This window comes from Alligator mississippiensis, chromosome 8, assembly GCF_030867095.1.
Source record: "Alligator mississippiensis isolate rAllMis1 chromosome 8, rAllMis1, whole genome shotgun sequence".
Classification (NCBI taxonomy): Eukaryota; Metazoa; Chordata; order Crocodylia; family Alligatoridae; genus Alligator; species Alligator mississippiensis.
In genome coordinates, this window is record NC_081831.1 from 19,921,896 (window position 1) to 20,133,796 (window position 211,901).

The 211,901-nt window shown below is 46.4% G+C and overlaps 2 protein-coding genes and 1 long non-coding RNA gene across 16 annotated transcripts; 1 reads left to right on the top strand and 2 right to left on the bottom strand.

Annotated features, from left to right (window-relative positions):
• The first annotated feature begins 215 nt into the window (after positions 1-215).
• Positions 216-180,278, top strand: ARHGAP44 (Rho GTPase activating protein 44). Of its 11 annotated transcripts, none has more exons than XM_019485736.2 (24): positions 216-364; positions 106,207-106,246; positions 112,752-112,856; positions 114,055-114,131; positions 115,322-115,433; positions 120,688-120,764; positions 133,294-133,411; positions 138,630-138,710; positions 140,317-140,385; positions 140,555-140,636; positions 144,665-144,792; positions 150,150-150,261; positions 153,106-153,187; positions 153,368-153,448; positions 155,890-156,003; positions 158,383-158,474; positions 159,320-159,500; positions 162,297-162,314; positions 163,509-163,730; positions 166,545-166,991; positions 168,261-168,412; positions 170,429-170,482; positions 172,108-172,159; positions 178,227-178,315. In XM_019485736.2, exons 1-23 carry the CDS (start codon positions 312-314, stop codon positions 172,113-172,115), a joined length of 2,505 nt encoding a protein of 834 aa, XP_019341281.1. In that variant the 5' UTR covers positions 216-311; the 3' UTR covers positions 172,116-172,159; positions 178,227-178,315. The 11 variants fall into 11 exon arrangements, with proteins under 11 accessions (XP_019341281.1, XP_019341278.1, XP_019341276.1 ...); XM_019485733.2 differs by having other exon boundaries at positions 217-364; positions 170,429-170,806; XM_019485731.2 differs by lacking the exon at positions 172,108-172,159 and having other exon boundaries at positions 217-364; positions 170,429-170,806; positions 178,227-180,278.
• Positions 150,623-187,923, bottom strand: LOC109282750 (uncharacterized). The gene is made up of 3 exons (XR_002089775.2): positions 187,838-187,923; positions 169,579-169,734; positions 150,623-151,985 (listed from the first exon to the last, which is right to left on the bottom strand). It is a non-coding gene; the product is annotated as an uncharacterized LOC109282750 (long non-coding RNA).
• A 3,649-nt stretch (positions 187,924-191,572) lies between these two features.
• Positions 191,573-210,746, bottom strand: LOC109282749 (testis-expressed protein 47). 4 transcript variants are annotated; one of them, XM_019485729.2, is made up of 8 exons: positions 210,602-210,746; positions 202,830-202,902; positions 201,762-201,865; positions 200,455-200,519; positions 199,471-199,675; positions 199,008-199,164; positions 195,074-195,107; positions 191,573-193,600 (listed from the first exon to the last, which is right to left on the bottom strand). In XM_019485729.2, exons 1-8 carry the CDS (start codon positions 210,716-210,718, stop codon positions 193,579-193,581), a joined length of 777 nt encoding a protein of 258 aa, XP_019341274.1. In that variant the 5' UTR covers positions 210,719-210,746; the 3' UTR covers positions 191,573-193,578. The 4 variants fall into 4 exon arrangements, with proteins under 4 accessions (XP_019341274.1, XP_019341272.1, XP_019341275.1 ...); XM_019485727.2 differs by lacking the exon at positions 210,602-210,746 and adding an exon at positions 206,088-206,720; XM_019485730.2 differs by lacking the exon at positions 210,602-210,746 and adding an exon at positions 206,088-206,720 and having other exon boundaries at positions 195,051-195,107.
• Between the last annotated feature and the right edge of the window lie 1,155 nt (positions 210,747-211,901).

Consider the following 211,901-nt stretch of genomic DNA (forward strand, 5'->3'; position numbering starts at 1 on the left):
CGCTGCCGGTGCCGAAGACGCGGATCGCGGCCCCGCAGCAGCCCGGGGCGGAGGGAGGAACTACAGCTCCCAGCGCCCCGCGCCGGCGCGGGCAGCCGCAGTCGGAGCCGCCGGCCCGGCCGAGGAGGAGGAGGAGGAGGAGGAGGAGGAGGAGAAGGCAGCGGCGGCGCCGGGCAGGGCATGCGGCGGGGCGGCGGGGCGGCAGGGATGGCGGGGGCGCGGGGGCGCCGGGCCGCGCGGGTGCCCTGCTGCTGCCGCCGCGGCGCCTAGGGCCGGAGCTCGGGGCGCGGGGCCGCCGCGGGGCCGCCAGCATGAAGAAGCAGTTCCACCGCATGCGCCAGCTCGCCAACCAGACCGTGGGCAGGTGAGCCGCAGCCCGGCCCGCACCCGCACCCGCACCCGTCGGGCAGCAGCGCAGCCTGCCGCCGGCGCTGGCACCTGGCCCCCGCGAAGGATGCTGCGCTCGGGGCGGCGGGGGAGAGGAGAGGAGCCGGGCTCGGCTGAGGCGGGTGCCCGGCGGGAGGTTTGCTGGACCCGCCGCCGCCACCGCCGCCGGCGTGAGCTGATGCGCTGCCTGGGCCTGCGTCCAGAGACATGGTTTTGTTTATTGTTGTTGTGTAATTCTCCAAGACTTTGCAGATTTTGTCAAGAGGGAGCGAGAGCGCGGGAGTCATTCCCTCCCCCCTTTCCCAGTGAGACGAGTTTCTTTGCACTGGGGTAGTGGCACAGGGGAAAAGCAGCTGGGAAGATTTCAGAGAGCATTGCAACCCAGAAAGTGCTTCCCCCGCCCCAGCAGCGTGTGCTGCTTGTTGTCAGGATCCTATTCTCCTTTTAACGCCTGGTGCGATGGTCCTGAAAACAATAAATCCATCATTATTCCTGCCCCTCTTGCATGCTGCCAGAAAGGGCCTTCCCGCGCCCACCTTTCCATCACGCTGTCACGGTTTCTCCTTTGTGGTTAGCAGCTCCCAACAGAATGGCCCTGACAGCCTTTGATACCGGTCCTCTGTGACAGCTCTGGTTTGCATTAGCTCATGGAAGTCTTTCTCTCTCTCTCTCTCTTTTTTTTTTAATATCCTTTCCCTCTTCCTCTGTCGACTGCTATGCAGCTCTGAAACACAGTGCTGTGCTGTCCTGCTTCTAGATCCTGATTTAAGAAGGCATTGAAGTATTTTGTTAGTCCTGGCCTTACCACTGTCTAACCTTGTTGATGCGACGGCGCAGTTCAAGGAATAGCACCCAGAGGGCCAAGTCGGATTTTAGGGCCGCATTATGCTAGCGGTTGTGCACATCCACAAATGAAGTACAGTCCCTGCCCCAAGGAGAGCTTAGTCAAGGACTGCTTGATGCAAGGTTCAAAGTTGCAAGAAAAATCCAATCAGATCAGAGTAAGGCTGTCATTGTTATTTATGTCTTAAAGGGGGAGCTATCACTAGAGGGGAAATGAATGACTCACTAATTAGATTTTTACTATGCAAAACCATAGATTGGCTTGGCCCCGTCTGTGTTGTTACTGCACTGAAAAACTCCATGGAAGTTCACAGAGGAAAAATGTGAGCTCCCTGCCCTGGGGGTTTGCAGTCTTAAGCCTGCAGTGATCTGCACAGAAGGATCTCTGAAGCCATTGGCTCTTTGTATGGATGTTGGGATCAACCTGCACAGGTTTCATTACAGAGATCAGGTCCTAAATAGGACACTACAGGGGAAGGTCCTGGGGACCACGGCAGGAAAGGAGCAACAACAACAGGAAAGGATCATATGATGCTCTTGTTACATGTTTGATTGGTCTAGTTTTAGAAGGAGTGCTGAAGATTTTCTGGCAGGAAGGAGAGAGGCATTGTCACAGGGCAGGGGTGAAGGCAGGAGAAGTGAATTTGGAAGAGGTTTTGGAAGGAGTATGAGGTAGCATACCCAGCAGAGTCAGTTCCCTGTAAAATAAGTGGTAGAGGGGATGAGAAATGTATGCTACTGCCCAACCATAAGCATTCAAAAAACATTGGCCAGGCTTAAAAAAACATGATATTTAAAAAATGTATAACTGAGCAATTTTTAATTGTATTTATTTATTGGGATTTAAAAAAAATCCCTTTCTGTCTTTGGAGCTTGCAGTTTTACTTGAGGTCATGTTTTCAGCTTTCCTCTACAGTCAGTTAGATGCTTCATTTTCTTCTTAAGGGATGCAAAGATTTGCAGGTTCTCACGTGACTCGAGGTGCTGGAACGTTCAGAAATGTGCCAGATATCACAAGTCTCATGACAGAATCGCAGGAGTTGGCACCACTGGATTTACTAACATAAATCCACAATTCCCACAGGGTTTAATCTGGATTTGAATTGTGGGCAAAATTCAGTCTACTAAGATGTTTGTGCTGTAATGCCTGAAATAGTGAGCACTAGAAGACTGCATGTATTTACCCAAGTGCTGAAACCCATGTAGCTTGTGGAGTTTAACTGGTGAACAAAGTGTGTGTTGATTTGAAGTGTGCATTTTCGTGACCTCAATTGGAAGAATGCTAAATCATGGCATAGACTCTCTTTGAATTGTCTGGTTGTAGGGTTTCTGTCCTTGCTAATAAAGAGATGTCTTGAAAGGATGCTTGCTTTCTTTGTTGGCCAAGAGCATTCTGTCTGCCCCTGGTTTCTGACAGTGATCCAGGACCTCTTGGTCCAGAGTAAATTTCTTTCCAACTCTGGTTTATTAGGAATTGAGTTATGCTCTAAATTAATGAGGCCTGGCATGTGTTATACCATCCTCTTGTATCCTATCTGACGTGAGTATAGATGTTGCCTGTGTTCATATGAATATCTAATCCTATTATTGTCTTAGCTACAGTGTTGTCTTCTGACCCGCGTTCAAGTATTAAGAAGAGTTGTAATGATTTAATTACCTATCTTGATTACAAACAGATTTAGAGCCTTCACAAGTTAAAAATAAGTAGACCACTCTTTAGGTTTGAATTATTTGGATATATATGTGAGTGTTTGTTCACAGATGACACTGGGCGCATCTACATGTGACACTACATTGCCATAGCGACATAGTGTCCATGGGTATCTATATATGACCAGCAGCTACTTTTCCATAGCAGCATGCTCCTCTTGTAGTGCGCTGCTACGGCGAAGTAGCTGCTAAAAATAACCATGCACCGTGCATATGGGAGGTTACTGCGCCATGCTTTAGTACATCTAAAACGAAGTACTAAAGCCATGGTGCAGTCACAGTGTCACTGTAGGGCAATGTCTAGACACACTCACTGTGTAACAAATAAAAGCAGCAAGAACAGTGGTCACTGAGCCATGGCTCGGACATGTTGGAGATACACCACGTGGATCTGCTTCCTTTGAAACTCTTGAGTCTTATTGATCTCCATGGCAGTGAGGGAGGTGCTTCCTTTTCTAGCAGTCGCAGGTCTCTGGAGGTGCAGATCAGTGAAGCAGTTCATTCAGAAACAGTCCCTTGAGGGCCTTGTTTATATTGTCTGTGGGATGACTTTGGATGAAAGTAGGGTGACTTTGCACCAAATTTGGGGAGGGTGGTGCTGGGGAGGGACTGGAGGTAGAGCTGAGCAGTGCTTAGAAAGGGGATGATCAGGGAGGCGGAAATTCTTTTTGCCGACAGTTAACTATGGGCTTAGGGCAGAGGGGTGCTCTTGATGGTCCTTGGCCACGTCAGAATTTCCTCTCTGCAGGAGAGGTGGTGCCATTTTGGACTTCTAGCAATGTGCATCAGCACTGAGTGGCAAGGACCATTGCTCATTTTGAGAACGCTGTTCCTGGTCCACCTCGACCCTTCTGTCCTTTGGCCTTGTGATTGCCAGGTGATTTCCTTGGCTGTGGGGCTTTTGTTGGCATCCTCTGGAGTTGGGACTGAAATTCATCAGCTCTTCTTGCTCCATGTTGCTGGGATGTGTTTCCAGTCTCCTTCCTCTACACATTGGTGGTTCAGAGCTGTTGTCCCAACAACAGTTGCTTGTTTTAATTGACTATATTTTGAGGTAGCAGGATTTTTCCCACTGTCTTGGGTGAAGGCAGCCCTCTCCTCATTGCTTTGTTTGGTATTCTGCTGCAGTTTCTTAGCATATATGTAACTTGTATGTTTCTGAGGGCTCTTTTTGGACCCAAATTTATCCTTAAGTAGTGAGCCTGATCCTCAGATGGTATAGACAGCTTTGGTACCATTCATTTCAGTAGATCTGAGGATCTGGTTGGTAAATCATAATTACTGAGGTGTTTTGTTCAGCCTTGTTAATGGGACACATGGGTCTTTGCTTGGCTGCCCTCAACTGCTTTCCCAGGTCTTGGAGGGGAAAGCTTTCTAACCATTAGATGCTGGAGAACATATGAGAGGTCTGGGCTCTTGAGTACTATTCCCAGCTTCAGGCTGAGGTTGTAACTGGGAGGCTGCTGCAGATCAGAAATCCTGGGCTCCCTTTCTGGTTCTGGGAGGGAACGGACAGCATCAGCAAACCTATACATCTAACGATTTCTTTCTGAAAGACATCATGACCTTGTGCAACTTTTCAGTTCACCCATGTGTAAAATGAGGCAGCTGACACTTGGTTGCCTCCTGAGGTGGAGGTGCGAGTTGCTGGAGGATGCAATTTGCAGGTAAATATAAACAGCAGTGAGTGGAAGTGATGAGGCTTAAACTCAGGACATCCCTGGCTTCCAGGTCAGTGCACCTTCCCTTAGGCTAGTGGGTGCTTGGGGCATCCATCTCTCTTTTCTGATGCCAGGAGCCTCATTTACCTATTTTATGGCACATGTGAGAGCTCTCGGCTTGGCCTGTGACAGTGAGTCTGTTCCTGGTCAAGATGGTCCCTCCTGGCTCTTCTGTTTCCAGACGGACTGGAGCTACAAGCTGTCCTCAAGGAAGAGGGCTAACCCTGTGGTCTGTGGTTAGTTTATACCACAGATGCTGGATCATTTGGAGGGCAACAGCTAGGGTTTTCAGCAAACAGAAAGGATAAACTCCAGTAGTGCATAGTTCCCTGGTCTCTGGAAGTCCTGGGCTCCATTGCTGTCATGCTGTGCGGGTGTTAGAGCATGGTTAAAAGCATCCCGATACTTGACATCCTTTGCTTTTTAGGATTGCTCTGGGTGGATCTCACTTGCCCGTTCTTTCTCCCTCTTCCTCTCTCCTTCCTGTGCTGAGTGGGCTTGTGTAGGCCATGGCATTTCAAGTGAGGATGCGCCCTGCAGTTACACAATGGCACTGACATACATTTGTGCTGTTCTCTCTCCCTCCCCCCTTCCTGAGAGCAGCCTAACATTTTAGTTGTCTTCTGACTGCTGCTTTGCACTGAGCAGACATCTCCACCCAGCTGTAAATAAAGAATAATAAATAAGAAGGACACAGACTAGAATTTTTGTTTCCTTAGGGTAGCTAACTCATGAGGAACAAATGAAAGATTTGCATCTTAACCCTCCTGCCCCTTGCATCCCTGGATCCGCAATGCCTTACCTTCTCGCCAACCACAACATCCCACTGACTACCAGTATCCTGGACTACCCTTAACTCTCCGCCCATCTCCTGTCCCAGGAATCCTACACACAGACAGGACAGTGGCCCATGTTCTGAAACAGAGCGGATGCAAGGATCTGTTTCTTGGTTCCCCACTGCTCCTTTAGATATGCATATGAAAGTTGTCACTTCAGTTGTTTGTGGGGAAAGAACAATATTATGCCAGAGAGATGACAGGAGAAGAAGCTGGTTTAACTTGATTTCAGTCCTTCGAGCAATGTTTGTACCAGAAAGAAATTTAATCTCCTCTGGAGACTAGTGATTCCTTTCCCCCTCCCTTCATGTAGGTTTTAGGGGGAATAAAGGATAATCTGTATTGGGAGGTAAGCTTCAATAGATTTACATCAGAACATGCCTAGGAGTACCTGGTCGTGTTTGCCTTTCAGCCTAGAAGTTAAAGTTAGAAACAGAAGTGTGTCAATAAGAGAACAACCACGTTGTTGCCTCTGCTCTTACAAAAGCTTTCCTTAGCAGTTGCCCTATGAAACAGCCATGATTTGACAGCAGCCCTCAAGGTTTTGAATAGTGCAGGAATGAAACTGGCCGACTGGTCAATTCATTCTGGTGCAGCCGGAAAAAGCTTATGGACAGCAGTGGAGGCACCCAGTCTGCCTGCAGACTCAGTCAAGCAGCTTTGCATCAATTCCTGTTGGAAGGCCAGTTTCACAGCATGAATCTTGGAGGCTTAATTATTTTTTTTAAACGATGCCTAATTTTTTAGAAGCTGATGGTTTGGGCTTCCATCTTTGCAAAGGAAAGAGGTGATTTTTTCAGCTTTTCCTTTAGCTACCTAGAGTACTCTCTAATAAATATATTGGAAATGTGATAGCTGTACTTCCACTTGAGGAGACTTCCAAATGCCACAGGCTACCCTACAAGTGATGGCTTCTGGGGATTGCAAGGGCTTGTCCTTGAAATAGAAACAGATTTCCCTAGCTATCATTTTAAAGTGCAGCGTTCCCTTTTCTAGCTTTGTTAACAGGACACTGGCCTGTGCCTGGATTTTTTATAATTACAATTCAATTAGCCTGTAGTTCTGCATCTACTAAGGGGGATGCTAAGCATCTTTCTTTCCAGCTATATGAAAGGGACAATTAAACCCTCCTTATGTAGTCATAGCTGGAAACTACAGGAAGTGTTCTCCTGTGGTGGTAGGGCACATGGCAAAGCTTGCTCAGAAGGTTGAAGGTTTCTCTCATTGCAAACACAAGGATGGGACAGTTGCTGGGGAGCTGTGTGTGTATGTTGGTGGGTGAGACAGGAAGCCAAGAAAAAGTAATTGGAGAGCATTTGTGGGAGTGCCTCTGAGAAGGAGCAGAGTGACAGTGCTTCTTAGGGCACAAGACTGGTTGGAGAGCCAAGGTTAGAACGGCAAACAAGGAAACTGCCCTGCTGGTGTTTCTCCATATTGCTTTAGGAAATAGGACTCTGTGTTTCTTGTAAATAAAGAAGATCATGTTAAGAAGATGTTGACTTCTGCCATCAGTTTCCCCTTCTGATAGTAATATCCCACCAAATATTGACTAATTATTAGGGCTATGGGTAACAGCATTTTGTCCGTGCATAGCCTCTGCTCTCCAAGGTCTTCCAAGCACTTTGCAGGCATGAACTAAACCCTTTGCACAGCTGTAGGGACATATTGTCACACCAGACTTGCAGTCCCTCTTGCTATTCCATGCTGTCCTGCAATTCTGCTGATTAGAGACCGTGTTGCTTATCTTGCATGCGTTGCCAGTTTAAAATAAAAAAGAAACCTTGCCTGTGTTAGTGGTAACACATTCAAGATGAAAGTTGAAAGAATGTTTGAAAAACGGATCCCATTTCTAACACAAATTAAAGCAAAACTCTAAATCTCGGCATCCCTGGGTTTTAGAGAAACCTTAGATCAGGGTTAAAACTATGTTGCTCATTACCATCTCTGTTTCTGCTGTATAAAAGAGAAGTCTGTCAACCGGAGACGCTTTCATTTAAAATACGTTTCAAAGTAATTTAAGATCTCACCTCACCTCCCAAATCCCACTACCAATTATTGGGCACTTGTGGTCCCATTTTCCTGACAAATCTCTTTGGTTGCTTCATGAAAGACCCATATAAAAACATCAGGGGAAACTGACTGGGGGAATGCTGAGACCAGCAATGCCAGTCATTCCTAAATTGAGGTCTGTGGGCTGTGGATGGTCTGTGAAGTCTATCGTATGTGGTCTGCAGGCTGCATAGGGCTCTCTTCCTCTTCTCAGTTGGGGAAGCACATGCTCGGGGGGACTTGGTGGTAGCCTATAAATACATCAGGGGTGTGCATCAGGATCTGGGGGTGCGTGTTCCCCTGAGCACCCCAAGGGTTGACAAGGTCCAATAGTCACAAACTTCTGCAAGACCATTTTAGGCTGGACGTAAGAAAAAACTTCTTTACTGTCAGTCCCCAGGACCTGGAATAGACTCCCCCCAGAGGTGGTGCAAGCACCTTACTTGGACTCTTTTAAGAAACTTTTGGATGCTTATCTTGCTGGGATCCTTTGACCCTAGCTGACTTCCTGCCCTTTGGGCAGGGGGCTGGACCCAATGATCTTATGAGGTCCCTTCCAATCCTAATGTTTATGAATCTACGGAAGTTGATGCCAAGTGTTCATGCTGGTCAACACGAAGTGAAGAGAATTGACAATGGTCTGTCAGTCCAAAATGTTTGGGAATTGCTGGGCTATAGGATTATGCCACGTGCCTAGAATAAACAAACTGTAAACGGGGAAGGGAAAAATGTTTATTTCACAGCTGCCTTTCACTTAAACCAAAGTGTTACATGCAGCGAAAGCAAGTACAATGTCCCATTTCTCTCAGAAAACCGTGAGACTTACAGGATCCAATTCAGATCTGGGCCCCATTGTGGTTGGCGCTGCACAGCCACGTGAAAGACAACAGGGTACTCCTTTCAACTTCTTTTTTCATTGCATCCATCCTGCCAAGTGAAAATTTCCCAGGTTTGGGCTGGTACGGGGTGCTGTGTTTGATTTGCATCATTGCAAGGGAATACTTACATTTACTTACTCAGGTTGTTGGACAGCAGGTGCTAGCACAGATACATCAGCATGGATAAGGCATGACACTCCACTGCCAGAAGTGGGCTGTGTAGAAGTGTTGCCAGCAGATCCTTGCCCAGAACAGCACTGAAGGATGCTGTTGCTTGCTTAAACAGAGGGCTGTGGATGGTAAACTCTTTGGGGCCAGGCTTGTCTTTTCAGTGTTTAACGTGGGGCTTCACTTGCTGACTGAGGCCTTTAGATGCAGTAATAGCATTGTTTTGGAACAGTGGTTTTCAACCTTTTTTTCATTTGTGGACCCTAAAAAACTTTGAATGTAAGTGTGGGTATTCACATACGTCTGATTGATCAGTCATCTTTCGCAAACCCCTTAAACCACTGATTTAGACTACAACCAGAAGCACCTGAGTGTCCCCTACTACTGAGGATCTCTCATGCATTTTGCAGCAGTCCTGTATTTAGGGCCTTGTCATGTGTTACACTTAGGACTTGTTTTATTTAGATTATAATAAGCATTGCTATAAGTCTGAAACTTTTTTCAACAGTCGTATACTAATACTTGCTACGATCGAAATAAAACACATCCTAAGTGACGGCGCCCTTGAAGACTCTGATGCGATGCAGTGCACTGCAGGGGCTGGGAGCAACAAACAGCTGTTTGTTGGTCCCAGCACCGGAGTCTTCTGATAGCATTACCTCCATGGAGCAGTCAAACATTAGCTCAATGTGTGTTAGGTAACACGATCTGGAGATGCTCCCCTCTGGAAAAGTCCTAACTTTGCTACACCGCAATGTTACTTAGCATGCATTTTAGTGCTTGGACACTAACGTTTCAAGTGCAGTTAACACGTTGTAAGTGTAATGTGTGACAAGGCCCTTAGCGCTTTAGAGCAGGGAAAGCAGAGCCCTTTATTTGCAAATCCTGCCTGTCTTCCTAGAAAAGATGGTTAGGAGTCATTTTTCTTGGTCTCTCTAGGGTTCTGTCCCGTCTCACTCTGTGATGCCCCTGTGAACCAACGCTTAATTAGCATCAGGGATCATTTTTTTTTGTACAATGGCTCCCCTACTAAGTGCCATCCCTGAGAGTGGGTGCTTTCGTGGTCTGCACTGGGAGCCACATCCAGCCACTGTGCTGGATGCTCCACCTGAAAACTGTAGAGGAAGTTTGACATACACAAGGGAGATTCATTTTTAGATCAAGGGCTATGCTTCCCCCTTGGGAGCAGCTGTGACGGAGGCAGAACTGAGCCCTGGGGAGAGCAGGAGGCACCACTGTTTCCATCCCTTTGGGTGTCTGCTAGGAGCAAACAGCTTTAAACTCCAGGCAGGAGGAGCACTGCCCTTAGGAGGTTTTGACATGTCTCCTTGCCAGTCTGGTCAGCCAACCCCCCCACTTGCCCTGCTTACTCTGGACCATCCTAGCAGACTGAGATGGTGCAGGCAGTTGGCAGTGCTGTGTCCTTTCCACCCCAAACCCCAGGGAGCGAATTGGTTCCTAAATACTTTTTGGAACCTCCGGAAATGCTTGAATCCAAACCTCGAGGGTGGCAACACTGTTGACTGCTGTCAAGTGACTTCAGGACCTGGTGTATCTGGCTACTGGGTTTCATTTTACTTTTAAAAATATTTAATTCCTACTAAAATGACACACCCCGTTTGTTTGGGCCCAAACTAAGTGGCCTTTGCAACCAGAACCACCCATTTGGAAGCTGTTCTATGAACAGCTTCTGTGTCTGCTTCATTTCTGGGAAATGATGGCATCTCTGTTAGCAAACTGCCATTGAGAATCCTCTGGATATTAATATGCTGCAGTGAAAATGTTGTAACTTGGGCCCACCCATGCTGATCACCAGGACCATCTGAAGCGTTGTCGGGCACCTTAGATGGGATTGGTTAGGGCACTTGGCTGTTTATCAGGAGCTGAAGAAAATAGGACCTAACTTTATGCATGCTAAATTCCAAGCTGTACAATCTGAGAAGAAACCAGGGTGTCAGACATCTGCCTGTTTCCCATGGTCCTGTCGGCAGTGGCCTGCTGGGGGGCGCAGAGCAGGAATAGAGTTCACATGCCTTTTTCCCCTCTCTCTTTCCTTGAGTTTCCCAATCTGTTTGCTACTCTTCCAGTAGAGATAATATCATAAGCAGGGGAATTTAATCCACATGCTGAAAGGAAACCAAGCAATCCACTGCAGAAAGGAAATAAAGATCAAGCAACTGCGGCTCAGATTGTCTCCAAAGGGCTGCAGTGGCACATTTGCAGAGGTGAGATTTCCCTGGCTAATTCTGTCAGCAAACAGGGGAATTGTTATTTATGGAGAGTCAGCATTTAAATCCCCAGCGCGCAGACAGCATGAAGATGGGTGATGAACATAGGTAATTGTACTCACATGAGTGGCTCCCACGATCCTGCATAGCAACACACAGAGGAGGGGTGGAGCTAGGAAGCAGAATTAAACAGACAAGCCTATTGCAATTTTTACTCCGGCAGATCTTCTCTAGACATGTTTTTATGTGCCAGGGTTTTCTGTTCTCCAGCAGCCTGAGCAGACAGAGGGTATTGGGCTGAGGTGTGTAGCCTGCTGTGTGCTTTGAGCAGACCGTGGGGACACAGCAGGATTGAGAAGGACCCTTCAGCCCTTCTCAAGGCCATGCAGAGGAGAAGCAGAGTGCTGATGAGTGTTTGGGTGGCTGTTGTGCTGCATAGTGTTTATCATGTAGTGCCCAAGGGCCAGCTAAGAACGGGACCTGCTAGGCTGAACACTGCACAAGCTGAGCGTTGAACAGCCTGCACACAGTCACAGTGCATGAGACAGGGAGGGAGAGCTAAACCCTGCTGGCAGGCAGAGCAGGGGCATGGAGGCAAATGGCACAATACTGCCACAGCTGGATTTTTTTTCTTAGGTTGAGGTTTAGTTGGAAGAGAATTGGCTAGGTGTGGAGAGAAAAGGTGTGGGGGCAGACCAAGGAGAAAAGGGCCAACTGGAGCAAAGCTGAGGGGACGAGACTGGGAGGGAGTTGGAACTACAGCTCTTGGCAGCGGCAGAGTTCTTGGGATGGTGGAAGACCTCCGCTTGCGCTGCTAGACCACTGGCCCACACTGCCAGACCCTCTGCCTGGCTCCTGCAGTTTTTTCCCAAGCCTCTCGAGCTAGGGACACAAATTACACAAACTAGTTTAAGTGCTCAGAAACTGGTTTAAACCTGTGACAGAACAGAAGTTTAGTGCACATAAACCAATTTCAATATGGCTGAAACTGGTTTAAGATAAAGCTGCTTGAATGTAGTACCAGACTTAACTGATTTGGGTCAAAATGAAACTTCTGTCTCAGACCCCTTCCTGGTTCAAGTTAAATCACAGTGCCCCAGCATCCCTACATGCTTTCCAGCCCTGGGCTGGGCTGTGCTGTCTGCTCCAGAAGAGGAGGGTGGATGGGGGGAGGCAGGGACTGCTTCCCTCCCCCCCCAGCACACCCCAGCTGGAGTCTGGGACCAGGGAGGTGGGTTAAACTTCCCTTTCCCTAAGTACAGAGCTGCCCAGCTAAAAACTTCCTACTGGCTGTGATTGTGGACTACAAATCTCAGAAGCACCTAGAAGCAGGAATAGGAAGTGATAAGCAACCTTGCAGAGTCCTGCTGTTGTGATTCTGGACTGCAAATCCCAGAGACCTTGGGGCAGCAGGAGGAGGAAGCGAACACAGCCCATGCTGGCTACATGCCAAAGAGCTGTGCTCTAGCGTTCTCCTGCTTCTGGCCTGAGCCACTGCAGCTATGTGGCTGCATTTTCTGAATCAAAACTGAATGTCTGTCCAGTTTTTTCTCAGTTTAATCTCTGCAGTTTAGACTAACCTGCAAAGGCTGAATGGATTCAGTGTGGGGCTTTTTGACTGTGTATACTTAGCCTTGGTGAGGCCCAGGGTAGGCACAACCAATGTCCTAGTGACTTCAGAGTTGGGAAAGGGGCTCCCTTTCACAACTTAATGAACGCAGTGGAAATGGTGGTCATGGAAAGTTAATGACTGCGCATCTTCACCTACCCAGCAGTTCCCAAGATGCCTGTCATGCTGCTCTTGGAGATTTGGACTTCTACCCCTTATTGGAGCCTTAGATTCTTGCCACCCAGCCTTTTCAGCTGTGCTTTGATTACACCTAGTGGCACCCTGATGTTTACAGGGCACCATATTTCAGCTAACTCTTAATAAGCCTGCCTGCTCTTGTTATGGCTGGTAATACATTTCCAGTAAAACCTTCCACCTCTTTGTCAAGCGGGCTTGTTTGTTTCATTCTTCTTTAAAACAAGAGTGAACATAAGCCAAAGAATTTGAGGCCTGCCGTGCGCTAGGTCTATGATTCACGTTGACACCAGCACCTGTTGGCTACCCAGCTTCCTGATCTTACCATTAGACCCCTTTACACAACTTGGCCAGAGTCCCCTACTTGTCATTAGCCTATGACACGGGGAGTTCATTCTGCGCATGCACTACTGAAAGTTCACCCTGGCTTGACATATCGTTGGATTTATTTGTGCCACTGGGCTTCAGATTTAACTAACCGGTCATTCTTTCTGATACACATCACTTCTCTCAGTGCCTCCTGCCCGTTGCTGCCCTCAGAGACCCTACTTAGCATCCTGCTTATTGTAGCATGACATAATTGTTAAGTTCTGAGTATTACAGGGTCTGTGTGTGTCTTTAAAGAAAAATAGAATTATACTCTCTTCTTGTTAGGATTAATGCACACTGGCTGCCTGCTGCACTAAATCCTATTGCAATTACATCCCTTCCAGTACCTTTTACCAGTTAAGAAATAAAAGGGAAAAAAAGAAGTTAATGAGAGTAGGGCATAGGGAACATTGGTTAAATCAGGGGTGTCAAACTCATCTGGCCCGGTGCGCTGGATGAGTGGTGCAGGACCAGTTCATGGGCTGGATGAATGGGGAAAGGCCAGATTGTGTGCCAGTGCCCTTGATGCCGATTCCAGCTGGTCTAGGACCTGTCCTGCCAGTTGCAGAATGGGTACCGCCAGTCCTGGAGCGAGTATCATAGGAGCTGAATCCAGCATGCAAGTGGGGTGGGAGAGGGGACTGGCCCACATGAGTGCTGAGTGTGTCCCGTACCAGCCAGGGTGAGCTTGTATCCCAAGTCCTGTGCATGGGCCTAATCCAGTGTGTGATGCACATGGTGTGTGGGTCAACTTGAGACTCTGGAGCAGCACAGGGGCCAGATGATGGGGCTCTGGAGGCTGGATCCAGCCCACAGATCAAATCTTTGAAACCTCTGGCTTAAACTAACGTAGATGAAGTCTGGGTTCTAAGTCGTGCTCCGATGTGTATTTTGATATGTGACCTTGGGGAGGTCACTTCACCTCTTTGATCTGTAAAGTAGCAATACTGTTTACATCCTTCATCATGGGGGAGGTGATTGGGAAGTTAAATCAATACATGGCTATAAAGTATTTTGAAGATGCTCTGTATAAAGCACTACGTATTTTTACTGCTTTATTCTCTTTGCACTGTTAATGTTGTCTTGAGGACTTTATTGAGCTTTCTCTCAAGGTCTTTTAGTCAGTCCTGTACATGGTCATCTCTAGGAATCCTGGTTTTCTCTGTTTAAAAATGGCAAGTTCTCTGATAAAAAAAATCTCAAATTCTCTGATTAAAACCCCCCAAATCCTCATTTTTCCATGATTAAATGAAATGCCACTATATATAAAGGAATCAGTTGAACACAATGTTTTATTGATATATTTACCATTTTAAAGCAGTTTGGAAGCCCACCAGTGCCTCAATCAGTATAATGAAATAAATTCTAAATACCTATACATTTTGGCATTTTAGTTTGGGATTTTTATCATGGAAAATAAGAGCTTCCTCTGTCCCCTTCATTTACCAGGATGTGGGTCCAGCTGCGGCTGTTGCCCCCCACTGCTTTGTGGTGCTGAGCAGCCCTGATATGCTGGTGTGCTGCCCATGCCATGGCCCCTCACTCCCAGACTACAGCCGCCAAGCCCTGCTGTTGCCTCTCACTCCCAACCCACAGCCCCTTGGCCCTGGTGGTGCCCCTCACTTGCCATTCACAGTCCCCTGGCCCGGTTGGTGCCCCTCACTCCTGACCCACAGCTCCCCCGGCCCTGCCGGTGCCCCCCACCCATAGCTGCCCGCGCTATGGGGCCAGGGACCTGGGGCCTCAGCCCCCTGCCCTCCCCAGCAACACCCAAGCCCTGGCTGCTGCTGGTGGGAGGCAGTGGCTGCTGCAGTGGAGCAGAGTGCAGAGCCCGGCTCCCCATCCTGCGTGGGCAGCATGGCTGGAGTTGGAGCCTGGGGGGGAACCAGGTGCAGGCTCAGGGCTCCCCGTCTTGCTGCCCTCTGCCCAGGGTCCTCCGCACCAGCAGGGAGCCCCAAGCCTGCAGCAGGTAGCCTGCATCACAAATCTGGGGGAGCACATGCCCCCCGTGTCTGCCCCCCACCCCCCCCAATGAGTGCGCACAGTGGTGGGGAGCCAGCTCCCCCATCACCCCTGGCCACGCTGTCCTGCTCCCCAGCCAGGCCCGGCAGCCACACATTCTAGCCCTAAGCCCTAGGCCCTGCACACTGCCCTGGCTGGGCAGTGTCCCCAGCCCCAGGCATAGCCCTGCCCAACTCCCTCCTTCCCTAACTATGGGGACCTCAACTCTCCCCCCCCCTGCCCCCCCCCTCACCCCTCTTACCTGTGGGGAGCTGCAGGAGCTGCTCCCTACACTGCCTGACTGGCATGTGCATGTGCACATGCATGTGGCACCCGCTGCCTGATCACACTCCTCCTGCTCCCCCCCCAGCCTCTTGCAGGCTGGAACTGCTACCTTGCAAGTGGAAACCTGCCATTTCCCATGTTTTTCTCCTTTAAAGGAGAAAAATCTGTATTTTTCTCCTTAAAATGAGAAAAATCTGTGTTTTACCTCATTTGTCTGTGGCAATCAAAAAACTGGATCCCTGGTCATCTCTGTGTTTACTAAGTTACAAAATGTTGGAGATACTGGGAAAATCTGCTGAATTCCTTGATCAAAATAGCTCCATAAAATTGGCCCAAGTTTTGTCTCAGTCAGTAAGAAAATGGAAACTTCATGCAGATTGGTGTTTCTGGATTTCCAAATGGCCTGGAAGGCAATTGTGAATATATTTGAGGAATATGGGCCTCGACATATTTTGCCTACTTTTTTTCCCCTTCTCTCTGTCCTTGTTGACTAATATCTGCCGGTCCAGGCCCTCCACCTGATCTAAAGATTAATTTTCCAAGGGCTGGAAGAGATTGTGCCATTACTGTGTGAATCATTGTGACATTGTTTTAAGAACATGTAAACTTTCTCATGGTTCTCGAAGCAGGTGCTAACATTTAGGCAATAAATTACTAGTTCTTAAATCAAATAATTTACTCCACTTGTATTTGCTGGTTCTCTTCTCCATAGTGTAGGATGTAGACTTTGCCTAACAAAAAATAAGTGCAGAGGATGGAGGGTTGAAAAACGTAATCCTCAGGGATTTTGACAGGGATTTTTAAAAGTGATACATGATATTGGGATTGTCAGTTTTTTGTGAGGCCACTCTTTTTCAGACCACCTTACAGTGTCTCAAATTGCCTCTTCCTCCCCCCACTCAAATCACTAATCACTTTAGAGATAAGCCAATTTAGTTTAGGAGTTGGGGTTTCCTGCTGGCAGGATGGGTGTGAGGTTGGTGCAGAGACTGGGGAAGTACAAGTTCCCTTCAGCATTTAGAAAGCAGATGGGATAGATGTTTATATCTTCTTATAAGCAGACAGTGATGACAAAACTGGTGCTGAAATATTAATAGAGAAATATGAGTATTTTGTTCCCCAAGCTGAACATAAATTAGAGTTTCTCTTGGCAATAGAGCCCAGAGCCTGGGGAGACACGAGCAGCACTTGCAGTGGGTCTGTATGAATAATCAGATGCTTGTGAGCGTGCAGAAGATAAACAGGAACACAAGAGGGATGTGCCTGTCACTGGAATTTCAGATAAATGACTTGCCAGCATCTGCTTTACAATCTGACCTGACTTTCCAGAGTATGCTACCGAGCGAGCAAAACATATGAACAGCTAAACTCTTGATCAACTGGTCACGAGCAGAGGAGGGAGCATGGTATGGGACAGTGGTTGTCAACCTTTTTAAACTCCAGGCACCACTCGAGACTTGGAGAACCCCTCATTGGACTCAAGGCACCCCTCGGAAAATGCCAGCTCTTAGTTTTCACTCAGTTTTTAACTCAGAAAAATAATAGAGCATTTCTTCTGTTACAAACAACTCCAAAAGAAAACACCCCGTCAAAATGTTTTTAACACTGTGGATTCCTGTTTGAAACCTGGATTTATCATGTGAATCATGTTTGCACACCTAACAGCACTGACATTGTGTGGCACCATGCGACACCCTTGAAGGGACCTCAAGGCACGCTAGTTGAGAGGGACTAGAAGAGGCAGATAAGGCATAGCAGATCATCTTAGATTCAAAGGCCTTTATCAGGGGACAGCTTTTGGTGCTGATGGCTTAGTCTGGAAAGCTGGATCGTCAGAGGACAAGAAAAGCCCTCTGGAGATAAAACACCCTCAGCTGCAATCCTAGACAGTCCAAGTGGTGGACTGATCTGGAAGAGGCCTTTTCTAGCCCACAGTGAATATTAAGGCACCGGTTACCTATTCAAAGGAAGTATCTGCAGTAGTTCCACTGAGTCTTGGACGGATGTCCTCTTTTAAGGGGCTGTTTGACTCCTAGCACACCCTTGAGCATGGGACAAATGAGCCATGTTGTTTGGTGACAGGACCTTTTACAATCTAATCTTACATGTGACAGTGAACAAAGGTGATCACAGAACAGGAGGCAGGTAAGGATGAATTGAATGGGATGGCAGTTTCTGTGTACACTTGGAAGCAAATGGCATGCTTTACATTAAATATAGTGACTCAGTGGTTTCTTACAAACTTTGCAGTAGATACAAGGGATTTGGAAGTTTGGAGGAGGTTGGCAGGAGGAGCCTGGTAAGCAGGGACTGAGGTAGTATTTTAGATTAGGTAGGCAACATAGCTGTGATAAAAAAGAACAGAGGAAAGATGCTGAGCCTTGGATCCATGGTGGTAGAGAAGGAGATGTGAAAAAGAAACAAAGTTTGAGATATGGGCAGGAACTGAGTAGATGAGGGTCTTGATGGCAAGGGCAAATGGTCTAAACTTCATGAGCAGAAGCCCTGGGAAAAGTAGCATTTGACTGAGAACCGGAGCAGCTCCTTTGTACAGTGCTCACCTGATAAGGAGAAGCACACCTCCTGCATTCGCTAACTTCGGCTTTCTTGTTTGGGTTGAGCTTCTTAAACTGATTCCTAATGAGCCTGTGTGAAAGCATATGGCTTAGTCTCCTTTTAGTCTTTTGCACCACTTCTGTAAGATCAGTTTAAAAATCACATCTGGAATTAAACCAGTGTGGTAGCCAGGCACCAAGGGAAACTGTAGAGGACCAGGTAGCAAGCAGGGCAAGCCCAGAGCTAGCCTGCAGGTTGAGGAGAGAAAGAGCAGCTTGAAGGAAAATAGCTAGTGAGCCAAATGCACTTGAAAAGGTGATAACAGGCTTACTCTTTAAATTGTAAGTGAAATGCATTTACCAGCAGAGCAGATGACTTGGAAAGCAATTCCTACTGTGAATCCGTCAGCAAGGCTGGCAGCGCAAGCTTAAGAATAGCTGCAGAGAAATCTACTCTGGTGGGAACCTGAGCTCAGCCAGGAATGCCTGAGCAAGCTGAGGAATTCTTTTCAGATGCCCTCTCGCCATGAAATAGTATGTTTCCTTCTCTTGCAAGAAAACAAAGCTTCCTGTTAGTGAAGGAAACATCTCTTGCTTGTGAGAACCAGCTTTACCTAAAATGCTGTAGGTAAAAATCCGTCCAGTGGGCCAAGCGATGTTCTTGTGCACCTGAATGCCTCCACTAGGCCTGATGAAATCACTTTGGATGTATGTAGGCTGTAAAGGAGAACAAGACTTGGCCTGATAGCTGGGCTCGGTGGCGTGTGTGAAGGGAAGGCGCATGAGTCCTGAATAATGTTGGCCTCCCTGCACTGCACTCTTTGAAATCAGAGGCCTGCTCCTTAAACTGCATGGGGCCACCCCAAGCTGACTGTATCTTTCTGATTTGCTAGCTAAGTGAGTAGCCCTGGTGACTATTTTATGGTTGGCCTCAATTTTTTATGATAAAGTGACATAAACTCTTTGAAAATCCAGTGGAGCTGGACAAACCCTTCAGGATATGGCAAGTTTTCATATTTTGGAAAGATCATAATGAAACTGTGTTTTATGGTATGGCCCCAGCTAGGAAAGCAACTATAAAAATGTTAATCTGGGCTATCATGTTTGTTTCCCAATGATTCCAGATCTGTGCCCAGGGGTGACGCGTAGGGGGTGCATATGGGTGCACGTGCACCCCCTGAGTGTGGCGGTGCACCCCTTACAAAAGGACACCACCGACACTGTCGGTGGCGCCTGCGGGCGGTGACTGCGCGCCACCTACCACCATTGGCAGCGTCTGCAGGCAGTCCAAAATCGCCACTGGCTGATGCTGCTCCCGGTGGTGCCTGCGGGTGGTCACCAACCCCTGGTCAATGCTTGCCATCCCTCGCCGACAGTGCCAGCAGTGTCTGCGGGAGGTCCCAGCTTACCGCTGCTGGGCTTCTGTTGCCGCCAGCGCAGCCATGCCCCCCCAGCTGCTGGGGGCACGCACCATTTATGTCTATGCCATTTATACATGAAGGAGTCTCCACTCTGTTGCTGTGGTTTTACAAGCATGTAACCCCAGTGAAATTCATAGTGACACCAGCATAAAACTGGAGGAGTCCGAAGGTGGATGGGTTAAGACCCAGAGGTCTTTCCCCCTTTCTCCAATGCTGACAGTGTAAACTCTGCCCAGAAGCTGAGAGCAGTCCTGCCCTGCCTGTCTGATATTAACCCCAATTACTAAATATTCTGCGGTTGAACTTATTGCTCTTTTGTGCCGCATGAGGCAGCATAGCTTCTGGGGCACGTGCATGCACACGCACTCTCTCTCTCCTACCTACATGTGGATAATGGGAAGATGAGTTTCGAGTAAGACATTAACATGAGTGGGGAAGACCCAGAAATACCCATGAAGCATATCCGTGGTGGAAGAAGGAGCAATTTCTTTTGCTAACTTTTTTTCTGACCAGAAGTGCATTCAAATTGAGGACTGCAGTGTTGAGCATCTGCCAATGAGTGAGCATCAGGGAGGGTTTGCCTTCTCCTGTGGGGATGTTTGCTTTCGCTGCTCAATTCCTGGGTGCACTTAGCTGTTCTTATTCTTTTTGAAAAGAAAGAACAAAGTGTTTTTTTAAGGTCTGATCTCCCTGTGGAGGCAAAGATAGGTGACACTTGCTGGAAATTAGCTGCACTGTTCCATCAGTGCTGTGCTGCACTGCTTAATCTCCCAGGCCACCAAACACAGTGCCTTTTTCTCTTCAAGTGCATACTAATAAACTATTCAGCTGGGACCTTTGACTCCAAATTAATTTAAGGTCACATATGCTTGCATGGTGCTATAGACCTGTGGGAGTTTTCCTCACCAAGAGCTACATGCATCAAGGAGCACACGGCTGATCCTCTAAATAAATCATCCGTCTTAATAATTCACAGGAGGAAGTCATAGTAAAAGCCATTTGCAGGACGAGCTTGGGGAGGGTTCTGCTGTTATGGGTTTTGGTTCCAGTGGGAACATGACGTGGTGACTGGCGTGTTGTCCCCCATCTCCTTGGATAACCCCCCCAGGAAGGGTCCAGACCAGGGTGTCACAGACACTTCTTCCGAAAGACACAACTGTGAGCATCTGGATAGTACTATTTAAATGGGTTTATTGGAGGGCTCCTCCTGTGAAACTGTTAGTTTAAAAATAGCTTTCCCTGTTGTAGGTGCTGCTCAGGCTTGATCTCCAAGGAGCTTGAGGGTTACTGGCTGCATTACTTTTTAGTTGTGTAGCATACCCATAATGTAAAAGTCATTTTGTGCAATAAAGTGTGGTTCATGTTGCTGTGTATCTTGTTTGGCTGTAAAGCACGATCATGTTTTCTGCGCGATGTAATTGTTGTATATCCTACCTCCTCCAGGACTGGAGAGGACCACCTCCCATCCCTCTCTGACCATTGCCTTAAGATTCCTCCACAGAACCTGTAAAACCAGTTTAGTGACTCTGGCCAAATCCTGGAAAGCTGACCACCGTTTAATTGATTGGTCTGCATGAGCAGCGTTCCCAGGAGGCTGCTTCTTGACTGGAGCCCTGTGATGAGGTCAGAAAAGTTATTTAAGGTTCAGGCCACCTAGCCTGGGGGGCTGGCTTTCTTTTCCCCCTGGGTCCCCTGTGGAGGCGTGGGGGATGCTGGGGTCGAAGTCTCCCCAGTAGGGATGATACAGGGAATTCTTTGAACCAGGACAGTGGTTTTGTTTGCTTGACCATATGTCGTGTTCTGGTGTTTGTCTCTAATAAATCAGGGGTTTGTGCTCATATGCTTGCGAGGGAAGGCTTGTTGGTTTTATTGGATACCCTAGTGATTCATTTAGTATTTCCCTGGTGGTCTGGGTGGGGGTTCGAGCCACCGTAAAGTATATTTTTAGTACCTCCAAAATTGAACCCGGCCCTTGTTGCTGCTGACAGGTGCCCAGCAGAAGGGTTACAGTTGTTTAAAGACAGGTCTACAGAGTCTTTTCTCGGCTCTGTCAGTGATTTGCTGGGTGTTTGCTCTTCCTGCGTGATCAGTACAGAAAATGCTTTCTTGCTTCTTGGGAGGGGGTTGTACGGATGTGTTAATAAATGGCAGTAGAGAATCACTTGGTATGCAGTAACAGCATTTCTCATGGACTGAACTTTTAACTAGGCATAGCCTTGTGTGACCACTAAACAAACTCATCTTGTTTTTCTGTGACTAGGATAATGCCCTGCAGTGGGTAGCTCCATCCTCCCGTTCTTGCTGATTTGAACCTTACATGTGGCATTAAGGATGGTGACTGCACATGTGCACTGTTGTTTGACTAACAGGAGCATATTGTAAAAGGAGACCTTTGCTTGAGTGGCTGCACAGCCTTAAAGACAAATGTAGGGTCATGTTTGCAAGAGATGTTTGCATTCCTCGGCTTCAGTAGCTGCATGCAAGAATCATCCTTCCGGCATTGGCACCCGGCCATCTTGGAGGTGTTATCTGGCAACAGCACAACACAGTAGGTTTTCTTAGGAGAAGAACGAGTGATTCTAAATAAAACCGCTGATATGTTTTTTAAATCAGGAGAATCTTAAAAGCTAGGAGTGGTTGAAAATTCCAACCTTGATTTTTCACAAAAACCCAGAACATTTTTCACTTGAAAATTTTCTGGACACTTTTGAAACATTTTTTTTTTTTTTTGAAAGCCAAGCGCACTTATTTCTTGCTTGTTTGTTTGTTTATTTTTGTTTGTTTCTTGTTTTTCAATGAAGTTTTTTTCAAAGAAAATTGAATATTGCAACGGGAAAAAAATGAAAGTGACCATTTCCAGGGAAATATATGTCTACTAATTCTGCGAAGTACCCACATTTGAAATAGCAGTAGTAGCAAGCCTCAGGCTTGAAGATATTGCCTTGCAAAAGATATTGCCTTGCAAGCCTCAGGCTTGAAGATATTGCCTTGGATCTCCAGCAAGACAGCACTGCTCGCCCCTTGCTCCGAACAGGTTGGGGAGGGAAGGGCACCCGCACTGACCAGCTGGTACTGCCTCTCTGAGGATCCAGAAGTCTGCTACAAGCCCCTCCTGTAACTACTCACTGGACCTGAGTCTGGTGACCTGCAAGGTCTGGTACGTCACGGCTGCTTTGTTCAGGAGTCGGCTGAGCTTGCCAGACTGAAAGCAGCGTGGTGGAGCTGTCAGAGCCTCACCTGTCCTTCCAGATCTCAGTCTGCTCCAGCGAAGAGAGCATGCCATAGCAGTGTGTTCAAAGCCTGGCAGGGGAGAGAACAAAATACCTCGCTGCCCTCTAGCTCCCATAGAGGATTACGCATATAGAGTGCTGGGTTGGGAACTCTTAAGCCAGAACCGCGGTATTGGGGAGGAGGCAAGTGCAGGACAAGCCTAAGGCCAGGGAGCCAGATTTCCTTTTTATTACCCCCTGCTCCAAAAGAGACCTATCTGTGCCTGAACTGATGTGGGAAAGCAAGTATTGTGGGAAAGCAAATATGCTGTCACGGTGGTACCTGCCTCCCAGCCCCCCACACTGTGCAGAATATGGGCCACCATTATCAGTATTGTTATTTCTTACTTAGTGAATGCAAATCCGCAGAACCAAGCGATAGCCTTCTCATTAACTGAGTTCAAAGTTACTAATCCGCATCTTAGTTTGTAGAGGGGACTCTCTTCAATAAGGTGCGACATTGTTGGTGTCTCTCCACAAGAGCATAGCGGGTTAGCACTGAGGCCCCAGTGGTGGAGGTTGGCTGCACAGGGGCCTTGGCCTGTCCTGAACCTGTTTAGCAGAGACCACTCTCGCCGTGTTAATTCAAAGCCAGCAAGTTGACGAGTGGGTTTTGTCACAAGGAACTTACTTGTGACTTCCTGTGTTTCTCATTCCTTGATCCAAAGGGTATCTGCAGACGAGTCCTGATCTGTGAGGTTGCAAGGAAAGGTGGGCCTTGGGTGGATTAAACAGATCATCGTAAAGTGGTAGGTGAGATGCAGCCTGAGTGGTTTCGACCATTATCAGTATTGAGATGTCATGGGCATGGCATTGTGGGGTGGGAAATGACAGGTGATGTCTTTGGTTTTCTTTTAGTTCTGTGTTTCCTGCCACATGGTACTTTATGGATCCCTCCCCAAACACCCGCTTTGGTTCACCTGAAGGCCCAGGAAACTGGGGGTTCTTACTGAGTGTAAAAGCATGAGTCAGATGGGTTCATGGTAGCAAGGCCCCCTGGTGAGCAGCTGGGAGAGGGGTTTCCAAGTGGTGAGTTGGGCTAGGGACAGACATTACACATAAACTGGTTTAAGTAATCAGAAACTGGTTTAAACTTGTAACAGAACAGATGTTCAGTGCCCATAAACCAGTTTGAAAATGGCTGAAACTGGTTTGAGATAAACCTGGTTGAATGTAGTATCAGACTTAACCGACTTGGTTTGAACTGGTTTATGCAATGTCTGTCCCAGACCCCGGAGACTCGGGCTGAGAGGTGCCTCTTGCCAGGTCTGGCTGAGTGTCCCAGGAATGCCTCCTCATGAGCCCCATTGAATCTGGAGGAAGAGGCCGACGCAGTCAGGTGTGGATCAGAGGCAAGAGAGCAATAAAGGCAATGGCAGGTTCCAACATGGGGCAGGTCGCTGTATGTCAGGGAGCATCTCTCCGACAGATGAGTAACGTGAGGCTGGTCAAACATTGTGGCTTCTGACTGCCTGGTACTGATGTTAACAGTCTCCTTCTTGCCGGCTGCCTGTGAATGCACAAACACCCATTATCAGCTTCTCACACAGAAAGGCTTTCATCTCATCGGCTTCTCCCCCTCTTTCTCCCTGGAGGTCTCTAACGACCAGGTTCTTAACGGGAACTGGCCCAATGAGCCACCTCCTTAGTGAAACAAACAACTCCCCACATGTTTGTCTCCCTGCTTTTGAGCCTCTTGAGTCCAGTAGAAGGGAGGCCAAGCCAAACAAAAACCCTCCTGTCTCCAAACAAGAAGGGCTCATCTTCCTAATGCAGCCTCTTAGCATGATGCTGCCCAGGAGCACGAAAAACAGCGTGACTCCAGCGGCAGGGGCAGCATATCAAAGGCTTGGCTACAAATTCATCCATGCTTGCAATGTTGCAAAAAAGCAAGTTTCACTCAAGTTCCTACTGCTCAGCTCAACAGAGCAAGCCCTAGGCCTCTGCGAGACCAGCTGCTTAATGCAACTCTGCCTGGAGTCAATAGCTTTCCCTAGCTCTCAGAGTCACAATTTGGTGGCCCTTGTTAAGTGGCTAGTAGACAGCTCCTTATGGTAGAGAATAGAGATGCTTTTCCCCATGGGGATGGATAGCACAGAGCAGCGAGAAACCCAGATCTGAACTGTGGCCTTGAGGTGCAGCCTGAATCCAAATGAGTCATGTCTAACAGTGCCACTTCTCAGGGGGTGTGGGAGGAAGGGAAATGCTTTGTTTGGTTCAAAACAAAAACAAATAATTTTGTATGCTAATTTAACCTCTGTTCCCCCTGGTTTCTCTTCCTTTTTGTGGGGAGGGGGAGAGAAGGATAATGAGGGAAGAAAATCATGAACTTGCTTTCTTCCCTTTCTTTCTCTGTCTCTTAACCAAACCAAACCCCCTTTGTTTTAACCGACCCCCTCTCCCCCCACTTAGCTAAATGTTTGTTTTGCTTTAAAAAAATATTTCTCATTAAAAAAAATGTAGCACTTAGTTCCAATGAAACTTTTCAGGTAGTCCAAATAACAGAAGCATCCATCTTGCAAAATTTACCCAGGAAACTAGCTCTGTGGCATAAATCTTGTTGAAAGACTGAAGAGATGGCAGGCCCATAGGCACATGAAGACCCTCCCCCTGCAGCCCCCACCAAGAGCTCAGAGTTCGCTAGCATGCTGGTCGGATGCTTTGTATTGGCATTTACCTACCTTGGAATCCTGTTCCTACCATGGTAGGAAATAGGCTGCATCTCTTGGCCTGCAAGGCAGATTTTGGAGCTCATTCTTCTGACAAGCTACTTGAAACAGACAGTTTGGCTGGTTTCGTGATGGGAGGAAGGTGGGCACTTTGACTACTTTGACTACCTGTATTTGGTGGTGAGGCTGAGGACCAGCTGCTGGATCCTTGACTGTTGTCAGGTTCAGCGTTTAATGGATGTGAAGGACGTAGGGCTTTTTAATCACTGGATCAATAATGGGGCTAGCTGCAAAATAAAGCTCCAATTCAGTACAGGAGAGTGGTGAGCAATGGGGCAGAGTCTGGGGCCTCTCCCAAAGTACCCAAAGTACCCAACCTTGCCTGGTGCTCAGGAGAATTTCTAGCCCTGCATTGCTCAGTTTGGAGCCCTGCTGCTCCCTGCACATGGCCTGGTTGCTTCTTACAATAAATCCATTGCTGCTGATGGCAAAGACCTGGGTATTTTATCTAACCTTCCTGCCTGCCTTTGAGAACATCGGTGGAGGCGTCTGAGTAAAATCAGCAACATTTCCTCTCTCTGTTTGTCTTACATCTGCGAGGGTGGGAGAGGGAGGAATCTGGTCACATTGTGCTGTGCTGAATCAGGCTTTCCTGTCGTGAGTGAGTGGCCTTTTCCAGCAATGCCCTTCCGAAGGAAGCCAGGCCTTACCAGGTTCCCATAGACAGCCTTAGGCCAGCCAAAGTAAAGAGGCGTGTGGCTGGAGAGGGAGCATATAGCCAGCCAGCACAGGCAGCCTGCTGGAAAAAGAGGATATGCCCTTGCTTTATGTATGGAGGTCCTTGTCCAGGCTCTCTGGGAGCTGGAGCTGAGCACTAGCACCATCCCCAGCAGGTGTTTCTACATAAGCCAGTACCCAAAATATCACCCACACTGAGATGAGCAACAGGAAATGAGCCCTGATCAGGCTTGTTCCATGAGGATTGTTCAGGCTTTCTCCATGTTTTCCCTGCTCCCAGATTTAACCACCTTGCAGTTGCACTGGTGTAAATTCGCAGTCCCACTCCTACCCAGTGGAGGATAGACATAGGCCAGATCTTTCTATGTATTTTTTGTGTGCACTGGTTGATCCTGGTCCAGGGACAAGCTATTACCACCCTTTCAGGCTTTCTTTATGTGAAGTAGCAAATGAGACAGGCCAAAGTGACTTTGGGACTGCGCTTTTAAGGGTCTCTAGCATTCAGTGCAGTGGGCATGGTGTGGGTGAGTGTAAATGAGAAGTGATGCAGCCTTCCAGTGGTTGGCAGCCACCTAGGAGAGAAGACCTGCTACTGCCATTGATAACAGTTGTTCAACTTGGGGGTGGCAGACATTGCATTTAGCACTGAGAATCTATGGGTGTGATTACACGTTACAATTAGCATGTGTGAATTCTAATGACTGTCAGACTGTGTTAAAGTCAGCATGTGCTGTAAGCAGTCTCACGTTAAGAGTTACAGTGCTACCTCTCTAGCATGCAGTGCTCAGACCTATCACTAGTGGGTGAGCAGGGACCTGGCTAGGAGCTGCAAGTCGGCTCTGTGAGGGCTCTACTTGCCAGCTCTGTAGCTGCAGTGTAGGTGGAGAGGGGAGGAAGGCCTCCCCCATGCTGCTTGAATTGTCCCCAGATCATCCCCCTTGCCTCCTGAATAACCCTCATGATCACCCCCACTGTCCCTCATTGCCACCTCCACCCCTGGATTACCACCCTGATCAGCCTAAGAGTAGTGGTGGTGGTGGCGGCGGTGATGTGGGGGGCTCCCCTTCTCTCCCTGCCTGCTCCTGCGCTTTCTGCAGCTTATGGCATCTCTGCATTCCCAGATCTACGCTCTGCCAGGCCCTGTGGCTGCCTGGCAGCTCCTTGCTCCCCTCTTCCCCATGTCTCCCTTCACTCCTTTCTCCTCCTGCCCCACTCGCCTGCTGCCTAGTTGTCCTCAGCTGTCAGTCCTTGGTCATAGAGTCCTGGATGATAGCTAGTCTATTTGGAAGCAGTGACTTCTGGGATACTGGAGGATCACAGATTGGTGGTTTTATCTCAGGTGAACGTCCAGTTAACTCAAGTTGGGTAGCATAGTTGAAAGATAATTCTCACCCAAAGTGGCATAATTTTAAGACCCCCTAAAGGGCACTTAGCACTTGTTAATGAGCATTAATGGGCAATCATTCAAGTTTTAATTGCTCTTAACAATCAAAGAAGGCCAACATCAACAAGGAGATCCAGTATAGGATCCAACAATGTGCCAGCTCTGCCTATGAAAGACTGAATCATTGTGTGTTCAATGATCATGACATCAGGACTTGAACAAAAGCTGCTACTCGACAAGGCTGTGATAGTCCCAACTCTTCTCTATACCTGTGAAACTTGGGTGACCTACAGGGACCACCTGAGAAGCCTGAAATACCAACCCCAGCGCTACCTCTGGAAGATCATTGGCATAAAGTGGGAGGATCATTGCAGAAATGCCAGTGTCCTCACTGACTCTAACACCACCAGTATGGAAGCGTTGATTATTCAACATCAGTTGAGGTGGACAGGGCATTGTGTGCACATGTCTGATGCACATTTACCAAAACAACTGCTATACTTCCAGCTCAGCCAAGGACGAAGGACATGCAGGAGCCAGAGGAAATGCTTCAAGGACACCCTCAAGGTGAACATTAAAAAGTATGGCACTGATGCCACAAATTGGGAAAAACTAATTGGGACAGGGCTGTAAGGTGATGCCGTGTTAGAGAAGGCACATCTTATTTGAGGAAAACTCTCTCCTTGGAGGCACAAAAATGACAACAATACCGAGAAATCCATGGCCCAACCCTCCCTTTAACCACCCCCCGAGGCATTTGCCAGAGAGTCTGTGGTGCCAGGGTCGGCTTTCTTAACCATCAATGGACTCATTTACAACCCTTTTCTTGGTCTGTGGGAGGGATCACGAGTGATGGATGATCTTAACATGGTGTAATTGTAACATGTAATCTCAGCCTGAGTTCCCATGTGTGAACTGGTGGGGGAGAGACTCTGTTTGTCATGGGCAGCAGGGGTACTGAGTGTTTGAAGGACTTGTGGATTAGTGCTGTGCAGTGCACTTCTGGCCAGTTAGGCAGGCTGACAGCTGTTGCTGTGAAATTATGAAATCTCATCCTGGAGAAGGCACTTAAAAAAACCTTAGTCCATGGACCCTGAGGCCTAGGGCTTCAACCATGTGGAGACAAGATGCTACAATTATAGAGCAAGGACAGAGGTAGTTAGCTGTGGTAGTCTGAAGTCAGAACAGGGTGGCACTGTAGAGACAAACTTGTTCAGAGAGGCATTAGCTTTCATAGGCAACAGCCTACATAGCAGCAGATGCAGTAAGCTATTGCATACAAAAGCTTTTGCCTCTCTGAATAAGTTTGTCTCTACAGTGCCACCCTGGCCAGCCTTTGTGGAGCAAGGGAAACAGATTGTCTGAGTATCCCATTAAATGAACTACAGCTCTTGCCAGATCTCATTTGCTTTGTGTGAACGTGCTTTAGCCTCAGATCAGCATGTGATATTCTTGGAATCCCTTTCAGGAAAATGGTTTGCAGAAAACTTGGCATTAGAGTAATGGTGCATCTGTCCTTCATTCGTTCGGTACCTAAAACGTTTGATGTTGTGCTTCCAGGATTGAAGTAATGACGACAGTTCTTTTAATGTCATGCTGGAAATGCACAGCTCCTCTGTTTGGGATTTGAGCAGTAATTTAGAATATAAATATTTGATACAGTCTTTAGTAGCTTGCTTCTTAAAAGGCATGTCCTGTCCTAGTGACTGAAGCAGTGGTTTGCATTTGGTTTTCCAGCTGGCTTCAGTGGATTTGCAAATGCCTGCAGTAGAGGTGAATTTGGTCCTCAGAGACTCATGACTCTAAGCAGAGCTGCTGGCTATTAAATGCTTGATGCTTGTTATTATGCAGCAATAGACATTAGAGCCTATGAATGTACCTTGGAATCTAGGAACCTAGCAATTATCGTGTTTTAATTAGATGATGTGGATGAGTTTCTTGCCTAGATATTGCTGCATCATGTGGAAGATATGGCTTGTTGGCAAAATGGGGGAGTTTCTTCTTGACTGTAGGGTGAAACATGAGGATTTCTGGCCCTTAGCTATTGATCATCTTTAACTAAATGGTTGGTCTTTGACCTCTCTCCCACTCGTCCCCCTCTAATACTCCAGTGGATAGCAGTTATCATGTAACTCTATAAGACACTACTTGAAAGAACACAAATAGAGCAGTGCAGCTCCTTTCCCTACCCTACTGACTGCCTCAGTGTTTATTACTGACATTTCAGCTTCCTGATATCAGCTGACAATGGCAGGGGAAAGACTATCTTGCTACATTTTAGGGCTTATTCTGGGGAAGCCCTGGCTAAATGCAGGAGATCAGGTTTTGCTAAGGGAGCTGATGTTGCTGTATTAACATCATGTCCTGCCAGAGTTAATTTCTGCTGAAGTATGAAAGTGGAGTTGCTGGATTCCTCCAGCCATTTTCTTATTGTATCAGCACAAACAAATGCTGGGTGGCCTAAAAATATTTAGTATTGTTTTCATCATGGGTTGGTTCCCCTGCTCAGCACAGGGAGGCTGGAAGCATATTTAACCTGTTAATTCTTAATGCAGCCTTTCTGCAGACTGGAGCTCATGAGATCGTTCTCTGAAGCCGTGGCAGTTCTGCTGGGAGGTTGGTGCTTGGTCGAGGAAGCTTCATGAAGCATGTTTTCCTCCAAGTGTCAGCTCTGCGATGGAGTGTTTAATCGCCTAAAACTCTAGGGTCCAATTTTGCCATTGGGTTCACTACTGTGAATCTGGGGGTATTCTGCAGAAGTTCATTGAATTTATAGTTGATCATATGAGGGGAAAGCAGAGTGCTTTTCACTGGGGTTGTGACTAATAAGATTTCATGCTGTGCAACTGTCTCTTAAGAGGCATTTCTTCAGGTTGAGACGGGAGTTTCCAGAATGCAAATATTATGTGTTATGAGCCAGTGACTGCTGAGCCCTAAACCAAGCTCTGCCTCTGAGTCATTCTTTGGCCTCAAAGTCTCTTAACATCTCTGAGTCTTGATTCTCCTCTCTGTAAAGTGGAGATGATTGCATGGGCCTGCTGCATGAGAAGGCATTTACAATGTGGAGTGTTAAAGTGCCATCCTCTCTCAATGGGAAGAGGCTGCTGGGTCATGAGCAGACCTGTAGGCTGGTAACTGGGTGGGGAAGAGTACAGTTTTTTGCCTGTGACTTCCATGCCAACTTTGTGGGACCCAAGAGATTGCAAACCTTCTTGCTTGCGTTTTAGTTCTGCCTGCTAAATAAATATAACATATGGCTCCTCTCAAGACTGGGATGTGACAGCTGCCTGGAACCTCTCACCTGGCAAAGCACTGAGTGCGGTTGGGTATGGGGAGGAAGGGGAAGAACCAAAAAATAGAAATATGTGGTAGGGGGGAGGAGGGGTAACAGGACTTTATTTGTGCAGGTATTGCCAGGGTGGAGGTTGGATTAAGGAACTTGTCTTTCTGCCCTGTGTGAAGGAGAAAGGGAGAACTTGCAGAGCACCCCCATAGTGTGGCTGCATCAGACCCAGGCAGCAGGAAAAACAAATGGGGTGCATTTTTGTTCTCTGTTTATTCATCTCAAGTTGGTGCAGTTTGGCATGATCTTGTCTTTGCAAGGCTAATGGCTGCCTGGAGAGGAAAGAAAAATGTCAACAGTGGAGCTGTACCTAACCCCATGACTTCAGAAAAGCTAGAAACGCAAGGAAGCAGGATGCAGAATAACCCTCCTAGCCACAGACTGCCTGCTCTGTTGCAGACCCAGGCTTTCAATAGATGGGCCAAGCCAGTTGGAGCCAACAGGATGGGTTGGGTGGGCTGGTCTGTGCTCTCAGAGCTGGTTTATCTATTGTCTGTACTCAATTCGTAGGGATCTGATGGTGGTCAACACCTTAGACCAGTGGTGCTCAACTTTCCAGCACCACAGGATGGATGAGTGGCATGGGACTGCTCTGCGGGCCAAGTCCAGTGGGTAGGGACAGTCTGTGGGCCTGATCCAGTGCAGGGTCAGTCCACAGGTATGATCTACCACACCCACTTGACCCCCTGCACCAGATCTGTTTGTGACCCAATCCTGTGGGCTGGCCAGATTTGACCATGGAGTGACCCTGTGTGCCAGTGCACACAGCCATGTCATCTGGCCTGTGGAGCTCCTCAAAGGTCTGGAAATTTGGCAGCGGCAGAGTGATGGTAGTATTAACTGCCTCTGGAAGCAGCTAATGGAAGCTGCCTCTGGAAGCTGTGGCAGTTAACGCTGCTGCTGCTCCCCACCACCAAATTTTTGGATCCAAAGGGAGCCCCACAGACTGGATGACACAGCCTCTCATGCAGGATTCAGCCTGCTGGTCATAGGTTGAGCATCACTGCCTTAGACGGTCTTGTCTGGACTGTCTTCAATTTAGAAAAGAAGGAGAGGGGACAAGTATATCACTGTAGAGTTATATCTCCTATATATTTTTAGTTTCTACTTCTATGACCATCTGAAGCCTCTTGCATCCAAATGCAAGCTGTGTTTCTAGCCCAGCGGCGTGAGGTGGCCCACTAGATTTTAAGAGGCTGCTAGAAATCAGTGTTTTAAGGTCTTGACTCGTGCAAGATGTGTTAGTGTTTAGATCAGCGGTGCCTGCAGGCGCTGTGGTGCCCCCCAAGGTTTATTCAGGTGCCTGCGTGCATTTTCATGATCAGCAACAATCATTATTCCAACAAATATTTTTTACCTATATATTTTTGTAAGAAAAGGGAAGCTGCGTTTTGAAGATGTGGAACTAATGCAGTTTTAAGTAATGGATGAGATGATTGGATTGATCTAAATTCTAAATTTTAATACTCATATTGGCGCCCGCTGCTTTTTCTTTTAACTTCAGATGTGCCCTTGGGCACATAAACGTTGGGAACCCCTGGTTTAGATCTTCAGTTTGAGACACTGAACAACTGATTAATGCTGAGAGGTGCTGAATACCTGCAGCTCCCATTGAGTTGCCTTGGTCTTTTAGTTGCTAGAAATCAAACCCAAGTTGAGCACCTTTAAAGTACCCCAAAGTGAGCTTCTTCTTTAAATGTCAGTGTTAATCTGTGCCTCAGTTTCCCCACCTGTGAAGTGGGACTAACAATCCTGATCTTGGGGGCCTGGGGAGAGAGGCTGAGTTCCTGTACTACTCCTAACACTCTTTGAGATGGTGCTGCCTAAAAGCAAGTTAATTGCTGCTTCTAGGCTGCTCACGGTCTGACAATGAGTGATGATGATCTGTCCTCAGCGGCTGTAGCACACACAAGGCCCTCCTGCTCTGTGTGATAGGGATTTGCCCACTAATCAGCCAAGTCTGGAGTCTCTGGGAGAGCAGGGCTGAGGCGACCTTGTAATGATGTCATGTCTGTTTTCCTGCTATAGATGTGACTGTTTCTCTCTCATCATTATGCTCCTGGCCTGGCAGAAAGGATGGTGGTGCTGGAAGAGGAGAGTCCAGCAGTGACTCTCATCTGCCTGCGGCATCAGGAGGGAGCTGTATCTGTTGCTGGCTCTTTGTGCTGCGGATGTGGTGCAGGAGGGAGGTAGCAGCTTACCCCTGAAGAAGAAGCCACATCAAAATAGGGCCACGTGAAGTAACTATAATTTCTCAGCCTGTTTGCATTTTATGCTGTTTGTTCAAACGCAGCCCTGTATTTGGGAGGCCCTCTGTCCTGACCCTGCCTTTCCTTGAACTATTGGCTGTATTAAGGCATTTCAAAGCCTTTCCTGAAGTATCAGCTTGTGACCACTGTTGGAGCTGGAATACTTTTACAGTGTGTATTAGCCATATTATATAATTGCCTAGAGATCAGAAATCCCACTGTGCCAGCTGTTGTCGTAGAGGCAGTCGAGGCAAACGAGAACTTGCAGTCTAAATGAACGCAGGCCCTGAGACCAAAATGGCTTGCCCAGGGGGCACAGCAGGTTGGTGGTCAATTGGGCCGTAGAGTCTAGGTCTCCTGACTTTTGGTCAGGGCCCTGCCTACTATACCACGCTGCCTCCCAAGGACGCCAGGCTCAGTTGATCAGTGGACAAATCCCAGTGGCCCAGAGAATGAGTGTCTGGTACATGTGGTAGAGCCCCAGCCACCACAAGGTGACCCCACTCGTTGAGTGCCAACAAGTTACTGGATGTGGATTTCCAGAGCAGATGGGGAAAGGAAGGATTTCAGAGTTGCTTGAAAAGCCCCTGTTAACTTCATTGGGTCCTTGTCACTCACAAGGGCTGCCCTGGTGTGGTTCAGGCTCAGCAGGGAGTCAGGGCCCATGGGGACACTGTGAATCAGTGGTGCTGGGTGCGTGTCCTCTGGCTGCTGCTGAGCTACTGCTCCCTTTCAGATACTAAGTAGACAACATAGTGGCCCCTTTGCAGCTGTCCACCTTCCTTTTCCCTCCCTTTAATGCAGTGGTTCTCAACCTTTTCCCTACACATTTGCAAAGATCCCAAGTCTTGCCTGATCCCCTGTCCTCTGCACCCCGTCCGGGCCATGCTGGTGTCCCTCACTCCTGACCTGCAGACTCCTGTTCCCCGCCAGCCCTGCCAGAGGAGCCCCCAGCTGCCCCCATCCCACTCTGGCCAAAGCGCGGTGGATACGGCAGCTCCAGCTCATGTTCACAGCATGGGCTGGAGGGAGGAAAAGGAGAGGCCTCTGGCAGGAACCTGGGCTGGGGCTGCCATGCCAGGCAGCCTGGTCATGGCCCCCCACCCCCACAAACATGGTCGCCCCAGTGCCACCACCCTGGCCATGGAGCTCTCCCTCACCCCCTTCCCCTGCTGGAAGGGGCAGGCGCCTTCCCACTGGCCATCTGCCCTGCTGCAGCTCATGACCCTTTGAAATATTCTTGTGACCCACTGGCTGAGAAACACTGTTTTAATGGTCCCTTTGGGGATGGGATTGGGCTGGCTCCCTGGGGCCTTGGGATTATGATTTTTTTAATTTTATTTCCCCAAACGGGACAAGTCTCCCACACATAGCTCCTGGTGGAAGAATGCTGGGCCCTGCTGTCCTCTGAGGTCATGGACCTTTTCATTCCTAAAATAGTTACCGCAGCTTGTGGGGGTTGTTTGGGAGAGTGCCCAATTGGTGGGAGAGGAGGCAGGACATAGTCCAGCCCGCAGTGCTGGCTCGGAGGAGTTGGTATTTTGTTTCCATTGCATCCCCTGCCCCTGGCTGTGAGTTTTAACACCTGATCCACAGACAGCCCTCCTATTCAATGAGATTTGTGAGTCTGCATGTTGGCAAGTGGCCCTTTGAAGTACTGTTCTCTTGTCCCTGTGGTGCCGAATCCCAATGTAGAGGCCCAGAGCTACTTACTGCTGAACAGTTACTATTCAGTGATGCACGTGTGTTTTAACAATGCCTGGAGTGTCTCCCTCTGACAGTAGCTCTCCAGGGGTGTCCCTGGTGTAAGATGGCGGTTTAATTTGTCATAGGTAAATATACTACGCAGTTGGAATCATAGTTGTTTGGGCAGAGAACTTGGACGCTTTGCTGTTCCCACGGTCTCAGAGCCTCTCTGTCCTTTATGGCATGTGACTGTTGGTTAAACCCTTGATGCTTAGCTACAGCTTCAGAAGATGTGGAACTAGGTTTGCATCGGATGTGTCACCCTTATTAATGGCAAACCTTCTGTGAGGTAACAGCTAGGGCTTGTTCACTGCTGCTAAGGGATGGACTAGTCTTCCAGAAGACCAAGGGATTTACAGACAAGATGCTTTTTCCCCCTCTGCTATCCCTTGGTAGTAAAGGCAGCTTGGATGTCACCTGAATGCCTTGGTTTAGCCTGCTCACAGGAAAGGGGAATGAAGAGGTCCATTAAGGACCACACTCCTGGAGTCCAGTGACTCCTGCTCTCCTGAGGTTGGCTGAGGATGGCTGTATATGTATACCTGCCACGATAGCCAATATCTTGCTATTTTTTTAATGGACTTCTTTCTGATTAACCTAGGAGCAGTATTGGCGGGTTTTGGAGGCAACTCATGGGAGTAGGCATCTGTGTACTTGTTGCGTATTGAACTGGGGACTGGGACCTTCTGAACTCCTACAGCTTGAGCTAAAAAGTCAAGATCCTTGAACTGGAGTTGTAGCAGGCTCATATCCTCCATGATTTAGGCCCAGAAGGAAATCTGTAGAATGCACATGCCCTTGGATTACCCAGAGGCCAGCACATTTTAGCAGGGAAGCTGGGTTTAGCCCTATGCAGGCTGGTGACTAGGATCTAGGGAATTCTACATAAATGTATGTGCTTGCTTTTGGGGGGATCAGTAGGTCACTCTGTTCTATAATACTTGGTGATCCTTGGGTATGAGGTCATGTAGGACTGCAAGCCATGTATCTCATTGCCTTCTTTATCCCATATCTCCATGCAGTGGCCTGTAGTGAGATACTAATTGTATTTGGACTAGCTCAAAAGATCCTTTTATTGAACAGAAAGAAATGAAGAGATGTCCTTTTCCATGCCAACCTGTGCCTCATTTGCTACCTTCTCATTCTTCATCTTCCCCTTTTAAGCTCACCCCTGAGACACTAAAAAGTGAAAGCAGCAATCATTTTAATAATTAAAAAAGGATGGTGGCAGATTTCTACTGCCAGGCTCCTCAGTTCAGGCTATCCCCTCTGTTGGACTGTTAACTCCTCTTGGTACAGCTTGACTGTGCTTCGTGTCTTGTACAGCACCTTGCACAATAAACAACATCCTTCAAAAGGTGTCTGTTCTCAGACCTTGTCCTTTAGCTTCCCTGACAGGGTTGTTCTTGGTGGAGCACAGAGGACAAAGCATCTGAAGGATCAAAGAGCTGGTTACTGCAGATAATGGTTATTTTCTCTGTCTCCCTTGCTTCTTCCTGGTGCCTCTGATAAAATATAGAACTCTCCTGCCGCTACTAATGGGTGGCTAATGGATCCACTATATTTCCTGGTGGGGAGGGCTTTGTCAGGCAGAGCAGGGTGAAGGAGAAGCTAATTTATATCATAGAAATAACTCTCCCCTTGCTTCTCCCAGCATGCATAATTCCTTTTAAATACTAAATCCTCAGCCTGATGTTATATGTAACCTAGTTCAAAGTAACCTGGAATAAGTAAAAGCAGCCCCACTTGCTGGACAATGACCTTTCAGTAGAGAGCCCCAGTGCTCTGTATCCTTCCACTGTGGAACTGTTGCAACCCTCTGTGGGTAATGGGGTGACATTTTCAAGAACAACTTAGTAGCCATAGACGCGCTATTAGTAGGCGTTGGGCCCTCTCTGAATATCAAGACATGCTGAAAGCCCCTCTGAAGATTTTCTCTTTGGTTGCATAAGGGCCTAATTCCCTCTGTTAGAAGTCAGCGGCAGGTTGGGTTTCTGTTTTGGTGTGTGGGGGTGCCATTTGACTTCCCTGGGGGCAAGGTAAGGCCTCTGTTGTTGGAGTCAGCAAGAAGCCACAACAGTAGCACCCAGTGATGGGGAGGAGTTTCCCTGTATCTGGAATTGGTGCTGGTGACCTTTGGCTGTTGTGTTTAAAGCAAGGATGCAACATGGGACACAAACCACTGTGGCAGGAACATAACAGGAGACATACTGGGCTTGTCTACACAAGATGCTTACTGAGCAGTAGCCTAATAACACTGCGCAGTAGCGTGTTATTCCTAAATAAGGGAGGGGAGACCCAGGAGATTGGCAGCACAGGGTTGGATATGATCTGAAAGAGAAATTGATGTGGATCAAAGGTCCAAGATACATTGGGTGCTTAATGAGTATATTGGCCTGTCAAGTACATGGAGGCAGTTCCTGTTACTCACAGAATTAGCTGGGGCATGAATTTGGCTCAAATGCTCATAACAGGACTCTGCAAGGTCGGGCAATGTCTTGATGTGCCCAATTAACCCAGTGGATTCTTGTTTTCTTGATTAACCCTTGTCCGCTGACGGCTGGCTTTTCAGCATCTCTCAGCGTGCAGGCAAGGCCCATCATTTTGTCTAAATGTTCCATCCTAAAATGTCTCCCTCCTTGCTTGTGACATTTTAATAATAGCATGCTTAGCACTTTTCTTGCTCAGCACACTTCACCCAATCACACAGGGCACTAATTCATCACAGGAGGCAGCATAAGACATTCATATTATTCAGAGCTGGAGCTGTGGCATTAAATAATTAAAGAGCAATAAAATATTTACAGAATTAGATAATAGCCAGGCAGAAAATTCACCAAACCAGGGAGCAGCTGCCTAGAAAAGAATGGAAGGTACAGAGAGACTTTTCAGGTAAGATTTGAAATGCACAGAGAAGCACATGAAGTGCAAACTGCAGAGGTAAAGACTCCCGTGCCATCAGTGGTGGGATTGTGTAGAGAAGGGAATCCAGGCAAAGAGAAGAAGAGTGGTGGTGGGAGCCAATGGATTGCTGCTGCCCAACTTCTGAGAGTTCACAAGCAGTCTTTAAAGGTATCAAAAAGAGTCATGGTTGGTATGCCTTGGAGGCATCTTCTCATTCTCCTCCTATTCTCGTACACACATCTTGAGGCAGGATGGTGGTCTTGTCTGATGGGCTAGCCACGAGGTGCCAGGAGAATGAACTTGCCCCCAACCCTGGGCAAGACACTTCACCTCTCTGCATCTGTTTCTCTTACTGCCCTATTCATATGTTTAAATCATGAGGTGTTCCAGGCACCTACTATCTCCCTTGCTCTGTGAAACATGAAGCAGCTAACAAAGTATAGCCCTGATCTCAGTATGGCTATCTAGGAGTTGCTGGACTCTGAATAGCATGGCTGTGGGATCACTGGAAAGGTCCTTTCATGGACTGAAAAATGGATAAACAATAGTCAACAAAGGATAGGACTAAATGCTCATTTTTCACAGTGGAGGAAGGTAGATAGAGGGTTGTCCCAAGGATCTGTTCTGTTGTTTGACATACTCAGAAATGATCTGGAGAAGGCAGCGTACAGCGAAGTGACAAAAGTTTGCAAATAGCACAAAATACTTCCAGGCGGTCAAATCTAAAGCTATTGCTGGAGAATTACAGAATGATCTCACCAAGCTGAGTCGGTAGGAAATAAAGTGGGAGATGATAATGTAGGTAAGTGCCAAGTAATGCACGGAGGGGGAGGAAGAAAATGACCCTAGCTGTACATATTCAGTGATGGGCTCTGAATTATCTGTTACTATGGAAAGAGATCATGGAATCGACTGTGACTTGTTTTCTGAAAACATCATTTCAGTGTGTCAGGGTCATCACAAAAGCAAATAATCTGTTAGGAATCATTAAGAAAATAATTGAAAACAGAACAGAAACCATCATTATACCACTCTATAAATCCAGGATGCACCAGTATCTTGAACACAATGCACACTTTTGGTCACCCCATCTCAAAAAGGACATCATGACCTGGAGAAGGTGCAGAGAAGGCCTGCAAAGATGACCATATGAGGAGAGACTGAAAAGAAAAGGCAACTGGGATGTATGTGGATATTGCATCTGTTCATCAGTGAGTGATGGTGGATATTGCGGCTATTTTACTGGCAGGTTCATTTTCTCTTGTGGCTGTAGAGACCAATGTTAGACTTGCAGGTCCTACCACAGTGGTCACACGTGTACATGGCAGTAGGGGATACTGTATTGACAGGCCGTTCCTTATAACCCAATAACCCATGACTGCCCCTTCCATGCAGTGCCCATGCAAGCAGCAAAGATGGAGTGTCCTCTCCATTTAGTTTTGGCTAAAGTGGGCTGGGCAGTTGATATGGAAATGCTTGAGTTGTCCATATATCAATATTTCCTCTTGGCCTAGCTGGTTGATCCCAAAGGAAAGGCAGAAGCCAGTACATTTGGAGCCAACTTGGCTGCAGGAGCTGCCAGTACAAAGATCTTAAATCCGTCTGCCTCTTGGGGATCCACTCCTAGACTGGTTGCCAAAGCCCAGTCCACCCTGTCATACCATCCACCTTCTGGTGGCATTTCCTTCACAAAGGGTAAGGACTAGTACCCCCTTCTATGTTGCTCCTCCACCTGAAGCTGTTGGCACTATAGAGGTTGCTAAGCTATTTCCTTCCGCCCAGCTCTTGGCATTGACAGCTGCAGGTAGTATTGTTTGTTGTCATAATGGTATCAGACCTGGCCTGGTTTGAACTGACCCCTAACTGGGATGAGGGGGTGGTATAATGTAGATCTTTATGGGATAGGGAATGGAAAAGGGAATTGGGAATTGTTTTTTGTTGTATCTCATAATGCAGGGGCTAAGGGGCACCCAATGAAATCATAAGGGGAGCAGAAAACCTTTCCTTTTATGCAATGTATATTTAACATGTGGAATTTATTGCCCCAGAACATGTGGAGGCCAGTAGTATAGTTGGGTTCAAAATGAGATAAGACAAATTTATGGAGGATGGGTTTATTAGGGGTTATTAAACACAATGGTCAGGGATGTAACTTATTTGTGGTAAGTGGGAGGGCATCTGGGGCTGGATCGTTCTACATCAGTGGTGCCCAACTTTTAGGCCCTGCAGGCTGGATGAATGGCACAAGGTCAGTCTGCAGGCTGGATCAGGCCCCACATACCCAAAATAGGCCCCACTCCAGCCAGGTCCCTGAAACTTGGATCAGGCTTTGTGCTGACTGTATCCGTCCCTGCATGCCTGGATCAAGACTGTCACAGGTCCAGCCCTGTGATCTAGCACATAGAATCGTATTATCTGGCAATCAAGGCTCCCCATGGGCCTGGAAATTTAGCAGCAAGGGGCTCTAATTAAAGCTACTGCCCCTACCCTGTTGCCAAGTTTTCTGGACGTATGGGGAGCCTCACGGGCTGCATGATGCAGCTTCATAGCTGGATCTGGCCTGTGGACCAGGAGTTGAGCACCCCTGCTCTACATGTGCTCTGTTTCTTAGATTCTTTTATCTGCCACTGTAGGACATGGCATGCTGGGCGGGATGGATCCCCATTCTGACCTGGAATTGTTGTTCTTGTGTTAATTAGGGAAAGTTGGGAGACCCTGGAGTTTTTCTTCCTCCCCTCTCATCCTCCAATGTAGAAAAGTGAGGAGAACTCAATATGTGTCTGCTCCTGTGTTACTTGGGGATCTGTGTGAGTGTTATGACATCTGCTTCCTAGTGGATGCCTGATCAAGTTAGACTGAGCCTTGCATTTTAATCTCGTTTATAGTTTTGGAGAATTTTTTTTTTTTTTGTCACCCGTAAAAAATGGGACTCTTTGTATGTGTGCAACTTATTATTAGGTGAGTTTCATAGGCAGGAACTGCTCAGGGAGACTAGTGTTTGATGGGAGTGACTTCAGACCAACTTGTCTGAGGAGGGAGGGAAATGGTATAAATGAATGAAAAAATTGGTTTTTTCCATCCTGGTTGTGAACTGTCCATTTAGTGTTGTACTTCACTAATACGGCTAGACCAGGATGTGGATGAAATAAGTATATAGCTCTTAGATCCGTTTTGATTTTCACTGCTGTTTAATTGGGTATTTCCAGGTTTGAGTAAGATTTCTTTTGCTTCTGTTTCAAGGTGTGAGCATTTTTCTTAATTATGCAGTGTAACACGTAAGAGTGAATTCTAGGCCTGTGCGAGTCGGCAGCGATCTGATTTGGCTTTGGATCCGGCTACTTTGGATGACCACGATCTGATCCGGAGCTCCGGATTGGTTTGCCGCTTTGATCTGGCTGAAGCGGCTCCAAAGCATTGGAGCCACTTCGGAGATTCGGCTACAGGTTATAATGGGGGATGAATGAAATATCTATTACTTTGTTATTTTAGCTCCGATTTGGGTGTAACTTGCAGGAATGGTAGCCTCTGCTGAAAGCATGAAGCCTACCAAGTTTTAAGAAGATCATTGCAAGGGCTTGGGGGGAACTGCACCCCAAACTGCTGACAGGCAAAACTCGTGATGTGGGTGGGTGCTTGGGCGACTGCGTCTGTCTTGGGGCACAGGGGGGTAAAATGTAGAGCACGCCTGGGTGCTGGGCCCTGCCAAGCCACGAAGCCTGCCAGCTGTGTGCGTCTCGCTGTGGGACTCTGTCATTTGGGGCCCTGCACCCCAAGCTGCTGACAGGCAAAACTTGTGATGTGGGTGGGTGACACTGTGTGTGTGTTAAGGTGCACCCTTCCTGGCGGTGGGGCTTCTGCACAACATGGCAGTGTGCCCCAGTGCTCCTCCTCCCCTACAGCCTCACACCTGGTCCTCCGCTTTACATGACAACAGGTAGAATAACTTAGCTGCCTCAACACCAGTAGCATCAGCAGCAGCATCAAAGGTACCCACACGGACCTGTCACAGAGCCTTTCTTTTTATAAAGGAACTGACAGCAAGAAATGAAGATGTTGCATTGTGTCGTGTTGGACATAAGATGTTATTCATGGTGTGTGATGGCTTATCTTGTGTTTTTATGTCTATATGTGTATTATGGAAAGAAAAAAAAAAGAGTACTTAAAAAAAATGTATCTTTGGAAGCTTTAGGTTTGAAAACCCCTTCGTCAGGCTGAGGAAGTACCTGCACTTGGTCCTGGATGGAAGGAATAGTAAAGAAGCCAGAGGCTGGCCTGGCCCACAATGCAGGCAAGAAAGCCAGTCAGTGAAAATGGAAATGGAGACATCATAGGGGGAGGGACAGGCTGGGGTATTTGTAGTGGGAAAAGGGGGATGTAGCAATGCAGGTAAAAGTGCAGAGGTACCTGGGGTGTCAGATGTCTGGCAGGTCGCAGTGTGCCAGAATTCCACTGTCTATATTGAGTCCATGAGTTTCTGTACCTACTACCTAGGAGGCTGATGAAGTGCGGTTCGTAGGCCCAGCTCTGAAAAGTGGTTTGTACATTCAAACAAGCACCTAACCTCATCACCAGCACTGAAGCCAACTTCCTACAGCTCAAAACACAAAACCTGCCAACTATCTCCAGTACCCCCACAAACTGTACACCAGAATCTGTCAAAGACAACAAAACTGAACTACCTGTGGGGGCATATTCCTCACCAAAAAAACACTATGCCTCCAATCTCTCAGGCCTGATCCTGAGAGGGAACAAATTACAATGCAAACCACTTTTCAGAGCTGGGCCTATGAACTGCACTTCATCAGCCTCCTAGGTAGTAGGTACACAGCCTGTCCTAGAGCATTCAAGAAATCAGATTACAGTACTGCATCCAACAGCGTAACCAGCATTGTATCAGGTTTCATTGGTACATAATTGCACATGTGTGAGCTGCCAGCCTAGAATGTAACTATCTATTAGAGTAATTCCATGTGGGCTGTAGGTGCAAGATAAATACACAGAGAAGAAACATCCCCAGCTGTTAGAGCAATTCCAGTTTTGCTGATAACAAAGCAGACCGCAATCACCCCTCTTAGGCCAGGATGCATAACAAAGACCTTGCACTTAGACCTGCTACCTAGCATGGCCTGATTGGCTCTGTAGCAATATAAAGGATGCAGGCTTACATCCATTGCTTGATTTAGTCAAGGGTCTGAATCTACACCAGTGAAGTAAACAGGTGTCTAAAATGACAACTGGTGTGGGTTTGAGTGACAATCTGAACAACATCATCTATCCTGGATATTATTAACTCATGTCCCCTGCTTTGTGACCTGTTGTAGAATGGTGTTTGTGTTTTGGGTATTGTGCCTTGTAGCTGTGTGTGAGGGTCTGAAGTAGTGATTTTGGGGGTTCTTTGGGTGAATGGCATCCTGTGAAGGCAGGGACTGGACTTTCTGGCCCAGGAGACCCGTTCCAGTTCTGTGTTCTTGTTACTTACTGGGTTGACAGCAGTGATTAAAGCTGTCACTGAGATGAGGGCTCAGTGACCAATGCTGTAGGAATGCGTGGTAAGAAAAAGCCCTTGCCCCTTCTACCAGCTTTCTGTAGACAAGAGAAACCAAAGGCAGGAAGAGAAGCATAGAGGTAAAAGCAACTTTCCAGGGATCACATAACAGGATATGGCTGAGCTAAGAGGAGAGCTTGTAGTTCCCATTCTGGTGGCCCAGCCACTCGTTCACAGGCACATTATGAATGAGCTTTTATGTAAAGATAGGGCTCCAGCTATGCTGTGAGCTCTGCATCTATTTCACTGACCCCATCCGAGTTTTGTGAGGAGGCACTGGTATGAAGACTCAGGTCCTGGCCAATTTCTAGTAAAGATCAGGAAAGAACTGAAATAAATTAAAGGAAATGGCCAAGCAGAGAGCCAAGTGCTGACAACATCAAGTTGGGGAACGCTCTCACCTTGGTGACAGAAGCATTAGTGGCTCAGCTCCCATTAGCACTGACTGGCTGTTCCCAGTGCAAATTGAAAAGGGCATGTAGAGGTCTAAGTTGTTCCTATTGGCACTGTGGGGAACATAAACGTTCAGGGAAAGAAGTGCTTCTGCCAGATAGTTTAAATGCCCAGGGCACATTGCAGACAGGCTTCTGTCTAAGGGCAGTTTGTCTTCAGATGGCCAAGTCCCTTCTCTCTTATTAACAAGGCAGCTTAGACACGTCCAAGTGCTGAGAGTCGTCAGGGGGTGTCAAATGTTTTCTGGCTGAAGCATATTAATGCTTCTGGGGACCTGATCCAGCTGTGTTGTACTCACCCAGAGGATCCCAGTCACATTGAGATGGGGCCCTGCCAGTTCCAGATACAGTTTAATTTATAAAGAGGCTCAGAAAATAGTGCCCTCTTCCTCCCCACTAGGTTTATTGTAGGTCATGCTGAAAATAAAGGGAGCAGAAGTGCAAAGATGGAGGAATAATCTTGTGCCCATTTGAATCATCCAATCTATTTGCCATTACACTCCCCCCATCCCCAGGGTCTCAGGGTTGGACATGGCTTTAAAATCTGGAATTAAACTCTCAAACTCTTCTGTCCCTCATTGTTTGTTGGTTGTGTGTGTATATATATGTATATTGTACATGGAGTTGTGCATGTGTGTGAGTTCAAATGTGGAGAGGTGTGTGTGCACATGAGTATGCTTCACAGTGATTTGTATTGTGTTGAGGGAAAAAACCCTTCAAGTTCTGTTTTTAGTTGTGATGCAGCCATCTAGAACTCTTGGTTCAGAAATGACACCTTTTATTAGACAAACTAGGATTTTAGTTGTGAACACTTTGAGTTCTGCAGTGACTCCTCTCCTGTGAGGGGGTGAGTCCCTTTGCTGGGTGCAGTGTGACAGATTGTGTCCTGCCCGTGGCACAAGTCGTGTCCTGTTCTCCAGTGCTCACTGCTGAGGAGGTCTTGGCGGACGGAGAGGTGATCTGTTGTGATGTTAGCCTCACCCAGGGCAGGGACCATTGAGACATTGATTTCTCATTCATTAGGGATTTAATGTAGAGAGCAGTGCCAGTGTCACTAAGCAGATGGGCTGCTACGGTTTCTACCAGCTGGAGCTTTTACTGGGTGGGTGGCTTCATGCCTGCATTTAGCAAATTGCAGCCATTGTGGAGGGCACAAATGAGGGGGGTCACTGCACCCAGGGTGAGAAGCAGTCTTCTACTAGCAAGAGATTAAAAGGGGTTGTTTTTTTTTACAGCCTTGGCCTCTACAAGAGGACTCCTAAGTGGCAAAACCATTTAACAGTCAGAGGGCAGATGCTTTCAGCAGGCAGGGATGTTCTAGGTGAGTCTAGTTGTTGAAACAGCTTTCTTCCTGCCCTCCTTTCCTCTGACTTTCCTTGGCCTGACTTCATCTAGGTACCCATCTAATCTAAGCAGCGAGTGTGCTGACAGATGGGGCTCTTGCATTTGGTCCAGAGCTGGGTGTTGTCTGCACTTTGCTGTCACAACTGCCTCTGCTCTCTTGCCATCTCCCATGCAGCTTTATGTAGCCTGGAGGTTCCCATCCTGTGGTCCACGGAGAGCTGTCTGGTCACGTGGTGCTGGCTGCTCCCCTGGTTTCAGCTGAGAGAGAACAGAGCAGATGGGAGGAGGAGATGCAGTGAAGTGCAAAAGCAGAGTGTGACTAACTCAAAAAGGAGTAAATACATATCTCATTAAGTACAGAATGTACGAAGGAGCAATTGCTTACCTGGGAGTACAGCATTTGGGAAGTGCTTATTCAGGACCTTCCTAATGCTCTGTTTTTTAAGTAGGCAGTAGCTTTAGTTGACCCACTATTGCCAGTGGGAGACGGTCTACATGGTTTTGCAAGGGATTGTCCCCAAACAAGTGTTGCTGAGATGTAGTCGGTGCTATGGAGAATTCCAAGAGCCCTTGGGCAGGTGGGGGAGGAGTCAGCCCAGCATGGCACTGAGTTTGTCCTTGGAGGAAACAGCAAAACTACATGAGGGCATTTTTCTTAACCTGTGCTGTCTCTTGGAGGTGGGACCAGAAGCATTTTGAGATCTATGGTACCAAATTCTGCAAAGGGCGCAGCAAGGCGATTGTGGATCATCCGTCTGGACTGGACAAGGGCCTTCCAGAACAGCAGGCTCTGTCGCAGAACTGCTGTCTGGCTTAAGGAATGGCTGGGAGGGATTTAAGTTGCCCATAGATGGCTGAGATTTTTCTGCTAGCTTCTTGATTATCTGGCTATTCTGTGATGGCTTGGGAGGCCTCTAACATAGAAAACTTGGTTGTTACAGGTCAAACTGGGATGTGTGTTCAAGCAGTTAGCAGATTGCTTTCTTCCAAGGACTAGTGAATGCTCTGGAGGGGTTGGGGGGAGGTAAGGGAACAACCAGGTGGGTTACAGCAGTTGATTATCAGTTACCTAGAATAAGGAGTCAGCAATATCGTTGCTGCTTCTGTAAGGACTGCTTGGGAGTGTTTAGAAGGAAGGACCTGAGTCCAGCTTGTTACTCTGGTGGGTTTTTTCTTGCTGCTGTCCTGTTGATGCTGATCTTTGTTAGAAGTGGGATATGAGGGATGCTTCCTTCCATGCATGCCTGCTGCAACAAATCAGGGAGTGCTTGTGGATGCTTTGTTTCATAGATTTCATAGACATTAGGGCTGGAAGGGACCTCGGAAGATCATCGAGTCCAGCCCCCCGCCCAAAGGGCAGGACATCAGCTGGGGTCATAGGATCCCAGCAAGATAAGCGTCCAGTTTCATCTTGAAGGTGTTCAATGAAGGCGCTTGAACAACCTCCGGTGGCAGGCTGTTCCAGAACTTGGGGGCTCGGACAGTAAAGAAATTCTTCCTTATGTCCAGCCTGAAACGATCTTGTAGTAGTTTGTGACCATTCGACCTCGTCATCCCTTGGGGCGCTCTGGTGAACAAACGTTCCCCCAGATACTGGTGGTCACCCCTGATAAACTTGTAGGTGGCCATCAGATCACCCCTGAGCCTGCGCTTTTCCAGGCTAAAGAGCCCCAGGGCTCTCAGCCTGTCATCGTAGGGTCTGCTTCCCTGACCTCTGATCATGCGCGTGGCTCTTCTCTGGACTCTCTCAAGCTTCTCCACATCCTTTTTGAATTGTGGAGCCCAAAACTGGATGCAGTACTCCAGCTGTGGCCTCACCAAGGCCGAGTACAGGGGGAGAATGACATCCCGGGATTTGCTTGAGAAGCATCTATGGATGCAAGCCAGCGTTTTGGTCGCTTTACTAGCCACAGCATCGCATTGCAGGCTCATGTTCATCTTGTGGTCAATGATGACCCCCAAGTCTCTTTCTTCCATAGTGCTAGCCAACATAGCACTGCCGAGCCTATAAGGATGCTGCAGGGTTTTTTTTCCCAAGGTGGAGAACCTTGCATTTATCGGCGTTGAACACCATCAGATTCTCGTCCGCCCACTTGCTGAGCCTGTCCAGGTCAGCCTGGATCATCCGCCTGTCTTCTAGTGTGGATGCTTTGCCCCAAAGTTTGGTGTCATCTGCAAACTTGGCCAGTCCACTTCTGACTCCAGTGTCCACATCATTAATGAAGATGTTGAACAATATGGGTCCAAGGACAGAGCCCTGGGGGACCCCACTGGTCACAGGACACCACGATGAGTGACTTCCATCAATTATTACCCTCTGGGTCCGACCCCGGAGCCAATTTTCCAGCCAGTGGATCGTGGAGGACCCAAGGTGACAATTGGCCAGTTTCTCCAAGAGGCGATCATGGGACACCAGATCGAAGGCTTTTTTGAAGTCAAGATATATGACATCAATCTCATCTCCCTTGTCCAGGTGATAGGTCACCTGGTCGTAGAAGGAAATGAGATTGGTCAAGCAAGACCTACACGCAACAAACCCGTGCTGGCTATCCCTTAAGATGTTGGCGTCGGCCAGTCCATTAAGGATGGCCTCTTTAATAAACTTTTCTAAGATCTTCCCCGGGATAGAAGTCAGGCTGATGGGCCTATAGTTAGCCGGATCCACTTTCCTCCCTTTCTTGAAGATAGGCACCACATTGGCCTTCTTCCAGTCTTCGGGCACTACACCAGAGTGCCAAGAGTTTTCAAAGATCCGCGCTAGAGGCTGGGCTATGATGCTCGCCAGCTCCTTGAGTACCCTGGGGTTAGCTTGTTTGTTCCTTGGCTTTGTAGAGATCCTTGCAGTTATGTTTTGGAGATGGTCTATATGAGTTGCTGCATGGCCTAGAGCAGTGAGAGTTCAGATTTCAACTTGGAGAAGGCAGTGGTTAGACCAGGATGGTGGGTCAGTGACTCCATTTGACCCACATCTACCTCCAAAATCAGGGACATGGTATGACCATAGGTGTGTTTGTGTCTGAGAAGTGACTTACGGAAGAAGCTGTAGTGGAGACTGAATGGGTGTTGGCAGAAGGGATGGGGTGAGGGGAGTGGTTGCATCTGTGTTGTTGTTTCTCAGCCACTGTCCATATGAGTGTGCTGTCAATCCAAAGAAGGAGCTTCATGGACTGTGCTACCATGTTGTGTGCTGGCACAAGGATCAGTCTTAAAGATTCCAATTCATGTTGTTTGTTAAGATGTAGGATTATTTTAGTGTTACCATTCATTAGCAATATGTAATTGTGTGCACATCACGCACTTCTGATCCCTTGATCCCAAAACCCCATATGAAGGTGAGGAAGCACTGCTACCCCCTGGCATACCCAAGGTAGAGCTTCTCATTGCTAGACAGCTCTCCAGTTAGTTGTGTTGGGCCCAATCCTGGATTGGATGTCCATGAGCTGCTTTTTGGGTAAGCTGGCTGCAGCACAGTTCTGTTCTTATCCCTCCTAGATTCCCAATCTGTTACCTTTAACAAAAATGAACCCTGGAGCCCAGCTACCATATTCTGCAAGGACTAGCAATGACCCCTCTCTGTTAACTTTAAGCCTCCCCTCTCCTTGACGGCATCTGTATGGACACTGGCATAGCAAGTTGATCCTTCAGGAGTAGCACAGAGTACACGGGCAGAATGTGTGCAGGGTTTAAACGCCATTGCTGCTTACTAGGTAACACAAGCAGTGCACAGGTATGGACAGAAATAACAAATCCAAAGTATGTTTTCCTGCATCAACTTTTTATCACTCTGGAGCAGTCTGTTGGTTTCAAGTATGTACTGTGTCATGTCTACCCCTTTATCCTGATTAGGTTTCTACTATTCCTCCACCTCATTCCCTTAGCTGTGGCATACAGGGAACAGAAAACTGATTTTTCTTCATTCCAGCCAACCCACTGTCCCCCAGTGGAGGCAGTCATTAAGGTTTATTGACTGTCCAATGTCCTGGGCCTGAGAGAGATGAGCTAAAGCAAACAGTGGATTTCAAATCTCATGAAGTATTCCACAGTGCAGCCACTTTCTAAAAACTCTTTCATATTATTCACCAGAATTCAAAAGCTGTACATAGGCAGATGCCCCAAACTATGTCCCCCCCATTCGCCAATGGAAAAATAGAAAAGGCGTGTTGACGTAAAAGAAATGTTGTAACACCACCAGGAGTGTTATTTGCTACTTGGGTTGTGGGAACAACTAGGAGCCCTAACTATGGACCACAACTTTGTTAAACTAGGGGCTTTATAAACACAAGACATGAAGGTAGTTTGTGCCCCCAAAAGCTGACAGTATAACATTCTGGCCTCCTAATTGCAGCATTGTGCCTGCTGGACACTGGTTCTCAGCGCATCTGTTCCTTCCCACTGATTAGATGTCATTATATGTAACAAGCTGCCATTTTAAACAGTCCCTGGCAACTGAAATGTCAGCAACTATGTCCAGCGGAAATTACCTAATGCTGAATGGTGCTTGCAGCTAGTCCCTGAGGATGCTGGGATTGCACCCACTGGCACAATTTTGCACGCAGTCAAGAGCTGAGAAGTTACACTCGACGCCCTCCTCTCTGCCCTCCACATGACCCTCTCAGCTGCCAGGAGCCATTTGTTTGATGAGGGTTGACTCATAATTTTCTTGTCTCTGTGGCATGGGAAGTGACTCACCTATATCCAGTGGTACTGGTCCTGTATAATGGCTTCTTGTAGCCTGTAGGTGGACACATGCAAGGAGATTTAGATGGGGAGTGCTTGATTTAGAGTGGGATGTCCAGTGCTTGATCTGTGTGCATGCTGGGGTGGACATACCCATCTCATGCTTTTGTCCTGCTGTCTGTCAGCGAAGTATCTAAGCACCTTCCACATCACGTAGTTTGGCAACTGTGAAGCCCAGTAGGGATTTTATAGTCTTTGTCTCTTCTTTGTGTTTGGAGTAGGCGAACACTGATTTGCAGTGGGGTTCTGTTTCCCTTGGTTTATCAGGAGGTGGGTAGGAAAGGGCGTGCTAGTCGTGTGTTAAGAGTGAAGATTTAAGAGAATCCAAAAAGCATCAAGTGACATAGCAGTACACGCTGCAGCTTTAATAGTCTTACAACCCACCCTACATCTGTGTCACGCTAAGCCCACGGGCAGGCTAGCCTGGGTCTCTGCTTGGCAATTGAGCCTCTGCCTGGTGGCATTATCTGATGGAGTCTCCAGTGTCCTACGCTATGGTCAAAATGGGAATCTGAGTCTTCATACTGCTCCTTCCTTTGTTGTACTGCCATTCCTTGTCAAGTTGGTACTTTTAATGGCATGTTCAAGGAACAGCTGGTGATTTATTAAATGGGATTGAGTTTAGAATATATTTCAGTTTGTTGTTCAAAAACCTGTATGTAAAGGTCACAGCAGAAGTGAGAAACCCAGTTAGAGATTTCAGACCTAGTTTTTAGTTATGCTAAGACCTTTTTATACCATTCAGGCCAAATATATTTATTTATTCATCCACTTATTTATTTATTAGATTTTTATGCCTTAAAGTGAGTGCAAATCACATTGACTGTCACTTCAAAGCCACTTTTTATAGTTCAGATAATGTTAAATGCTTCAGTGCACCTTAAGATCAGGTCCTTATTGCAGAGCTCTAGTAGCAAGGCAGAAAAATACAACCGTATCCTTTCAGGAGTAGCACTGAATAAGAGCTGAACTATACACAAGTGTTAATATATTGGGTAACCTATATTGCTGTACCATTACTACCCCTAGAACAGCTGCAGTTATGCCAGCATTAAAGTGTCTTATACCAGTCTGGCTCATCTTCTTTCCCTACAAGTCTTCTATTCTGATATACTGTAAGCACTTCTGTAACCACAAGTGGGCTTTAGTTCATGTCCAGAGCAAGGTAACATCAGGTAGAAAAGAAGGTGGGCTAAGACTCATCCTTGGATTACTCCCAGGGGATGATCTTGGGCCCTTTGTCTTTGTACAGACATCCCTACTAATAATGAAGCAAGTCATGGCTGGCACACTGGGTATTGAACCAGGGAACTACAGAGCTAAAAGCTTGAACTAAAAAGCCTTGCTGGGGCTGTAATATTCTCTGTGGATCAGACAGACATTGCAACCCTCACTCACCTGTGGACTTCCAAGCAAAGGAAGAGACACAAGAAAACCTGAGGATTGCCTGCATCCTGAACACTTTCAAGAGATGTGGACAGATCTTTTGAGTAGGTGAAGTCCACCAGTGTCTGCTCAAGCCAGCTGAGAGCAGTCAGAGTTCTGGGTTCAGTTATACCTCAACTCAGAAGTGGTATGTAACTTTGAATTTATACCTTAGCCTGGACAAGCTTCAGTTCACATTGATTTAAAATAAGGGGTAAGGATTCCCTAAAAGCCTGGGGCTTGCAAAGCACTTGGACCTCTGTGGTTAAAGAGCTCTGAAATAGAGAGATCATCATTTCCTTTTGCTATTGTGTTTTATTTTTTTAAGAATAGATTTTCATTCCAGAGCTGTTTTGTTCCACTCACTTACAAGCAATTATCTTCCTAAATCATCATCCATAGACATTTGCATTCCAAGCAAACATTTTGGGGGGAAAAATGACAATGCACAGAATTCAAACCAAATGAGCTGGGGCTACAGCTACAGTTTGGTTGGCACCAGCTTCAGTGATAACAAGTTGTTTTTCAAAAGAAATCAACACCAATCAAGCAAATTAATTTGATTTAAAATAAATATTACATCCTTTTCCAACACTGTAATTGTTTATTGACCTCAGTAACTTTGCAAAAAGGTTGCAGGCTTCTTAAGAATTTTCCCAGTTGCCACAATTAAGCTGTAGCTCTAGTGTCATCACATCAGGTTAAAAAAGAATATTTGCTTTGCACGTAATCAGAGTTAGAAAATATGAATTGACATAGATCTATAATGGTTAAGGCCAAGAAGGACTGTTTGATCACCTAGTTGGATCTCTTGCATGGTACAGGCCACTGATCTCGGCTCTTTAATTCATGCATTGGGTGCAACTCTTGGTTGAGTTCCACCATCTTTTTAGAAAGGTATCTCCAAGTCTTGATTTATAGACTCCAAGTAATGGAGGATTCAGTGTGTCCTTCAGTATGGTTTTCAGATGGTTGGTATCACTACTAATTGGAGTGTTTGCTGGAAGAAAGAAGGGAAATAGTTGTGAAGCCCTGAGATTTTTAAAGGGATAAAATCATTGCATCCAGTTTGTGTTTTTAGATCATTGCTCCATAAGGATTCAGCAGTTAGTATGGCTTGTACAATGACAATAGTAGGGCAAAAGTGCTACAGACAGGCCTGTGCCCCAGAAAACCTACAGTATATTTGACACCCTCAGGGTATCCACCTGAGTGACAGTGTGGTCCTGTGGCTCAGATACCACTCTCTGAATTAGGAAACTTGGGTTCTCTTCTCAGCTCTGCTGTCTGACACTGAGCCAGCTTCCTCTACCTGACTTGTCAGTCTAGACTGTAAGCCCCTCAGAGTAGGGACTGTCATATGTACTTGCAGCACCTAGTGTCAGCAAATATTAGGCCTGTGCAAGGCTTCAGACAGAGCTTCGGATCCGGAGAAGCTTTGGATGCTTTGGGGTCCGAAGCAGCATGTCCGGATCGAAGCCTTGGCCTCATTAGGGTTCCTGAAGTGGTTCGGAGTCGCCTCGGAGATCCAGCCATAGGGTATAATGGGGAAACAATAAAATATCTATAACTTTGTTGTTGATTGTCCAATTTGGATGAAACTTTCAGGGGTGGTAGACTCTGCAGAGAGCATGAAGCCTGCCAAGTTTCAAGAAGATCAGTGCAGGGGTTTGGGGCAAACTGCACCCCCAAATTCTTGAAAGCAAAACTCCTGTCATGTCTATATGTTACAACACGGGGGGTTAAAACTGCAGGGTTGGTAGCCTATGCTTAGGCCACAAAGCCTGCCAAGTTTCAAGAAGATCGGTGCAGGGGCTTGGGGGGAACTGCCCCTCAAGCTGTGGACAAGCAAAACGCGTGCCATGGGTGACACTGTGCGTGTTAAGGTGCAGCGGGGTCACAGCTGCAGGGATGGTGGCCCCTGCTGTGGCCATGATGCCTACCAGCTGGATGCCTGCCTCCAGTGGAGGAGATCGGTTCAGGGGGGTTCTGGGGCCCTGCACCCCTAGCTGCTGACAGGCAAAACTCGTGCCACGGGTGCTTGTGGGACTGACTGTCTTTGTCTCCGGGCCTGGGAGACACTGCTGCAGGCCTGGCTGCTAAACTACTGTGTTATCAGTTACCAATCAATCATGATTCACTCAGGGACCAGCTCAATACACAGGACCTAGCTAATGTAGCCAGTTAATTGCCATCAATTAGCACCTACAAAACCAGGCTAAGGAGAGGAAAGACTCAATACAGGTAATCAACTGCCCCAAGACAGACACAGTCAGTCCCACAAGCACCCCTGGCACGAGTTTTGCCTGTCAGCAGCTAGGGGTGCAGGGCCCCAGAACCCCCCTGCACCGATCTCCTCCACAGCTGGCAGGCATCATGGCCTCAGCAGGGGCCACCATCCCTGCAGCTGTCACCCCACTGCGCTTTAACACACGCAGTGTCACCCATGGCACCAGTTTTGCTTGTCCGCAGCTTGAGGGGCAGTTCCCCCCAAGCTCCTGCACTGATCTTCTTGAAACTTGGCAGGCTTTGTGGCCTCAGTAAGAGCTACAAGCCCTGCAGTTTTGCCCCCCCCCCCCCCGTGTTGTAACACAGACTTGACAGGAGTTTTGCTTTCATGAATTTGGGGTACAGTTTCCCCCCAAATACCGGCACCAATCTGTTTGAAACTTGGCAGGTTTCATGCTCTCAGCAGAGGCTACCATCCCTGCAAGTTTTATCCAAATCAGACAAAAAACAACAACGTTATAGATACTTCATTGATTTCCCCCATTATACCCTCTGGCCAGATCTCTGAGGCGGCTCCGAAGCTTTGGAGCCGCTTTGGCCAGATCGAGGTGGAAACCCAGTTCCAGAGCTCCGGATCGGATCATTGCCATCCAAAGCAGCTGGATCGGATCACTGCTGACTCCCACAGGCCTAGCAAATATGAGCAGGAGCAAATGAATGGCACAAAAATATGGGAGAGAGGAGGCAATGAGAAATGGTACAACTGGACAATAAAAACTATCATATGTTTTACACTACTATTTATTCCAAAGATTGAAGTACAGTTTTTTCTCTTGTCATTTGAAACTTTGCCCAGAGGATGGCTAGGATGGCCTGTAGGCATTCTAGGGAAAATGCTTTTAGAAGAGCTGGTGGCACGTGGCCCTTGAGCATTGCCACTGCTTGGACAAGTGCTTTGTGGAATAACATTTTTTTAGGGTTCAGCTGATTCTGATTCCAGGGAAGAGCTTGCAGAAGGTGAGCACAGGGGGCCCCAGGATTCGGGTGCCATGTATGAGGGAGGGGAATGTGTCATTAGTGTAAGAGTCTGTAGTGCAGGCGGTCAGGAGTAGAGTGAAGAGTTGAAGTAGGAGTAGAGATGGGCAGAGAGGTAGGAAAGAGCCAGCTGAGTAGGGCTTTGAAGTTGAGGTCAAAAAGTAGGACTTAAGAGAAAGTCTGAGATGAGGCTGGGAGTCGTCAAGGTGGGTAACTCCAGTGCAAGGTTGGAGATAGATGATTTTGATAGGAGTGTTGTGAATGGATTGCTCGGGGAGGTGTGGGAGATTGAAAAAGAAGTGGTTGCAACATTGGAGGTTAACTGAGAATTTAAACTAAGACGAAGTAGCACCGAAATCTGGAAGGTTAAAGATGTTGGAAAGAAACAGCTGTCAGCATTTCCTGGGTGTGAGGTAGGGTGCGCGCGTGCGCGCGCGTGTGTGTGTGTGTGTGTGTGTGGGGCGGGGGGGGGGTATTGAAAAAGACCAAGGGTCTAAGACGGTCCTTGTGTTGCTGTTTGTGGTGGATAATAGTGGGGCAAGAAATGTTGGAAATGTTTCTCAAGGAAGTTTTTCAGGTATTGCTGAAAAGCACTGGGCTAATATGACCCTAAAAACCTGCAAGGGGCAGGACAGACTCCCCACAGTTCTGCCCCCCACCCTGGAGGTTCCTGCTGTGTGGGTGGAAAGGCTACATTAGTTCCCCAACTACATATAATTTCACCCTTTCTGTTCATGTTGCCTACAAGGTTAAACTCCATTAGAAGTTAGAAGCCCTAAAAACAGGATAGAGCCCACTCTGATTCCCCTCCCTGAAGTAAGCATGTAGAAATATTTTCAACCTCTGTGTGTGCATTTAATGTCCTTTACTGCTTCATTTCCTGTGGCTGTCCCCCCTCATGCCCTTTGTATGTGAGTTGTTATTCCCATTGTGATACAGCTGTAGTGACATCCTGTCTCTCCTGCTTAGATCACTTAGAAAGCAGTATGACATTCTGTCCTGCTCTGGGAAGCATCGTTTTTCCCCGGGCAGTAGAGCTTATCAAGGCTCGTGTATTTTAGGAGCAGTGCCTAGCTTGAGACCCCCTGCATCAAAGCAGCAGCCTCTGATTGCATGTGACACTGGCTTATATCTGTAAACTTTGTGTTCTCGTTCCAAAGGCTTGCCCAGGTGTTGTGCTTCTGAAGAGATGAATACCTTCCTCCCACCATAGCAATAAATCTGGAGCAGAATGTTGTTAACTAAAATGCCACTTTTTATTTATTCCCTCCCAGGGTGATTGCTGATGCCACTGTCATTAAGTGGATTTTGGAAGAGCGGGTTAAATTTAAAATGCATGTTGTGTTGTCTTTGGTCTTGCCTCACATAGCAAGAGAGCAGTTTGGCCCTATGTTACATAGAGCTGAATTACAGGGCTAGATAAAATAAACCAAGGCATATGTGCAAATATGCAAACAATGCTGACATAGCCCATGACAAGACATGGTGACCATGATGGTAAATGGTTCCTATGTGCACCCATCTTTTGGCATTGTGTTCTATGGGGTTGCAGCCTAGGAACTGATTAAGCAAAGGTCAGTCTGTTTAAGACCATAATACTTCAAGATCTCAAGTACCTAGTTATGTTAAAAATAATATAATTAGAGCAGGGGTGGGCAATTATTTCAGCTGGAGGGCCGCTTACTGGATTTTGGCAAGCTGTGGAGGGCCACATGGGTAGCCCATTGGCAAATGTGTGTGTGTGGACCTTGTGGGGGGGGTTGGGTGCGTATGGGGTTGGGGGAGGTGTGAGTATGTGTGTGTATATGGGGTGGGGGAGCATGTGGGTGTGTGTGGAGAAGTGGGGTGTGGGTGGGTATGGGGTTTGTGGGGAAAAGTGAGTGTATGGGGGAGGGATGCTGGGGAGTGTTGTGGCATGTGTGGAGGCGGGGGATGGCTGGGTGTGTGAGGGAGTGTGCATGGGGGGGTGCCCACAGCCCCTGCCACCAGTGGCAGCAGCAAGCCGTGAGGCCTTGGGGTGCTCAGGGCCCGTGGCAGGCTTTGCTCCTACCAGCGCTTCTGCCAGCTCAGCACTTCTGTGGCCCTGGCCCCAAAGCACTGGTGTGGGCCCCATGCTCCCCCCCTCCCCATCTGCCACCACTGCCCTTCTGCCACTTCCCTACCTTCCCACTTGCTGCTGCTTCCCTGCCTCCCCCTCCTGCTGGCATAGCCCAACCCCAGCACAGTCACTGTACTCCTGCCTACCACTGCTGCCGTCACCATTTCCCCACTTGCCCGCCCGCCAGTCATTCCAGCACCATGAAGTTCCTGGCTGCATCACTGGGACTGCAGGATGCAGCAGGAGTCATCCTGGCCTGGCCCCGAGGACTGGGGTGATCGCCAGAGGTTCCCCCCACCCCCTCTTCCCAGAGTTCATAGCTGAGTTACTCTCCCAGGCAGAGGGAGGGTGGGGAACAGCCCCAGGGTTGCCAGACCAGAAGCCTCTGCTAGGCAGAGGCTTCCAGATGTGGGTTGGAGGGGGGGAACCGGGTGGGCTTTGCTTCTGCGCCTGCTGGGTCCTGTCATCCCTAGGTCCTGCTGCCGGCTCCCCTTGGGTTCTGCTGCTACTGGCCCCTTGTCATCTTTGACAGGCAGCCAGAGGCAGATAATTAATTTTCTACATTTTTTAGGGGCCCTGCAGGCCAGATAGAATGGCTCGGTGGGCCACATCTGGGCCACGGGGTGTATTTTGCTGACCCCTGAATTAGAGAGTTGTCCCTTTCCTTTAAACTCCTTCTGACTGCCTCCTCTGGGCTCACAGCTGATTTAGGACAAATTTAGTGCCCTAGAATCCTTATCTGTTTATTGCTTCTGAACTATCCCTTTCTGTATAGTGCTACAACCTGCCAGCTGTATAATACTTTGCCATTCTGTAGCATCTTTTATTTGACGTTCTCCAAACTGTATAAGCATTAATTATTTAAGCATTCTAGCTTTTTCCAGGAAGGGGAAGTACATCTTATCCCTGTTTAATAGGATGGGGAAGTAGAAACACAAAATGGAGCAGCCTGGTTTTGAAGTCGTACCGGGCCCCTCTAACTCCTATTACTGGAGATGTTTTTGCCCAGTATCTCAGTATGTTGGGTTATGAATGACATGCCTAATCCATGACCAAGGTGGGGGTAGAATCCAAGAGGCTGCCAACCCAGTGCCCTGTGTTCTCATTACTATAGTCAGGCTGATTCCCTAAAATATGAGCAGAGTTGGTATTGATGTAACCTGCTCACAGTTTGCCTTCAGCAAATTCAAGGACTAGAGGCTCATTTTGCTCTTCTTAATCCAGATGCTTTAAAGCATTTTGTGGCCTCTGAAAAGCAATACTGTAGAGATGCCTTCTGGACCTCTCATCCCATAAGGAAGAGAATTCTTCCATCAGCAGCAGTCCTTGGCACCCAGATAAACTCCATGGGTAAAGAGACTAATAATTCTGAACAGATGCAATATAAGCCACCCACTGTTTAACAAGATCTGTCCATGGGTCCTGTCACTATGGCAGGCTAGAGATTTGTGAGATAACTTTTAAGTCAGTGTTGCTTTCTGAATCCCATCTACCAATTCCTCTGTTTGTTTCTGCCCCATTTCTATCTTTTTTCCATTTCTTTTGATTGCCGGTCTTTGGCAGCCAGAATGTTGTTAATTTCTACCAGTTCTCTATATCGTGCCCGTAAATCGCTGTCTTAAGGATGGCTTCAAGCAGTGCTGTCTGCTAGTAGTGGGCATAAAGCAAGATGGCTATCTAGAATGCCTAAGAACTATGGAGAGACTAGACAACTTTGCTAAATCTGTTCTTAAGCATCATGCAGCACTTTTAGTTTCCCTTAAGAAGCAAAGATCCTTTTTTGACCTGTAGGAATAGATAGTGTTTGGGATCTTGCCTAATCAGATTCTCAAGGGAGAGATGAACATGTATCCCATAGAAGGGATTATATTGAATCTAGTTCACAAATGAGGAATTCATTGCCCATGAAAATATGAGACTTGGAGCCTGATACCCAGTTTATCTGCTACACACATGGCTTTAAGAGACTTCCAATTCAAGGACTCAGAAGTTAGGAAATACCAGAATTAAGGTAATCTGTGCAACCTTAATTCAACACCATTGATTGTACGTATTATGATGGAGTCCTTAACTGCATCACTCTTTTTCCAATAGGGCCTTTGCCTTGTTCAGCACATAGGCTGACTGGTGCTCATTGAATGAGCATCTGTGCAATTTTGCTTTGCCCTCATCCAGCAGTGAGTGGCCACAGACCTTATTTACTATGCGGTATCCAGACCCCAATCTGAAGAAAGATTTATCAGTTTCCTTGTGGGTGTTTCTGGCGTGCTTGCCACTATAATATCTGAGTACTTTGCAAATATTACTGAATTTATTTCCCCGAAACAAAGGAGTGGGTGCAGAACAGAGACCCAGAGGATGTGTCTACACATGATATTAATGTGACACACTAAACTCCGGAGCAGTTCAGACTGGAGTTTATTGCCCCCAAATGCAGCATTTACATGTGCACCTGGGACCGCAGCCCATTGAGCCAGGGCAAAGCAGCCCTGGCTGGCAGGGGCCCACGGGTTCCCTGCACCTTTCATCTAGGCCTCTGAACAGCAGTCAGACTATACAGTCCCTGCTGACCTGGCATTCAGGCCTATGCATGAAAAAGGCTGCAGTGTCTTCTAGTTTGTTTTATGAAGCTCCCAAGGCTGTTCTCCTTTATTGTGCAAGCATTTCTCTTGGCTTACATGTGAGTAAAGACAAAGTGACATTCAGCAGAAGCTCTGTGCACTAAGGTCACTCTGAATGACTTTGGGTTGTATATGTGCAGGACAGTGTGTAGCACAGATCCATAGTTTGGGGTTCAATGTAGCATTTTTTCCAGTTCTTTCTAGATCAGTCAGTGTCAACTGTGCTATGAAACTGTGTGTACAACAGTACAAATAGAAGGTCCTGAATTAAGGCCTTGTGGAGGTTGAGATCTTTGACTTTTGAAATGCTGTTCACATATACTGCAGGAGCCAAGTGAAAGCAAGACAGGCTGGGATCTATCTCCTCTAAGAAAACTCCAGATGGCAAACTCTAGGATATTTAAAAGCCCTTAGATTTTTTTTTATAGTCTCTGTGTCTGCAATGTGTCCAGCAGGGAAGGAGGAATTAATGCAGAAGAGCCAAAATGATTCTGTATTTGCCTTTCCGGAAACTCTTGTTTGATGTTGGCTTGTCTAGTTTGATGGTTCATGAGGGGTTCAGAGTTTAGACTCTCCTTTGATGGCTCTTGCTTATGGTACAGAGGGAGCCTGAAAGATCATAGCATTTGCTTCAAAGGCAAATGGCCTGGGAGGTGTCAAGACTTTGGAATATTTAACTCCATCTCCATCAGCAGCAGCCTTGGTCTCTCAGGGTTAAAGGCTGCTGTATTTTCATTTAGCTTTGCTGTCCTGTTGGAGTTGTGTTGTTGCCAGTACCTTGCTTCCGCACTGCAGTGTCACTTCAGCACAGCTTTCAAAGGGGTTTATTATGGAGTTTCAAGATCCAGATTGCAGTGTAGATGACTTACTGTTTGTTAGTAATGCTGGAGCATTTTGAAGATGCAATGGCAGAATATGGGTGACCACAAAGAACCTTTACCTGCACTTGACAAAGCAAACCAGTTTTCAAGGTGGTAAAATACATTCATAAAACCGCCACTAAATGTGTTTTATATAGTATTCCAGGATGCCTGTAGACATGTGGGGATGCTGCTCCGAAGTGCTGTAATTACAGCATATTGGAGCGGGACTTAATTAATTGAGTCTGCTGGAGTGTGCTAATTATTGCACTCCAGAAGCCTCTGCATCTTGTGTATTCAGCATCCCCACTCTTCAAAATAGCAGTGGGGGTGCTTTAACTAAAGCTCGTCAAATGAGCTTTGGTTAAAGCACCCCTGCTGCCATTTTGACGCACAGGATGCTGAAAACATGTGACACTCTAGGTGTTTTAATTAGAGTGGCTCTTGGAGCTGTTCTAATTAAAGCGGGCCTCTCCCCACCCCCGAAGCACACATAAAGACACCCCCAGAGTCCAATGAGCCGGGTTTTTTTTTTCCTTTTTCTGTTACCTATTGAAAAAACTATCTCTGGAAAAAGACTGAGCACATTTGTCATAACCTCCAAATGTGCTGTGTACCTTGCTAGACTCTTTAGAAGTGCAAAAAGAAAAAAAAACAACTTCTAATTTAAAAACTGGATTGAGTTTGGGGATAAAATTAATTAATGATTAAGAGGAGGGGTGCTCAACCTCTGGGCTGTGGAGCCATAGGTATCCAGCCTGCAGGGCTCCCCACTGATTGGGAAATTTGGCCGTGGGGGAGCAGTGGCAATAAATATAGGCACCCTATCCTGGTGCCAAATTCCCAAACCCCAAGTTGTGTGCAGCAGGTTGGGGCCAGGTCATGTCCCCTCCCCCACTCCCGTTCCTGGATGGGGCCTGGCCTCACTCTTCCCCCCGGGGCTGGATGGCGTTGGGCCACCTCCCTTTCCCAGTGCAGGGCTGGGTTGAGGCTGAGCCCACACTCCTTTTCCCCTGCAAGGCTAGGTTTGGTCTGGGTCAAGCTCCCTCCCCCCGTGGGGCTGGGTTGTCTGGGTCAAGCCCCCACTCCCCGTGGAGCTGGGTTGGGCCTGGGCTGCACCTCTTCCCTCCCCACCACAGGTCCAGGTTGCAGCTGGGCTGCCCCGTCATCCTCCGTGCAGCCAGATGGGGCCCTGCTGGGACCGCCTCGTGCCAAATCGGGACCACCGGTTGAATCTGGCCTGCAGACAGCCTGGGCACTGCCCATCTGGTCTGCTGCCCAAAAAGGTTGAGCACCACTGATTGAGAGCAATAACTTCCTCATTATGACTGACGGCTGGCTGGTATAGCTTTCTCTTGAGCCACTTACTCCTCCCCATATGTCTTCAATCCCTCCAAAATGCTTAACCCACTGGTCATTGTAACATGAAGTGGCTAAGCATGTTTAAGTAAAAAAAAAAAAAAAAAAAAGAAATTCCCACTTTCAGACGTGCACAGATTTGTGTGCATGCACATGCGCACATGCAAAGTTAGATTCATTATATAAATACTAAGGGAAATGTCCTCAATCTGTGTTTTGATCAATAGTTATAACCTTTTTTTGAAACGTTGCAAGGCAGTCATTGCAGCCAATGTTTCATAGCCTGATGTGAGCAGGAGGAGTCCGAAAGTGAAACTGACTTAGAAACGCAAGGGAAAATGACCAGTTTCATGTTTCATTTCATTAGCTGGAGCTGAATGAAATATAACAAGAAGGAAAATCATCATTAGTGTTTATTTCCTTGTATTTAATTTCCATACAAATACCCACGCATGGATGTGCTGTAAAAACTGATGTCTAAACTATGGACCAGAATTTGAAGGTCCTTTATTCAGTCCTTACTGAGACAAGCTTCTGTAGAATACAGTACAAACGGACGAAGCCTTCTGAATCTGGCCCTAGATTTCACTGAGTTGCTAGAAGGCAGAGCTGGTGGGTTTGCAAGTCAGATGATGCAATAGAGCAGTCTCCATGCTTGTTCTAAATCAGGATCTCTGGGCTGTGTAGTATTCTTATTTTAATCAACATCAGTGTATAAATGAGAAAGGGGAGGGAATGAAACATCACAGAGAATTACTGCTCTGACCTTCCCTAGTGACTGAAGGGCGTAAACTGTCTGGATTCTGGCTTCAGGGATTTTTTGAGCCAGTGACAAAAGAAGATCTGATCATCCCAGAGAGTTGGTTAGTGACAAGGGAAGGGAATATCCTGTGTTTATTGTTGATGAATTACTGCACTTCCAGGGTCACGAGGGTCCTACAACCTAGGCCAAAGGGCCATGGGATAGTGGGCTGGAGCCAGGCAGGAGGTTGTTTTTAATTATTACCTCAGTTTTAAGGACAGATTTGGAGGGATGCCAAGATCTCAGTCTAGGGCTCCACCTTGCCCAGCTTTCACTGGGAACAGGCACGAAGCATTATGGCATTGACAAAAGACCTGTTAAACAGTATCCCTTCCCATGCATGGGCAGGACATGATCTTCTCATAGTGTCTTCCACTGAAATGTAGTGGAAGGTTCTTCATAACATAATAATTAATATTATTACAATAATATTAATATAATAATGTAATATTATTAATATATTATAATATTATTATTAATATATTGGTTCTATTAAAATATAATTATATTATAGAATGTATTAAAATATAATATAATTATTAATATATTAATATAATAATGTGATGTTATTATTACAATAATATTACATTATTATTACAATAATAATGATGATGGATCTTTTTATAGACTGCACTTTTTTTCTAATTTTTTTACCCCAAAATGATTTGCGCCAAGGCAGTGCAAACACGTCATATTAGAGTTGGGTTCTCCACCAAAGAAATACAGGTTTTGTGGTGGAATGTGGCAATTGGTAATAGTGCACAATAGGAACATGTAACAGTTCAGTACTGGAGATGATGGTGAGTAACACATCTACTGCACATTTGAACTGGGTAAAGTATATTGGTGGGTAAAGTATATTGTTTTCTTTCTTGAGAGGAGAAAACAAATGTGTGACAGATGTTACTGGGTCACCTAATACATGATTAAGACTCAGATGCCATGATGATGATGAGCCCATATCACCAAGAACCTGTACCTCCCAATGTACAGTTGCCCAGAGAGTTTTAAGGGCTGACTAGTTGCATCTGAAAGTCCTCTCTGACAGTGCAGTGTCCCCTACCGCTGTGGTAGGGCATTGGTTCAGCATGGTTTGGGTGTGTGATGCTTCCCCTAATGAGCTGTAAACAGAGTTTTCTGCAGCCACTGGGATAGCTCCTTACTCATGAATCTGAAAGTGAATCTTCTTACTAAAGAAAAGCTATTTTTGCTTAAAGGAAAAAAAAAGGAGATGCAGTAACCAAAAGAACTGGTGTTCTTCTCCTCTTCTTTGGGTAACTTAAGCTGCTACCTGTGGTTTTGCAGAGACCATGGGCTGGCCAAGTGCCCTGGAGTACCCTGGCTTTCCTGTGGCACTTCCTCATGATTTTCAGCACAGTTTTAATTACATGGAGTCTCACTGTTAAAAAATCACCCTTCACTGGGCTGAAAACATGGGAAATGCCTACCTGCCATTCCTCTTACCTTCTAAAGAACATAACGTAAGAAATGCCCTACTGCGTCAGACCAGGGGTCCCTCTAGTCCAGTGTTGTGTCCCTGACAGTGACAAGGATGGATGGGATAGAGTACTTTATCTCGAGTGAGCCATCCTCTGTTCAGTACCTTCCCTGGCATCTACCATTATTGGTTTAGTGACAGCAGAGAAAACATCTTCAACTGTTCTTTTCAGTAGCCATTAATAGAGCTATCATCAATGAATTTATCTAGTCCCTTTTTGAACCTAGCTGTGTTGTCTGCCTCAACCACTTCCTGTGCCAATTAATTTTATGTTAAAGATGTATTACATAAAAAAGTACTTTCCCTTGTTAGTTTTAAAACCTGTCTCCTACTAATTTTACTGGGTGCCCCCTAGTTCTAGTATCCTGGGACTTGCTGCACAGTAGTTCCCTAGTTCCCTTGGTGAACAATAGTTCCCAATAATTCTCTTGGTCCACACCCTTCATGATCTTATAGACCTCTGTCATTTCCCCTCTCAGCCTTCTCCTTTCCAAACTGAAGAGCTCTAGCCTTTTTAATCTCTCCTCCTATGGCAACTGCTCCAGGCTCCTGATCATTTTGGTTGCCCTTCTCTGTACCTTTTCCAATTCTACCACATCCTTTTTGAGATGCGGGGACCAGAACTGCACACACTATGCAAGATGTGGGCACACCATGGATATATGTGGTAGCATGATGTTCTCCATTTTATTTTCAATACTATTCCTAATGATACCCAGCATTTTATTGTCTTTTTTTTTTTATCACCACTTCACATTCAGCTGATGTTTTTAGAGAACTATCTACAGTGACTCCAAGGTCTTTTTCCTGAGTTGCACCAGCTAGTTCAGAACTCAGCATTGTGTATATATACAGGCAACCCCCGCTAAGCGCTCTTAATTGGTTCCTGAAAAACCAGGCGTTAAGCGAAACTAGTGTTAAGTGAAACCAAAAAGATGGTGACCACAATTGTTTTTAATGACCCAAGATGGCGACTGCGAGCATTATAATGAAACTCGCTGAGCGCTAAGTGAAATCAGGTATCCGTTTAAAATGAGCGTTATAGCGAAATAGCGCTAAGCGAAACAGCATTAAGCGGGAGTTGCATGTAGTTGAAATTATTTTTCCCTGGGTGCATTACCTTGGACTTGTTGACAGTGAAGTTCATCTGCCATTTTTTGTCCACTCACTTAGCTTGGTGAGATCATTCTGCAGCTCCTCTCCATCTGCTTAGACTTGACTACTGGAAATAATTTGGTATTATCTACAGGCTTGGAGATTTCACAGTCCACCTCCATTTCCAGGTCATTAATGAAAATGTAGAACAAAATTGGGTCCCGCACAGATAGATCCCTGTGGGAACCCTCTTTTGACCTCCCTCCATCCTGAAAGGTAACCATTTAGCCCTCCCCTTTGTTTCTCTCAGTTCCCAAAATAGCTTTCTTTTCAATCCCCTGGCAACACCGTTTTTCTGAAAGTGTTTGGTGATGGACCTTGTTGAATGCTTTTTGCAAGTCCAAATATATTATGTCAACTAGAGCCCCCTTGTCCTTGTGCTTGTTAACACCCTCAGAGAGTTCCAGCAGATTGGTGAGACAGAATTTCCTTTTACAAAAACTGTGTTGACTCTTCTTGAGTCGATCATATTTGTCCATGTGACTGCTGATTGTATTCTTCATTATAGATTCTACCAATTTGCCAGGAATAGAAATGAGACTTACTGGTATGCAGTTCTCAGGATTGCCTTGCAAGCCCTTTTTGAAGATGGGCATGGTGTTGGCAACCTGCTAGTCCTCTCACATAGAGGCTGTTTGTAACAACAGGTTATGCACGGTTGCCAACAGTTCTGCAGTTTCACCTTTGGGCTCCTTCAGAACTCTCAGGTAAATGCCATTTGGTCCCGGCAGGTTTTTAGCACTTAGTTTATCAATTTATTTTAAAACTTCCTCGCTTGTCACTTTGGTGTGGTCCAATTCTTCAGACCCATCTGCTAGAAAGGATCGATCTGGCAGATCAATGGACATATCTAATGCAGTATCAGAGCACGTGATAGGCTTCCGCCACTTTCCTGATGGCATTAGGGGCTACCATCCTGCTTCCTGTCTGGATAATGACTGGAGTTGGAGTACAAATTGGGTAAGTCTGCTGTCCGTGACAGTGCATGAAGGGATAGGAGACTGGGTAACGTATATTCCAGTATTGCCAATCCAAGCATTCAAAAGCCATGAGGCAGACCTCAAAAACTATAAATTAGCTTGAAAATGATGACAGTTAAAACTAATAGTAATACAACTAAGAGCAGGTATTCTTTCTTGTTTTGTGAGCCAATAGGGTTATGTTCAAGTTTGTTTTTCTTTTTTTAAATGACAGCTGAGAGTCTCTTGAAATCACATGACTCCAGGAGTGGGGGCTTTATGAACAATGGCAGCTGTCATGAGACACAATAAAATAATGAGAATTGAGGCAATGATGCCTCCTCCCACACCTTCTCCTAGGTAACATCTGTGGATGGCTCTGACTGGGGAGGAGAGGGCTATGCTGCTCTTTTTACAGTCAGGTGGTAAAATCCTAACAAGTTTGCTGCTTTTTCCGCTTGCTAGTGTCACACCCCAAGTCCACATATCTTCCCTGTGACCAGAAGGACTAAGTACAGCTCTTTCAGTCCACTGAGCTAAGATTCCTAGCCTTGGGAGGAAAGGATTTTAACTTGGCTCGTCCCTTTGGTAGTATTGAAGCTGATTCCACTAGGCCAGTGGTTTCCAAACCGTGTGCCTTGGAGCCCTGAGGTTCCACAATAGGTCATCAGGGGCTTTGCAGAGAGAGTGGGGGTAAGGGCAGAGCAGCCCGGGAGGTGGTGCACCGCCACTACTGGGCTGCGTTGCCTGGCTCCTTGTCAGTCTTTACGGTAGGGGTAGAGGTTCCACAGTAGAAGTGATAATATGAAAGGATTTTGTGCCTTTAGGAAATTTGAAAACACTGCACTAGGCCTTCTCTATCCCTCTCCTTCTCCACCCTCCTGTTTAATTATAATATTAGGCTTGTAATCACTGTTCAGTAGAACGCATTGATTTAGCATGGTGATAGGTTTTGGTGGATTAATGGATAGCTACTGCTGAATGCTAGGGGGAGAGGGACACTGAACAAAGTATTGATGGATGGTCTCCTGTGCTCATGAGACGTGGCTGCTACTTCATACAGCTGGACTGGAAATAAGTGCCACATGATTGAGATCAAGTGTAAATACCTGGCAGAACTGATGCATGCGCAGAAGTGAGGTGGGTGGCTCAAATGCTCTGCTCTTAATGGACTTGGTCTTGTGTGGACTGAAATATACCCCGTGGGTTCTGGTTGGCTTTGCTACAGGCTTTGTACTGCAATTTTTATAGTAAATTGGCTGCCTGTTGTCATGGCAAGCCTGGCTTTGAGGCAAAACAGCTCCTTCAGCTTCTGCAGCCTATCTGTGCTTTCCGATAGTGACAGCCCAGCATGGAGACCCCGGGAATCGGGAGTAAGGACAGCAGCCAGGGGTAGGATGGAGTACAGGACTGGGAAGAGCAACTGAAGAAGACTGGGGGAAGCTAGAACCACTATGCATCATGCATTGGGGGAACACACTCAGCACTGAATGACAAGAGTGGGCTGTAGCTCAACCCCTACCTGGCCTATCTGAGGGACATGTGTCATCAGCCATCTCATCATCTGTCTTGTCTTTGCCAGGAAGATGGATTCTAGTCTACATCCCCTTAGGATCCTTATTTAGTGTATGCTTCTCTCGCTGGCAGTTTCGTTCATTTGGGGAGACTGCGGTCCCTTTCTTAGGGAAACCTAAAAGACTGGGACTCGGGGGTAGGGGGAAAGTGGTGGAAAACAGGAAGGAATTTTTCTTTAAAGGCTTCTTGGACAAACTCCATGGATGCTACCATGAGCAATAATCAGACTGCCCCCATTCCTTGAGCCAGAACAGAATATGCTTCCCAAGGAGCAGCATATACTTCATCACTGGAAAACTGTGCCTGGGTATTAAATAGATTTACCTTTCTGGCTGGTTAATAAAACTCACAAAATGAGCGCAGTTGTCTCAAATCTGCTCTCAGGAGGCAGCAGTGTATATTGTCATGATTCTCTTTTGTTTCTATAGTGACCAGGGGAAAGCAAGTCCCTCCCTTGGAGAAGAGGCAGAGAGAGTACAGTATCTGCCCTTAAAAATTAAACTGCCCAGAAGAGAGTGCGAGAGCAGGAGTTGGTTGTTCTGCATCGTACTTGTACAGTGCTTTGTACAGTAGGGTCCTATATATGCCCATAGCTGGTGTTGCTAAGCAGTATTAAGGTACAAACAATAATAATCAGGCTGCATTATCCTAGAAGCCATTTTTACACGTGTCTTGTGATATTTGTTACCTTTTAAAATCCCAGCTCCTGGAGTCATGGGGGAAGTGACAAATCTCAGTTTTCATTTAAAAAAAAAGGAGTTTTGAGACCTAAATGGTGAGAAGAACAGCTGCAGAGGCTGACCTGAAGGTACTCTACAGGTTCTGGTCCTAGAAGGCAAATCAAAAGAGCTTCAGCTAAAACAAATTTTTTCAGTTGTTCCCATACTGTTTGGGGGCCTGAGTCATGACTTGGGAATGGTTGGGGGGCCAGTGTATGCCTGGTATGAATCTCTGCTATGAAACAAGGGGTTGGGGCAGATTCTGCTAGGACACTGAGTCAGGCCAGCTCAAATTCACCTTCCAGCCTCTTCGCTGTACAAGCACAAGTGCAGTGAGGCCTGAACCTGGTGGCCTGGCTTTGCATTCCCCTGTGTCAAGGTTGAAGAAATGGGAAGCAGAGAAAAGTACAGCTCCTTAGAGAACCCCTTTTCTTCCTAGTTTGAGAGGGCAGCTCTCCCTACTTAGCCTCGCTTCCCCCTGTTCCCAGCCACGCTTCCACTGCATTTCAGTCTGCTTTGGACACTGTTGTGGCAGCACGCATCTCTGGGTTGATCCCTCCTTCTTGGGCTGGGGACCATTGATTAATGATATTGGGTACAGCATATATAAAGGAAGAAATCAGCTATGCAAAGCTTTGGCAGAACAGCAGGGGGAGAGGGGGTGGTGGGAGGCAAAGGGCTTCACAGGCTGCAAGTAGTTTGTATGGGGATAGAAAGAAAAATAATGAAACCGCAAAGCAGATACGATCAGGTCAGGCTTTTTGCAGAAACCACTGCCCAGTTTTTCACCTCTCCTGCTCCCTAAGACTGAGATTAGCGTCCATCTGCATCACGTCTGGTCAGTTTGTTTAAGTCTGAGACCTAAGCCGTTGGATTGCAGAAGCCCATTAAAAGCTAATAACAGATCAGAGTTGTATTCAGTATAGTACAGGAAATGGGGACTGAGGGGAGGGCTGCCGACCACCATGAACCCATATAGGAAAGCTTGTGCCTATAACATCTCCATTTCTAAGACTTGGCTGCATTTTACCCCTCCAGGGAGTTTCCCTTCATGTTGTTATCAGTGAAAGGAAATGCATCTTGCATGCAGTGGACAGGGTCCCAGGGTTTCTGATCTATGCTCAGGCAGGGCAGGATTCAGTTGTAGTGAAAACATGATTGGTTGAACCTTCTTGGTCAGAGCTCAGAGTAATCATTGATGCTACAGAAGCAGCTGGTGACTGTCATGTTCGGTGCCGATGGACACCCCTTAAACCAAGAATTTCCTGTGGCCACTGCTTAAATGGGAAGGGATCCTGGCTAGGGCCAAGCTAAGTGGAGAAAGATGGAAGCCGGAGGAGCATCTCTCAGCATAAAAATTGATATTTCTGTCTGGAATAGGCTGAGCAACTCTGCCTGAGCTGAAAACATATTCTTATACAAGTGATATTTGAAACAGCTTTCCTATACCGTAATCATACTCAACATCAAAGAGAAAAATTTCAAAAGCCACCCGCTTTAGTTGGGAACCCAAGTCCCAGGCTACTAAATGTATGAAATTGTGACTTGAACTTGTAAATGTAAATAGTGACTTGACTTTTTGGGAAATGTTTCCCTTACACAGAATGTAGTAGCAATTATAGCATGCCAAGCCTTGTATTCTATCTTGTGGCTTTGCATGGCTAGAAACAAGTGTTATGTGCATTGCTGAGCTAGACTGCTTTCTTTCTAAAGTGATAAAGCTCCCATTTCTATTCCTGATGTGTTGCTGGGTATTGATCCTTTTGTAGGGGGAAATTTCAGAGAGATACTTCTCTTTTAGGTTAGATTTTTTAAAGACTGTTTGAAGATACTCAGGCAGTTGTGGTGTCAGAATAAGTCCTACTGAAGGTACATTTGCGAGCAGAGTACGGGTGAAGTGGTTTTAGACCCAAGATTTAAAGTTGTATTTATCACACGGCTATTATTTGAATGTGGTTTGTGTGTGTGTATGCGCGTGTGTATGTATGTACACATCATGTATTAAGTTTGTTCTACAGTAATGGCCCAAACATTTCAGGGACACTATTGCAAGCTGCAATGTTTTGTACCATTACTGTTAATCATGAGTGACTCACAGTAAGAGTACATCACAGCATAATACCACAGGCATGTTTAACTGACTAATGAAATTCTCACAGACACATTAAAAACCCCATAGCAACAAAGACCGCAGCATGGCAACAACAAGCTATTGCACTGAAAGACAGACTGGAACGATATATTCTTCTGGGGGAAAACAAATGCCTTTTCAGTTTGATTTCTTTTGAATCTGCAAAATGAAATAAACATGAGAATAGCCAAAATTGTGGTTTTTAAATAGAAGCTGCTGAATTTCTTTATAAAGAGACACTTCAGCTTATAGCTACTGTGACACTTACCTTTGCAAGGGAGATTGCTGTCTGATAGCCAGCCCCTTGCCAATTACTGACATCCTTGCTTGTGAAGATAAGTGTCATATCAGGAGAAAGCTGTTTGCAATGATACGTTGTCTCTGCTATCAGCTATCTAGCCCTGAGTTCGGCAGAACGAGATTTGCATGGAAAGAGCTAGGCAGAGCTGTTGTGAACTGGAGCAGTCTTCTCCCCACATGTGGCCAGCACTGGGCTGAACCTGGCAGCATTGTCCTACTGTGTTTTGTAATGGAGTGACCCTGGGAAGTATGACAAGAAATGGGAATGATCTTCACGAGTGGCATAGATGTCCTAAATCCATTGTACACACTTTATTTTTAGCACCTTCGTTTTCTGCAACAGCTAAAAAGCACTTTGAGAGAGGCTGAGCGGCGTCCAAGCCCATCTCTCCAAAACCATGTGGCTCCCCCCCCCCCTCCCAGCAAACCATGTCACTTCATATTCCATGTCTTCCCTTCTGTATTTTCTCCTCACCAAATTCAATGCGTCAGCTCGACCTTCTTGCCAGGCTGCATCAGTATCCATGCCTTCCTGATGGTCTTCTTCTGTAATTGCTACATGCATCCAGCTGAGTACTGAGCTCTGGGTCTGCGAGACCCGAATTCACGATTATTTGAGCCATTGCCTGGGAGGCATGGGGAGATGTGTAGCAAGAGACCTGTGCTTGTTCTTAGCTTCCTTTCCTTTTTTTCCATTCATGGAAAAAAAATGTATGCGCATGCACATGTGTTGGGGGAGGGCATAGGGGGGAGGTGCCCCTGCTGTCAGCACAATATTATGAGGACACCTCAGTTTCCACAAAGATCAACAACATTGGACTTAAGAAGCAGAGGGATTGGGCCACATCCCTATACCAGTTGTCCTTGCTGTACTGGCAAGATCTCTCAATATCCATCTTCCAGTGCTGTGATCTGGTGGGCAGGGGCAGGAAGGCTTTTGTTCCATGTCAGTCCATTGTAATACTAAATGTGTTTGTTGTTACACCTGAAAGGGTCTCGACAGCCCCAGATTGGCACATCCTTATCATCTGTCTGCAGGCCAGGCACTGCATCAGGGCAAGCTTCCCCCCATATATCTTTCTGCCTGTGGATCTCCACCCCAGCAAAAAAGGGATCCCCTGGGTGAGAGGGGGAGTGTGGTCTGTGGGTTCATTCAGTGCAGAGCCTTTTAGGGGAGATGGTTGGCAAGGTTTCATTTGTGATGAAGTTTCTGGTTATGGACACCTGCCCATCAGGGTTTGGTCTGTGACCTGTTCAACTCCCTTTTTCTGCTATACGTATGCTGAAATCTGGCGCAGAGAGGAAGGTACCTTCTCCTTAGCCTGGAGCTGAGCCTGGCCTAGAGACAGACATTGCACATAAACTGGTTGAAGGGATGAGAAACTGGTTTAAACCTGTAACAGAACAGATGTTCAGTGCATATAAACCAGTTTGAAAATGGCTGAAACCAGTTTGAGATAAACCTAGCTGAATGTAGTATCAGACTTAACTGATTTGGCTCAAACCAGTTTATGAAATGTCTGTCCCAGACCCCTTGCTGGTTAAAGTTAAATCAGAGTCCCCCAGCACCCCAACATGCTCTCTGGGCTGGGCTCTTTGCTCCACAGCAGGGCTGGCCCCTCCTCTCTGCTCGCTGGCTGCAGCTTGGTACAGACTTGCAGACACAGCAGGGTCTACTGGGCTCCCTGTGCCCCTTCCTCCCCCCTCCCCGCCACTCGCCCCTTCTGCCTCTCTGCCACAGCAGGTGGTATGCAAGCTAATGCCGAGGCGGGGTGTGTGTGTGTGGGGGGGTGTCCAATTTCACTAGGATAGTCAGACAGAACAGTGACTGCTTAGGGCTTTTGTAGCTAATCAACAGGTCAGGGGGTAAGCTGTTTAAGAAGTGTGAAGTAATGTGGAGAGAAGCTATTGTTTTGCTAATCAGGTAATAAAGACTGTTATCAGCCCCCCCCCCTCCGCTGGCTTGCTCACCAGTCAGTTTGCTGCAGACAGTATGATGAAGCAGGGAGGGAGACTGAAAAGCTCTGTATCATCAACAGGTGCATGCACTGCACCGTTTTCCCCGCCCCTTGCCTCAGAGTGCTAGTCTGGGGCTGGCAACACTCCTGCCCCTTGAGCAGCCAGTGGGGAAAAGCCTGAGACCCTGGAGGCAGAGCTCCCTAATGAGAGAGTCGTGCTGGGGCCTGGCCACGCCCCCCTCAGCTCCCTGTAGAAGGGAAGGAGGGCTGCTCTAGTCCCCCTGGTTTCTAGCCGGAGCCACTGCAGGCATGTGCCTGAATTTCCTCAGTCCATAGACACGATCTATCCAGTTTCAAACCAATTCAGCCTAGTAAGGTAGACTAACCTGCAAAGACTGAATCGATTCAGGCTCAGTCTTTTTGAATGTCTGTCCCTGGCCCTGGTGCTCAGCTTTTCTGATGATCCATACAGTCATGGGGGTGGAGTCCTTTGGGATCATCTCAAAAGAGAAGCTTATGGACACAGCTTCTTTTTGCAACCTGTCATGGCTACCTGTAGCAGAGCCATATGAAGTGTTCCTTCCCACAGCCCTGTGGCAGATCCAACACAGGCTCAACTCTAGCCCATGGGGGTCAAGATCTGAACTCGGGCTCCTTGCAGGGCCCTAGCCACTGAACCAGTTCGTTAAGGACTAGCTTGTGTTTCCATTGAAGTCAGCTGTTAATCTTCAGTTGGCTTCTATTCTACAAGGTCCAGTTTGACATGCTGGTAACCTTCTCATAGGTTACCTTGGCCTATGGCTATGGATGTCTTAATGGAATGAAGTTGCTCTCTGATTACGTGTCACTGGACTGCTTACTCATGCAGATGGCTTTGGAATTTTCCAATGCAAACTATTTATTTTCCAGAGCAAGTGGCATGTCCCAGTAGCACCCAAGGGTTAGCCATGGCAATGGGCTGTACAAGCAGACTGGTAAATGTTTTAGCATATTCCCATTTACACTTGATGGTGTTAAATCTTCAGTGGATTTGTGTAGTAAATTATTTAAATTAATTCACAAATTAGACTTGATAAGAGAATGCATTGTTTGTAAAATTTAAACCCCTCTGTAGCTTTAGCAAGATTGTGCTAAATTGAGATCATAGTTTATGTCTCAGTGCTTGTTTTTTTACTGCACTACAATCCAAACTGGGTTTTTAACTTAGGCCTCTGAGTAAGTATGTCCCTTTCTGGGAGAGGAAAAAGAAAACAGTAACTCTTTTTAAGCACCTGGTCTGACCACCCATTGTGCTTAGGAGTAGAAAATACGGGGCAGCAAGAATCTGGAGCTGTGGTAGACTTGATAAGACTGTCAGCCATGGATATTAACCTCATATTTGTGATCTGAGAGGAGTGAAAGCTCCTCTTGGAAGTTTTAGTTAGCTTGGCCTCTGAGCTAAGAGCAGCAAGCAGACAACAGTAAAAATAGATTTTTTTCCATTTGGAAGTGGGTGGAGGTGGTGGGAGTGGGCAGCAGAACACGCCTCTACTGTGACTCCAGCAGAATACCTGGCAGTGGCGAAGCAGACACCAGGCTGCTGGCGCTGCTGACCACTCTGATCCCAGTGAGCTGGTCATTACCTTGCCCCTGTCCTGGTTGCTACATCCACCTGTTGTGTCGCATCTCCTATTGACCATCTACATGCTGTGGGGTAGGGATCCTCTTTTAGAGATTTGTATAGTGTTGCCCAGGGGAGGGGCAGGCATGTTGCTGATACAGCCTTTCAGAACCCTAGGCTGGGCTAAGGGCAACCTGACAGCTGCTGGAGTATGTAGGCACTAGGCTGTGTAGGCCGAGAGCTCCTTTGGTCTGGAAGATCAAATGGTGTTTGCTTAGGACGTTCACAGAGCAGGGTGGGAGCAAACTGCTATCCGTTTATATTGCCTGCTTTTCAGTGCTGTCCATTTGCTCCAACCTGCCTCTTTCATCTTGTGGCCAGTGCTTTTGATTACATTGCCTTGTTCAAATAACCACAGCACTCTGGCGTAATGTGCAGATGCAACGCTCTGTCAGCTGTTTCTCTCTGAAGCACCAACTGGCAAGGAACATTGTGGGGGTGCTGAGGGGTGTGGATTGCTCCCATTAAACCTTTTGTATATTGCCTCTGCCATGAACAGTGCAAGCACCCTCTGTGGGAGGCAGAATCACCAGTCTGGCTTTGGACTGTGGCCCCATGCGGCAGGAAAAAACTGCTGTTCAAGCCAGTTTGTAGTAGGCAAAGCCTACTGCGTAGTCTGAACACCTACTTCACCTTCTCTTAAACAGAGCTCTGATTTCTTCTACTCTGAAAATAACCTGTTGACTCAACAGACTTGCTCCCGTTCCACGTGGCACATCAACATGCAGATCTGTCACTTAAGTTCCAGTTGCTTCCACCTACACAAGCTCACTGACTGCTAATGGGGGCTACCCAGGTATACCTGAGGGCTGAATCTGGCTTGAAAAACTCTCATTACTGTAGGGAAGGGAGCCTGTTTGACTTCTGCATCTGATTGCAGGCTGACAGGGGAAAAAACTTAGTTTTTTTGGCAGCCAGGCAGGTTTGATCTTGCAGCCTCAGGGCTAGGGACAAAAGTTACACATAAACCGGTTTAAGTGATCAGAAACTGGTTTAAACCTGTAATAGGACATAAGTTCAGCGCAGATAAACCAGTTTCAAAATGGCTGAAATTGGTTTAGGATAAAGCTGGTTGAATGTACAGTAGTATCAGACTTAACTGATTTAGGTCAAACCAGTTTATGAAACTTTTCTCCCAAACTCCTTCCTGGTGCAAGTTAAATCAGTGTCCCCCAACATCCCAGCATGCTTTGCAGCCCTGGGCTGGGCTGTCTGCTCCAGAGAGCAGGACTGGCCCTACCCCTCTGCTCCCTAGGTGGAGCAGTGAGAGCTGGCTCACTAACCCCCCCCACCCCAGGGAGGGGGACTAAATTCCCCTTCCCCCAAGTGGGGCTGCCCTGCCCTGGTGGCTTACTTAGTGCTGGCTGCAGCTGTGGACTACAAATCCCAGAGGCACCTGTAAGCAGGAAGAGGAAGTGATGAGAAATCTGCTGAGCTGCTGTGAGTCTGGACTGCAAATCCCAGAAACCTCAGGGGCAGCAGGAAGAGGGAGTGAACACACAACCCATGCTGGCTACTTGCCAGAGAGTCATGCTCTAGTGCCCCCCAACTTCTGGTCTGAGCCACTGCAGGCAGGTGGCTGCATTTCCTGAATCAAAAGTGAATGAGTGTTCATTTGCTTATTGATTCAGTCTTTGCAGCATAGACTAACCTGCAAAGACTGAATCAATTCAGCCTCAGGGGTACTTAGCAAGAGAGAATAGAAAGAGAGCCTCACACCCCACTCTCTGCTGAATCACCTTTGGAAATAAAATGGCATTTTCAGAAGACTTTGTTGCTCTAGGATGCCCTGATCATGTCTGTTTGATGGAAGTAGCTGCTCCCTCAGCAGAGATTTCAAATGCGGCTTCCTAATTGGAACTTGCCATATTTGTGTGGGCCGCACCCACCTTTGTGCATAAAAACAGGCATTTCCCTGCCTTGAGTTGGTAACTGCATGTATAAGGGCAGATTAACAGGGCTTTTTGCACAGCTTGTTTGTAAGAATTCCAGCTTTGCATGTGTAGGAGGCTTTCAGACAAACTTTGCCAGAAAAACTTAGATGCCTTCTTTAAACATTTGTTCATGGCAGTTCTTCATTTCTTGGTGAAGATGGTTGAAGTGAGATGGTGGGGCAGGTAGCTGTTCCATGAGATGTACTTGTGAACCCAGTGGTCCTTTCATGCTGCCCCAGTTAGCAAAAGAATAGCTGAACTAAAACACATTGTTGTAGCAAGCCTGTGATGGAGCAGTGTGTGCTTCCTACCACCAGAGAGGAAGATGCAAGTAACTTCTCCCTGCAAAATCAGGCCGATGTAGAACAAACATTCTCCTCTTGCTGCATTGGAGAGCTGCGTCATAACTGTGTTGGGACCTGTCTTAAATCGTAAGGGAGGCAGATCTGGGCCTCTCAACAGAGGTTGTTCCAGTCCATGTGTCTCAGTGGATCTTAACATTTTCAGACTCAAGACACTGCTCAGTAGGCTTGAGGTACCCCTGGGAAGTGCCAGCTCTTAGTTTTCACTTTTTTTTTTTTAAACTACAGAAAATAATAGAACAATTATTCTGTTGCAAAGATCACAACATGCCTGAATGCTTTTGACACTGTGGATTCCTGTTTGCAGTCTTTGGGTTTATCTTGTGATTCATGTTTTCACACCTAGCAGTGGTAACATTGCGTGGCACCGTGGACAGGATCTCAAGGAATCCCAGGGTCTCGGTGGAGGATCACTGATCTATCTGCTTGATCCTTGCTTGGGAGTAAGGGAAGGAAAGGAGGAGGGGCGTGGTGGCAATGGAAGGCTCCCTTGAAGTTCCCAGGGTTTGCACCAAATCCATTGCATACCTCCTTCCCCCTCTTCATTTCTTTCCTGGTAGTTGCTGGAATTTTCTTTCTTTTTCTCCTGAAACAAGTCCAGTCTCCCATTCTTCTTATTTGCAGCCTCAAAACATCCCGACTATGCTTATTTTGCTTCTAAACATTGTTTGCTGTGGGTTTGCTGGAGTGGCTTGGCATGCATGTCAAGATGGTTTATTTCTTAACGCTTCCCCCTCCCCCTTTTTAATCCTGTACATCTGTCATCTCTGTTCTTTAGGAAATGCCTTCACTTCAGTGCTTCAGCTGCAAGGAGGGTCCTGATACCCATTTTGCTGTAGCCATTAAGATGTTATGTAAATATTTTGTCCTCCTTGGCTTTTGATAATGTTTAGTAATTGGATACAAGGGGAATCGATGGGAAGGGCTGTTAATTACCAACGATATAATGTTTCCTTAAGCGTCTTCCGTATGTAATGTCAACTCTTAGGTGGTACTTGAGCTAATCCAGTCACAGTGGACTTGGGGCCAGATCACTGATGCATCAAATGGAGGTGGTGGGGGGCGTGGTGTTTGAGCTGCTTTAACACTGAGGAGTCTAGAGACTGGGAGTCCTCAGCAAGGGCTTTAGCTTCCCTTGTCATTTCTTTGCCAAGACCTGAATACTATTGTGATCTTCTCTGGTCACAGTGCAAGGTTCATCTAACATCCCAGACTCTCCCTGAGGAAAGGGAGTTGTGGTTATAGATGGCACATCTTGATGAGTATGGGTGGTAGGAATGTCTTAGTTTTCAGAGATTTTGGTGGGATCTGGGTTTAGTTTGGCTCTTGGTCTGGGAGAGGCTGGAATAGCTATGGCTGCCTACCTAGAGAAAAACAGTGCTACCAATGCGTGAAAGAGGTGCAGCTCCTTTCAGAGAAAGTCGAGGAGCATGAGCAAGGGACATGAAGGAGAAGAGATGTTACTGAATGTGCCAAAAGGCAGGAGAGGAGACACAATTTTCCATGAAATTGCATTAAGCTTAGTCAGAGACAGTAGAAACATAACAGATGAAATGGGATTTTTCTTTTGGTATTAGCAACGCCAACCTGTAATGGAATCAGATATTAATGTAATAGGACAGCATGATTTTTTCTGTAAATAATCCTTCTGCAAATATAACCTCTGGAAAATGTCCTCTAGTTTTTCCTGTGTGCTTTGATTCTACTTAGTTCTAATGCTCATGGTATTAATAAGAAAATGGGTGTTTACTTAATGGGAAGAAACAAGATGACATGAAGAACAACTTCCAAAATGCTCTGAGATGAGAAAATAAAAGAAACAGCTGAGATTAGTTGATGGAGCAAACTCTTTCTCTAGAATTGTGCATATGTTCAGAAATGAAACAAATTCTCTTGCCAACTTTGAGAATGAATCAGTCAGAGCATAAATTGCTGTTATTTTCAAGAAGGTCCTAGGAAGCAGGTGGTCTGGAACAATCTTGGTTATCTAGTTTTGGCTCCTTTTTATTTCCAGATACCAAATCACAACTGTAAACCAGAAAGATGTACCACTTTTCTGGTGTGTCTATATTTTTGTGTGTATATTAAACCTGCCTCCTATAGCTTATATATTTCCAGCCACAGATCTGAAAGTGCTCTATGCAGGTGGTCAGCATCATTATTCCCATTTTACAGATGGAGAAACTGAGGCATAAAGCTGTTAAAGTGATTTGCCCAAGGCTACCCAACAGGCCAGAGGCAGAGCCAGGGCTGTAATTCAGATCTCCTGAATCCTGTGCTTTAGCTGCTGGCAGGTAAGGCCAGAATTTTGAGTTTTCACTAATTCTTGGTGCTTTGATTTCTGGATTCCCTTTTTGAGTGACCAGTGACCTGGTTTTCCAGAGGTGCTGGTTCCCTGTTAATCGCATTGATTTCAGTTAGACTTCTGAGTGCACAGAAACTTTGAAACTTCAAGTTAAGGGGTCTCAAGTTGGGTATGCTTTGACATTTGAACCTAAACGAGTGACTTGTGTCTTGATAGGAGGTTTATGGCCAAGCTTGGAGAAGGGCTCTGGATACCCAGCCTGTGCCTTCAGGCTCATACTTACTCAGCTGTGAGTTCTGAAGTGGTTGACCTAGAGGTGTAACAAAGAAGCAGGGTGTTTGGAGCAGTGATGTATGGCGGCTGCAGGGGCAGCTGCAATTATTTTGCCCACTTTCTTCCCAACCCCCCAAGTTGGTGGGCTGCTGTCCCACTCACCCTGGCCTAGTTCTGCTGTTAGGTTGAGCCCTCAGAGTAAAACATAGCCAGAACCATAATGACTGATTTAGTGATCTCAAGCCGTACCTGACCCCTTGTTGGGTGAAAAGGAGTCCTCCCTGCTCCTCTCAGCGCATTGTGAGCTCCTCCCAGTCCAGCAGTAGTTCTAATACTCTCTTTTATAAAGACAGCATTTGATATATCAAACTGAGGGATAATAACTTCTGAAACTTTGAACCCAGTTCTCACTGTGTAAAAAAACAGGCATGCCTATTACCTCGTGGGCCCATGCACGGGGTCGAAATTGGGCTGAATGAGGATAAGGTCCTGTGTCTATGTGACTGTTCAGGGTCATGAGTAAAGGACCATACAGCATCCTAGACTTCTCCTCTGTTGTTAGTACAGTACCACATGTGTGAGAATCACTCATGGCTGCACTAATGTAGGAGTGCCACCTTCCCCGCTGGTCCCGCCTAGTAAGTTTATAGTCTGTTGGTATTACAGTCTGTTGGTATTAAAGCTAATAGAAGCTTTGCCTATTGGTGCCCATAATGCTTTTCAACTCCCCTTCCCCCCCCCCCTTTTTTTTTAAGCTGAATTATTTGTATCCCTTGATTTGGCATCCACAGGGGAGTGATTATAGATGTGAATAGACCTGTGTCTGGCGGGCGCAAGATGCTTTTTACAAGGCCACCTGGCCATCTCCGACAATGAACTGGACAAAGCAGGACAAGATTGGATTTTGTTTACCTGCCAAAAAGAAGTGGCTGTCTACTCCCAACATGCAAAAAAACCCTTCTAAGTGTTTTACAACTACAGAGAGAAATCTGCAAGCTGGGGACATTGTCAGCTGTGAGCCTGCAAGTGTCATGTGGTTGTCTTAAAAAGTGGGAATAGTAGTGTTCTTTTCATAGATTTCATAGACATTAGGGCTGGAAGGGACCTTGGAAGATCATCGGGTCCAGCCCCCTACCCCATGGGCAGGAAGTCAGCAGGGGTCATAGGATCCCAGCAAGATAAACATCCAAATGTGTCTTGAAGGCATTCAAAGTGGGTGCTTGAACCACCTCTGATGGCAGTCTATTCCACACCCTGGGGGCTTGGACGGTAAAGAAGTTCTTCCTTATGTCCAGCTTGAAACGGTCTTGGAGGAGTTTGTGACCGTTCAACCTTGTCATCCCTTGGGGCGCTTAGGTTCCTCCAGGTCCTGGTGAGCACCCCTGATAAACTTACACGCAGCCATCAGAGCACCCCTGAGCCTGCGCTTTTCCAGGCTGAAAAGTCCCATGGCTCTCAGCCTCTCGTCATAAGGTTTGTTTTCCTGACCTCTGATCATGTACACGGCTCTCCTCTGGACTCTCTCAAGCTTCTCCCCATCCTTTTTGAATTGTGGAGCCCAATTCAAATTTCCTTAGTTGCCTTGTTTGTTTGTTTGTTTGTTTGAAAGGATGTTTGGAGCACACTTAAGTCCTGTTTTCATACTTACTTGTCATCCAGAAAGTAAGTTACTTTAAAATATGTGGTCCGTCCTTACCCACCTGCCTGAAGGATTTGAATTTGAGAGAGAATACCAAATATAACTAGACCCATGAAACAATCAAAAGAGAACTGGTAACACTTGGTATAATTTAAATATGCTCTCTGCTAGCAGCAAACCTCTGGGACAGCAGAAATCAATCCTGAATTTAGCACCAGGTTATTTAAATTTCGTGGGTCCTATCCTTAGGTCTGCAATTGCCTTCCTTCTGCTATCTCCTTTTCCACATCCATAAAATAGTGTAGATCCTTGCAAGCGTGTTGAGACCTAATTAATGTAAATGTACATGTGTGAATGCATACGTGAGTATTTATACATGTGCACAAAATAGAGAATAGTGATAACTACCACTGAAGCATCACAGTGAGAGTCATGTTAACTAAATAAGACAGGTATACTTTAAGAATACAGTATTGTAAAGCTTTTCTCAGCAAGAATTTGGACCAGCTGTTGTCTTCAGATTGTGAGCCTCTTTGTGGGACAGAGGGGAATACTCTCATATTCCTGGCAGATTGTGAAAGTGGTAGAAACAAACAATAATTCAGTGTACCACCCCAGTCAGCGTGTTCCCCAATGCTACAGAAAAGCTGTTTTAGGAATGCTGTAGAGAACATTTAAAAACAAAATGTTTGCAGACTACTTCTCATTCCTTTGAATAGTTTTACTGGGAATCTAACTGTTCAGGCTAAGAGGAAAAGAATGTAAACACAAGAGATTACTCACGAGGCGACCTAGCGTACCTTTCCTGTAAACAATGATACATCTTCCCCTTCCACATTTTTAAGTTAGTGCAGAGTCTGTGACCAGAAAAGTGAATGCCTCCAGCTTCTTAATGGGGTAAGGCTCATATTTCTAGCTGTGTAGTACCATTAGAAATTGCACTTCAACACAGAGGCAGAACAGGGCAGCTCCATGCCCCATGCTGGCAGTGACAGTGTTGCAGTGGAGGCTCTTTTTGTACCCGCACCCAGGGCAGTACATGGAGCTGCTACTCCAGTTACTCCCCTCAGTTCTGCCAGTGTTTCAAGACCAAGGTGTATTCATGTCTAGAAAAGCCGCTGCTTGGTCCTGCCTATTTTCCAAATCCTCAGGATTTTTGTTGGGGTGGAGGTGAATTCCACATTCATGGGATGATAGAAGAAACATTTTTCCAGACCAATTTGACTTTTGCCTTTTTCAGTGGCAGCTCTTAGCAGTTGGTTGGGGTCTGGAATGCCTGCAGAAATCCCAGGGAGATGACTGTTTGGGCTAGGTGATGTTGTTGGGCTAAGAAATGTATTGGGCAAGTAGGCAATGAAGGCATTTCCCTTTGCAGCTTCCCCCAGAATACCCTCCATGTGTTTGTGCACATAGGTGTGCACATATAAATTTAAATGTGTATATATTCTAGTCCCCCTTTCAAAGATGCTCGGCATGCCCAACTCCCTTTAGAAATTAGCCCCTTTTAAGATCAGGCCAATAAAGTGTGTGTGTGTGAGTTGTGTCAGATATAGCTTGTTATGATTTTGCTTTATTTTATTCTGATTGGCTCAAACATACAATTCAGTTTCAGACTCGGCGTATTTTCAAACACTGTGGATAGCTGTGCCATCTGATATTTGCCAGTTTAGGGATGAGCCAGTCTGTGGCTGTAATTTAAACAGTATTTGAAGCCTAGGTAACACATAGCAGACTAGCTAAGGGCATGCTTTGTGGTATTAATGGTGATAGTGATCCCGGAGAAGTGATGGCTCTTGTCAGAAGATAAGTGAAACAAGAGAAAGGGCCTTTGGGCTTTTCAGTCCTTGGGAGATAATGGGTGCATCTACATGTTGCCCTACGGCAGTGTAGCGATCGCATGTGTCTATATGTGATTGCCAGCTACATCGCCGTATCAGTGCGTGCCCCAGGTATAGTGCACTACTATGGCAATATAGCGGCAAAATTTAACCGTGTGCCATGTGCACGGTGCAGTAACCACTCGTACTGCACTATAATACTTCTAAAAGGAAGTACTAAAGTACAGCACCGTAGCAATGGTGCCATATGGTGATATGTAGACGTGCCCAATGTTACCCAGACTGGCATTGTTTGCTTGGCATAGACCTATTACAGCTTTTGGAAAGATGAGTTTCCTGGTAAGATATCATGGACCACTTTTTATTCACAGGCAACTGCACTGTCACTTCCCCATGCTGTCTTGCAAGGAGTTGCATCCTGAGCCTTGAGGGGAAATTGCTTTTATAAAAGATGAATTCCACAGTTGCTTCATACTCTGAATGAGGCCAGATGGCATGAGTCCTTCCTTTCTGTCCTTTTTCTTTTTGCATGTGGCCATCCACTCCTGAAACAAGAACAAATACTGGCACTGGAGTGATGGGGCATATATAAATACAGGACTGAACAGCTGCCCTTTTCCCCTGTTCCTGCCAAGACTTGATTCAGATTTCTCCGTTTTCTTAGCCACAGCTGAGTGTGTCCCCAGCATAAGGAGAACTCGAAAAATGTGGTGCTCTAGGTGCTTGGAAAGTCATGATGAGTAACTGCTGGTGGGAAAATTAATTCTTTGTTGTTTAGTGGAGAAGGGAACTGCACACCTATTTGCAAACACTTAGGTAGGCTTAAGTGACTGGTTGTCAAGGTGGGCTCTTAAAAGTGGCAGGGGCCTGGGGGAGAGGGAAGAAGGAAGGTATTGTGAGGAGGACTGTGACTCAGACAGACTGCCTGAGGTTGTGAAGAGAACATAAGGGGGCTTTGCTGCCTGAATCTTTTTAACTTCTGTGGAGATCCTGGCCTCTGCACCCTGTTCCTGTCATAGATTCATAAATGCTAGGGTCAGAAGGGACCTCAATAGATCATCGAGTCTGACCCCCTGCATAGGCAGGAAAGAGTGCTGGGTCTAGATGACCCCAGCTAGGTGCATATCCAACCTCCTCTTGAAGACCCCCAGGGTAGGGGAGAGCACCACCTCCCTTGGGAGCCCGTTCCAAACCTTGGCCACTCGAACTGTGAAGAAGTTCTTCCTAATGTCCAATCTAAATCTGCTCTCTGCTAGCTTGTGGCCATTGTTTCTTGTAACCCCCGGGGGCGCCTTGGTGAATAAATACTCACCAATTCCCTTCTGTGCCCCCGTGATGAACTTATAGGCAGCCACAAGGTCACCTCTCAACCTTCTCTTGCGGAGGCTGAAAAGGTCCAGGTTCTCTAGTCTCTCCTCATAGGGTTTGGCCTGCAAGCCCTTGACCATACGAGTTGCCCTTCTCTGGACCCTCTCCAGGTTATCCTCATCCCTCTTGAAGTGCGGCACCCAGAATTGCATGCAGTACTCCAACTGCGGTCTGACCAGCGCCCGATAGAGGGGAAGTATCACCTCCTTGGACCTATTCGTCATGCATCTGCTGATGCACGATAAAGTGCCATTGGCTTTTCTGATGGCTTCGTCACACTGCCGACTCATGTTCATCTTGGAGTCCACTAGGACTCCAAGATCCCTTTCCACCTCCGTGCCACCCAGCAGGTCATTCCCTAGGCTGTAGGTGTGCTGGACATTTTTCCTCCCTAGGTGCAGCACTTTGCATTTCTGCTTGTTGAACTGCATCCTGTTGTTTTCTGCCCACTTGTCCAATCTGTCCAGGTCTGCCTGCAGCTGTTCCCTGCCCTCCGGCATGTCCACTTCTCCCCATAGCTTTGTGTCATCTGCAAACTTGGACAGAGTACACTTCACTCCCTCATCCAAGTCGCTGATGTCCTCCACCATGGATTGCTTGTGGGGATCTAGATTAGTCCCAGACCTCATGTGTCACATCTGTCTGTACTTCAAGGGGTATACTTGCCTACCATGTGTAGCACATGTTGCAAGGGATGGGGAAGATCCTTGGAAAGGAAGCTGCTAGAGAAGGGTAAAATGGTGTTCATAGATAGTGTTGGTGATTGTGATTTTTTTTCCATTTTTTCAACATGGAGTTTGCTTTTCAGTGTGACCAGACTACCTTTTCCCTCTGCCTATGATGGGCAGGAATTGAGATCTAGGCCAGTATGTAGGTGTAACTTTGGCCCACAAGCCAGAGTGCATGGAGGCTGAGTAATTCAGACTAATTTCCCTACTTGCTCTCTTATTATAACTAAATTGGAAAGGTTTTAATTAGGTTGGTCACTCCTGTTTGTAATTATCCTGTCTTGTCCTGTCCTGTTCATTGGGATAAAAGACTCATTTGAGTACTTGGAGCAATGAAAAATCTAATGGTTGGTAGATAAAACTACGTAAGAAAAGGCATGTGGTACATTTGTTTCTGAGGCCAAAGAATTCAAGAAGTTTACTGGATTTGAAATTCCACTGGAAGTCAAACAAAACTACCAGTGACTTCACTATTCATGTTCACTGTTTAAACCAGCATATGTAGGAATTATGTCTCAGTCACTGAGATGCAACCCTTTGCAGGGTGCAAAGCAACTGCCCGTTAGCAGAGCTCAAAGTTTTGTAGCAGTTTACAACAGGCAGCAAAGCACTGCTGGGGGCTTTATGCAAAATGTGCCACTCTAAGTAGAATTTAGGCAGGGCATCAGAATTAACATGCTCTACATAACAAACCTAATAATGACAGCGCATTGGGCAATCCACCCTATAGAACAGTGTCTCCATCAACATGGTGCTATCCAACACCATCACACTTGGTGAGCTACATGCTTTCCAGGTAAGGGATCTCTACCCAATGAATCACATGTCAGCATCAAAAGCATGTGTCAACAATATGGCAATAGTGGGATTCTCAAAAACCCCTGAGCGTCCTTGGACCCCAAGTCCCTTGGTCATCAGTGGGGCTCATGCTCCTTATTCACATAGGTGCTTTTGAAAGCCCCCCCCCCCCCCTTTGGAGATGGCACGCATTGATTTTTACTTCTAAACCCACTCTTAAAATCCATTGATTTAAAAACACAATGCAGTGGGAGGGAGGGGGAGGTCATATTATTCAGTTCTTTACTGATGACTGCAGTTGTGCGAGTTTGCACAGGCAGGAGAAATCCTCATGTCCTCCAGCAGTGACTGTGGTACAGGCTGCAGGTGCCTAGCTACCAGCAAATCAATACAGAGCATGTTGCTGTATGCTTATTCGGGTGGATGAACCATGACAAGACCGAGAGGAAGAGTTGGCTTGTTTTATTCCCTTCCATTCTTTAGCTAAAAGTTTCCATTGGCTATTCTGTAGCTGCAGAGCTTAAATGGATGAGGGCAGAGTACCTTCTAAAACATGTATTTATCCTCTAACTATCTGCACCCTCCTCCGCAGAGGGCTTGAAAAATTTGTTTCTGTAGCACTTGCACCCCTCCCTTCCCCAAATGTTCTTATATCTTCAGGTCTTCTTGTGCTTTGGTTCACATCTGTAAAAGCTCCTTTCAAGCAAATTGGTTTGTGACTCTCAGAGGTAAAAGGACTTTGATCTAAAGGTCATCAAAGAAAGACCACATGATTCTTTCTCTCAAGATTTTAGAACTTCCCTTTGGTTGTGAGACAGCGGTATTACTGTAGTGTTTGTTTGAAAGAAAACAAAATAAAAAATGAGAGTAAGGAGTTGCATGTGTTTTTCATAGTTTCATAGTTGGTAGGGTCGGAAGGGACCTAAGCAGATATCTAGTCCGAACCACTGCCATGGGCAGGAAAGGATGCTGGGGTCAAATGACCCCAGCTAGGTGGCTGTCTAGCCTCTTTTTGAAGACCCCCAGGGTAGGGGCGAGCACCACTTCCCTTGGAAGTTGGTTCCAGATCCTAGCCGCCCTGACGGTGAAGTAGTGCCTCCTGATATCTAGCCTGAATCTACTCTCAGTCAAGTTATGGCCATTGTTCCTTGTTACCCCCAGTAGTGCTCGGGGGAACAGGGACTCTCCCATTCCCCGCTGGTCCCCCTTGGCAGGTTTATAGGCGGCCACCAGATCGCCTCTCAGCCTTCTTTTGTGGCAATACAGTGAAAATACAAAGCAGGTCAAATGTTGACCTTCAACCTGATAGTCTTTTTGAACATATTCCATCTTGGGAGGCGCGTGCGCATGGTGCTGTGGGGAGAGAGCTCTGCTCAGTATTTGTTCTGTTTCCCCCTTGTGGCCCTTTGCACTGTTTTTCCCACACGTGCTTACACCAGCACAGCTTCTCATTCTTATCCTTGTTGGGAGTGTGAACACAGACAGGGAAGTGCTTATTGCCCAAAACGTGCTATTGCCATGTCTTCTAAGATATGCCAACAGCCATAGCTAGGCTATTGCCTGCACCAGTGGATGGAGTTGAATTAGTGATGGCAGTGGTGGTACAGGTTTGAGGGAAAAGCATAGTGTAGTGTACACACAGCCAGAAGGAAGCATGTCTCAGTGGTTAGGACATTACTTTATGACTTGGGAAGCCTGTACTCAAGTCCCTGCTCCACCATAATCACCCTGTGAGAGAGAAGGCAAGTCACTTAGGGCGTTTTTACATGTGCTCCGGAGGTCAGGGGAGGCACTTTAATTAGTGCCTAATTAAAGCACCTGGAGCGTCTCTTATATCAGCATCACCGTGCTTCAAAATGGTAGTGGGGGCACTTTATCTAAAGCTTGTCAAACAAGCTTTTGTTAAAGCACCCCCACCACCATTCTGAAATGCGGGGATGCTAATACACAAGGCGCGGGTGCTGGCTGGAGCGAGGTAAATGCCATACTCCAGCAGACTTGATTAATTCAGTCTGCTCTGACATGCTGTGATTACAGTGTGCCGGAGCTGCCTCTGCACTCGTGTACATTGTACAGCACCCTTAATCTCTCTGCAACTCAGTTCCTCATCTATACCTCTTTGCAACTCTTAGGTGCCCAAGTCAGAAAGAACAATATAAATTGACTCCACTCAGTGACTGCAAAACTGCTTAGGTGCATAAGTTTATTAGGTACTTCCTTTTTGGCATGAAAAATGCCTAGGTGCCTAGATTTTTGGCTACTGAGTACAGTCAAAAGTAACACACATCAGTTTCTAGGTTCCTAACAACTGTTTAAGATCTTTTGTGATGCTAATTGATGTTGGAAGCACCTAAACTCCACCTCACTTCCCCCATTGATTTAGTAGGGTCAGAAAGGTCTTGTAGTTGTGATGTTCCATGAAATGTGTGTGTAACAGGGCTTGTTTTTTTGGTGATATCCTTTATTAGATTATCAGTATAGTTGGGAGAGATGCTAGACAAGCTCTGTGCCCTCAAAATATCACCAAGACACCCCCCCGCACTTGCTTCTCCAACTGTTTTAAGCAGAGACAGAGCCTGTGTAGCGACTGAAGTTGAGAATGCATGTAAAACTCAATACAAAATGCAGGGTAGGTACATTTGTGCACAGGTACCAGCACATGTATATAGTCATTAACAAAAAATGTATCAAATGGAGTGTGAATGATATGCATGATATGTGTATACAGTTGCAAATCAATGTTTTAATGCTTACCAACTAATAAGGATCATTCTTTCCTAGCAAAGTAACTGAAAAGTGCAAATCCAAAGCAAGGTTAAGAGCGATAATTTTAAAGTTTCCTGTTTGCTGTGACATCCTTCATTTTGATGTAAATCTGTCTGCTTTATAGCCCCAGTCAGGTTCATGAAACACCTCTGAGTGCCCCACAGGAGTGTCACAGAGAGTACTAGGAGTGAGAAGGTGTCAGATTGGGTGTGGACTGGCAGGAGGGAAAGGCACCTGGACAGCAGGGATTCTGCGCTGTACCTCTGGAAAGGCAGCAGAACTTAGTGGGAGTGGGGACTCCTGCTGGTTGGGACCTTGTTATCTGCCCTCTACTGTTGCCTTCTGCCTGTCTTGGTTCCGACTATTTATTAGGAGACCTCTTACCTGTGCCCAGTGTAGTAAAGACATGTCTCTGTCATCTGGCCTTTCCTCCTGTAACACAACAATACCAGGATTAACTCTTTCCTTCCCATTTGGACATCCCACAAGACTCTGTTCAGCAAACACTGGGTGTTTGTACCTGAAAGCTTGCAAAGAACAATTTTTCCAGTTCTTTAGTTAATCTAATAAATTATCACATTTACCTAAAGAACCTTGTCTGCTTATTGACCCTCTGGCATTCCATGAAGCGGTTTTACTGCTCCCCTACATCCCATACAGCAAGTGTTGCATGAAGATTACTACTCCCCTTAGCACTAGCCATGTCAGTCAATGGGTGCAGTTTTACTGATTAAAACAAGGACTCCTGGGTTCTTTTCCCAGGTGTACCATGTGACATTTAGCAAGTTGTTTAGCTTCTCTGTGCCCCAGGTTTCCCATCTGGAAAATGAGGATAGAGTACCCTTTTGAGGGGATAAGCACTTCATATTTCTAAAATGAGCATTCAAAGACAGAAAGTGCCAGGCTGTACTGTTAAGTTTGCATTTATGATGTCTGTCATGCCCAAATTCAGAATGCTCTTTTGCTTGTTAACATTGTGACTTCTCTTGATAATTCAATATAATGTTGCCATTGCTCATATAACCCTCAACAGAGTGCTTGCAAGATTTAAGATCCCGTTATTTGGAGATAATAGATTAAACACGATGGAAATGAAGGGAGGAATAAAGCATGGTAGGTTACTGAGCATGACTCACCACATGTTTGGACTGCCTTCTCCTGTCCTTTCATTGCCTGTTTGTCAGGAGGGCACAAGTGCTCTGCAGCTGCTGCAGATGTCTTCTTGCAGGGCCTCTGCTCCCATGCTGTGAGGCAGTGCACTGGCTGGCTTCTTATACCTTTCAGCTTCATATCTTCAAAGCGTATGCCTCCTTTTGGAAGCTAGAAAATAGCTCAGTCTGGAGTGAAAAATATTTCTTTTGATGAAAAGTGTTTTCATCAGGAAACTTTTGAATACATTTTCTTCCCCCATTTTCTAACTAGCTGCAGCCTGCGTACTGTGCACTGTAATGGAGCAGCACTTCAGCCAGACTCTTTTTGTGGTAACAAACCACCCCTTCACTTCAGTGGAGGCCTCTGGGAGTCCATTCTTGCCTCACCAGGACCTCTTGCAAAGCCAGTGTAGACCAGACTGTCTGTCCTGGTAGTTTCAAAGTAGCAGAACAGGTGGTAAGCAAAAATTAAGGGAAGGGCTTAGGGAGAAAGACCCTTCCAGATGTTTTACATCTATTATTTTTTTCAAATGGGGCATTAAAATCTTGGGTCATGTTGAGCATTGTAGAGCAAATTTTCTTTTTTGGGGGGGGTTGGATGGTGTTGAACGGCTGTGTAACTTGCCATGCCTATCTGGAGCTCCCTGCTTAGGCTTTTCTAGTCGCCCTGAGCCAACTGCAGTCCTGTGGGCTGACAGTTTGCCCCTGGCAGCAGTTACCTAGACCACCGAAGCTTCTTGTCTGCCACGTCTTTGGAAATTTTAATTTTGGGAGTTGCTCTTACTTCCCAGCTCAGTGGTGTCTTGCTAAGGTTGCTTGTTAGCGGGAGGATCTTGGGGCTTCACCTCCCCTACACCCTACCTAGCACCAACCCATTGGTACTCTGATGTTGCACAGATGTAGTGTCGTTACCAGTTATCATCTTCATTCTGTTAGGCAGGTCTATCGTCGTTCTCTTGGCCCTCTCCACAGTAGGGCTTCATGTTCTCCTACTCGGATAAGTGTACTGGCTCCTCTGAGTCAGTGCGTGGGGGCAGCTCCCCACATGGGGGTTGCCGCCAACTGTCTCCCTCTGGCTCTCTGCTCAGCCGGCAGCCTGCCCTCAGCTGCCGGGGACTTCCTTCTGGTCCCCCTGTTGGACTGGATCATGGGGCTTTTATCGTTGCCTCGCTGCCCTGGCTAGTGAATCGGCATTGGCATACACTTACAGAACACATCCATGCCAGTGCCGGCTTTTTTTCTTCAACCTGTCTCTAGGCTCTTGCTGGCTACAACGTGGGATGCTGCTGTATTATTGGTAAGTTTTGCAGTGCGGTGGACCCACCACCTCTGTTCTGCTCATGGGTGTTAGGGAGTTGGGTTGCTGACAGCAGGGCTTGCTGTGCAGACATTCTGCCCTTGCTGCCCCTTTCCCATGGCTCTGCACACCATGGGGTCACTGGCATTGTTGGTAGTGCAACGATCCTGCTGCCACTGCCATGCTTTTGTGGCTCAGCATGCAGTGATGGCAAGCTCAGTGGCATGGGGCTTTTGCCATTACTGCCATATCCCTTGCCCCCCGTCACAGGCTGTAACTGAGAATAAAGCCTCTTTGCAAGGTTGAAATCACGCTGAGCATTAATACTACATTTGCTCTAATATAAGATGACCCTGAATATAAGATGGCCCCTCATTATTAGATTCTATATATGGAAAATTTATTAATTTGTTATAATTTTCCAGGTATAGAATCTAATTATTGGAGGTTTGCCTTGAATTTATCCCCCTCCCACTGCTACAGCAGGGAAAATAAATCTGGGGGGTCCTTGCCCTCTGTCCCCCCTCCCCCTATTGTCAGATCTTGTTTTCCTTTGCATTTTTTTAAATATATTTTGGAAAATTTTCCATATTCCAGGTCAAACAGCCAAATCAGTTCCTAAACCTTATGACTGAGCAACACTCAATCATTCAAACACTATATGTGGCACTACAACTGGCAAGTATCCTCCATCCCAGTCTTTTCAGCCTGGGGCTTCAGATACTCCCAAATCCATTGGCAGGTATCCTACGTGCAGGCCCAAGCTCAGAGGCTTGGTCGTTGGGTGCCCCTGGGTCTTACTTGCTCTTAGCCAACAGCCGCAGGAGCAAGTTAGGGAAGAGTCATGCCACAGAAGCAAGCTAGGGAGGAGTCCTACATTTCCTTGAAGTAGTTTTCACCCCCTCATTCAGGTCGTTCATATCTTCATCAATGACCTGGATGGGGGGGTGAAAAGCCCATTGGCCAAATTCACAGATGACACCAAGATATGGGGTTGTGTGGACACACCCGCAGATAAGCTGCTTTACTCAACATTGGTGCAGTTGCAGCTGGAGTATTGTGTCCAGTTCTGGGTGCCACACTTCAACAAGGATGTGCTAAAGCTCGAGAGGGTCTAGAGAAGAGACACCCTCATGATCGGGAACTTGCATGGCAAGCCAGATGAGGAGAGGCTGAGGGATCTTGGACTCTTTAGCCTAAAGAAAAGAAGGCTGAGAGGGGACCTGATTGCAGCTTACTGCTATATCAGAGGCATACATCAGAGGTCGGTGAACAACTGCTCACCAGGGTGCCCTGGAGGAAAACTAGAAACAACGGCCACAAACACCTGGAAGATAGCTTCAGGCTAAACATTAGGAAAAACTTCTTTACGACTAGGGTGTCCAGACTATGGAACAAGCTCCCCCCAGAGGTGGTGCAATCATCCCTAGAGGTCTTCAAGAGAAGATTGGACGGTCACCTGGCTGGGGTCATCTGACCCCGGATGTCTTTCCTGCTCGTGCAGGAAGCTGGACCCAGTGATCCTTCGGGGTCCTTTCCAGCCCTATGATTCTATAGGCATGTAGCTGAGATCCTCCCAGGGGCAATGCATAGGGGGTGCATAGGGGTGCATGTGCACCCCCTGAGAGTGCCAGTGCACCCCCTGTCAAGCCGTGCTCCCTGTTTGCCGGTGGGCAGGGGGGCAGGCAGAAGCACCAGTGCCCCCCCTCCCCCCCACAAGTGCCAGCTGGGGAGCAGGGCCACCAGCAAAAGTCCCCTCCCCACCCCCCGATCAGAGGGATAGGCTGCCGGGGGACACCCTGCACGGGTCACTGACTGGAGTTGGGTTGGGGAGGGGGTCCCCCTGACTCGAGAGGCACCAGTCACCCATGGGTCCTCCCACTGGAAGCTGGCCAGTGGGAAGCTAATTACAAGACTCATATGGCATCCTGTCTGCAGTGTATTTGGACAGGGGTGTGCCCTCCACTACACAATGCAAATTAAATCTATCTTGGTTCCTGTGACAGACCAGTGCAACAATTACACTTGATCTTAGCACACAAGAGGCCAAGAAGCATCAATTAATTTAATTTATCAATTTAATTCATGCAGAATGATAGCTTTCATTGGGCTCAGCTACAGCAGAGTCAACAGCATTTCAAACAATGGTGACCCCATAGCTCAGCACTACTCAGGATGTGTGAATATTCCAGATACCCCCCTTCAAAGGATCCATGTACTAATTAGCCCTTCATATATGACTGGAACTGGGTGTTTTTGTCCTGAGTGCTGGGACCCTCCAAAAATGTATATAGAGTAATGTGCAGGGTAACCTGATCTGGCTCCGCCTCTGGGCTAGGGACAGACATTCAAAAAGCCTGATCCTGAATTGATTCAATCTTTGCAGGTCTGCCTAGGTTGAACCAGTTTGCAACTGCACAGATATTTGCTTTGGACTGAAGAAATGCAGGCACATGCCTGCAGTGGCTCAGGCTAGAAGCCCGGGGGGGGGGGGGGTGCTAGAGCAGCCCTCCCTATCTTTCCACAGGACTGAGCAGGGGTGGGTGTGGCCAGGCCTGGGCAGCACCCTCTGATTAGGGAGGGGTTTAATTCCCCCCCCCTGTATCACAGGCTTTTCCCTGCTGGTTGCCAGACACCAACCCTGGGCTAGCACTCTGAGGCAAAGGGAGGGCATGCACTGCATGCATCTGTTGATGATACTGAGCTTTTCAATCTCTCCGTGCTTCTTCATACTGTTTGCAAACTTGACAGGTGAGGGAGCCAGCAGGGAGCTGATAACACAGCATTTATCAGCCCATGAAGAAAAACGCCTCTCTCATTAGCTCAAGCTCTTCTTAAACAACTTTTTCCAAGGAAGAAATGGAGGGTGATTATCAACTGACCTGCTGTTTAGCTCCAAAAAGCCTTAAGCGGGTTCTGTCCTGTCTGCCTTTGTTCTGGTTGCCTTACATAGACACATCTCAGCATTAGCTAACATACCACATACCTAGGGTCCATGGGGCTGGGGTCCGTACTGTGGGAGATGGGAGGGACGGAGGGGGGAATCCCTGCTTGAGCAGTGAGTGGCAAGGGGGGGTGAGCCAGGGGGAAGCCAGGCAGACCCTGCTGTGCCTCTGGCTAAGGAGCAGAGGGGTGGGGCCAGCCCTGTCCTCTGGAGCAGACAGCTCAGCCCAGTGCTGCAAAGCATCTGGGATGTTGGGGGACACTGATTTAACTTAAACCAGGAAGGGTCTGGGACAGACATTGCATAAGCCAGTTTGACCCAAATCAGTTAAGTCTGATATTACATTCAACTAGTTTATCTTAAACCAGTTTCAGCCATTCTGAAACTGGTTTACATGCACTGAACTTACATTTTGTTACAGGCTTAAACTAGTTTCTGCTCACTTGAACAGGTTTGTGTGTAATGTTTGTCCCTAGTCCTGGAGACGGGGCCACACTAACCATATGTTATAGGCTGAGAGAGGAGCGACAAAAGTGACTTGCCCAGTGCCATGCTGTTTCTCCTCCTGGTTTGATAAAGTCTTTCTTCCACTTCTTACACCTACCTTTTAGGAGGAGTTGTATTTAGGAAGGAAATACTGGGAGGTGTATTTCTTGTTCAGGCAAAGATCATGCCAGGTAGAGCTACAGTGCAATAGGAAAGATTCTTGGTTATCACAAGAATCCTATCACTAGTAGGATTCCTTTCTGACCCAGGAACAGTCCTAACCTCAAGGCATTGGTTTTACTCAGCATATTTTTTAAATCCAATATTAATTGGGGTAGAGAACAGAAATTTTTCTCTTGTTTTTTCGTCAGCAGATTCATCCCAGCTGCCAAAGCCAACAGGAAACCAATTTCATGTTTTATTTGTTTTTATTTTTCTTTGCTGCTTGCTTGTCTGTGCACTCAAATTATTTTGTTCTTTCAAACCATCCTAAAGATTTTAATCATCTGCAGAGCTGCAGTTCAGTACTATGCTAGAGAACTATTTGGGTTGATTTCCTCTCGTCTTTTACATGGGAGGAAAATTAAAGACCCACTTAATCAGCCTGCTGCGTGGAAGAGTATGTGGGGGAGCATAAGTATGGGTGGGTTTTGAGTCATTGCTGTCAACTGTGGTTTCAGAGGAACTCCTTAAGAATGGCATCTTGTTCACATTGAGCTATGCCCCCTTTCCTAATCTAATTTGGCAATTCCACTGTGTATGCCATGCATGGGTGCATGTGTGTGCAAGTTAGGGAGAGCAAATAAATAAAGAGAACGAGAGGGAACAAAGCTATAAATATGACTGATTCTGATCTCACATTGGTGCCAGACGGGTGGAAATTTGTTGAAGCCAAGAAGGTCATACTACTTTAAAATGGGAGGAGGGAGAGGAGGAAAGTCAGGCCTCATGCCTTTTTACAGAAGTGCAGAAGTGACAGTTCCTAAAACCAGGTAAGGCTGATCATGATCACGCTACCCTTCCAGCAACATTAAAAAGCCAAACCCATTACACTGCACAGCTGAGAACAGCAGATAGAAAATCCTCCATGTGTGCAACCTGAACATTTGCATTTCTTTTGTTGTTTAACTGCACACCTTTACCGTTGGATTAGCATAATTGTATTGCGTGGGAAGGCAGGGTAAGGAGATCTTGCTCTGTGCCAACTGCAATCACCAGTTATTCAAAAGCTTTAATTGTCCCTCTGTTTTGTATCTCCTGTTTGTGCAGGTGTTTGAAAGGCTAATCCAATGTGCAGTAATTAGCACTGTTAAGTTACTTGTGGATTCTTTACTCAGCTGCTTACTAATCTGGGAGACTGGGCGAGTTTAACTTAAATATTCTCTCACACGTGCGGAAAGTTTTATTATAGACTTATACATAGCTTTAAATAGATAATAGCAGTTCTTAGTTTGCCACCTAACTGGATTAATGGATGGCTTTGTATGTTGCACCAATAAAAAGAGCCCTGATTTAGCTGCTCTGTGCTTTCTGTGAGATACCATTGCTTTCATCCAGGAGTTTTGGGAGGAGAGATCTGATCTAGCTGTGACCAGTGGAAGTGCTCTGCCAGCTGTGCTGTGCTGCATTCTGCCACCCACAGGTTATCAGCTGAAATCTGCCTCTGAATAGGATGTCTGAGATGCTGCTTCTGTAGCTCAGGCCAGGCAGAGAAGGAACTTCCAGTGTGATATGGATTTCTGCTGTAGCGAGTGTGTGTTGCTGTTAAATGCCCCATATATTGTGTCAGGAGCCCTGACTCAGCACTCTCAGCCTGAGATGAATGCTGACTTAAAGGGAAAACTGGCTTGTTAGCATCCACTGCTTCTTGCAGCTCATCCCTTCCCTCTCCTTTGAATGGCTTTGCTAGAAATGCCTTACCCTTCAAGAGAGAATTCTGGTTTGCCTATCCAACAGTCCAGCAATGTCTTCTTCTCTTCCTCCATCCTTGTGGCTCTTGTTCCTAGGAAATATTGTTGCAGAGAATTAGATTTGTGAGGGATGGGCATTCCTCACCCTACCTGCTGTCTTTCCATTGGTTAGATTAGAAAATTACACTGCAACCAATAGCACGGTAAGACAACGTGACCACAGGGATGTGATGCCTGTGTATGCTGTGATATGGGCCCTGCAGAGTGTAGATGGAAACCAGTTAATGATAGGACAAGTTGAGGACAGCATACTACGTGCTCTGAGATGGCATCCTGTCATACTTATACCAGGAAGACTCTGCTGATTTTAAAAAAGCGAAACAAAATGTCATGGTTGAAATCCTGGTCCATTACAGGCAGTAGCAAATCTCTTGTTGACTCAATAGGGGCAGGATTTTACTTTGTATATTTGAATACAAAATGGTCACTTGATATATTTTAGTGTTGATAGTCTGGTCTATGCTGTCTAGTGCTCTAGGAGTGTGTGTATGGGGTGTATACTGAGAATATACAAAAATCTGCAAGGATACTAAAATTGAGTGAGTTTGAATTGGCTTCTCCCTTTTGTGCTGGTTCATTTTCATTTCGCTCAGTCTGGGCTTTGAAGATAAACCAATCACCTTGTGTCTCTGTTCTTTCTTTGGTGCAGTCATGACTCTGCTATGCCAGGGTTTCAGGTATTGCAGGAGTATATTAAATAAACCTGATTTAGCCTGATTTCTCAAAGCTGCTGAGTATTCAGTAATCTGGGGGAAGTCAGTGGTACTCAGCACATACAGAAATCAAGCCACTTTTCATAAAACTCTTTAAACTTAAGCCTTTGATTCATTCCTGTAACCAAAAGGAGGGTTGAGAGGAGGACCACTGCCTTTAATGTTTCTCTAAGGGGAGTCTTTTAAAGTTTGATTTACTTTTTCTGCTTTCCAATTGTTGATCTTTTATATTTGAAAATCAGGTGACTCATGTAATGAGCTTAATGCGCTTCAGCAGGTTTAGAAGATGCTGAAAACTCTGCATGGACTGAAATACTGAGTACTTTTCAGTAAGGTTTCATCAGGGCCATAAGAGACAGCTCTGGGTAGCTGCCCTCCTATGTGTTTTTTACCTGAGTAAAAGGTCATGAGTTGCCATGGGCCATTGGGAGACCGCGTTCCTTATTTCTTTCTTGGGTCCTGGATCAATCTGGATGTGGCTGCCAGGGATGCATATGTGTTCCCTTGTTTGTCTTCCCTCTCTTTCCCCAGGGCCATCGGGCTTTAAATGTTTTGGGGCACCGCCCTTTGAAGACCTCCAGCGTATTTGACATATAGCACTGAACAACTGGTCATTACCCACCCAGACTGGCTAAAACTGTTGCCTGGCAAGACCTCAGGCTCCCTATGGCTACCTGGCCCCACTAGTCTGTTAGCTATGTAGATTTGTGCTCTATGAGTTTACAGGGTGTTTGCAAGGTGATTCTTAGTGTCTTGTTGACATTGGCAGTTTTGGCCCATCAGTGCTCTGACCTGAATGTGGCTCAAGAAAAACCTAAGCCCTGACAGAAGCAGCTTACAATGGGCAAGAGGACCTGGGAGCTCTTCATTTGCATTTGAGTTTCCTGAAAAGTTGGTATTTATCTGGTTTTGATTTTACATATAAACCACGCTAGATCATTAAACTGAGATGGGTTCAGAGGGGATTCTTCCTGCCAAAGCTGGCAGTTCAGATGCTGTTACTTGCTTTTTTACTGCCAGAGAGGGCAGTGCTATGAAAGAAAGTGTAAATACTTTAGACAGCTTATTAGAGCACATTTCTAAGCTTAAAATGTACTTAACACTGTGGCTTCTGTTTATGACCTGTGATTAGAACAATAAAGGTCATGGGAGAGTGATTTTAGCTACAAGTGCTGTTATGAGCAGCAGCAGAGTGAAGTATGGGGAAAACAAGTTAATGGACACCACCCCTTTACTCGGTTATTTGTACATACAATCCACTCTCTAGCAGCTCAAAGGGCTTCAGGCTGCAGCAGCAACATGGCACCAAGAAGCACCCTATGATTTCATCTCTGCCTGCCAGGTGTTGCACACTAGGACAGGATGACGATTTCCCATGTAAACAGGTTTTTGACATAAAAGTGGGGTTTTCCCAAGTAGCTTTTTTTTCCCCATAAAATGTGTTCATATTACCCATAAAAGTTTGATTTTTGTATTAGAATTTTTTGGCCTAAAATGGGGTTGGTTCAGGTCAGAAACATCACAGCAGGGCAATGTGGTTCAGTTGTTACATGTTCCTGTTCTCTTGCAAGAACTCGGCTCTCCTGTGAGGCATTGTTTCCCATGATGCGCTGTGGCCAGGGACTCCCATATGCTCCTTTCCCCCTTTTCCAAGATGATGTCCAGCCAGAGTCGAACCTCTAGAGGAGAATAGAGCATGAAGCACCAAAGTGGTAGCTCCCAAATGGCTTTCATTTAAAATCACTGGGCGTGTCTACACGAGATGCTAATGGCGCAGGAGACCAATTCTGCTGCTCATTAGCGTGGCACAGAGAAACCATTGTAATGCACAGTAGAATTAGTCTATTGTGCAGTAGTGTCATTTAAAAAGCATGCACCTGTACTAATGCACAGTAATGCCAATTATGGCGCATTAAGTTTAGTACTTAACCATAATTCTCTGTAATGGCGGCACATTAATGAACATATAGACATGCCCACTGTCAGTGTAATTCAGGGACAGCCGAGTTCAAGTGACCAAACAAAACCCCAAGGAATCTTAGTTCATCCAGGGGCCTCATAATTTAACAGGGTACTCTGGCTATTTTAGTTAATCTTGGTCTCAAAATGACTGTCATAATACTTCAAGATGGATAGGACTGCATGTTGGGATGAAAATCCCAATTGTTTTGTCCAGTGAGAGTTTTGACCATTGATAAGATTGGGATTTCAAGCCAGATTTTTATTTCCATCTCAGCCATTGGTTCATTGTGTGACCTTGAGAGAATCAGTCAGTCCCTCTGTGCCTCCCTTAAAAGAAAATTTCTAGATAATATCTATTGTCAGAGGCTTCAGTAATGTTTGCACAGTGCCCTCATTCTCATATGGAAATGTGCTTGAGAATCTCCTAATACAGTGTTAAACGCATGATCCTTGTGTGTTTGGCATATACAAAACATGGCTCTAAACAAACAGGCATCACTATGAGCAGTAATTGTGTCAGCTCTTTAAGCAATAAGTCACGAGGAAGCAAAGCATGAATTGTTTCGAATTAGTTCATGCCTCATTCACTGTTAGGCTGGAGGCACACAACATTTAATATGATCAGATGTTGGGGGGGGGGGATGGGGGGGGTTATGCAAGCATCTTCTTTTTGGATGCATGAGCTGTTTCTCTTAAAAATCCTTCTGTCAAACCACACAGCCTTCAAGGATTATAATCAAAATGAGGTTGAATGGATGTGACTCAAGTCCAATTTAGCCTTATAGATCTGATAGTCCTCTTGTGCCAGTAGAGTGGCTCCAGTGAATTCAAAAGACTCAGACTGGAGTAAAAGAGTAAAGATAACTATGTCTTATATCACCACAATTCAGTAACTATCTTTGGAAAGTCCAGTGTGAGATGGTTGTGTTTATTATCAGAAGGGAGGGGACAGTGCAGCATTGGGATGGAGTATTTCTTCCTTCCATGGTAATTCCTTTGGCACTTCAGTTAGGGCTGCAGATTAATTCTGTTATGACCTGGAGGATAACTGTGCTGCAGCCTGGCTGTTGTCTTACTGCATTGTGACAATATTATAAAGAGACAGCATGGTATTTTGATGTGGTGATATAATAGATGCTCTATCAGCCCCATTAATTTTACTTATTTTAATTTTAAAGAAAGCATTTGTTCATCAGATATTCTGGAGGTATTATGTTCTGGATGCACGTACATCAATCCTTATAATTTTTTTAAAGAAAATATCTGATTAATTTAAACTTCAGAGCCCAATTTGATCCCTCCAGTTGAAAATTTTCTCCTGACTCATCCCTTTTACCACTAGAAAAAGTCTGGGGCAACAATTGGACGTTGCTGTTTGACCTGAAGGTCAGCAGATCCAGGATTTTAGCGAACTAATACCAGAAACCGATTGTGCTGTCAGGAGATGCCTCTCTAACAATACCTTGCTTCCAGACCTCAGACAGCTAAGCCACGGGAACTTTCTGCTCAACCTCTAGTTTCTCCAGAGAAATGAGCTCTCAGTAAACAAGGCTGAACTTATAATGCTGAACTGCACGTGCACGAGAACCTATAGTCTGCAGTTCTCTTTTTGGATTGCCACAAATTTTCCATCTCTCAGCATAAACCTTGTGATCTAAGAATCAAGTCCCACACCCTCTTAATAATAGGTCTTCTTTTTTAGGAGACATAAAGCAATCATCCATGCTAACAGATGTATTTGTCTGAGCTCTATGCACATCCTCCCAACCCCTTCTTGCCAGCCTATCTATCCCCAGTTCAAACCCTTACTCTACGATTGTTGAGTGAGTAGATCGATCAGTTAAATACAGCGCTAACATGCACGCCTGCCTGTAATGGAACCGTCAAACGCACTTGACGATACTGAACAATGCGTGCTGTCTTTGTCGGTGTCCTTCTTCCTACTGCTTTTATCCTATCGTTTGTGGCAGCTCCCCTGTTGTAACGCATCTACAATGGAAATGTGAGCTTTCTGGCTTTCAGAGGGCCTGTCATTTTTTTTATTTGCCTGGCATACTTTTTGGCACTGGAGAGCCATAGAACATTATGTTAGAAGTCACAGTTGATAGTCTGTGCCCAGGGAAAAAAAAACAAAACCAAAAGTATTTTGTCTTTCAGATGAAGGCTGAGAGAGTATATGTTGCTCTTTTCAAAGATATTGTACTTTAAAAAAAATGTGGACTACAAGCTGATACAGACAAATTGGACTCACAAGGTATACGCAGACCCCTGATACTTCCCCAATAAAACTTCTAATTGCTCTGGATCTGCAGCAGCCACTTCTCCTGTTTACTGTCCCAGAGGTATGAACCTATTAGCTAATAGCAGCCAGCATGACCCAAGCAATCTGATGGCCTCGCATTTCCCTGACACCCACATGCTGACTGTGCCTGTAAATACAGGGCTCTGTGCCTTGTCACAGTCTGGAGTTGTCAGGTTGGTTGTACTTCTCACATCAGGCTGAGCTGCAAAGGCACCCCAGTTCTGAGTTTTGTATAGCGTGTTTACATTGCGAATCAGATTGACACACAATCTGTCCGGTCCTTGTTGTTTAGAAAGCTCAGCTCAGGTTTCCTTTAGCAAGCAGAAAACTGTTGACAGGTCTATAACTGAAGTCCTGCCTTGACCTCTCCTTTTCTGGGTGGCTAGCAAAGTGACTGTTGCTTCAGTTCTTCACTGGGCTTCCTTTCCTTGATCATTTTTGCCTTCTACTACTCCTTTTCTTTCCTTTCACTTCTCTCACCTTTTTCTTGCTCCTCTTGAATGAACAGAAGGACTTCCCAGCCCCACTGCACCATGCCCATCCTTCTTATTTAGATCCTTCTTATTTAGATCCTTCTTAAAGTGACCCTTCTTCTGCAGGGCCCACAAATACTGACCCAGCAAGTCATCCCAAAGCTGGGAAGAAAGTGAGAAATGGTGATCACTTTTTTAAAAGTTGGTCAGTGTCACCTTTGGGATTTCTTACTTTATCCAGATCTTTCCTTAGCCTATAAACTCTATTGAGAAGAGCTGTTTCTTTTTGCACCTTGCACAATACTGAGTACTTCATCTGCCTCCTAGACTCTGTTGGTAGGTGGTCCCAGCTAGGAACTTGCCATATCTCTGTATCACAGGCCAAGCTATAAGATCATCTCAAAGGCTCCATAACCCAGCGTTATAATCAGTGCAAGAATGAGGAAAATGCAGAGGAACTACAGCAGTGACCTACTTGTAGTAAGACTCAGTGGCAATAAAGGCTGGTAAATACCTGGGGAATAGGCCATTGTGCTTATGTTCAGCAATTGGGAGCAAGTTGCTGATGTAGCAGCTGGTAGAACTGCCTGTTGTTCTGCAGTGTCCTTGCAACAGGAAATGTTTCTTTTTCTTTAACACAGAGAAAATGTTCAGGAAGCAGTAAATGAATTCAACCTTTGGCGAGTCATCCTGCCTGCCGCTCACCACCAATGGCTGAAATGGATGGAGGGTTTGGGAAAAGGGACTAAAAACTTCTGAATGTATCAGACATGTGGCAGTTTTGGGGGGAGGTGTATTGAGGTCATTCAAGCCTCTTTCATTACCACAAGCCGCAGACTCGGGAACACGGCATTCTACTGGATCACATCTGGAAGGATTTCCTTGTAGGGATGCCAAATGTAGGGCCTGTATCCTCTCTCATGCTGAAATAAATTAGGAAATCCTGGGCAGTTCGACTTAGGGATGAAACAACGTAAGTGAGCGGTATTTTTAACAAATGCTGTGGATAGTGACACTGCAGGCTTGATTTTTTGCAACCAATTGTAGTTTTTACTTCCTGTCCTAAACTAGGAGCCCTGGAAAGAGAGCAAGCCCAGTCTCAGAAAATAGTTTCATAGTTAGTAGGGTCGGAAGGGACCTGAGCAGATCATCAAGTCCGACCCCTTGTCATGGGCAGGAAAGAGTGCTGGGGTCAGACGACCCCGGCTAGGTGTCTATCCAGCCTCCTCTTAAAGACCCCCAGGATAGGAGTGAGCACCACTGCCCTTGGAAATTGGTTCCAGATCCTAGCTGCCCTGACTGTGAAGTAGTGCCTCCAGATATCCAGCCTGAATCTGCTCTCTGTCAGCGTAGTTGAACAAAAGAATTTACTTGAAGCTAGGTTTAGATAGATATTACTAATGGAGTCCTTGGGTGGTGGAATCGATTCTCCAAGGTAGGCGGCAAAGGCACCATCATTGCAGAGGGTCTGAAACATGTTAGGTCAGTGGGAGTCAACCTTTTTGGCAGGCAAGCTGCAAATTAGCCCCACATCTCCCCAGGTGCCACTGATCCCCTTCCTCTGCCAAATTGACTGCTCTGCTTTCTGCCCTGTGCTCCCTGCCCAATCTGCTGCTGTATTTTCTGCTTCCTGCCCTATCTGCAACTGTGTTGCCTGTCCCCTATATGTCGCATGCCACACACAGAGGCTGCCTGTGCCACAGCTTGGCCGCCCGTTTTAGAGAAAAGCTTGACAGAAGTAGTGTAAGCAGAAAGTCTTGCAAAACATGTGACTAGGGTCTGGCTGGGCAATTTGACTGTTCCTTGCCAGCTTTAATTCTCTTGAGGACCAAGGAACAGGCCAACTGATCGATCTCAGAAATGAGATTGAATGTTAATGAGGTGGGTGCATGTCTCGTGGGGCACAGAAGGCATCTGTTCTAAACTCAACACCATTCAATAACGTCTTCCAGATCATTGATAGTCATTGCTAATAACATTTGCAGATAATATAAAGTTTACCAGAGTGGTAAATAATAAGGAGCCATCAGCTTTACAAAGTGATCCATATCACAGTGATAAACATAGCTTTTATAAACTGCTTTAATATACTCAATGTAAGGTTTTACATCTAGGAACAGAAAAGGTAAACTGTACCTACAAGACGGAAGATTGTGTCCAGGAAAGTTGTGATGCAGAAAAAAGGATTTAGGGCTTCCTGGCAGATAATTAGGTGAACATAAGATGCTCCCAGCACAACACTGTGCCTTTGAGAACTAATTCTATTCTTGGATATGCAAGCAAAGGAATATTCAGTAGGTGTAACACGGTAATATTATTTTTGCATACAACAATAATAAGAGCATTTGGGGAATAGTGTGTTCCCTTTTACAAATAATTATTGACTAATTAGATAGTTGTGACAAAAGTTTTCTGATTGGTCAGTACTGTCAAATCTTTCTCACTAATCAGTCTATTAAGCCTGTTCAAGGGGAGATTAAAAGGTGAATTGATTTTTATGGTGAGGGTTGCCAAAATATGGATTGGGCTGCCAAGGGAGGTGGTGCTTTCTCCTACCTTGGAGGTGTTTAATAGGGAATTAGACAAGCACATGACTGGGGTTACTTGACCCCAGTGCTCTTTCCTGCCCAGACTTGATGATCTAATAGGTCCCTTCCGACCCTAGAAATCTATTAAAATCTATTACAGCTATTGAATATGTTCCTCCACAGAGAGGTTTTTTTGTTGTAGCGTGCTCTAGATCTAGTGTCATTAAGATGAAGCTGGCTTCCTAGAGAAGCTAAGGAAGTATAGTTTAGCATTAACCTTAGAGTTAACCAGGACCAAACAGATGCAAAAGTAGTTGGAAAATCACAATCAAAGAGCAGAATTCAATGCTTTGTTGTCTATATAGGGGGACATATCAAGCAGGTTCCTGGGCTGGGTCCAGGTCAGTATTTGAATTATCACTTGGATGATGGTGTAACAAATATGTTTATAACATTTGCAGATGACAGCAAGCTATTAGGAATTGCAAGCGTTTTGGAGGACAAGATCTGAATTCAAAATGACCTTGACAAATCAGTGAGATGATCTATAACAGGTTTGCAACTACAGCCCATGGGCTAGATCCTGCCAGTTAAGAAACTGGATTCAGCAGATGTCTCTGATTTGTGTGAGGATTTAATACAGATGACATTTCAAAGCAAGCTGGGAGTTGCAGGGTAGAACTGGTGGGGGCTCTTCCCAATATCAGGAGCTTAAGGAGGGTGAAGTAGATGGATGCTGGCCTCCTTTCATCTATTTCCCAGGGAGAGGTAGTATCTGCTCTTCTGGTAGACTCCTTTACTACTAGGGATAAGAAGATAATTCAGAGAGCTCTGAGTTAGCGCATGAGCTTTTATGTAACAGCACCACAGGCAGAAGAAATGTAGATTCCTAGCAGATGTAGAAGATAAATACTAGGACTGCTGGAATTTGTCAAGATGCAGGCAAATGTTAGCAATATCTTCTCTAAGTGCTTAGCACCCAAAAGTGCAATGAATTGAAGAGCCATTTTGAGAAAAAAGGGGATGAAGCTTGTTTGTGTTGTACAATTCATTTACTGTGTGCCTCAATTTATCTATAGGTAAATAGGGAGGATATTTCCCAACCTTGCCCGATTGCTTTGAGGCTATATTATAAATGTTTAAAAGAAGCTTTGTGATTCTCCCAGGAAAGGAGCCTTATCTGGGAGTGTCAGGTATTATCATAAGACTGTAACAAGACTTCATATACGGAGGCAGAGCCTTTGCCTGCTGTGTCAATCGGAATTAAGCTCCTTTCCTTTGAGGTGTATTGAATCTCTTCTGTGATCCATGGAGTGGCCTCATTAAGAGCTCAGTAGAAGCTCCTTCTCTGTCCTGAGATATACTATAGCTCAACCTTTAAAGAAAGGGAAGATGGAGTATATAGTACATCTTCTAAGGAGTAGCAGTAGGAAACTATGGAACATGTACAGCAGAAACTCAGTCATGTGCAGGGATCCTAGTTTTCTTTAATAACAAAAAAATCTCCAATTGTAACCCAAAAATCCACATTTTTCTGTGATATATATATATTAGTGGTGTTTCATTTTAATCACAGTAATATATGTATTTTGGGGTTACTTTTTTAAACCAAAAATTTGGGACTTTTATTTTTATTTTTTATTGGAGAAAACCAGGATCCCTGGTTATCAGCCTCCCTTGGGGCCCCAGAGAAAACTAGAGTCAAGCTGCATAAGAGGGCCAGGGCTGGACTGTTCCAGGTGCTGCTGGTGGACTCCAGCAGTGTCCTGTGTATGGCTGGTTAATCTCTTACCTTTCAAAGGCCTCCTACTACATCCAAGGCCATGCTTTGGTGGTTCCCAAGGTAGCACTTACATGGTTCCCGACTAAATACGCCTCCGTCCCCACCAACTCTGAGTGCACCTCAGGATTCAAACCTCCTGCCTTTACTTTTCTCGAGGTGGAAACCTGTGCTTCTCCCACCCTTAGACCCACCCAGGGCTGGAGCCACGTGTGGATCACCAGTTCTTCCCCAGGGGGCTTGACTGGATTCAGCAGCTGTGACTATGCCCTTTAGGAGCCTATGGCCAGCGCTGAATAGTGACCAGCCAGGCTGCTTAAACCACAGCAAGGTTTGACCTTAGCAACGGGAACAAAGCACATCAGAGAAAAGGATTTTAAAATAACAATTCCTATGTGTCCTTCTTATCTAATTGCTTGTCGTCCCCAGATGATCGCCTGGACAGACAAGACATGCCTCCTTCTTGCATGCTCTGGGATGCTTTCCATAGGAAGCTGTCTGGGTGCGAAGCCTGTTATACAATGTCTCTTCACTGACTTTGTGTTTTTTGTTTGTTTTTTTGTCTTTTAGGGCAGAGAAAACAGAAGTTCTGAGCGAAGACCTTTTGCAGGTAAAGTGACCCTTCCCGACACCTAGTGATGGCAATCTAACAAATGCATAAGGGGGTCTCAATGTCAGAGGACTGAGAGAGGGAAGATGGTTCAGTGGTTAGCAATCTAGCTCAGAGCTCAGTCGCAGACCCACATTTGAGTCCTTGGCTTGACCTTGACACGTCACCTAACATTGTGCCTCAGCTTCCCATCTGCCCAGTGGGGAAGTGCCCTGCTCTACAAGGGGGCTGCGAGGATAAATTAATTGAATATTGTGAGGCATGTTAGATACTGATGTTTTGTTCATCAGATCAAAACCCATGTAAAAGGTCACCTCTTTGCCAGTCGCGGCATTTGCAGCTGTGTCTGTTACCCTTTATGCAGGAGCATGAGTGAAACCGAACCAACTACCAATCTGTTGGGAGTTTCAGTCATCTGCTCAGATTGGTGATGTGGCATTTTTTTCATGTCAGTAATAGTGAAATTTGAAATCTGCTCGTCATTCCTGTAATTCTGGTTCTACTGATATCCGTGGTTCCACTGACTTAAGGGGGGTGCAAAATGAATCCATGACCCAGTCCTGAAAATCACCCCAGGATTTTGCTAGATGCACAGTTAAGATGTATGTTGAGGACATAAAGCTTATAAATATTCATGCATTCTGTAAGGTGGACACGGATCCCTTTCACCTGACAAAAACCATTCCCATGAGGAGGTGTAAATAGCAGAAGTAGGAAACTTCTCAGAAGTAATGAGCACAAATGTCCCGCTTATTCAAGGGAAAAGAGAGAGAATAGATGTTCAACATTTCAAATATGTTTCTAAGATTTCCATGAGAATAATCATACAGTTCTCTCAAAGAACGTTTCTTCCTGCAGCTTATGAATGAGGAGTATGAATGATGAAATTATGTATAAGTGGAAGTATGTCTCTCAGCAGATGGAAGCAATGCCTTATGTTTTCATGCAGTTATGGAATTAGGGTTGAAAGAGATGTCACAGGTCTAGTCCAGTACTCCACGTAGGTTCCTAAAGCATCCCATACAAATGCTTAGCCAGTCTCTTCTGGGCATCTTCCATTAAAAGGAGTTTACACAACTTCTCTGGGCAGCTTGTTCCATTTTCCTACTATTCTGATGGTTAGGACATTTTTTTTTTCCCCTGAGATTTACTCTAAGTCTGTTTTCCTGTAGCATAAATCCAGTGCTTCATGTCCTGCCTTTTGTGACAAGGGAGAAGGGTTGCTCTACTTCTTCTTCATTGCAGCCTTTCAAATAATTGAAAACCGCTGTCATGTCTCCCCCATTAATCTCCTTTTCTCCAAACTAAACATACCTATTTTTCTCAGCCTTTCCTCATACTGATTGCATTGCAATCCCTTTATCGTCTTTATTGCTCATTTCTGGATCTGCTCCAGTTCCTACACATCCTTCTGAAAATGAAGAGCCCAAAACTGCAAATGAACAGCAGCAAGCAGAGAGGTGCTATCACCTCCTGTGCCTTGCATGCAGTGCTTCTGTTAATGTAGCCGAAAATTGCATTTGCTTTTTTTTCTCCTGTAACCTCATTTTTCCTGGTGACTCACCTTGAGTCTGTGATCCTCAATACCCATAGCCTTCTCAGCAATGCTACTGCCTACACTATTTTTTACTAAACTATATCTGTACTTTTGTTTTTCCCTAGGTGTGGTACCTTACATTTGTCCTTGCTGAATGTTGTCTTTATTTTCTGGGTCTGAATCTTGCTGGCAGTCTTGTTAGACCTTGTTAAACTTGACACACTGCTCAGAAAATGCCAGTTCTTAGTTTTTACTTGTTCTTTTGTGTGCAGAGGAATAACAGAGCAGTTCTTCTATTGCAAAGATTTCAGAAAGATCACAGCAGGTCAGAATGTTTTTAACACGATGAATTCCTATTTGAAATCTCCGGGTTTATCTTGTGAATCATGCTTTCACACCTAACAGTGCTAACATTGTGCAACACCCTTGGAAGGTTCTCAGGTCACCCCAGGGTGCTGCAGCACCCTGATTGAGAATCATTGGGCTAGAGAGTCCCATGTACAGCACCGCAGTGTTGCTTTCACTTTCCACAATAGAGGCAGTAACTCCTGTTATTTTGTTTTGTCATTTATCATGTGCACGCCAATTCCAACAGCTGAATTTAGGAAAGAAGATGCATGTTGTATATGTGGAAAATACAGTAACTCCATTGACACCTATAATACTAAGTGACTTTATTCTGGCATCAAAGAAAGGGGACTGTGGCCTTAACAGATTTGCAGCTTGGATTTTTTTAACTTCAAAGGTTGCATATGGTTTTGTAGAGGAAAGAAAAATTAAAGTACCCATTCCAATATGTCCACAGTTCCAAAGGTCTTTGAGTGATTAGACCAAGAAAAAATAAGGAATATGTGGATCCTCCCAGGAGTAATACTAGTTATGTCTCACTTCAACCTTACTGCACGCATATACACACATGCACGCACGCACCCTTCTGAATGTAACATACTACCTCTGAGTGTGTGTGTGTGTCCCTAGTACCACATTGCCAAGATATGCATGCTGTTCCAAAACAGGACCTGAACTGTATTCTAATCATAGAAACTTAGAAAATTAGGTTGGAAAGGATCTCAAGAGGTCATCTAATCCAACCCCCTGCTCAAAACATGACCATCCCCAACTAGATCATCCCAGCCAAAACTTTGTCTAGCCAGTCTTGAAAACCTCTAAGGATGGAGATTTCACAACTTCTCTGGGTAACCTGTTCCAAATGTTTTACTACTGTACTAGCAAAAAAATTCATCCTAATATCTAACCTAAACTTCCCTTGAGCCCATTGCTCCTTGTTTTGTCATCTGCCACCACTGAGAACAGTCTAGTTCCAGCCTCTCTCAAAACCCACTTCAGGTAGTTGAAGGCTGATATTAAATTCCCTCTCAGCCTTCTCGTCTCCAGACTAAATAAGCCCAGTTCCCTCAGCCTCTCATCATAAGTCATGTGCCCCAGCCCCCGTACCATTTTTGTTGCCCTCTGCTGGACTCTTTCCAATTTGTTCATATCCTTTCTGCAGTGGGGGGCCCAAAACTGAACACAGCACTCCAGGTGTGGCCTCACCAGTGCTGAATAGAGGGGAATAATCACTTCCCTTGACCTACTGGCAACTCACCTACCAATGCAGCCCAGTATGCCATTAGCGTGCTTGGCAACACGGGCACACTGCTGGCTCATACTTGGCTTATTGTCCACTGTAATCCCCAGATCCTTTTCTGCAGAGCTGCTGCCCAGCCAGTCAGCCCCCAGCCTATACCGGTATATGAGATTGTTCTGTCCTAAATGCAGAACTTTGCACTTGTCCTTGTTGAACCTCATGAGATTTCTTTCAGCCCAATCCTCCAATTTATCTAGGTCACTCTGAATCCTAGCCCTACCCTCCAGCATATCTACTACTTCCCCCAGCTTGGTGTCATCTGCAGACTTACTGAGGGTGCACTCTCTGTTGTCTTCCAGGTCATTGATGAAGACACTGTACAAAACCAGCCCCAGGACCAACCCTTGGGGCACTCCTCCTGATACCAGCTGCCAACTAGACATCGAGCTATTGATTACTACTCTCTGAGCCTGATGCTCTAGACAGTTTTCTATCAACCTTACAGTCCATTCATCCAGCCCATACCTCCTTATCTTGCTTGCAAGAATGTTGTGGGAGACCGTATCAAAAGCCTTGCTAAAATCAAGGTATACCGTTGCCACTTGTCTCCCTGCATCCACAGAGCCAGTCATCTCATCATAGAAGATAATCAGGTTGGTCAGGCATGACTTGCCCTTGGTGAATTCATGCTGATGGTTCCTAATCAACTTCTCCTCCAAGTGCTTAGAAATGGGTTCCTTGAGGATCTGCTCCATGATTTTTCCAGGGACTGAGGTGAAGCTGACTGGTCTGTAGTTCCCTGGATCCTCATTTTTCTCTTTCTTTAATATGGGTACTATGTTTGCCCTTCTCCAATCATCTGGGACCTCTCCTGATAGCCATGAGTTTTCCAAGATTATGGCCAGTAGCTCTGTAATCTCATCATCTGACTCCCTCAGCGCCCTTGGGTGCATCTCATCTGGCCCCATGGATTTGTATATGTCCAGTTTTTCTAAATAGTCCCTAACCTGTCCTTTCACCACTGTTGGCTCCTCACCTCTTCTCCAAACTGTGCTGCTGGGTGCAGTAGTCTGAGAACTGACCTTGCCTATGAAGAGTGAAGCTAAAAAGGCATTGAGCACTTCAGCCTTTTCTGCATCCTCTATCACAAGGCTGCCTTGCCCATTCAGCAAGGGACCCACACTTTCCCTGATCATCCTCTTGCTACCTGACAGACTTGTAGAAACCCTTCTTGTTACCCTTCACATCCCTTGCTAGCTGCAACTCCAGTTGCACTTTGACCTTCCTGACTTCATCCCTGCATGCCCGAGCAAATGCTCTTATACTTCTCCCTAGTTATTTGTCCATATTTCCACTTCTTATAAGTGTCCTTTTTGTGATTTAGTTTACTGAAGAGTTGCCTGCTAAGCCAAGCTGGTCTTCTCCCATACTTGCTAGTCTTCCTGCACATCAGGATGGTTTGTTTCTGCACTCTCATAAGGCTTCTTTAAAGTACAGCCAGCTCTTCTGGACTCCTCTCCCCATCAGACTGGCTCTCCAGGGGATCCTGCCCATGAGTTCCCTGAGTAAGCTGAAGTCTGCTTTTCTGAAGTCCAGGGTCTTTACTCTGCTGCTCTTCTTCCTTTCTTTCCTCAGGATCCTGAACTCAATCATCTCATGGTTGCTGCTGCCCAAGTTGCTATCCACTACTGTGTTCCTCACCAATTCATCCCGGTTTGTGAACAGCAGGTCAAGATGAGCATGGCCCTCAGTCAAGCACTCTAGCACTTGCACCAGGAAGTTGCCCCCAACACTCTCCAGAAAGTTCCTGGATTGCCTGCACACTGCTGTGTTGCCCTCCCAGCAGATGTCAGGGGGATTGAAGTCCCCCATAAGAACCAGGGCTTGTGATCAGGAAACTTCCACTAGCTGTTTGAAGAAAGCTTCATCCACCACTTCCTCCTGATCTGGTGGTCTATAGCAGACCCCCACCACAACATCACCCTTATTGTTCTTCCGTCTGCTGGCTGCATGTCCATGGAGGTCCCTTATTGCATAGCCAATCAATGCATTTTGGGTTCTGTGAGCTTTAAAGCAGTACATGTAGATCAGCTGAGTTCAACTGTACCCGTTTCTGTCCTCTCCTTTAAACATTCTTCTCTTATTAAAAGGGTTGCCTTTTGGTTTGTTGAATGAACTATATTCGTGAGGCAAGCCTTTTTGACAGACATGCTGCAAATTAGCCATGCATCCTCCCCAAGTGCTGCTCTGGTCCCTTTCCCCTGCCTGATCTGCTGTCCTGCTTTCTGACCCCAGGCCTGTGCTCCCTTCTCGATCTGCTGCTTTGCTTTCTGCTTTTCCCCCTGTACTCCCTGCTTGACTTGCTGCTTTGCTTTCTGCTTCCTGCCATATCTGCCACTGTACTGACTATCCCCTCCCTGATCTGCTGCATGTCACACACACAAGCTGCCCGTGTCACTTGTGGCACCCGTGCTGCAGGCTGGCCACACCTGACCTAGACAATGAAATCTGCAAGCAATTGTGCAGTGATAAATGCTTCCTTGTGGTGTATACGTGTAACAAGGAGCAGCAATAGCAGTGACGGGCATTAAATTATATGAGTCACTGGGTGGACACCAGTGATTATAAGGAAGAAAATGCATTTACATGGTAGTAGAGGTAGCGGTTGTCAGAACAGCCAGTGTCGAATTCTTTCATATTAGGACTCAAATAATGAGAAGGTCAAGACGCATTGGATCTGAGAGCTTGGAGCTATTCTAAGGACAATGGTCTGGCAGCAGACTCTCAGTATTCTGAGAATTTGGGACATCTCTAGCACAGATGTTCCTCTGCCTCCTGTAAAATACAACAGAAGACATGATTTCCTTGATTCCCCTGTTTCTCTTGACTTTGCACAAGAAATTGTCTCTCCTGCTTAATTTCCTTGCACTAAAATTGTATATTCTGATCTGAATCCAGTAAATTGGAAGCTGCAGCAATTAATCCTTTGATTAAATTAAAAACCATCTTGGTTCATCTCTGAGATCATGGACTAAACTGGTTCCTGGGACACGATTATAGGAACGTGTGGTGCATTTGGAGTAGCAATCCTGCTGTGGGTTCAGCAGAAAGCACTGTTGGTATGTTTATAGCACTGAGGCTGCACTGTAATCAGTGTAAGGACCAGCGAGCTCTTTGCCTTTGTGAAAGCCGACTGTGGCATCTCACTTCGAAGCTGTGCTTAGGGTCATGATGGGAGGCTCCTGGGGACAATATTCTGTCTGTCAGATGAGCCAGGAGTGGGGAAAGGGGCATTTGACATTTGATTGTTCTTCACAGCTGGTGTTAGCTGCTCCTGCTGAATTTGCTTTTGATATGGTGCCAATTGTTTCCATCTGCAGGTGGAAAAGCGTTTGGAGCTGGTGAAACAGGTTTCCCACAGCACTCACAAGAAGCTGACAGCATGTCTGCAGGGCCAGCAAGGGGTGGATGCCGACAAGCGCTCAGTAAGGGGCTCATTTAAGACTTCCAGCTGCAAGCAGCCAAATGTTAAACACAAGATGTGTCTGGATTGGGGCTTTTTTTTCCTTAGCCCAAGTGAGGTGTCTTTTGCATCACGGGGAGTCTGCAGAAAATTGAAATGTTGTTTTTCTTTTTTCCTAATTGCATGTAGTTCTGTGTGTGTGTGCACTAGTCTGTTGGGAGCAGGACAAATGTGCACATAAATAAAACTGTGAGAGGTGTGTGAGTAAATATGCTGCGCTATAGAGCATGATTTCGGATTGAATCCACCTTTCCTTTCTTTTTGTCAGCATTATGGCTATAAGCCCAGTGGGGTGGAAGGAATAATGCAGAATGAAGCAGAAGTGAAATGCCATGAGTAGATCTTCTGCTGCCAAAATGTATAGGGGCTGGCCTGTTCTAACTTTCCTACCGAATTGCTTAATTTATACCTGTATTGGTCGGGGAGGAGGACTGGGAATCCTGTGCCCATCGAGATCTTTTCTCCCTGCATGGGTTTACCTCTGCCCAGTGGGTAGCATGGCTGTTGCCACCCACACTTCCTACAGAGATTGGGGTTGTAATTTAGATTCAGGTGCTAAATAAAACCTCTATGCAGCATTCATACTCCCATATGTGGTGTTTAATGGCAGTCAGCTTGAGCTGAGAACCTTAGATCTGGCTGCTTCCCAGAGCTCGGGGGGGGTTGGCCTCGGGCTTTGGTTTATTTAACCTTTTTTGCTATCTGTCCTGAGTTATCTACCCTGTAAGCTATGAACAGTTGCCTGTTTGAACTAATTAGCTAGTATGCCAGCTAGCTCAGGTCTGGACAGATGACAGGTTTACAACAACATAATCAACTCTTACATTGGTGTAAAAAAGAAGACATAGCATAAACCCCTACAACTTCACCAAAACCAGTGTAGAATTAACCCTGACAGAATCAAGGATAAAACTACACCTGTGTCAATGACATTTGCCTATATCGTATCACAAGTTATCTGCTTAATAGGTAGTTACTTGGTTCCCTGTCACATAGAGGTAATTGCACCTTTTGTGTGCAACTATCTTTGAAGAGCTCTTTGTACCATCTTGTCTAGGCCCATAGCCAGGATTGCTCTGCATATGCCATGTCAGAGTCCTCTTCCTACCCTCTGGCATGAATTTTGCCAATCATCTGTGTGCTGTGTGCTTCCTTTGCAGAAAAAGTTACCTTTGACGACACTGGCCCAGTGCTTAATGGAGGGCTCTGCCATTCTAGGGGACGACTCCCTGCTTGGGTAAGCTACACTAAGGAGGCTCATCTCTCCAGAGGCCCAGGAGGCCTGACTCTCCTCTGCCATGCACCTTGTGCCATTGCTGTTCTTTGTAGATACGAAATACCAGCAAGGCAGAATGGCTACCTAGGCTCTTATTCCAGGTTGCCCTTGTTTCTTCTATCTGCCTTAGGGTGGTTTGGGGCTCAGTGGGGAATAGCATTCCCACAGGCTGTGTCAGCATACTCCTCTGGTCACAGCTTGCTCCTTCTGCAAAGTGGTTTTAGGAGGCCATCACCCTATTGATGTGGGGTGGGGCAAATCGGCACAGCCCATGGCCGAAGCCAGCAGGGGCCAACCTTTTTGGTAGGCAAGTCACAAATTAGTTCTGCATCCTCCCTGAGTGCCACTCCAGTCCTCTTCCCCTGTTTGATCTGCTGCTCTGCTTTCTCCTCCCATCACTGTGCTGCTTTGCTTTCTGCTTCCTGCCCTATGTTCCACTGTACTACCTGTCCCCAACCTGATCTGCCATGTGCCACACAGTGGCTGCCAAGGCCACTTGTGGCACATGCGCCACAGGTTAGCCACCACTGTCCTAAGCTATGATTCCTTGCATTTGGGAGATCAGCAACCAGAAACCTGCTTGGCCAATACCTTCCTGCTGTCCCTCTCAACAGCATCCTTTCTATCCTGTGTGAGGGTGTAGAGCCCAGCCATTCTACCTGCCAACAGATGCGTCATGCTATGCCCTTGTCTCTCAGTACAATGCACCTGGAGACATAGAGTGGATGGAGTTGCTGCCTTCTAGTTCCCCAAACCGTATATTATAGCTTGTCCTCCACTACTGCTAGCTCTCACCAGCTGCAGGGAGCCCTAAAGGAGAGGTGCCCTCAGGATGACCCTTGGGTATCTCCACAAAAGAATGTGAGTTGTGCCTGCAGTGGGTATTGTTGCCCTTCATACCCAGCCCCTACCTGTGTGCAGCACACGCTTTCTGAGACCACACACTTGATCATAAGGTCTTGTTTTCGCCCTGCCTTCTCCCCCTGCAGCCTTCCTTTTCAAGTGAGAATGTGTTTGTGTAGCCAATGCTTTCTGAACATACTTGCATTGAATCCCAGCCTAGTGGCCTGGGCTTTGTGAGCAGAAGGGTCATTGTTGTCTTTGCTGCTGAGCTTCTGTGCAGTGCATTACATGTTTTTCTTCTTTTGCAGGAAGATGCTCAAATTATGTGGAGAGGCTGAGGATAAATTAGCCCAAGAGCTTATCAATTTTGAGCTGCAAGTAGAAAGGGATGTGATTGAGCCTCTGTTTGTACTAGCAGAGGTAAGAGGGATCTGGGCACTGGGAGGGAAGCTGGGGGCTAACATGCGGCACCTAAGAGATTGCGCTGGCCAATGTGGGGGAGCAATTTTGATGAGCTCTATAGGGTGTACTGGCTCACTTTCAGCCAAAGGCCACTTCTGTGTTGGGTTCTTTTTAAGGCTTGGTTGGGGGAAAGTTGAAAGTGTGAGAGAAACATGGGAATTCCTTTAAAAAGTGATTGGGAGGTAGCATGCATGAACCGTAAGTTGTGCGCTCAGCCTCAGAATTCCTCTTCCCCGTTGTCTGCATCAGATGCTCCTCTAGAGCTTGAAATAGCTCTATCCAGGATCACGGACAATGTCTGACTGAAGACAAAGCTGGGAAGGGCTTGCACTGTCCCTTCCTCTATTGAATTTGCAGAATCTGAGGCCTGAAGATAGTTCAGTGGATATATTGCTGGAAAAGGGGGTATGGGTAGTGCTGGTGACCAAAGCCCTGCTTTAAGCCTGATTTTTCCATATTCTTACAAATGAGGGTATGAATTTGCAGGCCCAGGCCTGTCTAAGCTTATGCTCGTGGGACTATTCCTTTATTCACAGAGGTACACGCACTCAGCACTGCCCACCACTTGACACACCCTCCCTAAGTGCAGGAGGAGAGAGAGATCTTTTCTAGGCCAGTTGGCCTTTGGTTTCTCTATTAAAAAATGAGGCCAGTTAGACCTACTTGCCATGATGAAGTTACTGCCAGTGACACCTGGGGTTGTGAGTTGCATGCAGACAAACAGTTCCTTTCAGATCAACCTCTAAACTTTCACCAGAGAGTTGTCAACATAGAATTTATGATCCAACCCTCCTACACCACTGGAAACAGGCCCTCGGGACATCACAGCCCATGTTTAGATTCCTGTGACCAGGTGTTGAGAGTCTCCACGTCTCCCCCAGGTTATGTGCTCACAAGTGGGTGGGTGCCCAGTGTTCAGACTTGAAGATGGGAGATGAGATTTTGACACTTCCTACTATAATAAATAATAAATACCTGTCATTGTGCATATGTGTTTCTCCCAGGCTGTTTTCCCCCTGCTGTTCACCAGCCTTTATGTTTATCTTTTGTTTATCTCATTACACTTTCAAGTACTCTATGAATAATTATTAAGTAGTCGCACTATATATTAAGGTCCCATTTGTAAATAGTTCATGAAGGGTTAATAGAGAATGAACAACTGTCTTAACCAAAGCACTTGTTGCAGATGGTTATAAACACATCAGTAGAAGATATTGCTAGAGTCCTGCAAGCAACTTGCTGTTCTGCTAGATTTTTCAATAACCAGCAATAATTCATTAAAATATCTATTGCTTATTAACCATTTATTACATATTTATAAGAGGAATATGAATATAAAGTATGCATAATGATGATGATAATCTGTGTTGCTTAAAAGGGACACAAAATACCAGTGACATTAAAGAATCAAATTGAATTTGTGGTGTTTATTTGCATTATGCGTCAGTTAGCTTGGGCAGTGACACTATTGTGATTTGTTTTAATTTTATTTCTACTCATTTTTGCCTTGTGTTTCTTGGGACGATGAAGGTGGGTGCTGAGATTAGATTCAAGGCTGTGGGGAAGTTGTTTACATACGTACGAATGCATTTTCAGGATCCAAAGTGTGTTTTTTTCAGTCTCACATTTTTAATTTCACAGAATTATTTTTTTTCATTTTCCAGTCTTGCAAACCTCATTGAGTTCAAAGTGTGATCTCCTCTCCACCAGCATAAATAAAAGAGACACAATTAGAATGTTTTGCATTGCCCAAGTGTAAAAATGATTGGAGAGAAGGGCTGGATCCTGTGTTTGGCTTTAGTTCCAAAGTCTAGGTCGTTTAATGACGGGGAAAAAAAAACAGAGGGCTTGTTTACACATAGCTGTGACATCAGTACTATATCGGCAAACCTATTTCAGAGAGCTGCAGTTTATACCAGCAAGAGAGGTTTTTTGCCAGGTGGTTTTAAACCAGTTCCCCAAAGAGGAAAATCTGTGCAGGCCAAAGGAATTATTTTCAGCAATAATTTTCTACTTCAGTAGTTCTCAGCCATTCAGGGTAACCCTCCATCACTTTTCTGAATTTAGCATCATCCTGGTTGAGAACCACTGTTGTACTTATCTCAGTGCTTCTCAGTGAGGGTGCAGCCACCATCACTGCAGCCAGGGGAAAGAGCTGCATGGGGAGTGTGGAACCTAACTGTGAAGCAGCTAGAAGGAGCTCCCTCTCCTGCCAAAGCCCTTTCCGGTCTGGCTTTGCACAGTGATCCTGGAAACAGAAGTTTGCAGGGTATTTCCACCTGCTGGCAGTGTGGCAACCTGTCTGTTTTCTGTAGGTTTTCCAGCAACTGCACTGCAGCTTCCACCACCATGTAGAACAGGGGCAGGCAATTATTCTGAGCCAAGGGGTGCTTACTGAGTTTTTGGCAAGTCATCAAGGGCTGCATGATAGGCAGCCCAGGGCAGATTAATATTAATTTTCTAAATTTTTTAGGGGCTCCATGGGCCGGATAGAATGGCCTGGTGGGCCTCATCTGGCCCCCGGGCCACATTTTGCCCACCCTGATGTAGAACTATCCAGTGCACCTCTGTGTCCAGGAGGGCTGTGCAGAGCTGGACCATCAAGATCTATGCAAGGCTTGAGGGGCCGTTTTACCCGGTTGTGGCAGCAGTAGTGGCACCAGTCCACAGCACCCCAGTTGAGCCCTAGTAGTCTACTTCAAGGCTTTTGTACCCATACACTTGCTAATTAAGGAGGCAATTTGTAGATGTGGATAGACGAAGAATGAAACTTCTTTAAAATGTGTGCACAGGGCTCTCACAAGCCCATCTTAAAAGCAGGAATTATTTGGGGATTCAGAGAGTATTGTCCATAAGTACTTGTCCCAAGTTTGATTTAACTACCCTTGTGTTGGATCTCTTTCAAGAGCTAATGATATGCTATGTTCATTTTCATTGCTTTTAGCACTGTATGGATCATGCTATTCTGTATAAAGCAACTTTTGTGATTTTTCGACATAGTGTAATAGAAAGATTGTAGCTAGGTCACATGACAGAAATGCTCCTCTCTAGCTAATGGCTGTTTGTCTGTCTGAAGAGCTATGGCATACATACTGAATGGACAGAGGGGCAACAAAGCTTCGTGTTAGTGGCCAATTGCATTTCAAGGGGAAAGATCTATTTATCAGAGAAACCCAGATCCCAGACACCTGGAAAGAAGGACTGTTGAAACAGAGACATCAAAATTGCTGGGATGGGCACCCAAAATAGTATGGGTATCGAGCCACTTGGAAGGAGAAATCAAAGGCATAACCAGCTCTCTCCTTGGTAGAGAGGGGTTGGGGGATTATGCCGACTACTGAAGACTGGAGGGGAGTGGGGAGCAGAGTTTTACCTGCCTTGGGTCTCCATACTCTGGCAGCAGCTGCTACTGCTGCAGCTCCTGCTGTCACAGCGTAGGATCAGGCTCTTTGCACGCTTTCTGCAGCAACCCTGTGGAGCAGGCTCCCCAGGGTACACCCCGGTGCCCTGTTTGCTCCTCTGCGGCCCCCCCAGATTTGCTACTGTGTGCAGGGCTGAACCTCCCAAGACAAAGTCTTTTGGGAATGCCATTCGGGTATCCCCTCTAAGTTGATGCTCAGAATTGGTGCCTCCCCTCCACCCCCCAATTACCCTTCTGGAAGAAATATTAGCCATATGCAATATTAACTGTATGCAAGTGCCTCCAGGGAGAAGTTCCAGATTCTGAGAGTCCCTAAAGAATAGATAGTACAGTAAAGTTGAGAGAGTGGGGGTGCTGGCTAGATGACATTTAGGAGGTGTCTTTTGGGAAGTGGCGATCTTTGGAAATTCCTACATCTTGGTCCACAGCTGGCAGTGCTGGCAGATTCAGGAGGCAGGCTGGTCTCTAAAAACTGCCAGCAGTTGCCAGGATACCCTGAAGTACTGTCAGACAAGATAGACGATGAGAATTTGTGTTTTTGATTGCCTATGGTAAAGTATGATTTTAGGGCAACTGATAACTCAGGCTTACCTCTTCTTCAGAAGGGTAGACCTCTCATTTTATGGCACCCACGGGGGAGACTCCTGACACTAAGGCTTGCAGGGGCAAGTAGTCCCAGGGCTTACCTTAGTTTGATCCTTGAGAGCCATTTTTCCATCCAGAGAACAACGAGGAGAGATGGGGAGCTCCCTGACAGCAGGGTTTGTGACAAGGGGAATAACTACTCATAAGAATGCATCAGCAAATCTTCTGTAATTGTTTCATGTGTCCACTCCTGTAGTGGACACGTGAAACAATAAGTAAAGTTAAACCACAGTGAGTGGTTTACACCATAAGTAAAGTTAAACTACAGTGGTAATTAGAGGTAAGATATTATTATGGTTTAGCTTCCACTTTCTCAGTGGGTTAACTGCTTTGTTTTTCTCTCTCCTACCCAGCTTGCCTCCCTCAGCAGTGCCCTCTTTTCCCCTCTCCCATCCCTAACCTTTGTATTCTAATCATGGCTTTCTGTTTAGCAGCTCTGCTTCCTGCAGTCCCTTCAATAGCCTCTGATGAAGTAAGCCCTACGCTTACAAAAGCTCATGCTATACATCTCTGATTTAGTTAGCCTGTAAAGGTGCAAATCTACCCCACCTTCTGCCCTGACTTCAGTCTAATATGGCTAACTAGCTCTCTTACCTTCCACTTACCACAGGATAGAGAGGACAGCTGAAATAGTGACAGCAGCCTTACCTGGGGGCCTCCCAGGGCTGCAGTGGTGACAATCAGGTGTACAGATCCTGGCCGGTAGCCAGAGTGTGGTTCTGGCCAGCAAGGCTCCAGTTTCAGGAGGTGCATGCTGCTGCCATGTGCACCACCTGGGGTTTTTTCCCACGCTTTTTTTTTTTTAGATGGCGGGATTTCCCAAGAAGGAAAAAGCTGTATAGGGCAATCTCCTGGACCTGCATTTCTCCAAGCTCTGTGTACCTTGCACTGAGGAGATGTCATTTGTTTTGCCCTGGGGGCTGACAGATGTTCCCTATGTGTTTGGGTGGGGGCCGTGGTTTAGTATTTGTGTTCCAGTGAGTGGATTTTGCAGCAGTGTTTTGCTTGTACGTCTTCCCAGCATTTGCCTGACCCAGGCCTGAATCACAGGGTGCTAGGAAAGGACAGGCAGTCAGAATACCTTACTGTGGGGTTTATCTCCTTTTGTTCTGGTTCTTCGATTCATCTTCTCTTTTGTCACTACAGGTGGAAATCCCGAATATCCAAAAACAGAGGAAGCATTTAGCAAAATTAGTACTGGACATGGATTCCTCAAGGACAAGGTAGAAAGCATCTCCTTTGTCATTCTCCATCCCCCTCCAGCTGACTGCATTGTGCAGATGTCTCTCTGGGCAAATAGCAGCTCCTGTTGTTTTCATTTTGTTTTCTTTTTTAAAAAAGGGTCCCTGAGCAACTTTAGCTCCGGTTTGTAAGGGTGGATCAAAAGCTGGGTGGATGGAGGGAGTGTGTGGTATACTCAGGCATCATAGTTTGGATAGTAGTAGTACAAATTAATTCCCTTCCAGTCTTACTTCTTTGTCTCAGTCTTCAACCACGGTGACCCCATCCGTGGGAGCAGTGGGGGTTTCAGTTTTCTGCAGTGGGCTTGGTGACATGCAAAAGGCCTGAGACTCCCATCAGCCTACTCCACCCAGGCTGTCAAAGCCTTCAAAGTTCAATAAAGTAGTAAGGCTCCATTTTCCTTTTGGTTTTGTGCCATTCTATCAGTCAGGGTCAGGGTGAAACGATCTTGTCCACCAGCCTCAGGTTTTACCACTCAAAGCATAGTTTTGGTGTTCTGTCTAGAGCAGCCTGTGGGGAAGTTGGGTGTAAAGCAGTCATTCTCATCCTTTTTGGCTGGTGAGCCAAATGGGCAGTGCCCAAGCTGGCCACAAACCAGACACAGCTGGTGGTCCTGATCCAGCATGGGGCCATCATGGCAGAGCCCCATCTGGCCACATGGAGGGGAACAAGGGGCAGCCCGGCTCCAACCTGGCCCCTGCGGGGGTGAGGGGCATGGAAAGGTGTCTCCCAGCCCCAGTGTGGACCCCTGGGGGGAGGGGACTTGATCCAGCCCCATGGGGGCTGTGGGGGAAGGGGCATGGGCCAGGCCCAACCTGCTATGTAGGACTTGTGTTTGGGGAAGTTGGCAGCGGAGGAGGATGGCCATATGTATTGTTAGCGCTCCCTCACCAACACATTTTCCCATCTGTGAGGAGCCCTGCAAGCTGGGTACCCATGGCTCCGTGGGCCCCATTTGGCTGGTAGGCCGGAGGTTAGCATCCCTGGTGTAAGGGAGGTGGCTTTACTTAGGACTGTTTCATGTAGGGTTTCCTGTCTACTCAGGTGTTTATTTTCAAGTGTCTACTTAAGCTCTGCCTCAAGGTGCGAAGGCTGAGCTGGTGTCTGTAATAGCCGCTCATCCCTAGTGTTTTTGATAATAAGTTCACATGCATCATTCGAGTGCACAAGCTTCGAGCTACACTGTTGTAGTGTTCATGATCACTAGAAGGACATGACAAGGACTGTTGATCCATTCTTCTGAATGAGATGAGCAGATAATAGGTCCGGGTCACGTCATCAGCAAGAAAATACCCTGGAGTCAGGCTAAGCAGTGAGGCGGTATTTCTGCTGCTGTCTGGAAAACATGCAGATTCCTTTTCTTACAAGTGTTTTTCAGAAAAGAGCTATCTTCATTTGCTCTTCGCTTCTCCACTGTGGTGAATTTTTGCACAATACTTAAGCACACATAGCAAAATAAGGCTCCTACTGGTGTTTATTAGAGTGCTCCTAAGCACAGTCAGAGGCACACATGGGACAGCATGTTCTATCAGAACCAAGCATTTCAGGAGGTTGTCATATGACCAAAACCACAGGGTACTATGGGGCTTCCTGGAGGAGTTTTTGAATATTTAATAAGAGATCAGAGAAGTGAAGGAATTAGGCTGGATTTAGAAGGAGGTTATCCAGATTAAAAAAATTATATGAAAAAATGTCCTGCTTAGACTTTAAAAAATTTAAAAGCGGGGGGGGAGGGGGGGGGCGGCTGCTTCCAGCTCCAGCTTTGACTAGGCTGTCTAGGGTCACGTTCCATTTATAGAAGGCCGGGCAGTGTGGCCCCAGCTAAGCCTTGCCTGTCGTGCAACCTTATTGTGCACGGCAGTAACACTCTCCACCATGCCGCGCTGCTCTGAACAGGCTCCCTCCAGAACTGGAAGTAGTGTAGCAGTATTGGTGCAGCACTGTGGGTGGGCTAGTTAGTCCTGTTGAGTGCTGGTGCTAATTAGCCCACCTGCATGCCAATTAGCCTGCACAAGGGTGGGTTTGAGAGTGCTGCTGCCTAGCACAAATGCATTTGCATGCTAGATATGGCTTTATTTTCCTGTAGAATTGATAGGGTGGGCAGGGTTAGGGTCCAGGTTTGTTGCAGGGCAATGTGTAAGCTTTTTTTTTTTAATCATTTTTCAAAAAGCATTATCTTGATCTTTATACTAGGATCAATATCCTACCCGCTTATTCTAGTGCATCTCTTTATTTCAAGCCAGAAGCTCTGAAAACCACTTGAAACCTTTAGAAATACCTCTCTAACTGCTGAGTGGCTGGGGTCCCCTCCCCAAACCCTGAGCTGTAGGCTTTCTGGGCAGAGGTCTGATACTCAAGGGGTGGAATTTGGAGAGACCCAAAATGAATACTCTGAGACGATGCTGGAGTACACTACTGCCTGCATCAGCAGCTAAGGAGTCTCCTGGCACAAGGGGGGAGTACTGGCCCACCCCAAGGGGCAGGGGCAGGAAGTAGAAGCTGGGGGAAGGAGGTGGGATGGAGGCAGGGAGTGGTACCAAGACTGGGAGCCCTGGGGCCCCAGGTTAACCCATCAGGGGCTGCATGCCTCTGTTGGACATGTAGGCCACCAGTTGGACAGCCCTGCTTTAGAACATCCCAAGCTCCTAAAAAAGGTCTGGAATGAGAGAGAATGAGAACAAAGGAGTAATCCACATCTCACCACCTTCTGCACTAGTTGTCAGTGCACTTCTCCAAACTGTACTTCCCATTATAAATAAAAAGAAGTGTGTCCACATCAAAACCAAATGCATCCCAAACCAAGCCTACCAAAATTAAATGCTCTGCCACACACAGCTGCAGAAAATGAGCATGTGGGAGATAACTGTTGCATTGCCTACTGCAGGCTGAGAAGGTGCATAGAGACTATGGTGATGAGGCAGTATAAAACTCTGAATGGACTAGACAGAGAATGAAAGACGGCATAAAGTTGCAGTTCCTGTAGAGTGATAGCTCTGGGGACCTTATTCCCAAACATGGCCTATCAGTATAACTTCAGTTCTGTTCTGCTGCTTGAAAGTGGCAAAATTGTGGCCTGCCAGAGTCAAAAGGAAGAAGTCCTAGAGGACTATGTCACTGCTATGGAAGGCCCTGGGTTGGTTCTGGAGCATTGGGGCACAGCTTCTGTGCCTCTCAGACAGGACTGTTGTGTTTTAGATTCACAAAGTTTCGATGGGTTTGTAAGCAGATGAGATGTCTCTGCAGAGGAAAAAAAGCCAGCTGCAGTCAACAAGATTTTACCCTCCAGGGTTAATTTCTACAGGTACTCAATCAAGTATTTTACAGCTACAAGACTCTGGTTAGTGTTCAGTCCAATCCTGTGTTCCTAGGTGAAACTCAACCTTCTTCCCTCTGTCTGTTGGGCATCCACTTTGCACCAGTTTTACAGAGGTAGGAAGCTGAGCTCTAGTTAATCCATTGGTTGGTTGTGTTTTTTTGGGGAGGGGGTGCTAGGTAGTGTCCTTTCATATTGTTGTAGAGAGTTCTCAGAAGATTCCCTTCCAGAACATGTTAGTTTTAATTTACCTTCTACTCAGAGGTTACCTGTTCAGACAGAAGTAGTATTTCTAATTTTTAATCAGCATCTTAGGCCCAGGCTCTTCACTGAAATCATTGAATAAATCAAGATTAGAACTGACAGTCTTCTCAGTGGTAATTTTCTACACTTGTGATTCATTTCCTGCGTGATGAGAAAAGAAGGGCGGTGGTGATCTTGCAGCATTGCATTACGGTTCTAACAGCCTGTATCTGGGCCGTCTCTTGCCTGCTTGCCCATATGGCCTTAACACCTCTGGGCTTGCTTCTGTGGAGTTTCACTCTCCAGACATGAGCACTTTGTGTTTGACCAATGCAACCTCCCACTCCTCTTCTGCATAGACCAGTGAACTGCTGTAACTTAAAACGTAGTATTTACTATACAGTTGGAGGCAGCAGCTTCTTGACATCTCTCTGTTGTGACTATCACAAATAAGCCTTTTTGCTTAGCAGGAGTCACTTGAAAGGAAATACCGGGCCAGCCTGTAAGTGCCACTGAAATGCTGCACTGGCGTAGCCACAACGCGTTTGTCGAAGTGTTGAGTAGGACCCTGGTTACGGGACTTTGTAGTGAGGATCTCTGTCTCCCCCATGACTAAGCTGAGACCAAAGTCCTTCTGCTGTTGGAGAAAACTTGAATCAGAATTTGGGGGGACGTGGGAGGATAGAATTTGGATTCTTCCATACATTTGGCTCAGACTGACCCACTTTTTGGTGGACTGGAGAAAAGGCGACCTTCTGCCACCTGTCCACCCCAACCCACTTGCCTTCCCCCCTCCCCCCTCCCCCCCCCCACATAGCTTTGGGTCCCCTTTCCCCACATCTCCCCTATTCTCTCCAACATCATCTCTCTAGGATCCAACCACCTCTAACAGAAAATAGAGTAGAACTGGATTCCCATGGGATCCCCACAGCCCACCTAGACAGAGGATTATCAGAGAGACTGTACTGGGTATTCACTGAACTTTGGCTTTCAGAGGGTCTGAATCACACAGCATTCAGTTTAGTTGTGAGTGTTCAGCCATGGATGGCCCCACGGGCTATTTTATGGAAGGAAGGAAGACCACAGGCTAAAATATCACCTGTGATAAAGCCACCATGGATTTGTTTCTGCTCTTTCCTTTGTCTTCATTTTTCTTTTTGTAATAACTGAGGACGTTTCTGGGTCTTTAGTGATCCAAATGACTGTCTCTCTCCCTCACATGGATTAACTACTTGGTAGGGCTTTTGCTGTATCACTAGCTCCCTGAGGGTGAAAGCATCAGAAGTTCCCTAAGCAGTGATTCATTGGTGTGAAACTGCCTGTGGGGCTTGAAGCCTTGATGGACAAATTGTTTTGGAGCAGTGTGTCACCTTCCTTTCTAATGTCACCTTCTGGATAAACAAAACCTGTTCTGCTGCTAGAACAGTTGCCTAATTCTAGGCTATTGTGTATAGCCAATTACTGTGATTTAGAAGTCTTAGTTAATGAGGGACAGAAATGCTTCCTGGATCCCAGCACAGATTGGGTTTTGGGAGCTGGTTTTGCCTTTTTCATTAGCTTGATTGGACAAGTTTCTGCCTTGCGCACACTCATCATCCCGACTCCTGGGCCTTGTCACATGGGACGCTTAGCATGTATTTTTTTGTGCATTGTATAAAGCATTACTGTGAGTTGCAACTTGTTCTGAGCAGGTGCATGGTGATGCCCACTCTGATCTGGACAGGGGTGGAGCTGGCTGTACAGTTGGCAAACAGGTGTTTGTCCATCCCAGCACCTGCACTGCACTGGAGCTGATGAGAGCAACCCATGTTACCTTTGCAGAGCTGTTCTACAGTAGCTGAGCATATATTGCCATATTTACCCAAATCCAAGACAACCCTGAATTTAAGATGATCCCCTAATAATTTGATTCCCTACATGGAAAAATAATTAATTTGTTATCATTTTACATGTATAGAAGATCACTACTGGAGGGTCATCTTAAATTTATCCTCCCCCACCTGCAGTGGGGCAGGTGATGGGGGGGTGAGTAGTAAGAGGGCAAGAGGTGGGGAGGTAAGTGGTGGGGGCAGGCAGTGGGGGAGAGGCAGAGGAGGAGGTGGTGCAAGGAGGCAGTGGGGGGGGGGGCAGGCAATGGGGCTTGATTCCTGCCCCTTGCCCCCCTACACCTTGCCTACCTGTCCACCCCTACCCACTTGCCTCCTCCCACTCCCCCACAGCCTTGGGTCTCATTTCCCCTCATCTCCCCTCTGCCCCACCACTTAGCCTTGCTCCAGAACTGACTCCGGCTCCAACTCCAGCAAGCTCCATCCCCACTCCAGCTCAGGGCACGTAGCATGCGTTTGCTTGCTCCAGCCCCATAGCATCAGCAGCAGCAACATAGCAGCTCAGGCCCCAACTGTCACCCTGCTGCTACAGGGCTGGATGGGGGGATGGAGCAAACACATGCTCCGGGCTGGAGCCTGCTAGAGGCAGAAATGGAGCAAGGGTAAGTGGCAGGGGGCATAGGCGGCTATCAGGGTGGGGGGCGACAGGAGAAGAGGCAGCAGGGGAGGTGGGGAGACTCAAGGCTGCAAGGGGGTAGCAGAGGCAGTGGGGGGAAAGGGGGCAAAAGGTGGAGTGGGGGCAGGCAGCAGCTGTGGCTCCAGGCCCAACCCCAGGCCGGGGCTGGAGCTACAGCATCTGCCTTCCCCCTGCTGCCTCGTACTGGGATCCAAGATGCTAAATGGGGAGAAAAACCTCGTCTTGGATTCGAGTAACTACAGTACTTAACACTATCTGGAGATACTCCTCCCATGAAAAGTACTAACTTTGCTATGATACAAAGGCACTTAGCATGTGTTTTACTGCTTGAACACCCAGGACTGGTATTTTTAATTGCAGTTAATGCATCTTAAGTATAACATGCAATAGCCCTAACCCTTGCAGCTGTGCTTAGCTTGGGACCTTTTGAAATTGGACAAAGGTAGTTCTGCACTGCCCCAATCACTTGAGCATCAATGGGCCAATATAAACCCTTGTATAAGTGAACATAAGTCTTCCCTTGTGGTTATTATGTTCTCCAGGGATTGCTGATATGTCCTGCGGCACAGCCGTGCCCCAATGTATCCTTGCCCCAGGGGACAGAGCGAACCAGGAAATAGCACTGTGCTGACTACGCTGCACCCCTTGAGTATCAGACCTCTACCCATGAAAACACAGTGCTCCTTAGTGTGAATTGAGGCTGCTGATGTGGAGAACAGGTAGCCCACAGATCTTCCCCACTACAAATTATCTCCCTCTGAAAGCAGGGGTTAGTGCCGAGACCAGCCCATACAAAGTCTCACAGCAGAATAAGGATCATCTGCTGTTGGGTGCTTTTTCTGCTTGGCTGGTGAGGCAGTTCCCCGTAGTAATGCAGAGTAGTCAGCTTTCTACTTGTAGCACTGCTACTGGGGGTGGTGGGCAGAGCAGAGTAAAAACTGTGTGGTTTCTAGAGAGGGAAAGAACAGGAGGAAGACAAAGAGAAGAAAGGAGAAAAAGCAGAGAAGAGATAAGGACTGAGAGAGAAAGGGGAGGAAGAGAGTTGGTTGGCAAGAAGAGCTTGCATCTGTAAAGACTTTTCTGGACAAAATGTCACAGTAAAAAGAACAGTTTTTACAGTGAAAAGAACCCAGCCAGCCTATAAATCTGTAAACTCCAGCCTTTGACCTCTGGCGCTGGGTCAGGCCAAAAACTAGTCTGGGTCACTCTGTTGCCTGTAGGGACAGAATGAGCATGATTTGCCACAGAGCAGTGCTGCAGGTAGCAAAAGATGTCCTGTGCACCCAGGCCTGCTTGTGAGGCTGCCCAGATGCACCTGGGGGCTACTTAGCAAGGACCTGACTTTCTATTTGTGGTGCAGCTTTTGAGAGTCACTCTTCTGTGTGTTACCTGGGGCTCTCCTAAACCAAACTCACCTCATTGAAATGATTGAGCTCAGCTACAGGCAACTTGGCCCCCTCTGAGGCTAGAGATGCCTCAAGAAAAAATATTAAAGTGATGTTGTAGCTGTGATGGTCCAGGAGATATGCGAGAGGCAAGAATTTTTGTGGGTGATATTTTTATTGGACTAATGAATGGCTGAGGTAGACAAGCTTTTGGGTATTACAGCACCCTTCCTTGGGTCTCTGGAAGGGGGGGAAATGCTGTATTGTAGAAAGACTGAAGCTTGTTCTTTAGTAATTTAACCATGGCACTTGTAAATGCAACAGCAATATCTCTTGGGCCTGAGCAACTTAAATTCAGTCAACTCAAGGAGGCCTGTAAGGTGTCAGAGGCTTGGATGTAACTGAATGGACAAATCTTTGCGGGGTGACTGCCGCCTCGTTCATGAGTCCCCAAACACGACTTTCAGGCCTTGATTTTGAAAAGGGATAAGCATGTGGATAAGCATGATGAACCTATCATGCTGGAAACCCAGGTGTGCTAGTAAAGAGGTGATGGAGCTGTCAAATGCTGCAGCCAGCCAAGGCACATCTGCATCTCCATATCCTTACAGTTGGAAAACAGAATGCTAAGAAAGGTATTCGCTTTTTCTGAGTGCCAAGGATGTCCTGTTTAACACGGTAGCTGAAATGACAGGCCCTTGATAGACACTTGAAGTAAGAAAAGTCCTGCTCAGATTAACAAAACACACCATTAGTAATGGTGAAAAGGAAACCCATTCCAAAGGGAACTTGCAGGGGACCTTGGCCAGCTCCTTAAAAATGCCCAACTCATTTAGCAACCTATGCCTCCTTTCCAAAAGTGAATAATGTACCCCACAACCTGTTGACCGTCAGTGAGTTTCAGACTCCTAAGTGACTAAGGGTATCATTTTAAAAAATGCTTTAGTTACTTAGCAGCCTAAGTCCTCTTGAAGGCCAGTGAAAATGTTACTTGGTTGCTTTTGAAAAGGTTGCAGTCTAAGAAAAGCTCTCAACTTAAAAGGGGTCCCTGGTGGTACTCACCACCTTATGTAATTAGAAGGTAGGGACAGATTAAACCAATTATAGAAATTGAAAGTGGGAAGACTTAATGCATTTCTAGCTGATTTGTTGTTCACTGTTTTCTGTGTCTTTTCTACCCTGCTGAGAGCAGAAACTAAACTGTGGTAATTTAGCAACCATGTCATTCCAGTATAAATTTCCCTTATTTAGTTTCACTTAGTGTGAGTTAGAAGTAGACATATGAAATGGTTACAGCAAATCAGCTGACCTACTCATGAGGTCAGCTCTCCCCACCTTCCTTTTTAAAGTGGCATTATTGTTTCATCTAACTACTGGAGAAAATCTTGACAATGTGATTCCACTTTCAAAATTGATGCTATTGACTTTGTGCACTTTGCTAAGTTTTTTACTATGAAATCGGATTGTTGGGGTCCACTTTCTAGCAAGCTTTAGGAAACAGAGGAAGAAAATGTAACACCTGGTTTTTCCTGTTCTGCAGCTTCTCATATGTTCCTTGTATTGTGGTGTCAGGGCATATGTTTGGCTTGTTGTTTGTGTGCATGTGTTCTCCTTGAAAGGTTTGTGGTTAGTATTGTGGGCCTTAAACAGGCTTGGTGAGAGAGGCCTAGATGCGACTTCTGGCCTTGTGAACAGATTCAGGAGTTAAAGTCTCCCAGAGGTTAATCCCTCCCTGCTTGTTAGTGAGGGGTTAAACTGAGCAATGTAGAAGCCAGTTACTGGGTAAACAGGAGCAGCAAACTGGGGAAATTGTGGTGGGGAGTAAGTGTTGCCTTTTGCCATAGTACAGTTGTGTTCAACACTTGTGTGGAACAGTAGTTGTAGCCATTCATGGATGTGCCGTGTTTTCTTTGCTGCCTGAAGCCTCAAGGGGTTTTCTGTATCCGAGGTACAGGTTGGTAGTGATGCTAGAAGAACAAGTACTAACAATGCAGGGCATCAGAGCCTGATGGGCCTTTGGAAAATGATATTTGAAGAACATCAACATCTCAGCTTCAAGAAAAAATAGACTTGATGACTAGGGAAGCAGAGACAGTGGCTAGCTAATAGGTTTCATGGTGTGTAACCACCAGAGATTAACAGGCTAGTAAAACAATGAGAGAGAACAGGATTGGGGGGAATTCAGCACATTTGGAAATATCCAATTCTTACCAGATTCTCAGCATGGAAATTGCAAGAGAAGTCTCTGAAGATGCAGCTGGTAAAGTGAAATGGAGAGTTTTATGGGATATACCAGAGTGTGGCTGCACAGCTCAGTCTAAAAGATTATCAATTTATCAGCCATGTCAAGAAAGAGATCTCCAAGCATCCAGATAAGACAGACCATTTTTATGGTGTGTCCCGTGTTCAAAAGAATGGTAGGAGTGTACTGCAGGGGCAAACAGACAACAGGATGGTGCTCCTGTTGATTCTCTTCTTGAATCCAAAATATGAAAGATGACTCTCAAACTGGATAGATTACTGAAGTCAGTGGGCAAGGTCCTGCTGGTGACAGTGTACATCAGCACTAACAGTATAGCTTTATGGGATATCTGTCACATTGGAGATGGCTTCAGAGAATTAAGAAACAGTTTGAATTAGCGGAAGGTTAGAGTGGTTTTCTCAGAAATGTTCCTTTCCCTATGAGCAGAAGAAAGCAGAAGACAGGAGATTCTGGAAATGAACAGCCAAGTAGGAAAGTGGTACCTGGTTCAGGGGTTTGGTTTTGTGGAATATTGGGCCATTTTCTATGAAGAGAGTGAGCTTTATAGTTTGGATTATTTTCACCTTAATAGAAAGGAACCCAGTCCAGTAGGAGACAGAACTGTTTAAATCAGCATGTCCAGAAACTCTGCATGCAAAAGTTTTAGAAGAGCTGGCCAAGAAGCCTTTTGTAACATTACAGATGATTGTTTTTTGTCATTAATGCTCATGAAGTTCCAAAGGACTGGAAGAAAACTAATGTAGCCATATTTATAACGTATTTATAGAATGGCCTCTGTAATGATAAGCCCATTAGCCTGGCATCAATCCTGGAAAAATAATGGAGGGCTCAATTAATAAAAGGACTCAATACAAAAATGAGAAGGAAATATAATTTATGCCGGTCAAGATTAATTTAAGGAAAATAGATCTAGTCAAGCTAGTTTGATATCATTTTGATGAGACAAATGTAGCTGTAAAAGTGTTGCTGTAGTATTGACACTTAGGCTTCATAAAGCATTTGAGTTAGTACTGCACAACATTTCATCTAAGAAACTAGAATGTGCCACATACTGTATGGGTTAAATCTGGCTAACTGAGAGGTAGCAAAATATGCTTGCAAATTATTAAAAAGTGCAAATACAGTAAGAACTCCTCAAGTGAGTGTACTTCTTGCGGTTCTTGGCACTACGTTATTTCACATGTTTTGTCAGTTATCTGGAGGAAAACATCAAATTATTACCGATGATGTTTGCTAATAATGCAGGAATTGGAGAATGAAGACAAGGGCAGGTCACTGATCTAGGTTGAGCTGGTTTGCTCAGTAAATTAGATGCAATCAAACAATAAGTATTTCAACTTCTTTGAATGTAAAGCCATACATCTAAGAGCAAAGAATGTGGCTCATACTTACAGGTTTTGGAGGGGAGTACTATATTAGGAAGCAGTAACTCTGAAAAGGACTTGCTGACCATAGCAGATTATCAGGCAGACATGAGCTCCTAGAGGGATCCTATGACTAATACAATCCTTGGATGTAAAAATGGGAAATGTTGTTTGGGAATAGGAAGGTTACGTTGTCCGTGTATTCAGTGCTGGTGTGATCACTACTGAAAGACTGCAGTTCTGGTGCCAATTCAAGATCCGTATTAATAAATTGGTGAGGGTTCAGAGAAGAGGTACATGAATGATTTATGGACTTCATGACAAGAGACTCAAAGAGTTCAATCTATTTCATTTATAAAAGGCAGGATTAAGAGATAATTTCATCACAGTATATGGACAAACATAACTTTTGACCATTTTAAAGGGGGAAGGAGGCTGGCACTGGGGAGCAAGCTTCAGTATTACATTGTAACTGCTGTGGCTACATGCTCCTGTAACAGGGCAAGTCAGCTACATCGTTTTAGCTTTAATCGTGAATGAAACAGAGTGAAAGAACCAAGGATCTTACTACAGTTGTACCATTATAGGAGCATGCAGCTGTAACAGTTGTTTTCTAACAACCTATACCAATATCATCTGCCATAGTTATGGACAGATGGTACAAATAATATTTAAGTTCCTACAAAGGAACAGAATTAATGGAGGACTCTAGCAAAAGGACTAAAAATAAGGTGCAAATATTTAACCATGTGAAGAATTAACAAGGGTTGAAATGGATTCTCCATCCCTGAAAGTTTTAAATGCTAGATTTGATCTTTTTCGAACAGAAATGCTCTAGTTCAATCACAGCTGCTGGACTTGATGCAGAAACTAATTCAGAGAAGCCCTATGGCCTGTGTTGTGCAGGCGGTCTGTTCAGATAGTCCCGTCTGTCCTTAAAATCTGTCTATGAGTTTTGCCTTTTAGACTCTGCATTTGATTTTAAATCCATTTTACAATATCACCCCAATCTCCCTTCTCTAGGATATTGTTTCTAGGGCAGGCCAGCCCAGTGTTTTGTATGCACTGCCTGATCAGTACCCTTGAAAATTAACTAAGCCATACTCTCTGCCAGGCTGGAGAGCAGGAAGGCGCTCTGCCAGCTGGCTGGGATCCCTTCTGTCATGCTGAACTGGCACATATTGGGCAGAGAGGAGCCATCTGCCTTTTTAACATAGAGAGGCAGCCCATGGTCTCTGCAGGTCACTCTCCATCTTGAGCCCTGTGCTAGGTAAGACCCTGTGATCTCTGAGCTGCCCCCTCGTCAACAGCATAAGGAGGGTAGACCTAAGCCCACATGCTTGAGATCCCAGAAGGCCATTCCCTTTCCATGAGGCCCAGCCCTGCCACTGATGCCGTTTCCGTTGTCTCTCCCATCAGGTGGCAGCAGTCTGCTAAGTCGTCGGGTTTGTCAAGCAACCTGCAGCCATCGGGTGCCAAAGCCGATGCTCTCAGGGAAGAGATGGAGGAAGCAGCGAACAGAGTGGAGATTTGCAGGGTACCTCTTGCTCTCTCTTATCTCACAGCAGCACAGTCTGTAAATGCTCTCATATCTCTCCTTGTGAACAGGGGAAGTTTAGTAGGGGTCAGGATCCTGGGGAATCTGGCACTTAAATGTTCAGACTTTTGCCAGCAAGCAGGGAGTTGGCACATGTCAATGATACCAAGGGATGTGTGCTGCTCCCTGCATTCCTGGTCTCAGGCACCAGCATGAGAAGACATTTGGCCTCAGGCTCCCTCACTTACTGCTGCCGGGACAAGAAGTGGCCTCAGGGAAAGGAGGCCTGTCTTGTTCATCCACGTGCAGCTCCAGAGCCTATCATTCACTACTTTGTTCAGCCTGGGGAGATCCCCTCCCACAGCCTGCTCCTGGAGCACCATTACCTTGTGTTCACAGTCTTCAGATACCCACTCCTGACCCCACTCTGCTATCCCTGTGTGGCTTGGAGAATCTCCTGCCTGCTCTCACCTTCCTCAGCTTGGGGAGTCTCTCCCTGATCCTTTCCCCTCCTCCGGTTCCTCCCTCCATAGTGCACACAGCCTGGGTATGGGAAGGAGTGGTCTCCTCCTCACATGCAGGCATAGATGCTGGGATGAACTCCAGAGCAGCTTCTGACTTGATGTGTCCTGCCCTGGTTGTTAGCAGCACATCCAGGCTGCTGTAACAGCACAGTGTTCTAAGCTGCAGCAGTGCAACGTGTTGTTTTGTCAGAGTCCTCAGAGGTAATCAGTCTTTTTTCTCTTGAGGTTTAGTTGATAAGTCAGTAAATGCAAATGGAAGTCAAAGACCTAGACAGAGAAGGTCTTTTTACCCCTCTGCTTCATTCCTATCCTAACTCTCCTGGCAGTGTTTGCAGATAGAAAGCAAACTATTCCTGGTGTCCTCTATCCTTGGGGGTGTGGCAGGAGATGGGTGCAAAATTCAGCGCCAGTGTGAACCCCAATATATTACTGAGGGAGAGGAGGTACAGTGTAGCCCAGTGATGGCCAACTTTTTTTAGACAAGGTATCACAAATTAGCCCCGCACCTTCCCAGAATGCCACTCCTATCTCCTTCCCCTGCCCAATCTGCTGCTCTGGTTTCTGCTTCCTTCCCTGTGCTCCCTTCCACATCTGCTGCTTTGCTTTGTGCTTTCTGCTTCCTGCTCTGTCTGCCACTGTGTTGCATTTCCCCTTCCTGATCTGCCATGTGCCACACATGGAGGCTGCCCTTGCCATTTGTGGCAAACATGACACCGAGGTGGTCACCCATGGTCTAGAGGCAAAGGCTCAGGGGTGAACATTATTAGATCTGAGGCCCGGTGTCTGCTTTGCACAAACTGAATGCAAGACCGGCTACACCACTTCCCTGTTCTGTGACTCTATTTCAGTATCTTGAAATTGTGGATAGTGATGCTCAAATGTTGCCTCCCAGCAGGATATGGGGCTTGGTTTGTTATTTTGGAACATTAGGTGCGTTGGAAGGGGACACAATGTTGTGCAGTGAATGTAGTGCTGGACGGGGACTCAGAACACCTGCTTTTTTGCTCCTGGCTCTGCTAATAGTTGATCTGGGACTTATCACCTTGCCCCTCCTTCCCTCCCCCACCCCCATTTCTTCCCTCAGTCTCTCCATTTCTAAAATGAGGAAACTGGCCCTCACCTCATTCCCACACCACATTGATATGTACTGATGAACGGTACAAAGTAAGAGCTAGGTATCATTTTCTTGTAAATTGGTTTGTAATCCTTGAACAGAGTAAAGGGTGCTTCAGAAGCTCAGAGGATTAATATACACCTTTTGAGTGTAAGAGTTAAAAGTATTAAGTTTCAAAAACTTTTAACACCCACACAGGTCAGGACTTGTGAGCATTTCTCAGAATCTGGCCATTTTATTTTAATGCTGAAATGGAAACCAGGCTGTCTTCATTTTGGTCCTACAAAAGCACATACCAGCTCACATGGTGGAAGGGGTGTGACTGTGTATATTCAGTAATTCCAAACTAGCCTAAAGAGCTATTACAACAGAATTGCCATTTGCTACATGCATAATTTTATTTGGATAGTAGAGGTGATCAAAATTTATATATCTTTAAAAAGTACTCATGAGCAGTGTCACCACTTTCAATCGTTTACTTAAAAAAGGGGGGATATCTTTCTTTTTTTTCTAAGGTCTAAAATGTAAATAGGAAACTCAGAAAGTTGACATACTGAAGTTGAATAGACATGTGGCTCTGCATGTCAACTTACTGTGTAATCTTTTCTTCTGATCAGTAGTTTTGCTTTAACTGCACCCCTTCCCCCCAAGAATTACATAATAAATCACTGAAACTGTGTCAGTGTGCCCTAGGGTCTGGGGGTAAAGCCTTATAATTAACATAAACTATGAAAAAATCTTACTGATGAGTTCTGCCCTTTACTGGTTTTTGCAATAATGTGCTATATATATAGTGAAAAAGACAAATAGGGGGGAGGCGGGGAGAAAAAGCAATGAACCTTTTTTTTGATAGTTTAGGCTACATGTAATCCTTCCCTTAGGGAGCATGGAGTATTTGACTGACCAGTTGCTGCTTCTAACAAGCCTGCTTAGTATGAAGTTGTTGCGAACCATTGGCTAATTATAAGCTCCACATGGGGATTGTCTGTGTGCGTGCGTGCATGTATGTGACTGTGAGAGAGAATGAAACCTTGCACAACCAAGTAAAGTATATACTAATTGGTTTGGAATATGTTCAGTATCCAGGGCAAATATAGACATGATTGCTGCACAGAGAATACAGCTTTCCATCAGAGTCTTTTGTGCGTGGATCCATTTTTTCTTTTTCCCCAGAGCTCTTGTGGTATGGAGTCATTTTACTCTGTCCACATAAAGTTGCTGTTTTGAGATAAATTATGGCTTTTGTCAAAACAGACACCACATGTATTTTCATACTCTTTGCATGCTTAATGCTGATTTTGCACATGAGAGTTTAGCTTTATTCCAAAGTTTATTTCTTTAAAGTAAGGTTGTAAACAGTCAGTGGCTTTATTCTGATTGGCCCATCTGATTGTGTATGTAGTTGTGGTAGAGGTCAGTGAGTTACTTGAATGTAGGAGGAGGATCAGGATTCACGTTAATTGCATGCTTTCCTGAATTAATATGGTCATGGTCCTAATCTTGCACACTAACTTATTACCAGGAGTAGCCCCACTGAGATCAATATTTAGGATAAACACATGTGTAAGTGTTAGCAAAATTGGGATCCCTGAGTGGAATTACTGAATATATGTGAAAACAGCGACTTCTCAATACTTTGCCATAGTCGAGCAATGCATTTGTCTGTTTGATCTACCTGTCCATGCATTGCACTTTGCATGAGTCAGAGGAGAGCTGCCGTTAATCAAGCAAGGGAGTACAAGGGCTGTTCCTGATTATCCCTAATGCACATTAATAATGGTTTACTTACATTGTCCATTCTCATATGGCCAGTTTCCATCCCCCTAGCTCATGTCTGCATCTGAATGCATGTGTTATTTTGTTCAGGATTTTTGTGCATCTTTCCTGAAGCCAGAAGGCCACATGGGTCTGGGGGCAAAGCCTTATCATGTTTGTTATGAACATGGTTTGAAATGTGTCATTTGTTGATGCTGTTTCTTGCTGGCATAGATATCTAAGAACTTGCTGGCATAGATATCTAAGAACTTATTAAAAAATATTCTCTTCAGTACGTGATATCAACTTGGGCAAATGGCCTTCTCCATGTGAGATCAATGGCCTTATAGGGCATGTGTTGGGAAGGACAGCATCTTACAGAGCAACTGAAAGCCACTTGTCCCTTTCCTATTCTCAAGATACTAGAGGCTTAGAGACCAAGATAGCAGGGTTTGCATTGGTTGACATTCTGCGTGAGAAATAAAAATAATAAAAATAATGAATCTTTTGCTCAGAGTTAGGCAGAGTTTGAGCAGCTGCTCTTCAAGATTCCCGCCCACAGCTCTTCCAGTGTATCTTTATCCTGCTGTTCCAGGCCTGGTTCCCCTGGCCACACGAGTATGCATTATCCTTGACCTGCAGCCCTCGCCCCACTTCACCTGATGTCTTGGGCTTCTGCCAAAGCACTGCCACCAGCACCTGAGCAGAGACTGACTCTTGTGCCGACTTACCCCACTTTGAGGACTGGCTTTGTAACATGGACAGAAAGGCAGACAATTCCACATCAGCCCTTTCTAAAGAACCCTCAGATTCCATTTGCAACCTGAAGTCAGTATAGAGTTTAATCCACATATCCAGGGATGAATGGTTCTCCATTCTGTCATCTACAAGAGACTCTGAAATTCATTCTTTTATAAGGAATTCCAATAAAATCCCTGTGTTACTAACCCATCCTTTTCCCTTTGTAAGGTTACCTATCCTTCCCTGAGAGAAACTTCCCTACAAGTCAAAATTGGATTTTTTCTGAAAAGAAGGCTGTTTCGAGCTCCATCTTCTCCACCTCCTATTTATACTTCCATTACCCTTCTGCCTGCACATCTATCTTCACCATCACTTTCACCATCATTATGTCCATCTCAGTCTCTGCATTCATCTCTTGTCTCCCCATCCTGCCTCTATGCCAGTGATTCTCAACCAGGGTGCTGGGGTACCCTGGGGTGCTGCAAGAGCCTTTGAGGGTGCTGCAGGAAGTGTGAGGAGATAAGCAAATAAAGGCAGGCTCAGGCTTCAGGTAGGGGAAAATAAGCAGATAAGGGCAGGCTCAGGCTGTCCCTGCCTGGCTGCTCCTCTACCCTTATTGTGTGTTCCCTCTGCAAGGAGGTAAGCTCTGTAATAAATAATTTTTGAAATGGGATGCCACTTAATTCACAGAAGGTATGGAGTGCTTTGAGTAATGGGGTGCCTTGAGTCTGAAGAGGTTGAGCACCACTGCTCTATACCATAATGCTCCATCATGCTCTCTGGTTCCATCTATCTCCATCTCTGTGTCCCACAAACATTCACTTCCACTTTCTGTTTGTTTCTTTAGGTGGACAAAGCTTATAGCATGGAGGCATGGTCAGAATACCTGTTGCCAGATCATTTGGTTAATATTCAGATATTATTTTCTCCATTTAAAAAAAAAAATCACATTTAACCATAGCAAAGCAATAAAAGTGTTCTTTGTGGCATTTTTTCACACGTTTTATATTTACAAGTTAGAATTGTTTGAAAATTATAAAAATGTGACAATAAGACAATCAAACTGCTTTCTTCCTCTTCCAAGGCCAACAAGGGCCACATACAGGGCACCACTGACCATCCTAAGATTGCCAATTGGAGAGGCTCAGATGCTGAGCTGTTGAAGGTATATTTTTGATGGTAGCATTAGCTCCTTCATGGGGGTGGGTCTACATTTCTATGGGATACAGGTTCTACCTATTGCTGACCTTTGGAGGGGGGGTTGGGGTTGGTCTTTGATCATTTTTAAACTTGGGGAGATGGGAATACACTCCCAGAAATGAGGTGAAAGTAGACCAGTAGCTATTGTACATGCTTCCCAGAAGTGCAGGCCAGTCAATTATAGCCTAATCTGGACCTGCAACCCCATCACCCACTTCTGCTATTCCCATACTCCTGGATTTCTCATGAGCAGAGGTTCACAGCTGCTATAAATTTTGGATGTAATCAGGGATATGACCCAATAAAACAAACCACTTTCACTTGTGCCTCCACAAGGACTTGAACACAGACCTCCATACACAAAAGGGCAAGTTTCCCAAACAGCTTTGCTGTCTAACCCTGCTTTCCTTCCTTTCAGTGCAGTGAAATTGCTGGATCTCTTTTTGTCATTTCTCTGGAGAAAAGCCTCTAATAAACTGATTTTGAAATCCCCGTTAAAAGTGACACTGGAGGATGGTTTTTATCTAAGCTACATCTTTAATAGAGTTGGCACCTAACTAGGACCTGCAAAGCTCTTTACACACTGGCATGTGCCAGATAAGCAATTGTGTATATAGATAGATACATGCACATCCAGATGTAGGTCTTGCACATGAAGTCATAATATAGTGGGGGGCTACATAATACATGTAGGCTTTTGTGTTGACTTACCATGTGACCTCAGAGCAGGGCCAGATTAGCAGTGAAGTGGGTACTGAGGACTGTGCTGGTGACATGCAGATGTCTAACGTGCTTTTTTAGAATTATCATCAGTTGATTGATCAGGGTGAAGACTACCAGATATTTCAGATGGCATTAGATGGGTCAGTCCTGCAACGTTCTCAAGTGTCCCAAGGGCCAAATTCTGACCAGTGTACCAGCCATGGGATTCAGTGGGATTGTCCCCAGTTGCAGCACGTCTGAGTCTGGGCCACCATGTCTATTACCATAAAAAAAAAAACCCTTCTTTCAGAAACCAAAGGCGGGGAATTACCAACTTACCAGCACCTCAGATCTCTGAATAGCTGTTCAAGGCAAAATTCTCATCTTCAGTAGGCAACGTGAGCAGGATTCTCAGACCAGGGTGGTGTAAGATCCTTGGGTCTCCTGGTATGTTTGGAATTATCATTGAAGCAAAATGTTGAGGTTTAGATCTGACTTGTGGGTCTAACAGGGAGCATCTTGCCCTGGACAAGGTATTTTTGTTTCAGTTCTCCAAATCCTCCAGCCTCCCCTTCTCAGCCTCATACCAGTAACGAAAGCTAAATCACAAAGATTCACTGAAGTCAGATCTTTGTATTTTTTTTTTGCCCCACCTTTCTTTTAGTGCCCCCATTACCAGCAGTCAGGATCAAATACAGCAAAAGGTTTGTATTGTTCTCAGGTGACCTTTCAAAATGGGACGTGATCTCAGTAGTATGTACAAGCACATCCGATCATACGTCGACCATTCTGCCTGGAAATAATGGTGTCTAATGATGAGAGTGGCTGTTTTGTGTGACTTACCTCTGCTCATTTTGTGCCCTCCACAGGACCAGCTCTCAGCTGACATGTACAATTTTGTGGCCAAAGAAATAGACTATGCAAACTACTTTGAAACTGTAAGTCCAAAGCAGGCTTCTTTGCTTATATTGTTTCCTTTTGCATGGTGCCCTATTAGAATAATAATCAATTCCTAGCTGGGATGCTCCCTCCTACCACTTCTACCGCTACCAAAAATCCTACCCATTTCCACAGTAGGATGTAATATGTCTTTTGTCTTTTCCCCAGTTAATAGAAGTGCAAGCAGAATACCATAGGAAGTCATTAGCACTTTTACAGAACGTGTTGCCTCAGATAAAAGCACAGCAGGGTGAGTGTACAGTGTTCTTCTTTCTTTACTGCATGCTGAGTTAAGGGGGAGGATCAGGGTTTGGTTGCCAGGTGACTAGGGCAAAAGTCAGGATGATGCAGCCCCTTGTTCTGCATTATGTCGTCATCCATGGGGTGGTGAGAATGTTCCCATTCCTCTGAAGCATCAGGTCTTGTTCTCCGCTGCAGGCAGGATCGGAGCATAACAGAACAGGGGTTGCAGCGTACTGCTGGAGAATGGGCCTCCACTTAGTAGGGAAGCCACCATTTTCTATGCTGGGATTTGGCTGCCACAGTCCGGATCAGTTTTGCTCACCGTCATGCTCAAAACAGGTTAACTGGGCAGTAAGTTCCCTACTGCGTTCCCAAATTACTGATTTTATTCACATATGAATCCCTCCCAAACCTCCTGCCCTGAGATGGCTGTCTTTACTGTGAACCATCAAAACCTAGTCACCTTCTATTCTTTCACTGTGCCCGAGTCAATCAGTTACAACCCAGCAAAGAGAGTCAGCCACCCCTCTCCCACTATAGAAAATCAGTCCTGCACGCTGTCTCGTTCCAACAACTCAGTTTCTTTCCTCCCCCAAAAAAAATTACATTGCTCTATTTCTCCTTCCCCTGAGATTGATTTCCCAGACATTCAAATGAGCCTTCCCCACTGGAACTTAGCTTTCTCCCTCACTTAGAGCTGTGTGACGAGCTGCCAAGAAACGTCCATCCTTAAGTTCCAACGCATGTTATATGTAGGGTGTGCCATACATTAGGTCTGTGCGAAGCAGCTAGTATTTGCTTCAGATTCAGCCAGTTTGGGGGACAGTGATTCGATTCGGTGATTCGAATCACTGTCCCAAATCGATTCGGCCGAATCTCTGAATCATCCAGGCCCATCCTCTGCCCCTCTCCCAGCCTGGCAATGGCTGCCCCGTCCACCCCAGCTCCCGGCACTTGGGGAAAAAAAAAGCCCTGACTCAGCAGGTGCTGCCGGGCGGCTGCCCTCCATTGCCCCACACTGCTTGGGGGCTCTGCACGAGCCCCCCAATGCTCCCTCCACTGTCCTAGCCCCCCCATAGCTGCTCTGCCCACCCCAGCTCCAGCCCTTTAAGGAAAAAAAAGCCCCAAAAATCCTGCACTCACCAGTTCCTGCCTGGTGTGGAGGCAATCTCTGCTGCCCCACACTGTGTGGGGGGCTCTGCATGAGTCTTGCAAAGCCCTGAGGCTGCTGCAGGAGCTGGTGAGCCCTGTGGGTTTTTTTGTTTTTGTTTTTCTTAAAGGGCCGGAGCTGAGGTGGGCGGGGCAGCCATGGGGGCGGGGCTGGGGGAGTGGGTGGGGGGCCTGGGGGAGCAGGCAGGGGATGGGACCTGGCAGGGGTCCCCCCACAGTCTGATCCCCGCTCCTCCAGGCCCCCCTTCCCCACCCCCTACTTATCAGCTCCGAGTCCAGCTGCAGCCCGAACCATTGAAGCTCTCCAAATCTTTTCCAAAGATTCAGAGAGCTTTGAATCAATTTGGACCTTTTTATTGGTCCCCTGATTCAATTTGGATTTGGAGATTCGGCCACCAAATTAGGCCGAATCTCCTCCAAATCGAATCACCACTTGAAGTTTGCACAGCCCTGCCATGCATTAAATAAATGCCTGGCCCAGAGTCCAACTTAGTCTAGGCCTAGCCTAGGCCTTCTCCTGTTTGCAATCCCCCCAAGATCCTGCTCCTTCATGCTGCTTGTATTACCCCAGTTTGTCTCCACCTTTCACTGCCGCCTGGGTGGCTTTGCCAGCCCTGTGCACTTTAGGTTAAGTTAGGTCAGAATAAGAGGACAGTTAATGAAGTTCTTGAGTATAGAGAGCAGAAGGTAAAACAAGACCAGATGGGACATTGGCTTTTACTTAACCTATAGCATATGTTAGAACCTGAAGACAGAAGTTTCTTGGTGTTAGGCTTCCTTCAGAAAAGGAACTTCCAGCTCCATCACTCGAATAGACCATGCAGACTCTTGACCCCACCTCTAGGAATTGGATTACTTCCCCTCTCCATTCTCTATGGCTGCAGTGGAAATGATGTGGGTATATTCACACATGGACTTATTAACCCTGAGATACATGCATGCACCGTGCTCACCTCCCCTCTCCCACCAGAGTGCAGATGCACAACAAACACTGGCCTGCAGACAGATGCAGCCTTGTATACCCACATACTCAAGTATCCCTGGAGGTGGACATTAGTTGGGAAATTCTAGGGGCTTGTTGGGATTTGCTGATCAGGCAGAATAAACCTGGCTCTATATGCCTTTCTTGGTAAGGAAACACTATTTCTCAGTCTGCCCTGAAAAAGATATTGGTAACAAAATCTCTCATTTTTGCATGCAGTCCCCGAAATTTCTAGAAATGTGCTTTCATCTGTCCCCTGGGCCAAGCATACATCTCCTTGTGGAAGAAAGTTACTGGAATCCAGGAGGCTGAGAGCTAGTTTGTTTATGGCTCCACTTTCAATACACAGGATTTCATTGGTCCCACAAGGTGATCTTGCTTGCAACTGGAGTCTTTGCCATTTTAAAATGAAAGTCCTGTAGTAATTGCTTGGCAGCCTGCTTGCAGCATAGTGAACAGCACTCATAGCATTCTGTTCCTCATAGTTGCAATGAGAGCTGAGCTGGAAATAAGTTTTCATTCTGCATTTTTTTAATTAAAAAAAAAAAAGAAACCCTCCCTTAAATTGGGCCAAAAGAGTCAAAATCCTGAAAATTTTTGCAAACCAAAAATCTGTTCAAATCCAGTGGATGGTTTTGTTCAGATGTTTTGGGAACATTGTGTTTTGATTTTAATCTTTTTAATTGTTTTACTTTAACTTTAGTTTCATTCTTGTGTTCTTGTAAATTCCAGCTGCAATGCCTTGTGGCAGCCTTGGGGGATTTCCATCCCTGGGAATGCTGGGAGGGTTTATTCCAGTATAAGCCTTTTGTCTACAGAGGCATGAGAAAAAGTAGTATCTCAGATCATTAGTGAATTGAGTCAGAGGTGGGTGCCATCCAAAGTGCATCCTGAATCCAGCAGACAAAATGGCAGGCCATGTTAGAAGGAGAGGCTCAGGACAGGATTAGCTTTAACAGAGGTATGCAGGGAATCTGGGACAAGGCTTACCAGTGCTACTAAGGGTATGGATCCTTCTGGCCCAGCAGTTTCTGTACACTAAGTTCACAAACAAGTATTCAAATACCCTTGTCTCAATGACCGTACTAGTGATTCCCAACCAGGGGGCCATAAGAAACTGTTGAGGGTGCTGTACAACTGTTAGGTATGCAAACACCTAAACATGATGCACAAGAGAAACCCAAAGATTTCAAATAGAATTCATACCATCAAAAACATTCGTGCCTCTTTCCATGCTCTTTGCAACAGAGAAACTGCTCTGTTATTTTTTCACACTCAATAAATGAGTGAAAAAGACTAGTGGGTATTTTCCAAACAATGCCTCGAGTCTTACAAGTGGTGCCATGAATTACAAATGTTGAGAATCATTAGGCTATATATTCTGAGGAGAAGTAACAATAATGTTATAAATAGATGCTTTATGAAGTTCTGAGTTTGGACCCTCACCTTTGGCAGGGACTCAATATTGTGCCGAGGCAAAATGATCAACTGCCAAGAGCAGGGGATGGATAGGGATTCCCTCACTAACCTGACTCCAGGTGGCCATGGGGCAATGCTGGGAGAAGGTTGAGTTTCAACATGAGGGCCCCTCAAGGAGCTGGGGGGTATCATGCTCCAGAATCACGTAGATCTAGATATGAAGGCATCCGAGACGTGTAGTCCCCCATCCTACTCGTACAGATGGGACCTGGTCTGCATGTGTATAGGGATGCTCACATCAGAAGCCTCCCTATGCCAAGATAGCTCAGTATCTGTGGATACTTGGCTGCTGTAGACTGTGGGGTCAGGGAAGGTATAGCTACACCAGCCAGTGAGCAAGCTCTCCCTAATCAGCCATTAATTCCTCTAACTCTCCCTCTCTCTGCTTTGAATCCATATAACAGAAGCTTGGATTGAGAAGCCCTCCTTTGGGAAGCCCTTGGAGGAGCATCTGGCAGTCAGTGGGAGGGAAATCGCCTTCCCCATTGAGGCATGTGTGACCATGCTGCTTGAGTGTGGCATGCAGGAGGAGGTGAGTAGGGGGACCCACCTCCCCTCCCAGCTGGACTATTTTATTCCAAAACAAATACTTTAATGCTTTTTTTTTCTCCAACTCTCCCAAGACAAACACTAATACATGCCTGAACATAGGTTAAGTCAGAGCAGTCATTATGGTACAAGAATAATAATCATCCTTTTTGGCATTAAGATCTATGAAAAGTACCCCCCTTTATTTCTCTACTCATTCTTCCTAGTGTTTCCAGAATTTCAAGCCAACTTAAACATTCAAAAGTCATGGGTTAGGTTTCCAAGAATTTGAATCAAGCCCCTGCTCTTCTCCCTCTGTTCCTATTTGCAGCCTTTAGTTTAATTATAAGAGTGAAGATTGCAGCCTTCTGAATCATTAAATAAACGTCTTTGGAAATTGGGTTGTGATCATAGTATTTTCTAACCTGTGGCACGTGTAACCTTGCGGGTAATGTGGCAAATTTCTAGAAGCAGAAGGAAAAAGGGAAATATATATAGAGGAAAAGAAGAAAAAGAAAATATGAAAATAGCTCTATAGTATAGAATAGTCACCTAGTCCAGTCCCATGTACAAATGCAGGACACATTATTCCTAAAACATCCCATGCAAATGCTTATCTTGGCTCTCTTTAGAAACCTCTAATGAAAGAGATTCCCCAGCTTGTTCCATTGTCTTACCATTCCAACACTTTTCCTAAGTTTTAATTTAAATCTGCTTTGTTGTAGTTTAAAGCCATTGCTTCATGTCCTGTCCTCTGTGGCAAGGGAGAAGAGTTGTTCACCCTTTTTATATCTCTTAGGTTGTTGGAGAAGTTGCTGTGTGGTTGTAATGACCTGCAGTGCTACTTGTTATTATGCATCACACGGAGTCATAAGAATATACAACAATTTTACAAACTTAAGAGATACATGGCCACCAAAAAATTAAAACCCCTCATCTAAGACATTGTGCATGTGTAAATCAGGAACATTTCCACTAAAATCAGTGGGGAGATACTGGTGTAAGAGAGAGCAAAGACAGGTCTCAAGTCTCAGATCTCTTGCTTTTTCCCACTTCGGTAGAGAGCAAGGAAGATAGGAAAGTAAATTCTGCATTTTCAGAACAGCTAAAACCAGACCAAACTTAGATATGCAATTCTCATGGACTAAGCAGGCCCAATGCATTGTGATGTAAATGGCTCAGAGAGTACACGTGGTTAAGCAGCTTAGTTCAAAGTTATTCTCTTGCCCAAGTTCATCTCCAGCAGGAGATGATCATATGAGCATTTGATCTACAGCAGGAACAAATTAATTCGACAGTGTTTAAGGCCCTGGCAGACATTACAATAAGACATACCTAATTTGTTAATCACACCATAAATAGTAACCCTGCCACACATTCAGACAAGTAGTGATGCAACAAAATAGGAAATAAACCGCAAAAATATTCCACAAAATACGGGTAAAATGTTTGTGGTTCATTTCTAGCATGCCTTAAATTGAATGTATGGCAAGGTAGCCTTGCCGTGCACCATGATGCAGGCTGCATAGCACGGCTTGGTTGACAGCTTCTCCATGTTCGCAGGATGACAATTGTGTGGTGCAGCCCTGCACTCTGCAAGTTTCAAGGTGCCAAGTTGAGGGGAGCTCATTAGCTGGGCTGAGGTGCTGGGTCCCTGCAATCCAGCATGGCACTTGCTGCCCTTGCTCTGCAGCTCTGGTGGGGGCTGAGGAACAAGGTACATTCTGGTGTCTGATCATGGTGAGTCACAGGGTCACTGGGACCTAGCAGGTTGACTGCCTTGCCCTGCTGCTCCCAGGGAGCTGTGGAGCAAGGGGCTTGACACATCCCAGCCATGAGGACCCTGGGATAGGTGAGCACTTTGCTGATCTCAGGGTCCCAGTATACCAGGGTCTTTAAAAAGCATGTGCAGCCCAGCTGCACACCTGGTGTTCTGACATCCCTGGCACATGGGGATCCGAATAACAGGGAACCTCTCCCTGATCCCAGTGTGTTGGGACCTTAAAAAGCTGCATGTGCAGTTGGGCAGCAAATTAAGTTTTCTGATATCCCAGTGCACTGGGTCTGGGACTGTGACCACACCAGCATCTCAAATTGGCTCCAGTGAGGTCCCAGGGCTGAGATCAACCATTGCCGATCATCCCAGCCCCAGGACCTCACCAGAGCCAGTTTGAGATGTGGTGAGGTCCTTGCAGTTGTCATGCAGTATTGTTAGCCCCAGCTCCGGGACTGCACTGACATCTTAAACTGGCTCCTGTGCAGTCCTTGGGCTGGGACTGACAGTCAACTAATTGTTGGTCCCAGCCTTGGGACCACAGTGGTTCCACACCGGCTGTGGGCCCCCAGGTTTCGGCTTGCTGGTGCAGGGAAGCCTGGGATCTTTGGCCCCCTGCTCCCCCGACACTGGCAAATAGTTAATGGTATGGTTGGGATCTGATCCCAAAATCACGACTCCTGCCATGAGCATGTAGTGTGTGACTGGGATGTGTTGGGATTACAGATCAGATCCTCTGGTGCCATTAAATGAACATGTGCCAGGGGCTTAAGATTTTAGCTTTCATTTGCTCAGCATCTTGCAGTCCTGAGCAGCACCTTTCATAGGGCAAGTGAGCATCCAGCTGTTCCACAGGGCTGTTCCTGTAACACAAGTGGCTGATTAGATAACACTTCCCACCCCTCCCTTATGGTTTCAGCATTTAGAGTCTGTTGATCTGCCTTTGGTCGGCTCATTTTCCTAACAGTGCCACATTTTTCCTAGGACAGTTGGTCTCAGTTATTTATCAGCATTTTGGAGGCCCAGATAATTCCTTGTCTACAGAAAGTATATTGCTGTTCAGAACCACATGGGCAAATTTGCCTTTTCTTTTTGTTTGCCTTGAAATAAGAGTGGGAAAGCAGGAAACATGATTTCAAGACCCGAGGAATTGGAGCATAATCTACTGGATTCATTTGCATGCACAATGTCCTTTTTATGACAGTCCTTTCTTAGAGACAGACACATTAGAAAGTTTCCTGTCCCTCATCATTAGACAGAAACCGGGACTGAATGGATGATGGAGAAACCAACCTTCATAGGTTTGGTGAAGCACCTGTAGACTCTCAGAATTATTTACAATTCTTTCATCTGTAGATTTGGGCTGAAAATCTTCTCAGACCACAAGCTCCTGATTGTCTTCTGATTTGTTTTCTTCGGGGGAGGGGGCAGGGGAGCTGGGTTGACTGGAGAAAAGGTTAAAAGAAGCAGAGGCTTTGCTTTTCCAGACTCTGCCAGAATTGAGAAAAGCAGCTGAGAAATTGAAAACCTGACTTTAAAAAATATTGAGAGGCATCTTGGAATCTCCAAATCAGTTTGGTTTGATTTTGGGTCACAGCTTTGGGCTGCTTCCTCCTCTATGCTGATTAGATCATTCATCTCTGTAGCTGATCCTGCCAATAGCAAACCTTTGTGCTTTCCCCTACATTGCCCCCCTCCTTGCAAGGAGCTCCCTGCAGACCTTTGCAAAGCCATCTCACGGACCTTTAAATCCCTTCTTTGCTGTGCTCTCCATTAAAACCTAGGTGACAATTAGTGCTGGTTCCTAGCCTGTTGACCTCATTTTCTTGTGCTTCCTCCGTGTCCGTCTGTTTTCCCTTGTCTCAGATTGAAAGCTCTTTGGGACCATCTTGTGGTTCTGTGTTTGTACAGCATTTAGCACAATCAGTCCATGACTGAAGTTTCTCAGTGCAATTACAGTTCAAATAATAATGAGGGGAAAAAACAGTAGCTTCAGTAAGACCTACTGATTGGTTTGTTTTAGATCATGAACTGGGCCATTCATGCTTCCCTCACAGTTCAACCTCTTAGTGAGCCTAGGCTACTCACAAAGCAGAGATTAGCTGTTCACCTAATTAGATCTATGTTCCCAGAATCCCACTGTGCCCTAATAATTCCTAAATCTGTCCCCTCATTTTCTCAGGCAGGCACATTGAAGAATGCAAAAACGTCTAATTCTGGCCATTGCTTGTCAAAGCTAGGAAGGACAGAATTTTGTTTATATCAGCAGATGAATCGAGCATGACTGAAGATACCCTGGATGCACAGACTTCTAGAGAACAAGTGACCTCCTCTCCGCCCTGGCCTGATTTTGCCCTACATCAGGGGTGGGCAAAATATGGCCCGTGGGCCAGATCTGGCCCATGGAGGGACTTTGTCCTGCCCACAGCCGATCCCTCAGTTCTGCCTAGCCCAGGCGCTGTCCAACCTGTGGCATGTCCTGTCACCCCCTGGGCATGCAGCAGGGCTGGGGCAGCTCCACAGCTGGACTGCCTTTCTAGGCAACCTAGACAGTGGCAGCTCCTAGCTGTCACCACTGCTGGCACCAGCCCCATGGTACTGGCAGGGACCCGTGCACACAGCTCCAACCCTGGCCTGCCCCACAGCCACTCCAGACTCGGCCCGCTGGTGTGGACCAGCTCCAGACCAGCCGGATCTGCATGCACAGCGCTGACCTGGGCCTGCCCCGCACCTGCTCCAGACTCACCCACCCGCGCAGAGCAGTGGCAGAAGCAGTGGCTGGGCAGAAGCTGCTGCTTGGCACAGAGGAAAAGCGGCTCCTCTCCCGCATCACTGCTGAGCCTCTCTTGCTGCAGCCGCCCAGAGCCCATGCCTGCACTGCCCTGCGGCTCCTCTTCACTACCACCGCTGCCCTGCTGCGCGGCTCAGAGGTGACGGTGGCAGAGAGGAGCCACAGGGCAGCCCAGGCACAGGCCGGGGTCTGGGTTGTGTGCACGGGTTCTGGCTGGTCCACTTCAGCTAGGGTGAATCTGGAGCGGGCACGGGGCAGGCCAGGGTTGGGCCGGGACCAGGGCTGGGGCTATGTGCTGTTGGCAGTGGCAGGGAGGAGCCACAGGGTGCGTGGGCTCCAAGCTGTTGCTAGGGAGAGGTAGAGGGGGGTACTGACCTTCCTGCAGCAGCTCCCCCGAACTGCCTATGTGGCCTGCAGGCCCAAATAATTGCCCACCCCTGCCCTACATTGTAAACTGTAGGAACTGAGGTTTGACCCTAGCTTACTTAAAAAGGCATCCCTCCATTGGTGCTGACTTACAAGAGTTTGTGTATCTAAATCTATAACTGCATTTAAGTTCTGAGTCCAGGTTAGATGAGTTCAAAAGAAATGATTTCCACACTTCCTCAGGCAATAGTTTTCTAATAAACCTCATCCTGTGTGCAGTACTCAGACTATAATCACAAGGATGGATTTTCAGCTCACGCTAAGGTCAAGCTGCAATCTGGGCCATCGGGGCTCCATGTTTGTCTTGCTGTTGCCTTGGTATTAGGAGTTTCTCAGAGCCTGACAACTCTCCTGTTTCTCTTGTCCTAAGGGTCTCTTCAGGGTGGCTCCCTCCGCCTCCAAGTTAAAGAAACTCAAAGCCGCTCTAGACTGCTGTGTAGTGGATGTGCAAGAGTATTCAGCCGACCCGCATGCCATTGCAGGTAAAGGGCATCTCCCCTCTGACACTCCAGCCTTCAGTACTGGCAGTTTGCATTTCTGTTTATGATCCCTTCCCATCCAAGGGACCGTTAATGAACTGAGCCCCTGCAGCAGGGAAATCCTCTTGTTGAGAGCTGGTTGGGAATTTTCCAGCAGTACATTGTACACTGAAAAATACTGATTCATCCAAAGGAAATTTTTGAAAGAAACATATAGCTTTTGACCAAAGTTTTCTTTAAAAAAAAAAGAAGTATTCTGGTTCTGTGTGTCAACATTAATTTTTGTTTCAGTTTCATTTGAGTGTGTTTGATAGTGGATATAAATATAAAATAAAAGAATTGAAACCAGAGTGGCTCATTTCAGTCCAACAAGATAAAAATATTTTTATTGACCTACATCATTTATTTTTAATTATGTTTCTTAGGAAATTTTGAAACTGTTTTGTTATAGCTCTGTTCTAGAACAGAGAAAAGATTTGGAAATTGTGACATTTTTCTATGATTTCCCTCCCAGAACACGCCCAACTCCTAGTACTGTCTTGTGCAGCTGTGCACTTGAGATCCACTGCTGTATTTTCTAAACAGCAAGGAAAAAGGAAGCACCCTTCAGTAGGGACCTCATATAAGGGTTAATAGCTCTGCCTGATAGGAAAAAGTCAAAAATGACCTTTTTTGGCATTTTATTATATAGCTTTTCAAATGATCAGGTCACTTGAGTAAAGCTATTTAAAGAAAAAAAAGAGAAAGAGAGAATCTGAACTCATTTGCCCCATTTATTTCTACCTTTGAGAAAAAATAGAACAGTTGGGTAGTCTTCATTATATATTTATATCTAATATAACTCTAGCTGTACATTGTGTAAAACAATTATCTAGTTCTTTAACTGAAAACAAAGGATGGAATGATGTTCTCGCAGTAATATATATCCAGAAAAACTCTGTTCTGGAATTAATCCTGGTTTCCTGCAGCGTGATGAAAAAAATTGGCCCATTGCCTCTCAACATAAAACAATAGGGTGTCTGATAAACAAGCACTGAAGAAGCTACGTAATGATATATTAGGCCTAACGTGGGATAGAAACACTAATGGATTTGGCAGTTAGTATGGAAAATAAATGTGACCTCTGCTTAAACACTGATTTCATGTACACGTTATACAAGGGCTGAACAACTTCTAAGTGCTGGGGGCACACCAGCAGGGGTTATATGCTACCAGTCAAGCCACAGGTTATTGGGCCGCATAGACATTTTCTCCCACCCAGTACTGCAAAGTACAGCCATGAGGGCACCCTTCCCTGTCATTGCTGTACTAGGCACCCCACCCCCTGCTGTAGCACATGAGCAGGCAAGCACAATTCAAACCCTCCCCACCCAGGTGCAGCACATGCCCTGGAGGGCACCCTACCACCACTGTTGCAGCACACAGACACTGGCTCCCTTGCATGGCCTCGTACTTAGCCTCAGCTCCCTTAGCTGCTCATTTTGTTGCCTTGCCCCCCTGGGGGGGAGGCAGGCAGTGGCAACTGGAGAAGGAAGGGGGAGTCTAGAAACTGGGGGCAGTGGCAGCCGAACAGGACCCCAGGGGCCACAACTTAACGACTCGTGAGCTTCACCCTCATGTACCAGCTGGCTTTAGATTTCCCAAATAAAGTCAGTACTTCTCAATCTTCAGTTTCCTCAAACTGTTATGTTGTCTTTGTTTTCCTTGCTTGCCTACAATTCTGTTTGCTGCAAAAGAGAAAGAAAATGTCATTTTGATTTCAGTAGTTTCATAATGTTTATTAATTTTCCTGATTCCCTGATGTTAGCCAGTGGATTTGTCTGGTGCATTTTAAAGACTCTAAATGTACTCAGATAGATGCAAAATCTGTTTTGTTCAGAAAAGTTATGGGTGATGCTGAAGAAACGTAAATACTATTATGATAGCCATGAGGCATTCTGCAAATTGGGTGATGAGCATTGGATAAATGGCTAGATACACCTATATGTTTGCATGTGTGCGCACACATACGCCATCAAGTTTCAAAACTGGTTCTTACAGATTCTGTGACTAAAAAAAATGCTGGACAAATAAAGTCTTCTCTGTAATGTTAAGCTGCTGTTCCTTTCTGGATTAGAGATGGTTTCCCTACCCTTTCAGGCTTTTACCTGGGACATGCTGAGGACACCCTCAGTTGGTAGCAATATCAGTGGCAGCAGAGGGTGCTCAGTGCTTTGCAGGATTGATCCCTAATGAAATGAGTCTGATCTTGCTCCTATTAAAGCAAATGGCAAAGTTGTCTTGGAATTGCAGCTGAAGCAGGCTGTACACTGCTGCTACAATGAGTGCTATTCTGTGACTATTACTGATATGAATTATTGTGGGTGCAGGTTGGGGTGTTATAGAAGTGACAAAAAGACCAGATAGATGTAGGTAGAAAGTATGCATGGCTGTGATCATATATTATTATATTTTAAGATTGGTGTTGGACTAATGGGCTATTTGGGATTCACATTTTGAGAAACTTATGAGTAAATGAGTTGAAAAAAGGAGTCAAAATGATTCATTCTAATCTCACTGCCCCAAAAGAGGAAAAAGAGAAAGTAACTGACAGCAGGAATGATAAAAACCTGAATTTTTGTCACAGTTATTAGCATTCTAATTAGGGCAGTTTTGGTTATTGTTGAAATAACAATAGTGAGGCTGCTCTGAAGCTGCCATTAAGGCAGACAGAACCTAGACCCTGACCTCTGTGCTTTGCTGTAGGGGCTAGAATCCAACCCCAGGTGCAGCACAAGTCCCCTGCAGTTCCTGCCCAGAAAGCCTTACTTTGGTCCTAAATGGCCAGCATTGCCTTTTGTTTTCTAGGAGCACTGAAGTCCTATCTCCGAGAGCTGCCAGAGCCTCTCATGACCTTTGAACTTTATGAAGAATGGATTCAAGCCTCCAAGTAAGTTCCCAATATGACTTCCTGGGTTCATTCAGGTACAGATTTCAAAGGTGTTCCATTTGTCAGGGTATTCAGATTTGAGGCCCCATTTCTTGAGAAGAGTCAAGGACTCAGCAAAGCTAATGGTCCAGCCATGTGATGAGCTGACAAATTAATCCTCTGCTCTTCTTCCCTTCCTAGCATCCAGGACCAAGATAAGAGGCTGCAGGCCCTATGGAATGCCTGTGAAAAATTGCCCAAGACCAACTACAACAACATCAGGTCAGTGCATGGGTGGGCACATGCATTTGTGTGTGCATGCACATGCAACAGGGACACTTAGACCATGTCTCCATGCACAGTTGCCAAGTTTGGCATGAAGTATGACTTTAAAGCATGTTGTTGAACCCCCTGGAGCCCCTGCTGAAATGTGTGCACATCACATTTCAGTGTAAACCATATTTATTGTGATTTTGCTTAAGTGAATTTAATTGAATGAAGAGCATTACTGTGGACTGTGCCTCCCTTTGTGCCAGGTGAGGGTGTATGGGCAGCCCCCAGTGAATCTCTAGTTGAAAATAGCAGTACTGTTTCTGGTGACGACCATCCTTATTCCAGTTTCTGGTACGTTGGCCAAGATGAAGATCATCATACAATCATACCAGTCTTTGCACAGTTATAACTACATTGAGTTAGAAACCAGTTTGAGTTGAAGTGGTGGAGTCCTCTAGTGTAGACCACGAGTAAGTAGGAACTTGGGGGTATTTTTGTCCTCAAATCCCTGCCGAAGTCCCACTAATACTAATTGGATTTCTGCCTGGCTAGTGATACTTGGCCCAATCCCACAAGCTGCTGAACTTCCACTGAAGTTGGAAGGTTTTTGGTACCTCCCGTAACAAGTACTGATTCAGGGAGTCTTGCTGGTCTCCAGGTGTCCTGTTCTGGCATGTGGCTCTGAGTCTGTGGTGAGCCCTACTTTGTGCTAGTTTAAATGAATCTCTCAGCTCAGTCTATTCAAAACCCTTCTTAGTGTGGGGTGGATCCCAGGAGCTTATGTGGACAACATAAAGGCTGCATTTGCATTGAGTTCAGCCATAGTAAAAGAGCACCGAGTGCCACTTGTGCATTTCTATGGGAGGGTGGCAGACAGATTGCTGGGTAAGGACCTGCCTACCTCCCACCTCAACTTTTCCCTGTCTCTGCCCTAGGGAGAAGGGAGTGTGGGAGATCAGATAGACTACAGAGGTCGAAAGCTCTTTCTAGGTCCTCCTTGACCTGACTCCCTGATGCTGGCCATAGAACTGGAGCTGCAGAGCACTTCCTGAGATACCCCGTTTCATTGCATGTTCTTGGCTTAGTGCCCATGGAGCTAACACCATGTGGGGCATAACAGTATAGCTCCATGTAATTTTAGAGCAGCAGGACTGGGGACACCTGCAGCAAAGAGACAGAAGTCCATTCAATCAATAAAATACTGAACCTGGGGTTTTTTAAAGGAGCACTAGTCCATCTCCAGTTGAACTTCAAGAAGATTTGGCTGCCTTATTTCTTTAAGCCTCATTGAAAATCCCAGCCTTATTGTTATTACCAAAAACAGTGACTAATGGTGACAGCCTTGTCTCCTGAATTCCATGCTTTGTTATTGAGCAGTACCCTCCTTGTGAATCCAGTGTCATACAGAGATGCAGGAATCTATTTCCTACAACGTTGATCCAGGAAGGCCCAAATCTATTGACTTTTGGCACATATTGCAAGGCATCAGCCACCCAGGCTGTTGGGAGAAGGGCAGGTCCAAAGGGTTGCTGTCTGCAGAGAGTGGGTTTATTGACTCCTATGATTTAGCAGTTACTGCCCAGTAGGGTAGGATTTCCTATTGGATATGGTTTGTACTAGAGCACTTTAGATCCTGGACTAGATCTGAATCCTGGAGAGCAGAGAGATTATACTGAACTAAAAGGGAAGGAATTTACAACTCATGATCTTATGTCAACTGATCTGGTATAACCATTCCTGATGTCTGCTGTATCACACAGTAATTAGGAGCTAAACCAAGACAGTTTACCCCTAACTGAAACAATTGCTGAATAACAGACTAAGCTTCTGTTTACCATGGGGTGCAAGTAGACACAGAAAGTTGTAGTGGATTAGCTTGATACGTGGTAATTTTCTCCCTTCCCCCCTCAACCCCTTTTAATGTTATAATTTTCCATCCGTCTGTATGCTTATACCTTTAGGTTCTTAGCAGTGGAAATAAATCTATGTTGTGACTAGGCCATGAAGCCTAAAGCAAAGGCATGTCTTACAACCTTACAGAAAGCGACTTTGGCTGGTGGTTAGAGAGGAGGACTGAGAGTGGAACATCTGGGTTGTATCTCCACTTGTATTGCAGCCTTGGTGGCTTTGGGGATAGGGTGGCTTTTGACAAGTCACAGAAGGATTGAAAAGGTCCCTTAGAATTGGTTTGTAAGTGTCCAAGTGAAATATCTGTTGAGTTCATGGTAGTTTCTGGCGTTCACTGCAAGTCCTGACCTGTAAACTACCTGATGTGATAGAGGCCAAGGTACTATAGCCCTGAGAGTAACTGGCATGTAGTATGTGGTTTTACTTTGTTCTTTTCTGAAAGAAGCATTCAGTGGCTGGTGCAGTTACAGAGAATGTGCCCTACAAGCATAGGCTAAGGTGCCTGTCCAGTCTTACCCCTGTCTCTTGATCATCTCTTTCAGATACCTGATCAAATTTTTAGCAAAGCTAACAGAGTACCAGGATGCTAACAAAATGACACCGAGCAACGTGGCAATAGTGCTGGGTCCCAATCTCCTTTGGCCTCAAGCAGAAGGGTAAGTGGTGAGTGTGTGGTGCAGGTCTCTCTCTCTGCCCAAACAACAGTGGATGGGAGTTTGTTATAGCCCAAGTCATGTTTCTTTAAGATCAGTGGTTCTCAACCTTTCTAGGCTTAAGGCACCCCTTGTTAGACTTGAGCACCCTTGAGAAAATGTCAGCTTATAACTTTCACTCGTTCTTTGACTGCAGAAAAATACTGAAGCAGGTCTATTAGAAAAAACTCAGAAAAACCACCACAGGTCAGACATCATTTTTACACTGCAAATTCCTGTTTGAAATCTCTGGGTTTTTCTCACTGATGCTGTGTAGGTGTTTTCACACACAACAATGATAATATTGCAGAGTACCCTATGGTACCCTTACAAGGATCTCACAACACCCTGGTTGAGAATCACTGCTTTCGATCAAGCTGTGGCATCTCAGGCCTTTAGCTCTGCAAGTCCTTAGTTCAGTCCACAGTGGGCGTGCCTACACATGTATTTATCTGTGCCTAAACTTAATGCACCTTTATTTAAGGCGCAGTAAGGCAATTTACGTGCGCGTCTATACTTGGACAAGCTAATGCACATTCATACGCATTAAATTTAGGCACAAATAGCTAAGTCACATTAGTGCACATGCAGATGGGCTAATGCCCATTAACATGGTGTGTATCCATTGATGCACACCACGTTAACGTGCATTGACAAGTCTACACATGTGCTAATGTGACTTAGCTATCCGTGCCTAAATTTGACACCTGCATTATGCAAATATCAAATTTAGACTCATATAGCCTTAAATCACCGTTTTTAAGGTTCATAAAGGGCATCCACACACCCTTAATGGCTCTTAGGCTAAGTCTACTTAAAAGATACATGTGTAGACATGCCCAGTCAGTTGGCCAAGATGGAGAGGATCACCTACACAGAGGAGAAAGCAGAATAGAACAGTTACCTTGGAGACAGTTCTTGGCAATGAATTAATGGTAGCTGCTTCTGTTCTTGTTTTCTTTCACCCTGATTTTTCTAAAGTGCTGGGCACCCTTAATTCTGGTACAAGTTGGCAGGAAGATGGATGCTCAGCATCTCTGGGAATCAGGCCACTCACTGTAACAGAGCACAAGTTGTGCTCTGTTACTCACAGGGGTGTGAGCAAGCAGCAGAGCAGTGTGCAGCTGTCTGCACTCCTAATCAGACACAACTGCCTGATTGGGAACAGGGCCCAGCTGCTTGTTATAAGAACAGGGCTCTGAGCAGTGAAGCCAGCAGTCAGCTGCTAGCAGCCGGGAGAAGAACACCACCCAGCTGGAGCTGCTGCAAGGGGATAAGGGGATTGAGGCCCAGTGAGCAATACTGGGGCGAGGGAATAAGGGGATTGAGGCCCAGTGTTGGGCAGGGGATGAGGCCATCTGTGAGGCAAAGGACATAGTATAGGGAAGGTTGGAACCGTGTATATAGGCAGCCTCCTGCCTTGTTATCGACTTTTAATTGCATTATCAAAGGTGAGGTAGGCAGGCGGTTAGCCCAGAGACAAGTGGGCAGGCCAATGACTTGACCGGCCCCTGGTTGCTCACTTGTTACACTCACATGCCTAAAGAGGCGGGTTTGGAAGAATGCAGAGAGAATTATTCGCATGTTAGGACCACTGTTGTTGCCTAAGGGTAAAGTAGCTGCACTGTGGATGCATTTATCACACCGAATTATGTCATGATAGTCTAGTATCTGCAGCCAAACTGGTATGTTATTGAGAACATCAGGAATGAGTTGGGAATAAAGGTCTAGATCCTTTTCTGGTACCAGCGGGAGTGGCAGCAAACCACAGCAAGGCCCTGCTCTTTCACCCCAGCTGAGGAGCTGTTACAGGAGCACAACAGTCCTTGGAAAGCACCTTGAGCATCATGCGTGTTAGTAAACTCATTAATTAAGAAGCATCTAGGGATGAAGAGCAGTGCTATTAATAATAAATGCAAGAGAAAATACTGAGCAGAGGGGAAGCAATGAGTAGATGCCCTTACATTTTTGTGTCCTCGGAGCATTTCCACATCTGACATTCCTCACAACTAGCATTCTTGGCTCAGGTTGGAGTAGCAGGGACTGCAGGTCAGAACTGTGGAGGATTGGCAGAGCTGCATGCACATCTCTTGGCTAAGAGCTGTGGGACAGCTTAGGTCTCAAATACCAGCCAGTGTGGAAAGTCCTCGTGGACCAGGAAGGGGACCTGCAAATCAGGGTTGTAGTGCATTAGCAGAGCTATGTTGGAATAGTAGGGGGACTGCTTATCAGAACTGGCCCACATTGGCTTTGGCCAAAGCTATGGAGCATTGCTTCTGTGAACAGCAGCCATTGCAGTCTTCCTGTCTGTATTTAGCCACTGCCTCTACCCCTGTGTTGCAGGAACATCACAGAGATGATGACGACAGTCTCTCTGCAGATTGTTGGAATTATCGAGCCCCTCATCCAGCACGCCGACTGGTTCTTTCCTGGAGGTAGGCCAGGCTTCTCCAGCCAGCGGCACTGCCCTTTTGGACCTCCTAGTGCCAAGAATCATCCCAGCCAAGCGTGCTAGCCATGGGCATCTCTCATCACTGGGGGCCTCCAGGGAAGGATCAGGAGAGATTTTGTAAATTGACTCAAAAATCAGAGAAATGGGAATAGGTTGGGGCAGTCTCAGCCCAGTTCCCTGTGACTAGAGATGGACATGAGAAAACCCACCACTGACATAGGCTCTGGTAGGTAGAGAGGCAGCCTCCCTCACCCAGGGCCGCCAATGATGTACTGGCATTGTAGTAGCCCGACTCCAGGATTAATTCCCCAGAACTGCCATCCCAACACTGCAATCAGACTCTGCAGCTCTGCTGGCTGAAGAAAGGGCTATCCCTTCTTGCCATAGGACACAAGTATCTGAGGGCATGTTCCTCTACAGCATCTGCCATAGGGTCTAGCAGTCCAAGGCCCAAGAAAGCCAAGTTATTTCCCTTGCAGTCAGAGATGGAGCATGGAAGGCAGAGTTTGCTTCAGCCGAGTCCTGAGCAGGCAGCCTCGTGGAGCTGCAGAGGATGCTCTCTGCTTCTCCTGGCCTCTGTTGTATTCCTTCTGCACTAGTCTACCCCTGTCAATAGAGAGTGGGCTCTAGCAAGCTTGTAGATGCTGGGTTGTTTGTACAGCAACCAGCACAATGAGATCCTGGTCCATAACTGGGGCTTTTAGGTATTGTTACTATACAAGTAATAAATGGTAGTAATAAGGCCTCCATGCCAAGACCCTCTCAGCACCATACTGGCTCTAAGGAAATGCTCCTAAAAACATGCGACTCTCTTGCTTTCCCAACCAGACATCGAATTCAATGTGACTGGAAACTATGGCAGTCCCATGCACGTTAATCACAACGCCAACTACAGCTCCATGCCTTCACCTGACATGGACCACTCTGACCGCAAACAGCATGACCAGGCCCGGCGCCCCCTCAGCGTGGCCACGGACAACATGATGCTGGAGTTTTATAAAAAGGATGGGTAGGGTCTTTTCTCTTCAGTGCTAAGGCTTGGCTTTTTATTTTAAGTCCATTTTGGTTTTATGAGCTGGAAGAGGCTGCATCCAACAGAACATTGGCTGGGAGATCTGCTCGGGGCAGGGGCCTATTGTACCTGGCGGGATGTTGGCTGGGAGAACTGCTCTGTCGCTGACTGGTCTGTATCTGGTAGCATCCACACGAGTGAGCGCAGATGCCTTGCTGCCTTGTCGCACCCACACTCCCCTGCTCCTGACCTCTCTGCCTTTCCATGTCAGCTGATGTTTTAGCCTTTTTAGGAGGGGGAGATCCATTTCCCCTTCCTCTTACCCCACTTGCAGTTGGAGGGTAAGTATGATTGGGCACACAAACCCTACCAAAGACAGAAAGATTGTGCAGGAGTCTTAGGAGAGCTGGTTAAATGAACAGTGCAGACTGCTGATCCTGAAGGCGCTGCCTTGCAGGCAGTTCTGTGGGAGCAGAGAATGTACATTCTTGCTGAATCGGTCCCTGGGGCTTAGTATCGATCGTGGCATTATGTGTGTGTGCAATCATCATGAGTGTAAGAAGCTGGATAAGTGGTGAAGCGAAAGACAGGACAGGCCTGGAAGGTCTCTTCCATTACTTGTTATGGTGAATCATTATTATTTGGGTGTGATACAAGCAAACCAAGTTTTTGCCTCTAGCTTAATCAAAACTATGGTTTCCTTTAGCTAGCACAGTGCAACCTTTGAAGGAAGCCCTCACACATCATTTGCCAACATAGATTATTGCTGCCTTTTAACTCTGATTTCCCTGGGACCACAGGCATGTATAGCACTCTGCAAGCCCTGGAGAAATGTGTGGTACTGGGTCCCAAGGGTTTCTAGTCCCCACTACAGCCCATGCAGTGACTCTAAAGTCACACATGTGGCCTAATAGAATGCATGACCGGATCAGCTATGGGAACGAAATGTAGAAATAATGAATAGCAGGTTCTATTCAGGAACATAAGAAGTGCCATATTGGGTCAGACCAGTTATCTGTCTAGTCCGGAAATCTGTCTGAGGGTGGCAAGTAGTAGATTCTGTAGAGGCATCATATGTATGAGGAGAGACTGAGGGAACTGGGCTTATTTAATCAGGAGAAGAAAAGACTGAGCAGGGGTTTGATATCAGCCTTTAACTACCTGAAGGGTGGTTACAATGAGGATGGTGCTAGGCTGTTCTCAGTGGTGGCAGATGACAGAACAAGGAGCAATGATCTCAAGTTGCAGCAAGGGAAGTTTAGATTGGATATTAGTAAAACTCTCACTAGGAGGGTGGTAAAGCACTGGAACGGGTTCTCTAGAAAGGTGGTGGATTCTTCATCCTTGGACATGTTTAAGGCCCATCTTGACAAAGCCCTGGCTGGAGTGATCTAGTTGGGGTGGTCCTGCTTTGAGCAGTGGGTTGGATTAGATGTGACCTCCTGAGGTCCCTTCCAACCCCAATTTTCTATAATTCTATATGTACAACGCATGTCTAGTATAATCCATCCCCTCTTGTATCCTCCCTGGCATTCATTGTCATTGGTTTAAGGATGTCAGAGGATAGATCCCTGACTGTTCTGTTTAACTGCTGTCTGATTCCTTAGGTGATCAACCGTGCTTGTGCCCTACAGTTATGGATTTGTAGAGCATGCCACACAAGAAAGGCCTCTTGGTGCTACCATGGGGTAAAGAGTACATAATGGTGATACTTCACACCTGACAATATCTAAGCAGCTTCTGACAATTAATGCCTTCTTACATTCACTGGTGAGGTAGACGAAGTGCACTTCTCTTCACCCCACTCCCGGTATTGTGGGGAAATGAGAAAGAAAGATTTGAAGTCACTTGCTGCACATTTACATGGCAGGTCAGTGACAGAGCTAGAAAAACAGCTCAGTGGATATAATTCCTCTTCTGCACTCCTTGTTTGCACCACCAGTAGACCTCTTCCCCAGCTTCAACATTTTGACATATACAGTGAGAGAGACAGCTAGCTAGCTCTGTGACAGGTAGGAAGGTCAGTGCCTCAGTCTCATCTCTTTGAAATTACTCCCATTTTGAAAGCCCCACCGTCAAATCTCAAGAGAAAGTCTTGTGGTTTGGTTCACACAAGTTGCAGACATGTAAGGCTGCAGCGCAAGCCCAGGGGAGTGGATGCTACCTGAGCAAAGAGGAAACATGTGCTCAGTTGGATTGGGAATATTTTCTTGTATCCACAAGGAGCACAGAAATGAGGGAAGGTGTTCAAGGGGCTTCCCTATGGGATGAGAGCTACCATACAACATATTTAACAATAGGGCTGTTGCGTGCCTGACTTACAGCATCCTGCAAGTTGGGACTGTCTGTACCCACACGCGCTTTGGGATCACTCCTAGAGTTAAATGTCAACTGTCCAGGCTCCTCTACTGTAGAATATCCCCCAGAAACCAGAATCTAATGTGAACTTTCTAATGTAATAAAGCGTGGCCCTCTTCTCATACACACCCGCAAATCCTGTCCTCCTCTCACATGTATGGTATGACAGTTCTTGGAAATCCCTGTCTGCATAGCAGAATCTTCTCTATTGGCAGAATCTTTGGCGTGTAAGGTTTTTATAATCATTATTATTATAATTGAACAAACTGCTTGACTTCTTGATGATGCCATTCTTCTGTAACCCTTATTCAAAGACGTCTATGATGTTATTTTGGCTCACTGAACTGGCTTCCATATGATGGTTGTCTTTGCCCAGTGGAAGCTTTTAGACTTAGTTTCTTTTACACTAATATTTGTATGTTTCTGTCCATGCAGCCTTAGGAAAATCCAAAGGTACAGTATCCTCTAGTAGCTACTGGACCATTTTAAGCCTCTCAGGCCATCTGCATTCTGAAAGCAAAGCCAGAACCATTCCAGTAGGCAATGAGGTTAGGGCATTCATTCCCTGCTGTGCAAGAGAAAGTGATGGGGTTTTTTTTACATTTAGTGACATTAAAAGGTAAATTCTGAGCTGGCTTCTCCCCCTGGTGGTATTCCATTACAGTTATTTTAAAGGGGGAATGAGGGAAGGGATGAGTCTATGTAGAATTAGGTCTTGATACTTCATTTGACTTAAATGACTGTTGCACTTCATAACTTTGAGAGAAAAAAAAAAAACTTTGGGGGAATTCAGTGGGGAGATTTACTCTAACTTCCTAGGAGTCACTGTCTAAAATGCACACTCATACATTTTGGCTTCAAAGTTGTTTTTTTCACTCAAGTTTGTGGCTGTTTGGAGACGAGACCTCCAACCCAGATTTCGTACTTCTGACTGCCACTTGGGGGAAATCTGTATCAGTCAAAGCAACTTTTGCAACCCTTAAAATAATAGCTTTTTGCAGCTACCTTGCATTTGCAAATAGTCATGCACATCCTTATAACTCCACAGTAAACAAACAAGGTTTAAGATTAGCTAGGGTTGGTTTTGGTTTCAATCTCTCCTCTAGCAACACTGGTGTTGTCTGTGGGAGGGCTGTCACGAGGGTGCCTGAGTCAGGAGTCAGTCCCTAAATGCAGTCCTGCCCAATGAAGCCTAGCAGTTCTAAAAGTAAAAGATAAAACTGACAATGAAGGCATGCTTTGGAGTGCTTTGGAGTCTGTCTGCAAAGTCTTCCAGGACAATTTTGGCCCTGTAGTCCTTTCTGTCTTACAGGTTGAAATAGCATTTGGGTTCTTATTATAAGAAGAATTTCCTAAGGGCCAAAAAGGGACCTGACCCGAAACAGGCTAGGCCAAGCCTCCAGCAAGGCCTTACACAGGTGTCAAGTCCCCATGTCCTGGTAAAGTCTATATTCCACAAGGAGACAGTTGGCTACACGGATTGTCCCTGGGAGGGAACTCTGACAGGCTTTGAATACACTTTTCCAAGCAGAGTATAGTGCAGTAGATTTTTTTTCCCCTTTTGCTGCTGTTTGTGCAAATCTTTTCTTTGTTTTCCTCTGACCCTGACTTCCGAGATGGTAAGGGAATGTCTCTGTGTCCCCCCAGCATGGGCGTCAGGGTGATGGACACATCTTGGGTGGCCCGCAGAGGCACCTCCATAGTTCGAAAAGCGTCCTCCACCCCGCCTGCCATGCAGCCCCCTGCTCCGCCTTCCGATCTTCCTGCTGCTCCTCAGTCACCAATTCCTGAGCAATCTCTTGATATTTCAGCTACTCCCCCCCCTACTCCAACTAGCTTTGGCTTCCAGCCAGGAGCTGAACGGACAAGGTAAGTCCGGGTGGCAGTGATGGCTACTGCTGCTGCTTTATGTGGATCAAGAGCCTCTGCAGACACACCTCCTTCTCACCTGCATGCGCTATTTTTATTTCATGCATCAGCTTTTTGTATGTGAATCCAGGTGCAAAATAAACCAAGCTTCCAGCCACCCGGCTATGGCCAAGAACATGGGGAAATGCCAGAGCAGTCTCCGGGTAAATGGGGTTAGAAAGTAGTTCCCAGCTGGATGGAAAATGAAAATTTTGCAAAAGCAGAGGCTGAGGGCACAGGGCATATACTTCCTGATCCAGGATGTGTGGATTTTACATTCCCAAGATACCATCTTTGCCTGTATTCATTGCAGTCTAGAAATGCAAGGTGTTCCTGCCCTCAAAGGCAAGCTTGCCTGTGTCTGAAGGCATCTCACCTATGCTGGCCCAGAGATGAGAGAGAGACCATAAAAACTGAAATCAAAGTTGTCATGTGGCACCAGGTAGTGCTGAGTATTGGGTTCACTCAGCTGGCTGTTTCACTGCTCCTGCCTTTTGTCTTGCTGAGTCCTGAGGATATGCTGTTCCTACTGGACCTTCCACAAATGGCCATCCCTTGGCCAGATTCACCCCCTAAATTATTTTGTAGTGAGTATCATTTCAATCCTCTGACTGACAGGAAAAGGATGTTGATTCTTTTTGGTGTCTGCAAGAGTATATGAGCCAACCTTAAGCAACGATTACACCAGCAACATTTGTGCTTGTAGTAATTTGCCCCAATTCCATACCTCCAGCCACCTAATTTTTTCCAGAGTGTACTGATACATGAGGAAATTTGCAGACAGTGTAGAAGCCTCCTTTGAAAAAATGCGTTTGGCCCTGAAACATCATTCCTCAAGCCCATTCCTTAACAGATGCTTCATTGGACTAGACTTTCCTCCCACAGAAGGAGAAATCTTCCTCTTCCAGAAGTCCCTCTATTTTGCATTGATGGATTCACACAGCCTCATGGCAGGCAGGCTGAAAACAAGCTGTCCTGTCAGATGTCATCACCTGTGTGCACAGAGAATGGGGCTGATGTGACTCACTCATGTTTCCAGTCTATGCCTCTCGGTTTGCTTCTGGCCAAAAGCAAGTATGAAATTTAGCTTCTAATGTGCTGCATGTCAAGGGACTTCCCAATGTACAGCCAACTCCTTGTGTGTGCTGGAGACAGTTGTGAGTGCTGGGCGTTAGATAGAGAGCTCAGAAGGAGCCCTATATCAACATGATTCGGTGGTAGAAAAGAGCACCAAAATCTAATGCATATGTTCACCTGCTCGGGGTCTGTATTTTAATCTGATTTCTATTTCCCTGGTGATGGCTCCACCCCTTCTGCCCTCCCAAAGGGCAGTCAGGTAGTTTTGAAATTACTGAACAATTTTCTATGAAGAGCTCTGATCCTTGTGCTACTGATGAGAATCCAGAATGGCCTCTATTGTAGTATAGCAACTGAGATTAAAACCTGCCCCATATCATTTCCTGTCTTCTGTCCTTGAATGTCATAGTAGCTACCAACAATTCAAAGGTCCCTGACTTTTATGGTCTGCATTGGTTAACAAGCTCTCTCTCAGCTGGTATGTTTTTTTGCCTTATCCTACTCTGAACTGTAATAACACAAACATTTTGTTTTCTTATTCTCCAAACCTGGCTAGATGCCTTTTTCATACCTCAGCATCCTTTTTGCATGACTTTACACAGAAATTGCTGCTTTAGCTTCAATGCCTAGGACTGTGTAAGTCTCTTGCCCTCCCACTCCTACCTTTGCCAACACATACAGGCCAAGTCCATCTCAGTGTGTGGGGAAACGTCAGCCTGTGTTGTCTGTCCATGTGAATCATGCTGTCGTTCCTCCACCCTCCCTTTTATTTTACATATACATACAGGCATCATGTTAAAGTGAGAATAACTCAACACAAATCTTGGACCTAGCTTGAGGGGAGGGGCACAACTGAGAAACAAACCCTTAAGACATGCAACTTCATTAGAAACCGTTCCATGCCACCAACCCCTCTGGGGCAGGTTCTTCCTCATCCAGGTGACTATGTCCTGGAGTTTGGAAAGGGCTTTTAGTAGTCACTGTCTAAGACATCCCTCCTGCAGACCCTTTGACACTTGCTTGGCCTTGCATCTGTGTACAGTGCCTCACTATTTTGTCTTTATTCCCTGGCTTGGGCCCTCTCTGTGCCACTCTCTATGCCACTCCTGCCTTGCCTTTCTGTAGATCAGTGGCTCCCAGACCTGTACAGTCAGTGTAGTACTAGTGACTGATGCCCCAAGCTACCCTGTCCTCGTTTATCCATGTGTCTCTGATGTGGGCCAAGACAACTATCTTCTGCCTACCTCCTATTCAGCCATGTATGCTCTGACTTTTTGTAGGACTTGGGTAGCTTTTTCAAATGCAAAACCAGACTTGGACCAAGTCTGGGGCAGGTTGGAGAGCTATGACGGACACTGTTTGAAGGTTTAGGGCCAGACACTGATCTCTGTTTCCCTAGAGTAAATTCAGAAATTCTGGATTTCCCCAGTGTGACAACACCATTGTAAGCAAAATCTGGTGGAGTTGTCTGCGGAGGCTGGGACCCACTGCTCTAGTCCCACAGTGTTTCTCTCTCTCACATGCACATGGTGTAATCCTAGAGGCTCCAGGCTCAGTTGTTTCTCATTTTAGTTATAATTCTTATTACTCCTCTTAGCTGCTCTACCAGTCATGACTCGCCTGTTTGGTTCCTCTGAGTACAAACACTTGCTCTTTCTTTTTGTTCTGTTTTGTTCTGTTTTTTTGGACATTTTGCAGCACAGATGATGTGTCGTCTAGTTGGTCGGATTCCTGTTACAACTACCCTTCCCCTGAGGATGACAGGCCTTCCCCTTTTCCTTGCTATCGTCACCTCCATCATTTCTACCCCAAGGCTAGACCTGAGGCCCTCTCACCACCATACCGGTGGTCAGGGTACAGCCAAACTCTGCCTCCCCCTTCCTCTTCCTCCTCCTCTGCTTCTTCCTCCCTTCAGCAGCTTGACATTAACTCTAACCCTAAACCGTGCTTCCTGCACCTCCCCAAGCAGAGCTCCTTCACTGAATCGCATGCTCCCGATATTAATATCTCCCCCCTGTACATCAAAACCCCACTTGTCTTAACCAAACCTGATCCACCTGGCACTCCTCACAACCCCTTAATGTCAGCCTCTCCCCCCTGGGTCAGCTGCACCTGTGCCAGAGACAGAGGAGCCGGGCTGAGTAGGTAAATAAGCTTCCTTGATAATGAAAGAGCAGCACTCGCGGCAAAGGGTTAAAGAGCGACTCACTCGCTGTGTACCATGGTGAAAGCAGCTGTTGCATATGTGCGAATAGTCCTCAGATCCCATGTCCCAGGCCCAGCCTGCTCAATAGCAGTGGCCTGGCCTATTTGGTTTGGTGGCTCCATTAGCTCCAGAGAAGCTCAGGTTGGCCAAGTAGACACTGGGCAGGCAGGGCAGGCAGTAATGAACTAGTCTACAAGACTAGTGAAGCCCACCTAATGTGTATCCTGCCTAGTTCCTCTCCTCCCCTCCCCCAGCAGAGCACATGCTCAGAGCTGGCCCTTTTCCCACTTCTGACAGGCAGAGCCATGAAGAGAGATCAAAGTAACATGGATGTCATAGGCAAAATTACACTGATGCTGATCCAGCACAGCTCCATTGATACCTGTGGTGCTCCTCTGGATTCACCTGAGGGTAAATCCCTGAAGTGGGTCCTACACACCGTCAGATGCACCAGAATCCACCTGTATACCCACAGGACAAACCACATTGCACTCTTCCCTCCTTAGCTGGCGGGTTCTGCCTCCTTTACAGCATAGGCTATAAAATTTCACCTGGATTACCTGGGCCAGCCAGCATGCTGAGCTAAAGACTTTGATGAGCCATAACGCTGCTTGCTGTGCTGCCTTGTTTGGAAGCCTCAGCTGTTGGTCCATCTGGACACCTGTAGCCAGTCCATCCTTCCAGGCCAAGCATTGGCTCAATAGCAAATGGTTAAGACGTGGACTTGGTGACAAAGCTTAAAATCCCAAAGCCCACAAGAAGTTCACTTCTTTACAAAACAAAGTTCCTTCTTTGAAGAGCAGCTGTCTGGCTTTGGGGGCAGAAGGATTTGTATTTTGTTCCATCTTTGCTCTGTCCCACATGACTGAGGGCTGCCATATTGCTTCATGCTCTCATCGTGCTCAGCCTGCTTGAAAAGATGTAAGCGCGTCTTGAGTCCAGTATGTCAAGTGTTTCTGCAGAACCAGCTTTTGTCTGGAAAATTGCTGTATGAAAATGCGGAGAGCTGGCTTTGTGGGCGCACAGGGCTGATCTTGGCACGGCCTGCATGGAGGAGATCAGGCCAGAGAGCAAAGGGCAAAAGCAGAGTGGTGCTGCAGTCTCCGCAGGTGGATGGGAAGCGGGAGGGAAATGTGCATGGGGTGACTTCAAGTTTAAAAAAAGGAACTCATGCGTCTTCCCTCTTGTTCCCGTTTGTTTCCATTTAGTACTTTAAAAACCAAGGAGCTTTCGCCTGTGTCTGGGCAGCAGAAAGGCAGCCCAGGCTCCAGTAGCATGGCGCCCTGTGGGAGCACCCAGCAAGCAGCTGGTCCCACTCAGCAGCTGTCCACGGAGCAGAGCCCACACACGCTGCGAAAAGGTACTTGCTGCCTCCGGAGGGCAGACTAATGCAATTGAGGGAAGGAGATGAGTCTGACAACAGAGCAAGCTTTGTGCGGGCTTGCCCATTGACCCACTCATCCTGTGGGCACATTCCTCCTGTTATCTAGTACTCTGCCTAGAAGTGCTCCCTGCTCTCCAGGTGCAGAATCTTAATGGGGACTACTAAAAAGGCTTTCCCCCTTGGATGCCCTGCCCAAGGCAGCTTAAAGGAGTCTGATTTTCACCTGAGTGGGTTAAAAAAAAAATCTCCATTTTCTAAATATCAGGTCTTTTTAAACCATCTCAAACTGGGCACCAATCGAGGAACCTGTTTTTTACTGGTGTGAGTTTAAAAAAACAAACTTTCCATTTTCTAAATATTAGGTCCTTTCAAACCATCTCAAATTGGGCACCCAATGATTTAAGTACTGCAAATCACCAGGCATTCCTGACTGCCTTGACCTTTGTACTTCGCAGGATTTTAAAAATGTACTTAGCAAGTAATAGGTTGTGTGAAATGAGAAATATTCACAAGTTGCTTCAAGCTGGTCCTCAGCTGGTGTAGATCAGCATAGCTCTGTTGAAGACAACAGGGCCACACTGCTATCCAACAGTGGAGATCTGGCCCAGATTGAAAAGCAATAATATTATAATGACGCTGGGTCTCCTTTTGATAGTTTTGTTAAATTCTCTGCTACAGGGATCTCTCATTTCAGGCTTAATTTCAAGGAACCTCCTCACTGAATAGCACTAGGTAAAAAAATTGAATAAGACTTTTTTCACATGGAAAAAGTGGATTTTCTATAGTACAATTTAACACACACATCAGTTGATCTTTCAGAATTTTTAATTGTGGGAAAAAAATAAAATTCTGAAAAATGTGAAGAGTTTCAAAAATTGTTTTAAAAGAACATTTACATTTTTGTAGGCCTCGATCTCATTTCAAAATTTCCTTTAATTTGCTTGAACTTGAAATCAAAATGAAACATTCAGATAAACTAAAAGGAGGATTTTCCCCCCAAATTTTCAGTTCAGTCAAAATTATTGTTCTCATTCCAAACCAGTTTTCTTTTTCTAAAATGTTCAAATATCCAATAAACCAAATGATCCTTTTGGTCCAATAACCCAAAAGGTCTGAGAAAAACACAAACGTTCCGGTCTCACCTGCCCTGCGTTCATATTTGGAAGCTTGCCCTTTGTTGCTTGGAGCTCAAGATGTCATGCAAGGAGATGCTGAGAAGTTGGGAATATTTCCAGTTTACCCAGAAGTGAGAATTATTGGACCTTGCACCGAGAAGATGATTCTCATCAAATTCCCACCTTAATTGGAGAACAGATATTAGGTTAGCTGTGATACAGAGCAAAGACATATCTGAATATTGTATTTTTATGCAAACCATCCCTATAAATCTTTGGAAACTGATTATTAGCCCATATGGAATTTTTTCTAATGTCTAAGGGACAGATTTGTACAGGTATTTAGGTGTCTAAAGGTGCAGATAGGCACCTAGTGGAATTTGCAAAAGACTTGGAGCATGCTTGCACTGCAGTGGGGATGTGTGATTGCAGTGCTTGTAGGCACATCTGAACTGGCTTTAACCTCATTAGCACAGTGAAGATAGCAGTGAAACTGTGGTGACGTGGGCAGCTGGTACTGAGTACATACATATGGTCACAGATGGGTTTGTGCAGCCCACATTGAAATCTGTGCTGCTGTACCTTCACTGCTTTTTGTGCCAGTGATAGCAAGATTAAAGCTAGTTCAGGGGCACTGGCGCATGCTGCAGTCACAGCTCTGGATTCTAGGACAAGGATTTTAGCCTTGGCTTCCCAGGCATGTGATAATTGAAAGGAGGTATGTGCAGATTAGTATCAGTGTTGGAGAACTGCAGCTGAGCTGATTGGAGACGGGCATTGTAACATAAAACAAGTATAAAAAGGGCTGAGAAGCCTAATGAAGCCTCTGAGACTCAGCTTTGCTCACTGCCACCTTTTGTCTCTCTGTCTCCTACAGTTTCAAAGAAGCTGGCACCAATCCCACCCAAGGTTCCCTACGGCCAGTCAGGCGGTATGTCCGACCAGTCCACGGGACAGCCATCCCCCGTCAGCCTGTCTCCCACCCCACCGAGCACCCCTTCACCCTATGGACTGAATTACCCACAAGGCTACTCTCTGGCCTCAGGCCAACTGTCCCCAGCTGCTGCGCCTTCCCTGTCTTCTCCTCCTTCCCTGACGAGCACTTTAACCAAATCTCGACCTACCCCTAAGCCAAGGCAGAGGCCCACGCTGCCACCTCCACAGCCTCCCACAGCAAACCTCTCCGGCTCTAGTCCTCAGTCTATGGAGCACTCCATGCTTGATGGCATGTCCCCCGGGGAAAGCATGTCCACAGGTAACTGAGCCATTAACGCAGTAGAATTTTAATGAGATCGATAAGCAGGAGATGAGGAAGAATAAGGCAAATTCTCTGAACTAGATTTAATTTCCAGGTGGATGGTTTGTGAGTCTCAGTTATCAGAGTTCAGTATCATGGACTGGGAGGAAGACATGGGGATGCCAGAGTGCATGATACAGTAGGCTGTAGAAAAGAAATTGCAACCAAATTTGGTGATAGCAGGGCAGTAGAAGCCTCCTCCAGGAGGCCCTGCTTCAGGGCTGGATTACAAGACCTTTAAGATTTTCTTTCCCCAAGTCAATCTCTCTGTGTCCCTCCATCACCATGTGCTTCCTTAGAAGGATGATTGTCGACAGGAAAAAAAATGAGCCTAAAACCTGTACTAGCAATATGAGTGTGTATTAAAATATAGCTCTTACCTACTACGTGGTGTGTCTAGGACCACCTCAAAACTTAAGCTTCACTGGTGATCCCCCAGCACAGCCTGGGCTCTTGGTCCTCAGCCCCTGGATGGCAGCAGGTGGGATGCTGGCTAGCTTTAAAAAGTACAGTCCTACTTGGCTTACAAAACTAGTTTGGATATTTTCTTCACTGGTACAAGGGAGCGAGTAGCATAGATTTTAAAGCCTCAAGTGCCTTTGTTGTATCCTGCCTAGGAGAATGTCACCCAAGTTTGCAAAAAGCCATGAGGTTTCCCCTAAGATCTTCAGACAAGTGCAAATGTGATACAGGAGCATAACCTATGGGGAAGGCAAACTGGCCTGGGAATCCTAGGGGGTTGATTTTATCAAGGTTTATCTTATAAATTTTATCCCTTTAACCAGTCTGAGGTATACCTTGTGACCAACAAGGTCTAGAAACTCATGCCACATACAACTGAAAGCTGGGAATCCTGACTTTCCATTGGTGTGTAGCAGGTTTTTCTATCCTTTCCAGTTTATGAAATATCTGGTATTATTTTGGTTTTATTCTTTCATGTCCACTGACTCCTTCATTTGTAGAATGCCACTGGTTCCCCAGCCAGTCGCGTCATAGTATAATAGGGTTGTGTTCAAAGGACTCGCCAGGTAAATGGTGTAAGCATCCGCTAGCTCTTCAGGAGTGTAGAGCGAAGGACAGTGCCTACCAAGTTCTTTCCATGCAGGTTTCTGGAGAAAGACTCTTTGTATTGTAATGTATACTATGTTCTTTTTATGACTTGACTGCCACAATTCTCTGAACAGTGTTTCTGTTGTGTTCTTGACTCCTTGTTGCTGTTTTTTTTTCTTTCTCCCAATCCTATTATTGTGTCCTTGCAGCTGTTTGAGGCGAGTGATGCAATATTGGATAGGTGTGAGGGGGATTTTCAGGGTAAGCTGGAGTTCCCATACAAACCTCCCCTCTCTGGCACTTTAAAAGCTAACCCCTGGACTGACCTCCAGCTGCTGTCTGTTGAGTCAGATTCACCACTAACTCCATCTCTCTGGCCTTTGCATGGGACTCGCTGAACCAGATTTGCATGGCTTCTTGACACTGTGACCGTATCACAAGTTCACCAATAATTACATTATTAGTAAACTTGTTTCTTTTGCTTTTTGGACCCGCTGGCCTTTATTTCCGTCCCCTTTTTACATAGAAACAAATAAAAATAATCCCCCTCCAACTCATGGAAGTGACCAGCTCCTAACCTTCCCCTTCCCTCCCCACTATGGCTTAGAACTTACCTGTATGAATAACTTCTCCCTCTTCCATTTCATATATTGTTTTCAGAAGGGATGTCATGATATTGCTGCTCTCAATTGTGTTGATTTGCTGTTGATGTTGATGATGTATTTCCAAGGAGTCTTTAGAAAGCACTTTATTTACTGCGGTCACTTTTAGTGTGTATTCTGGAAGTGTCCATTGATGAAGAAATGAATAGCATCATACAAATATGCTACAACTTTGAGAGCCTTGTGTCAGAGGTGATAAATGAAGCTTCTATGCCAGCCGCACAATATGGGATTGTTGGGTTGAGCAGCCAAGGTGTGTATACACAGTGCAGCACTAGCACTGCACTGTGTTTTCAGTGACATGCACAGCACCAGCATTTCATAGGCCTCTCCAGTGGTTCACACAGACAGATACATTTTGAGTTGGATGGCATCAGAATTGGGAAAATGTGTGTCCTTAGATATGTACCCTGAGGTATGTCTAGATGAGTTTTACCCCTTTTTCAGCATGAATTAACTGATTTGCCAATTAATTCCAGTGAGCTAAGGCACTTTAATTTGTAAACACTCGTACAGTCTTTCCTGAAATGCTTATTTCAGGGAAGGTTTATTTGTGACTTTCCTATAGGCCAACCTATGGAAAAGTACAGATATTTGTAGAGGATCTAGACCAGTGGTTCTCAACCTTTGTAGCCTCAAGGCATTCCTCTATTACTTTTCTGGATTTAGTGGCATCCTGGTTGAGAATCACCAAGCTACAATCTAGCTGGTGCCAAGTGAAGGCCTAGCTGCCATGTCCTGCTGTTTCCACTGTCTTCACCCTCCTCACCCTTGTCTGTACCTGGGGGGACAAGCACAGCACCTGCTGCTGAGGCTGCTCTTCCAGGGTCTCGCACACTAGTAACCAGAGCCACCTGCCCTTGTGGCCCCACCTGCCAGCCCGAGGAGCATGGGAATGATGGAGGGAGGAAGACAAGCTGAACTGAAAAGCATGTCTCTGCAGCCCATGTCTGCCTGTTCACCCACCAGCCCATGGCAGCGTGCACTGCTTGGGGCATGGGGGTGGCCAGCACAGGGCCTGCCATAGGGCATAGGGAGTTCCCAGAAGAGCAGCCATGGGCATCACTTGTTTGTGAGATGCTGGGGCAGGCACAGGGCACTGAATGGGGGAGGAAAACACTTTTCACAGGGGCCAGGTGCCGTGGCACCCTTAAAAGGATCTTGTGGTGCCCTCATTGAGGATCACTGATCCAGAGCAAAATATAATTTTGTAATTTATTTTGAAATGGGAGAAAAAACCTCTAATCTAGATATACCTGGCATTGCCACATCATAATGTTTAGCTATGGCAGCACAGAAGAGGATGCTACAGTCTTCTTCATATTTTTAGCAGAAGCTTCCTGCTTTGTGGAGCAGAATTTTAGGCTCCAGTGAAAAAAGTCCCACTATCCCATTTACTAGTCATCTCCTTTCAAATATAGCTACAACCCCAAAACAGCTGTTAAAAAAACCCTCCTAAAGCCATAGATGATAATATCATGCACAGTACTGGGGGAGAGACAGTAACTCAGTCTCCCCATTTGCCAACACATTTATCTAGTTCACACAACATTACATAAGCTTCGTTATGGTGCCTTTATGATTCAAAAGGAATAAACCATGCCTGTAAAAATGCAGGGCCACTATGCTGTTCACATTGTTTAGAATGGCCTGATAGTCCTGTTGGGAAGAGTTGCTCAGGCAACTTTTCCATGGTGCAAGTCAGCAGGGTTGCAGCGGTCCACGTGAAAACAGGATTTGGTGCCTGGTGCAAGAGGACCAGGAATCTTCATTTAAGTTGTTTGTATTGGGGAAAAACAACGTTTTAGTGTCAAAGGTGTGGGTCCTGGCTACTGCTCAAACTATAATTCCAAACAGAGTCATAGTTAGGTATTTTGGCACCCGATGCAGATTATGTGATTCCAGTTCAGTGCCTCCCCCTTGGATGGACATTGCAGAAGCAAGCCGTACAGGTGAGACATTGTAGACTGTCAGTGGCATCTGCCAGTCATGCTACCAATGCGCAAAACCTTGTACTTAGGCTTGTGTAGCAAAGTAGCCGTCTCTGTTTTCCATACCAGCGAGGCCAGGGGTCAGCAATGTTTTCTGGCAAGAGACCAGAATGACCCAGCTCGAGTTTGAGGTGAGAAGGTACTGAGACATAGCCAACTCCCTTGTAGCTGTGGGTGCATGACTGCAGTGTGGGTTTGGGAGTGCAGCACAGCACAGGCAGAGCTGCCCCTGCCAAAATCAACCAAAGCCACAGCTCCACAAGCCAAATCCAAAAGCAGGGGTCTGAATCTGGCCTGCAGGCCATAAGCTGCCGACTCCTAGGCTAGCTGGTGCTGAAGCTCCAGGTTTTGGAGGATTGTCCATAGCAAGTGTATCTCAGTCTGTGCTGAGGCCTTTCCATACAGTTCCCTTTTAATCCTTTTAAGTCCAAGGCTGGACTGTGCTGCAGCTTAGGACTCTGACATGAAGGGCGGGAGCTTGGGTAACCCAGCTTCAGTTTTTTACCTTCCACATGCATCAGCCTTGCCTTCCTTTTAATCTTTCTCTGACCACATACTCAGTGTAACTCCATCCATTAGACACTGAGATAACTGAAAGAGCCCCTTCCACATATGGACAGATAAAAAGCCTCCCACCTTCTATTCACCTTGGTGACTCACCTTCAGCGTAGGGTCAAGCCCTGGCTCTGTGACTAGAAGTCCTTTGCTGGGGCTGTTTACATCACTATGAGCCATAGTCCCCTATTTCTGATAAGAAAAAGTGGTGCAGAGGAGAGCAGTGCAGAACTGGTGATAAAGGGGAGTTTTCTGCCCTGGAGCCCCCCTCCAGCCCCACTGTCTCATGGCTGCAAACTCTTTCATTTCTAAGGGTTAACAATCCTACCTGCACTGGGACTCAGGTCAGCCTCCTCTCACTCATCCACAGCAGCAATTGGATTCTGCCTCTTGGAAGGACAAACAGCATTTGGGTCTTCTCCCCTGGGAATATAACTGTCCAGGGGGAGGTGCAATCCCATTCTTTGGAAGTGTCCCCAGGCTGCGTGTGGAAGGCCTTCAGAGCATCTAGAACATCTTCAACACAGGGACCCAGACATGAAGATCAGTCCCCAGACAGCGCCCCCCTCCGCCGCCCCGTCAGTGGGCATGGAAATCCACACAATGCAAGTGTAACCATATTCAGTGCCCTTTGAGGTGGGGAGCAGGCTGTCCCCTGGGCAGGGAGGAGGTGCTGGTGCCCATGAGGCAGTAACCTCACCTGCCAGACAGAAACACTTTGTGTCTCTCCAGCAACATTTTTTATAAGCACAGGAACAGAGTCTACTCCTTCCAGCTGGAGGATTAGACTGATTCAACGTAAGGTGCATGACTGGGGACTGAGGAGTAAAATATAGAGAGGGATATCCTGGAAGACCCTCAGGTACAGCAAAGTAATTTACTAAATTGGAAAGCTGCATTGATGACTCCTCAATTTAGCCTCTGTGCAGAGGCCAACCCACTGCCGCAGGCTGTAGACATGCCTAGAACAGGGGGTCCCATGCCATCCATGTGTGCAGCCTACCACACCCCCACTCACTTTCATCCACAGGCTCAGGTGCTGTGTCACTCATTGCCCTAAGACCTAAGAAAAGACCCTGACTGCTACTTAGAAAACAAGCAATCCCGCCTTGCATAGCAATTAGAGCATTTGTATTATTAGGCAGCTAGAACTGACCCTACTAATTAGGTGCCTGCACATTAGGAGTACATTTATGACCCTTGCATGATCCCCCTCAAAGCCTGGAGCTCATGACCCTTGCCACAGGTTGGTCTGAAGCAGTGTTAAACTTTTGCCCAGAATTGGGCAGGTTTTCAGTGGTCATACTGCAGGGAGCTTGTGTACCAGTGCTAATGGAAATCCAACATCTGACTTCCTACCCATTGCTCTGCAAATGCCTGCTCCCCTTCTTCCTCCCTTGGGCCTGATCTACTGATCCAAGCTTGAAGTTTTAGACACTACCCCCTATCCTGCTGCTAGAGGCCAGCGTCTTCCTGCTTTCCCTAGGATCCTTCCTGTGTTTAGCAACTGTAATCCGGCAGAAAGGCCCAGCAGTGTCACTCTTAGTCACAGGCATAAGGCCCACTGTTCAAGGAAGAAAGTTCCAGTAGGAAAAAAAAATTACATTAATATAAGAGTAAAAGGAAACTCTATTATCGGGTTCACCGCAGTTCTATGGCCTGGGGCATGACGCTCTGCCATAGCATTTGTTCCTGTCCTATGAGGTGGAGATGCTTACAAGAGTAAGCATTACCTTGAATTTCTTGAGATGAGTATTATCTCAAGCTCCTCTCCACAGCTCTGCATTTGTGGAGCAAGAGGGAGTCTGATCATCTTCACCATGATGCCTGTGTATTACAGCAGAGTCCAGAGACCATCATCCCATTAACTCTGCACTGTTCTTAACCTCCAGCCCAAACAGCTGACCATCCAGTGTCAGTGTCCAAGTAATACCTCTGTGCCCCTTCCAGGAGCCAGGCAAGGGACAACCTTACCAGCAAAATCTGAACTCTTTTGGGTAGATGTTTGAATGTTGGTGTCTTCTTGATTCCTCTACTTTTCTGCATACACAGGGCCCGTGCCACAGATTCCTCTGGACTTTGAAGGAGGGAGACCCTCCTGCCAGGAGCAAGGCCTCCTCACTGCTGTCTCTCTTTGTCTCATGTTCCCCTCCCACTGATTGCTTGGTTCTCTAAGTAGGCCATTCTGTGAACCTCTAGTAAAGAGCTCAAGGGCCTTGCAGACCACATCCAACTGGGATGTGTAGGAGTTAGAGGTAGGTGGAGGAGCTTTGTCTTTAGTTTTTCAGGTCCTTCATGGTTGGGGTGTGGTTTTGCAGAGCCAAACAGAATTCAGAACTTAAGAGATCCATTTGCTGAGGTACTCCAAAGTTCAAGAAGGTTGGCTCCAGAGCTTTTGTTTTGACCCATCTGTAGCAAGAATTACACTCTATGTTCACAAATACTATCAATTGCCTCCGGCCTAAAAAAGATAGAAGAGGCTGAATATGGGCATCTTAGATAGAAGAGATTTAAGAATTATCCATCAATAGGTGAGAGGTAGTAGCTTCCCTAGTGCAAGAGCTACCATACAAGTCCCAGACCCTACCCTGCACATGTTTATATCTAGATTAGACAAAACAATTGCAAGCATGCTGTGGGGACCAGTCTTGCACTGTCATTGGAGCATCTGTGATGGCTTAGTAGCATTTTCCAGCTCTGTCCATGATGAAAAATGATTGACAGGGCCTCCGCAAGTTTCAAATGAGTAATGATCTAATACTGAAAAGGGGCAAAAGAAAGTGCTAGACCATGCAGCTTGAAAACTAGCTGCTGGGCATGGACACTTGGCATGTGGCACTGGTGAGAAGGATCAGAGAGAGGTGCCAATTGCTTGGGCAGTGATACCTAATGCAGGAGAGACTCAGAAGAGGATGCAAAAATGATGGAAGGTACAAACCAAGACTTTATTATGACATCCCTGTCCTCTGACATTAACAATGTACTAGCCCTTAGAAGCGTATTTGCTGCTAAGAAAAAAGCAATGCCTCCCAAGCTCCTTTTTCCCCAATATCACTCATATACATTAGCAGGTTCCCCTGCAGCAGCCTTTTAACTCTGCTTTTCTGTACCCAATTGCAGATCTCGTCCACTTTGATATCCCTTCTATACATATAGAGATTGATACTGCACTCCACCGGGATCCACTGGAACATATCCAGAGACATTCAGTAACAAGGAAAGGTGATTTGGAAGAGGAGGAGGAAGAGTCGGAAAGCACCGCCCTATGACACACAGTCCCTTTCCCATGGTGACTCTTGTACATACATGTGATCCCATTAGCACTCCTGGGGGAGGCACCTCCCACGATCTTGCCAAGTTTCCTTTCAGTCGGGGCTCCGTTCATCTGCTGCCAGCGTGAGATGGACAGATGTGTGCTGAGAAAATGGGATAGCCGGTCTCAGTGGCAAATGCATTTCTGGTGCAATTTCTGTTTCTTATTTGTCTGTTTGTTTTGCCTTATCCAAACTTTGCCTTTTGACTTGGTGCCTAATTACCTCCCTTTCAAGCTTTCAACGTTTTTCCAAAAATAATCTCCTGTCTGCCCCAGCATGTGCACTCACTCTCCCTCTCTCTCCTTTTCATTTGTCTCAAGGGAGAAAGGACGGGTGGTCCTTGCAGCTGTGGTGCCCAATAGGCTTGGCTCAGGTTCACCAAATGGGTGGGAAGTGGCTGTTCTCTGTCCCCTTATTCTGTAGCTGGTGAAATCCTTGCCCTTCTGCCCCAGCTGTACTGCTTTGTTGTTAATGCCCATTTTGTCTCCATCCCTTGCATAAAAGTCAAGGAATGAGACCTATTTCCATATCACAGAGATAGGGAAGTGTCACTTTCTGTGTCCTCCTTAACCATGAAAGGTTAAACCGGTGTTTTCTAAACTTTCTGCCAAAATGAAGGCTTTAGGATGACCCCTGCAGGCGTCTCTTCAAAGGGGATGGATGTTTAGCCCCGTGGGAATCTCAGCAGTGTTTCATAGTATCCAAATATTTTGCCTTGGGTTTTCTTTTTCCTGCTGGTTTGTCTGACTACTTCCAATTGGCAGGGAAATTGCTCCTCGTCTGAAACGCAGAGAGAGACTTGGTAAGGTATCAGGGAAGTAGGTCTGATCATTCTTCTTATGTTCACTTGCTCTCGTCGGTACAGCAGTTGGGAGTGTTACGAACATGCACACAACTTGCGAAGAGGGAGTAGGCTCTGGTGTTGTGAATGGGATTGTGCGATACCTCTTTGTTTTGAGAGGCATTGTGGTCTGAATAGCAATAATGTGCTTTTGTCTCCCCAAAACCATGCTTCAGCAGGTGGGGTCTAGCCCAGATGGACAACCTTGCCTTTTGGCTCACTACTCTCCAGTGAGATTTCCTTGTCCCTGCCCTACCCTGTGCTACAAGTTCATTCATCAATATTTGGAAAGAGTGAGGATATGGTGGAGGAATCTGGCAGCAGGGACAAGTGATGAGTGACCTGATTGCAGTTCGCTCCAGTGCTGAGCCTTAGCTAACTTTTGTGGTGGTGTGGAGCAGAGGTTTTGGTTGTGCATGCAAAGACTTATTTAACCTTTTATCCTTTTGAAAGAGATATATATATATATCTGCCCACATAGATATATATATTATATATTTGTATATATAAAATATATATATTTGTTTTATTTGAGCCATTCCATCTGAACTGGTGTACAAATGTAAAATGTAAATTTAACTGCTTTGCATTCCCCAGCCCCCCTCCCCCTTCCCAGTCCCAGGTTCAATATAAATGTATAAAGTGTATTCTCTTACAGCAGTATTTGCCAGGTAGGATGTTATAGCTTTTGCACAGGTCATAACTGCAACTCATCACCCAAACTGTAATGGGAAAAGGGGTCAGGGTGGTAGGGGAAAAATCACATGAAATAAGTGTTCAAATTGCTGTCAAAGCTGTTATTAAAACTGGGTTTCTTCTCCTCAAATACATTATCTTCTTGTATTTACAACAGTTCCTCCAGAAGGACTGCAAGCCTATATCTTGTACTGTGTCTCGAAACAGTGACATAGACCACACCCCAGGCAGCTTCTTAAAGGAAGAAACCACCTGCTTTCCTCTCTTGTGCCACGCTCCTGCCGCACAAAGGTCTCATTAAAATAGAATCAACTTCTCCCATCTGGTGGTCCCATTAATGCAGTTTTTGTGGTGCCTCTAATGTTGCTGGGGTGAGGGGAGTGACAGTTCACCAGGAAGCAAAGCTTGCCTTCATCTCTTTCTCTTCCTCCAGATTTTATCCTGCTATCCAGCACCTTCTGAGTAAAATAAGTAGCCATGTCTCCAGTGAATTTCATTGAGTGTCTGATGCTTGTTGGGTATGGTTAATTGTGTGTTTAAGTGAGCAAGCTCGTGTGCATACCTCTGGTGGCAATTTCACAAAATAGCACTGGTGCAGTGCTCAGTCTGAGTACGTGCCTGAAGAGAAGTACAATGACAGAAGAATAACAATAACAGGGTCTGTCCTGCTGTTGTATGAAGTGTCAGTGAAAAATGGCATGGCAGAGCTCCACAGGGACCTTTAACCCATCTCCCCAGAAGAAATCTGTTCTGTTTTTAAGTGAAAAGGTACTTTTCCTACCCATCAGCCCTTTGTTATCAGCCTAGGAGCTGAGAATCAAGCCAAGGTCTTTCCTTCTCACATCACCACCAATGGATGTGGTTCTTCAGGCCAAATTAGACCTTGAGTGACTCTAGAGCTCCCCTGCTGTCTTCCAGCTCTACCCTCAGCGGCACCTGTTGCCCTCCAAGGGTCCGCACAAGTGGAATTGATGCAAGCGCAGTTAACAACCCTGCTGGTGGATGAGGAGGAACTGATCCCAGCCCCCTCCCCTATAGCGGGGCTGGCTCTGCAGAGCTCACAAAAGGAAAAAGCAGAACAAAAGTATTTTTGGGTCTTATCTGCTCCTACCATTCAATGAAATAGCTTCCCTTTGGTTCAATGGAGCAGGATTGAGCCACAAGTAACTAACCCCAGCAGATAAAACATTCAGTAGAATTTAACTATGTGCTTTTGTGCGTCTTTGAATCTGGGCATCAACTGGTCCGTTACTAAGCTCCAACTGAAACTGCACAGGCCCAAGCTTATGGTCACTCACAAAGAGGCTTAACCTCACCTGAATACCAGTCCCACTGATTTCAAGTATAACCAGAAGCATTTGCAGAATCAGTCTTGGACTTCCTTGGTTAGTATCAAGACAAATTTTTTTAGAATTTACCAAGTCCCAAAATTGAGGTGGGGAAACTATACCAGCTCCCAGCTTTGTTCTCCAAAAGGCAAACATACTTTGTTTCCTTTGCTAGACCTGGAATCGTTGGGAACTGAGGATCCAGGGTACAGACTCTTCTGGTTTTTAATCTTATTTCAGCCAGTTCCAAAGTGAAAATCATTTCTTCAACGTTTTCCTCAGTGACCTGGAAGATGGGATGGAGTGCACCCTCAGCAAGTTTGCAGATGACACCAAGCCAGGGGGAGTAGTAGATATTCTGGAGAGAAGGGCTGTAGGATTCAGAGAGACCTCAATACATTGGAAGATTGGCAAAACAAGTCTCATGAGGTTTTCAACAAGGACAAGTGCAAAGTCCTCCACTTAGGATGGAACAGTCCCATGCACCAGTACAGGCTGGGGACCAACTGGCTAAGTAGCAGCAGCTGCAGAAAAGGGCCTGGGGGTTACAGTGGACAGTACACTGATTATGAGCTACCAGTATTCCCTTGTTGGAAAGGCAGCTAATGGCATAATGGGCTGCATTAATAGGAGGTTGCCAGCAGATCGCAGGAAGTGATTATTCCCCTCCACTTGCCACTGGTGAGGCCACATCTGGAGTACGATTGTCCCGTTTTGGGCCCCCCACTACAGAATGTGGACAAGCGGAGGAAGACAATGAAAAATTTTAGGGGAGTGGGGCACATGACTTAGGAGGAGAGGCTGAGGGAAGTGGTCTTGTTTAGTCTGGAAAAGAGAAAACCAAGAGGGGATTTAATAGCAGACTTCAACTACCTGAAAGGAGGTTCAAAATAGGATGGAGCTGGACTATTCTCAGTGGTGGCAGATGACAAAACAAGGAGCAATGGTCTCGAGTTGTAGCAAAGGAAGTTTAGATTAGATATTAGGAAAAAAACTTTCTCACTAGCAAAGTAAAGCACTGGAACAAGTTACCTAGAGACATTGTGGAATCTCCATCTTTGGAGGCTTTTAACGCCCAGCTAGACAAAGCCTTGGCTGGGATGATCTAGTTAGGGTTGGTCCTGCTTTGAGCAGGGGCTTGGACTAGGTGTGACCTCCTGAAATCCCTTCCAACACTAATGTTAAATTATTTTATGATTCTATGAAACACAGGTCTACATGTCTGGTATCTCCCTCTTCACTGACTTTTTTATCTTAATGGTGTTTTAAATGCAAACACAAAGCATATGCTTTTTCCTGAGAAATGTGGGCCAGACTTTACTTTTAAACTGTCTCATAAAAACAGATAAAATAATGTGTCTTCCCTACCTCTGACTCCTTTTCCAGGCCTAATGTATGATAGTTGGGAGTCCTCATTTAATTTACAGATTCTATATTATAAAGAAACATTATCGTGTTACATGGGTATAGGGAAGTTGACACCTGCCCTTTTCCCTCAAAAATATCCAAATTATTGCTTGTTCATTTGCACTGCAGTAATTCCTAGCAACCCAATCCTGAATTAGCTATGTTAGGAGCTGTACAACCATGTATGATTGGAAACACATTTTTAAAACAATAGGAAAAACACATGTGAATAACCATAACATTATAATTGATGAAACACTTGGGCTTAGTAACCCTTGCAAATATCTTGAATTTGTGGTTGCACTGAAGAAAGATGCACTTTCATTTCCTATTCCACCAAAAGAGGTCTGTCTCTCAAAACAGGTGAGAACGTTTCTGATGCTATGGTTTCCTGTTTGAAATCTCAGGATTTATCTTGTGAATTATGTAGGTGTTTGCACACCTAAGAGTGCCAATATTGTATGGCACCCCATGGCATGCTTAAAAGGTTCTTATAATACCCTAGGGTTCTGCAGCACCCTGGTTGAGAATCACTGAATTTGAAGATACCACGTGGATTCTGTTAAGGAAGTAGGAAGACCTCAGGAAGAAAACGAATTAAAATGCTCCATTATTTTCCCCAAAATTTTGTGTTTGGGGCTTTACTATTCTTTGCAATCCAAGACAAGTTTGTTTTGGAGATGCATTGCCTAGGACAATGGTTCTCAATCCCTTTTAAACTCAAGGTGCCGCTCTGCAACTTTTCTGAATTTACTACCTCTTTTCAAAAACTAACTTCATTCATTTTTTGACTACAGAAAAATAATGGAGCGATTCTTCTGTTGCAAAAACTCAGAAAGACTACAACAGGTGAAATGTTTATGATGCTATGGATTGCTATTCGAAATCTCTGGGTTCACCTCACCTCACCTCATGTGTAAGTGGCACCGAATGGTGCTAATACTGTATGGCCCCCCACAACAACCTTAAAAGGATCTCACATCACCTCAGTTGAGAATCGTTGCCTTAGGACCAAATGGGCAGTAGTGCAGTATAGAGAGTTTCATGACTCCACTCAGTGCTTTTTCCTCCTGTAAGTTGGCACTGGCAGTGGCTGTGCTATGGAGTAGATCCCTGATTTTAGTGCTCAGCAATGCATGGAAAGCCCATCGTTGGCAGCCTCTGCATAGGTACGCAAACGCACAGAGATTCCCTAGAAACCCACCTCCCCCCAACCTATTTTTTCCCCAAGGGGCCCTGCTGTCTGTGTGTATTGTGAATCTATGAGTTGTCAAAATCTTTAGGTATGTTCAATGCAATGTAATGTAATATCATTGCACCAGTTTTACCACTCGTGTAAGTAAGTGCAAGTCCTTTGGCCCCATTTCTCCTTAAATGAGTGGTCAGAGAGTTATCTCCCTCTCAAAGCACAGTGGGCTATTGTGGTGGTTGTGTGGATAGAACCACTGCACCCATCCAGGCTTTCCAGGTGAGGAGCACACATGGCTCCTGTGATCTCTGGAATAAAAAGGATACCTGACATTTTCCCTGCGTTTCTTTTAAATTCTAGAGCTGCAACAGGGATGGAGCCAGACCAAATCATTATCTGTGTCAGCAGCAAAAAAAGATTGCGAGTGTCTGAGTGAATGCAGAAAAGCAATCCACAATCCACAGGATGCTGAAATGTCATTCAGCCAAGAGCTGCAGATCCAAACTATTACCTGAGGTTTATTCATTAGCTATTAAAATTTGAAATTGATTAACTGGTGATACTTTAGGGCTCTTCATTCATTCCAATTCCAATTGCTTTTTATTCCACAGCTTGGGAGTGTCTGGTACAATCAGCTCTGGTCTAGGGACAAGTGTCATCAGCAGCACAGAATTTAGAGAAAGAGCATCGCAGAAGGCAGGCAATGCACTCTGGTAGGCCAGGTCTGCATCAGCAAATAGCATCAATCCAACTCTCACTGTAGCTGTACTGAAATGTGCCCCTAGGTGCTATGGATGCTGATTGGAAGGAACAATCTCAGTTAATAGAAATCACTGCTTTCCTTTGTCTGAAGTAGGGGTTTCCAAAGATGTAACCTCATTACGTGCTATTGCAAAGACTTAAATTGATCCTAATCTGCAGTGTAACCAAGGACCTGTCCTATCCTTGACTATACATTTGCAGGCCCACTGTAGCATCATAGTATACTGCTCTTGTAATTTATGATTCCTTTCTTTCTAGGATTATCCAAATGCTTTATTATAAAATGTGCCTTGATTAGGCCTCCCAACTAGGACTAGAGGGCTCATTTGTGACCAATAGTATATTTGATGCATTTTGCTTTTCTCAGTGAGTTGCTCTTGAACAATTTATGATTTGCTTGACTTTGTTTCAGATTTTAAAATGACCAAATAATCCATTGGGTGTTGACAAGATTGTGGGAGGCATGGGGTTAAACTGTGCAGTTCTTTATCTACCCCTAAGTGGTTTAACTCTTTTTTCTGACAGGGACAGAAAAGCCTGTCATGAAGAAGGCCTTGATCTCTAGGTATGGAAGATCTATCACTGATGCCTGGAATTCAAAACCGTAGAGGCAGCCCTAGGAAAAAGCTTTTTGTAAATAAAGTCGTCATCACTTTACCTTCCCAAAAGTACTTAGGAATGTCTGTTTTCCCCCTTATTGTCTATATTTCATAGAATCATAGAGAAGTAGGGCTAGAAGGGACCTCCAGAGGTCATCTAGTCCAACCCCCTGCCTGAGATGGCAGGATTGTTCCTATCCAAACCATTCTGTCCAAATCCAGTGTTTAACCTATTAGCAAAACTACTACTCAACCCTGACACACCCAGAAGACATAACATCCCAATCTGCCACACGGAAAGCAGACCATGGCAGCCAACATCCTGCTGCAAAAAGATTGTTAAAGAAAACTCTAATTTATACCTCCATGAAATACTCACCCACCTGAAACACAACTGTGCTTCATGAAACAAAAGCAGACAATGATTATTTTCAACAACTACTCTTTCTGCCACTGGACATTTTGGTTGTGCTTTCCAGGTGGTCTGTTCTCAGCCCCACAGTGCTATCCAGTAGGGCTGTGCAAAACAAGCATTTCATTTTGGCCAGCGTTTCGACATTTCAACAGAACAGTGTTTCATTTCGACTTTTGTTTCGAGTCGAAATGGCTGTTAGTTTTGTTTCGTCGAAACGTTTTGCCATTTCGATGTTTTGCCCATAGGATATAATGGGGAAGGTTGAAACAGGCTATAACTTTGTCATTTCTGGCCAGACTTGGATGAAACTTGCAGGACTGATAGCCTCATCTAAAATCATGACGCCTGCCAAGTTTCAAGGAAATAGGTGCAGGGAGTTTGGAGAAACTGCACCCCAAAATTTTGAGAGAAAAACTCATGTCACTTGTACGTGTGAAGCCACAGCAGGGTCAAAACTGCAGGCCTGCTATCCCCTGCTGAGACAATGAAGCCTGACAAGTTTCAATGAGTTAGGTGTAGGGGGTTCAGAGAAATTGCACCCCAAAATTCTGAGAGCCAAACTCATGTCACTTGTATGTGCAAAGCCACAGTGGGGTCAAAACTGCAGGCCTGCTAGCCCCTGCTGCAGCCACACAACCTGCCAGCTCTCAACGACATAGGTGCAGCAGGGCTCGGGGTTCTGGGTCCCTGTACTTCTGGCTGTCAACAGGCAAACTCGTGACATGGGTGCTTGTGACACTGTGTCTGTGTTCAGGTGCGCCCTTCCTGGTGCTGGGACCTCTGCACAGCACGGCAGCGTGCCCCAGTGAGGCCTCCTCCCCTACAGCCTCATCCCAGTTCACCACTGTAAAGAATGGCAGGTGAAAATAATGTAGCTGGCTCAACAACAATAGACCCAGCAGCATCTCAGGTAGCCAAACAGAGCTGTCACAGAGCTTTTCTTGTTATAGAGGAATTGGCAGCAAGAAGTAAAGATAGTATCCAGGGAAAGCACCCTTTCTCTGCAACATGCTGGAGAACCTGGTACCCAGTTTCAGTGGCTCATGCACCCAGGTGTCCAGTCCTTGCTTGCTGTGCTGTTATACTTGCATACTAGTGGTGCAGTGATTCCCTTATGGAATGGGAAATACTGGTGTGAGAAAGCTTTATACTGGTATACCTGGGTCCATGCTAAATGTACAGGCATGTCTATGAGGTAGTTAGCTATGTGAACCTCTAAAGAGTCACCCTGCCATGTTCTGCCTGACTTCAGACTAACTGGTTCAGAGAGGCCTGAGCTTTCATAGGCAATGGGCAGCTTTGCCATACAAGAGGTATCCCTCAAGATCTCACTGGACTGCTATTCTTCCATCATGGCTTCCTCAGGACCTAGAAGCTAGTTTTGGTGACCCAGTCTGTGGAAGATGCCAATGTGGAAGACCTCCTCGTGGAACCACTACTATATAATACAATACTCACCGTTAGTGGACGGGGTTGGAAATCCATTCTCACAAGGCTCATAGGGTCACCCACACACCACCCCACCAATCACTCTAGGAAGTGAAAGCCAGCCTGTAACCCCCATAATATTCTCTTATCTCAAGCAAATCCTGTTGGAAGATGCCCCCTACCCACTTCTAACTTCTGTTATTGGGTCCTGTCCCACCAGCACCCCACACAACCCTCCCATTCAGTATCCTGGCAGTTGGCTTCCTGTAAACATACACATGTACTCAGGTTCAACATGATCTACTTCCTTACTCGTTGTCCTACTTCAACACCAAGCATTAGGACTTTCTGTCACTTGTGGATGATGAGGATCCTGGTTTATCAGTCTTTACTTTATCCTGTTCCCACCAGTTATAAACTGGAGGCCCCTGCATGAGGACAGACTTGTTATTAGCATGGGTTTCAGCATCTCCTAATGTTTGACTGTCCTGTGGGGAAAGAGGGATGCTGGTACACCCCTAAATAGAGGAAGTCAGGCTGGCTAGATGAGGGCGTTGGGGAGGAAGCCCAAGTTTCAACTTCTCCAGAACCACATGCTGAGCTTCTGGCTGCCCTACCCGCTCACAAACTCATCTTTGCATTTCCCACCTGAGGCCCCACAAAGTCACAAGACCTCCTCATTAATCTTCCTTCACACTCCCTGCATCCAGGAAAGTCATAGTGTGTATGTGGTGGCAAAGAGGTTCACTTACAGCATAGGAGGATGACACTCCCTGTTCTCAGTTCCCGTCTCCAAACCTGGCCCAGCCCGGCGTTGTAACTGGAGGGCTAGCACAGCTCTAGCTGCTGGTGAAACTGAATCTTTGTGATGTCACTGCTACTATAGAAACCAGGAGTCAACACAGTGAACATCGGGTTTGGCAGTAAAAGAGCATGGGAAGTTGGGAAAGGCAACATCAAGTCTGGCAGGGTCATCACAGCAGGTCAACTGACAGAAAAACACTTTACGGTCCTATTGGAAGATACCCCCTACCCCCCGTCTAACCTCTGTCATTGAGTCCAAAGATGTCTCAGAAATCTGCAAAGATGTCTCAGGGAGCTGACTGACTACCCAGTCAGGCAAGTATGAGTAAAGTAGACCTCTACAAACCTGAAGGACAGAAGGACCAGGACTAGGACTAAGTGATCTGTTTTGTGAACATCTCCAGTCTGAATGTAAAAGACAAAATCTGAAAGCAAAGAAAGCTGCAAACTAGTCCAGCAACATCTCTGAACATTCAAATGAACTAGAAAATATGGAGGAAAAGGAGGTCATTGTAATAAAAGACAACGAGGAACAAAATCAGTCGAAGGCTGAAGGAGCAGTTTGTCTTTTTAAACAAGGTTCAACTGATGAACTTAGTATTGTGAACTAAGTGAAATGCACACCTCTGAGATTTGCTTCCTTTTTTCCTTGTCTTTTCCCGAGCCATGCACTGGGACTCTGTTTTCAATGACATAAATGCTAGACTTCATATATCTATTCAGCAGTGCTTTTCTGAAGGCTTGCATAAAGATGACTGAGATTTGCTTCCTTCTTTTTCCTCGTCTTTTCCAATTGTCTTCATGGCATAAAACTAATACAAACAAGATTTGCTTTGTGAACATAAATGTAATTATTTAAAGGTTGTTAAATTCCACGCTTCCCTTCACTATTTCACCGTTTCAGCTTCTCCTGCAGCAATCCTGAACATCTTCTCCAATACCATCACACCTTTCCCTCCCCAGCATTTAACACCTTCCCTTTGAGTTCTCTCTCCCAAATCCTTAAAGATTATCTCTGAAAATAATGGGAATCATGTTGATTCAAACACTTTAAGAAAGTTTTTGGACAATATCAAGATGAATGCCTTCTTGTCCCCAACTTTGTAAAAAGGTTCTTGCTTAGAGGAATGGGATGCTTGCAATGTTCTCTTTTGCCAGAAAGCCATAAAACTGTGCAAAGCAATTGAACCTGAACCTGAATCTGAGAACTAAAGAAATGCTCTATCCCAGGAGTGTCAAACTCATGGGATCCCAAGGTCCAGATGAGGGTCGCTGGGCTGGTGTGTGGGTGGGATTTCACTTCGTAAGATTGACTCCTCAAACATGGCGAGAATGGAAATTTTGGGCCTGTTTTATTTGCCGCATGTAGCTGCCTGCCTGTTTATTTCCAGATGCTTGTTACTGTGTTTTATTAACTGTTTCCATTTAATAACTGAACTTGCCCCCTATGGTGATGATGTCAAGGACTGCTTTCTGCCTTGTACAATAATCCATTCATATAAAACAGCTAAATGGTTTCCATGGGAACCTGGGAGCTCAGCTCACTGTACAGTGGCAAATTCCCATTTACGTTCTGTGGATAAATATTGCACCCAGCTCTCAGTGAGAGCACACTTGGGACATTGTGCTGAGGCTGGAAATGAGCAGCTGTTTGAGTCTCTTGGCCTAGAAAAATAGAAATCTTTAGTAAAAGGCAAAAGATTTATGCAATCTTGAAAATCGGTGGCAAGAAGGAACAAAACTGAAGAACTTCCTTTATCATATGCATGCCAGATGCCAAATGCCCTCAAAGACTTATAAGCAGAGACGTCAAGCATGAGACTGGCTGGGGCATAGCCACAGTGGGCTCTGCATGGCTCTGACATAACAGGATCACTCAATTTACTGACCGCGCTGAGTTTCATGGGGATCCATACATTTTTTAATCCACTGGTTATATCACTGGCTGAGCATATCTACACGTGTAGTTACGCACGCCTAAACTTAATGTGCCTTTGTTTAAGGCGTATTAAAGGTGATTTAGATGCATGTCTACATGTAGATGCGCTAATGCACATTAAGGCACATTAAATTTAGGCTGGCATAACTAAGCTGCATTAGCCCACATGTAGCCATGCTAATACACAGTGTATGGATTGCACACCGCATTAATGCACATTAAGCATTTACACGTGGGCTAATGCGACTTAGGTATACCAGCTTCAATTTGGTCCTTGCTTTAAGCAGGTATCAAATTTAGGCAGGATTAGCCTAAAATCACCATTTTTAAGGTGCATTAAGGGCACACGTGTGGACATGCACCCTTAATGCACCTTAAAAATGGCAATTTTAGGCTAATCCTGCCTAAAAGGGGCACATGTAGACAAGCCTGCTGTTACATTTCACACAGTTGCTCCTATGTCAAGCCGGATACCTTGTATGTGACTAGAGAATATCTTACAGGGAGACAGCCAGTCTTAATCTGAAGATGCCAGCGGATGGAGGACCAACTTTTTCTTTCAGGAAATTGTCCAGTAACTAATTACGCTCGTTGTTAAATATTGGTGCCTTATTACTAATTTGATTTTCAGCTTCCAGCACTTGATCTAAGTTTGACCTCTGCTAAATTGGAGCCCCTCAGTGCAGGGCATTGCTCTGCTTTTCCCTGGTAGGTACTTCAACAATCAAATTCCCTCCCAATCTTGCATATAAACTAGAGGAGCTTGAGCAGTTGCTCTAGGCCTTCAATATTTTGTATGTTTGCTTGCTGCCCTGCCCAAACATTTCCACATTCTTTCCAAAATGAGGCCTACAAAACTGTGTGCTATTCTCACTGCTGCCATAGACAAAGGCAAAATTACCTTTCCATCTTTAATTGCCACTTCATATGCACAGGGATAGTGTCAACCCTTTTTTCCCATAGCATCACACTGAGAGGTCAAAGGGTTTTTGCCCATTATTAGGGACCCACCAAATTCATGGCAGAAGTGGGCTGTGTGGCAGCACCTTTAATATTGCAGGTCCACCCCCCCTACTGCTGACTGGTGGAGGGGCCCCGCTTGCTCGTGTTTGGTAGGAAAGCAAAAACTGCAGTTTTAAATATGACCCCATTTTTGCCTCCTGCTGCAGACTGGCCAAGGGGCCCAGGCAGCCCTGCTGCTTGCGGCTGACCAGCAGGGAGGCAAAAACAGCATTGTGTTTAAAACTGCGGTTTTCACTTCCCTGATGACCCGAAAGAGAAAACTGCAGTTTTAAACATGATGCTGTGTTTGCCTCCCTGCTGGTCAGCAGCAAGCAGCAGAGTTGTTGGTGCCCCTTGGCCAATCAGCAGCTGGAGGCAAAAATGGCACTGTATTTAAAACTGCAGTTTTCACCCCCTTGCCAATCATGAGCGAGTGGGGCCCCATCACCAACAAGTGGCGGGGGAGAGCCATGTGGGGGAACCTGCAAGATTAAAGGTACTCTTACGCAGCCCGCATCTGACTTGAATTTGGTAGCTCCCTACCCATCATGCCCCTTCAGTCCTCCCCAGAGTTGTTGTTTTGAGGTGCTTGGAGGTTGGGGCAGTTCCCAACCTGCCTCCTGCCTGCTGTCCCTTTTGGGGTTCAGGCTGTTGGGCCGGGGTGCTCTCAGAGACTGCTGTCTGCAGCCAGCCTCCTGAGCTCAGGTGTGATGCAGAAAGAATGACTAGATTTCGAGTTCGGTGGTGAAAGCTCAGATAGGTTTATTGTCTCTTAGGGCGATAGTGGGTCCATACAGCAATCAGCCTGGCTCAGCAAAACTCCCGAGACCATGGTAAGCAACACATTATGTGTACAGACAAAAGGGTAACCCCTGGTTTTATAGCCAAGATTCCCCCTCTCCGTGCCAATTCTTCTCTCTCTCTCTGTTGAGATGTCCCTTTATACTTGTCTCTTTGCCAAGTCCAGACACCTGCAGTTCCTTCCTTGCCAACTGTAGCTCCGTGTCCAAATTTGGGCACCTAGAGCTCTCTCCCTGATGAGTCTGGGCTTTTCTAGCTCCCTCCCAACTGAATTTGAGTATCTTCAGCTTACCCCAGCTAAATACAGCTCACCTCATTATCTCTACTTTAATAGCGAGTTCTAACTTTTTACTCCTCAACTTGTTCAGCTATTGTTTCTTACTTTGAATTAGAGTTTTTGTTGACTGCATCTTTTACCAGGTCCTCCAATGGTCAGTGAAGCCTGTTACTCCCAAGGTCCTTTGTGGTGTCCTACCTTAACTATAGCTTAGCAGAACTATGGCCTAGCATAACCAAAACTCCTACAAGTGTCACTTTTCTCCACAGTATAGTTCCCCATTCCACTGGCATGGCCTGCATCCATGGGTCCTACATTGGTGACCTATGTGGAGGGCGGGAGGAAGGGGAGGGGTTGTTTTTTGATCTGGGTGGCTCGGTATGACTGGCAAAGCATGAGTAGGGTGATATATCCTGCCAGTCTTCGTGCCACCCACATATTTTAGTTGCAGAGTATTTATTTTTCCTTCTAGATCATTGATGAAAAGGTTAATCGTTGAGGGCTTCCTGTTCACAAGAGGTCAGACACAGGAGTTGCACATGCTCAGGAACAGCGACAGGCAGCAGGTAACGAACCATGTGCAGATGGCATCAGTTTCTACATCACACTCGCTGCAGCAGTAGTGTCAACAGCAGCAACCAGCCTATCTGTGTCTTAGTTTCCCACCCTGTTGTTAAATGAAGATAATTAACCCAACTTGCCTGGTGTCCAATTGAATGGCAGGCAAACTGAAGCCCAGAGAAGTGAATTGATTTGCTCTAGGTCGCACAATATCTGACTGACAAAGGCAGTAATAGAAAAGCCCCTAAAAGTACCCAGGGGAGTGCCTTAACCACCAGACTTTCAGCATTCCAGAGACTAGTGCTCTCATTCCCTCTTGCTTGCAGCTGTTTCACTTTGTGCTAATTAAATATTCACCGGCTGACGAAGAAAGAGCATAGCTCGAGTCTACTAGTTAGGGAATTCAGATGGGGGAGCGCTGGGCTCCAGGCCCTTCTCCACTGAGTATGTCACTTTTGTATTAAATATTCAGTGCCCTCACTACTACACGACAGCAGCATGCTCCCTCCCGGACACATTCTCTCCTGCTCTGGCTCAGTGACTGTTCAAGCGTTCCACGCAAGGTGGGACAGCCTCAGTTAAAGGGAATCAAGTGCCTCTGCTTAAACCATAGCACCCTCTGTTTATCTCTGGGGCACTCTCCTGTGACATGAGGCTCCTAATCCCTTCCTGCTGAAGCCAGGGAGTCCTGATCGTCTTGATGGAGGAAGGGCCTGGTGGAAAGCAAGAATCTGTTATGCAAGTAAAGGCTGCACCATGAGTCATACAGGCAAGGGAGGGCTTTGGGAAGGGAGAACTGAGATGAGGAGCATTTGGTTTCATTTAATATTCCAGGAGGGCTCAGGGCTGGAGGAACATTGATCATAATGAATCAGGCTGTTCCCTGTTTGGGGCATCCCCAGGCAGGCAGAGTTTCTTCCTAGTCAGTTTGTGGAACTGGGAGGGGGTCCAGTCCCTGTAATCTGGATGCTGAGCACTGTCTGGTCAGATCTCTGCATGTTCCATGCTCGGGGCCCTGCCCAGAAGTCTCTGGCATCGGCTGTGCTCAGTGCATATTTACATCCCAAGACATTTCAATTCAAGAGGTCACCATGCAGGGCTTCATGTGCTCAGGCAATGGCCACACATAATCTGGAAAGGCAGAGGAGGAAGACTGTTAGACTACCAGAAAAGAGCTGGACCTTTAACCAAGAAAAGCTGCTCACTGCATTGTGCCTTAGGATTCACTGAGTAACTCTGGGGAAAAATGGATGATCTAGCAGGTCTGGCCTTTAGACAGACCAAGTTCAAGTCCCAGCTGCGCTGCTGACTCCCTGTGAGGTCTTCTGTGCTGTACTTTGCCAAGGGCTTGTGAAGATACATTTATAGTGACTGAGGACCTCCACTTACAGCATGCATTCGCACCGGTGTAATTGATAGTGGTTTTGTACATGGATGGCAGTTACACCAGGATCCAAAGCAGGCCGATGACCAGCTCTGCCAGGGTGGCTGTGCATAGGTGCTTTCATCACACGCTATCATTAAGAGCTAGGGAAGCATATACTAGCCTGTACTTAGATGGGAAGTACTCTTTTACACACTCCGACAGGAGTTGAAGAGCGTCCCTACGGGCCTGTCCAAATGGATGACTTCAGCATCTACCTATTAACTTCAATAGGTTTTGGATCAGGCTTTTCATTTGGAAAAGCCTGCTCCCACACAAATGGTTTGGCAGGCAAGTCTAGTACTTCAAGCCAGCAGCACAGGAGACCTGGGTTATTTCCCTCAACACTGGCAACAGTGACATTGGGCAAGTAACCTAGCTTCCTTAGCTTCCCCATTTCTACAATGGAGTGACATTGCCATAACAGCTGACACAGGGACAGGAGGACAGAGGGGTGTGTGGCTCTAGCAAAGAATTCACTATCTTTGGAACTCCAATGGTTCTTGCTACTGAAATGTTAAGAAATTGCAGTTACAGAATATGAATTACAAGCAATAATCAGATTGCTGAATCTCGACTTCTGCAGATGACCCCAGCTGCATTGACAGCAATTAGCATCCACATTATTACTATTATTTTTAATTTCCTGCAAGTGAAAAATATATGTGGTAATTAAAGAAACAGCCAAACTTGGACCTGGATGGTGCTACTACCCACTAAAACACTTTCAAGAGTAACCAACTCCCTGGAGGCCTATCATAGGCATTAAGGATTATTGCTAGTTGGCAGAAAAGACTATCATGCAAGCTGAGCTGGGTTAATGGTGCATTATGGGCATCAGTTGGTCCAAGATGCATGATCTAGGAAGTTCCTAGAAACCTTTGATGGCAGAAAAACTAGAAGCAGCAAGGGTTTCAACAGACATTTGTCTACACAATATAATATGCATATTTGAAATTCATACACTGGCAAAATGAGCTGTTAGTATCACATTACGGGAAGAGTGTTGCTACAGAGGTATTAGAGGTGGCAATTTTATTTCAGCCTAGGTTCTACAAAGAGCTACAGAGTATGGATGTTTGTGACACTGTCTGCACATGCACTGAACAGCATCATGCAAATACCAGCATGCACATTGCAGTGAACAGAGTACTGTACCTTTGTGTTGCAAAGAAACTTACACAGAAGATGTATTGTCACTTCCAAATGCACGTCCTTTAAGCAAAATGAACTAGATGTAATCACTCAGTAGTCAGCTAGGCTCCTTTTCCTTCATCTTTACCCTCTTTTGTGCTGCCACAAAATAGTTTTGGGGGGGAGTTTTTGGAAAGTGACTTGTGGTGGAACTCCTCACAGCAGTTCCCCATCACCATAAGTTTTGACTGGGGTGGAGGGAACAATGCTTTGTTTCTCAGCAGTCCTGGATAGCTTCAAACCCAAGGTGGGACCTTTGTAATGTAGTGATAGGCTTGGTGGCCAACCCCACACTGTCAATGCTTTAAAGGCAGCGGAGTCAGAGAGAAATGCACTTCTGTAAAGAAAATGAACCCTGGTCTCCTCACACGTCTAGTGCTTTGACACTAGGAACTGCACTGACTCAAATGGGAGTACTTCTGCTTTACACTGGCATAAAAGAGGAAAATCAGGCCTAACAGTGGAAAAGCAGGATGCCAAATTCCCCACCAACCTTACCCTAGGTGAAGCCTGAAGCCATCAAACCAGCCCCACTAGACTGCACAGGAGTCTAAGGTACACTAGAGCCCATCTCCAATTGATGGGCTTGGCCCAGGACCCCAAGTTTTTTCTCCTCCTAGAAAAGATGCAAGACACTTCCACAGGGCTCTCTTAGTTCTCTGTGGATTTCTCTGTGTAGGGAATCATTGTACCCTGCTTAAATCAGATGCTCCAAGCAAACTGGTCTCATTACCAGCCCTGTCAGTAGGACTTCTTCACTGCTTGAAAGAGTGGACAAAATATTGGGACGGAACAAAAGGAAGGTGAGAGAAAAACTATATAAAAGGAGGGCAGGGGAGTGGACTACAGCTGAGGAAAGGGAAATTCAGGCTGGGGTCAGGGATTTTCCTAGTGATCAGGGACATGGCCAATGCACTGGACAACTGACTGTTCCTGCCCTGGGAAGGGAAAGCTGGCTGGGCCTCAGGAACTGGTCTGCTCTCCTGGGCTGCTGCCACACACTGTGCTCCGGAGAGGACGTGCCACTGACAAAGCTTGGCCTTAACTTTTGTCTCCCCAAGCCCGAGGGCAATGCTACAGGACTCTGCAGAATAACCACCTAAGAAGCATCTAATAACTCACTCTGCCTGCACTGCACATAGTCAACCCCTTTTATTTAAATCTTAGACTCCAGCTCCATCTCCTGGTAGCTTCAGGAAACACATTGGAGCATTCAGAAGGCCATGGACAGGCCTCACATTTGTAGTGCTAAGTAAACACATCCTCATGGTGCTACAAAAAGTGAGCATACAGCTATTCAAGCTGCTTGTAGCACTACAAAGAGGGCAAAAGCGCTACAAAACAGTACCTCTTTCAAAGAGGACTTCTCAGGTTTGTAATGCTACACTTAACACTGGGCCAGTTACACATAGGGCTACAGGGGTCACTAGCTGTGCTGGCCCTGGTGTCTGCCCACCTGCCTGGTTCCACCGATCAGCTGATTGGCAGGGTGGGAGGGGGAGCTGCAGGGTGGAGTGTGGGGGTGTTAGGGTTAGGGTGAGTGAATTCCCACTGCAACTCCTGGTGCCACTACAAGAGCTGGGGCTCTGGCAGCAGCATCCCCAGGGGTGGTGGGGGCAAGCTGGGCAGTTCTCCCCATACCTGTCACCCCCACACACTGCAGGGAGCCTATCTTTGGCAGAGACTGCTTTTCAGAAGCTGAGAACTGATTGCTGACAACCTGCCCTTTGCCCTGGCAGGGTAGAAGGCAGGTTGTCAGTGACTGGGCTCCCCTGGGGGCAGGGGGACCCAAGGACAAGCCCCTCTCACCCCTCCTCCCTCCCCCAGGGCTGGAGAGGCCAGCCTTTTCCCTTGATGCAACTTTGGAGCTTTCCAGTCAGGACTGCTTGCCCCGACAGAGGTATATTTCTGAAGTGCTACAGAGTACCAAGGCATTTTGGTGCCTTGGGTACAAATGAATGCCTGTTCATACCTGTAGTTTCTTTTGAGGCTATAATTTTATCAGCAATTGCCACTGAAAATGAATCAAACCAAGATGCACTGTCCATGATGAAACAAGGTGAGCAACCAGAAATGCTTGGCCAAGGTCAGTGCTCCAACTACACAGAGTAAGAGGCTGTCTGCTCCAAAAATCCAGTGCGAGAGAGCTCTGCCTCTGATTCTCCCAGCCTGGAAGAAACCCCAACTACATAGCTGTGCCTTTTCTGTTTCTTGGACAGCATATGGATTTACTCCCTGACAGTCAGCGCCTTTGCCTCGTGTGCTCATATCCAAAGGATGCAGTGTGGTTAGAGGCATGGCCACAACTACCATCTAGACCCTCTGAAAGGCCCCATGGCCCATCAGCTCTGCACAACTCTGCTGCAGAGACCCCTGAGGGGCAAAGTAATTATCCTGGGAGGTAGAAACTGTGTGGAAAGCACCTGCCAGGAAGTTGCAGCCTGAAGAGAATAGAGAGAAACAAGGGAAGGGCCTGCTCCACCCTGGAGCTGAAGAGATTTTTTTTAATTTCCATTTTGCAAAGTGGAAGGTGAGAGCTTAACTGGGCTGAGGACCAAGGAACAATGCATGGAGACAAAGACCCTGCTCTGAGAAGCTGCAAAGCACTCGCCAGGACTGGCAGGCGTGAGACGTACCTCCAAGTAAGGGGATAAATAGACATCACCAGATGCTGCAGATCAGCTGTGCCAGGATGTGACCCAGCACAGCTGATCCACTATACTGGGTCAAATGCACACCACCCTCTGTTCCACCCATTGATTCTGTGGGACAGCACATACAGAGATGCATCCCCAGGAATCTCTGGGGTGTAAGCTTTCACCACTTACAGAGACATGCCCCAGAGATTCTCAGGGGTGCATCTCTGTAAGTGGGGAAAGCCAGGCAGGCATGCCCAGGGGGGGCAGGGGCCTGATTCTTCAAAGGAATTCCTGGGTCCTGTAGGACCAGGCCTTGCAAGCCCCAGGAGCACCAGCCCATGGTAGCTGGAGAGCACAGGCAGCTCCAGGCTGCCCGTGCTCTCCCATCATAAAGCAAATAGACATCCATTGCAAAAAGAAGAGCACAATTTATTACTACTTTTTGCTGTAATCACAAAGGCAGTGATGGTGTGACAAAGGGCATGTGCATATTTTTGCTTTTCCTCTGTGCCACCATAAACATTGTTAGTGACACAAAGGTGATGGCTGTGTCCATTCTTAGAGGGCCTCCATATCAGGGATGGGCTAGACCAGTTTAGTCTCTGCGCCTCAGCTGCACTCTGCATGCAGAGGCAGGAGGGGTCTCCACTGCACATTTTCTGTGCTAGGGGAAAGTCTGCAGACTTTCAAAGGCAAAGGATATTTTTTTCTGCTTTCTTTGTAGGCCATGCCCCAGGTCATGCTGAAGCAGTGACCCAGACTCCAAGCCTCAGGCACAGAAGGAACAGGGCACAAGCAGTGGCTGTACAACCACCAGCCCCCACAACTCTCCACAGGAGGAAGGAGAGCTCCTGTTCAGCTAGCACAGAGTTTGCAGCAGAACTAAGACCAGCTTGGCTTAGGCATGAGATACCACGAACAGAAAACATCCCAGCAGGCCAGTATTCTGAAAATGGCACTAGTGGATGGGGGTGACATGGCAGTGCAAACATTTTCTGTGCTCCAAATCTGGCACCAGCATATCCTTTCTGCAACTATCATACAGGGACAGTGAAAACAACCTTGGAAAAGGGCACGGGTTTTTTGTGTGGCTTTAGGAAGCCCCATACAAAAGGTTGGGCCTGGGGACGGTCTGTGGTTCTGGATGTACCAAGCCCATTCAGACTGGCTTCTGTCACAATGGAGCTGTCAGAGACCAGAGGCCCAAGGGGCTTGGAGACCTCAGGCACAACCCTGTGCAGCCCAACACTGTTTGCACAAAATACTGCCGGCAGGAACATACCTGAGTCCATGAGGATGTTTAAGGGGGAGTCATAGGCTTGCAGGAACTGGTCAGGGCTCAGGAGATCTCTGCACTCTAGGAGGTGACAGATGGTGTCCTGGGGAATTATCAAGTCAGGGACCTTCTGCAGAACCCCGTCAGGGAGGTTCTGGGGGCTCTGAAAATCAGAAGAGTCAGGAAAGCTCTCAGTCACTCAATCCAAGCCATAAACATAATAAAGACTGCTTCTGCTACCCCATCAGGATAGCTGATGACTCTACCACCAGCCTGACACAGTCCACTGCTGAGAATGAGGGCTGCCATGCAGTTAACACTGAAATTGTAAGCACCAGGACCAGTCAGTGAGATGCAATCAACCCAGTGACAGCAATTCCTGGATTTGGGGTGTCCCAAGAACTTACCTAAAGAGGGGTCCAGAGAGTGCTCCTACACTGAATAAGATGTGTCATGGCCTGTCACTTACCTTGGGGTATTTCCACAGGTGCATGCCCAGTTTCAGTAGCATTGCCACGCATTCGCCAATGATGCTCTCAAGAGGCTCTTCACGTGATGTGTCATAGCCCAGGTGCCTTCCCGGTACATTCAGCACCTTGTAATTCCACTGTTGAAAGAGCCTGGAGGGGATATTATGGGACACCACCAGGATCTTGGGATCCAGGACGAGGGCCCTGGGACAGGTTGGGAGAGAAGAACTCAAAAGCAGGCACAGAGAGGATGCATTTCCCACTTCTACTGGGAACAAGGAAGGAGCACACTCTACCAGCTGGCTTTGCCGACATGCAAACATGGCACCATGCAAATGATGTTGTTGTGGCTATTTGCACAGCCCTTAGCCTGCCCTGCAGGGTAGATGGAGGTACCTGGGTTTTGTGTGCCAATATTGCATAGGTACCTACATTTAGGGTTCCTCTGATTCTGTCCAAAATATTGAGTTTTGCAATGAAAAATGAGGAGGTTTAGTTTCCATTAGAATTTTGTGTGCAGAAAAAACATCTTTCAGTCAGCTCCAATGCCAACAATATTCAGCAGCTGGTTTTAGTCAGGACTCCTCCTCATCCTCTTGTGATCTATTAGGGAGCCAAAGAGCTCAGCCACCTCATCACCCTGGCAGGAGAAAGGTGCAAACCCTTTCTTTCCTCGTTTCACCTACAAAGGACATCAGAGAGCTCTTGTGTGCAGCAAGCTCTCAGCTGGGAACCTGCAGGCCCAGCAGATCATTGCTGAGACCTGCTCCCCAGCTGGTTTGGGAATGCCCAGTATTGCTGAAACCTGAACCAGTGTGTCCCCAGTTGCAGGAGCCATTCCTCTAAGTCAGGGGTGTCCCAGGCTCAGTTCCCATGAACCATCCAACCAGGATCATCCTTGCCCCTCGCTCCCAAGGGAATGTGGTGACATGCTGAATGTAGGCATTTGAAGACCCTCAGTCTAATGGCTGAAGAGACCTCACCTCTGCCCATGCTGGTGCATGTCTCTGAGGTCCCGCAGGATGGAGTAAAGCACATCACTGGAGGACTAAAAGAGAACTTGTTAGTGTCTCAGACACACCTTGTCTTGTTGGACCCATCGCTCCTGGTGCAACACCAAGAATGCTCCCTCAGATCCCAGGGCTTTGAGCCTTGGCTTTGCTGTGGATGGCTCCAGCAAAGGTGCCCAAGCTTTGAGCACAGCTCTGGCTGACCCTTCCACCAGCTACCACTAGGCCTGGGGGGAAGAAGGAATTCAGGGCATCATGGCACAGAGACCAGCTCCAAGAGAGATGGTCCAGGCCTTTTCAGATTCCTGAGGAAGGGGCCATGGTGGGGATGGGTGGAGGTATGTGTGAAGGACTCTGGGGCTGGGCAGGGAATGGAGAAGAGCCCTGAGGGTATAGGATAGGGCCTTAGATCCCAGGGTCACCACCCTGCACTGCCGCATCCCAGGGGCAGGGCCAGAAAGGGGAGGGGAGGCAGGAGCTCCCCTCTGTGAGCTGCACAGGTGCCACTGGCTAGCCAGACGTGGGGAGAAGCTCACATGTGGCAGCCACTGCTGCCACCCACCGCCCCATGCCACAATGTGCGAGCCCCCCCACTCTGCGTCTGGCTGCCATCCTCCCACCACCAACTCTGTGTCCACCCGCCGCCACCAGAAGGGGTACACTCCTTAAAAAAGGTTGAAAACCCCTGTAGTAGAGGGTTAAGCGGATGTGCACAGCACCCTAGGCACAGGGAACAGAGCTGACCATGGCCTTTTGCCATTCCCAGAGAAGTTCTGGCTGGGTGGCTCCTCAGGGATATGCCCTGTCTCTGTCCCTTTCTCCCACTTGTTTAATAATTCCTGTCTATCTGCATGGCACTGGTTGCCAAAGCCATAATGCCAACAGTTACCAAGGCCACCCCATGGGCCAAGTCCCTGAGATGTCTGTGCCCTGTGCCCTGAGTGTTCTTGGTATTCCTGGGGTTTTTGCCCAGCAGTTGTATATATGTATGCCAGTATGACATGGGCATTTGGGAAATCTTTGAGTAAATCACTGTGAACAAAGGGGACTGGGCTTGATAGCCCTTAATGCTCTTCCGGTCCTATGTTCCTAAATGGCTAGACTTACTGAGTATTCCCTGTCCACACCAGGTACCAGTGGTAGGGCTGACTGTCCCCAAGAGCACCACGTTCTGATAGTTATATGGACCTCTCTGCTCTGGGCCAAGTCCTGACAGTGACCAAGACTGCAAACCATATTGCCTGCCAGCAATTACCACGTCTTGTTAATCCCATGCATACCTCCACGGTGTGGACAACGTAGGTTGGGTAGAGCAGCAAAAGGCCTGTAACACCTTCCCCGTGGTAGTAGCGCTGCAGACTCAGGAACAGGTGCTCCCAGTACTCTGCAGAGACCACACCCCAGTGTTGGCTGGCTGAGCAGACCCCCCCCTCCCCCAGCATAACCAGACAGCACCTTCTTCCCCACCCAACAGCAGCCCAGCTCCCTTCTCCGGTCTTCAGGGAGGAATGCCCCAGGTGTCCCTGCTGCCCCCTGTCCTCCCACGTCCTATTCGGAGAATGGGGAGGAGAGAGGACCATTCTTTGGCACAGTGATCTCTTCTGGTCAGTGTGGGAACTTGCAGGCACCTGATGGGAAGTTCATGAGCAGAGGAGGCAAGTCTTTCATTTTGGTTTTGAAATCATGCTGAAATCAGGAGGGGAAGAGTCTTTCATTTTGAACTGACTCAACAGAAATACTTTCACTTGTTTTGGTAAAATGAAAAAAAAGCAGGAACAATTATTTCAGCGGAACAGTTCCCTGCCAACACAGGGGACTGACTCTATGGCCCAGGAAGTCCTTTCCAGTCCTAATATATTCCTTTAGAAGGTGATTTTTTTTGTGGGGTGGAAAGCTGGAAAGGGGAAGGGGCAAAAAGCCTGAGAAGGTGACCTGGGGGAGCCCTGCAGCTCAGGGATTACTTCCTTTGAACCCCAGTGACTCCAGTACTACTGCTCTAGGGTGGGCAACCCTCACTGCTGTCATGCCAGCGTGGCTGTGCTGGGACAAGGAAGGTATCTGCAGACCCCTTCCAGCTCTAGGATGTAGGAGCCTTTGCAAAAGCAGCCCCCCACTGCTTGCAGAGTGTGGGCAGTAGTCGGGAGAGGGAGTGCCCTCAGCAGCCGATCCAAATAGCTGTGTGTTTTGTTGCCACCTGGTCCATTACTCACCATGCCAGAACCAGGCAGAGCTGGCCAGACATTTCCAAGAAATTCAACCTTTGAGGCTATATGGTATGTTGTGTGTTAAATGTTTGGTGTCTGTCCTGTGGACCAATGTCTACTGGAAAAACAAGACAGAATCTTTACCTGCTAAATTCCTCTTGTCAGCCAGGTCTGGGGAGATCTTAGCCAGAAATATCAGCCTGTGGAGAAGAGATTTCTAGATGGAAAGAGAAAAAGGCCAATTGGAATTGGCCAGAAAGGGAAGGTTACTGAGATGGTCAGCTGTTTGGGGCCGCGACATTTGTTCTGCTCTATGTCTGTACAAAACCTAGCACAGTAGGGTCCTGGGCCGCGAGTGGGACTCCTAGCTGTCATAACACCGATAAGTATTAATTACCATATATCAACATGAGGCCCCAAGCCTGAGACACAGAGGTGGCTGGACTTTGTGCCACCCCTGACGTTTTTAATGTAACAAATTAGCCTTCCAGGAATCACAGCACTGGGTGTATCTGTTGGATGGGCCGGCATACTCCCACATGGATCATGCATACCTGATTTGCTTTTCCAGGGTTCATTCTGTGCATAAACACACACCTCATGAGCACTGAGAGGACACACCAAAAACAGGATCATTGGGTGCTGTATTATTGTCCTTTCAATGTTGAGGGACAGGATCTTACAAATGAGTGCACACCCCTACTCCTCTCCAGTTCATGCATCTACCCCTCAGTTGCCCAAGGAGAAAAGAGACCAAGGTGCCAGCTTCTATTCCACCTGTTAGAAGCCTATGAGCACTTAGGTGCTTTAAGTTCTATTTTATTCCACCCCTCTGAAATTCTCCCCCCTTCCCCACTGCCTCCAAAAAAAAACTGATGGAAAAGATGGGATGCACCTCTCTGCTCCATGCTGCTTGAAGGTAAGATGTATTACAAAAGTAGATGCATTAATGGGGTTGAATGGAATCACATGTTGGCACCTAAATCCATTAGATGCCCAACAGGTAGAGAAGAACCTGGCCCATAGTTTCACAGGACACCCTCCCCTTAGCATCCAAAATGCTGCACCTTCCCAATAGCAAGTGCCCATGGAAACACCTAAGAAACATTTCAGCGCTCCTCCTGTAGCTTTATATGGGTCCAGAGTGCTATATGACCTGGAGCCTCCCCTCCCTGGCACCTCACCAAGGAGGCCAGGGACTCAGCAGGCCTGGAGCACCCCAGAGACAGTGCCCCCAGACAATCTGATGGAGGCTTGCAGGAGGTGACTGGCAGTGTGAAAGGGGAAACTGCCTTGCTTCCATTGCACAGGGAATGGATAGACCAAGCACTTTTCCCAGCGCTGAAATCAGCCAGTGACATTTATCCCTGTGCAAAGGACACAGCAGCACTGCCTAAGGCTGAATGTCACCCTCAGAGAACAGAGACTATTGCACTAAAATAATTTCCAACCTCTTCCCTTCCAGTGGCAGAGGTAGGTGCAGCCAGGAAGTTTTATTTTGATTTGCTCTAGAAACCCTCAATAGGATTCATCATAGGCAGGTGCCTGACAGGCACAAGGCTCTTAGCAGCATCAGTCAAACATCGAGATTTTCCTTTGTCCCCAAAGAGCAAAGAATTTGCAACCAAATAACATCCACAGGCTTCTGCTGACATTTCTGTCAAGTGCCTTCTCCTGTGGAGTGAGTCAGGGCAGGAGTGGAAAGGTCCTGGAGAGCTTTCATTGCCAGAATAAGGTCACGGCTGCAAGCTGCTGTCTCAGAACATCAGTGGTGCTAATTTTAGTGCGTCCTTCAGGGAAAACAACTCAGAGGTGAGGGTGGAAAGATTTTTATACACAAAAAAGTTATTTAAAGGGTAAATATGGGATGATTATCTCTTGGACTTGCTGGCTCTAAACAGAAATGCTTTGAGATGAGAGAGGATGATGCAGTTTTAATATAATAGGGCTCAGAGACCCCAACAGAGATCAGTGCCCCATTTTGCTGGGCACTGCACATGCATTTATTTATTTATTCACTTTATATGCCACCCTTCCCAACAAGGCCCAGGCCAAGGAATCTGTATGAATGCAAAGCCAGAACCCAAACCCAGAACCCCTGCCTTCAGCCTAGTCCCTTCACTCGAAGAGCAACCCTCCCCTTGGGAGACTTGTGTCTTTTTGCTCAGAGATGTCACTGTCTGCTTCCACATGTGTTGTTTTGAGCTGTCGTATGGCAGGGCATGCTTGAGACAGGCACTGTTGGGGATGTGGCATAGACATGCCCCTTCCAAAATGTATCTGGCAAGTAGTCCAACTACCTGTACTGTGACAGCTGTCTTTGTGGGTGGGCTCCTCTTTGTAATAGGAAGGACCCGCACAGTTTTGCACTCTGAAAAATGTCTCTTGAGAGGACTGACAGCAATCTGAATGGTGACCACTGTCTGAGACAAACAGAGGACCCCAACATTTGGTTAGTGCTTGATTTCTCTGTCTGACTGAAGGCCTCTGTAAATGAAATATAACTGACTTCTTGAAAGATCAGAAGGGCAATAAAGGTGGCCCAAACTGGACAAGAGGATCTGTAGCTACAAGCAAGCTGTTATTTGCCTATGGGCAGATTTTAAGGCTATCCATGGTATGGCACCTTCTACTATGAGTAGCCCACTGACTTGCATGCATCAAATATTGACTATGCTACAAAAATCTTGCCAGCAGCACTTCAGTGAAGACACTCCCACACCATCAGTCAATACCACAATCCGTTCAGCACTCGGCACCTCCCCAGGGGCTCTTCATGCCCTGGTAGTGTAGCTGCTGAGTGGGGCTGGGCAAACCCACTTCTGCCGGCTGCTGCCAGCACTCCCTGTTGCTCAGCTAAGTAAATGTTGATCTAGCCTGTGAGGAAGAGCTTCACTCTTGGGTCTACATAAAAGTTACAAGGTGCCTAGGAGCTTACATCGAAAGCCGCTCCGGGATTTGAGGCCTGAAACATCAGGAGTTTCTAGATCCAGATAGATGGAAGAAGCTCTAAAGCCCCTAAAGACATCAAGCCCAGACTAGAAGTTGAGTCCTAGAAAAGAATTGCCTTCGCCCAGATACAAGTTTAAGAGGAACAGTGCAAACTGTATTTTTACCAGCCCAGAGATTAGGTTGAAGCCCTTCCAAGGCAGAAGATGATCACAGCCTTGGGCACGTGCCTTCATCAAGGTACTACATGTTCACATCATGTCTCCAGCCTCCTCATGGCATTTCCTCATCTTCAGCTCACACCAGTTGGGAGCCATCCCACCCACCCCAGCTTGTATCCAACCCCTTATCCACACCATGCACTTCCAGTACCTCCCTGTTTCTCACTTCTAGACAGATACAGAACTGGAAAGCAAAGAGCAGGAAGCACCTTGCCCAGATGATAATACTAACCGTTTCCTCACTGGCCTGGATTGCTCTCCGGCTGAGGATGAGTTGAAGGAAATTGGTCCTGTCTTCCTTCACTGTTAAATCCTTTGCCTTCTTCCTTGGCTTCCCAGCCTGCTCACAGCCAGCCATTCCCTGCTTGCTCTCTCACTCCTGCTACACAGTAATGGCACTCAGTGCCTTAAACTAAAATCTCAAATCCTGGTTTGGCTTCCAGAAACCAGATACCGGTACCAGAAGACACAAGTCTGGTGTCTGTGTTATGCTGGCTGTAAGGAGGACAAGGCTCTGGGCAGGAAAAAAACAGTTCACAAAAAAGTTTTCCCGTGTCTTAGCAGCAGAGCCCAGTCCTTGGGTTTACCCATTTGGTTTCATTGTTTGCTGGCATTTTCTGTTGGCAGCTTAGCCAAAGGGGAGGAGTGTTGCTCAGGCAACACATGGCATCTATAGCGCCTTCCTTTCCTGAAGCCTTTGAGTGATTACAGACGCAGCAGAGGCCTATGTGCTTGCTGCTTTGTGATTAGCTGGGGATGTTATCTGAGCCTGGCTCCAGGTAGGGTGCTGCTCAGGGCAGCAGTCGCAGCATACCTCTGGCTTCAGAAGCGAGCTCTGGAGATAGGGCCGCAGCAAATGCCTTTGGGAAGCCATGTTGTTTCATTGCTTCCTCTTCAGAGTCCGGTTTAACTTTCGGAGGAGGTAGAAGACAGGTTATTTCAGCACCGAGGAATGGAAGAAGTCTAGCAGCATTGGTGAGTTGCAGGTACTGGAGCTGGCATGCTGTTTAGCATCGTTTTTCCCAAATTATGCATTTCAGAGGCCTGGCTCCTGACTTAGAAGGAAGTGGGCTGCACTGCGGAGGGTGCGACCGAGCCGTCAAAGGGAGCTCACGGGGAGAGGGGAGCCTGGGGGCACGGTGCACCTGGGAGAGACCATGCCATTGCCGACCACTTCTCTCCTGTGCTGCTGAAGCCAGGGACAGTAACTAGAGGCACTGTTTGTGGGAATTACCTGCCTGCCTGGCTGCAGTCTCTGCCTGGAGCCTGAGGAGAGGCTGGTGGTTCTGGCTGTGGATACCTGCGCCCTGCCTGGCCTCACTGTATCTGCATAGTCTTGGCAAAGAGCAACAATTTCAAAGGGAAATAGTTGCTCTGAAACACCGTAGAGCAGTGATTCTCAACCAGACATGCCGTGAGATCCTTTTAAGGGTGCTGTGGGGTGGGCTGCTGCACAATATTAGCACTTCGAGATGTGCAAACACTTATATGAGTCACAAAGAGAATCCCAGAGGTTTCAAATAGGAGTGTATGGTGTCAAACAATGTCCTGACCTGTTGTGTTCTTTCGGAGTCCTTGGCAACACAATTTTTTTATACAGTAGTTGAAAAATGAGTGAAGTTAGTTTTTTGAAATGGGGTGCTGGCAAATCCAGTTCTGGATGGATGCCTTCAGCCTAAGCAGGTTGAGAAGCACTGCCCTAAAGCCCGGTGGTTGGCTTGTGCCGCTGGGAGCTGGAAGAGGGGGGTCTGAAACTCCTCGTGCTGGCAGCCAGCAAGCCCTGTATGTCAGGAGAGTGCTGTGAGCAGTAGGATAGGGACTAAAGCAGGGGACGGTGGGGAAGCTTTGCTTCTACCCAAGACTTTATACATACTCCATGCAACGAGAAAGAGCTCCAAAAGGAGGGGTAAAGGAGATCTCTCCTGAAACACCTCCAATCTGGGAGTTACTGCACTGGTCTGGGAGGTGTCAGTGCGAATCCCCATAGGCAGACTCCCTTCTGTATGTCTCCAATCTGGCTTCATGACTGCTGCTGATGGCCGGCCTCTGAAGCCAAGCCTTAAAGCAGGGGTCAGAACTGAAGCCTTTGTTCCCTCCTGGGGACTGCACTCACCACTGCCTTACAAAGCAGGTGGCACCTTACTTGCTTTCCCTCTGGCCCTGTGATTCTTGCATTTTTGTTTGCCTCTTGGCAGTTCAAGTGGACTAGAGATGCCAACTGCAATTTATGCATCTTCTTCTATTACTCCCCAAAGGCAAATCTACACAATTTACACTTACCTGGCATTCACAAAACCAAGGCAAACTGTCAACGATCACTGGCCATTTTGCAGACTCTGTCAGAGCATCACAGCTCAAGAGTTTCCTCTTCTGTAGCTTCCTCCATGTTCCGTGAGTAATTGTGCAACTGCATCAGGTTTTTCTCTCTCAAAGGCACATCCACATCCATAAATTTTTTCTCACAGCATTTTTGTTTTGTTCTCTTCATGCAGACCAATCAGAAGAGAAGCACCCTGCTTCATTAAGTGTATTTTCAGAGACAGGAACAGTGATTCATGATTCTTCGGTTGTAAGAAATTTCACGGTAAAAGATTCTGATGTATCGGTTAGCAGCGAATTTATTCTTTTTACAAAAATCTTAAAAGTACTTGGCTTGGCTTTGCATTGTTGGCTTCTCTCTCATTCCCTCCCCCGCAATACTCAGTTCCAGCAACATGTTTATATATTCTCACAGTGTGTCACTGTAATTTTCAGTCTGAATCATGACCATTTCCATTAGCAACAATGACCACAAATCAAATGCACGTTGTCTACAAATATAAGCTAATCCTGAAATGTCTAAACCAGTACTGTCCATCTGGCAGCCCATGGGTGGCATGTGGCCCCCAGATGCGTAGGGTTGATTTGCAGCTCCTCTACCCCCAGAGCTCTCACCCAGCTGCTGCTCTCCCCATGGCTTCAGCTACAGCAGGAGCTGGGGCCCCTGGGCTCCCTCTCCCTCCTCCAGCTTCCACATCCTGTCCCTTCCCCAGGGGCTGGGAGGGGCAGCGTGGTGCTGCCTTGGGCACCTGCATAGCACGGTGCAGTGGAGCCCACAGCAAGGAAACCAAGGCTATTTGGGGTGCCCGCACACATACATAGTACAGGTGTGCCCATGGCACAGTGAGGAAGGGGGCACGTGTGGTGTGTGGTCTGGGGGGGCCTGTGGCTCTGACTGCTGTGGCTGATGTGACATGTGGCCCTCAGCTGCTTGGAAGTTGGACAGCCCTGTTCTAAACCCTGAAGCATCAACAGCCCCATCTGAACAAATGAAAGAGCTCCTTCCCGTCCACTGCCACAGAGCAGCAAGGCCCACATTTCCAGTTTGCCACTCTCAACAGAAACAAGAATTGCTGGTGAATAACTTGTTCCATATTTGCAATTGTGCTCTTTTGCCGTGCAGCATGTGAAGCAGGGCCGCACACACCCCAGGCTGTGAGAGGGTCTGAAGCTTTTGGAGGGGGTCATTCAGACCTGATTGTTCTCAGTAAAGATGAGACACTAGGCCCTTGCGAACCTTGAGCCTGTCAGCCAGGGCTTTATATCTTTGAGGCATTTCATTACACTGAATAGACCACCTGCTACACTGGGAGGGGGTCCTTGGTCCCTGAGAGAGGAAAACTCTGCATGGCTTGCCCCTGCTCAGTGAAGTAGCAAGCAGCTCAGCCTTCAAACTCTGTGAATTCTCTTGTTTTCACCAGGACAGAGCCCCAGTAATTTGAGTGCTGGCCCTGCCTCCTTTGCTCACAGCATCTTGGGGGTTCACGTTCAGGGAGTCCTCTGCCTTTTATGCTGCCCAGAACTTCTCTTCTTTAAATGGGCTTCTACACAGGTAGACAGGGCAGGCAATTTAGTGCAACCGCTGACTTCCCCCACTCTGTACACAGCTCTGTACCCAGCCGCTTCCAGACCAAGCCAGAGCAAAGGTGACAGAGGAATGGGTGGTAGGGCAACAGAGAGGATTCTCACATACATGTGCACACACATGCTTGCACCACATATGCACGTGTGCCCTCTCTCTCTCTCCCCCAGTGCTTAGGCTGGAATCAAAAGTGCAGCATTTTTCACTGTACATAGAAACCAAAAGTGGGACTAGTTTAACACAATGGGGGAAGGGAGTGCCATGAATGTTACTTCCCACTATGTCTCTTATCGTCCTGGGTGATTCTGTTCACTCTATCACTTTTTGTCCTCTCCCCAAGCAAGGCAAAGATTTCAGAGCCTCTAGAGAGAAGCCCAATGGCTGGTTACCTGTATTCACCTCTGCCTGGAGGGGCCAGCTGAACAATGGGAGTAAGACTGCAGGGAGCAGGTGCCTCTGTAGAGCCTGGCATTACCCTGCCAAAGCAGCATGGGATATGCTTGCATGAGCTATCGCTCAAGGAGGAGTCGCATATCCCTTCAGGTCTCCCCTGGCTATTGTACATGTACACACACATGCATGTGCACATACATGCTGACGCTGTGTCGAGAGGTCACACTATCCCAAACCCCAGGGTGATCTGCATTTCACCTTCACTCTCTTTCTCTGCCTCTCTCTTTCTCTCTCTGTGACTTTAAAACAAAAGACAGGGGCAAGCAAAGGTGTGGGAGTGAAATGCAGAGTTGCTGAGGAAAGTGAGGGCTGACTTGAGGCAGAGGGAACACCTGGGTCAGACCCGAGCCCTGAGCACTGAATTATTCCCACCCCTGGCCATGCACACACACCTTTCTGATCTCCCTCTGCTTGTCCTGCTCCAGCCCATACACAGAGACTCTGGCCTCGAAAGCAAAGTCCTCCAGCTCGTACTGGAAGCTCAGGGTGCGCTTTGTCCTGGATGCCATGGCTGCAGCCTGCTACTGTTGCCTAGTGACTGCATCTAACACAAGGCTTGTGGGGAGCTCTGCTCAGGGACCGCCCTCTCCAGCGCAGGAGGGTGTGAGCACAGCTCTGCCAGCAGATGCATCTGTTAGGGCTCTGTTGCTGGGACATAGCTTGCTGCTTGCAGGTGCATTCAGGTCACAGGGACCCTGGCAGTGGGCCTCATCCAAAACCTGTTGAAAGCAGAGGGATGCACTGGCCTTCAGGGTGCTCGCTTTCTGCAGTCAGCGGCCAGTTAGTGCCAGGGTGCCTTATGATTAGAGAGCTAACTGAGGATGGAGTTGGGCTCTGGAATGAACTAAGGAGCACATCACCACCTGCCCTTTCAAAGACCTGGGGCAAATACAGGGCAGCCTGGGAAGAACAAATCTCTGGTGGAGCAAGATTCCCCCTGCATACACTGTGCTTCCTGGGACACTGGGCTCCATGAGACTGATATAGGACCATTAAACTCTGAAAGACTCTGCTTCTGGGGGTGGGACTGCAGGCTGGCTTCAAAATGCCCATCCCCGCTGGCGTGGGGATAAGAGTAGTCAAGCAAGGCTAGTGAAACTATGCCTGTCTCCTCTGCTGCCCTTCGAGATGACTCATGGAAGCAGTTATTGAGAGCTAGAAGCATCCCTGGTTTCTGCTTTTAAAGACGCACATTTTCAAAGCCTTGTTTGAGTAACGAAGAGCCAGGCAGTGAATGACTAGGGGACTGGGTGCTAAGACCACTCCAGGATCTGAGCCCAGTGAGGACTTTGTTCCTGGCTTTAGAGGAGAAAAGGCCTGGCTTTAGAGAAATGGCTTTGCCCAGCTATTGGTGTTTCTAGCAAGTTTGAAGTCTTGTGCCTTACAAATGGTTACAAGCAAGTGGTCAACTCTCCTGCCCTGTGCTCATGTCCCTGCAGTGGCTCCAGTCAGCTTCTGATGTCAGTTTAAGTCCTTGGTCCTAATCTTCAAAGCAGCTAAGGATGCAGCCACAGCTAAATCATAGACTGAGTCACAGCCTATGAAATATTGACGGTTGCCCTCTTCTAGGGCAGGACAGATGATAATGCCTAGGAGGAAGCTGGTGAGAGCTGGGAGCAAAAGGTGTTCTGCTGGAGGACATGCTTATAGAGGGGATCAGGCCATGCCAGAGTCTGTCTGGCTTTAGGAGAC

Excerpts from the sequence above, each read along its gene's own strand:
- LOC109282749 (XM_019485727.2), bottom strand. The coding sequence starts at position 206,213 with ATGGCTGGCTGTGAGCAGGCTGGGAAGCCAAGGAAGAAGGCAAAGGAT. Across the intron at positions 202,903-206,087 it reads TCCAGGCCAGTGAGGAAACG|AAATCTCTTCTCCACAGGCT; the intron begins GTTAGTATTATC and ends CTTTCCATCTAG. Across the intron at positions 199,676-200,454 it reads ATGCACCAGCATGGGCAGAG|GGCCCTCGTCCTGGATCCCA; the intron begins GTGAGGTCTCTT and ends AACCTGTCCCAG.
- ARHGAP44 (XM_019485731.2), top strand. The coding sequence starts at position 312 with ATGAAGAAGCAGTTCCACCGCATGCGCCAGCTCGCCAACCAGACCGTG. Across the intron at positions 153,188-153,367 it reads GAATGGATTCAAGCCTCCAA|CATCCAGGACCAAGATAAGA; the intron begins GTAAGTTCCCAA and ends TTCCCTTCCTAG. Across the intron at positions 153,449-155,889 it reads ACCAACTACAACAACATCAG|ATACCTGATCAAATTTTTAG; the intron begins GTCAGTGCATGG and ends CATCTCTTTCAG.